We start from the raw sequence: 288,358 nt of genomic DNA on the forward strand, positions 1-288,358 counted from the left end.
CCCCCCCCCCCCCTTTTTCCCCCCAAAATGGAGTGGGTGACCAGATGTCCGTGTGTGAGGAAAGGAAGAGTGTCCGCAAAGGAATCGGTGTTTTGGGAGATGATGGGCATATCCTCCACCAGGCTGCTGTGGGGAGCTTCTCTCAGCCCCTGGCAGCAGTGGTGCCAGCTCGCAGCCCTCCATGCTGTCCTTGCTTCTCCTTGCTTCGTGTCGGAGGCAAAAGGAGCGGGAGCACCGGCCTTCGGTGCTTGTTCACTGCTATCAAAACAAAAGAAGCACGAATGCTCGGCAGAATTGAGATTACACATTAATTTGGCAAAAGGTGTTCATAACTGTTGAACGACATGCCAGCACGTAACCAACGTCCCCAAAATGCATTTTCAGCCGTACAGTACATGCAGCACAACTTCCTGGCTGAAACCTCCTCCATACAAAGTCAGTGGCGTATGTTTGATAGACTGAAAGCTGGCTAGGTTAAAAATCTAAGCAACTATTTGTAAACAAATTGAAACACTTTGAGCAAAGGCACACATACATCTTAGCCAGTACTCCTCACTGTACTAATGCTCAGGAATAAAATGTGAAATCATTGGCAAAACTCGTAGATGATGAGGAGAGATCACGTGTTCAGGATTATCTAGATCACACAGCACACATAATCCTTTTATCTCTTTATCTACGGAAACGATGCTTAAGCAATTGCAGCACTGGGTGTTTCCTTTTCCATTCATCCTTTCCGCTTCCAGGAACTTTTGAGCATGTTGACCTACTTAGTCACATTTGACAAAGGTGCACAAATCTTGGAAGATTAAATTTGTGCAACTCTGGAAAAAAAAAAAATAGCAGTTACACAAGAGAAAGAAAGCAAGGCAAAACAGAGGCATTGTACAGCTGGCCAGCCAGCAGATGGTTGCATTTCCTTATCGGCTCGTAAACACAACTCTGATTTTGAGATGGTGTGTGAGTTTCTTGCAAAGCGTGTCATAGCACACAAGAAAGCAGGGAGAGACTTGGGTTACTGCTGTAGGTAGAATTTATGAACCAAAGATGCAAGCCCTCAAGAAACAGAGGCTGGTGAACTTTATTGCTTAGAGGAGCTTGCAATGTGGGCAGTTTCAAGGTTGTATTTCAAAGCCTAAAACAGGAAATCACACAGAATTGGGGTTATTCTGCCAGCAGTTAATGCCTGAGTAATAGTAGGGGATTAACGCTCCCACCTGTTTGCCTCCCTTCTGCTGGAAGCTACCACTCCCATGTGGCAGAAATAACAAGAGAGAACGTGTCTATTCCTCATCTTCCAGGGATTCAGAACATAAATATTTGCTGAATTTCATGGTAGTTTGAGTTAATATTTGGTTTGTGAACTAGACTATCTCCAAGGCAGATGTGCTGTAAATTTTGCTGACTCTAGTTCATGGGCAGACTTCTCTTCTAGGAGAGAGGGACGAGAGCAGGGGACAGTGATCTCCATCCAGTGTGCACTGCCAGAGTGTGGGAGGCAAGATTAAAAATGTGTATTTTTCATGGACTAGCTTAAGGGGAGACTTGGTCATTTTCTACAAGACTTTACATGGAGAGACGATTTCTGAGGTTAGATTCTTCATTAACATAATAGAAAAAGACATCATGAGATCCAGTGACTGGAAGCTAAAGGTAAACAAGTTCAGGCCAGGGCTGAGGTATGACTCTTAAGGCTATCTAACTGTGGGAAAAATTTCCCTGGAGGTGTGTTAGATCAGCCATCACATGAAGTATTTAAATCAAAGCTAACATAAATTAGAAATGGCTGTGCTGACGCAGATCAGAAGTCCATCTGGCTGGATGTTGTATTCCTGCAAGTGGCCAGTGAAGAAAGGAAGCTTGGCAGGGGATGAGGTGGGGATCCCAGCAATTACTGAACCCACTTCCATTCCCTCTGGCACGTTATGACAGTTCATGTTCTTTTTTACACCACCACTGAGCAGCCCCCAGGTTTTCTTAGGGAAGTTGTTGAGCCCTAACCTTGTGTGTCCTTGCAGAAGAGCCACTGTAAAACCCTGTATCTATCTTTTCAAGTCAACCTATGTATTTCTAAGCAGAAATTTTAGTCTTAATGAAAAATTACTGAGAATTTCGGCTTGTTTCTATATAGAAGTTCCCATCAGTGATGCCTTTGGTACCTCTCCTGAAATTATTGGGCAAAGCTTGTCTGCAGTGAAGTCAATGGTAAAAAAAAATTTCCTTGACTTCCATGGATTCTCTCTAATCCTGAATCCAAAGCAGTAGACTTTAAACCATGTGACTAACATGCCCCATCAGTATGGCCATGTTTCAGAGAGGTTATGAAGGGAAATAGGGAGGAAAAGCACTGAAGAAGTAACCGGAGTGAAGTACGGTATTTGGTGTGTCTCCACCATAGCAAGCCCAACATTGCAAATCTATTTCTGGGCAAGTCTTGCTTTCCTAAAGAATCTCCTGCAGATAACAAGCCAACTTGTTATCTCTCTATCACATTTGCAGGAGAAATCCATCATCAGCAATTTACTCAACGATTAGAAAGATTTTGCCTTCAGCAATATACATTAAGTGAGAACTGGTGCATCAACATTTAACTAGCATATATCTATAGTACTATATAAATAAGTACAGAAATAATAAAGGTGTGTGTATTCACTGAGGCATGGAGACTGCTCAACAGAAAAAGAACAGGTATGTTTCTCAGAAACATGAATCTGTACAAAAATTGCTCTCAAGTTAAAAATAATAATAATCATTGTTTTAAAGAGAGGAAAAAGTATTTGGCTCTATTTACAGCAGTGTATACCACAGGATATTTACAATGGAAAGTGCTTTCAAGTATACCACTTGATGTTCTAACAAAGTACTCGTGCAAGAAGAAATGGGAGGCAGAATAAAAGTAAACGGAAGTTGAAGATATTTCTTCAGGGCACAGGAAGTGTCTTAATCCTTCCTGGCTGTCATGTTTGTTCCTGCAAGACATTTTTCTTCGCAAAGAAGACTCAAAAAACAACTATTACCACATCAAAAAATTTGCTGTAAGTACCCTGGGCAGAAGGAGAAAAAGAGGTGACTAATGTTACCCATATATGTGACACAAGATGACATTGGAATTTGGGTTCTTAGGAGATCAGCACCTGGGCATTTCAATTTCTTTGTTCTTGATACATATTTCAACATTTATTTTCTGCCTTTACAGAAATCTATGCAAAAAAAGTGTAGACCTTTCTTAGAAATAAATGAAATTGCAAGCACTTGTGGTGTTTTAGGAAGCTGGAGCATGGCAATAAAGCAAACCTAAGGCATTGTAAGTACGAAATGTAATAAATGTATCCTGAATTCAGAAGTATAATTTAATTCTCCCCAGTTACCACCAGGTGGCAACATCATAACCCTAAAAGTTGTTTTTTTCTGAAGTAGAGAACATTTAGATATAAGGAAGTGATGTATCCCGTTTCTGCATTCATTCCAGGAAACAGTACGATTACATTCTCCGACGAGGTTCAGATTTTTGCCCAACTTTGTCATTTGTATAGAGAACTACAGCCACTACTGAAGACATTAAATGTTAAGCCTCCTGGTTTCCATTGAACTTATATCATTTAACTCTCCTTTTTATTTTTTTTTAATTTATTTTTTGTAAGAACTTGGGTTGTCAAGAATTCACGATGAAGAGCCTTTTTTTGTCTCTCTTACTAGTCTCTGTTCTGTTTATGAACAGCTTTTCAGAAGTGCGAGGAAGGAAATGGAAAGGTGAAGGTACGACACAGAACTTGGAAAGCATTTTCATTGGAAGGTGTTATGACTATATCAGAATTGTGAATCCTGCTGTTGGGTAAGTTGTGGCATGTTTCTGGATTAGTTTTTATGTTCTGTGTGAAATGATCAGTAATCAAAAGTCTGATGTTTTATTCCTAACCATGAAAGTATTGAAGCCAACATTCATGTAGCTTTCTAGAAACAAAAATTGAACTTTGATGGATGTTGTAATAACAAGCGGTGCAAATAAGGCAAGATTTTTAATGTTTCAACTTCATATTGCGCATTTTTACCCTAATAATACAGTGTTCTGTGAGGAAGGTGCTGCACAGGAACTGTGGGGATGTTACTTCTGAAACACCAAATCTGGGAATACTCCTGGGAACACCAGCTTCACTTTGCATGTGTTGTAGGTCAGGTCAAGTAAGAGGGAAAGGACCACACTTCGTAGCTGTCGTGTGCTACTGAAAGAAACTGTTTAGTTTATCCACTTGAGAAATCAAGTAGAAATCAACTGGTGAAGTGTTATTACGTGTTCATCATCTTGTCATAGTCATATCTTTCATCAACTGCACAGAATTGGAGGTAACACACTATGCTAAAATTATGACTTTTTAATTCTTCTTTACATTGTTTTGGCTTTGGTAAAAAGGAGAAGTCTAAGGGTGGTCTCACAGGGGTCAATCCTTTTTTCTGTCACTGAAATTTTTCCTGATAGTTTGAAGGTATTTGGAGAAGGGGAATGGCTGGGTCTCTGCAGTGTTAATTTGTAGTTTTATATAAAGTTAGATTATGTTGCATAATAATAGCAAATGCCACCACCTTCCCCCAACCTCCCATTTTCAGTTCCTCCTGCAAAACTGGAAGATGTAGACTTGTCATGAGGACAGGTTTATGACCTTTAATGAAGGCGAAGTGACACATTTCCTCCTGATAACATTCTTACCCTATCAGAACCCTTTTGCTCAAAGTTCTGCATGAAAGAATCCATCATCCTAATGCAAATAACACAGTACTAAAAGTTCATCTAAACAACTCAAGCTTGGCAAATATATAAACACGTCAGAGCAGAAGGTGCCAGTGAACTTTAACTATATATCTCTACACACCTAGAATATAATATAAACTACAAAAACTTAAGTCAGTTAACAGTAGTTTACATATCTAAAGTCTTATCTTGCAGTATACTCTAGATAGGTAAAATTTCCATTACAGTTAATAGATGTCGTTTCATTTTTATCAGAAGAAATGCGTAACTAATAATACAGAATACTCTAAAATAAGCAACCTAAAGGGTAGTTATTGTAAATTGTAAAGTTTAGGAGTCTGAACACATTCATCAAACTATTCTTACTTAGAACAGTGTAAATCAAGGCAGGACCTTAGCACTGCTTTCCTGAGTTAAGGTTCAGGTTGGCTTTATAAAAAGAACAGCTGCACAATTAATTTCATATTATGTGTTTTTACTCTCTTTCCCTTAGGTCTATAAGCAAATACTGTAACCTAAGCAATATTGAAATTTCATATAGCACAGGTGCAATACAGATACTCTAATTATTTATTATCCTTTCTGTTCACTGTCTGTTTCTTAATTGCTCCCAGGCTAGCTTTTAGAGAGGCATAGCCACCTGTATAGTTTTTGCTTTTGAATTTATAAGCAAATAAAATAAAATAAAAAACTTTACTAACAAAAAAAGAAGCTGGCAAAACACCTCTTTACACTGCAATAACATTAAAACCTAAAAATGTTTATATAAACATAAGGAAAACCTTACATTAAAACAGAACATACTAAGTTGCAAAAGAGGTGTTTTACAAAAGTGAGGAATTTGAATGAAAATCGTATTTTAAGTTTTTTAATAGGACTATGCTGTATTACACAAACACAACTGTTCCTATAGTGCATTTCTTCTATATTTTTTACAGGTAGTATATAATGGAAGTTTTTGGGGGAAAATAACTGACTACTATGAAATAAATCTAATACAACTTACGAGTGTCTGTTAATATTGGAAGGAATTGTCCTGAACTACAGTCCTTTCCCACTCAGTAGTTTAAGAAGTATTTTGCAAGCTAAGAAATAATCCTTTTGATTTACAAGCTGTTCAAACCTGAGATGAGATGACATGAGGAAAAAAATGCTAGTGAATTAGCCAGAAAATTACTGCTGGTTTCAACTGTCAACAAAGATTTCAGCTGATGATAATTTACAAGTACTAACATGAAGAGCGTGCTTACAGTAAACAGCTCTTTAGCAGAACAAGACATAAATATATACAGGTGTCAGAAGCTAAAGTTTGAGAGCTTAAAGTTTGAGAGTTTAAAGAGCTTGAAATTAGAAATAGTGTGCAAATCTTGTTATCAGGTAAGACTATTTAAATATTGGAACCGCTGATCAAGGGTCATATTGCACCACTGAATATTTTCATATCAAGAACCCGTATTTGCTTAAGATAAGTTATTTTTTAAATAGGTGTCGGAAAGCTGTTTTTTAACTAGGTGTCAGAAGCATGAGCAGAGATTACTGTGAGAAGGTCAGCAGTTTCTTTCCTGCATGGGAGCTGTTTAGCTCATCATTAGGGGTCCTGTAGCATTAAATGAGCTGGGACATGCAGCATTGCAAAACAGCTGCTTAAAGAATCTCATGAGGAGAAGTGCCAGCAGAAAGCCTGCTGTGTATGCATGACATTCAATGCACAAAATGCTAATTGCAAGGTTTAGTTTACTTACAGGGACTACTATAACCTGTTCAAGCTACGGCTTTGTAATTACAACCACTCACACAAGGAATGCTTTATGCAAATAAAACACATTATTCTGTTCTGCAGAGTGTTCCCAGCGTAGATGTTGTCACAGTGTAAGTGGGGAAGGCACTGTGGGAAAGGTGATGAAAGTAGCAGTTCACTTTTTAATTCCTCCAGGCAGGCTCAGAGCTTTCGCAGATGAGCTCCTGCCAATCCAGAGATTTAGGACACTTCCATCCCTCGATGACCAGTCCTGTCCTTCTGCCGATGACTGTCCCCAAGGCAGAAGCGGCAGAAGAGAACTAAGTGCACAGCCTAGCATCTCATTTCACACCTCCTCTCAATGTGCAGTTTAAATGTTGAATTCTTACAGTATTCTTGCAGCTACTACACAGTGACAGTACTTGTCCCATACAACCACTGTACTCACTCCAGCAAGTTACAGCTCCATAATCCAACAGCCTGCATACACGCAAGGCATTTCTTCATCAAAACCATTATTCTGCCATCAAAACTTTTCAAATCCCCCAAATTTCTAAGAACACTGCATTTCTACTGTGCTGGATATCAGACCTCACTATGAATACCTTATAAAAGTTTTTACGAATTGCATATAATTCTAATCCCACACTGTAAATCATAGTGTTTTCATTGCATTTCATTTCTTCCTAATCTCTTTGGATAGGTGCTGCTGTAAGAAACAGGGAGAAGAAAAGAGATATAGGCCCTTCCTGAGTTGTGAATTTTCTGTCTTAGCCTTGTGAGGTTTTTCATTTGGGGACTGAATTGAAAGAGATTGTCAACAAATGAGTTTCTTGCTCTGCTTTGAAAAAAAAAATAAAAAACAGTTCTGCTATTTGTTCATTTCAATGATTGCAGTGAGAAGAATTGCTTGGAGTTATGGGAAGCTTTCAGAAATGCTTTCATTAACAAGGATCCTTGCAACATTCTACCTAAGGACTATGAATTATTTATCAAACTGGCATTTCACACAATTCCAGCTAACAAGGTAATGATTATTAACGTTAACAGTTCTGTGACATCCAGCAGATCTTCTATCACATAGTAGCTCAAAATAGACCAAGAGTCATTCTGTGGCTGAATAAGGATTCATTATTTTGGCCCATCTGCACTTTACAAACTAAGCTCAAGCTGGATGGCACTTTTCAATGTGTATCTCTTCATTTATTTTGTGCAGTAGCTTATGCAGTAATCTTTGTAACCTTCCGTACTACTTTACAACTCCATGCCTTTGTGCAGAAGACCCTGCTCCCGTGTCAGTTCTGTCCTCAAGGTGTTCTGGATGGTTCTTGTCTCTTCCTTCCCCTGTACCAGCAGCTCCACATTGGTGCACGTTGGTTCTGTATGCATGTTACCATTTCTTCATCCTCACTCCTTTTGCAGTGAACACTTGGCATTTGTGTGCCTTTCTTACTGGTGTTACTTCCTTCTCATGCTACAAAGGTCCCCTGTTTTTCCTGCCATGCCTGGAGCTCTGTCTCAGTCCCTGAACTTGCACAGCTACTTTTCCTCAAGCTAGGAGCTCTGCTGGCTGCTTCCTTCTCCTCCCAGTCCTCCCACACCAGGTCTCAGGGCACTGAATGTTCAACCTTGACATGTTGAACATATTAAAACTAGCATAACTAGAATTGAGATACAGTGCCATCATATCCCATCTAAATGTGTGCTTTAGCCTTCTCTAAAAGATTGTATTTCAAAGCAGTTTTTCTGTGCACACAATTATTCCTTATCTCTAAGTGATACAAGCTAAACTAACAAATGTTCCTGTCAACATAACTTCATTCATGAGCTCATTTTGCAAACACAAGAATAACAGCTAGACGTTGATTTTTTTCAGATCATAATTCAGCATAGTAGTATGAGAGAATTCTCTACAATATATCTGGATTATGAATGTTTCCTCCCTTTCTTCATTTTCCTAAATGTCTGCCGAGGAGGGCAAAGCTGGGCCTAATTATATTTAATATGGGTCTATTTCCATTCTCAGCATGGTGAAAATATCCCTCAAGCCTCTAATGATCAGAACTTACACCACTGTAAAAACAAACTACATTCCTGCAAAGAGATAGCTAACATTTCCAATTAGTAGCTTGATTTTGAAAGAAATGCCAAAATATGTTTTAAAATGTTTTCAGCACCCCATAATCTCATTGTTTCCACACCCAAGTGATGGTTCATTTCTTCTGCATTTTCTTTTCCTTTGTTATTTAGTCTCTCTTCTGGGAAAATAATCAGCTGCTAGTCAAGAGCTTTACCAGCGGAGCTCGTCGCTACATGTCTCTGAGTGATGCTCTCTTTGGCTTCGTTGCAGATTTTCTAATCTGGTGTGGGCAGGCCAACAGCACTGGTAAGACAATTAATATTATATTAAACGTCTTTCCATATAACCATAATGGAGACCGACTGCTGTGTTTTGGAGGAGGTAATTTTACCCCACGAAAAATCAGGGTAGCTTCACTGTCTCATTCTTGCCTATTTGGTGTGAATATTTAACACAGAGAAATCTAAGCAGTGCTGCACAGGAGATAAACCTTGGTCCTTTGGTGGAACTCATTGCATCCTAGGTATGGATTAGTTGCTTTAACCAAATTATTAAGTCATAGTTTGTGTAAACTGCAGAGGATGGAAAATGCTAGAAAAAATACTGTTATCAGTTTCCTGTGTTATGTCAGACCATCGTGTATGTTCAGTGAGTAATGCAGGACTATTAGTAATTGCTTTATAAGGTCACTTTTTATGGCCATTATCATCTCTTTAACAGTACATATCACATGCCTTCCTACAGGACTGGACTATGAATCTTGCCCTACCATGGAAGAATGTGAAAACAATGCAGTGGATTCTTTCTGGAGGATGGCTTCAATCACTGTAAATAGTGCATTAATGCTCACTTTGTGCATTAGTGAGTATGTCCTGGGAAGTTCAAGAAACATTGCTGGATCAAAAAAAGATTTAAAGTTATAATAGGGGTAGATTTTTTCCTCTGGTATAAATAATCCTTTCTAGGCTGGGTATAATTTAGCAAGAGGAATCCAACACTTTCAACTTACCTAGCTAATGTGTTCACATTCAGTGTTAGCTGTCTTAATGTATATTAAGCATATACTAAGCACAATAAATATACTAAATATCTAAAGAATACAGGTCTGAAGTGACATTTGACAGCTTTGAAGAAAACCCTTTATTCATAGATCAAGCCCAACAAGGAGTGCCAAAAGGCTTAATTATTATACTGAAGAAGCTGTCTATAGGTTTGAAAAAAGTTTGAGAAGATACATTGAATTAATGCATTGGCTGTTTAGTTTTTGTCTTCTCTACTGAAGTGAGCAGCTTACTGTGCTGGTTTGATATTATATTCACCGTTCTTGTATTCTCCTTGGTAAAATGCTCTCCTTGGTCGTCATTTGCTTGCAAGACAATACCAAGATGTATAACAAATCAGTAAGCTGAGTTCTGAAAAAAAAAAAACGTTTTGTATTGCAGTATGCACAGCACAGCTCTGGGGTGATACATGTCTTGTTGAATGGTTCTGCAGAAGGAGGAGCTTATCCAGTCAAAGGGTAAGAAAACTGTGTGTGAACCCAAAATAATGTATTCAAGGTCTGATGCATGCAAAGAAAGGTCAACCTTTGTTGACCCAGTTGTCTGGGTCTTCTGCCACAACAAGGATTGGAAGTCTATTAAGTTGTGGGGACACCTGTTAATTGTCCCCAGCTGTAGGAATCAACATGAAATGGATGAAGGCAATCCTCTTGCATTTTACAAGCTGCTATGGCAAGTAGGATAAAGTCTCTTTGAAAGCCGCATTCAAGTCAGACAACCTACTGCAGCAAAATTATAGCCTCTGTGTTTTCAGAAAAATGAGCATTACAAATTTTTTATTCAGGGATATCTTCTAGGAGAGGACATTGTTATAGGGAGTGTAGCCATTGTCGGGTCTAGGAGCAAACTGGGTAAGTTCTATAGGGAAAGTGCTTGGTCCTGCCGTTTCTCTGTGACAGAGATAAAGTAGTTTGAGATTCCTTATCATTGAAGTAAGAAAAAATAAGAAGGATAATGGAAAGCATTAACTCCCTCTTCTTATTCCCTGCTTATATTAAGAATTGATGTATTTTACCTGATTTGCAAGTATATCACTATGCAGAAATTCATCTAAGCTTGTATTTGAGATCTATTGTAAAAATAAGTCCCTAAGAACTTTTACTGAGTATGTGGCTGTAATGGCTGCCTGTCTTTGGTGAAATATACATCCTTCCTTACCTCAGCAGCCATCCTGTTCAAGGCTGATCAAAAAAAAATATCTTAAAACGCAGAACATATCCTACTCCTGTTTACTTAGTAAATCATAGAATCACTAAGGCTGGAAGAGACAATCAAGATCATCTGGTCCAACCATCCCCATACCACTAATGTCACTCACTAAACCATGTCCCTAAGAAACATGTCCAACCTTTCCTTAAATACCCCCAGGGATGGTGACTCCACCATGTCCCTGAAGACTGATAATCATTGCGAAGTTAATTTTATTTCCAGGTAGGAGGAAACAAGAAGTTCTTAAAGCTACCACCTGTTCCAGAACACCTACTGTCTACTTATCCCATTCCCCCAAAGGCTCCACCTCTGTACACAGCTTTCAGCTAATCAAGAAGACTTGTATGGTTCCCTTGAGTTGGTCAAGTGGTCAGCCAGAACTGAATCTTCTGCAGATGATATTAGTTGGCAGCAGGCCAATGCCCAGATTCCATTGGAGATGCTGACACTATTTCAGAAATCTCATACACGTGCATTAATTCTTCCCATCATTTCCCTGAGTTACCTACCTGGTGGTATTCTGGCCAGTGAAATCTCCACCACTGGAACACAGCCTGCCAAGAAGAAAAATAACAAACAGCCAGTTACTCCATCTGTGTTCTTCGCTATGTATTATCCAACCCATTTATGACTGAATTTCTTTAAGAGATGCTTTTTGAAAGAGGCTTAAAGTTGAATAATTAATAGCAGGTGGTAATTTGAAAAAAAAATAAAAATCTGCCTGTCTTGCTAAATATCACTCTGGGCTATTTTCCATCAGTTATTTCAAAGGCACTTCGATAGTTCGTGCTGCATTAGTTTGTACACTTAAATAATTTCTTAAATCATTTTAGGTCACCATTAAGTCACCTGTAACTATTTTAAATTAAGATGTGTATCTCACTTCATTAGATGCATTTTTTGCTGTCAATCACATATGCATGAATGAGCAAAAAAGTTAAAAAATAACTGGAAACTTTTTTTTTTGGTGGGGGGGGGGGGGATAGATATATTTCCCTGTGTATTTTAGACAGGCTTGAATACCTTGGACAGGCAAACCTCCTGTTGCTGCTACAGACCTCTGGTTAGCCAAAGCCATACACAGATGTGACCAAAGTTGGCAACTGTTGGTAACCACCTTCCACTTCTCTGAAAGTTTAAATTAACATGCTAAAATGGTAGGCAAAAAAAAGGCACAGACCTAGGCTCAGCCCCGCACCAAACATGCAATGAAAACACAGCCCTTACAAGCTCCGTGAGAGGAAAGAAAGAAAACAATGAAAGGGTCAGCAAACATTACAATACATCCTTGCTGGAAGGGTTAGAAATCTGTGGCTTTAAAATACCTGCATCTCTCAAGAAAATCAGTTACAGACATTAAAATAATCCACTGGACTTGGCATCTCCCATTTGATGTCAGAACATGTAGTTGTCATTTTATTATCTGGTTTTAATTGTTATAGTATTTACTACCTAGGAAAGTAAATTTACATAAGGCAATAAAGTGGAAGATTCTTCCTGCCAGGGACAAACATATCTAGAAGTTTCTCCCTTACAGTGTTATGTATTCCTAGACCAAATACCTCGTTATTTTTTTCTGTGATTTCATATCTAAAAATATATTTGTCTCGTGGCTGTTGTTATATTTTATTTTAAACAGAGTTGTATTGTCTCTAAGGGCGTTAACTACAAGAATGATCTTTCCTGACTAAATATCAAATGCTTTTTTTTGGTTTTGCACTTTAAAGTTCAGTTCACTCTGGTTCTCCTTTAAGTTACAACTGTAATCAGCTGAAACCCTCTAAGAATAAGAATATAAAAACAAAACCTCTGATTAAGTGTTTGACTTTTTGGACATTCAGAATGTGAATCAGATTTTTAACTCTGTGTTGAGTCTGGTTGTAATCAGAAGATATAAATGTAAAATCAAGGAAGCTCATATGCTACAGCAGGATCAGGGGCTTGATTGCAAAAGAGCTTTGACTGCAAAGGGATTTTTTTTTCCTGTTCCATATAGTTCTAATAATTTCTTTTTTTTGAATCAGATTTTTTGCAGATTATGAAATACCTAATCTCCAGAAAGATAAGATCTCAAAAATTGTCATCTGGGTTGTGGATGATATTCAAGGACCGGATAGGTAAGTTGTATCATCTAAAAACAACTCACTTCTCCTTTTTCAACTAGTCTTTAAAGTTTTACCCTAGTTTTCTCTTTCATTACAATTGCATAGCAATTAAACTAAAAATATTTTAGATGCTCTCACTAACACAGAATAAACAATCCGACATTCACAAAGACTGTATAAATAGGAGAACTAGAGAAAATAAAAATAAATTGTCATATTAGTTCTAGAGTCCACTCAGTTAGTTGGAGATATGTATGTGTGGATCTCAAACTAAGGTTTGAGATCCACACATACATAGCACATGCAGTTTTGCTTTTCACAGTGATTTTGTTGATCGACCTACGATTTCTTTAGTAATGAGTATTTACTGACCAATGGGTAAGTGACAAACCTTACTACTTGACATTGGTTCACTTTTTAGAGGTCTCAGTAGGTTCTATACTATGCCAAGCTTTCTTTGCTAATTGGACCAAATTAAAAAAAAAAATATCGATGCTAGATATAGAAGCAGCATTTAAGATCATTTCTGTTTCTGGGTTTTTTGTTGTTTTTTTTTTTCTGTCTCCTGTTTTAGTATTGCTTTGTATTCAAGAAAGAGAACAAGCTTCTAACAACAAGAATAATTCAAATTTGTTATAACCAGCTTATTCTGTAAAGACAGCATCGACTCCATCACCAGCTAAACACCTGACAAAGAATATTAAAAATTAAAGTCTTTATTATTTTTTATTATTATTTTTTCTTGTTTCTGTAGTGAAATCTCAGAAACATAGGAGTGTTGGTTAATGGAATCTGCAAATGCTTTAGAAGCTGAAACCAATCTCCAGTCTCTGCAAACTGAATATAAAATGTTAAACAACTATAACCAAATGAAGCATTATAAATAGCAATGTGCATCAGTTTTCTATGTATGTTAAGGAGCGTAAAAGAGACAAAGTAATGGGGATTTATATTACTAATTCCATCAAGTCCAATGAAAAGAAATTGCATGATGAGAGACATGCAATAAGATTACAATCTTTTCTTACAGAGATTCCTGTGGAAAAAATACTGTAAAGATATTAGAAGACCGACTGAAAGCCCTTGGCTATGATGTCACCTGCACTGACAATTACAAGTAAGTGAAAATCCTTCATAAATACAGTGTATCTGCAGAAGCAAATGATCTATATTAAATTATTGCTTAGCTTCCAATGTCTAAGTGCTAGACTTAAGTACAAGTGTCTAAGTACAACAGACTTAACATTTTCCAGCAATGAATTAAGCAAAACACTGCATTATTGCAGAATTGTATAATTAAGAGAAACATTATACTTACCCAGTATTAGACACAGAAGATGTCCTCATGTATCAATTCATAGTGAATGTGTATTTGAACCAAAAATCTAAGCAACAGTTGAAAAAGTGTTAAATGTCTGCAGAATTACTAATTATTAACAGCAGTATTCATAGCTCTAGTTATTCACAGAGTATCATTGAAGGAAAGCTTTAGACATGATAATATTTTGGAGTTTGTTTCATTTCTTCATTTGTTTTCCTTGGTGTTCTGTCTGAAAGATGCAAATAAAACAATCTCTCTACAGGCCTGTACTGTTCTTACTCTGTGTGGATTATCCTGATGACTCTAACTGTATTCTGTCATCGTAAGTAAAAGAAGTTCAATCCATCACCAGTGTCATTGCAGCCAAGTGAATAATGCAGAAGTCAACAATTAACAGATTCCATCTCAACCATCTATATAGCATCCATAAGCAATATGCATTATTAAGTTTATTACTTACTTTGTATTAAGTAAATAATTTCTATCTACAAATTGTGCACAAATCTCAGTGAGTTCCTGCTGTTGCAAATTAGGTGTTAATCATTTCTCTTTGATCACACAATCACACTGCTTATCACTAATGGTATGAATGAAGTTTGTAAATATCAGTGTTCTAATGCAAAATCTACCCAAAATTTTGAATTATTTTCATTAATATTCATCCAAAAATAATGAAATTGTATGTCAAATGACAGTAGAACTAAAGAACACTTCTCCAGCTACTTGAACTTTTGGTTCTAAATTTTGAGAAAGTTTTTTTAATGTTCCATTTTGCATGCAAGCTCAGTTTCTTTTTAATACATTTACTTTGGTCCCGTAGGTTATCTGCAGAAAATGCAGCTGAAATCCAAGATAAACCTTTTTTAATTAGCAAGCGTCACTCCCCCTCTAGGTTTGTTTCCCTTCCTATTTATATACATATATTTATTGTGTAAAAAGCATTAAATTAATTTATTATGCATTTTATTTAATTTTACAGGAAAGAGGTGTGTTTTCACTTGTGTTTTAAACTATATGTTGTTACATATATAGGTACACATGGGTACTTGAACATCTGAATATGAAAACTTCCTCACAGTTTGGAAACTTGCAGGATACATAAATATGTAGAAGTTGTTCTCTAGTTTTATTATTTTTATTCACAGTCCATATATTTGGCCACATCTTTTCTACTGCCCTTTCTACCCTAATTCAAGCACTTGCAAATCTTCTGTATGTTAAAACCCTTGTAATACTGCGATGATTATCTCTGCTATCAAAAACCTGATTTGCTGTCCCTGGTTATGGCAGCACACAACTCCTGTGCTCAGGTTTGGATATGTTCTGCCTGCCTCTGAATGGACGTTGTGTGGCAGTAGTGCTTCACTTAGTACAAAAAAGAGATGTATATCGCTTCCCATAGAATGCGTTCAGTTTTTAATACACTCCTACAGAAAAGGAGTACTCTTCTGTTTCTGTGGGTCACTGAAAATTTTTACTCGTCATGTGACAACATTTAGATCCAAATTATATCCCAGCACCAGCCTATAAACAAACATGCAATGAAAACAGCAGCATTTTAGAAATCACTGAAAGCTCTAGACTCCTTTTAGGGAGTAGATATTAAAATCAACCTGTTCCTGGCTTGTTGAGGCATTTGTTTTTTAGTGGATACCACTTGCATAGTGGATTAAACAGGGTCTCCTTGTCCTGTCAGTGAATGATAAGGCTTTTGCTCATAGGTGTCACAGACTTGGCTCTTTTCAGCCTCATCAGGAAAAGTTTCCTGCTTCTTTTCTTCCTGAGCCTTACATTCCTTCCTGTGTGCATGGCAATGCAATAGGTTTAATACACTTCATATCTATGCTATCCCTGATCAAGACAGAGTTTCCCAATCTGTATGCTAAAAATTATTGCAGCTCTCTGAAATTTAAGTATCTGAAACACTTAACACGAATGAATACTTACACTCTTCCCCAAATCACTTCTCTGCAACAAATAACATCTTCATTGAAATTAGCTGCCCTTTCCAAAAGAGCCTTAAGCAGGCGTTAGATAAATTATTTGATGACTATCTTCTAGATCTGTTTTCTCTGTAGATGGATTCTCCCTCTCTGATGCTCAGTTAGCTGACATGGGAACAGTTTGGTCAGTAGTGGTGTTACTATTAAGAGCATATATCTCAGCACAAGGATGTTTAAGGGATCTGAAGGTGCACAAGTCCATGGCACCTGATGAGATACATCTGCAGGCTCTGAAGGAACTGGTGAATGTGATTGCTAAGCCACTATCCATCCTAAGTAATAGGTTGTGGCAATCCGGTGAAGTTCCCACTGACTGGAAGAGGGGTAAAACAACCCCCATTTTTAAACGGGGAAAAAAAGAAAGACACAGGAATCTACAGGCTAGTCTGTCTCACCTCTGTACTTGGCAAGATCATGGAGCAGATCCTCCTGGAAACTATGCTAAGGCACCATGCTGAGGAGAACCTGGGCATGTTGGTTGATGAGAAGCTCAGTATGAGCTGGCAATGTGTGCTTGCGGCCGAGAAACCCATCTGTATCCTCGGTTGCGTGAAATGTGGTGTGACCAGCAGGTCAAGGGAGGTGATTCTCCCCCTCTGCTCTGCTCTCGTGAGACCCCACCTGGAGCCCTGCATTCCGCTCTGGGGCCCGCAGCACAAGAAGGACATGGACATATGAGAATGAGTCCAGAGGAGGGCCACAAAGATGACCAAGGGGCTGGAGCACCTCTCTTTGAAGACAGGCTGAGGGAGTTGGGGTTGTTCAGCCTGGAGAAGAGAAGGCTCCGGGGAGACTTTACAGCGGCCTGCCAGTACCTAAAGAGGGCCTACAGGAAAGTTGGAGAGGGACTCGTGGTCAGGGAGTGTAGTGATAGGACAAGGGGTAATGGCTTTAAACTAAAAGGAGGTAGGTTTAGATAAGGTATTAGGAAGAAATTCTTCACTCTTAGGGCAGTGAAGCCCTGGAACAGGCTGCCCAGAGGTGCTCAAGGCCAGGCTGGATGGGGCTTTGGGCAACCTCGTCTGGTGGGAGCTGTCCCTGCCCATGGCAGGGGGTTGGAACTTGATGATCTTTAAGGTCCTTTCCAACCCAAATCACTTTATGATCCTATGGCTCTATGACATCTGTTAAGGAAAGGCTCCCTTGGCATTGTGGAGAACGTTTTCATACTTCAGCAATAAATACTGACTGCAGGCATGCGGGCTGCATTGCATCCCCTTTCACTATGGCTGTTTGTTACAATACTGATAGTTCGCTTCTCCTCCTCTAGTGCTTAATGTCCCGAGCACAGAAGCATCAGTTGTACACGAGACTTTTGTCACCACAGCTCCTGTTACCTCGGCACTCCACAGGAGAGGGCTGTGGCAGAGGGATGGCCCAGAAGGTGCTGTGGTTTGCTTGGAGCTTCGTGGGTAGTGATAGTGCCCCTTAACTCCTCTCCAAGAACTGTATTCCTGCTGAGCCAAAATTCACTCCTTTTTTGACTTTGACACCAGGTTTGAAGAAAACATGCAAATAAAAAACTGCCCACTAGATGGCAGAGATGGTTTACAAACATAAGCAGAGAGGCAGCCTAATGCAACCTATTAGTGGTGGTATTTATTACTTGCATTTTTGCAGTGTCAGGGAGTCTTAGAAATGGTTCCAGATACTGTTGTATCAAGCACTTTAAAAATATAGACTTCTAGGACTGCTGCTCTCTAGAAGAGCTCTATACTTTTCTCAGGTATAAGCCAGAGATGGTACATGGACATGGAGCAATAAGGAAGCTGAAGTAGTATGGACAAACAACGTAGAAAGAAATTTCTCAGGGTTCTGCACACAGATGCCCTATTTATAACGTCATGACAGCTAAAGGGAATCTGGTGGCAAGCACTTATAAAGAAACTTCTAGCTTAGCACTTGGACTGCAAACTTCATCTTTGGCAACAAACCTCTGGTATTTGAAAGAATCCTAACTCAGCCTTGTGCTGTGAACATCCTGTTTGTTTTCTTTTCTTCAGATCTGCACCACCAGCACAAAGAAGACCTATATCTTCAGACAGAGGAGGCAGCTGGAACAAGCTCATGTTTGTTTCTCTTGTAGGCTTTTTATTCAGATCTGCTTCAGCGTACTGAGATAATCAACTGAATCCATATTCTCTATTGTCTTAGCTGGTTCTAAATTTGGCTTTAATTAATTTCTAACTGCAATTTCACCCTAGTTCTGGGACTGGCAAACTTGTGTATTAAAACCCTGCATAATTCTATCTAGATATCAGCTACTAATACCATAAAAAATCTGCTGCTAGAAAGCCTCACCCTTCATTTCCTTTTCTTGAGCAGAAGAAATCCATTGCTATTTTATCTTATCCAAATCCTCCAGAATGAAACTGAGAATAATACTTTCTCTCTGTTCATAGAGTTCACAAAGAAAACCTAAACAATGCCCACCATACATCTCCCAGACAACTAAATTCTACTATTTTGGCCTTGAAAACTATGCTTTGAGAGGGAAGTGGGAGCAGGAAGTACGAGTTCAGATGCTCACTTGGTGCAAAATACAATAAGCAAGACAGTGGAAAATTTCAACTCATTTTCATAGTCTAGTACTTGAGCCAAACTTAACTAAAACTGTTATACACGTAATAGTTACAGAATACACAAGCCACGCATATTTACCACGGACTGGCAATTGCTTCATCATCCCCACAGCTGTTCCTCAGCTGGCTATCTCCCTACCACTGGATAACAGGTAATATGGTCAGTATTACTGGGTCTAGAAGGCTCCACAGGTTTTCTAACACAATGTGGTTAGCATATCAAATTCAGACAAGAACCTGACAAGTCAGATATTTGTCTGCTTTCAGTGGACTCAGTGTGTTTGAGAATATATGGAGAAGAAAGCAGCTGTAATCTTGAAGGTCTCTTGAGTTACTTCTGTGAGTTATCGAAGTGTTCTAGATGGATGTTCATCTAAACTAGCAGGACATCCAGCTACTAAGATGACACATAAATCTTTGGAAAAAAAAATAGCTTTTATTTTAGAAAATAATTGGAATTTTGTTGCACTTTCTCTGTTAGCTTCTGTGTTATTTATTTGTGTTTGTGTTAGCTGATTGCTAAGAAATTTGGATGGAATGTTCCTGTTATCTGAGTGTTTCTGATTTAGGACTTTGTAGTTGATTTGCATCCTTTCGGTCTTTGTTACAACTATATCAGGTTAAATGTTCACAAGATAATATCTAAAATATGTTTCTGTTGCTTATTTGTCTGGTTTCCATTCCCATAATAATTTTTAAATTGGTTCCTGTGCAAATCCATTTGTACAACGTACAGAGTTGCATTTGCCTGTGGCAGAGTTGGATTAGGGCTCCTGCTCGAAGGATTCTTGTGTGTTTCAGAAACTTGCAAAATGACTGGCATCAGGCTCACAGATAGGTGCCCGAGCCACCTTTTGGTCTAATGTTGTCCTGCCCACTGACCGGCATACTACAGTGTGGGGGAGATTCAGAAGGTAACTAAATATTATCAGCAAGGCATATGCCTCTCAGACAACTGCCACCCACAAGCCAAGCGTCCCCACTGGCCAGCTTTTGCTTTCTGGCCCATGTGAGCTTTTCAGCCTCCAGACGCTATCAATTTCAGCAGTGCAATCATGACTCTGGCAGTTATGCATGGTACCGAACACACTGCAGGAAGTGATAAATAATTCCGTTTTAAAACTTGCAGGAGGCACAGCAGGATAGATTCAATGCAAATGACTTGAGGTTATTTACTGTTTAACCTTATATCGAGACCAACATACCCAGAAACCTCTTGCAGAATTTTCTTATTTCTAATATTCTTGCCTCCCATTCCCATTATGTCGACTCAGCAGCAAAACCAGCATTTTATTTTTCCCAATATCTTTTGAATAAAGTGCTTCAAGCTTGAAGGAAAAGCTTGGGAAGATCTGTAAAGTTTTTTAGCTCACCAACTAATATAGCAGGGAAAAGAAGGCAGAATTTTAGATACGTAGTCTTCTTAAGATCTCAAAGGCAGCAAATGTCAAGCTGAGTATGGATCAGTTCTGAGTTAACTTAAATTGTTTTAATTAGTGTGAAAGAACAGTGCATCTAGCAGGGCAAAAAGCAAAGTGAGAAACAGTAAGGACATTTCCTAACAAAAGTGAGAAAGAGAACCCCTTCTTTCTCTTGTATTTCTACAACTACACAGCATGCAAATAGTGCTGTTTACATGTATATTTTACACGTATGTGGTGAGAATGAGCCCTGCCTGTGCTCTGCCTTAACACTCGGTAAATGCTGTGATTAGCAATGTCTCCTGTAAAAGCTGTGGCACATTTGGAGGAATCATGTCTAAATGCCTGCTAATGCTCAACAGGGTGGAACAAAAATGGATTCAAAATGTTTTGATCATTCATATTTGTACTAGCAGTACTGCAAATACAGCTGTCTGCAAACATGAATTCAGGTCTGGAACTGAATTTCAAGGGGCAAAATGCTTCAAGGGGAAAAATGATTCAAGGAGGAAATGTTTCATAGGAAAACATTATTTGTATCACTTCATTTTGAACCCAATTTGATACCACAATTCTGTATAGATCTGTCAATACCCAACTACTCCTGGCAAACGAAAGCATCATGCACCATAGTGTTACGGGGTGCTTTGCACTTACACAGACAGACCTGTGGAAGCTACTGATACTAAATATTTCATATCTTCACCCATTTTGTGTACCACAAAAACTCAGTTATGTCACGCTCTTCATTCCTATATGCAAGTAAATATAATCTCCCTTCCACTAACCTATTTTTGTTTCTGCTGCATGTGTTCATGTCACTGTATCTGACAAAAGCAGAACTCTAATTCAGAATAACTTATTTTTTCGGCATGTATGTGCATGCACACATATACATCTGCTCATGCCCGCTCTGACTACTTTTAAATACAAACTCTTGAGTGCTTTGGAGTAAATGTTAATGAGAATAAAGCAAGGACAACTTGTTCACCTCTCTGCCCTTTTAATACTGCTGGTGTTTATTTTTGTCGTATTGGCCTGACGAGATATGCAGCTGACACATCTGTGTTTTCAATCAGCAATCTCAAATGTAGTGAAACTTCCACCGAAACCTCAAGAAGTCGCATAGTACCTGGTTGTTCAGAGGAAGGGAACTTCTATGATAGTTTTCTTTAAAACTGGATTTGCTAGAAATAATTCTGATGTATTCTGCTTCAACAATGGAGTGTACGTTGGAAGAAGGGTGTTTTTAACAGAGGCAAGAAATTTGGTTTAAAATAGCTCAGTATAGGGAGGCACGGCATCTTAATTTAGGCAAATACTAGGGTGGTTCAAGCAGCTTACAGGGGTTTTTCTGATATTCAGGTTTTTCCTAATTCCAGTTTCTGCCCAATCTAAACGTACTTGTCATTGTACTTAAGAGATGAAGAATATAATTTGCTAATTTTTGCAGGTAGCTGAGTTCCTGTAGTTCCCTGTAAATCACAAAGGCAAGCTCACAATAAACTCTGTCACCCCACTACAGCTCAAGTGAAGCCCAAGCTGGCAGGCAGAGGGGCTGAAGAAAACGTGGCCTTGGAGCCCAGCACAGACACTGCCCTCACACTGTGCCAGAGCACCCACCTTGTCCAGGCAGCCCCCTTGTCACCTGCCTTCTGCTCTCTTTCCTGCCATCTGCAGCAAAGGTGAATCTGGTCTCAGTTCAGATGAGTTATTTCATATTTTTAGCAGAATATGACTGAAAATGTATGACAATGGACATTTTATAAAAGGAAAAAGAACCAGGAAATTATATTCAATAATATGCATTTCCTTTAGCTAATAGCTACTAAAGTATTAGTCCTTTACTTATGACTAGGAATACCTCCACACGATGCATTGGTAAGCTACCAAAATGCAGACAGAAGGGATCCTCCCGAAACCATATGTCTGGAGTAACTTGAGTTACAGCATCAGTTACAATACCTAACACAGTAATTGTGTTTGCCTGGGCATCTGTTAGTGAATATAGATAATATGGTCTGATATCAGATACTAGTAAGTGCTTCAATTAGTAATTAACAAGGAATGTCAGGTATTGCAGGTATAAACCAGGATGATAAGTCAAGAATTTGGCAAACACTGGACCACCAAATTGTAGGAAGACTTTTTCCTGTCTGCAACAGGTAGTCAAGAGAGCTGTGCTAAGAAAATGGCAGGCCTTGCATATTCTTAACTAAGTTACGGTAATGATGTAGAAAAGCTCCTTAGGTCACACTCCGCTGTTTTGATCAGAAGTAGCTGTTCCTTCCAAACTTTAGTCTTGTGGTCTCCAATCACAACTGTAAGACATGCTGGGCTATGTATGTCATGCTTCCTTCTTACTTTTCCCTCTAGTTTAATGAAAGATGCAAGAAAATCGAGAGCTGGTATTTCCTTGGAGGAGAATAAAGTCACTTGACTGTCACCTTGAATTTTTTGTCACCACTGACTATAAACATGGGGTTAAATAAAAGAAGGAAAGAGTGATTAAAAGCAAAGTGTATGGCATGTATCATACAAAAAGAATCTACAGTAAGACACAGTAAGAATAACCAATAAACATGGAAGGCACAGCATCAAATCCTGGACAAATATTTAAACACATATATACAAAAGCATATTTTATGAAATAGCTGGCAACCAATAAAGATCTTGTTTTTCAGGTTTCATGTTTTTCTTTCACATGGACCCCTTCCAAGTGGCAGACCTACTCCCTATAGTTCTTTTAGGAGAATTCTGCAATGTGTACAATCCTGTGCCTGCCTACCATACCTTTAGATCAGCTTTGTTTTGTTGGCCGCCTCAGTGGGATGGTGGCCAGCTGGGAACTTTGTGCCAGAGCGTGTGAGCAGCATAATAATTGGTACTGGCCAGAAAAGAAACACTTGAAAGTCGGTGAGATTAATACATTTGTCTTCAGTCTGCACTAACGTAATCTTTGAAAAGTAAAAGCAGTAAAAAAAAGTACAGCAAGCTCATCAGACTGTTAAGTAGCCCCAAGTTTGATGCCTGCTCATGCAATCAGAAGATCCCTAACTCCTGAATGATAGCTTCAGTATAGCTCTCCCTTTCTTGCAATCCCTTATATTGCAGCTGTTCCATTTTGTATAAATTAAACATTTATTGGGTAAAAAATATTTTCTCAATAGCTTGATTCATGCCGAATGCACAATTCGTTAAACTTACATCTCCCACTCTGCAGATCAGTGCTTTAGACACTATATTCTTGAATATATTTTTTAAAAATTCATCTAGGCCATTATTTTCTGACATGGCTAAGTAGAAAGCCCTATCAAAAAAAGGTGAAGATGATGCAGAAGAATGAAGTGACTTGTTTCCCTTGCTGTTCTGGAGCTACCACGGCTTGTGTGTCCACTCCACCAGCAATGTGTATGTATGCAGGGGATTTCTTAGTGCGTTGCACAAGCCCTAGCTATGAATTTGTTTTGTTAAAAAACTGCCATTTTGGCTGCAAAAGAAATTGTAAAACTGAAAAATGTGAAAAGCAGCACTGGTGACAGCAGGAAATTCTTCAGGCAGCAGAAAAGCTTATGAAGCACCTGTAAAAGTGCCAAGCTTTCAAAGTGAAGGGGAAGGAGCAGATGGCCTGACACTCAGGAGATCTGGCAAGGGAAACCAGCACAGACATGGGAGGAAGAAGCTTGGTCTGAAGGGGGAGAACATTTTAGACCATTTGAAACCTTTGATTGCAATAGACAAGGAAAAATGTTGGTCATTAGTGTCTGTTCCCCTGCCTCACCCTGAACATACAGCCCCAGCTGCTGTGACTCCAACCAGCTACAGGCGAACTCATGCAGCAACAAGTAAAGAAAGGAGTGCTAATCACACACTGGGAAAGGAAATAGAGTATGACAAGTTATTAAGGAATAGCTATCCCCAAACATTCCTCCCCAGAATGTCAGCTTTAAATGCACTTCCCATCATAAGGATGTTAATTTGTAAGGCAGTCAAAACTGTAGCAAGGTTTGAAACATGGAGCTGCAGAACAGATGCCGTGACTTCTGAGAAAGATCGGAGTGCATCTACATTCTTGTCAGCCTATCTCACTGGATATTTGATGCTCCTGAATAAATCTGAGAGTCCATAAATCACATCCTAGGAAGAAGCAGCTTAAAACTGAGTAGTTCCAGTGCCATTTTGGTAGAGTACAACACTAACGGAAAAAGCAAGCCACTAATTTTAGGATCTTAAGCTCTGTTATAAGGCCTCAAAAGCACTTATCCCTCATGCTATCTCTGTAGTCTCTTTCGAAACAATAACATGAAAAGATCAGAGCTAGTTTTCTATGCAGTGTTTAGTAGGAGTTTCCTTATTAGAAAGGTTTTTTAAAAATTAACAAAACTACAACTAGAAGAGCCTTTAAAAAAAAATCCCTGAATTATTACTTTGGACTGTAGAACTTCACAGGAAAACAAACAGCAATAATTGCCCATACAGAGACAAACAAACCTTACCTATGTGGGCAATCAGAAAGGTTTGGAAAACTTACTTGCTAATAAGGAAAATTTATCACTTACTGATAAAAGTTTTATCTTCCTTACTAATATCTTCCTGTCTTCCTTGCTTGATGAGGGGAAGACATTTGGCTCCTTTATTGCTCTTTTACCTTCCATCTGAGATTAAGGACATTTGGAAGCATGGAATAGGGTAAGATGGAGATTGTATCCTCGGACTCAAAGGGAACTGGAGAGCCCACAACCATTCCTGCTTTAATAAATCAGTTTAAATTGAAATCATTTGAAAAAAAAAATAAGATAGGAATTGATCCTGTCACAGCCATGCTGTAGCTGTTTAATCTCACCCTATTTCTTCCAAAAATAGTTATCTAAGAGGACACATTTCATAAAATATTTTTGAAATGACTGATGGATGGATGTCAGAAACTTTACTGTAGAAGCCTGAATGCCATGACTGTCCATGAGACACTTCTGTGTGCTATAGCAACAAATCTTCCAAAAGAAGATTCATGAAACTATTCAGAAAGAATAGTTTTTTCCACTATGTAAAGGGGCATTTTAAAGAAGACAAAGCAAAACTCTTTTTCAGGAATGCACAATGCAAAAACTAAGGATGATTGTTAAAATGCACAAGCAAAATTCTGTTTAAACATCAGAAAAAAAATCACTGTGAAGATGGTCAAACAGCTTGCCAAGAGAGGTTCTGGATTCTCCATCTCTGGGGGCTTTCAAAGCTCCACTAGAAAATGCCCCGAGCAACCTAATACAAGCCTGAAGTTGCATGTGAGTTGCGCAAATGGTGGGACCAGCTGACCTGCAGAAGTCCCCTCCCACCCACATTGTTCAATGATGCTGTGAGTTTTCCAAAAAACAGCAAACACTGGATGTTTTCTTTCTGGAAAGGCCTGTCATACATGGTACTATCCCCTTTTTGTTTTCATAATACAAATGCCCAACTGGCAAGGCAGCTTTATTTTTATAACATATTTAGCTGTCCGTAAATTTTTAGCAATCACTCATGCTGGGTGTGTTCATTTCAAAACCTGACAGCTAATGTGTTTATCAAGGACACTTCAAATTCTAATTTAAGCAGCACAAATAATATTCCACAACATGTTGCATTCACAGTCAACCTTAAGCTACCTGAAGATCTGCCTTTATAGATAATTGATCTCAGGTATTGTCTTCAAGGAAAGATTAGCTAGATTTCCATCTGTCCTGTTCCCTAAATCCTGGTATCTTTGGAAACCTGTCTGATAAAGTTATTTGTTTTCTTTACATACTCATTTGAAAGCAAGAAGATCCGGCTGTATTCTGCTGGATTCTGCTGTATTCATTATCACAAAATCAGAGACTTCTACAGGTTGTAAGTGACCTCTCAAAGGCAGCAGCAGCTTTGCAGTGACATAAGCCAGCTTGCCCTTACTTTGAGGCTAGGTCCTCTGCCCCACTGAGCAGCAGGTCCTATTTTCCTTGGTGTTTCTCCCACTGTAGATGTGCTTGTGGAAGACCTTGCATCACCCTTGCACATCTCACTAGTTTTAACTTCAGTTCAGGTTTGGCTCTCTTAATGCCTTCCCTGCATGTCCATGTCAGAGGTGAGTATGTTGTGCTGGATCCAGTAACCCCAAGAAGGTGAGGCTGCAGCAACTTCATGTCTGCATGTGCAGGATGGAGGCCTGCTAGTAAGAATATGTGTACATGTACATATGTGTGACATGGATTCCTTCAACAGCAAGCCTCAGAAGGCTAACCAGTAGCTGGCCCTTGGATCCCATTCTCCTCAGTTGCTGGCTCCTGGACGTAAGACTCCCCAGGGCTGCAGGCCTACTCGTAGCACAATGGGTATCCCACCTCGACATCAGGGCTGATGGCTTTGCTGGGACAGCCCTGGGAGGAGCCCAGACAAGGGGGTTGATCCTCAGGAGTCCTTGCTTTGTGTTCCTGCCTGTCTTTGTGTCCCTGTGCTTCTCCGGGCTTGTGAAGCTTTCATGAGCTGATAGGCTTGGGAGGAGCTGGGCAGGGAATTATTTGCGCTTCCCCTCCCACCATTGTCTCTCTGCTGAGACAATGGCCATGCACTTTAGCTTTATCACATAACCTAACAGCCTGGGCAATTAATTATTTTACATTCCTCACAGACAGTCCGTCCACCCTCTACATACTTTCTTCCAAGATTTGAGCTCAGTTAGGAGTTCCCAATTTGGCCAAGCCGGACTCCTGCCACAGCTTCAACTTCCTGCACATCTCCAGTTCTGAATCTTTCTTTCCTTCACAAGACTTTTTCAACATTTCCTAAGTAGTCATTTCTGACTATCTGCCACTTCCGATCATAAATTTCCCCACTCTGCTGATTAACATCTAGAAACAGGCCTCTGACTCCGTGGGGCCAATTCATCCCTAACAAAACACGGCGAAGCTCCACTCCCCAACTGCACCAGGTCACTGAAGGACACGTGCTGGTGCCCAACACTAGAACATTTGACTAATTTGTATCCCAGGAGGTGGATTTTGCATGGACAGAGACAAAATATACAAGCAGGGATGACGCAGGGACTGGAGGAAGGTAGCAAGAGACAGTGGGGAACAGGGGTAAGGGAGGGAAGGTCTCCCTGAGCAACTCAAGTAGGTCTCTTGCACTGTCTTGTGCCCACCTAGAGTATTTTATCTGAGAGACAAGAGGTAGGAAGGAGGGACGAATGACTGGGAGTCTGTGCAAACACGGTAATATTTTGTCTTGAAGATCTCTCCTTTTAGATGTTGCTCTGTCCTGGGCTGTTGTGTTGGCCCTTTCATGCTCTGCAGTTCAAAAACAGTGTACCAGTCTTGGGATCCCATCCAGCATTGAACCCCTCGTGTGTGTGTGTCCTCATGTTTATTTACACAAAAAGCAGAAGCTGATTTGATAGATTTTATTGATACTGCTTTGCCTCTTTCCTTCTCTTTATTTCTCTTCCTTCCTTCCTTTTATACATCTTGAGATTAGAAGAAGCCACACTACGTCTAGTCAAGTGTGTGTGTAGGGTGATGAAAAGGTCACTGGCAAAATAAGACAAAGTGGTGACATTTGGTCCTCCCACACTCTCTCGATGCGTGAGAACACATAGGAAAAAAATAGTACATTCCGGTCGAGAGAGCAGAATGCTTTATTGAGGAGAGGCAGGCATCGTGCTTGTCAGCATGGCTGATCTACTATTCTCATTTCCCCCGTTTAAAGCCCTCAGCAGCATATGAAACAAAACGAGTAACTTCCACGTCGAAAAAACAGGCTGCTTAGAAGTGATGGAGATGAAAGAGACAGAAAGCCCTCAGTGTGCAGAGTGCAAATAATTACTGGATGATGTCTTTTTACAGGGTAATTTATCACACTCCAGGTACATCAGGCTGCACCGATGGGCTCACAGAACCCAGGGTACGACTTGTCTTTGAAGCAGGCCAGGTGACTTTGCAGGTTCAAACCTACATGCTGCAGGGGGACTAACCCCAAAACATGCCATCAGTATGGAAGAACGTGTACATATCCACAGCTGTTACAGCGATGGGATATGGTATTTCTTTCCCCCCAGTGAAAACACGTACCGCAGCAGGTGATGCCAGTGTTCTCCCTGTACACCTCTCGTCTTTCCTAGGAAAAATGCTCGAGGGTGTACTGATTGTGAGATTGTATCCTTATTTACAGCAAAAATGAGAACGAAGGGGCCATATTCAGAACACCCACGGAGTGCAAAGTCAGTTTTATGAAAAATGCAGGTGTCTGGGCTTGGGAAAGCAACTTCAGACTGCTTTCTGTCCTATGTTTCTTAAACATAAGGAGGCTTAAGATCCAAGGGTGTTTCCATTTGAACTGAAATGTCCCCAGGGTGCTTAAACATGACTAAATTAACGAATTCAAGCATCCATTAGCAACTCAGAGAAGGTGACAATTAAGACATTACTGATTTTTTCAATTAATCAATTCAGGGGGACCTCCTCAAACAAAATTCAGTAGCAATGAATGAACCCACCCATACACACAACACTGTCACTTCCCAGGCCTACTAATTTCTGTAGGATTTTTCAGGATGATCAGAATAAGAGTCACTGAAACTTTATAGATTTGAAAAGCTACAAGTGTCTAAAATAAAAAGGTGGAAATGCAACTAAATTCACACATCTTTAAATGCAGAGGTCAGTTGTCCATCTGTATTAGCAGTTGTTCAAGTGATCTACCTAGGCATAGGTCAGGTACAAATTAAATCACCATTCAAAGAAGACAGCTATTTAACACATTGGAACAACGTCATAAGATAAATGCATCAAACCCTCAGCTCCAGTTGCTTAGAGGAAGCAAAGTCTATCTCTGCACTCACTGCATTATTTAAAGTAGGACGGTGTTGTTGCTGTATGTCCTCAGAGCCCTGCATTCTGCATGCAAACTACACAGGAAAACCCAGAAAGGGCTTAAGAATTTTCAAATAGCTTCTGTGTGCAACAAAGTAGGTAGATAAGTGCATGCAATTTGTTTTCCAACAATTGAAAAAATGCTGAAGACAAAAAAACAAGGTGATGAACCATTGCAATATCAGATTAGCTGACTAAATGACCCAGTTACCTGGTTCATCAGCTAGATTTTATATTGTACTTCAGGAGGAGCCTTGCTGTAGTGAACTGACCTGCAGAGTTAGCAATGTCAGGACACTATTCTGTACCTCTACACTGAACTTTGCATCACTTGTAAAGGTGTAAAGATGCTACTGCAGAATGGTTTTGCAACCTTGCAAGTGGGAAGTGGGAAAATAATTTATCTTGAGCCTGGTTTACAAATGAAAAGAGGCCTGTGCAATCACTTAGTTTGCTTGTCCATTCCTCCATCTGTCAGTCCCTTCCCTCCCAAAGACTTGTGAATTTATGGGCCAACTTCAACCAAAGTCTAATGGAGTGGGCTGCAGAACTTCTGTTCTTGTTATTTTACTCATGCACATTCATCTAATTTGGATGGTTTGGGGTTTTGCTTTTTTTTTTCATTTTGTTTTTCCCTGCACAGATAAGGTATGTGTTGCTGTGAATGGGAGCTACACCATCCTGTTCAGAGGAGATTAACTCCCTACTGTCTGATACGCAGACTTTAACATACAAAAAAAAGTATTTTGTCATCATAACTAATCTTAAAGAACTTTCAGCAGAAACAAATGCAATCAGTAGAAATTTGTGTCAAGTAACAACAAACTGAGCAAGACAATAACAGCAGGCTGAAAAAGGCAGCTGGATAATGGCAACCAGCTGAGAAAAAAAAGATTTGGGATAAGAAAGTGCTGGTGTTCAAAGCATCTTCAGACTGCTCACCCAATGAACAAGCTCACGAGTCATTCCTGGTAGTGGATACGGCTTTTGCAGAAGACATGACTGAGACATCTGGGTGCTGAGACACTGAGTTACAAATGCCTTTTTTGCAGCAGCGGGTGTGTGGTTGGATGGCACGCCGCTCTTCACAGCTGTCACTTTGTACTCGCTGTTCTTCATGTCCCAGCCCATTTATCATTTTATTTTCAGTGTTCATCTCAAACCTCTCTAAATGTTATGACAGCAGTTACCCTGTGAAACCGGGAAGCTATGAGCAGACTAATCATTGCTATTCCAACAAAAGCCGTGAAAGGAATGATTTCTTTAATTATTGTAACAACTTCTGCTCTTTTCAGTTCAAATTCCCTTATTCCTAATTTCTGCTAAGCACTGGCAGCTAGCAATTACAGGTGTCCACAGTGATTAGTGGCACCGCATACCATGCTATCATTCTCGTCCAGTGCATTATGTTGAAATGATTCTTCATGATTCATAAACTGTGTAGCCTTTGAAGGAGCCTTTCTTCTATCATATGGAAAAAATTACTGCTAGCATAACTAAGCTCAATCCCACTAAAGGCAGTGGCATTGTTTCTATTTCTACCTGAGCACACTTAGACAAGAAATGGAAGCAATTGAAGAACAACCAGGACACAGGCAAACCACACAGTCATAAAATATTTCTATCAAACTTTTTACTCACTGTGGAAGAAACATCTTCTAGAAGCAGGTTTTAACCTCGGGTACCAAAAAGATGCACAACATATTTTTTCTTACCGATGTTTGCAGGTTAATGTTGCTTTTGACTAGTTCTGTCCACTTACTGCACACCACCTCTTATCAGTAAGGGGTATTTCTGCTGTGAAAGATTGTTTGTGTCCTCAGCCATGTTTTGGGTGCTAGGACTATCTACAGTTGTAATAAAAAACTGTTTGTTTGTTTGTTTTGTTTTGTTTAAAAAAAAAAAAAAAAAAAAAAAAAGGATAAATCAAGCTGTTGAATGACCAGATCTTAAGAATGGCTGGGGGGTGGTTTGTTATCCCTTGCTGGGTCAAAAATAGTACTTCCAGGTAGCAGTGGAAGCTACCTGCTTTTTCTTATTATATACTTAGCTGTGCTAATTCAAGCTAATAAATTATATATAATACAATTCCATTCTTAGAGAAGTCTCCTGCTACTATACACGGTATCAAAGCAGAGGCCGGCATTCATGTGCTTGAAGTTCTGTCTTCTCATCTTTTACACCCACTTTTTAATCCTCCCAGGGATTCACTGTAAACTGGCAGAGAAGCGGACACACCTTGACTTAAGTATTAGTTTAGGCTTACCTTGGAAATTCACATAGCTTGGAGGGCCCCAAATATTGGAGTTTATCAGACATGGCGCTTTTAAAAAATGTCATTTTCTGTATAGAAGGCACAAATAGCCACTAGCACAGCAGTTCAAGAAGGATGCAGTGAGCACTTTGCTGCAATCTCAGGGAAAATCCTAAATGTGCATTTCCTTACTGTTGTGTTGGGGTGCTGACCTCCTGATGCCCTGGTGGGATAAAGGCAGGTTAAGGTGGTTGTCTTGAGGAAGCTGTTTTGAGATTTTTGAGCTCCAGGTGGGTACCACAAACCTGAGGGGATGCAAGGCCCTCGTAAAACACACTGCTGTTCATGTCCCTTCATCCTCCCTCATCTCACGTTCTCTGTGCTCCTCTCATGCCGTCCCATTCAGTAAATACCATTTCATCCCTTCCTTGCTAAGGCACCGTTATCGTCTTACTTACTGTGGAAACCCTTTTGTGCCAGGACATCTGCAAGGCGCGGATCTCACATTCATACAGAGAAAGAAGCTCCCATTTTCTGAAACACCACAAGCACTTCGCTGGCCTTCCTGCCGCCCCCTCGTCTCTGTCGCTTTACTCAGGCTGATCAGGCTGCAAAGGCTTGCTGAATGGAGGCTTGGCATTTCCTCGTCTGTTCCATCCCTCCTGTAGCTCAAGGTGTCACAAAACCAACAGCAAGAGCAGCTTCCAGAGAAACTGGGCCTCCACTTACCTATTTATTTATTAATGAATCAGCATCACATCTGAACAGAAGGAAAAGCTTTTTTCACATTGTATGCTTTTAAAAAGTTTTAAATCTTTTTAACTGTCCCATTTGTTCTACCCTAGAAAAATTCTGATTTTAGACTTCCTGAAGATGAGTATCTTCAATACCCTGAACAAGCACAGATTGCAATTTTATTGCATAAACTGTTTTTTAAACTAGTTGTTCTGCTCTGTTTTGTTTTTCCAGTGTGGCATTTCCTTAGCTAATGAAACTGAAGAGCAGCAAGCTGGAAATATATGCACAGAAACATTAAGGGGAAAATAAAAGCAGTTGAATAACCTCTCTTGTGTATAATAATTTATTCAGAAGTCAGAAAGTTCAAATGTGAATATCTGGCATTCGTGTTTCCATTATCATCAATGTAAACAAGGAGCAAAAAAGAACAATAACTTGAGACTGCCAAAGCAAAAGCCATATGCTTACTGAAAAGATTATGGAGAAAAAAACTTCCTTTATAAGCTTGTTTGTACTTAATTGGCTAGCTTCCTGCTCTTTTTCCAGAACCTGCAATAGGATCCACTGGGGGCACACAAGCAGTTGGTAGATGGGCCATGGGTCATATCCCGGCAACTTCAGCTATTATTCTACAGAGAATTAAATTCAATTTTCCTATTCATAAATCCGATTGTTTGTATGTTTTTATAAAGTTACCAAAATAAACATTCACAATAGCTATTTAATTTTTCTCTCTAATTATCAACTGGCAATCTTGTTTTGAGATGAGGGAAGGTGTGTGGCCGACTGGAGGCATTTTCTTGTCCACTTCTTATCTAGCCATCACTAGGAGTTAGGATGGCACACGTTAGGAAGAGGTATGCAGCCCCAAAACTGAAATTTCAGTTCTGAGAAAAACCCTCCCAAGGTTTGCATGGTTTCTCTGAAAACTGGATGGGTCAAAAATAGAAAATAATAAAAAATACAAAATCAGCTGATATATTTAAATACTGTTTAAGACTGAAGGGCTTGGTCAGAGCATTTCTCAGGTCTTTCAGAACTGCCTGGTCCTGAGCTGTGTCCCAAAAGCCCTTTCTTGCATTAAAGCTGGTGCTTTGTAAACAATGATGAAGGGTTTGTAGTTAACCTTATGCTGACATCCAGTGCTTTACTTTGTTTAGATGTCGAGATTTTAGCCTTTTTACGGTGGCTTTTGACTAGGGAAGCAGAGTTGTGCTGTGTGGAGAGGAGAATAAGGACTGAGCACTGACTGAACTGTCGGATTATTCCCTAAACCTCGGACACCCCAGCTTACACACTGCCAGAAATTCGTGTGCCAGCTGAGCCCTGGCTCTTTGCAGGGACAGACAGTGCCCCGCTGGTTGCTGATGAGTTTCCCCGTACTTGTAAGACAACCACAAAGTCAGTAATCGCCTGCTGTAAACGCCGAGCGTTTAGAAACACGTTTATTTCACTTTCAACTCGCACACCAGCCCAGGGCGGGTGGCTCTGCACCGCCACAAGGGCTCGGGGGACTCCGCGGGGAGAAGACTTCGGGCCCCGCACCCCGGCGACCTCCGGGGGAGGGCGGCGAAAGGCGAGGCGGGGGCCGGCAACAACGCCCTTAAAACCAACGGGAGGAGGCCGGGGGGGCTCCAGCCTCGCCTCCTGGAGGGACCTGGCCGGGAGGGGAGGTGCTGGCCGGCGGCTTCCCGCAGCTGCCGCTGTCCCTCGGGACCTCCGAGCCGCTGCCCCTCAGGGCCTGCCTCCCGCCGCCATGCCGGGGTCGCGGAGGCGGCAGCGCGGGGTGCTGCTGGCGGGCATCGCCCTGCTGCTGGCCGCCCTCGTCCTGGCCGTCGTGCTGGCCTCCGTCTTCATGCCGGGGAGGGAGGCGTCCGGCGGGCGGCCCCTGAGGTGGCAGGACAGGGGCACCACCAGGAACCTGCGGGAGATCGTGCTGGGGAGGTGCTACAGCTACCTGGCCGAGCGGCACCCGGCGCTGGGGTGAGTGGTGGCGGCGTGGAGCCAAACCCGATGGGCATGGGGCGGTGGGGAGCTAAAGAAGGGACAATATTTGTAATTATCCCGGGTCCAGAGGCGCCCACGGACACGGATGGGAGCCCCATTAAAGGCAGCTGAAACAGAAGCTGGGTTGTAACAGGTCGGAGTATGGAAGGGAAGGCAATTAATTCGCCGTACATCCGACCTGCCCAACGTCCTGCAGTGTGTAACGCTGCGTTCACACAGCCACCGCTACCCAGGAAGGAGGAGAAGGATTGTGACACACTTCTGGGATGGACAGAGATGTTAGAAGAGTGTTGGGAAATGTATTAGGGTTATTTGAAACAGATGCTTTTAGCACGGGGCAAAGCCTCCAGCACAGCTTCAGGAGAAGTGCCGGGAGTGTGATGGCCAACGTGGGCAGCCCCAGGTGCCCTCACGCCCCGAGCTGCTCGGGGAGGAGGATTCCTTGGTCCCAGCCAGCATTTAGGGCTGAGAGCTGATGTTCTTCTCTCAAGCCCTGCAGGAGAAGGCAGAGCACGAAGTAAGGAGCTTCCTGGGTTCCTTGTGGGTAATGGTGATGCCAAACAGCTCAGGACGGGTTTCAGAGCAGCCAGGGTTTCTCATCGTTGCTTGGGGCACCAGGCACCCTGTCTGTGTCCTCAGTAAGCCTCTGGTAGATATTTCCACTTCTGTGAGCCCAGTGACAGAGCCATCCTGCTCTTGGGCTCCAAAAAGACAATGTCACCTCTCATGTTTGTGACACTGAGCTGATGGAAACAAAGCTGGATGTAACTTGCTTGGATTTGGTCTCCTCTTCAGTTCCTCTGTTCAGCGCTGCACAAAAAAGCTGATTTTCAGCATTTGGAGGGCAATGGGCAGATGGAAAATCATGGCCTGAGCACGCAGAGGTTTAAGCACCCACTTTATGTTAAACACCTGAGTGGCTGCAGTGTAAGTGAGGCAGCTTCTCTTTTAAAATAAAATTAAAAAAGCTCCCGAAGCCTTTGCAAAATCACATACAGGTTTCTAGAAGTTCATATCAGGTTATTAAAGGGTAGACTCAATATCTAAATGTGAAATTATTGTGTTTTCCTTCACAAAACCATCTGAATCTGAACCATAAGGGAATCATAAGCTTAATTTTTTTTCAAGAATGCTTTTGAAATAATTGCAAACACACGATTATAAGCTTTCTAAAAGGTTGTTTTTTCAAGGTATAAGATTTTGTGCTGTGCTTAATCCAGCAATGCTAAATAATTTCAGTGGCATCTCTAGAGTAGGATTTTTTTCTTTCACTTTATTAAATAAACAAAGTAAAATCTGAGAGAGCACTGAAAATGGAAAAAAAATATGTTCATTTACATGCACCCAAAATGTTCAGGAGATTCCTGCACAGAGAACTAAAACCTAGGTGCTGCCTTTTCTGGGTACCTAACCTCAGATTCCCCATTTCTGATCCTACTGAGGTCGGTGTATGTTGTACTGTAACTGCTTTTATCACTGGCACTTCCTGATAACAAAGCCACATGTAGGACACATCAGAGAACCCTCTGTCTTTCATCCCATGCTCTTTCATCACTAATGTAGGCCTTGGATCTTTCCTTGCATGGAATCTTTGGTGCACTTAATCAAAGAAAAGGAGTAGGAACATGGAACTGAAGAAGCTCAGGCACACTTGTAAGCTGCTCAAGCTGTGTCCTATACTCAGCGAGGCGTTTTGTAGCCTTAGGCTACTTCTGCTACAGGAACCTCACTGCCATGGTTAGAAATCTGTTTTCTTCATAAATCTGTCCATAGTCTGTTCGTGCCCTTTTAATCTAACACCAACATGCACATTTCTTTAAAAAGCTCTGCTTTTAGTAAACCTGTGTACATGTTTTCATGCTGTAACTTTTTTATACTGGAGCCATTGACATCTACGTTACGTCCTTGACAGCGTTCTCAGTTTTTTGAAAGTAGCAGTCTGTTCATTGGAGTAGTTAGCAAGTGTGGCTATTGCTGTCTTCTGGAATGCTGTATTTTGAAACTGGAAGATCTGTCTGGTTTTGGGAAAAGAAGGGGATTGTTGACATTAATATGGGATTTCTAACTTACAGGCATCACAGATGGGGGCCGTGAGCCTATAGTCACCACTTAGCTCTGCTTTTGCAACCTTGTACTATAAATCTTGTGGCAGGGCCATGGACATGCCACCAAGGAATGACACCTGCACCATTGGGGTTGCTTTAATCCTCCAGGTGTCTTTTGCACACCCCCTCACGTTGGTGGAGTTCTGGACACGGCACAGACAGCTGGCTCCTTTCATGCTCTTGTCTTTTCTAATTAGAAACAGGGCCTGGAGCCACCGGCAGTGAGGTTCCTGGAAGGACTGTTGCTGTCTGTGGTGTGGGTTTATAAGCACCTCCTGTGCAATCAGATACTATCCAATTGATTTTTATATTCTCCAGAACCATAAAAACATTCAGGGACTGTATTTATTGCAGTTGCTTGCTAAAGAGCCACTCCTAAGTGCTTCATACAGCACCTCTCGGTGATAAGGCTGTGTAACTGCCTGTGTGTGATAAAATCCTTCATATTTCTGCTGCTGCTGTCCTGATGATGCTCACCTAGCAGTGTGTACGTCGTGCTCAAGAGTCATTTGTTTACAGTTTCCTCAGCTATTCTTCCAGAGTACCACTGCTGTTGTACCAAAGTTTGGGAGTGCTCCTCGTCGTGCGTGTGGTCCAATTTTAGGAAACAGTGCTAGGGGTACAGGGGCAGCTTTTAGGGGTTTCACTCCCTGCACACAGAGCTGCGCATTTAGGTGTTTTCATTAAAGACTAGTATTTCTCTTCAGCTTCCCTGAAAATACTGGCTGCTGCCAAAAGGCACAGCTAAAGCAATAGTCTGTCACAGCTTGGTAGTTCTGTTTTTTTCAGCATTAACAACAGATGCAAACTCTGTTTCCACAACTCTTGCAGAATTCCCATGCTTGTCCGCCACGGCCACTGGTATGCATTGTAGTTTCGTCTGAGAAACAGCCAAAGGCAGTTCTGGCTGAGGAAGGGATTTGACCTCAAGTTGCTTCGTGTCCTCTTTCCCAGGAAGACAGGCTCCCTCTTCTGGCTACCTACACGCAATTCTCAAACTCCAGTTTTCACAGAATACACATTTAAATTGCCAGGGATGCAGCTCTGGTGAAATCAGAATGGTTTTCTAGCAGCTGGTGCAGATCCTGCGTTGTGGCACCGTGCTCTGCAGCCTGGCTCTTACAGCTGGGCAGAGCAGCATCACCCTGAGCTCAGCAGATGTTCTTGAGGAGCTTTGCACCTTTTTGCTTGCTGGGGGAGAACAGGTAATTACAGGGGTAGCGTAAAACCTTTTGCTGTGAAGCCCACCGGTTTGATTTGCCCCTTTGAATTGGCAGGCTGAGCTCAGATGCAATTAGCACTTTGTGACCTTGTGAAGGAAGGGGTAAGAAACATTATCTGTAAGGGGGTCATGATCTGGGAGACACAAGCAATGCTTCTTTTTCAGTCTGTAAGTAAACTCACCTTACATCTGCAGTTCAGGAAATCCGTCATTCCCAGATAGCGCTACCTCACCTCCAGATCTGCCATCACTTACCCATCTCTGATTCAACCAAGCCAAGCCTGCAAGCACCTGCTACTACAAAATGGCTAGAGACAAGCCAGCTCATTTCTTGTCTGACCTCTGCCAGTGAGAGAGCAGCAGGGACGTGGACCAGGAGCCATGTAGGTAGTGTATGTGGCTGTGTAGACCCAGCCATCTCTGCACGCCTGAGATGCAAAGCCCTGTGATGGAGATGCAAATGGAAAGTTTCATGAAATGCTGTGTGGACATACAGCATAGGCATCCCCCTCACATACAATTGGAAAAATAATGTTCCTAAACTTGGCCACAAATCCCCCTTATAACAAATTTTCACAGTCTGTAGTTCCATTAAATTTAGTAGAAGCTGGCGCACGCTCAGGAGAGCTTTGCCTTCTGACTGTATGAGCATGGATGCATTGTTCCTTTCCATTCCTTTGCAGGCTGTGGAGATGCTGATATATTTTGCCAAAAAAAAACACATGGCACCGTGATTTTGTGTGAGATACTATCGCACTAGCACCATCCTTTCTTCTCAAGAGCAGGTTTTTTTTTTGTATGCTTACTTTTGTGTTATGCCTTCACGTCTTGCTCAGCATTTTTAATTTAATTTCCTTGCGTTTGTTTGCTGACTTTTAACACTTCTATGTCGAGCATGGCACTTCACAACAGCTATGATTTGGCTCAATGTCACAAATACTCTGAGCTTTATTTGATGTAGCCATGACATTACATTCAAACTCACCTGAGATTTTTCTTTTTTTTTGTTAAGAAAACATGCCTTATGTTAAGGGGTGCCCTCCTATTCTTCGATTCCTTTGATAATGCTTTTAGGCTTTCAAGAGGTCAGTGAGGTAAATAGGAAAAGAAACAGCTTGGCTCCTCTGTAGCAGCAGTGGTGTTGGTATCTGTTGGTACTTCTGTTTTGTCCCTCAGTGTTAAGGTGGCCAACATGAAAATGGATAAGAAGGAAGATTTCTTACAGTGCTTTGGCATATGCTTTTAGTATTTCCCTTCCTATTTCGTACGCAAATGTGTTGCCTTTAATATCTGCTCTCTGTTAGCTGTTGTTGTAGTTCGGTTTTTCATTTCTTCTGTTTCATTTCTTCCAGCCCTCAGTATTTATAACAAGATCTGCTACACTTGCTTTTCCCAAACTTGTACGGGAGTGACTTTGACCCTTTCTGGGGAACTGAGATGAAATCATTACAAAGGTTAGCAACTGCTCAAATCTTGGTCAGAGGTGTGCTTGCACTGAAACACGGCCTGCTGAGCTTTCCTGGGGAACTGGGATCTATCATGTAGCAGGCACAAAAAGGTGTTTGTTAGCACTTTGTGTCCTGCTGTTTAAGGCAAGTTTCTATTCAGGGTGACTATTCAGGGCTATAAATTAGGGCTCCATTTGGGTTTTCTTGTCGTCTTTCAGTGTCTTTTCTCCAGGGCCATCATCAACGTACTTGTACAGCAGTGCTGTTGAGATCTGAGGTTAGCATCTAAGACCTCGCTGTTGATGAAAGGGAAACCTTGTTCCCTCCCAGCACTGTGCTTGGGATCTGTACACCTTAGAGCTGCCAGTGGGAAGAGCCAGGCCTGGGGGTGGCTTCCTGATGGCGTGGTTCAGCTGTCACTGCCAAGGTGTGGTGCAGAGCTGTGGGACATCTCAGAGCACTGTGGGGAAACACCCGTTTGTTTATATATGTTGAGATAAGAGGATTACATGCTTTTCCTTTCTGGGGTCAAGTAGAGAGCTTCCTCAAGAGTAAAAAGAGATGCGGGCTATGCAGTCTGTCTTCCCGGGAGATGACAGCGAAGTAAGGTATTACCAAGGAGCTTACTCAGTGTTACACTAAGTCTGGTTTGTGCCCTTGTCCTTGTCCTGCTGACGCGTGCCACCCCTAAGGCAGGGAATTCTCCTGACTTACTGCATTTATGCCACATCCCAGCAGTTTTAGGGCTATAAAAACCCCAATGTACTAGAAATACACGTCACAGGAAACAGTTCTGCAGCTGCGTTAAACCATTGAGTGTTTCCCTGCTGTCACTTACTTTTATTTAGATCCAAAAAGAAGTGTTTTTCCAAGATTAATATTAAAGCAATACTGAAAATATGCTTTCTAATCAAGAGGTAAGCTCCCAGCTTAAATTTGTTGGTTCTGTATCTGTTGATGGCATGGCTTTCACTTGGAAACTTAAACTGTAGAGTAACTGCAGCCCTCTGACAAAATGCAGGCCAGGTAAGACTTCAGTTTTTCTAGAGACTGCATCCAGCCTATTAAGCATCGCTGAAAACACCACCTGCTTAAACAGTCTGTTTTTTCACCTGGGAAGGCTGAAATCTGACTGGTAAAAAAATATATGTGTAGATGAACTTTTCATTGGTTATAGCTGCCACCTCTTGACCCAGCACTTTCAGGAAGGGTTGCAAGGCGCTGTGTTGTCCAGGAGCAAAAACAATGCAGGAGTGACAAACCAAAGCCACACGTTCAGCTGCCCTTGCAGCCTTCTCTTTCCTGCCAGAAGGAAGGGCTGGGATGACAAGGAGCCCTCGTTTGTTCCCAGTCCGTGTCCATGAACCTACCCAGCCCTGAGGTACGCCCAGGAGAGATCTCAGCTTGCACTTCTTCTTCCAGACCTCTCGGCTCCCCACCTCTGCTGTGGGGACAGTTGCTCTGCCTCGAGGCAGCCTTTCCAGGTGTCATCTTTCTAAGGCAAGGTTTTGGATGCCTGTCTCTATCTCCAGGCAGTTTCTGCATTGCTTTCTTTACCAGCTTTTGGGCTGTTTAATTAACAGAGAGCAATACTTACAAGATCAAGCTGCCAAAAAAGCAAGCAAACAAACAAACAAAAAACACCTTGTGTCATTCTCATATTAAAAAACAGCAATAACTGTCAGCATTCTGGTGACAGACAATTATAATTAAGCTGAGTGGGCAGTGGGATGCTAGTGGTCATTGAAAGCTTTGAGGTTGGTAGCTCTGCCATGATTTTTTCCTTCATTCTTTCCCGTGGTAATTTTTCCCCTTTGGTGTTATCCCAGTGCTAAAAGCAGCAGGTGGTAGCCTCCTCACATCCCCAGCTCTGACAGTACACGGGCTGACCTTTCGCAATTCCCATTTGCCTAATTTTTAGCACCAAGATATCTGCTGGGAGACTTTAGATGCTCGAACAGGAGTAAGGAATCTGATCCCATGTATGCACGTACCTGTTTTCTGGCTCAGGCATCTGCAGATGTGCCCAGTTGGATGGAGCTGCTCCAGAGAGTCCACCGAGTTCTCCCGCTGGATGGCAGTGTGCACCCTGCCTCAGCTCCTTGTCTGCAGGAGGCTGTGTGCAGGAGAGTCCAACCATAGCTGCCTGGGCTGGGATTTGCAGCGACTCCATAAAATGGGACATGGTGAGGCTGCAGGAAGGGAAGGGGCAGCCCTAAAATATTTAGGGAAAAAAAAAAAAAAAGAAGCAAAAGGATTCGGGGTTACACAGGCCTGACTTACATGACAAAGGCATATTTTGCATGATTTCTGACCACGTAGGCATAGCTACTCATAAGCTCACATGATAAAATAAACTGAATATAAACATATAAATTGCATACCGTCTCCAGCTGCTGTGAGTCACCTAAAAGAGGCAGGGAAACAGATAAGTAGGCAAAGTCTGATGCAGAAATACTGCATTTAGTTCCATAGGTGTGCAGTCTCCTTCTGAAACACCTGGGTTTCAGTCTTTCACAGGTGAAGATGATACCTTACACTTGGAGCACGGTGTGGACCGTTCTGATGGAGTTCAGGAGCTTTGTTACAACCACAACTTCTCACTGACTTGTTAAAGAGCCAAGTTTCTAAGCACTCAGGTGCATACCCGCATTATTATTTCAGCTGGCAGTGGTAGCAAATGAGGAGGGCTCTGGGGTGAGGGCACATACAAGGCCACACGGGGTTTAATAAGCAACACCTACGGGGTTTAGTATGGGTCTTGCACTTTAAGCACCTCTCTCAAATTTTTGAGAGAAAAACTGGGGGCAACACAGCTCAAGGAAACACTGCCCTTCATGGGATGTTTTTAGCATCCAGTGCTGAACTGAAAACGAGATGTTGTTCGTGCTGTAACTGAAGTCACCAGGGATGAAACTCACCCCTGTTATTACACCAATTAAATCAATTTCAATTGCAGATGAATTTGCTCTGTCATGTCCAGTTAAAAAACAATGTAAAATACAATTGCACAGTAAAGAAAATAAAAGTTCTATATTAATTGAGATTTCTCGATGCCATCCTATTCCTTTAAGTGCAAGAGTGCTCTCTCAAGGTTAGCCAGGCCGATGTACTTACATGCAGGAGACAGTGATGCAGAAGCTGTCCAGTTTTATAATACACGCATTAAAGTTTGGCTGCTGGGACAGCTGCTAATGGAAATATTCTTGGCCCAAGCTTCCTTTTGATAAATTAATATGGTGTTCATAAAAAAAGTAAATGGATAGAAAAAATCCTTGGAAGAAAATGCAGCTTCTACCCAAATACAAGGAAAATGCAGGATATGCTTTGCCATATACGTAACATTAGGATTTTAGAAGGAAATGGAGCTATAATGGTGTTGTGCATTGGTACCTCAGCTCTCGTTTCTTGCTGTACTCAGTACAGGATGCAGACCCTCGCCTGCAAAAGCTCCCAAGGCCCAGTTCTGCAGTCACTGCTTTCCAGAGAAAGGGCTACAGGGGCAGTTCCTGAGCTCACAGCAGCTTTCATGGTGTTCCCTGTTAATTATTATTATTTCACATTTACCAGCATTTCCCAAGCTATATTCATTTAAAAAAATTGGGGAAAAATACACATACAATTATTGTATATTTATTTTATCTGTTACTGAACTCAGCTTAAATTTTTCAGATTCTGTAACAGAATAAAGGCCTTAAAAAATTCAGTATAAACAAAGTTGGCCTTGAGGGAAGAAATTCATTACACAAACATAAATACATAAAGATAGGATATTTGCTTGACGCAGAATTAATAAAAATGCAATCCAAAACACACAAGAAACCTCCCAAAACAGAAAAAGCATGTGAGTCCTGCAGCAGGGTGGTACATGAGCACTTTCCCCATGGGCTCCTGGTACTCGCGCTCACCCTTCCTTTCTTCTTTAGCAGACAGAAAAGGAAATGAATCCATTGAGAGAGCTTCCCAGTGAGGGTATCACTGACATGATAGTCTTAGATGTGCTGGATCAGGACTTTCCTGATAAAGAAAATGCTTAGAAAATTCCTAAGCAGCCCTATCACATTCTATCACAGCCATCACTTTCTGAGGTTTTCCTTTTTCTGCTCCACCTGAAAGTGCAAGTTCAGTAGCTTTCAGCCAGTTACATGCCAGTTCCCCACGACACCAGGCATCACAGGAGCATCTCAACATCTTTTGCTGTGTCAAGCCTGAACACTTGCCTGCCTCTTTTCTCAGTTAAGTGGAGTTAAGTACCATACTCCAGGCACATATTTTCACAGAATCACAGAATCACAGAATTTCTAGGTTGGAAGAGACCTCAAGATCATCGAGTCCAACCTCTGACCTAACAGTCCCCACTAAACCATATCCCTAAGCTCTACATCTAAACGTCTTTTAAAGACTTCCAGGGATGAAAGTCTTTCTTTATTTCTCTCATCTCTATCAGCAGTGAGGCTGGAAGGAATTCCATCTCTTCCTGGAGCTGGGATTAACAAATCATAAAACTCTCTCAGTGCCTGTTGTGTATCAGACAAAGCCAAAACACTGTGTAGTCAAAACTCTTGAGATGTGAGGTAAAACCTGTATTTGGTATACATGTTTACGTACAGGTTCTGTGTATTTTGTATGAGAAATGGCCTTCCAAAAGCAAACCAATCACTTATTTTTATTAAGATGTAAAAATACATACAGTGATGTGCAAGGGTAGTGAAAATGAAATACTCTTTAGGTTTTATAGTTTTGTGTTGTTTTTTTTTTTTACTTGGGAGTTGCATGGTGTGACTTGCAAAGCAAAGCTGAACTGGCCGAGTTTATATAAAAGTCCATTTCATGCCTTACCGTTCACTACCAGCTGCAGAAGAGCTTCCCTCATGTGAAGGCTGAGCCCTGCCACCGCTGTGCCATTACACCTACCTTCGCTCAGCTCTGCCAGGTTTGTTGTTACGCCCTTCTCCCAGCCATCGGGGCAGCCACGCACGGCACCGAGTGCTGAGCTGGGGGGGCTGCAGTGCTGGGAAAGCCGTGCTTCGGGCTCAGGGGTCAGCAAGCTGTCTGGGCTGGATCGAGCATCACCTCCATGGTTATTGCTTCGTGCTTCTCGTGGTCATCGCTAGAGCCAGGAGCAGAAACGCTCTGTAATATATCTGTTATTTGCCTCTCTGCCTTTGGGATCAAACCCAGGGTTTCTGGTGGTTCCTTGAGAAATATTTTGTCTACTGAAACCCAGCTTGCAAAACTTTGCCGTATGAAAGAATAAATGGCCAGGTGACCAGCTGTGGCTCGTAGCACTGCTTTATCTGTCAGATTTCACGCCTTGCTGTGGATCCTTGTGGGTCCTTTGTGGTCCTTGCTGGTGTGATACTGGCCCAGGCCCCCACTGCATGTTGAGGAGAGGCATTGCCACTGCGAGGTGGTGCTGTAGCTCTTCTGGACACATCCAAACAGCCTCTGACCTTCTCTGTGTGTGATGTTTCTTCTCCATAAGGTTTAGGGAGGAAGAGCATTGACATGCAGACACATCCCAGCACAGCAAGGAAAGGGCTGGGAGCTGAGAAGGGGTTCTGGGTCCCACAGGCTAGGCTCAGCTGCCTGCTTTCCTTCACCCCTCCGATGCTCAAACAGGCACTCAATGGCAATCGGGATCAGTGGGAATGAGTTCACACAACTGTAGTGACGATTAACTTGTAAAATACTCTGAAATCCTCAATGAACCACCACCGAACTATTTTTTTAATCCCTTCAGGACTATTTATAAGACTAATCAAATTCCACATCCTACCTGTTACCCGAATGCCAGCAGGAAATGAAGCCTGCAGCTGTGTGTCACCAACTAACTGATCCCTGCTACTTCTACAAGACATCTGTGTCTGCACAACAGACAAAGGCCATTGTTCAGCCAGCTTTCAGTGGGAACATCCTGGGAGCTGATTACAAATAGTGAAGAAAGAGAGAATGAGTCTCGGGTAGCCAGAACAGCTCTGTTCAAGCATGCTGACAGTGGGATGATGCAGTCAACTTCTGGAATTTAGATAAAGAACAGGGAAGAGAGCTGCAGAATGGCTGGGTGGCTGTCACTACCAGGGGCTGGCTTTCAAAATGGGCCTGAATTTGCAGCAGCACGACCTGTACCCATGGGCTCAGCCTGGAAAACACATAGTAGGCAGACAATAGTTAGGAATTACCTAAAAATCTTAAACTAAAGTTTTCATTCATTCCCACAAGCACAAGAAAGCAGACGTCCTGAGCAGTCCCACACCTTAGATGCTGCAGCTTCAAGGGAGTGTGGAGCTACTTCGGTGCAGAGAGGGGACTTCTTGTCAGCAGCGTACAACCAATTTCCTCTCGGTGTTACAAAAAGGAGTTCTGTTTCCATCAGCAGAGACATGCTTTATTTCCAGGGCTGGTGAAGCAACATGCTAAGAAGTTAATGTAGACCGAGGTGTGGTGGTTGTGTCCTGGCTTGCACTGGTTCTTCCCATGTACATGTAAATTCAGGGGGATTCCTGGTTCACACCAGGGAGAACAGAAAGAGCAGAGCTGGTAACACGGTGGAACATCACAAAGAGACTGAAAAAAATCCACTGGAGGATCTAGCACCTGATTCAGATCTCACCTGTATTGGTGCAAATCACCTGTGGCTCCAGTAGAGTCCATAGGTGCAAGCTCCCCATAAGTGAAAATACCAGGTCCAAAATACCCAGACCTCTTCTTACGTTTTAGATAAAACTTTAGATACTGTTTCGGTAGGGTCAAATACTCAGTAAGGAAGCTCATAGGCACATTTTGCTATATTCTGCCACATTCATCTCATGATTTAGTATGAATAATCAAGAAATTTGATCTCCTAGTTATTAGCACCACTCTCTTAAGGGACAAAAACACAGAAGGCATTCAGGTATTGCAATAATCAGTAATACAAAATGCAGGGGAGAGATGTTTTACAACTGCTCATTCCTTGGTTTATGCTCAATTCACTGAAGATACTCTACTTTTTAATGCATAATACATGTGGTGATGCCTGAGCATGATCAGAACTCTTTTAGAATCTATCCATAGTGTTTAAATGCAACAGGAGATCCTTTCACGATCATAAATACTCATAAATACTAATTAACTATGTTTTTATATTTCAGCAGAGATACGGATTGCCTAAAAATATGGGAATCGTTAAAATATGCGTTCATTTACAAGAATCCCTGTAACACTACCGCAGAAGATTATCAGCCTTTAATGGAGTTGGCAAGTCATCCCATACCCTGCAACAAGGTAAGGACATGGCTCTGGGCAGGCTACACAAGGGGGATTGCTGTGAAACAACATAGCTGCCCAGTGCTCTGAGCAATGGATCTTTTCTGTAGTAACTGGGGATGTTTGTAGGTTGACAAGACTGATATTTTTGCCAGGGTCATCCTGGTTAGGCTACAGAGCTTAATCCCTGTTCTCTGTAAGGAGCACACAACCCTGCTGGTAGAGAGACACTGCTTCCAAAAAGCTGCTCTTCCATCTGTAGTTCAGAAGCATACAACAAATTGCATATATATGCTATGTGAACTACTCAGAACTTTCCTTTCAAAATACTTTTGAGGTTGAGCACATCCATTTCCATGAAAAATAACTACCCCAAAAATTCTGGAAATGGGAGCAAGGACTGCAGAAAGAAGAACTGACCTGCTAATGGGAACTTGCAGCATTTCAGTAAAAAACTAAAACTCCATCACTAACATGAAAACTTCTTGTTTTTCTCCAGGAAAATGTCCTGACCAGCTCTAGTATAAGTATCACTTATTGCTCATTGTACCTTATTTCACAGTCACTGTTTTGGAGCAAGACAAACGACCTCGCACATCGTTACACAAAATCCAGTCACGGTTTCCTAACCTTGGAGGACACCTTGCTGGGTTATATGTTTGATGGTGTTTCGTGGTGTGGAGACCCTTCGGCCCCAGGTAACAAGTCCTATTTTTTGCAAACCTAATATGAGTACTAGAATTCTAGATTATTCTTTTCTCTTGTATATCTAGACTTAGACACAGTCCCTTTTCACATTGTCTTTTCTTATAATTTATTTTAAAAGCTTTTTATTTTTTTTTTTAATTTTTCTTTTAAAATTCAGTAGGATAAACTGCAAAATAAGAATCCCATTCAAAGGGGTTCTGGCCATAAGCTAGTCACAGTGATCGGGTAGTATGGAGGGACCCTGGGTTTCTGCTGCCCACACGATTCCTGGTTCAGTGCTTAAGGCTAGCAAGTTCTAAACTGGGCTGGAATTACAGGAAAAGTTGGGCAAATTTTAATTTTTCAACACGATCAGAAAGTATTTGCCAAGAGCCGACCTGTTTGTCATGTGTAGAAATTGTTTTCCTTGCTCAGATTTCTGAGAATTATTTGCATACTGGGCCTCCAGCTGTCTCACTGAGACATGTCTGAGTAAAGAGGAAGACCTTCGAACACATGCAAATTTTCTTTCCTTCTAGAGCCATTTCCTCATGTAGCCATCTTGCTTTGACTGGGGGTACATCTTTCAAAGCTGTATTAATGTCATAACAATACTCACTCTAGTCTTAGCTATTCTATAAATAATTGTACTTTTTCTCAGGAATCAACTACGAATCTTGTCCAAAACGGAGTGAATGTGAGAGCAACCCTGGCTCTGTATTCTGGAAAACAGCTTCCAAGAGGGTAAGATCTAGAATAAACCTCCCGTAGCCTGAGGATGTTGAAAGGCACTAACTTGCTGGCACTGTCAAAAATCTGAGTTTGCAGATTGGACTTAAAAAGTGGAATATTAAAAGTTCAAAGGGAATTTAGCATTAGGTGCCAGAAAGTGTAGGTTTGGAAATCTGTATTTCCAAAGTCCCATATTTTATATAAGTCGGACCGGAGTTGTCATCAGAGCTTGGGCATTCTTATTGTGGACAGAGGCTGTATGCCAGTGTCTGGAACAATGCGTGGCAGACAGCTGGAGCTTTACAAATAAGACTTACGGTAATAATGCTAACCCTCTCAATTAAATCACAGGGCCCAAACTGCTAAAATACAATATCTTAGAGCTTGGTAGTGTTGAGAGCAGCTCCCAGATTGGCACAGGAGTTTGCCAAGTGACCAAGAGTCCCCTTGCACTTTCCCAGCATAAGCCTGAAGAGGACATCTTCCCACAGTGTTACCGTCCAAGGTTCCTGTACTGTGCCCATCCATATGCACGTGCCAGCTCCAGTCACATGCATGAGACCTTGCTAGTCTGAGTTAAGCAGTTTGCCTGGCTTTGTTGAATCAGCACTTTACAGAGTGCTCATTTCACACCTGCCAGAAAAAAGAATATTCTCCTGGATCAGTTTAATTTTACATGTCTCTAAAGATTTTAGCCTTGATATGACTATTAATAGCTGACTTTCCAGGTGCAGAACAAGCTCAATGTATTCTTCAGCTCTCATGTACATAAGAAAAAGTCTACTCACTGTAAAATATTGTTTTCTAGGTAAACTAGTGTACTTAAATTTTCCGAGCTCAAAACAGTTTTGATGTACAGTTCCAGAGTCTGGGAGGGAAAAACCACCATACAGAGTCAGGCTTGCTCAACTACAAGCTTTCTACTCTAAATAAATTTAAGATCTACTGAAACTCATACTTATTACATTGGGAAGGTACACATAATTAAACTTTTCTGTAACTCTTGAGAGCTGGGCTTGAGCCACATTGTTTATAAGTAAGAAGAATTGGAGGATTTGATAAGAACAGTCATTCTATATTAAGCTTTTAAAAATTAATTTATTCCACCAATGGATTATGTATCTGGAGTACTGTGGGTTCTTTATGTTGTAACCTAATAGTCTTAAAATATTTGGACACAAGTTTTAAAGAATGAAAGAACAGTGATTAGATGATCCAGTAATTTAAAAATCAAACAAAACTTGGTGATGAGCTTTACTAAAACCACTGTAGGGAAAAATCCCAAGCCGCAAAAGCACACAGAGTGTGAGTCACAAAGCAACAAGTACTTCATGCTTTGCATGTCCTTAAACTTGCGGTAGCTCTGTTCTGGCTCGTCCTCAATGCTCGAGTTAAGGCAGCCTGAGGCTTTCTGCACATTGCTGAGGGAACAAGCAGCCCCGTCAGACAGCTGCAGCTGCCGGTGGTCTGGAAAGCTGCATCCCTCCTTAAAAACTGAAAATCGTGGCAGCAAAGTTGTTATACCGTCCCATGCAAGCTCGGATTGCCAATTTATGCCTGGTTAATGCAGCTTTATGGCAGTATTGCCATAGTGTTTAGAGGCTTGTGTTTGCATGGACATTTGTAAGAACCTTGGCCAGATCCTCTACTCGCGTCAGTTCATTCTGATGACATTGAAGTTAGACTACTCTCTACTAGCTAAGAATTTTGATGTGGCACTGCCTGCAATGCCAGATTGTAATATCCATTTGTTCTGTTTAGTTTGCAGAAGCAGCATGTGGTGTGGTTCAGGTGATGCTTAATGGATCGATAGAAGCCGGAGCTTTCAGAAGCAGCAGGTAGTTACTCGGCATCCAAATTTCTATTGGGCGTGCATGCTGGTCAGCAGATCTTTGTCAGCAAGTCCTAGTGCAGGTGGGATTTCGGTGAACTTATACAGGGATCTAAGCTGTTGGTTGATGTAGAACTTATTCACTTAACTCCTTCTATAGAGTGTCTCTAACCAAAATCCTTCTGATGGTATATGGGTCAGATCTCCAGTATGATTTTACTGCACAAAGAAGCTTTATTACACTTAATCTGGGTTTGTACACTCATAGGAGTGACACACTTCTAGCTGCTTATGATCTGATTGGGATTTTCCTCTCCAGACTGCTTCCTCATGTTAGCTGAAGGAAGGGTAGTCTTGAATAATACAGAAAGATGAAGGCTATGCTGGTCAGGACAACAGCCACATTCATTTTCCTTGCATTAAACCAAACCCGTAGCCAATAAAACTAACAGGAGAAAAGACACTGAAGACGAAAAAACTTTATCTTGTTTCTGTCTACAGACAGTTTCAGAAGATCTCGTGAAAGTGAAATAAAAATGGGGAGAAAATGGGGAAAACAAAGTAATTAAATAGTTTATGAAAATCCAGTAAAAATACAACATTCTTTCACTGGGGTTGACAGCAGCACTAAGTGGTGGTAGTAGGGGAACATACTCTGAACTTCTTACTTAGCTAACTAAGAATGTTTCATGTCCCATTCTTACAGCATTTTTGGAAGTATTGAGGTCTTTAACTTAAATCCAGATAAAGTCTCTGAAATACAGATTTGGGTTATGCATGACATCGGTGGACCCCAAAGGTAAACCACTCTAATACAAAACGACTAGGGGTGAGTGACTGTCCTAACAGTGACACTGTCTTAAACCTGCTCAGAGAAACTGCTTTGCATTCAGTCTCCTAGCTGCTTGCTTTACAGGAAAGAATAAAACTTTTAGTGTTGTTTTCTTTTGTATTTTCATAGTTACAGCTGGTCGCTTACATCTAAGATACAATTATATTCTTCTTGCTTTAAAACAGTTCCATGACATTTAAATTCCATAACTCCATATTACTCCAAATCCACTGAGCTCTACAGACCATTATTATGGGTGCAGCAGTTAAGGCATGGAGCAGGTTAAATTTACAAGGGTGAACAGCTGGAAGATACCTTTTTTTTTCTACTTTTTTTTTTTTTTTTTTTTTTCCCCCACAGAAATAGTATAAATATGCTGATCAGGTGACCAGAGCCATTTTGACAAAGTAATTTCAAACACTGGAACAGGTTTCCCAGAGAGGTTACAGAGTCTCCATCTGTGGACATACTAAAAACCCAGCTGGGTCCTGGGCAACTTGTTCTAGCTGACAGTGGTTGCACTAGATGATCTCAAGTCATCCCCTCCAACCTAAATGATTCTGTGATTGTCATTTTTAATAATAAATCTGTAGTTGAAACACTTATCATCGAATTACTGATACCAGGCCAATGACCTCAAATCACACCTGAGCCTTTCTGAGTGACCTTTTTCATCCTGTTCAGATTCCTTGCAGAGCTGTCACATTTCAAGCACTGAGCATGAGGTTCAGTGCCTTTGACTGTCTTCATGGTTCTGTGGTTCACATGGTTAAAATGCACTGCTATGGTTTCTCCTGTTAACCCCACATGCCAGAGGCACCAGTTTTGAGAAAATGTTTTCAGGAAGGAGCCTGTGGTGGTCTCAGGAATGAGTATGGACCCCACAGAGCCCCATGCTCAGGCAGTCCCACTGCCAGACAGTGCCAGCTCCAGCATTGCAAGCCCTCCCCTAATATAAGCACTGACACCAGGAGTGTTCCTCTGCCAAACAACCTGATGTGTCTGTCACAGGCACGCATCTACCATGTGCTCAGCATGCCAGACATATTCTGGTGTCCCATTCTGATGACCCCCTGCACAGAGTTTTGCTGAAGAAAAGTATATGTAATCTGTGCATGAGTTCCCCTGTACATGGCACTTGATCCTTTTTGCCATGATTTCCCAGCATCAGCAAAGCTATCACATTCCTGCTTCTCAACAGCTTCAACAAGCTGGTGCCCTGCCAGCCCTCCTGACACATCCTCCTCCTGTGCCAAGTTCACAACAGTTTATTGTCAACTTACTTCCAAGGAAGAGGAAGGGTAACTCCAAGAATATTTTATTCCTCTTATCTTCAGATTGTATCTCGTGTTGAATCACTGATAAGATATGCTAAGTCTTGTGAACAAGGAAAAGCTGGCTCTGCTTTCCACTGATGCCATGTGTTAGGAACAGTCCTTGATTTGTCCCAGTATTGTATTATTGTCCTAATATGTTTGTGTCCCATACTCTGGACCAAGAGATGATTTTTTGCCCAGGCTAACAAGGCTTTTGTAGTAGCTCTGTCTGTCTCTGACATTTGGCAATCCTCTCCCTGCAACTTGAGGGCCCCTTGGGCTATTGCAAGCAAATTAAGATAAAGATCTCCAAGGTATGACATTGCTAGAAGCTTCACGAAACACCATTAGCTGGGCAGAACAGAAATAACCAAATTGGGGTTCCTACAAATGGAAAAGGAGTTGAAACAGACTCTTATCTAAACGGAGTAGCAGTATCCAGCACACTGAGCCAAACAAACAGGCGACCATATCCTGCTTCCTCCCATGTTTTTTGTCTGTTTCCACTGATCTTATGTCCTACTCGGGAAATAGCTTCTGGATTTTGTGATTGGCTTTGTCTCTATTGCACAGAGGACTCGATCCCTTTCTCGTTCCACAGATTTGAATGAGCCTTATGTCACGTTCCTGTGGATGGAGGTCACCAGCACCTCTGGAGCAGTTCCAGAGTACACTGAACTTGTGAATGGTTCTGAATTACTTCCCATAGATAGATAGCTTCCTGAAAAAAACTTTTTGTATAAGTTAAGCAACTGAACGTCAAATAGTTCCTACAGGCAAATGCCCAATGGCAGTCAAAGCACCACACACCAATGTGGGCTTCACAGCACATTAGCAAATCAGATTAATATCTGCTTTTTAAGAATCTTATCTGAAATAAAGTGATGTAGCACTGAATTCAGCTGGGCTTCTTGCACACTTGAGGAACACAAGTAACAAAGACTTTTCTCTCCAGTGAGTCATGCTCAGGTCATTCCATACAGAGGTTAAAACGCATCTTAGAAGAGAGAAACTTCACGATCACCTGTGAAGACAATTACAGGTAATTCTCATTGGTGTCTGCTTACTAACATAAAACTAATACTGCATCTCCGTCTCTGCTTGATATCATTTTCCTGGTTTACAGCAAACTACAGCAGACTCCCCTCTTGCTTCCAGCACACCTCTTCAGTGTGCTGTGTGCTTCTCAGGGCCTTCCACTCGTGCTGCAGAGCTCCTGTTGGCTGCAGCTGGAGCTTGCTCTCTGCCCTGCACTCCAGAAGGTCACTGCTGTTGGGCACGCTCAGCTGCCTTCAGAAAAGAAGCAATCCAGCCTCCTTCAACAGATCGTCATCTGACCAGGCTTTTACGTAGGATAATCAAAACCAAGCAGGCAGCTTTCCTCCTGGCTGCATGCAGATAACACACTGTGTCAAGGATGGTCCTTCCTTACTTCCTTCGCTATAGTTGGAGCTTCCTTTCCATCCAGATACTTTGTCAGGGAGAGAGACACAGGACATGATAAGTATTATTAATTAGTATGATTCCCCACTGTCAAGAGATTCCAGGAAGCAGAACAGCCCAAGTTCTGACTTGACTGAAATCTCTGCCTGCTGAGGAGTTACAAAAGCCTGAGGACCTTTATCCTTTTGTGTCAGTTCAGAGACCTTCACACAGAGGAAGAATGTTCTTTAGTGACATTAAAAAAGCAGCCAGGGTTCAGTTTTACTCATAAAGCTCTATAATCTTATCTTATCTGCTAAGAACAGCTTTTCAGAATGAAAAAGTCATACTTCGATAAGAACCCTTCCAAAGTAAACAAACATTTCTATAAATAAGTGAGTTCATGACATTGGTTTTAAATAAAGGAATGTTTGTCTGTGGAAGAAACATTTGCCCTGTAAATACCTTACATGGTGCTAGGATTTTTCTCTTGAAGGCAGTGATAGATCCCTGCTTAGGTACTGCCGAACCTGGTTAATGGGTTCTTGCACATCGTGAAAAAACTAACACTGGTGTAGTGCGTACTTCTGCCAAATCATGATGCTCATGGACTTGCTTTCTCTTTGGGTAACTGCAGTCTTTAACCAATACTTCCAGGACTTGCAAGCAAATGCAAACTATCTCAGCCTAAGTTCAAAGAAGCTAAGGGACCAGGGAGAAAGAAGAAATATGTGGTAATTTAGATCCCCCATGGCGCAGCACACAAAGAAACCTTCAGCACTTTACGAAGAGTATGTTGCTGAGACTCACAACTTGCTTCTGAAGATAGAATAAGAAGTAGAGCTTTTAGGCAGCACTTAACTAACAGATGCATAAACAACTATGTAGAGCAACATGGACAATTTTTAAATTATTATTTCGCATAGAGAGCAATAATAAAATAAGCAATTTACATGTGCAGTAAAACTCTTCAGGATGGACAGGACAAGTTAGCATAATTCCTCTGAAATCTCTGCAGGCAGAACTGTGTGCATTTGTCTCAGCTCAGCATCTGGTATTTAGTGCCACATAGAAATTGATGCTGATAACTACCTCTTGTTTTTGTCAGTGTCAGCGATATTTTCCACAAGTAACCCAAAAACCTGGGTCACTGAATGTACTTGTAACAAAACATCTAATCCTAAATAATATTTTTAGCAACAGCTCTACATGTTATCAGCAGGGGCTACCGCAGGGTAAGCAGGATGATGAACTTCCAGCATGGCAGCAACTCTGTAGCCGGTGAAAGATATCTTCTCTTTCATATATTTTTTCTATGAGAGCATTGCTAGCATGCAGTGAGTTCACTACACCTCATAGGCGCTTTCTCTTGTCCCAATGCCTATAAACAAAGTTACCTTTCTGCAGCAGTGTCTAAAACAAGTTACCTTAAGGAATCTACTTGATAACACACAGAGGTAACATGCACTTTGACTTTCATGTTGCATATAGTACCTGTGGAATTTCTCTGTTCTACTTGCATGTGGTGACTACATATTTATTTTTATGTTTTATCCCAGGCCAGTCCAGCTCCTTCAGTGTGTACGTAATCCTGACCACGAGGACTGCAGGCTTTGCCCCAGCAGCATGGAAAATTCGTGAAACAGGGTGCTCCACACTATTTTACTTTTTTTATTATTATCATCTGTGTGTAAAACTGGAAAAGACGTGGCTACATAGCTTAGAGGGACAAATAGTGCTATGGTGTACAGAGCCAATAACCAGCAGTCCTTGCTGTGATACTAACAGGCAAGTAGCAGGAGGTGGTACCTTACGTGTGATTCCTGTACACACATGAGCAAAAAAACGTCCTGTTTCAGGAGGGCCAGGGACTTGTATGATGGTTGAGGGCTGAAGCTTTGTTCTGGTTTCTTCCCTCTTGTGCAGCTCCCATTGTGCACAGAGCACCAGGGCAGGGCTCCCTGGGGCGTTTCCAGTGGATACACAACTTGCCTGATCAGTGTGCTGCCTCAGAAAGGCTGGAAGGGAAATGGCAGGAGCACATGGAATATCCCCCAGCAGGGAATATTGCCCAGTGGCACACGTTATAGACACCAATGATTTGTACAGGTCAGGGGAATCAATAAGGGAGGCCTGGGATTTCTCCTGTAGCTGCATCTGGAGGTTGGAGGTTTCATTTATTGGGCAATGCCCTGGAGCCAGGCAGAGCCAGGCAGGGCTCTCTGATCCTTCCTCCCAGGGACTGTGGCACCTCTGATCATGCAAAGCAGATGACGGAAGAGATAAAGCAATTCTTACCTTCTAATGGGCACCACACTAAGTGGCTGGTGGGGAAACAGCAGAGCTGAGCCAAGAAGAGACCAGAAGCTGCTCAGAGCATTGCCAGCATCTGTAAGAACACATCTGGTGGGTAGCTGGGGAGAGAAAATAGCAAGACTGACTCAGGCATTCCCATTGAAACCCTACTGGAAGCATAGTTGTGGTTCAGGTTGCATTCTTTTCTTAATATAGCAGTAAGTGTGAGCCTCCCAGCTTTCATAAAGGGCCCCTCAGGCCAGAGCTTGGCCATCCACTGGGATAGACACAAACATCCAGAGGCTGCCGCAGTAAGGAGTCTCTCCTGACCTCAGGTGCTGAGGTGAAAGGTGAGGCCTTGCAGTGTGTGACTCACAAGCAGGAGGTTGTGATGCCGTGTATTTTAGTGACCACACAAGCTAGTATAACTTGGAGCACCTCTAGGTAAACCTTTGCTCTATAATACAGGAGCCCGCACTGGGCATAGCTTGACCATACCCAAGCCCTTGCCCATAATGTTTACATGAATTGAAATGATTTTTATTTGCACTCTGCAATGTAACTGCTTAGATGCATTGACTCAGACATACATTAATACTTGTAAATAGGCTATTTTTGACTATAAGTCAAGAGTCTGTCTTCAAGCTCACTTTTGTACCTTTTCTGATGTACTATAAAACATTGACTCTCAAATCAAGATCTCTAATAAAATCGCTAATGGCAAATGCTGTTAACTCAGTTTCACATTCTAGTTAACCTCAGACTGGACATGAAAGTAAGCTGCTTCCTAAAAGAGAGGGTGATTTTTGCATGAATTGAAAGTCAAGAGTAAATGGAATAATTTTACAAGGATTTCTGCAGAATGTTTAACTGTGAGAGTAAGAACTAAGCAAACCCAAGAGAATTTATCTTTCATTCTGTTCTTCTTCCTTCCCAAACTTCTTACTTTTTACCTTTTTTTTTTTTTTGAACCTGCCTCCAGGCATTAATGAAGGAGTATGGCCCTGCCATCTCCATGGGGGTGGTGTGGGGGCTTAGCCTGAATTGAGGATGTATGGAAACTTGCAGCAATATTTACTGTTAGAAGGTGTTTTATGCCTATCAGTGGGGAGTGGGGATGGGACCAGAGGGGCAAGGGACGAGGATGAGGCATGGGGACAGCACAGCCTCCGGTGATTGCCTCTCACTTGGGGATGATCTGAGTTGAGAGGGAGGCCCTCCTGTGCCTCTGGCTATCTGAAAGCAGTTTGTTCCTATCTGGGTGTGACCAAGGAACAGGAGATACATGTCAAGCCAGGAGACAAGCATGGTGTGCTGCAAGGGGAGATGATTAACAAATAACTTGGGTTTGTCTTGGTTTGATCAAGTTTCATTGAACTGTCTGCAGCACAGACCTGTTAGACGTATGCTCAGATGGAGTAAACATAACCCCATGACTACCAGCTAAATGTCTCCCAGCAGCCAGAAATGCACAGGAAAAATAACTCAGAAATTCACTTAAAATACGAAACTCCGCATAGGAAAGCAGAGAAAGGCCTCAGGACATATCCTCCCCAGGCTCCCCTTGCTCCCTCCTCCATCATGTACAGAGAAGTTATTTAATTTGTAGGCAGTGGAAAGTGAAACATCCTGTTGTTATCTTGAACAAAGATATACATATATGCTGTTCTCAGCCATGTTAGTGGAGAAAGGTTACTGTTCTTATCAGGGATTGCATAATAAAACGTTAAAAAGCAAATCTGTGCTTTTGAAAAAGGCAGTGCACATTGCAAAGCGTGCAAAATGCCACACTTTCACAGGGAAACCTGGCAATAAACCACAGTTACCATTAGGAGAATAACTGACCTGATGATGACCTGGTTTCGTTTGGATTGGTTATTCTGCTGCCAAAAGGAGCTGCAAATGTTGTGGATTTGCAGGTGGAGTGGCAGGGTAGAGGGGGCAGAACCCCAGTGGCGCACTTGCACTCATGAAGGGAGAAGGGTTTCTTTTATCCACTCTCACATGGCTGGCATGCCCTGCAGACATGCCCTGCCAGGCAAGTATCATTCCAAAACCAATTGCTCCGCTGAAAACATGTACACCAAAACACTCCCAAACTAATACAGAGGCCCAAATTCACAGACACCTAAATAAAAGGAAAAATCAAGCATGCATTCTTTTCCACAACATGGAAGAAATATTTCCTAACCTAGTTTGAAACATGTCCAATTTTGAAAAAAATGCTTTCAACCTGATGAAGTTAACCTCTGTCACAACTTGTTCAAGATAAATGGGCTAGATGGTGCCCCAGGCTCATAGCAAACACTGCCAAGAGCACTGCTCGGAAACCCAAGAGGCACCCAAGTCATTGTGTGATAAGGTGATATCGGCACTGCGCCCTCCCAGAACCGTACAGTGCAATGAAAGCTACTTCTGTGACCCCATTACCCCTGTATTCGTGCTCCCTCAGCCTTTGATGTACTTAACCTGACTAGAGCCTGCTATTCCTGCGCTTATTTTTGAGATTAGGAAGCTAATGAAACACAGAAAGATCTGTTCTCTTCGCCAGTCATTGCTTGGCCATGGGTATTTACCATGTATCATGGTGTTTGATTTAAAGCATTTTGGCCTCTCATAGGGTCAGAAGGCTCAATAGGAGCAAATGCAAATAGCCTGAATTCCTCTTGGGTCCTTACCTCTCGTGTTTCTTCTTGGCTGACCCCAGGTAGCTCCCCCACCCTTCACTTGGGTTTCAGTCTCCACACAGTCACCCTGCAGGGCCACCGGCTCTCTCCAAGACCCACATATAGGGACATAAGTGAAATTAAGCTGACTTTCCCTTACAACAACCCTTACAGGTCTAGAGGAAAAGCTAAAACCTGGAAACAAAGGTATAAACATGTGAAAGGTAATAAATATTACCCTCAAGGTCCCAAAAACTTTTTTTTTTTTCTTAAGCTATTATCCTGCTTTTTTGGGGTCCAAAATTCTTACTGCAGTACCTGTAACCTAATCTATAGTCCTTGAAGAGGGGTTTTTGATTTTGTTTATGTGTGTGTTGGCAGTGTATAGCGCAGTGGATCTGGGTTCCCATAGACACTGGCAATAAGGGACTGATTTTGATGGGACTCTGGGCATAGCCACAGCACTGCAGGGACTATCATCCAGAGGCAGAACCTTCACCTCCACTGACGTGGGCTGCCCTTCATGCATGTGCCTGGGAAGACTCCCTGATACTTGAAACAGTGACCCTTAGGCATTTTCTTACCTAAAAGAGTCCTGTAGCATGAGAAGAAAAGTGAGATCAGCCTTTAGTTGAGAAAACCTGCCAGGAAGATAATGAGAAGAGGCTGCATCTCAGAAACTCTTCTTAATAACAAAATCACAGGCTTAAGATGGCAACTAAATGTGCTAATGGACTGATCTTTCCTATTAAGGTGTTTGAAAGCAGTGAGGCACTGGCTAACCCAACAAAATCACTTTGCATGTAGAACACAAAGATGGGTGACAAGGTAAAAACAATAGTGAGTCTGTAGGACAGGAGCAGAACCACAGAAAATACATGGTAGGAGAGCTACACTAATAGCTCTCGCAGCACCGGGAGACTCCAGAGAACAGCTTTTTTCCATTCCTACTCTTCTTGAAATGCTAACCAAAGCAATGGTACCGTGCTGCAACCAGACCTGGGACTTCTGCCGCTGAGGCCCTCGGAATTAGAGCTAAAGGTCTCCTGTCTATCAGCAAAATCACACTGTGGGTCAGGCAAAAAGGGGATGTATAATTGGCTAACAGTTACTGGGATAGTTAATATATTTATTCATCATGATGCTTTGTATAGAGCCATATTTTTTGCTACAATGTGCTGCATGCAAAGGCAGGTGACCAGAAGGATCAGCCTGGCTTCCCCTGAGGACAGACGTTCAGTAACATCAGTGTGTGGCTGTGCACTTCGTTTACGGCAAGCAAACTGTGGAAAGACTGAGAAGTGGTTAGGCAAACACAGACTACAGAAATAAACAAAACATCAATATGGGTAACAGTTCTTGCACTAAAATATTGCTAAAAACAGGAACCAGGAAAACAGTGCCAGTTTCCACAATTTCTTGTCAGAGGCTCATAATTTTCATGAGTAGTAACAGACATTTCATACATGAAGAAATAAAAGAATAACAAATGTCTTGATAAGTTTAACCAAGTTCTGGGACTGACGATCCTTTTTTCATTAATAAATTGCCTTTTCCTCTGAGCTGTATCGAATGCACTGTGCAGGTAGTGATTCATTTCTATGCCTATTAGGGAATTGCTGTTTGGCATGGGGCAAACAATTTAACCTCCAGATTTGAGATTTACTGCTTGAATGGGACGAATGATGAGATCATATTTTTAAATTTTACAGTCACGAGGGTCATCCTAGTCTCTCAGCTGATCTTACAAATGCTACAGCTTTTTAGTTTCATCTTATTGTGCCTCTGTTCTGTCCCGGAATTGCGCACTAGGCTGATGCAACCATTTCCAGGAAGGCCAGTAGCCTCATGCTCACTGATAACGCCAGTCAATGAAGTACCCACTCTTCCCGTGGTAGCGTGTTACTCAGCCTCATTATTGAAAATTAATCTAAACTTTGCCAATATTCATGTTCCAGCAACTTCTTTTTATATCCTGTGCTGAAAATTCTGGGGAATTAGTGTTCTGGGGACTGGTAGCTTCTCCTGGTGAAAGGAATTCTCCATCCAGACACTTCTCACTCTTTTCTGGTGTATTAAAGAGATCAAACTTTTTAAACACGATGTGTTTGTTAGAATTAGTGACTTTTTACTTCACCCTCTCACGTTCTTTGTTACTCTTCTCGCAGTGCAAAAAGGCATCATCTTATATCCCCTGTGGCATGCTGATTATTGGGCTGGATTGACATAGCTAGATTGAAATTCAGTCCTTCCTTTTGCAAAATGATGACAGAAAGTCACAGGTTGATTGGAGCAAAGTTGAGAGGCAGATTCTTTACTACTGAAAACAAAATCAGTTGTTACTCTAATATGCCCCAGCAGAAGTGGGGGGACTCTGTGGTCAAAATACTCAGGAAAGACTACAGGAAAGGCAGCCTCTCTTTCAAGTGTACCTTTGATTTCATCTGTTTTACACATTCTTTCATGACACAACATCAGTTAACGCATTAGGGTAGACAAGACTTTTTTCAATCTCATACCAAAATGCATTCTTACCATACTACCTTGGTTAATTACTAGTCCAAACATTCTAGCTTAACAGAACTAGAGCAAGCTGATTTTTCTTTTCTAATCCAGTCATTTTATCACTCCAAACTTTTTGAGAAAGAGCATTTCTACACAGCAATATACTTGCAATACAGATTATGTGTGTCAAAAGGTATTCATTAGCTTTTCTGAAAACCAAAAAGACCTCACCAGCATCAACATATCATTATACCAAGAGAATAACAACAATCCTGGCAAGTTAAGGACATCCTTAACAATGTCTGAGATGTCTCCTAATGTAAGTACTAAACTGAAGCACACAAAGTCAAGGAAACCTTGTTGTAGACCTGCTGATGCTATAGAGTCCTCTTTAACTCCTCAACCCTGCCCCAATGCCACACATGTGCCGTATGACCATAATTCTATTCTCCTTTCCTGTTTATGTCTAGTTTCTATTCAGTCCCCCAGGAAAACAGAAATACTCATACATAAATGAGATGGAAGGCACAAGCACATGGGCTGTGGAATATAACTGAACACTGAAGCAAAAAAAAAGATAATCAACACTTCAAAGAAGATGAGCAAAATCACTTAATATCTGCTGTCTTTTTGGTTTGCATTGCTTGTGCTCACAGTCTCACAATATTATTTGAAAGTAAATGAAATAGCAATAATTTATTGGAAGATGACTGATTTTGATCTGGGAATGTACAGCACGACAAATTACGTCAGTGCAAAAGTAATTGCTTTCTAATTTAAATGTCAAAAATTATACAGCTCCCCAGCAGAAATATTCTATTCTGCATTTCTAAAATTGCCACTCTGTTCACTGACATTATGTTCAATTAGCTCAGGCAAGGTTACTTTGGCTGAGTCTTGGCATGATAAAGCTTGATGTAGTAAATTAAAAATGGGTAGGAAATTATTTATATATCTCCTCCAGTACTATTTTCAGCAGTGTGTGAGTTGTACTAAATACCAATGACAGTGAAAGTAGAAAATGCCTGGGCTGTCCTGTGAGTTCCTAGGCACTTAGTGGTAAATACATCCAGAATAGAGTCCATTGCAGAATATTTCTAGCCAGAGGTAAGAATCTTGTTACCATCATTACCTGAATTCAGTTAAAACTCCTTTTAGTATTGACAGGAATATTTCAGTTAATGATTACTGGGACAGAACCCAGCCTTTCACAGACTCACAGAATGGCTCAGGAGGGAAGGGACCTCTGGGCATCCAACCCCTGCTCCAGCAGGGCCCCCAGAGCAGGCAGCCCAGAACCACATCCAGGGGGCTTTTGAAGATCTCCAAGGAGGAGACCCCACAGCCTCTGGGCAACCTGTGCTGGGGCTCTATCACCTGCACAGCACAGGAGTGCTGCCTGGTGTTCAGGAGAAACCTCTTGTGTTCCAGTTTGTGCCCATTGCCTCTTGTCCTGGAACTGGGCACAACTGAAAAGAGCCTGACTCCATCTTCTTTGCACCCTCCCTGCAGGTATTTAATGATTTTAATGAGATCCCCCTGAGCCTAATCTTCTCCATGCTGAATAGCCCAAGCTCTCTCAGCCTTTCCTCATAGGAGAAGTGCTCCAGTCCCATCACCATCTTCATGGCAATTCATTGTACTTTTTCCAGCAGCTCCATGTCCCTCTTCTTCTGGGAGCCCAGAACTGGACCCAGCACTCCAGGTGAGGCCTCACCAGTGCTGAGTAGAGGAGCAGGATCACCTCCCTCAACCTGCTGGCAATGCTTGGCCTAATGCAACCTGGGATACCACTAGCTTTCTTTGCGGCAAGGGAACATTAGTTCAATGTGATGTCCACCAGGAACCTAAGGTCCTTTTCTGCCAAGCTGTTTTCCAGCTGGGTGGCCTTCAGAATGTACTGGTGCATCAGGTTGTTCCTGACCAAACAGGAAGCAGCACAGCTCCCACACGCGTGGATGGAGTGGCACTCTGCATGTAGTGACAGTGGTCCGTGGCATTCTAGGATTCATGTTGGACACCATTCCAAGGAGCAGTTCTGGCAGTGGAAGAGTACTCAGAGGAGGAGGGCATCAGCCATTGCCTAGGCCCGCTTGAGCATCTCAGACCTGAGGAAGGGAAAAGAGGAACTACTGCAGGAAAACGTCACCTGAGGAACGGATAGGAGATCCATCATCAGAGACCCAGAAATAAAAAGCTGGAAAAGGAGTGAAGAAACATGCATTGTGAATTTTTCTTCTTGGTGTAATTGTTAGGATTTTTGGTTGTCCCCAAGAATACGTAAGCCTTAGAAGAGGTCAATGCCTGGAGAAAAGAATGTACTCTCTGGAAGGTTTCACCATGGACACTGCGTCCATAACTGCACTAGGGAAGCTTCTGGAGAGTAGAGTGGGATTAGCCAGCCTCTCTGACTGCTTTCCCATTCAGCACCCCTCCATGCCCTTCAAAGAGACACATTTCTGAGATGCTTAGCATACTGGCAGATGCAGGGAATTTTAACCCAAATTCACTGCTTGAAGGAAACATTTCAGATTTATTGGCAATGTGCATGCATTATTAAATAGGGTGACAGAGTAGCATACTAAAGGTCTAAAGATCTTATATTATTGTAATTAGTTTTCTCTGCCATGGATATACTGACTCAAAACAGGTCTCTGCAAAGTTACAAGCTCTTGCTACCAACAGAAACAGAACCAGCTGTCCACTGTAGGAAACAGGTCTTCTTGGGATGCTCTTGCCTATAAAATTCATGAGATAGCCTCAGGTAAAAGATCTTTTACTGGCCAGTACTACTTGTAACTTTCTGGCAGTTATAATGAAATGTGAGTAACATTGGATATTTGACCTGTCAGCCTCAGCTTTAACATTTTAATTTACTGTAGACAGAATCACCATCAGCAGGTTCTGTGGACAACGTGCTGCTTGTAAGTCAAGGAGCTATTTTTTATGTTTTGAGTAAGTCTTAGTGGAAATAGCACAGAAATAACAAAAACTCCATGTGTGACCTATGTCACCTTAGACAATAGCACACATCAAATGCATGTGTTGCAAGCAGCATGGATAAGATTAGCATTTGTGTCACAGTATCATAAAGCTGCTGCAGACTTTTAAGTGCTCCATTTCCTGTAACAGGGCTATTACACTTGCCTCTGGATGCAGGCAGCATGTGAAATGAGGTCAATATGTCCAGAATCTATTAACGTACTATGTGTGTGCTGTTTTCTTCCTGCTCTGTACAAACTACTGGATGTCCAGAATCCTAGGTAAATGCATGAAGTTCTCAGAGAAGTCCAGGACAACACTTCTTGATGGAAAAAGATGAAGTTCAGGCAAGGCCATGCATATTAATTTTCTAGTTTATTATTATAAATACAATTATTATTTTAGATACAATTATGTATTGGGTTTATGTAGCAAGGTTTTTGTAGCGGGGGCTGCAGGGGTAGCTTCTGTGAGAAGAGTCCAGCAGCTGCCCTATGTTAGATAAGGGCCAGTTTCAGCCAGCTCCAAAGGGACCCACTGCTGCCCAGAGCAGAGCCAATAAGTGATGTTGTTTGTGCCTCAGTATCTCAGAAAAGGAAAACTGCTGTGATACAGCAGCTGGAAGAGTGAGGAGTGCGAACCAGCCCTGCAGGCCACAAGGTCAGCGCAGTAGGACGGCAGGAGGTGCTCCAGGCACACAGCAGCAGTTCCCCTGTGACCTGTGGAGAGGCCCCTGGTGGAGCAGGCTGTCCCCCTGCAGCCCCTGGGTCCCACACGGAGCAGATCTCCATGCTGCAGCCTGTGGAGGAGCCCCTGGTGGAGCAGGTGGATGTGGCCTGGAGGAGGCTGCGGCCATGGAGAGCCCCCGCAGTGCCAGGCCCTGGACCAAAGCTGTAGCCCGTGGAGAGGAGCCCATGCAGGGGCAGGGGGTCTGGGGGGAGCTGCCACCTTGGGGGGACCTGTGCTGGAGCAGTTTGCTCTTTGTTTTGCATGTAATTCCTGTCCCAGGCCTTACAATTGCTGACCCAAAATGCCAATAGCTTTCCTTGTCAGGGGACTCTATTACTGCTGCTTGCAATTAAGCACTACAAAGATTTTGGTAGTATGTTACATGCAGTCAAACACGTCCCTCTTGTATCCTGAGGCACTTCATCTTTCTTAATTACCAGATGATATATGTTGAATAAATAATGAATAATTGTAGGCTTTTAACTAAACTGAAATCTCAGACATGGCTGTTTGAATTTTATCATTCTATGTTTGATCCATCTCTCCATATAGATGGTCATTAAACAAAATATCTAGCAGTGGGTACCACTGGTTGAACTTATATTATCACTGCTCTTTGCTTTTTCCAATTTTGGGGTTTGAATTAATTATTTGTACACCACTGTGCTAACTGTGGGCCTATTCAGGCAGCATTTAAGCTTAACTCAAGTCTTCCCTATAGTAGGAGCCACCGGGAAGGTTCACCTACAGGTAGTATCAAAAAGACCATGCCTCCATCTATGAGAGACTTCATGGAGCATGTTGTTTTGTCTCTAAGGCAGGATGGATAGTGCAGACCTGCTCAGCTGTCAGTGTCACCTAGAAGTCAAAAGCAACAGGAGTGACAAGGACAATATTTATTTATTGCAACATACAGACTGGAGTGATTTATATGTGGCTGTAGAAGGCATGAACTTTTTGAACTGTGCAGAAAAATGAAGTCAATGCGCATGCATTTTAAAAGTGCACATAGTGGTGACCTGAATTGCCAGCTTGCTTCATCTGCTACATCCATTGTTCATAGATTGTGAGGTGCTGACCACAAAGAAGGCCCATGAGTTTCCTTGTGGGTGAAAAAGAGTATTTTTCAAACCCTTTTCCCTACCTGGCAGCTCACCAGCAATGATGCCTTCATCAAGCAGACTTCACTCACATGGTGGCTAGCATCTCAGTGGGAGGTCTCAAAGTTCAGTGAAGCAACCTGGTTTCTGGAAAGAGTAAAGAAAAGAATTGTTCGTATGTGCTGCTCAATGCCAGACAGATGTGTATGCAACATATAATAAATCAACTGGGAATAAGAGGAACACTGGTAATTGTTTTTCCACGATGATATTAAAAGGAGATTTCTTTTAATGCTCTAGCCTGGAGCCTCTGAGGCCCCTGAATGGTCTGCACTATAATGCACTGCTCAGATTGTGCCCATTATTCATGGTTTCCTATGCAACAGCAGTATGTCTTCGGTGATTTAGTGCCACGTAACAAAATGACAAGGAGCGCTTGCACTTCCCCAATCAGTTCTGAAGCATAATTCACCTATCTTCAACTCATCAACTGATAGGCCAAATCCAAAGACTCACAGAGTCTATAAAAAATATCTTTTGTTATAACACTCAGAGTTCAAATTTTAGACCCTACTGGTTGACTTCTGAGGACAAGAGGCATATTTGGAAATACATAGATGTATGCAAAAACTATTGGGCTAAGCCAAGTTCACATTCTCTTAGTTTCAGAACTTTTTTTTTTTTTTTTTTTAAATGCGTCTTTCCATTGTTCCCATGGTTATCATCCCAAATACAGAAGAGAAAACAAGACCACAAGGTTGTCTAGTCCCAAAGGCATTTCTAGCATACAGGAGGTATGTTGTAGCCTCCTGCATGCCTGTATTTGGTAGATGTAATCTGAGGTGACTGTGATCAGCAGCTTGCAATTGGACACGACTACTTGCTGGTTGCAGAAACGAGAACATTTAAACTAGTGGGAACATGCCTATAGAAAACAAACATTTCACATGTTGCTGCAAACACTGAAGTCTGTTTATTTCTGTAGATAAATGAGGAAGGATATTGTGACATAATAGGAGTCACTGGATGAGACTATTGCTCACTGCCAACGATCAGTGTGAGCTCTGGGCTGCAAGGAAATGACACTTTTAAGAACTTCCGTCATCAACAAAGACCAGAAGCAACCAGCCCAAGAGTGGGAATAGCACTCCATGATAACTGCACGTCCCAGTCGCAATACCACCCAGATTAAATATGCTTGGCATTGTAGGCACACAACTATTTTACATGATTTATATGGTTTACATGTTCATACAATCTTAAATTGCCTTTTTTTCATACATTTCTGTTCGCTTGCCTGGTTATATAATCTGCATTATGATTTTAAGTTGCCAAGAATTTTAAGCTGATATCTTTTGCTTATAAATTAAAGCTATTTGATTGATTTAAGTAACAGAGTGTATGGCCTACTAGACTGATAATTTTAATAGGGCTGTTGGATTACTTTTATAGACTGACTCCGCATTAGGTCTGAGTTCTTCCAAAATCTAGATCTGTTTGGATTCCCACTCTATGGTTGTTCATATTGCTTATGTGCAGCCATACACCCGCATAAGCACTTCTAGCTTCTGGAGGAACTGCAAGGCCAATACAACTGTTGACATTTTGAACTCTGATAGTGTAGGTGGTTTAGGTGCTGGTGGAAGTCTGGAGGGCTTTACAAGGAGAGCACTGGTACATTCAGACAGGCAAATCAGAAGCTGCAGTGAAATTGATTGCTCCTGGACAATTGGCTTCATGATGTTCCCAAGTGCCATTCCATTGTGACCCGAAGAAATGAATACTCAAACAGTAAATTCTGGAGCCAAGTTAATACTTAATGTAAGTCTAGAAAATAGAATGACCTCAGAATAAGAACAGGTTTAACCTACAGATATGCTCTGTTGATAAATGATCTTAGGGAAGTTATTTCAGTCTTCTGACTCTGTTCTCCTATTTGGAAAACAGAAATAATCTCGGTAATATGAAGGTAGCCGTTCGTTGATTGGCTCTGCCCTCTGTTCCCCAAAGACATGAAGTCTACTTTCTGAACCCTGTAGCTATTAAAACCAGAAAAATCTATCTTCTGAGTAAAAGACTTCTGGCATTTCATTTTTACAAGAAGCATGACACCATAAATACTTAAATTGCATGCTTTTTCCCTCTGAGTCTGTCTACACGCACATGCACTCCCGCATACACACACATATGTATATGCATCTCGACTCCTGCACTTGAAAAAGTCGAAGATTGCCAGCAGGAGATAAATGTCTGTCATTTCTTTTGCTTGTACAACTCAGTACATTTATTTTTTTTCATTGATTATTGAATGTTGCTAGTCATGAATTTTCATGTCTAGACAGAGTTTGGGTTCTCATCTACCTGACTTGGTTGTGGGTATTTCCGTGCTTCAGACTGAAACTATCCACAGAACAGAAAGCTGCAGAATACCCAGGCAAAAGAAGTTTTGAATCATTTTGAAGGTGTCAAGGTGGGCTCTTTGAGCTGGGCCTTTTGTTGTTTGCCTGCACAGAGGCGAATTTCTCTCTGCATGGATGAAAGCCTTTGATATTTTGTTGTTTCTTTTGCTTTCTGCTGACTTTGACTGATGGCAGTAGTGCAGAAAATGGTTTAATTACAGCACCTGGCTAGCATTCTGCAGATGTATGAAATGCTGCTGATTTTTGTGTAACATCTTCTAAGAGGCAAATCTAATCCTGTCATACATGGCAGATTCAGAAGTTGTAGTTTCATAATTAAGAGACGTAAAAGGGGAATATTGGTCAATTCTACCAAGTGTACCTTTTTTCCCTAAAAATCCCCCAGATTGTTCCAATTATCCAAACTTGAGCAGAAGGGAAGCTTCTATTGTACTCACAGCAACATTCATTTTGTCTTTCTTCTCTCATCTTGCTGTTTGAATTCATAACCTGTAACATTCTCTAAAATTTCCTGTCATATCTACTGCCAGAAAAAAATAATAATAAAAAAAAGTAACAGCTTGGTATTTATCTGAGCAGAACAAATCTAGCAACTATACAAATACTACTCTGAATTAATTCCACAAGCTCCCTTGATGAAAAACCTGAGAGCAACTCCTTTTGTCATGTAAATAGCTAACAAGCAAACATTAGGAAGTCAATATTATGTACTGCAAAAACTATCAATCTTTTCAAATCAGATATTTCAGTCAAACATAAGGAGAAAGGCATGATCCAACACCATCATCATTTGATATCCCATTGTCAAAGTGAAAGATTTATTGCCTGGACGTACGGTTCAGTATGCTGCTCACAGCCATGAAGAGACCAGAGCTGCACGTTTTGGGGAACTGAAGAACTTCCTTACCCACCAGGTCATACTGCCCGATGTGTTTGCTGAGCTCATGTAGCTCCTGTGTCTTGTATTCATGAAGAAATCTAAAAGATATGACTCTAAGAGAGAGCTATTGACAGTCTTCACTTGGACCTCTGTTACTTTCTCCTTTGGTCTTGTTTTCAGTTGTTTGATTACTTCTATTTGAAAACAGTTATTTATTTGGGCACCTCTGACTTACTGGTCAGTAATAAATTACAGTAGCTATTTCAAAGAATAAAATTAACCCTAATGACAGGTTATTAGCCAAATTTACTTCTAGGAAGTAGTTACATAAGCCCAGAGGAGCTCCATTAATACTGACATATATCCCCAAAAGCAGTGTTTTTATGTAAATGAGTGAACAAAAAGTAAAACACAGGGAGCCTCACAGAATAACAGTAGAATGTTTTCAAATGCAAAGGAGAAGCCAAATTCAACACTCATTTGGCTAGAGATAGGAAGGGTTATGTGAAGACTGGTGCTCAATAGGAAGGTGAGTCACTTTTCATCTCTAAGTAAATCTCGTGCTGCTTCCAAAGACTGAAGACAGTATACTAAGTACTGGAAATGTCAGCTATACCCTTGCCAGAACTAAGCTACAGGTGCAAGCAAGGGGCAAATTCAGAAGAGCCATGCAAGCATGATCCTGTATCAACATCTACTACTAAAAACCTAAATTGAGGCATTAAATTAACCTCAGTAGTGCAATAATAGGTACAAAAAAGTTAGGAAAATTGATTGTCTACAGTTTTTAGGGAGAAAGGCTCAAAAAGCTAATAAAAGATCAGGAGCTTGTGATGACTCACCAACCCTAACTAAAGTTGCTCTAATACAATTTTTCTTTTTCCATATATTCCTGGCATATTTCAAGTGTTCTTCTTAGAGAAGAAAGAGACGTGAATTCATGTGATATTCTTCTGGAGTGATCCTGGAATATGACAGGTCTTCTTTGGTTCTTTCATTCCCACAAAAGCCTGTAAAACTAGTTGCTACTTGAATGACGATATGGGGTAGGCACATAAAGTCAAGAAAGAAATATTACATTTGATAGCGGTGGCACTCAGCTAAACTTTGCCAGCTTTTCTTGGAAACATACTCCAGCTGGATAAGGAAAAACTACATATTCAAAGTCTAAGAATTGTTTTTAAAACTGTGACAACATTTTGGTTTACTTCTGATGATAAAATTACTGTCTAAAATAGGTCTTCTCTTTTTTTTTTTTTTTTTTCTTTCTTTTATTTATGGGATTTTATTTATTTATTTTTTATGACTGTCCACTATACTGTGAATAAAATACAGTAGTATGCTGAAATCAAAATAGACATAAATCACCATATTTTTTTTCCCATGAATTATAACTTTATTCATCACTAAGCATCACTCCTCCAGAATCTCATCTGTTCATTTCTTAGCATTTCTTTTGTACACATATTTTTTTCTTTTTACTTTGAAAAACCACATCAAGTTTCCACATGCCATTTCTATTAATACTGCTCCAGTTCCATGGCCTGGAGCCTCTCACTGCATATTGCCAAAGCTGCACTGGATTGAAACTCTAAGAAGGGTTTGGACAGCAGAGTGGAGTTACCTAGCTGGACTCTGGCCAGGACACTGTCAACTAACATCTTCCCTCTTACAGTGACAGTGACCTGGGAGCTCAGACACCCCCATACAGCCAGCAGCCTGATAGTTAACACAAATGGGGTTCTTTTAACCCAAACACCCTGTCTGCAGCAACACACGCAACCCCTAGTGAGCTCAAGGGCTGTTTCTGAGACAAAATTTTATCTGAAGTCATACACAAACCAATATCCCCTGATGCCCCAGCTTTTCTCTGCCCACAAACTGGCCTCTTTAGCTCACATATGCTTGCACATGTACGTGAGGATTGCAGAATCTCTGAGATCAACACTTAGCTGTAGTCCTCCCTGTAGGACACTGAGGTCTGTAGGCTGCCACACGTACAGAACAAAGCCCATGCTCATGTCCAGAGATGTACGAGACAAGGCACTACATCGCTGGAAGCTTGCACCACAGAGAACTGCAGTCGTCCTTTATAGGGCTCTTCAGAACAAGGAATAGGAACAGAGCTGCCACAGCACATGTATCTTGGGATTCAGCCACCGTGGAGTAAAAAGCAGTCCAAGGCTTTCCAGGGAATCACACCACCTCTGGAGTGACTCTGGAAACCACATCACCTTTAGGCAACACATGCAAAGGTAGCTCATGTTATTTAAAAAATATCCTGTTATCTAAGCACACTTAGTACATATAATTAGTGCACGTATTATGGATATAGAGAATACATTACTGTTACAGATAATGCTGTAATTCCTGGATTTTAAGATCCATTTTAACATCAAACACTGGCTGACTGGAGCAGCGCTCCCCTCCCCTGGCATACATGAAGCACCACCAAGTGCTTATATGTGCACGCTCACAGGCAGTTTTGGACATGTTGCAGCCTCTCATTATATAACCAAGTCCCTTTGATGTGTCTGTTTGTTGCCTGGAAATCAGTGTCAGACTTCCACGGTCCCAGGGAGCCTCAGGTTAATTAAGTTTATCGTTTCTACATGGTGCCAGGTATGATCAGGCAGCCAGGTGGCTGCAGCCTGGTGGGAAGTCCTCACGGTTTTATCACTTCTTCCTTATCACTTTGTCTTAAAACAGCTATTTCAAGGGGAACCAGTAAGGAACTTAGGAAGACGGACCAAAATGTCCTTTTAAAACCACCATGTGTCCAGAGTCTAATAACTGAAACCCTGCCAGGGTTCTTGTACTCTGACTTCTGCTCCGTGTTTAGTGTCTGAACCCTGCCAGGCTTCTTGTACTCTGACTTCTCTCTAGTTCTTTGAAGGGATGTGATGACTGCAAGTTCAGTTCAAAGTTCCCCTGCTGTTTCAAGGGAGGGAGCAGAAAGAAACTCAAAGACATTAAAACACAGGAGTACCTATGGTGGTCTTGAGATCTGTAGGATTTATTTGATCATCTGTGGTGCTAGTGGGCAAGGAGCCATGTGTACTCCAGCAAGGGATGAGAGGGTACCACTGCCCTAGTGATGAGATTGGGCTGGAATGGCCTCAAAGTTGGATTTTCCCATTTGATCGAGCCCCACTGTGCTAAACAAATTGGTGTCACTCTTGGAGGTAGCCTAGAGGAACACACAATACAATATATGGAAATGGAACAAAATCCAGGCACAGGCATGGCTGAGGTGCAGCAGCTACCAACAAGTATTGAGCTGCCTTGCTCAGGGCAGCATCAGAAAAAAAAAAATAAGGTAAAGGTGGAAAAGGGAGTGGAATTTGTTATCTAGGTTCAACTATGTCTACATGGCTTGAGCACAGCCGTGTAAAATGTGTCATGTCTGAACATTCAGCCTCTGCAACGGTTGGCCAAATTCAGGTGAGGTGATATCAGGCGGTGGGTACTCATTGGCGCCCTCGGGGAAAGAGGAGGGCAGGGCCCTCTTGGAAGCAAGAAGGTTGAGTCACTGGGCTCTGTTCTCCTACGAGCAGTCATGCAACACGAGAGATTAGATGTGCAATCTGTACTGCTGCCAACGTGGTAAACGAATAAAGGAGGTTGCAAAAGAAACGGAAACTCATTAGGATGAAATTGTGTGTGAAAGTGAGTGGAAGCCGTACTACGGAAAATAATAGAAGAATAAAATAATAATAATAATAAAATTAAAGGAGCCAAAATTTTACAGGTTCTTAAGTTACAGTATATTGCCAGAGCTGTTTGTTAGGCACTAAAAATACTTCCCCACTTCCTAGTGAATACAGAGTTACATCTAAAATTTTCTAGATCAGAGTCACTGAATAACAACTAACTTCAGAAAAATGTTTAACTTTGAAAATTTTCTCTCTTCTTCATTTAACAGTTTTTAGCTTCTCTGAAATTTGGTGAGAGTTTGAGAATCTGTAGGAGTATGTAGGGCTTGTGTCCACCTAAAAATGATCCATAATCTACAGGGATTACCAAATGTATTAGCATTCTACGCTGCAAAAACAGGGAAACTCCCTGAAGTTTCTTAGACGTGCCCTTCTAATGAACACCCTACATGTACAAGGAATTCTAAAAATCCAGTCCTTTGATTGAGACAGTTTTGATATGTTCACTCTCATATGGTGGACTCTTCCCTGGTGCTCCACCCTGTCCTTGTAGGATGCTGGAACAACCGCATACATCGCAGCTGAAATGTATCCTGGAAATACTAAGATTGGGCATTTTCCTCTTGGAAAGAGGCACGTATGAAGATAAAAGTCAGTCCTGAAAAAAAAAAAAAAAAAAAAAGACACAGATGAAGAAATGTAATACATCCCTGACAAAAAAAGTGCAGGTCCCACAGATGGCTCTGGGTGCTGATAGTCCTGCACGCAGCGATGCAACTCACAGCTCTGGAATCCCCAACTGGAATTTGCTCTGGGATATGTCACTGGCTCCTTGTGTGTGGCTGCCAGCAGTGCCTCCTGGCAGTGCAGAGGGGCGGATCACACATCAGGCAAACCAACTACTCACATTAGTACTCCAGCAGCTAATGGCAGCTGGGATTCAGCATTTTCCAAAATGTCTGGAACAATTAAGCCTTTTAATCCAGCCTTGTCTAGTACTCTGGTTGTGACCTGGGACTAATATATAGGAGTCTGGAGATCAGGTTAGATGTTCATAATTAATTGCTACAGCATATGATTGCTTGAGCCATAGGTGTGCTCATCCTTCCTCTGCATCTTCTGACCTTCTTATCTCAGCGTTCTCCCAATGCAAAGTGGTGTACGCCAAAACACAAGGTCTCTAGAAGCTGAAACCTCATGCCTACAGATCTACATTAATAAGAAACCGATAGCTGTGTTTCTGCCCTGCTCGGTACCAGATTGGCTGTGTCTTCCAGCCTGCTCAGAGTTAGCGCTAATGCCCCTTCACTGGAATTTGGCTTTGCTGTGGGCATCAGTCTGACAGAGCTTACACTGCTAACACCCACTGTATCCATAGGGCGTGCAGGAGCTGAAAATCCAGTAAGAGGGACGTGTTGAACACTTCTGAGACTACAGTTTGCCTGACTAATGGCAGCATCCTACATTTGAGACATTAGTCACAGAGATTAGTTTGCCACTAGCTGTATCTTAACTAGCAAAAAAAATGTAAATTAATATAATATGAAATACTTACGTGAGCCTCCAGAAAACCAGAAGTCCTCTTTAAAACACTGTGGCTAATGCCAAAGCCAGTACCATGCCTTCTTCCTGATCCCACCAAAATCATTTCAACCCTATGTGAGAAGGCACAGTCCCTACTAGCAAGCTAAAAATGAAAAGCTGTGTGTTTAGTAGCACTTTCCTTTACTCTCCTATTGAGGAGTCCTCCCACCTGAATTTAAATATTTTTGCTAAGTTAATTTTTCATTGCAAGGAAAAAACTAACTGATGTTAAATAACAGCCTGGGCCTCTATTACTGCAGCAACAAGTCCGAGTAACATTAAAATGTCCTCCCCAGACATTTTGATTTAAACAAAAAGTTACTCATAACTACCCATCTTACAAATGTTCTTTAAAGGTTGAGGTCAACCCAGGAGGCAGCAGTGAGGTAATTACAGAAGGGAAGAGGCTATATTTTCTCAAGAGACAGAAATACTATTTTGATTTGCTAGCAATGATCAGGGAAATTTTATTTCATGAAAGCTCACGTTTCTTCAGGTGGATCACTGTGGCAGAAGATTATCCTTCCTAGCCCAGTGCCACTGGAAAAGCGAGGCATATTAAACATATAAAAAATTGCATATTACCTTACTTCCAGCTGAAGTTGCACATATTACCAAGGATCATCATTATTTTCTAAAATCTCTGTTCTTACTTTCAGAGGTTGTATTATTATTATTTTTTTAATACAGATGAAGTCTAACACAAGGAAAAGTATTTATTGGTGTTGTCTGTACATAAAGAGAACAGACAATGGAACTTCAAAAGAAAGTACAGGCAGCACTGAGCATAAGTGTTTTAGCTGCTTGAGGAAGGAGTCCAGTCCTGGGCATGCATACAAGCTTGGACAAGCCATTTTATCTCTATGTCTCAGTTTACCTACACTAAAAAGAGTAAAATGTGCTTCAAACTACAGGAGAAATGGGAGGATAAAGTTTGCAAAGTTTCCTGACATCCCTTGATGAGATTGGAAAGCTGAAGCTTTGTAAAATAATGAAAATCTGGAAATCTTGCTGCCCAGCATTATTACATTGATGAAAACCTGATGATGATGTATTTCCCTCAGATCAAAATGTTGCATGCTCTGGCTGAGAAAGCTGAATTCTGCAACGCTGCAGTTTTGTTAAAACTGCTTCATAGGCGAGACTGCCTAGATCCTGTGAATGGTCAGTCTTTGATAAAAGCTTAACATTTACAGAAAAATCTAGTTAAGTACAGAGAGAGAGAGAATATTTTGAGTACATTTTGAAGTTTATTTTACTTAATAATTTTTAGGTTAAAAGTATAGTACATAACCAAGAAGTGCATAGCACCAAATTCATCCCTTTGGCTAGCACAGCTCAAAAAGGGGCAAAGAGACTATTGAGACACCTCTGTGCAGAGTACGTAACATCTATTGGTAACACTTGTGTAGAAATCTGTGTGCAAATAAAGTCTATACATCTTCAGCTATGCCAAGTGTAGTCTGCTGTGTAAAAACAAAATCAAAAAAATATATAAATATACAGCTGTGTGACTTTTTTTCTTATATACACTATATCACATAAGAGTAAGATGTGGATGAGTTTGCGGTCGCTTAGTTGAGATAAGAATTTCATGACACAGGGCTTTGCAAACACGTCCTCAGCATTTTTTGTCTTGCACCATTGTTATAAAAAAGTTGCAGAAGGAAAGCAGACTCTCTGGACAGTATTCCTCAGCCACCTTCTTCTGATCAATGTAATCGACATCTTCGACACAGTCTTGGGAGCTGTGCTCTAGCTGTTTGCCAGGCTCAGAGGCAGCGGCTGGGACCTGTGCCACTTCTTTTTTGTGGTGGGTTGCATCCCCTTTCGCAGGACTCACTGACGGCAGGAGGCTTGAGCGTGTCAGTATGAGGTGAGCACTTTGTGGGCCTTTCCTGCACACTTTGGATTTGAGGATGCTTCTGGGGTCCTGACAGATCTGCTTCTGCTTCTTTAAGGATCGGGAGACTTGCTTCCAGTAGGATTTCTGGTTTGCTGCGTAGTGTGGACAGGTGGAAGGGTCTCCAGAGAACTCACACCAGAACTTGCTGTTGCTGTTGGTGCACTCAACTCGTATGGTAGCAGCATCCATGCTGGTCACTGCCCATGTACACTCAGCATTTTCTTTGGTTTTAAATTTGCCTTTAGGAGATGCTTTTCCTCCTTTTGGCTTCCGCCCTTTTTCTTTCTCTTGGTTTGATTCAGTCTGTTTTTTTCCGTCTTCTATGCCTTGTCTTCCCTTTTTTCTTTCCTTCTGTCTTTCACAGCTGGTTAGTAGCATCTGGGAGACCAGAATCAACACACAAAGAAGTCCAAAGTTTTTGATTCTCATGGTTCCTGTTTTGCCTGTTATCTGCTTTCAAAACAGAAAAACATACAAGTATTAAAATATTTTCACTTCATACTGGACTCTGTATGTCAAATACATGCAATATTTCAGACCTGCTATTGCACTGCTCCTTGATACCTATGAAAATGATGTTACTGGCAAGATCCTCTGCCCTTTGTGTGCCTGATACTTGGTTTCTATAACAATTATATATTTTTTTTTGAGAAACATAGGTGGCTATGGGGTATGTCCTTCTGATCCAATTTCTTAATTACCTAAACAGTGTGGAACAGAAGAGACTCTTTCCCAGGACATGCCCCTACCCAGTGACTGAGGTACCCTAAAATCCCTCCTGCAGTCACAGAAAAAATTTGACCAGGGGACTTGTCAGTCTCAGATCTTATGTTATACCATGTAAAGCAGCTCTTGTGCCCATGATCTCCTATGTTGTGAATGTCACATAAATGATTTTGACTCCAACCTTTGGCTTTTCTTCAAAAATGTGCCAAATAGAAAGGAAACCATGTGATTTAAGTTGAGCATAATTATTTCCTAGGCGTCCTTCAAATTGACTTAATTCACTAGTTATGCCAGCATTTAAGTTTTTTATTGAAAAAGAAAAAAGTAGTTTTTTCATACACCAAAGAAGCAACTTCAGCTGCATTCTTTACTGCCTTGACTGTTAAACAAACAGAACTACTTTTTACTTTTGAAAGCACCTGCAGTATACTTGGCTGTGTCTAAAGCTACTGGGCACAGAGTATATTTATTTCTGTAGGTGTTTCTCTTTATGAAGCATCTGTCAGGATCAAAGCTCTGGCAGAGCACACCATAATAGTAGAGGGTTTAAATGCCACATTTAGTGGATTGGATCCCCAAATGTAATGTTCAGATGTTTCCATCACAGACATTTCTGTAATCATGTTAGAAAGCAGAAATCCATGTGCAGGCGTGTTAGAAGGAACCTATTTCAACATTCAATCCTCTGCAAATACCTTTAGTTACATATGTGTATTAATCTAGAACACATAGGTAGCAGTATAGAAGCAGCTCCCATTTTTGCATAGTTCCTACCTGACTTGGTTCATGCCTTATTATACATGCAGAGATTTTCATTGCATGAAATGTGGTATTTACAGTTCTATTGGAAATATGGCAGCTAATAAGATTAATATAAACACTGACATGACAATAACTTTCTGTTGTAAGTGGAACAGAGCAAAAGCAAGATAACTAAGAGACATACCTTGCACAGGATGTGGAGCTAGCCGAATATAACTCAAGATGCAACCTGTCTCTCTCAGAAGGATTGGAGCTACTTGTAAAAGCAGTGTGGTATTTATAAAGGCAGAGACACACCTTCAGGTCTCCAGCAAGACTATTACAACACAATAGGATACTTCAGTGCCTTGTTCGTTTACCTCTGACACACCTCCTTGGAAAAATGCCAGTTCTCATTCTCAGCACACACAAAAATCAGCTATGGTGGGGTGACAAGGTGTGTTTGCGTAAATTAGATGTTACTTTAGCCAAGTCCTTCCCTTTTCATGCACAACGATAAGAACTTTATTAGATCATGAGCTTCTCTAAAAAAGCTTTTCCCAGGCATTGAGAGATGTATCCTGCAACACCCTCAATGAGTTGCACTTCCACTGTGCCTAGCAGAATTTGGGTAGCAGTGTTCAGTGAGTCTTTGCAAAATGAAAATCATTCCACAAAGCACTTCAAAGTTGTTTTTAGAACATTTCATTACCTACTGTCACAGACACACAAAGTATTGGGGAACGTTTTAAAATAAGTAACTATTCTCCATTAAGGACAGCATTCATCATAGCAAGATGATCATAAGCATGAAGTTCAGGAACTGATTGAAGCTCCCTCAGTGACTGTTATGGGGTCTGAGAGCTGGGACCAATTGCACAGCACTGATCCACATGCTTCTCTCTCTGCCAGCATTTCTGTATGCAAAGAAATGGGTAATCAATGAAATTTCATTATTGGATCATGTCTAATATATTAATTTGAAAATGAATATGACAGTGAAAAAGCGAATATTAGGCAAATATACAAATGCGTATAAATATGCATTCAGAACTGGGAATTGGCTTCCCTTAAAGAATGGATAGAGTAGCAAGCATTGACATTTGTTATGTGTGCTGTGGAAATAGTTTCAAGACTAAAAGGTGGGATGCCAGAAGAGGTGAAAGTAGAAACTGGTGTAAGATAAGCAGGTCTTACTCTTCAGCTCTCCTGTAGGGTACAAATAGAATGAGACAAAGGGACTAAGCTATAGGGACGGTGTTGTCTGAGCTGGTCTGGAGATGAGGAGACTGTTCATATTCTGGAAAAACAAAAAAATCAGAAGCCAAAAAAGGAAGAAAGAAAGGTAGTTCTGCATGTGTGAGTGACAGAAAAGTGGGGAAGAGGATTCGTGTACTTGAAATACTAAGGGTCTGACTTGTGTGCCACAACTATCTGCTGAGCCTTCTGTATATGTTCAGTTCCCTGGGGTGCTTCTCATCAAGTTGAGGCACTGGACCTGCTGTGTGCACCTTTGACTGGCATGAGGTGGTATGAAAGTATTTGCAAAGTCCACTAAATGTGGAAGATTTGTGATTAGCACTGCCAAGGGCTAATGAATAGGGGCAGGGGTGACTCAGCGATCAGAAGATGTTTGACAGCGAGCCAGATTGGATGGGAATCAGAGAACAAAGATAATGTAGGAGAGAAGACAGGGTGGGACTATCCTGCTCAGGAATCCCAAACTGACACCACACAGCATGCACAGTAGTGTCTGCAGCTTGGATCATCAAACAGTGCAGCTGCATTAGTGTGGCCAAGTGCCCAAACTAATGAGCTTCTCACCAGGGCTAACTACTCGAGGGACAGCGTCAAGCCAAAGTGGCTACATACACTACCTCAGGTTCTGGCATGAATTCAGGTATGTCTTTATCATGCTCCATTGCCTTGTGTAAGCACACTACAAATTGATTTTTGGGTGACAGATTCGGGAGCTGGTTTGGGCATATCACCAAAAATAAAACCACAAAACAAACCAATAAAACATTAACCTTTGAAGCCTGCAATCTCTACGCCCTTATCAGCAAATCTATTTCTTTGAATGATCTGACATGACAGATATGGCCTCAGTTTTTAACTTCTTTCTAGTTTCTTTGTTTCTAATCTCTGCCTCCAGCCTCTCCTCCCTTCATTTCTCTCTCTCCCTTCATGAGAACCTGGAAAACAATGTGAAATGTAATCGACACTGGAGATGTTATTTCTGTTTCTTCCACAGGTGTTGCCTACCTTTGTCATTAAGAGCAATGGTATAATTAGGATGTATCTAAAATAGTTGTCTGAATCTACTTTGGCTAAACAACTTCTATAGACAGAGGAGAGGAATGTTACAAAGAAGTATGTAAGGAAGCTCAGGAACTGTTAAAATGAGGAATTATGCTTTCCTGCTCTGGCTCTGCCACAGGCTTTCTTTGAGATGTCTATCAGGAAACGCCTGTCCACCAGATGCTCCTTACCTGGAAAGGAAATATGATGCTTAATCTTGTACATGATGTTACAATATCATTATCATTTTTTTCTGATATTCATAAAATATTGTTTACTGGAGAAACTAATCACAATGTATTGAAAATACTGGAGCCTTCCACCACTCATCACTTTGAAAACTGCCTATTTTGACAGTTTTTGCCTAGCCATATTGTCAGTCATTGTTAGCTGCCCCATTGTTGATGGTACGTATCTTCCTGCTTTATAAATAATGGGGAAGATGGGGAGAGAAAAGGCTGGGCAGAGGCAGATTTGCCTTTCTGCTGCTTTAATATTCCCTCCCTGAGGTCATGGCATTCTGGACACGTTTGCTCCTCCAGCATGGGGAAATGTCTTTAGAGAATTTTGCAGCCAAGTGCTTGTTGATAAGGGTGATTACATCTTCGAGATGATCTGTCCTGGACAGATGGACTTCTTGCCTAACCTGCTTAGATGATTTCAAAATCCCAGTAAAAGAAGATTTATTTATTGTGGTGCATGAAATGTAGCCTCATTCTGTGGAGGCTGGCCTGGATACCCTCCAGTTTCATTGATATGTCCCAAGAATATTGCTTTTTACTTTTTGAATTAGACATGGACTGGTATTTATGGCTACTTTAACTTACCTGACCATGTAGTATCTACTCACATTTCACCCCAGTTATCCTGCTGGGAGCTGCCTCATCACCACTTTCAGGTGATCAGAATATTTGATTTCCTCAGCTTTCATCAGGAAAAGAAAGTACACAAAATTAAAGTAGGATTTTCTTTTCCTAATTAATTATGCTTAATCAGCACCTAACTGTCAACAACAACAACAATAAAAAAAATGCTAAAAAACTTGTTTGCAACATGATTTTCAACGAAAGTATTTTTTTCTTTCATCCATGCACATTTTAAAGTATGTCTTTATCTTGCCCTCTGCTGAGCTGAAATGCTGTTTGCTTGTAAACTGCAAGCACAGTTCTGCCATGGAACAAACGGTGCAGACTAATAACTGGAAAACTGCTCGATCCATGCAACATATGGCAAATCTGAACAGCTGATTTGCCAAGGTCAGATTTATGGGTACCTGTTTACTTATTAAAATCAAAAGACAGGCACATAAAACATTTGGCAGTAGTAGGAAAGAAAAGCAGTAACTGAAAATTACAATTGTGGATACTGAAATCCCAATGTGAGTTTTATATTGAAGAATCTTCAACCATTTGTATCCCTGCTGCCTTTTTGACTGAAAATCAGGGTAGTTAATCAGCATTTTATTTTCATTAGAACTGATAGGATTAAATCTAGCTGGTGTCTTTCTGCTGTTCAAGCAAAGAGGAAGTTTTATCCGTATTCTTGATTGTGATTCATAGGCTTGGAAGACGCACAGTATTTTCTATTTAGTCCTAACATTGCTCATATATTATCCACAAATAAATACAGGTCTTACATAAGAAATTGTTATTGTTTAAACCATTTGTTATTTGCGCTGGTGCATTAATTGCAAAGTGCAATTTGCTTGTGGTGTCACCTGTGTACCATTGTGAGCCTCCTGCTCATATAGAGACACTTTTCCCCAAAGAATAAAAGGTTGCTTACAAACAGTAAACAGTTGATGAATTTCCTTGACCATGTGAAAATACAGCTATACTTATTAGCTATATTTAGATATATCACATCTACCTAATACAGAATATTAGCTATTTGTGAGTCACACATGTGGGCACTAGGATTTTGTTCTCCATGCAAATGCTCAGACAGAATGAATTAAAATAGATTCAGCAAGGGAACAGTTGTTTACACTTCAAATTAATGCTCGTGAGTACGGTTCGGCAGCATTCAAGCAATTCTGGTGATGGAGAGTGACTCACAGCACCAGGTAATGTTCCAAGGATATAAAAGGAATAATTTATTTCAATGGTGCTCAAGGGACATCTGAAGGATCAATCCCTTTGTCACGACTTTCCTTTTAGCTCACAGGCTTCCTTGAAAACTGTGTCACCTGGCACAATGTGCCCCGCAGCAGTTCCCTGCAGTACGTTGCAAACTTTGTTAAAAGGACGGGATCAGGCATGTGTATTACAAACCTCACATCATGCTTTAAAATATAGACTAGAAGTGAATATGTATTTGGTGCATGACCTGAAGAAAGAATGACATTAAGCACTCTACAGACTAGAGTTCTTTTAAAAATTACCAACCTGACCATGTCGATGATGGTAAGCTGCAGTTAGTTTCAGTGGTTTTATTATTATTACTATCATTTTTTATTACTTGTTTTTAATTTTATCTTTTTATGTGACTAGCATTCAAGGTTTTTCCCTTGAGTAAAGGAACGCCATCAATACATGTAAATCAGACACTTTCAGTGTATAGGCACACACGTTCTGAACATGCAATTCTTACTATAATTAAAACAGACTAGTCTATTCCTGCACAGTTTATTAATGACATTTAATCATTCACAGCCTGTAGGGGTACACCATTTTGCTGAAAATATCTACTGAAAGACTCTGTATGTTAACAAACATGACAATCATACCCATACCTCCAAGTGCAATATCCCGTTTAGCATGATGGTGGGTTGCTCTCCAGCTCCTCACTTCTATTCCCAGCTGAAAAAAAAAATCAGGTGTAACTTTACTTCTTTTTTCACTCTGTGAATGTAGTATCTACAAAAGACAGGAAGACAGCAGCCCTAAACACTGAAGCCCCTTTACATAGCAGCAAGAAAGTTGTCACATAGGCAGTGGCATCAATGACAGCTTTTTTGCATTTCACTGTCCATGCCCAACAGGTCGGAATAATCCACAGCTTATTGGCACACCTCTGGAAGATGCTAGTTCACCACAAACATATTGACAGCTTCAGTGCTTTGAGATCTGTTCACTATTTTACATGGAGGCATAACTATTTGAAAGGAAGCAGAAGCAAACTCATCAGCTAACTAATTTTCAGCCACTTCTCACCTAGAGTTAAATTCCTATTAGTAAAATAACTATACAAAAAGGCTTAGATTCACTCTTTGGTGCAACTGCAACAGTGCCCAATTATTTCACAAACTGGCTCAAACTAAAATCTTAATCGGAAGAGGAACATCCTGGTGAAAACTGATATCATAAAACCCAGATGAGGAAAAAAAAAATAGCTGATTCAAACAAATGTTAGCTTTAAGTTACTGAGAGAACAGCAGAAACTGTATGAGAGTTGTGTAATAATTATAAGACAATAAAAGCAGAGCACCTTGCAACACTAAAAGGCAAAGTTCTTTTACAGCAAAACAGCACAGCATACGTTCACGCAAAGGTTCCCACTACCATTTTAAACAGGGTTAGTCTCTGTTTATTTGCTGCGTTATCTTGGCAAGATTTTGATTAAAGTATCCTGAAATTCATTACTGCCAAGTTGCTGTTTCTCTTCAGCCTGGCCCCCATGGGCTCCCAGCTCACCCCTGGCCACCAGTGTTGGTCACCGGTTACCCACTGAGTGCTCCCATGAACTAATGCACAGTGAGAGAAGGGTGAGTTTGTTTTCAGATCCACAGAGAATTGCTTTATCTCTTAGGCTAGGGTAGCTGTTTGAAAAAATGTAAATGGTTTTGATGAATTTGAGCCAAGGATGCCAAGGATGGAGCACAGCGGTTAGGAATGTGCTTCAGAGATGTTGAGGAAATTTCACCAGATGACATGGAGGAAAATTCTGAGGACCACATGCACACATGGGATGGAATAGTTTGCTGCCAAATGGGGCTGACAGGTGTTTTTAGTTTTGTCAGGAGGAGGCTGCTCAAATTCAAACAAGGATAGTAAAAGCTGAGGTGCCTGCTCTCCCTTATTTTACTATGAAAGTATGTTGAACCAAACTTCAAGAAAGTTTCCCTTTGAGACAATTCAAAGACAAAACAATATTTATAAATAATTGCAATTACTAGCTAACATGACTACTCTCATCTACACATTTGTTAAATACTATTTAATAAAGATAATTGCTACTATACAAAGGTTAGTGAAAAACATATCCTGAAATAAGCAGATCCTAAGATTTTGATCCCTGCTTATTTGCATCTGATAATCCTATAGGGTCACCAAAGAAGAGAGAGGATTAGATCGATACAAATCCTGGAGTTCTTAGGCTACTCTCTCTTACTCAGAGATAATCACAGAATTTAAATGTCCTTTACTACAAAAGAAAAAAAAAAGTTTTTCCTCTTCTTTAAATTTAGCTTTCATAGAATACTAAGGGTATACTTGATTAAAAAGAAAAATAATAGAAGAAATATCGTTTAAAATGGAGTGATACTATACAGAAATGTGTTCTTCATACCGATTTTGCCAAAGTCAGAAAGAACTTAACCTCAAACACTGAATTTTACATATTTTTGTTTAATTTTGGCTTTAATGGAAGTTAACACTTCCATTATCTCAATCATGGCTAAAGATTCTCCAAGCGCAATCATACAATTCTCTGTGGTTTTATTTGAATGAGCTGGCAGCTTGATTTGTTAGCACTGATTCACCATATTCAGGGCATACTCAAGTTGTCTTGGCAGCCAGGGAAAACAACTATTGACTGCTTGCCATGTGAACTTTTGTCTACTAAGATTTTTATAGCTTAGAGCAATGCAAGAGCCTGTCTGTCTGACCAAAACAGCTTCAGAGATACAATCAGACAAAGGATTATTCTCTTAAGAACCATAAAATGAGTAAAATAATAAAAAGATGCCATTGTAAATTACTGTCTGCCAGCAGATGGGAGTCTACCCAGGGTAATGGTGAGCCAAGCACGTCAACAAGAAGGAAGAACTGGGCTCAGATGAAATCATCACACAGGTCTGACTGGGACACAAGGGACTGTTTTACGAGCAGTTCTCTTTACCATAAGCACTGAATTTAACATTCCAACAACCAAAAAAAATCTTTCAGCTGTCATGAATCCTGATCTCTCTTTAAAGCATTGCAGGAAAATATTATCCAACTGAATGGCCAAAAAAAGCCTTTGCACTAAGGCAATGGCAATGCTGGTGGTGTTGCTAAAGGAAGACAAGAGTAAGAAATGACATTCAACCTCTTCTAGTTGTAATCCACCCATTCGTAAAAGTAAGATTTTTTCTTAGTCCTTGACATTTGAATTAAGCACTTGTTTTAGTTTTTTTCTCTGGTATACACAACAGTCTCTACTGAATTACTTTTTTACAGGCAGCAAAGCTGTTAATCGATCCTGCACAGATGAAGTGAGCCAAGATCAGGTGAGGGCTACGGTGTGGTTTGGAACATTTCAAGTATTGACCATATCAGCAGTGAAATTCACCTGCACCTCGGCATGCTTGCAGCATGATACAGAATGAAAGCACAGGGAGTTAGAGTGTGTACAAGCCAGGACGTGAGACATTAGAAAGAAGTCTTTCCTAGCTGCTGACCACTTTTTCAAGGTTGTCCTTAGGCTTCTATAAACCATCTGTGATCTGAACTGATACAATCAACAGTGGGTTTTTGTTTGTTTGTTTGTTTTCAAGCAAGCTGGAGCAATTATCTTTTCTAGCACTCACTTCAAGAAATCAAAGTGATTTGGATTTCCTTCCCAGTTTTTCTCTATCACAGCCCTGGTCAGAACAGCTGGGCTTTCAATCGTGTATTTTTGCTATCAGGGATAGCTCCAGGCTTTAGCTGCTCTCTAGATCCTTTCCATAAAGCTTTAAGCTGGTCTGTGAATAAAGTAAGCTGTATCCGTAAATTTGTATATTTGTGCATATACACAAATGTATATATAATATACAATATTATATACAATATGCAATAATATTGAATAGTTTTCTCCCTTTCATTTTAGGCCATTAATATTAGTAGTTTTATTTATATATTTGTTGAAATAAAGGGTGTATTTATTTGTGTGTGGAGTGAGAAGAATAGATGAACTTACCCTAACTGAGAAAATATATTGCATAAACTCCTATGAGCTTATCAGTGCCTGGCAATTTTGTGGTCTTTAGCACTGGTTCCAAGTACAACAAGACATTTCTAGCACTTGATAAGGAATAAACATTTATTTCCTTTATTTCAAGTACACCTTTTAAATATAGTGGGGAAACAGAAATCAGGAACTAGGAAATTGTTCCATGAATAGGAAAGCAGGAATGGAAACCAGGGACTTTGAGGTGTATGAAATGGTGCTGGGTCTGTCTGGGATGGAAGTCATTTTTTTGTAGCAGCCCATGTGGTGCTGTGCTTTAGATCTGTGACCACAGCAAGGCTGATAACACACCAGTTTTAGCTACCAGTGAGCAGTGCTTGCACAGCGTTAAGGTTTAGTTGTTTCTCATTCTGCCCCCAACCACGAGGAGGCTGGTGGTGCACAAGACATCAGGAGAGGACACGGCCAGGACAGCTGACCCCAACTGACCCACTGATATTCCACACCATTTAAATGCCATCCTATGCCATAAAACTGGAGAGGGCTCTTTCCAGCGTAGCTACTGCTTGGAAAGCATCTGGGTATCAGCCTGCTTCTGAGGGGTAGAGAGTGACTGTCTTTGCATTACTTGGTGGTTTTCTTTTCCTCTTTTCTTCACTAAATTGTGCTTATCTTGCCCCTCAAGTTTTTCTTGCTTTTGCTCTTCCATTTCTCTCCCCATCCCACTGCGGTGAGGAAAGTAGGTTGCTAGCAGTAGGTGCTTAGTTCCTGGCTGGGTCTCTGTCCACCACAATCTCTGCAAAATACATAACAAAGATCCTGCAAATACATAAGATCCTGCAAATACAAAAGATCCTGCAAATACATAACAAAATTTTTGATTTCAGTGGATTTCAGCTGGAAAGGAATTGACAGAGAGCTCACTCCAAGTGCAGAACTTCTCCTGACTAAAAATATGATGGCAAAGCTATGCTGATAGTGCCCTGGCTCCATGCCTCTAAGCCACCACAGTTACATCAGCAGGGACAGTGATAAGATGCAGTCACAGTTGCAGTTGTGACAACTCCTTTTTTGATTTAGATTACTGTATTTGAAGAAATTATTTTATCTATGTGGAGAAAGTGTTCTTGGGCTAATAGAAGCTATGCCTCCACAAACACCGTCAGCCACCACAACCAGCCCTATGCACTAACAACTCGTCTATAAAGTTTATCCTCTGTAATCTTTGGGTTATCCTTGGAACATAGCAAAAACATCCTTTAAATGCACGTGGGTTGTAGGGCTCAAGAGCTCACATCTGGAAAGGGCTCTGAAAAGTCCTGCTGGAAGCTCAACCAGTCAAAAACCTGTAAAGGTTTGTGTCTTACAGCTACTGTGAAGATGCTGAAAGCTCCCAGCCCACACATCTGACATGTCTCTGAAAGCATATAGAAGGGACAAAGGGAATGGACAAGTCTTCTTTTAAATCTTTCTGTTTCTTTGTACTGAGATCAGGATGTTTGGATATACAGCAAATAGAGGCTAACAACAAATAAATATATATATATATTTTACCCATTTTTCCAAGGTCTAGTGCAACCTGTATGGTTAGCAAAAGCTAAAAGGACACATCCCTCGGCATTTCTGATAGATTTAGGGCTTGCTCAGTTAACTGAGAGAAGATATGACATCTCTGATGATGCTGTTCTTGAAAAGCTTGTTTTTCTTGGATCATTTTTAACTCTACAGCTCCTCCATGTGGAGATCATTTACAAACAAGAAGTGAATAATCCTAAATACTAGGTATTATTAATGTTTTATTATTATTATTAATTGGTTTTGCAAAGGATTAGCAGTATTCTAAATATTTAGGACATTTTAAAGAGAAATTTAACACTTTTTAGCCAGACTGAAGTCAAACCATTTTCTGAAAACAGATGACAGGACATCAGAATGCCACCGCTAATGCCGTGGTGTTACAATTATAGTGTTACAATTCCAATTAACATTAAAACTACCCTTTTCCCCCTGTTGTCATATGAAATACTGGAATTAACTTTTTACCCATGCTTAATTCTATTTGTTCTTGTGTGGCTGCGTGGGAATGTCACATCTACATTTTACCTCATGCTGTCAGGGAATTTGGTGATTTTCTTCCCTGTGTTGGTGAAGAGGATCATTATCCTAGTTAACTAACCTGGGTGGGAAGAGGGCTGACGTCTGTATCTAGTAGAGAACAGTCTTCATATAACTGCTTCCCACACTGCCTATCCACAGCTTTCATATACTGAGTCCGATATTATTTCATGCAATATTTAAAACAATTATTTATGACACCACCCTCTCATCTTTTCAGGAGGAACAAGTGCAAAATGAAGAGAGACTGTTTGTCCCCTGCCCATTCTCACAGCTGAACTGGAAACCAGCAGTGTTCTCAGACTCCAGATATCTTTCATTCCTCACAAGAACATCTGGCACGTGCCTGTAACTCAAAAAAGGTTATCTTTTAACAATTTTGACTGAATGTTTGAGGCTCAGTAGAAAATAGAATAAAATATAGAAAGAAGACAGACTTCAGATACTGCTAGATTTGGCCTGAAAGCCACCTTATTAATGTCTGATGGTCTGAACTCACTTCCACTACTGATGGTAAAAGTGTCTTTCCTGGTGCTTTTGCAAATTTTTTTCTTTAAGCTAGTCCTCAGAATAGGTAGGTGTTAGGATTCATGCTGTTAACTGTGGTCATGTTTTGACCACAGATTTTAAAACAAACAGAGTTAGCCAATTCCTTCTGAGAACGGAATTTTACAGCCTTCTGAGATACAGCTGAGCTCAGCAAAGAAACCCTAGTCCTTCCACATTTCAGCACCATTAAAAACCCAAAGCTGCCCCAAAGCAGGGTAAGATGCTCACTGAAACATTGTCCATAGCTATGGTCCATTGAACAAAAGGGCTCTATGGGTGCTCTATCAGTATGGTAGGGAGTGAGATAGGGTGCATCAGACAGGCTTCTTTCACTCCAGCATTAGGCTAAAGGAGTAATGGTTTTAATTAAATATAAACATAACTACACCAGAGAAACACTGCTGCATTCAGATGGGAGATTTACATTAAACTGCTGGCACACATCGGCCAGTCTGAATTCACTGGGCACACTGTATATATTAATCTGTACTTAGCAGCATGACTGTTTTACAGCTGGAAGAATTAATGAGATGCAGACAAACAGATATGCATGCAGATAAAATTATAAGCAGCAAGACCTGAGAAAGAGAAGGAGCCTGTGGTGCAGAATTTGATTATATTATCTAATACACTTAGCCTATTGATTACAAAAACAGTAAAACTGTGAAAGCTTATTCATTTCCAGAGTGTTCCCACAGAACAGCAGCAAGTTATCTTTGAAAGCAGTGGAAGTGTATTAAAGAGACAATCAGAAATAACTTTTCCAGGGGAGAACTGCAGAGGGATACCTGATAGAAGACTTGCCCTTCTATCTCAGTTTGACGATCTCCCCAGCTTGCCAATGCCTGACACCTAATGCCTCAGAAGGTCCAGGTCAAAGACCGGTATGTTGAAATGAGGAAATCTGTTCCCTGTCTTAACTACAGATCAGAATTAGATTGTTTATGGTTCTTCCAAAGGTTCCACTGGCAAAAACTTCATCCAGGCCAAACATAGTGGCAAAACTGCCGCTGTGCAATGAGAAGAGGCTTTAGGCACTGCTGTGATCCTAGTTGCTTTAAGAGCTAACTCAGGCGCAAAATTAGCAGACTGACTATGCTGCTTTTGTTGTTGGTGGAGCTGAGGGAGGGTATAGACGTATGGGGCTTGCACTCCTCATTTCCCATCCCTCTTCGCATCCCCTCAGGATCTTCACAAAGCACCAGGACTCAGCTGTGCTTTGCTGGCCTCTCCTATCAACCTGTCCCCTTCGCCAACACAGATCGCCTTCAGCCCCCTCATAAACTCTCAGGACTCTGGAAACGAACAGACCTGATGCTTCACATTGGCATCACCCAGGACCCTATCTGCCACCAGACAGCATCTATCCTATCCACATAGAAGTTAAGAGCTCACTCTATCTATGGCCAACTTTATCCAGCAAAAACATGCGTGTGTATTAATTTATTTGTTGAATACTGACACAGGCACACACATACAGGTAATGCTCTGCTTGAGAACACGTTCAAGTTCTGAAGTTGGGGCCTGTGATGGATTGACTTTATTTTCCTATGTGCACTCAGCTAGCAGAATTACAAAAATGTGTTAAATTTTCATTTTTGCTTAAATACACATGCAGTACTATTTAATATACTAGCTTCTGTCTAAATGTCTGCTCTCAGAGGCCCCCTTATATGTCTCTGTGTTTCCTAACCTTGTAAAGGTGGATAATAATACTTGCCTATGTCAGAGAGATGTAAAGGAAGTTAATTTTGTATTTCTTTCTTTCTTTTTTTTTTTTTTTTCTTTTTAATATCCTGAAATGTATGAATAGCAGACAATGCAGAAATAAAATGCATTACAATTTTAAACAATTTATACAACTGAGAAACTAACTTCTTTTTGAATTCAGTATCCTGCTGTGTTGTTTCCCTTCCCAGGTCTACAGGCCAAAAAGTGATATGCTTATAGAGAGTTGTAGATAGCACCCTAGTAATTATATTGTTATATGTCTCTTTAAATAGCCACAATTATTTTAGTTTTGAATAACTTCAGACAATACAGGGGAAAACACAGAAACGATGATGACAGAAAATTAATTACCTGAGAATTTCCTTTTCAGATGGATTTCTTTCTCTGAGATGTTTACAGCATGCCTTTCTTCTCACAGATACTCAAAGCACACTTCTACACAGGTTTCTAGTCCTTGACAGTATATTTTCTCTGGTTATTGAAATCCTGTGGAAACTGTAAAGTAGCTGAACTCTGCTCTTTGCTATCTGAGTTCAACCAAGTATGTGGATGTTTAAGAAGGACCATTATATATGCAGAAGAATAATGTGTCTGCTGATAAGGATATAAGGTGATCTTCCATTTTGGATCCTGGGTTTTCCCTGAGCCAGAAACATTAGCATTGCAATCCTCTACAAAAAAAAATAATCATTAATAGCGAGGAAGAAAAATGAGTTTGCCCACTGCATCAAATCACTGTGATTGGTTTATTGTAATTCAGATGAAGTGTGTCCTGCCAAAGGACACTGCTGCTGCTGAGGTGAAATAAGTGCTATATAAAAAGTTATCTCCACTGAAGGAAAACAGTGTTTTTGATTTCTTTCTGTTGCTGGCTCACTCTGAATAAAGATCATGCGATTAGTATAAAGCAAAACCCAAAGCTATTGAATTGATTCTGACTATTAAAAAGATTTCAGGCCCAAGAAGGCAGGGGAAAGCAGATGGCTACAGATGATGTTCATTATCAGTACTCATGAATGGCTCTTACCTCTTATCTTATTGTAAAAAACATCACCTGCTGCCCTGGTGTAGCTTACCAGCACAGCAGATGTGGTCTGGATTTCTACAGAGGGTTTTCAATGGATGGTCTTGGGACATTTTTCTGAAGAGGTAAATCAGCGCAGGATGGGTCATGGAGCATAGGGTAGCTTGAGGTAGGCTCAGGGGAAGATAGAGACCTTGTTCTGACATACCAGATCTCCACAGCCTGCTCAGGCACATACCCTCAGGGTAAACCACCACTCACCTCACAGCCCAAGTTCATCAGCACATCACCTGCTCTGGCCTCCAGCTCCTGGCAGGGTCCCGCAAGCCAGACCTGCCCCAAGCACCGCTGCTCCCAGCCAGACACTGCAGAACAGCCCAAATGGCTTCATCTGCAGGCAAACCATCGTTCTCACTGCTGCTTTGGACCCCAGAGCCCAACCTAGCCCTCAACCCCACAAATTGGCAACATGGCCCCACAGCACCACAGAGGCCTCAGACCTGCGCCATGGAGGGTTCAGTCAGGAGATGACCCTCACGGAGGCCATGCTTCTTTTTGCCCACACAAGAATGGATGCTGTTCAACACCTGAGCTCCAGCTTCTCTTGTGTCTGAGAGCAATTTTAGGTAATTTAGGTCTTAGGTAATGCTTCCTGCACATACGTATGGAAACCCTACTTTGTGCTTCCCTCCTGTGATCTTCCAACACTGACCAAGCCTCCTGCACAATTGTGTGGGCATCAAATAACATTTCCAGCCTGCAAACACTAATATGGGGATTCTCACATTAAATTTCTGGGATATACAAGACAGGGGATCAGCTCAGTACCTCACTGACGGCACCCGTGTGGTCTGCATCTGCTCTAAGAGCAAGGCAAGAGAAAAGGGCAGTCGGCCGCTCTCCTGCCCCACTGCTGGGCTGTTTTGACAGAGCAGTCTGCAAGACTGAGCCTGGGTTTTGCTAACCATTTCCTTCAGTGGGAAGTTTCCAGCCCGCTTCAGGTCCTAGGTGAATTCCTAATTTTATTACCACCACGTTTGTGGAGAGGGCCTCCTCACACCACGTAGGCCAGTAAGACAAATAAAGGGGGTAACGAATTTCACAATTTGCACATTAATTTTTATGGGTGGCAGCAGCAGTGACAGAGTAATGCAGTTCCTTCAGCTCGGCAGCCAGCAGACCTAACAGGACGCCTCTGTTTTCTCTCCTGACTACAATCATTGTAAGCCTGCAGGCACTGGAAGCATACCGCAGCACAGACACCCACGGCAAGTAGCTGGCTGTGCAAACACTTTTATAACATGGTTGAGGAGAGGGAAGCAGGGAGGGGAACCTGAACTTCCGCTGTAGCTCAGGCATCGGCTTCATTTTTTTCTTGCACTTGGAAGTACTGCAATGGAGCTATCCTGAAAATTCAGTCACTGGCCTCCTGCCAAGTATTTATGGAGTCAACTTTGTACACAGGATGTAAAAACTAAATAAATAAATCCTCAGGATGTCGGATATATGTTCATGAGATAATGTCTTGTCATCAAACTGACTGCAGCTCTTCTGATTTATTTTTTTATTCTTGTTTTTATACGCATATCACAGACTTTTTGTCACTGTAAAATGAGCTGCGAGGTCTGATGAGAGCAATCTTCTTGTTTGTAAAGGCAGAAGCAGCCAAATGAAATCTCTCGTACTGCATCTGACTCATCTTCAGAGCAAAAAAGAGAGACTAGAAGTAACACAGCAGGAGAAACAACAACAATGAGATCAGTAGCCATTAAGTTCCTAAAAAAACAGAAATGGCAACAGGCATTTCTGGGAAATTTTTAGTATTTCCTTTATCTTCTTATTTTTGTGGAAGATCTTGTTCCCTAAAATCCATGCCATATCAACCAAGACACTTACTGAAAAATCAACAATGCAAAACATACGACTACAAACGACACAAGAATGACCAAAGCAAACAAAACAATTCTCTCAGAAAACACCAGAGTGCACTACTGCATAGTTAAGATAATCTAAAGGCAGACCGAGGAGCAACATTATTGAGGTGTGGTTTGGTCTACTTCAGCACAAATGACCCATACACTGCAAACGACCATCTCCTTAGTTTCAGATACTTGATTTTAAGTCAAACAGATTGGATGTTTGGGATTCCTTAATACCTGAATCCCTTGGTGATTTTCTCTGGGGTCAAAATCAAGCTAAAAAAAAACATACACCACAAGAGGTTTGAAGTCCAGCCTCCTGCTCAAAGCAGGGTCATGGTGAATTCAGATGATGTTGCTTAGACTTTGTCCAATTGGTCTTGAAGAACTCCAAGGAGAGAGGTTGCACAGCCTCTCTGGGAAACCTGCTCCCTTTCTCACAATGAATGTTTTTCCTCATGCCAGGTCAGAACCTCACCTGTATCAATTTATGACTATCTCTTTGTCTCCTATCACACAAGTCAAAGAGCCTAGTCCCATATTTTCATAGCCTCCTCACAGGTATTGGAGGGCAGCTATTGGGTTGCCCTAAAAGCCTTCTATTCCCCATGCTAAACCAGCCCCATTCCCTCAGCCTCTCCTCACAGGAGTGTGCTTCAGCCCTAACCATCACGGTGGATCTCCGTTAGACTCACTCCAGTTTATCAATGTCTCTCTTCAATCTTAATTGTATGTGCTAAATACACATTCTTTTACATACAAATTTTCTGAATGCATCTTGCTTTGCTTTTCTGGAGGCTTACCTTGTTCAAGCAGGGAGTATTCATGAAGCTTCTACAGAAGCCTAAATGAGAGGATCCTGAGGCAGGTGCACCACACAGCCTCACATTGCATTAGCAGCTGCAGAAGTAGGCCTGGATTTCAAGGGTCTTCCTGGCTGCAGGAATCCAGACAAACATTTTAGTGTGATGTCCTCTCTCAAGAAATTAAAGACAAATTGCACCTCCAGTTGAGCAATTTCCTGTGGTACTTACATATACGGGGAATAACAGGTTAAACCTGCAATGAATGAAACAGCAGGTTTCATTCATTCACAAGGTAATAGAAAATTGCCCTGAACTCACCACAAACGCTTCTCAATTCATTCCTTCATTAATGAATAGCACTTTCATACCAAAATGGTAAACTGAAATGTCATGACTGCACATTTACAGTGCTAAACACAGTTAAGTGGCAATGTAGCCAACACAATCACAGAGCTGTTAGACTAAGGAGGGGTATTTCAGTTAACATCCCATTTTTGTATCTACTGAAAGTACTATAATTATAGTTAACTGGCTTGCTGAGGGTGCATAGCACTGCCCAATTAAATGTAATCCAATCCACACATCACCTTGGTAGCAAAATCTTCATGCTTAACTATGTATTTTTGATCCTGGATAATTTACAGAAAGCATCTGATGAGAGGTGCCTTTGTTGCACAGATCTTTGATTTCTAGTTCCTACAGTTTCAACAGTGAAGCTTCAAGAAGCCATTCCAGACAATACAATGCCAAGCATGGATCCCCATGCAGCCAAGCTCTGCTCTACTGAAATGAGATATGAGTTCCCAAGGAAATTGTGCACTAGCATGTATACGTGACTTTCATCCTCTACTAAATAAAATCAATGATGGCCATGTTTTTTAGACTGTTTCATCAGGAGTTATATAAAGTGTCAGATAACTCTGCTCTGTTGCCTTCTGTGTTCAATGCATATAGATAGAAGAGGGCACAGGGGGAGAGTTTTCTTTCAATGAACTGCTGAAACCTTATCTTCTCTCCTGCTGTCAGGATGGTGGCACTGGTTCCCTTTCCCTTAGATGCCTCTCAGTGAAAGACATCATCTCATCTTTGAGGTCATTTATTGTTGTAATGGACACTATTGCAAAACTTTCAGTCTGCTGGGTGGACTTTGTATCATAAAAACAAATTTTAAGATATTTAAAAGCAACATCTTAAGAAACCCCCCACTCTCCACTTAAGACTTCCAAATAGTTCCCAAGTATCAATCACTTTGAAGCACTGTAACAGTTTGCAAATTAAACAATTAATTTCTATGACAGAAATAATGAATAGATGTACTGCTACATGTTTTCCTCACAATACAAGAGCCTATGAAGGATAATTGAAAATACAAAATGAAGATTAACCATATTAGATTTATGGGTGACAGAAATATACACTTGAGCTTGCATTCTACCAGAATTCAAGCTGTATTTCTGCCTTGCATGTACAACCTCCTGCACTAGTCCTGCACTATTTTACTGAGTAGCAAAAAATTATTACTTGCTTTTCCTTTCCATATAATATTTTAAGAGTCTTGGGGACAGAAATGTTATTTATGTACTTGGTACAAGGCAAAAAGTTCAGTGATTGGGTAGGCAAGCTCTGGAATTATGGATTTTCAGGCAAGAATTGCAAATCTGTGAGTGAAGCTGGATAAGTACCTAAGCATAACTTTGCATTGCATTAATTGTTGAACAGCAATATAGAGTACCCTGTAGTACCAAGTTTTTCTGGTTGTATCCTTGTTGAGAAGCTCACTTAGGAACAGAAGTTAAAAATAGTCAGAGTATATTGCTTTGTAAATTCAACAATAGGCTATTAGGTCTCACTTTATTGTTTTGATGAGATCTGTGTTGAGTGAGATATAATTTTTTAAGTGCATAGACATGAGTTACCTTTCAGAATACTTACTGAACCTAAGTGTTAGTATTACTACCAACAGATCCTGACAATACTGAATTCTACAGACACGAGATTAATGCCTCTAACCTTCTATGTTTAGAAGTGTACTTTTACCATAGTCTTCTATTTCTTCATTCTTATTTTTTTTTTTTCCTGCTGGCTGAAACTTATCATTGTAACATAAATGTAATAACATTGAAAATATTAATATTCATGAAAACATGTTAACAGTGGAAAAATGACTCAGATCTGTAATTTCTTACATATTCTACCAACAATCTCTTAAGAAACAGGTATCATCATGACTTTACACAAGTAGCACCATTTATTCAATATTGTAAGAAAGCACAGCAAACGTTTTCAAAATTCTTATTTTTATTGTTTGCCTTAACTGTAGCATCATGTACAGCTTTCACTTCTAACAAAGCCAAGCAGCTGAACACACACAAAAACCTGCTCAAGATCATCATGAGTGGAACCTTGGTTACATAAATGCAGTACACACGAGTTAGCTTATCTTAGTATTTCAAGTACAGGTCACTCCAGTTTCATGCAGCTTTCAGGGATATTAAAAAGCTCAGTTTTGGGGGTAGAAAACAGCTACAACATTTATAGAGATTACTCATTTTTACATCAAATTCTTAAGTCTAAATTCTTAAACTACAGCAGGGACCCTTCTTCAGCAGAAATTTTTTTGCTCTGCAAAACAAAAAGAAAAAAAAATTAGTCACTTTGCTGCATTAAGTACAACCAAGATCATTAGCAGACTAAGCACTTAGTGTGGCTCACGCTGCATATATTCCCGTCAACAGTTTTCAGGTTTAGATGCCAGCTCCTGGCAGGCTCCCTGAGGTGAAACATAAGTAGGTATAAAACCAATTACTTCTGTGAGGGCTTTGCCACTTCATATCCTGGCTAAAAACCTGAGACTTACCAGACTAGCCTGTGTGGGATCACCTAGCATGGCTACAGAAACAGACGTGGAAACCAACACAGTTTGGTTTCATATCTACATATCTAATATGAATAGAATAATATCTATAATATCTATAGATGTTATATCTACATGTTGTTTATGAACTACTTTTAAAATGTAAATGGTTAAATATCAACTAGCAGTTTTGATGAACATGGTTTATCCTGTCACAGTCTAAATACAATCCTCTAAATTGCACTTTTTATATGGGTCTAATGTGCTTGTTATTTATCACATTTCGCTGGCTTACATCCAAAAAAAAAAAAAGCCCAAGATGGAAGGAAGGACAGAAGGGAGGAACAAGCCCAATTCAAACAGTTAAACCATAGGATTCAGACACACATTCTAACAGGAAAAATACAAGCGATGTTCACTATTTATCAACAGATTTAACCACCATCTCAGTATGTACTGAGCACCTCATATGAGGCTGCAAGGGAGTCCTGAACTATTGGATATCAATGGGAGTTTAGGCTCTCCAGACACTCAGAAGTTATAATACAACTGACTTTCCTATTTCAGATTTTAGTTAGTGACCCTAAAGCCTCCTTGTCCATCCCCTTGAGAGATCCCCAGGATTAAAACAAAGATAAACAGAACTACAATAGGATTACATTTCGGTATGCTCTGCTGTGCTTCAAGACAGAGTTTTACCTGAAGCAAATCCTTAACCTCTAAAGATGCCAATAATGTAGGAGCAGAAACCATGTAGGGATTCCCAGCAATGTTCCCGTGCCAGTTTCATTGCTTCAGTTTCATTTTCAGACCCTTGACCGTGTTGGGTTGGTTTTATAAGAGGTAGTATTGCAGGCTTCCCTATTTTCTTAACAGAGCTTTTCCCTGCTCCCCTCACAGAGGCTGAAGTTTTCTGGACTGACTTGTCCTGATTTGCTAGGTCTTCCGGCTCCATACCAGCAGCTATTTGCTTCATGAGAGCATCTGCAGGAGCCTTTTGGCACATGGTGGCCTTCAACACTTGTGTGGATTCGCAAGCATGAGGGAGCTTTCTAAGTTCCACGGCAATCTGATTCCAGTAGAGTTTGGGATTGTTTCGGAAAGGACGACAGACTGACGGCTTGCCGGTGTATTCACACCAGTAGGACTTGCCTTGGCTTTTGCATTCGATTCTTAGTTTCATCTCCTCATCCCCACTCATGCTCATGGTGCAGACATCTTTGGTTTTAGTCCGAAAATTGATTTCTTCACCATTGCTTCTCTTCTTTGGCTTCAGTTTCTGTCCCCATCCTGCCACGCCACAGATCACTACTAGGAAAAGAAGGGCAACGCTCTTCATGGCGAGATCCTTGAGCGAAACGATCCGAGAAAGTGGAAGTCGTAAGTACCTGGCTGCTCACAATTTAAAGGCTCGGTGCACAAAGAAGCCTCTTTCCAGCTAGATGTAGGATGTAAATTTTTTTTATTTAAATAATAAATCACCCTTCAGTAGGCATGTGCCCATAATTTATAGCCCAAGGGAGTGTCAAATAACCTGTGAACTCCCAAGAAGGTAACAAGACAAATCTTGTAAATGCAGTTAAATACAGAACGATAGTTGTATAACCAAGAAGCACATTCCTGTCCAGGATGAACATGTCATATTTGATTTTTAACAGGTATTTTCCATTCTTCAGCTGTTTTAGAGCTATCTTCATGCCTGAACTTGTAAAGCCATGTTGAAGTAAAAAAGATAAAAGTGCCAAAACTATTTATGCAGATACGTCTGGATGATTATAAACATGTCCTGCTAATAAAAGCTGATTTGTGCAGTGGCTTTTCTGTGGATTTGCACAGTAAGGATGCAACTTTAGTACTTCATTTTGTCAGCAGTTGACATACACTGTGGACACAGGGAAGAATCAATTGCACAATCTTTAAGTCGTGAAAGATTTTTAGACTTGCAATATTTAAATACTTGCACTATTTAAAAATATATAGGGAATAAGGATTTAGCAAAATAATTTAGGCCTAAACATAAATCAGATGTTTGGAAATTTTATAATTACTGTTAATCCTTGGGTTATTTTCAGCCAACAGAACAAGAACTAGCTTATCACAGCTCTCAGCACCAGGGAATACACCCTAGGAGATGTCAAATTTACTTATTTGTGCTTTAACACATATTTGTGCTTTATCAGGTTTTACTTCCACACTCCCTCTCCTTTATTTATTTATTTTTTTAATATTTCCCTGTTTATAATAAATGAGACATAGGTAGGTCATAAAGCAAATACAAGAGAATATAAATATTTTTGTGCAGTTCTGTACTAGCAGTTTCTGCAGTAGCTAAAAGCAGCAGAGCTATGGAAAGTTGTGGTAATTCTCTCGGTGTTCAGTTGGTCACAAGGAACTCCCCTCTTGTGCTGCTGCTGCATGACCCAGGACTTTTCTGGCTCATAAGACCCTGTCTTCTCACCTGACACCCAGCCAGCCAGAAGAATCTTGTTGCCTATCTCACACTTCATTCCAAGGATTTCGAAGTGGTACTGGAAGCACTCAAAGACCTCTTGATAACTGAATGAATAAATGCATTGTTTACACTTTCTTAGCACTGAGAATTCCTGGAAACTAAAGACATTCATCTCTTGTTCTCACTAATAATTGATGGAGTTCAAAATTACTTAAAAAATACTTTATACCAGTTTCAGATCTCTAGTTCTGAAAAGTTCTCAGGTGCAATCATGATGACAAATCAGCCTACAAGGACAAGGAGAAATATTGAAGCTTGGACTCAAGAGCTCTGGTGTACTTAAGTACTGCAGTTAATATGTTAACTGCAAACCGTTTGTCCCATTCCCATCCAACTTTTGTGTCCTGCCTGCCTATACTTCAGATGAAATAGCTCATGGTCTGTAATATCACTGGAAAACACTTGTCCTTTTATAGGTCGGGCTAGATTGCCAGCAGTGAACTGTGGGAACTGGAGGCCTAGAAAATAATTAATTCTGCTATCAGCGCAACAGAAACAAAGATAAGCACTAACAACCTGAGCATTTGCAGGATATGTAGGTGTTCCCCACAATTCATTAGCTCAAATCCTACATCTCTGCATAAATCACACCCTTTGTGGATTTCAGAAGCTCTCTCACACAGAGTCAATATTCTTTCAGTCCTTCCTGCTCCAGTTCTTGGTCTTTTATCTTGCATAAGCTAAAGTCATCAATAAAAGTAAGATATAGGGTAAATTTTTAGTCAGGGTAAAAATAAGTCATTTTTGTAAGATTTTAACTGCAAATCTGAGACAGGTCTGCGTAACAAAACAATTGAGAATCAAACATCAGTTAGTTAAGCAAGTTCTTTTTTATTTAAGTGAACTGGCAACATTTTCTCAAATTAAAAATAGAAACTTTTAAAAATCTACAGTTCTGAACATTACATATACACATTATGCTACATACTGTCAATTAGAAATGTCTCCATTTATGACCTAAAAATGAAAAAATTAAGGTTATTCCAGATTAAAGACTGGTATGACTTTCCAACATTTCTTTAAAATTATTTGAATGATTTTCAGGATTATCCCTACTTCAAGCTAGTGAACTTCACTGGAAACAGTTAAGAATACTGATATGCAAAGAGACACTATTTGAGATCAATATGCCCAATTATTTCACACTTTGTAGTGTTTTACGCTAGTACGATAAATACTTGTGGCTCTTTTGATTAATTCTGCTGTTAACTAATTCAGCAACACAACCGTATGCCAAAATTCAAAGCAATAATGCCAGAATAGAAATTCTAACTCCAGTTGCTGAACATGTCTGAATTTCAATATTGGAAATCCTATTTTGAAATTATTTAACAAAAATAGTATCACTGCCCCCCAGGGAGGCACAGCTTAACAGTGATACTGTTAAGGATGTTACAGAAGTGGGTGTGAATGGGGAAAAGGGAGTCAGAGAATGTAAAGCATTCTGAAAATCACCAACATTGACATCTTTCATGCTCTTTTTGGGTACTACTGAACTCTAGAAAGCTTAGCTTTTTGCTGTATTAAGCATTACACATACTCCCAACCCTCCCACACAAACACAGTTTCAAAACAGAAGTCTCCCTTTTAGGTCTATGCTGCAAAAAAGCACTAAAAATTAAATCATAATTAGAAAAAAAAAAAAAAGGAAGAAAAAATGCAACTGAACTTTCAGAGACACAAAGAGACACTGTGCATCCCATTACAATTAAAATTTAGTCCAAATTGTTCATTCAAGAGCACCAAATAGCAACACTGATCATGCTGGTAAATTCATTTGTGAAATGTATTATACAATATTAAAATCTTAACTAAACACTCATAAGTTTTAAGAAAAACATATATACAAAAGTCTCTGTATACAAAATGTATTTTTATGTAAACGTGTATGTACTGTATTTAACGCATCTCAACAATTTAAAATAAGAACTTGACCAATTGTCAAAGGACTAAGCAAAGTCAGTTAATCTAATTAATTTATATCCTGTGATGTAAGATAGAAAGCCCAGTGTAAAAAAGTAAAAAACAAAAAACCGTTTTAATTCAAGCCTTGAACAGTGGTATTTGAGAGGCAGTGCCCTGGTCACAAAAGATCCTGTACAGTAGTTTATGGCATAACATTCAATAGTACATTTGTGATTTACAGTGTGGGTCACATAAAACAAGTGGCTCAGTATTTTGAAGATGAATGTAAATGCCAATACGCTTGGTAGAGTAACGATACAGTCCCATAGAAGAATCTTGAGCCTCATTTCTGTAGCCTGGAAATAATTACAAAAACAAGTCAGGAAAACTTGATGAAGACACAATTCTAACGTAATTTAACCAGAACAAAGGCATAGATTTTCATAGGAACACAAATATGGTTCAATACGTTTTTAAAATTATTTTTAGATCTTACAACATTCATATTACTGAAAGCAGAATAGTCTTCAAAATAGGAAAGTAGGTCTGGAATTGACTCTAAAAGCTTATTGCTTACCCCTTAAAGTTTCCAGTATCTGTTACCACTGTTCCACAGAGCTATACAAAAAAAAAGCAAACAAGCAACACAAATCAGAATCATAACTTTCTTTTGTCCACAGACAGAACAGAAACAGAGTGTCTAGCTATAAGGCTCATTTGGTACAAAATCCTTCTCAAACTTCCACTTATTTAATGAATAACTTTTCAAGAAAGAGAAAATAGTTTTCTGGTTTACTCCACCAACCTCTCCTCTTACCTTTGTTTTAGGATAGGAAGAAATGTTTGGGTTACCAATTCAACACCAATCTTCTTTGAAGAGCCTAATCCAGCCTCCAATTTTATCCTCTCAAAGTGTTGTCTGCATTTGAGGTTATTTATATCTTTAACACTTGCTTTAACATGTATATCACCTCTATGTGAGGTATCTATATAAATGTAAACACACCTCATGGTTCTCCTACTTGTATTTACATATCTCGTATTTATAAAGAGAGAGATTTGTATCTCCTTTTAGCAAAACAATTCAGCTGGTTTCCAAGGACAAAGAAAACTATGCAAAAGTGCAGGTGTACAGAGACCTATTCACAGTCAGATCTCCCAAAGTGTCTAAAATCCTTGCAGAAAAAGCAAGGATCATTTAAAAATAAACAGCTTGCTCAAATGAAAATGAAGAATAAGACCCTACTCGTACGAGAATCCTGGACTAAGGAACCCAATGCATGTATCTAACATAATCAGCAGTTTTTCAAATGATTTCAGTTAACTTTTCAGAAGAAAGTATTGCTTCAAACAGAATTCTTACGCCATATTACAGAAGGCAATTTTGAATAACTATTAAAATTTAGAAAAAGGAAGTCAGAATTGAACTAGTGGCTTTAAAATATTATTTTATGTTAATTTTTAGCTTATTCAGGAACACTGTATTAACTATTAATCAATTCCTGAAATATCATGAAAAACATACTCTAAACTTCAAGATTATTAACATTCATATTAAAGATTCAAAGATCAGAAAGGGACTTCTAAGGCCTGAGCAATTATTAGTTTCCTCTTATGTAAGATATCAAAAGTCCTGAAACAGTTCTTAGATGTGGCAGTGGAGATTAGTTTTGAATCAGATACCTTCTAGATTTATTTAGGGAATCTTTAAACTGCAGCACAGATGATGACAATCCTGATCAGATCACTAAAAACACTGTTATATATAAATACTTACTTTAGAAGGAAACGTGGAATCCAGATTTGGTCACTAATAATTACTGTAAAATACACTTCTAATAAACAGTAACATGCAGCTGATGCAGCCATAAAATCTGGCAAGATTTGCAAACTTTCCATTTTCTATCATCACTAAAAGAACAATGCTATCTTATTCGTCTGCCAGCTCTCGACCTGTATTTTTTCATTCATAAAGTTGTAAATTAAGGCACAGGGAGCTATGTACTTTAATTACAGATTACAGCCTTCCTTAAGCAACTCATATCTTGCAAAATATACTATTAAAGTTGATGGACACCCTATGTTATCCATAAAAAACTGAAAGTCTCACAGCTAGCTAAGGTCTTACAGCACAAGAGTTGGAGACAGAAAAGAACACAAGCCTCCTGCCTTTTAAATCTAACTTAAATTTCTGTTTTTGTGATGTTACACTAACTCTACCCATGCGGAAACACCCATTTAATTTCTTCATGTTTTCTGCATATCCTGGATCATCTGCCTTTTGCACAGCAAAAGCTCTTCACTGCATCATCTAAAAAAATGTAATATAAGCACACTTACTCTGGTGACAGAGCAAATGAGCAATTAAATGCTATGCTTATTTGCAGAGTCTCTACAGCTCCTCATTAGAATTCAGGATGATCAGAAGAAAAAGCTGATTTTATAAAATTTGGCTTTTGTGTTCCATGCATTGCACAGGAAGAACACACACAAATTAATCAGTTTGTAAAGTTGCACCTGCTTCAGTCCTAGATAATATATAAAAAGATAGGCTCATTACAGACAAAAAAAAAAAAAGGAGCAAGAATGCATTCCACCCTATCACTTTCACCTGCCATCAAAATATTTTAATGTTTACCAATTATTTAGGGCAACCCATTGTGCTAGATAAATACCTAATTATCTGCATTTTATGTCCAAATGTAGGCAATTTCTTTGTTACGTTGCTGGAGATTATTACAATATTAATTGTTATGTAATGAAAATTTAAGAAATATAAATCATACAGCATTTTTTATAATGAATAATCATGCAAGAAACATAAATTATTAAGTGATTCACTTTAAAACGTGCAGGAAACTGGATAGGTGATTAATAGAGTAGATTAAGCAAGGACATGAAGGCATGCAGTTTCAGACTTGGTTTACCTTGTAATAACAGGATTGTGTATACCATATAAATGCTCTTTATGATAACCATTATTACCATTTTCCGTACTGTAATAAAATAAATACACCAAAAAAGACCATGTTAACTACAAGATGCACTATGTACAGTATGGCTTCCAAGACATGTACATGGATGATGGTCTTATATGCAAAGATAAACTGTTTCTGTACAGTAGAAGATAACTTTTCCTTTGTAACAATTAGGAGCTATGGAATAAGTATAACTTTACATTTTTTATATTTTAATATTCTCCATAAACTATTTATTAAGATATTCCAGTTGAGTTGGATACTCTAATATAAAGTCTGGTGAAACAAAACGTGTTACCTCTGTTGAAGTAACAAGTTATATTAAAAATATAAACCCTCCCACCTGAATAAAATAATTTTACCAAATACCAGCAAAAATGTCTTACTTTTTCATGGGTATAGTTTCGACACTAAAAAACATAAAAAAGGAGGAGTCATTAACCAGACAGTAAAATAAGTGATTAACTTTAGCTGTACATGCCTGTTTCTGCTCTACTGATTTCTGAATGTGTAATGAAGAATTATCAGTGTGAAATTTGAGAAATGCAGTGCACAGGCTAACTGAAGAATGAGTAAAACGAAGAGCAGAAAAGCAAATAGTAAAACCAAAACTGATGGGAAAATAAGTAAGAACAGTTATCATAAAGTAAAATGCCAAGTCCCTGAGACAGAGGAACTGCAATTGAAAAAGGAAAGACTGGTTAGGAATAACTAAGACAGTAAGGAAGCAAATAGTTAATTCAAGGAGATTACAAAGCACAGTTCACCTAAACAGATAACTTAGCAAAGCTTAATCGGTTGCACATTGGAAGATATTTATATAAAGGCTGCACATAAAGCTCTGAAGACCTCATTCTGAAGTCATCTCTTGAAGCCAGAGCTAGAAATATCTACAATCATGGCAATTTAAATTCACCAAAGTCTACCTGCATGAAGCACTTTGCAGGTACCAACCCAAACCTGCAGTATTTCTCAAGAACATGCATTGCTCATCTGACAGCACAGAAGATTTAAAGCACCTTAATGTGAAACACCAGAAAAAACATTTAAACCCATTTGCCCTTTAGTTTGACTAGGAGTATATACTTACTCGTCATACACATCCTCTGTATCCATTCTACGATAGTATTTGGAGAGTTTTACAGCAAAAATTATGGCAGGAATTAAAAATATCGAAGAGCCTCCCAAACCAAACCAGAAGGTATTCTGAAAAGAAACAAAATCCAGGAAAAAAAGAAGATCACAGAGCACAGTTACTAAAAGAACTCATTAGAAACTACTGTCAGTGGTCTGTGCACTGAAGCTCCTTATACTAGCATGGAACAGGACAAGCTAAGCAACCTCCACAGTCGTTAAAGTAAAGAACACTTCTAAAGTGTTCTTTCTAAAGACACCACTATCTTACAGATGTAACCAAACAGAAGACTGTCCAGAGATGCTCAAATTCTCAAATTCACACATGCATAATGTCTTAAGTAGTTATTTCAACTTAGTCAGCCTTGGGCTAGAAAGTGATTTTGTCTCTCAGCATTTACTAGTGTCATTTTTTTCCTTTTCTCGCTATTTTAAATTAGTATCTGAGTTTCTTGCAAAAATCTGAGTTCAGCACTTTCTCAATGTGCTTTTTAACTTGTTAGCTGCAACCTGCTTGCATAACTAATTGTATTATCGCACAGATGAGCTGAGTTATCATCAGATGTTAGAATGATAATTTTTCAAATTTGGTTTGTATTGCCTAGAGGCATTCTGACTTGTATGTGACTCAGATAGGTTCTATCATCAAAAAAACCACGATTCATCTGCCGCTGCATGCTTAGTTGGTACTCAAAACCCAGAAGCTCTGTAATTTATGAGATGATCCACGTGTACAACATGGCTCTGGTAGGTTAGAAAATTTTATGGCATTATCAAGGTCAGAGTGTCTTTGACTGGTTACATACATTTACTGTTAGTGTGACTGTTACCCAGCTCAAATTGTGATACAAATAATAGCTAGATGTTTCAGGTCATTTCCATGCATGTGGTTGCTTATTTTATTTTTAATATATGCTGCCCCATCTCCAAGCTCTTTTGCAAGACAAAAGGGCCAATACTGCCCTTGCATACTGATGCAAGTCATGCTCAGTCTCCACTGTACAAGAATGATTCAGTCTGCTACAAGTCAAGTGATAAAAAAATCCATTTACCTCATTCAGGTAAATTCTAGATTCCAGAAAAGATACTTGAGAAAGTTTTTCCTTAATATTTCTTTCTCTCTCCCTCCACCTTAAGTTAGAAGTGGTTACTGCTAAAAACTTCAGATTTTTATGTTTTTTCTATTTCAAGGAGGTTCTGAATCATGCAAGCTGAAAACCGTCTTTTCCAAAACTTAGATTCCAAATTAGTAGTAGTGTATTTATTTCACAATACAACTTTGAAAAATATTTGCTAAGAAAAGTTGATTTTACAGGATTCTTGCTAACAGAAGCCGAAGTTTAATGAAAACTGAAAACAAGTCCAGCACTGGTTGATCCAGGTCCTTGAAAAACTTTGGATGTGATCCTTTACTGTCACACTTCTGAATAGTCTAGCCAGAATAACTGAATGCAGAGTTATGTTCAAAGAATTTCTCACTTGATGCCCTAATTTTGAGAAACAGATAAGATTTCTTACCACAGAATCAGTTACATAGCTGCATAAAAATATATCTACTGCTGTATCTATCACATTGGCAATAGGCTTGCATGCTGCTACCTCCATGGCAATCTGAAAGACATTAAAGAAAACAGTTTGAGTTATCTAACAGATTAAAAATAAGAACCTCAAAACTTGCTTACAGCTACTGTTTACTGAATTGTTCTCTCTCTCCCTTTCCAAATTCACAATAAATTCCAGTGGGATATGCTATCAATTGAACTTAAATCTTTAAAACATCAACTCAATTTCTCAATGACTTAAGCTAAAGAAAGAAGAACAAAACAAGATGCCAATGATATCATTTTGAACTAAGCAGTCTCAGTACAATATTAGCACAAATGGTAGTTTTCAGGCTAGCCCTGGAAAAAAAAAAAAAACAAACTGTACTAAATTGGCATTTTATTCCTATCAGTACTACTCATCCTTTCAATTCTACTTCATACAAAATTATTTACAGAAGACAAGTTTTCTCCTTCCCATTGAGCACAAATATCTTACAAATTGAAATTACAAAACATACAATCAATGTAACTTTTCTATTACTACTATTTAGCTCCTTTATGTTTTTAAAAGCAGCTTCTCTCAATAAAGCAAATGCACCTTACCGACTCCTTCACCCAATCAATGTATTGCTCGAAGTAGCCAACTATGGTGTCCATGTACTTTTTTGTTTCCTAAAAACAGACAAAAGTAAGTGAACCTCTATCTCCATGATAGGTTAAATGTAATTAAATCAGATAAAACTTACCTGGACAATAACTAGAGAAGCATTGTTGTTTATGAGAAGCTGGGCAGCATTAACAGCGCTAATGACGTTTTTCACCTTAACCTGGAGGGGAAGAGAAGGTGTTTAATATAAATAAATCCCTTTCAAGCTGTTACAGTTCTTCCGCAGCCACTATATATGATAAATTATTCTCTTGATAAATCCATAACATTGTCTTGTGAGCACCTGACAAAATATGCAATTACGCTCTGCCTAAGGATCATGACTATTTGACAAAACCCTTAACTACTAAAAGAGGAAAGTAGCAGTAGGTATGAACGGCAACTTTTCCTGGAACCTACATAATTAGTTTATATACTAGACCACCTTTCTCTTCTGTTCTTGTTGTCTTATACTTTCATCTCTTGAGACATCCAATCTTTGGGTCCTACGATAGTGGTCAAAATCACACAAAAAAAAAGGTACCAGAGCCAAAGGCAGGCTGGAGGCGATAGAAAACTTTGCTGACAAAAGTAACCATCTCGTTGCTTATCCTCCTCACACCTGCAGAGCCCGAAGGCAGCTGCTCTCACTATGGTGCAGGCACTAGCTGCTGTTTGAATGGGAAACTGGACACCCTGGAGAAGCTTCTACACAGGCTCCCAGTGTTTGGCTGATGCTGCAGAAGCAGAAGGGTAATGACTACAATGCCAAAGAGAAGGGGCCCAGTGGGAGCTGGACATTGGACAAGAGCTGGTTAAGAATGTGAATCACAAAGCTCTTGTCTCAGTTGTATTTTTGGGTTTTCTTTCTTGGTGTTCCCCATCTCCAAGTTTAGCTTTCAAGGATTCTAGAAAATAAAAAGGCTACATTTTTACTAGCATTAATAGCACCATACACGGAACTTTACTCAAGTCTATTTTATCACCTGATAATTAAGTTTGTAATTCATATTTTAAAAAAAGATTCTTTCCTTCTTTCCCCCTCCTCTAAAAGGAAGGTAATGGCAACACAGAAGAAGCTGTGCAGAGATATCTTAAAGCTTTTTACTACCTCACTGCACTATAATCTCTTCCTAATAACAGAACAACCAGAAATAGTCAAACCTGTATTGAAAATATGTCCTGTATATGGGGTAAATGGATTTAAAAACACAGTAAAATGCTCCTGTTGCCAGGAAAAAAAACTTACCATAAGTTCAGATGATGTCCTCTTCAGAAGCCTAATGCTCTGATTTAAAGTGCTCTAGTACAAAAGAGGGGAAAAAAAAAAAAGATAAGTCATCACTAGAGGTAAGAGCCTACTTGTTGCAACACTGTATGTGTGCTTCAATTTTGTACAGATTATTTTGTTTGCAATATAATGTACCACATTTTATACAGTAACAGCAGTTATATTAACTTAAAACTAATAAATATATTGTGTTATTAACCATTCATGTTGGTGATTCAGTTACAGCACTAAGTTGGTAAAAGCTATGTACTTGAAGACTTCAAATTAACTCAAATTAGTAACAATAAACTAGGAAAGATTTATTTGGGAGAAGAAAGAGAGAACAGTTGAAATTGGAACTGAGTGTCCAGAGTACAGTTTTGTATTTTGTGGTATTATTGTATATACAAATATACAGGATTTGTATATTGTGCAGTGTCAGAAGGGAAGAAGCACTTACCCTAGCTTTAACATATTTCTTGACAGTCAGTTTTGTAAAAGGAAAAAGAGATGAGAATAATTAGGAGTTAATTAGAAAGAACAGCATAGAATCAGAGGCCTAGTGCTTTTTTAGGAGGGCTTTGACAGGGGCAGAAATATTTTATCTGATGCTAAGATAAAATAAAAGTCTTCAAGTTATGTAGAGAAAAAAACAACACCTAGCACGTACAAAATTCACAGTTTGATACAAATCAGTGTCTGGAAAAAAAAACATTCAGAAGAAGCCTTTTCACATCTTTAACAGCATCAACAGAAAATATTTTCCTTTGGCTCTAACTACAACTGTCAGAGCTTCAATTCCAGCACTGTTAAGTGCTTGTTAACTTCATGAAATGTGTGAAAGTCAAAACTACTTTTATTACTGAAGACAAATGGTAAGAAAAAAAGAAAGTGGGTGATTTAGGATTAGAATTTTGGAAAGTTCTTCCTTGTTTCCTCTTTTATCCATATATAACCAAAAATATAAATAGGGAAAAAATGGGGCCATGATCTTAGGCAGTATTTTAAAGGCAGTATTATAAAGTAGTAGTATCCCACGTATGAGAAATGTTTATTAAATACAGACTTTAACCAGTTTAATCTTCAGTGACAATACAAATGCAACTTGTGCTTATATACTAGCAAGTTCAGCTTTCTAAATTGCATTCAAGATTCAGAGAACTATTTTTTTTACATATATGTTTTAATATTGCTTTAATATTTTACCATAGCTTGCTCCAGTGGTACAACTTGCTGGTTATGAATCATCCGAATATTGTTTGCATGTCCTTTTAAGGCATTTTCCAGTGCTCCTTTTGGCTGCAAAAAATGAAATTATTCAGTATTGTTCAATACTCCCAAAGCTTTCAAATAAAAGCAAAAAAGAAAAGTGAACCACAACGAAAGTTACACATTATAAACTGCAGGGCCGCTGACGCTAACAACAGGCTATGGCAAATGGAAATCCTCAACACAAAGGGGAAAAAAAATCGCCATATTAATAATTCAAACCTCAGAAACCAAAACATATATATTAAACTGCTTGTCTGGCTGTAACATTATCGTCAGATTTAATAGAAAATTTTCACAGAGCACACTATGTTAGTTTAAATACAGAAGAGGGAGCACACCCCTTGCTACTCTCCCCTCCTCTGGTCCCTGGTGCAGGGGTGCCCTCCTCTGGACCGAGCATTTCTCATTCACAGATGCTCAAATACTTTTGCTGTGTGTGGCGTGGACATAGCCACTAGTCATCTGCTTTCTGAAGGGCAGTGAAGTTTCAACCCTTTCAGTCAGTAAGCTGAAAATGACTCTGTGAGGGCTATTTTTCCTTTTAGGGGCTTCCACTTTTCAGTCGAAAGATGAGCTTGTGCCCTGATTTTAAAGCCTGGATACCCACCCGGAGCTCACACTTGTTGCAAAATGCCATCAAAATTAAATGTATTTAGGAGATTTAAATCATTTCCTCCACTTCTTTCTTCATTTTTTCCACCTCTTGGTGGCAAAACCAACTGGCTCCCTGAATACACATTTAACTCAATTTCAGAAGTAGAAGAATTTTAGTCCAAGACAAAACATAGACCTAAACCTGTTTTCTCAAAGGGAATCAGATTTCTCTGCTTTCACATCATCCAATCCACTGGTACCCCAACACCACTTTCGGTTAGCAGGCTTGCTTGCCTTTCCTCCTGTGAAATTTCTTTTCCCATTTTGGGACCGCAGCCCTTGGGGAACGTAGGTACCTACAGGCAGGTAACTACAGGCCCATTTCCTTAGGACACAGTTTTAAGGACTCAAAAACTGCTGGATTTGCAAGAAGAGCTACCCTAAATGCAAGCCCTGATTTGTGTAGAAATGAGCCCTCATTCAGGAAAAGGGGTTTCAAGATGTTTCATCTGGGGTACCCTAACAATACAGCTTTCTACTGAGAAAAACTTCTGCTGATACTTTACTGTACTGGCAAATAGAGAATAGGAAGAGCCATCATTTCATTTTGTGGAAAATTTACTTTTTGTCAAAATTAGATTATTTCATGAAAAGACATGCTAGTCAAATACCAGAAGGAACAAATGACAATGCGAATGGCTGTATGAATTTTGCTTCTCTGCTTCTGTACAGTGGAAATTACTTTTTCTGCAATGCCTATTACAGCAGCGTCTACACTGGAAAAGAGAATAAATCCCAAGGCAGCACTGTAATTGAGAATGGCAATGCATCTCTCACAGTACTTGTTCCTCTCCACTGCTGGCATCCAATCTGAGAGAACCAGCCTGGTGAAAAGTAGCAAAACATTTTCCTGGTTAGACCTATGCCTTTTTAAAGCCAGTTTTATCTTTGGGGTACATACTTCTGCAACATTTTTCTGGCCCCCCCTGCAGCTTTTTTCAGCTTTGCCTATTCTTTTGATAGCAGTCTGCCAGGGATGCTGCTCTGTATTGTGATCCTCTTTCCAAATGAGAAGGAAAACAAACCCTTGCCCTCTTTACCCAGTTTACAGGTATAATGGCTAAATATTAAGAAATATACCTATTGTAAAGCCCAACAGCAAAAGACCATCATTTTTAGCTGTATGGCCAGCAGGCTTTGATGCTCAGACACGCGTTCATTTCCTGAGAAGTGCTCGCGTGAGCAGTCATTTCATGTTTTCTGTTCCGAGAGATAAGGGTGCTTGATACTGTCCATAAGGCTACAGAGCAGCTTCAGTACACTTTGTGCTGACAAGCTGGATCCACTTACCTAATAATGTCTGTGGGCAATATTGCTCCTTTCTTCACAGCATCACCCCTTGGTTTGATACAATTTCTTTTTTACTGTTTGCTTTTTCCAGTGTTAAAACGTATATTTAATTTTGTGCAAGGTGCCAGAAAATGCAATCTATACACTCAAAGTTAATTAATTCCAAAAGTTTTTAATGTATTCTTTAATTGATTGTTCCTGTAAGCTGTAAGAGCTATCACAATAATAAAGTAGAATTATAAAATACCCTTGGAAACCACCATCCATTTTGTAACAATCTAATATGTTGTATTGTGTTGGTTTTTTGTTTAGTCACTTTATAGATTACACTATATAGCAAGAATACACTCACTTACATACACTCAGAGAGAACACATTTAATATTGTATTTTTCTTTGTCTTTTATATGAAGAAATTACTCAGCCTGATCTATTCGCACTTCCAATGCTTCCTTTAGATTCTGCTACAAAAAAAAAAAAAAAAAAAAAAAAAGAAAACCCAATCTACCTGCACAATAGATTTTCTTTTATGGAGCTATGTACCTTTAAAGAGAAATCTCAGAGGCAATTCTATTAAGATATAACATGTTGAAGAACTTCAGCTTTCACTTAGAAAACAGCCCCCAAAACAAAAACTCTCCATCTGTACAACCTTCAAAATGGTAGAGAAAAAATTGAAAATGGAAGTGAAGTGTGGCCAAAGCTATTGGTGTCTGTCCAACTCAGCAGACAATCTAAATGAGCAAACAGACAAAGTATGACTCACCCACTGTGCTTAAAGAGGATGATAGACACCATACAAAAAAAAAAAAAACATGGGCAGACTAACCCCCATGCGAGTACAGGTCTGGCATTTAAAAAAAAAAAGGAACAGGTGTGATCAATTTTTGCAAAAAAGCTGGATTAAACATACCAGCCACTTCTACCAGTGCTGCCCTCTCCCTGGAGGAAGGATGAAAATTTGATAAATTCCAACCAGCATGGTCTCACTCTGCTGCTGTGTCTTTTTGTGATACAAATGACTGTAGTACATGTGCAGCATAACTCTCTCCCATGCCACAATGCAGCAATTTGTCTTATGTGACTGCAAAGCAATCTAGTGTCCAAACTGTCTCCCACTTTGAAATTAAATAGAAAGTGACCTTGACATACATCCAAACATATCACTTGAATATTTAGTTAGTTTAGCTGTTAACACAGCTGTGTCATTCTGCAGATTCATTCATTTGTTGTAGTTCTAGCCTTTGACCAGTGTCAGTGTGCCTACATTGAACAAGCCCTACAGAGCAGATAGGATCTTTTTCGTGCATTCTTCCCCCTCAGTGGAGCCCCAGCTCCCAACAGAGGCTTTATGAGCTGCCTCAGTATCCATTTCATTGCTAATTGCAAAATCTTCTGAGCACTAAGTGAAAGAAAACCCACTGAAATCCATCATGATCCAAGCAACTTTTCTCCTAACTAGGACCCTAAAACATAGACAGCAGCAGAGGAAACACTACAATGGAGTTAGCAGGCACTCTGATTTCTTAATCTGCTGTTTAACAAAGTATGCTTCCAAAGCAGAGGCTGTAAAACTGCTAACAAAAAAATCAAGATTGAGCACTCTCTAAAACATAGCTCACATACAACATTGTTTGTTTTTTTTTGTTTGTTTGTTTTTTTAAGTTTTTCCTTATGCGACAATGCACCTTCTATGTGTCTGAAGTACAAGAACTTTCCAACAGAAAGTCTAAATATTTGGCTATACAGACTTATATAATATTAAAATGCCAAATTTTATGTATTATTATATTGATAAGTTAAACTTACCAGCTGGTCTGCTCTTGCTTCTAAGTCATTAGCAAATGACAACAGATCAACCTTGGTTACACTTTTATTGATCTAAAACAAGATATGAACAGTTCAGAAAGAAAAGAGTATGTTGTTATTGCACAAACAGACTGCAATTAATCACACCACCTACTCTGTCCATCCTTTATTTCTTCAAATGTTTACTGAAGTGCTTAACTTCTGAAGTACTTTTGCTCCACTTCCCCTTCCCCACAAAAGCAGATTTTTCCTCTAGTTTTCCCATTGCTGAAGAACCATTTCATTTTAAGCTGTTCCAGTGGTGCCCCTAGATTACTACAGTCTCACCTCTGTTAAATATGCTCCAAAGTTTATCCCATCTATTCCTGAAGAGCTGAAATTCAGAAGATTTTCTTTCCCTATTTCATCCAGCAGAATGATTTTGCTGAGATTTATCTGAATATGTTCGATTCGAAGTGCTACATCTTCTGTATACTGAGAATAGAAACAAATTAGAACACAAAAGTAGTTTGCATCCAGGGCAGAGTCCTCCATACCCCTCCCCTCACATAACAGCATCTTCCTTTCAGTGGCTCATCACTTCTGTGAAGAAGCATGCGAAGGGTTGCAGTAATGCAGGTCAGGATTACAGGTAACCAAAACATTAGTACAGTCGTACAGTGACAGTACAGTTGTGTGTTATTGCAGCTTAACTGAAAGGATTTTATCTATGATTTTATCCCTCTCTTTTTACCTCCAAAATTGGAAACATTCTTAGGAGCATAGCACATTGTATACAAAATCAACATCATTCTGATTGGAATCGGAAGAAAACAGAGTATGAAAGGCATTTATATAAAGAACAAGACCCTCATTATACACCATAAGCAGCCTTTGGTAAATGCTAGACCTTCTATGCAAGTTTCAAAATTAAAAACATTATTATCTGCACCCATAAAAAAGCACATCACAAAACCTTCCGAGGTTTTTGACTAAGACCGATAAAGAACATCTTATTTGCAAATATATTTCTTTCTTTCAAATTAGTTTGGACAGCTCGTGCCTCCTCGCAGAATGTACCAGCCTTCAAAAATATTCACGAACCCACTCGTACTTTCTTTACTTACCATACTGATATTCAGAAATTCATTGATATTGAACAGATGCTCTAGGTGAAGGGAAGTATAAATTCCTTTGTTTTCCTTGCAATCACTGTAAAAATAAAAATACATTCATCAGCCTGAAAACCACCTTGGAGACAAAGCATTAAGAGAATACAAAGCATTAAGAGAATGATTAATGATGTTTTCATATTTTAGGAAAATCAGCCTTTTAAAAAAAGTTCTGGCTACATTCTTTGAAGCTTCATCTATGTAAGTAATAACTTCTCATGGTCTCAAAGATCACAGAATCACAGAATTAAGATAAGCTTTGCAAAGAGCTCAATTGCTAGCATTCTGCCATATTATGTTAAAACTATCCCTAGTAACTCACTGATATAAGAAAATCATTTTTACTAGTGATTCGCCAGAAAATCAATGTTGTCTTCATGAATATGTGAGATTTCTGTGTATGCTTGAAATATGAAGCCTGGGAGATAACACAAAAACTATGTATAAATGGAATTCAATCTTGACCATAACTTTGCATACCTGTACACTTTTTCAAAAGTCAAATTAATATTTGGATTTTTAAAGAGCATGCCAGAAAGATAGTTTTTCCATTGCTGATTTAGTAAGTAGGGAGTATCCAAAACCTAGGAGACAAAATTCAGCTATGTTACCATACGCCCATGTTTTCAATTCATGAATATATTCATGTGTGATCTTTTGACACATACCCACATCTAAGCTTATCACGCACTGATGGAAAAACAAGCAGAGCAGTAGATTCAACCTCTCTGGTGTAGAAAGTGAATATTAAAGCTCCATGTCCCCAAGAAACGCTGAACTGCAGAAAAACTTATCTCCAAAGGAAGACAGGCATGCAGTATTTACACTGCAAAGCCAATTAAACTAAGAAAGGATCAATGTCTCTATTCAATGTGAAAATGGAAAGTAAAAACAGATCCAAACTCACTTGAGGTGTCCCATAAGAAATAATAAGTCATGAATAACTGACAAGACCATTAAGACTCACAGGGATTCTATTCATTGTTTAATAACTTGAATTTGAATAACTTCACCTTGAATAAAGTTTTATCTTCAAAGGGCTCACAGACCAGTTTTTCTACATTTCCACCTGTGACAAAAGTGAGCACCACTACAATCATCAGCACCCAGGAGAAAAGAAAACTGAATCCGACGCCACTGAAAAAGAAATATTAGATTAAGTTTTCAAGAAGAAAATATAAATACTTCAAAGGAACAGTGAAAGCAACAACTAGCAGCTATAGCATTTGCAGAGATAGTAGACGGCCAAATGATGACCTAGTAGATGGCCAAAATACTTCAATTTTACAGCAATATTCTTGCAGTCTGAAATCTCTTAAATGTTTAGGTTCTGTAAAGTTTTCAGTTTTTACAGTTAAAGTTCAGCTAAAGTGGGGAGACACATTTACAGTTGGCATGCAAACTCCTTTAAGAGTTAGAAGCCACAAAAGCACACAACATTCTTTTATAAATTCAAATCTCTGGTTTTGTATTTTCAAAAAAGTTTTAGACAGACTACAGATGCAATCTTCTCCTGCATACAACAGAAATTATATTAAACCCCTACTGGGAACTTCAAACAGCATCCCCAAAGCTGAGAAAACCTGGTCTGAGAAAGTCGTATGTTTCTCACCTCCTTGTATATCTGTTTTCTTTTCAGCAATACGTAAATATATTAAAAAAATAAAAGGCCTACAAATTCAATATACACTTCCAATTATTTGACCCAGTTCTCAAATTCTGAAGTTTCCAAATAGGTTTACACAGATACAATAACTACAATATTAATTTAGCAAGAGTAGATCCAGAGCTTTTACCTTCCCAAAGCCTAAGTGCCTCAGTGGAAGTATGTTAAGTAAATATTTATACTCTATTTTTTTTCAGCACATACATTTGTAACAAAAATTCTCTTCATACATATGTTCTTCAAAATCAATTAAAAACAAAACCAAAAACCTTCTACAGGTATCTGTTTGCATTTTGTTTTTCACAAATAAGTGAAACTTACGCCATAAGAAAGTTTCCTCCCGTGTTGGAAATGCAGCCCCTGGTTGTTGGAGAAGCATGTTTATCATAACCACAGGTTCCACATAGCAATCCAAGATAGTAGAAAACCACAATCAAGACCACCATGCAGCAGAGAATGAGACAACCCAGCCACCTAAGGAATATAGCCAAAGTGCTTGGTTAGTATGCAAACAACATACTAGAGACCCGCAGAACAGTTCGGGCCATACTATATTCCTAATGGCACATTTGTGGTTCTGGCTGAGCAACAAATGTCAGCAATGAAAAAAATGTTTTTTTCTAAACCAGCATATATTTTGGACCAGAACCCAATCACTATTGGATTACAGACAGCTGCTACTGAAGGGTTGGGGAATAACCAAACGTTACATTACAGTACTCCAAGGTACTATTGCAGGTGGCCCATACTGAAGCTTTAAAGACTCCAAGTGGAGCAAACAACGAATCAAACTCCAAATTCCACTGAGCCAAACAGCAATTTGCTCAAGAAGCAACTGAATTTTTGAACTGAATGGCTCAATTGAAATTTCAAAATGCAGGGAGAACTTGATGAGCCTAAGGACTGCTATAAAAACTTGACAAAGTAAACAGTATGAAATAAAAAGCTTTGTGCTGCAAAATGAGATTACTATTCAATTACAGAAGTCAGATAGGTCTCAATTAGAAAGAATAAGTAATAGAAAGAATGCACTTTCTCAAAGTGTAATTGACCCATGCATTCGCAAGGATAAGTATTACATCAGTAGGAACAGGCATAAGTGCACAAAGATTTACCAGGTGTGAAGCAAAATTTCTATACTACTCTGCATTGCAAAGGCCTGCAATAAAAAGGCATTGGCTCCAGGGCCCCCGTGTCCCTATGCTCTCACAACTTACCTGCAACTCAACAAAAAGAAGCCCCAAATAAAGAAGTCACCACAGAGTGGGGGGTAAACTGTTTTCCTTATGCATTACATCTTCTGACATCTACCCTTTCTGGAAAAGATTTGAAGGCCTGCAGAGTAGAAACCACCACTTGCTCCGTACAGGAACAGCACCCAGCTTGGTTAGCTGTGATTTTGAACAGGGCTTACAGAACATTAAAATATTACACAGAATTAACAGTAGGTAGGACTTCACTCCTGCCTTATTTTCTATTTAACACGTTCATACCTGTAGAAATCGTACTGCTCCACTAATGGGAAGTAATCTTGAACATATGCTTCACTCTGTGTAAGATATATTGTCAGATCTGCTAAGATCTTCTGAACAGGGAGAGTTTTTGTGAAGCTGCTGATATTCGAACCAATGGATTCCAGCACATTTTTGATATCTAAAAGAATAAACGTGTTACATTATTACAGATTAATAAGAATAAATTTACATTCCATCTATGCATTATAAAATGCTATTAAGCCTTTTTGCACATATAACAAGGCAAGCCATGAAGACAAGCGTGAAGAAAAGACAAGCAAGCAACAAAAGCATTTAGCTTCAAAGTAACACAATGGCATTTTAAAACACACACTTTATTTTTAGCATTCAGTTTAATGATGAAAGATGTAGATGTCGAGCAGAGTTTTCTTTCCTTTTGTTACAATGAATGTGCCACTTATCTAGCCAGCTTAAATCTTGCTTTTCATGCAATATTGCTAGTGGTAACACTGAGTGAGACAATTAGCCACTAGGTTTATGAAGGAGAAGATCAAAATCTATTTGAACTTCATCCCTTGGGAATACAACACTGTGAAAGAAATTAGACTGCCTATATTGATAATCTATAATAGTTACCTTCAGTCTTATTAAAAAATATTACTTAAATTCATTCCAATTAGTTAGCTACATTCGAGATAATGATCAGTTAAGCCAATTTTTTTCTCAAATTATGAACAAATCTTGTGCTCACAATTTAGATACACATTATTTAGATACACAAAGAGACGATTCATTGACTTATTATTCTTTATTTGTAAAATGGAGTTTCTGTCTGTTCTTCCCCTTTCTTTGAACTTGGAAAATGCTGAAAACATCAAGACGTACAACTATAGGTTGTTACTTGGTAGTAGGCAGCACCCTCATCTTTCTCTGACAACTGGACAAGCTCTGTGTTTTGATGTTTACTCTTCCAATTAAGCTCAACCAGGTACCAAAATGTTCTTTTTTAGAAAAATTTACAAACTAACATGAAATTTCTGTAGTAGAAGTATTGTTTTTGTTTGTTCTGTAACTCAAATTCATTTGTGATAAAAACAAAAAAGTACAGATTTAATAAATGGATACATTAAGATGACCTGTCCGTGTTTATGGATATCAGCAGTTATGGTAAATGAACAAATCTGCATTAGGTTTCCTAATGAAAAGCGTCACATCACACTCTTAGAAAACAGGCTTATTTTCGGCAAGTTCACACAGTATACTATGCTTGTATACATACTGTGTTTCATGTTGCCAAAAAAAAAAAAAAAACAGAATGAAAAACTTACAAGGAACAGCTGTATATTTATGCAGAACAGGTCCACAATGCAAGAACAAAAATTAAAACAGATTAGTATACATACATTATACTACATTTCAGTCAGTGTCAAGTGTCCAGGTACTGTCAAAATCCACAATTTAAAGTCAGAATAACAAAGTAGTTAAGACAGGCATTTAAATTAAGGCACATCTTTTACCTCCCCTTTGTCATCTGCTACATTTTAGTAAAACAGCAGGCAGGATCAGCGTTTTTTTGTTCATTTGTTTGTTTGTTTGTTTAAAAAAAAGCATCACATTCCTGAATATAGCATAGACATATTAGTCAAGCAAAATTAGGCTTGCAAGCAAACAAAGGTAAAGCATCAGTTTCCAGTTGGGACCTCATGATTTCTCATTATTTGAGGCATAAAAAGACCAACAAATAGAACCCCTCCATAAAACACCATATGGACTATTTTTAGATTTTATTTTGGGTCTTCATTCAGACATACTTGCTCTTTATGCTATTTGTGGCACCAGATCTTAAAAAAGTTAAATTTTGCATTTCATTTTTAATGATATTTAGCCTGGGAAATACATCATCAACAGAAGAAAACAAATGATCAGTAATTGATGTAAAAACATCAGCATTAAACAGGTAAAGTGAAGAGACAGTTTCCATTGTCCTCACCTGATAAGATGTTCTTAGTTTGATTCACCACTAAGTCTGGAGTATCATTAAATGCTGCATAGCCCTAGGAATAAAAATTGGAAAATTGGAAAAATTATAATTATGTTTCTCATTGTCAAATTACTTGCAATTTTTTCCTTTTATACAAGGATTGAAAGTTTATACATGGTTAAAATGCATGTGGTAATACTATGAAAAAATATATTTTATTACTGCACATTAAAGCAAATTATGAAGTCAGGTGCATTCCAGATTTGGTTTGGACTCCATCATATTCCTTATAAATTATCTTAATTTATATACACATGCATTTGTCACAATCATATTGAATTTTATAGTACTTTTGCCTGTCAGATCTACTTCATGCAGAACTGAGAATGCACATGAAACACCTTCTCCCCGCAAGTCTATACCTTCCTAACATGAAACGTGTTTTTCAAACAATGAAATCCATCTATCTCTGTAATCCATTTTCCTCAGTGAGAAGGGGAGAGAAAAGATAAAAAAAAGCTGTGGGGACCAAGCTCAGTAGCTCAGCTGGACAGAAAGGAGAAGCCACTGCAGTGGACACCTGAAGCCTTTTCCTGCAGGCCTGATTAATTCAGCAGCTTGCAGGGATCTAGGCCTCCAACACATAGCCTTTGGTTCAAGAAAGTGCCCTTCTGTTACTCATAAATGTTTTCAAATTGCTAGTTTATAAACTGCTCAAACTATGCTATATAGTTATATAGGTGAAAGGATAGGTGAAAGTCACAGTATTTTGTAGACTTGCAAAAATACCAATAGTAATTCCCTTAGATCAGTTGCACCAGACTTAAGATCAAATACACACATAAAAAATTAAAAAATATATATTTCAAGACAGCTGAGATTCCAATACATCCAATTAGGAGACCAATTAGGAGTTTTATTTTTTTAATGTAAACTAAAAATATAAAGTCTGCAACCAGATCCACGTTTCTGCCTTTTTGCTTTTTAAGGGCTCTTCTTTCAAGCAGACAATTAGCATAACAATTTTGAAGTGTAGTATCCTGGGGATGTAAAGCACCATAGTCATATATTTAAAAATTAAATCTTGGTCAAACAATGGAATAATGAGAGGTATCTACCATGAGGCAAGATAAGGTGGGAACAAGTGAATTCTGCTTGAGAAAGCCAAGGGAAAACAGGTGATTTGTAAGTATCCCAGTTTATTTATTAAGCACTAACAAGCTTGTCAGGAAACATACCTTCTGAACCAGACTAGAAAGGTCTATTTTAAGGACATCGTTGACCTTGGCTAGCTGTGAGCTCACTCCCGGCAACTAGGAAACAAAAAGCATTCTTGAGTCACATCAAAGTAGTAGTCTTGCTACTTTACTAATATTTCAAATATAACAGTGAGGGTAAAGAAACTAGAAAGCCCATTTATAACAGAATCTTTCTAGCACACCCCTGAAACCTTTGTTGTACAAAAGTAAAGTTTAACTTCAGCATTTTCAGGAAGAACAGATTATTTTGCAGCCCATAGCAGCACTTTAACATAGCTGCTTGATACACATTTTATTCTCTTCTTCAGAGAAGATGAAAACAGTAACCAGAACTACCCAGAAACACAGAATAAGTGAAGTTCATGTATCTCACAAGTGACAGCACACTGAACCATCAATTTGCAGAGATATTAGTGGGCTTATTCAAGGCAATCACACTGCAAGTCTGAAAAATACTCGCTTACCCCACTAAAATTGGCATTAATGTTCAGCTGATTTAATGAATTCCTGATGATATTGCAAGTTGAGGCAGCCTGTGCTGCAGAGCATGCAGAATCATTGAGGGTGTTGCTCAGGTGCATTTTAACATCTGTCAAATTTGCATGAAGCCTCTCGGTGCCTTCCTGCAAAACCTCAACAGAGACGCTCACATTTTCCAGTGCCTCCTTCGTTTCTCTGATTGCTGCAAGGATGAGATACAGTTTTTAAAAAATCTTAAGTTAGAAACTAGATACAGGTAGAGAAAGTATACATGTACGTATAAGCACTATGTACTTCTTAAAAATACTGATTTAAATAACCTTTCCATCCCTCCCAGAAGAACCCTCTAGCACAGAATATGTATTTCTTACAGATAAAAATAAATCACATTTTCCTACAAACAAATTAACGAGCTCAAGCTACTTTTATTGAGACTCTACCCACTTCTCAGATTACTCTTTTCTCCTCTTTCCCTCATTTTTCTAAACCAGAGGATTTTGATAAAGAATTTTAATGCTTGGTTATTAGAAATCAAAAGTAAGCCCATATCCACAAGACAGTGTTTTCAACATGTTGGTTGTAATCCAACTCAAGAAATTATGTAGCTGCAAGAGGAAAGGAAAAGAGATCATGTTGTAATGGCCAAGCATTAACCCATGTTAACACTGTATGCCTTCAGATTTTGTCCCAATCACACAAAACAAAAAGAACACTAAACAGGTGTTTTAAGACAAAAACCACAAAGATACAACTAAAAATGCACAAGCGTACAAAAATAAAGCACATTTCACACAACACAAGGTTTTATCTTTTTTTTTTTTTTTTTTTTTTTTTTACCTTTGATAGCCCTTTCCACTTTGACTTCAAGACAAATAAGAGAAATAAAGCAAAAAAGGAGAATGGTGACGAATGAATGAGAAAGAACTCAATAAAGAATTTATGAGTTAAAAAAACAAACAAACAAACACAAAGTGACTCAAGTTTAAGGATGCCTTTCACTTTGCTCTATAAAGTGTGCCTGATTCCTGAAAAAGAAATAAAACCTTAAATATGGGAAAAAAAAAAAAGTATTTTCTTTAAAGGAGACAGAACTAAGCACAAGCAATGCTAAACTTAGAGGTACGATCAAGAAACTGTTGGCACTCTCATAGTAGGCTTTGCAGTGATGAGGCCAACGTTTGTTCATTCACTGACCTGTCAAAGGCTAACCTACAAAGACCTACAGAGAGATCGTAGAGCACAGCTCTCCTAGTTTCCCTTAAAATCAATGGAAAGGGACAACCACCTGAATAGGGAATACAGATTTCATCTGTCTTCAGTGACTGCTGAAACTAGGTATCAACAATGGCACCCGATTTACTTTTTAAATACGTTTATAAATCTTAGAACATCAGACATCCTCAGCCTAAAAGCAACATGACATGTAGAAAAATGGTAAGTAGAATCATAGTACTGCATAAAGCCATCCCATGCTGTGAACTAGAAAGATGACGCCTGTCTTGCCATGGCAACTGAACATTAAGACACGAATATGCACATCTTTACCTCCTGCCATTGTCAAAGCTGCATCAAGTGCGGGACGCACTTCTTTCCCCAGCTGTTCCTGAACTCTGCTACCGAGCAAAGACCCAACATCTGTGGCATGGAGAGATGAAAAAACGTTACATACTAGTTCAGTTTAAACGACCTCACAGGTGCTATCACACTGAACAAAGGATAGATAAAGTATTAAAATTTCTCTAAGGCCTGACAGTCAAAATTCAGTGACAGAAGGATCACACAAAAACTCAACTGTCCTTTAGCTAGCTACAGGCTCATAAAGGACAGCATTACATCAAAATACAGTGGAAAATATTCACTAGCACTTGACCATATACATAAAGATCCATACAAGTCTTATGAAGTGTGGCTGAGGGAGCTGGGGTTGTTCAGCTTGGAGAAAAGAAGGCTCAAGGGAGACTTTATTATACTTTAAGATTACCTTAAAGGAGGTTGTATCAAGGTGGGGATCGGGCTTTTCTCTCAAGCACCAAGTGATAAGATGAGGTGGAAACGGGCTCCAGTTGTGTGAGGAGAGGTTTAGGATGGATTTTAGGAGAAATTTCTTTACTGAAAGGGTTGTGCAGCACTGGAACAGGCTGCCCAGGGAAGTGCTCACCATCCCTGGAGGTCTTCAAGAAATGTGTAGATGTAGGACTTAGTTGCATGGCTTAGTGGTGGACTTGTCAGTACTAGGTTAAAGGTTGGACTAGATGACCTGGGGGTCTTTTCCAACCTGAATGATTCCATGAACATTCCAATAGACTACAGAATCTGTATTTCATTACATTTACTACTTTTTTTGGAAACAGACTTTTTCCACAAGCTACCTTAACACAGTCTCACATCTGGAAAGGAATTTTGTGGCATACTCGTTCACTACAAGCTACAGTTTTGTAGTGCAAGAGAAAGTAAACAGATTCTTTTCCTTACTCATTCCTCATGCGTCAAGGTCACCCAAAGCCTGGACCTGCCAAACACCTCTGCTGAAATCCCTTAAGCGCGTTATGCACGTCTGCCAGTCACTGCTCCTCACACACTGCATTCAGCTCTGGTGCTCGCAGCACCAGCTTCAAGCTCACCCAGCACTATCCCCACCCTCCAAACCCTCCTGCCTCACTGCTCACAAACACCAATGAATCTTAGTTCAGCAGAAATGAGAATGTGTGTGTGTGGAAGACAGACAAATGCAAGAGCAGAGACTGGTGAAGCATCTTAACACAACATGTCCTGTAGGTGGCTGCTGGGTCTTCTCCATTTTCAGGTTACAGTAAACAGCTTTTTTGGCTTTTGCTCTCGATGATATGGGAATACTGAGTGGTACAGAAGCATCCATTACTGTCAAGACTGTCATTTCTAGCTTGGGATGAGCTTTTTATCAAGCAGAAAAGACTTTTCAGCATTTCCTTAGGGTGGGCAAACTGAACTCATCTACATTTCTCTCGAGGTTTATGCTGCTGTTGATTCCCTTTGAATGAAACCCTTTTGTCCCCAGGTATCACACACTTAATTCTGGTATCCCAGTACTATACAAGAAAATAAAAGCCATCTTTATTTATTGATGAGCACTCTTATCACAGAACCAGCTATGTTCCTGTTAACTAACGCATTAAACAGGCATTGAGAGTAAGTAAATATTTAATTGGAATTTTCAGTTTGCAGTGCCTGGGAAGCTACAAGCTAGTATTTGAAGTGCAGATGTCAATTTATTTTTAAATTATTATTATTATTATTATTATTATTAAAGTCTTAAACATGTCACACAGCTTTTTAGACTAGAGTGTTCTTGGCTAGAGTTAATTAGGGAGATGTGCAACTACCACTTCGGCTACCACCTTCAGTATGCTTTAGTAGCCTTTCACAGCAGAGACACTTTGACCTGAAGGTATGCCAAGCTGCCTGCATTGAAAACTATTTTTAAAATGCACTTTAAACCTACACTGAAGGATAGATTCTAGGAATGATAAATCAATACATTTGCTTCCAGCAGTCCTGTTTAAAATTAGTTTTGGTATTTTAGTATTGCATTTCAGTCTGAAATGCAGACCTGTACCCAAGTTGCCATGTTTATTAACACATGCTAACAATATGTACTGAATTCTAATCTGTACTGAATATGATCACCCTTTTCTATTATCATTGTTTTTGGAAAGTGATGCTTAAGTTCTAAAAAACATCAGATGTTTGGTTGTTTCTGTTTATTGAGGCATATAAAAAGGTGATGCTGTGTATCATGACTGCACTGAAGGAGAAGGTGAAGCAGTTGTATGTCAAGTTTTATCTCTCGCTCTTCAACTGCTCATCCTGAAATGCCAAATACACTAAGCAGCTTTGGGAAGAAGATAAACGCATATCTCAACTTCTAGCTGAGTAGAGGACAAAGCATAACAACAAAAATAAACAAATGCAGAGATCTATCAGTCATTGTAACTGTGGCAACAGCTAGCAGCTCTCCTCTTTCACATTTGGCTCCACAGTCAAAAACCGAGGAATAATACTCTAAAAAAGCATTAGGTATTAGTGGTTACTGAACTATAAAAAGGAAAATAAAATCTTAGTCTGACTTACTGTATAAGTGATTTAACAAAAGAATTATTTCAGAAAATAATGTGCATTACAGCAGTTCCAAGACAATTTATATGAAAAGAATCTTAGGTTTTAGCCTCATTTACGATTAAGAACAGTAATTATGTTTGCAAACTATATTCTTACAACTAAAATTTCATTTTGCATTATGAACTGTTTACATTATCTTATTGAAGGCTTTAAATACACATCACTAGCCCCCTTTAAATCAAAAGTACTTACTATTTAGGTCAGAGAGTGCTTTATCCTTGGTTGTGTTGTACTGGCTCACCAAGTAGTCAATTTGCTGAAAAAAGATAATATGGAAAACTATTAAAGTAATTGGAAAAAAAAGTAATGCTTTCAAATGAGTCAGAAATTGCCACACTGAAACAATCCAAATATTTGTGCAAACCTCCCAAATCCTAGAGCTCTGTTTTCAGTTAACTAAATATTTTAAAACCCTGCTTAGCAGAAGTGCACATAAAAAAGATGCGGTTAATCGGGAAGTCTACGTAACTGGAACATCTCTGGGGAAAAAGATTCAGCTTAAAAGTGTTAAGTACCAGGAACGGTGGCCATATGAAGGTTTCAAGTCAGGCAGGCACGGTAAGTTTGTGCATGTCTTCACCTCCCTTATTTGATTTTTCTAGTGAAAGAGAAAATTTCTCTGGAAATGAGAGACATGCAACAAATTGATGGGATGGTAGCTTTGAAGAAAATTCACAGTCCTGACTGGCTTTTACCTGGGCAGCTTCTCAGAGCTTCTCTTACAGAAAGGAGCTGGTCATTCTGCCTTAATGCAAATGTTTTTCATTATCCACAAATGGATTTGGCCCAGTCTCAAGCTTTCAGTGGAGTAAAGAAAAAAAAAAAGACACAAACAAAACACCACCCACAAAACAACCCACACATCATACAGCAGTGCATGTAATTAAACAACAAAGTATTACACAGGCTTTTTTTTTCACCAAAGGAGAAAAAAAAATCTTAGCGAGAAGGCTTTAGTTTTTTAAGTGGGACAGCATTAGGCTGGGCTGCTTTCCTAAGCTAACTCGAGAACTAAAATTTCGGAGGTCTACAAGTTTTACATCATCTCCAGCAATGTCACAGACAAAATGTGATTCAGTGTAACTACCAGCGGTATCACTCAGTACTCATGCAGTCTGCTAATCTTTCAGGCAAGAACTCTTTACACGTGACTTCATTTTTCAAATCCTCTTATGTTATACACCTCCTAATCATGAGGCAAGGACATCAGTTAGGATTTCAGAGTTTTATAGCCAATGAATTGAATTCCACAACCTTTTCAGCAAACTGCAGTCCTTCTCTTTTGCTCAAGAAATTCTTACGTGTACTTATCTATACATGATACCATTGTACCTTGTCTGTCAAAATGACTTATGAGATATATCTGATGATTACATAATTAAGTGCTATCAAGTCTAAGAAAGAAAAATTCATAATCCCACATATTAACTAAAAACCTGCTACATATCTGAGACTGACAAACTCCTGGCATGAATGTTCAAGTCCTGACACTTAAATTCAGTAATTCAGGTGTTTTTATTAACTTTTAAGCTAGTGTCTGTTTTTTTCTCTATTAAGATAGCTTCTTCTATGTAACAAGATTGTCTACGCTCACATTTCCTGTCACAGGCACTAATCACTCTGTGAAGAAGCGACCAGTGGGTTCTGAGGCAACTAGGTTACATCTTTGAGTGCAAACCTTCCTTTGGCAGCTCCAGGCTCATCGCCCTACTGTCACACCACTACGCACAAATTAATAATTGTATACAGAACAACTCCAGATATGGAAAAATTTAAATGTCACTCCTCAGATGTCTCCTGTTCTCATGTAGTCCTGCCAGCAGAGAAGCAGCTTGTGGGGTATGGAAGCCCAGAATTACTGTAATTGGGATGCTCCCACACCCACAGTGTGAATACCAGCTATTTCAAATTTAACAGCCACATGGAAGAAAAATGGATATACTAGTAAATTAAATAAAGGCAAGATGCTACAGCTGTAGGACATTTTTCCTCCCAAAACATAAAGAATTGAAATTTGTATAGGGGGAAGTTTACAAGTCTAAACATTTATTTTATTCTTTTAGTGCAAAAAGCTACTGCTTTTGCATCGTCAAGAGAAGCTTGACAGCAGAAAGGAGATAAACTTTTCAATACGGCACAGTACCACATTGATTTAAAGAAAAAAAAAACAGTCAAAAATAATTCTGGAATAAAGTTACCACAGTTCATCCCCAGAGCACACATGCCCAAAAGACAAGCAAACAGGAAACAACAAAGAATCCAAACTTTCATGTAATACATTTTTTTATTAATGTGTGTTGCTTTTAAAATCACATTTTGTCAAGGATTTCACCTGCTAGCAGTCTACACTAGTTCAGTGAGAGGAAAAGAGGTTCACTGAACAAGCATCACTCTAATAGCCTCCAGCAGTCCAGCTCAAAAATTGCTCACAGAATGTTTGCTCCCAAACACTAACAGTTATGTGAAAACTTCTTACCTCGCATCATTTACTCCGTGAGACTGACACACAAAGAACAGACACCACACTGCAGGTGTAATTTATACCCGACAGAAAGAAACAATAATTATACTTCTTCCCTCCCACCCTCATTTCCCATAAAGAAAAAATTCTTTACCGCTGGAGTGTCGTTTAGGAAAACTTTCAGATCTTTAAAATTACTGTTAACCAGTTTCTTTGCTCCTCGGACTTGACTAGTTAAGTGTTGGTTGGCAGCATATGCACAAAGTACTCCAATGCTACAAAAAATACAGTTAACAGATATTTATTACCGTGAATGCCCATTATGACATTTTAAAACAGAATAAATATACAGGAAAAAAAAAATATAATCAAAATAATGGTCTCCCTATGTTTACATCAGCTTTTTCTTGCTATAAAGTTCTCACATCCACCACTCGGTGGAGTAGAGGAATTAGCCTTAAGGGCAGATATGGTACTACTAACTCAAATATAGAAACGGTAAAGCAATGTTAACCCGAAGTCTCAAGAAGTTTTTAATTTATAGCCACTTACCATTTGCATTGATACTGTCAGAAACTGAGAAAGTGTGCATAGCCTAGGTAAATTGTATGAGACTTATAAGTGTTGCACTTCCACAAGTACCATTAATGCTGACATAGCTACAAGCAAATGTTCATAAAATAGCTACGAAAAAGAATATTTTACATTTGGAAACTTCAGCAATTTTTACTCCTAATGGCCCTATTTATTTACATAATTACATACATCTTTTAAAAGGACATGAATAGACCCTATTAACTCTAAATATATATATATAAACATTTCCTGATGATAAAACAAGAGGTGGAAAGCAAGCTGCTATATATATATAAATAATTAGCACTGCTGCTAATTATTTCCTATTTGATCATTCCCACTGTAAAATCCTAACCATAACACAATAGATTTGCACAAACATTAAGTAAAAAGGCAATTAAAAATCCCATGAGAGGCTCCAAAAGCTTTCTTAGCATACATAATACTTAGGCGTTTAGTCTAGTTTGTATGTAAAATAAACAGGAGGATGAATTTTGGTTTTAAATGTCTCATATTCACAACAGCTATCCTGCCAGTTGGAAAGGCATCTTCTGCAGTCACAGGCAGCAGAAGATGAATACAGCAGCCTGAAGTAGGAGTGCAGTGGTTACAGGCTGAATACAAACCCACTCGATGGCTTTAGCACTAACTTGGGGTGGGCTTTAACTGGTGGACAGCACGGAACCCCTCAGCGCAGGCATGGCACACCCCCAGAGGGGCAGCACTGCTGCATCACAGGCTTTTCTGGACAGCATGTTTGTTCAGTCTCTTAGCTTGCACTGCAGTGTGACAGCTCAATCCTAGCGATTAGAGAGGCAGGATCATGAGAAAAACACATGATGGACATCCCAGTGACAGAAGGGAGTCACTAACACCGATGGCACTGTACTCCTCACAAACTGACAAACTTCATGTGCTGGCATCAAGAAGACCTATTATTTTTACATAGGTCTTACAGAAAATCCATACTAAGCTCCCTAATGGGCAAAGTTAAGAATAAGTAAGAACAGTTCTTCATCCAAAGAACTTGTGTTCAAAGGAAGCCATAACGTAGGCACTCAAATGAGAAGGGGATGGTGGAGAGTAAATGAGTACCTAGAACAACGTGATGCATAAATCCTGGAAAGACAGGATCAAACACACTGATAAGGCTCATCTCCTCATTTTATCCACGATCCAAACCCAAAAACTTTATCTTGCTTTTCCTATTTTAGCTTTCCCTGGCAAGGTAGAGGTTTGTTCTCCCAGCAAGGCCGCTCTCAAGTGCAAGAACTTTTGCTGTGCTGACAAACGCTCAGAAGGCAAATTCAGGTTTCAGAGCGTGATGCAGGAAGAGATGGCATGGCTACGCGCAGGCAAGACGGCTGCTGTCTGTTAGGATTCCTTCACTGATGTTTCTCTCAAGATCCACAAGAAAAATTCAGAACAGGCTGACAGAGTCTGACATAAAGGGAGAGCTTCCCATACCTCAGTTTCACAGCTCTGACCTTAAAGTTGGTTATCAGCTCTCCTCCGAGAAGTCACTAACCAAGGGCCACCGACATTCACCTGACTACTTAACTAACAGCAAGTGGCACCGTTACATTTCCAACAGGGCCAAACACTCCAGCAGCCTTTAGTTACCACCCGTGGAAAGCGAATTTAGGAAGCGTAAAATGCCGTGAAACCGAGCAACTTGCAGCGTAAGCAGAAGAAACAGCATCAAGCGCTCTGCAGTGCAGACACACACCATTTATCATTTCTCTTCATTCTCCAGGGATGGCAATTGTCTCAAAAACGTTCTAGAAAGATAGTCAAAGATGGTTTTCCCCTTTATTTTTCCTCTCCCCCAGATCTGAAGAAAAACGACCTGAAGCTATCAGGGAAAGTAAACATTTGTGTATCGCTCTGCGGTATGGGTTTATAATGTCATCTTTGTTCTTCGGCCAGGCAGCGTTTTTATGCCTTTTCACTGTTATGCTCGCAGACCAGAAAGGTCAATTTCAAGCTAACAAAACAGTACTTTGTGAGATTTGAGCACGATCATTTTTCTCTTCAGTCTCCTACATAGAAGGAGTGGGAGGACACCAGACGGGGGAGATGCTTTAAATAACTAAACAACTGTAACTAAACAAATACCCAACATGGGAGAGGAAAAATCTATCTGCGCTATAACTGAACCTTGAGTCAACATTCAATAAGCAGCTACAAGGAGAAAGGCATAAAGCAGCAATAAAGCGGACATGCCTTTCCTACAACAGATTAGAGAATTGTTTGAGCAGGCTCCTTGGGAGTCAGACCTTCCGCGATCAGCCTCTTGTCAGGTGTCACCAGGGGACATAAGTTACTAACCCAGTTGTTGGGGAAACCAAGCTTTTTCTTTAGCCGTGCCTGCTCAAAAACTTTCAAGTCACAGAATAGGAACACTGGGCTGATTTACATCTTGGGTAAGTGCCACCTTCCTCGCTACTAAAACTGAATGCAAGGAAATAATGGGGAGAGGTTTCTGTACCAACCTGCTCCCCAATTCTGTCGATTAACGTTGATTTCTGGGTTCTGAGCAATGTGCATGACCAATCCCACAAAGCCCAGAGACCTTTGATGAAGCCCAAAAAAGGTACTTGTCGAGGTACCAAATACCACCTCCATTCCTTTGGACTTAGCTTCCCCTAGCACATCAGACGTGACAGCATCCATGACTTCAAAAAGAACTTACACTACCACCACCTCTCTTCGAAGGACAGAAAAGGGACCATCTACCAGCCAAACCACTTTACGACTAGTGTATTTGGTATCGGTACCAATAGCTTGTCTTTATGAGGTAGAGAAATTAATGCAATTACACTCTTTCCCTCAGAAAATGTGTTTGCCTAAGCTTGCTGACTATTAGGAAATAAAATTAAATAGCAAACCTGTTCCTAAACAATCAGTTAACCTCTGGAAAACAAAGCACATAATTGCTTTAATTTAATAAATTTGGAATATGACACCTATTCAGTCATCGATGTAGTAAATTACTTCTATATCCTGTGCTCTTTAGCAACAGAATCCTACTTTGTATGACAATATCCATACATGAAAACCAAATTACCAAAAGAATAGCACGTATTTCTGACTCGAACTACCAAAAGAGGTATTTCAAATGCAGAATGCTTCTACTGGAGAATGACACATGTAAGTTTATTTACTTCAAGATAACCAACCGTATACATAATCATGACTTCTGACTTGCCTCTCTTCCTTGAGGAAACCCCACTTCAGAAAGTACACCTTGCCTTCAGAAAGCAGATGCCAGCTTTTTGTTTGCTTTATTTTAAAGAAGAGCTGGCATCTTTGCCCTTCCTTTACAAAACTTCTCAGTAGTCTTAAACCTCATCCTAACAACCAAAGCACTGTCAGTGGAAAAGTGAGAAGAAATAATGCTCCTCGTGAATAAAATCTACTAGCTGAAATTTCCTCAATATCTACATTAACAGCATGCACAGGGCAGTATGAACTTGCACACTGACTCATAAAAAAGACTTCTTCATGTTTCCAGTATTCAGGAGTTGTTGCCTGTAAATACACCAACTATCGCGAGCTCAGTGTTCAGCATCTTTCCCCTACTCATACTCTCCTACCATGCATTTGACCTGACCTCACCAGCTAAGGAAAGACAGTTTGGATCTGTCTTCCAGACCAAAGACTGAAAAAATAAAGATGAAAAAAAGAAGAAAAAAAAATAAAAAAAAAATGGCTCCTGCTTCCTATTGTTCTTCTGTGCTTTGATCCTTTGAATGAGAGAATCCCAGCATGGCTGGCACTGCAAGAGAGAGGGAATGGAGAGGAAGATGCAGCCAATACATTTGGGCAGTACATCCTGAACAAGCCCATGCCCTAGAAACCCCTCTCTTTCCCTCCAGCAACTGTCCACGTGTTCACTCCACCGTGGGTCCTTTAAAGCAGAGCTCCACTGGCGGAGGTGTGATTTCAGAGCACCATGAGGGATGGCTCCCTTCCTAAACACATCTCTGGGATAAATATTTCAAAGGGAGATCTCCAACGCTGCACGAACTTCATATTCAAACGAGAGGACACATCTTAGTGATTTCATGGCACAGCTTGACGTAGCAGTAGCAGTGGAGATTATTTAAGCTCTTGTTCCTTTGGCTATGTCTGCAAGTAGCCATAAGCATTGGACTTGCACAGGACTGAACTCTTTTATATTAACGTTACAGCTTATGCACGAAGCCATGGCACAGCTCTTGAGATGTGTGGCTTTGGGAAAAACAGGTAAATCTTCCAACTAAGCTGAAACTGCAACTTGGGGGAAAAGTAGAAAATACATCCACGTGGAGAGGGTAGGGAGGGAACGGCTACCAACAAGTCCTTTTGTCTTTCAGAACAATGGCAAGGAAGCTGACGTGGTTTTAAATAGATCCAGGCATGGCATCTTCTCTTCCCTTGCTAAAGAAGATCTACGAAGGGCATCAGCCTCCTGCTTTGTGCAGGTGTGTAGTGGAAATCTGAGGACTAGACCTGCCTCAGCCGGGCTGGGGTCAGTGATATTACCTGTGTAAAGCCTGTCTTGCCTTGCGCAGCACTCACAGCATTAGAGACTTAGCTGGGGAGTCGTATGGGATTATCTCTGTCTGTGGAAACCTGCAAGCAGAGCTCAGGCCAAGCCCTCCCTTAGGGTAGGCATCTCATACTCCTGATGTCTGATACAGAAGAAAAAAAACAAGGATGAGTTAAAGGAGCAGCTTCCCTAGTCCTGGAAAGCGTGTTACTGGGGATCGCCAATCACCCATTCGTGACATGGGGAGATGCAGTTGCTATCCTGGGTGTGCTTAACAGGAATAACTGGCAGCAAATGTTGGAGAGACTGACGGGGAGATTCAGCTGACAGGCAGCAGCCCTCAGGCATCATAACCAGAATACAGTGTCCCGAGACATGACACAAAGACATCCCTGCAGCTCCAGCATGCTGGTAGGTAACTCGTAACATTTTCTTTGAGGCACCACTGCACTAAGAAGAACTCTCCTCCTGTCATCATGGCAAGGATGTATTTACCTCCTGCTTCACCTGCTACCTACCCTTTGGCTTACTGGTTTTCAGAATACGTAAGTGTCATGGATTTTAGTGATGCCCGGGAGAAAAGAGAATGATCCAATACTTGATATCAGCCAGGTCTACATTCGAGCATGAGGAAGGCCTTAATTCAGCATAACAGACAGCAGTAAAATGAAAAAGAAGTCAAGGTTACAGTGAAGTGACAGGTTATGCCCCACCTGACTAAACAGCCACAAAGTACAAAACAAAGACTTGATGTTTTTTTCGGATAAAATCACAAAAAAAAAAAAGGGCAGGTGAAAAAAAAATGAAGCTAAATGATTTAAAAAAAAAAAAAAAAAAAGCAAACAACATATTTTGAAAGCATCTACAGGGAAAAGTCTGGACAGCAGCCCCTCATCACCCATTATCAGCTCCTAAGGTTAATAGGATTAAAATGTCTCCAAACTCAGGCGTTTTACAGTGAGTACACGCATGGCTTAAACAACTCAATCAGTGCCCAAAAGAAAACCCGTTAATCTGAACTTATAAAACAACCTAGAGGTCAACAAATACTAAATAAGATCACAGTTGCTTTTCTCACCACTACTACATGACCGAGAACAAAACTGTAGGATGTACCTCAGGGTCTCTATGGGATGGCAATTGGACATAGGACACAGGATCTGCTGTTCAGGAGTTCAAGGTAACATTCTGCTATTGCCACTTGAAGACTGGCAAAAGCCTCGTTTGTCAAATTCAAGCTTTTTTTTTTTTTTAACGTTTCATATCTACATTCCTCTCAAGTGAATACATAATGACCTGAGGATATCAATGGCAGCAGCACTTTTATAATGCAGTCACATTTTCTTTAATAAGCAGTAATGTTATTTAATCTAATGAAATTACTTCTGCACCTGTAGGCTAACACAGTAACATTATAATGTCATATGACACTGCAAAATTAGTGCTATACCAAGCTTTGCATTGTGCTATTCCACTTGCCTTATTATTAAAGAAGCAACAAAAAGAAATGTTGCAAAACAGCTCCTCTGACAGTCAGCATTTTTCTTCTGTCTTTGATGCATTTCCCCACCACAGTTGTCACAGCAACGACACATACAGAAGCAAAGTCCCACAAGAGGCAGTAACAAAATAAATAGCAATCCCAAGGCTGCGGAGACTATAAAACCGATTTCATAGTAGATGGCCTGTAATTCAGACAAAAATAGTGGTAATAGCAGGTATCACACAGTAACTGCAATCAATACAGAGCAAATTAATAAAAAGTAAACTAAAGGCTAAACCATCTACTGAGTTACTGAGGTTATGGACCTGGTGTTTTTGTCAATCATCGACAGCTTTTCCAACAAAAGGATACATGACATTGCAGACACCGATAGCTAACACTTGATTAACTAGACTATTAAGGAGGTAAGCTACAGGAATGAATTTGAAGGGAGAAATATGCTCACATGAAATGAATGCAAATTGATTCCACTGAAATAGGTTAAAAACGAACACATTTGCTTTCCTGGACCACAACTCTAGTGTTTCTCACATCTGTTTCCAAGAAGCCTCCATAGATGTCAGCAAGACTGCCTAGATCAACACTTCGTTTGGGGGAGGGAGGGCACTTTGTTCTCTTTTTTAATCAGTTACGAGTGGAAAGATTCATATCAACAGCAAAGGGAAGTACTGCACTGGGTGACAGATCGCAGCAGCAGAGCTTTCTGCAAACTAGAAGAAAAAATTGCTTAGGGACTGAAAACCATAAAGGAGTGGATTTTAGGCTCTCTCAGGTAAAGACATTTATTCTGGTGCCAAGCAGCTAAACAGCAGCAACTAAAAGGGTGCTTTCAAAGCCTGGAAGGAATGAAAGGGAAGCGTGCAATGCAATACCCTAACTAGCTTTCACGCTGGAAGCAGTGCAAGCGCTTGAGGTCTGTGAAGCTGGGCCAGGCAGCCCTGGCACAGCAGCATGCAGGGTGATGTGGGTTCCAGGGGGCAAGCTGTGAGCCCTGCACGCTGCGAGCTCTGCTGCAGATACAAACCAGCACGCCCAGACCCCGAGCAGGCAGGCGTCCCTGTGCAGAGCTAGGCAGCGTGGTGTGAACATGCTCCAGTTGTTTCTCTTGCCTAATAAATCTCTCCTCTCTTAGTTTCTGCAATTTTAGGAGAACTGATTATCACACTAGTACTTTGAATCCTCTTGTTTTACAGATCTGCCAGCGCTGGGGCAGGTTGGCAGTACAAGGATAAAAGTGGGGCTGCGTATTGTCCTGCAAAAGAAGTTGCAATTTCTCACAAGCTATCTATCATGCTCCACTTCCAGCTTTACTGATGCCCTTCCTCACAGTCCCTAATTACCAACTGATCCAAATACAGCGACCATTACCATTAGCAGAGTTGCAAATTTCTGACCTAATTACCAATTCTAGGATGAAATCTAGTTTTTGTGTTGTTGTTCTTTTTTTGGTTTTTTTTTTTTTGTTTTTTTAATCGTCATTATTAATAACTGCCAGTTAACTGCTGAAATCCCTTCTGATGAGTACAAACTAGATGCTTGGAAGAAGAATTTGGCTTTTGTTTGGAAAGAATTATAAACTGACCCACAAAAACATTCTCATTCTCTTTTGTAATTAGCTGAACACTTCAGAGATTATTCTACAATGTACATTTTAAAATATGTTAGATGGAAAAAAATACTTAAAACAAGACAAAAACCAGCTACGGATGTTTTAATAGGAGTAGTGCGTATCGACATTGTTAGTTTTTTGTGAAAGCTGCACATCTACCAGATAACACATTACCTGGAGAGTCAGGACAACATTTTCTGGCTGTGGAAGTCAAAACAAATGGAGAGTGTGTATAATACACAGGCAGCATGCACAAAAACAAATTGAGTAGTGAATAATTAACCACGATCAAAACAATTAACAACACAGAAACAATAATAAAAAATTACCAAAGTAGAATAATGTATAGAAGCACCATTAAATAATCACAGAAAAGAATTTACAATAAAATATAGAGGCAGATCATTTCTGGTTTCCTTTGCAAGTAAACAAAGGAATCTAGGTTTTGTCCAACACATCTCAGAGCAACACAGACCGGTTATTTCCGTACCAAACATCTGTTTCCTGTAATTCCCAGCAAATCTCATGGAAGAGTAGGCCAGGGATTGCGTTACTTTGTGGTTTAATGATTTCTTCAGAAATTCCACCTGCCATAACTGATCTGTGATATTCCTGACTAACATTTTCTTTTCAGTGCTGATTTTATTTTGGCAGGAGAGCAGCAGTTTCAGTAGTGGTTTTGGGACCCTAACAGATTACACAGAAAATTCACCCTTACTTTCAACTAATTACAGAGACATTTATTTTAAATTATGCAGAAGTAAAAAAGAACAGGCATTCGGGAAGGACTAAGGAAATGTATTTAACAGATCCCTAATTCACTTCTCATCCATATTTCAAAAAAACCCTGAAAGCTAAATATTCAAGGACAGGAATTTCCGACAAGCCTGATTTCCCCTTCGTTTTCACAATGAAAATTGTAGTTCTTGTATTTTTCCTATTCATCTCCACATGCCAAGCTCACACCTGTTAGTGCTGTCCCTTTTGTCATCAGCAGGAAAGCGGACTAGCTAAAACAGCAAGACCCCTCAACCCAAAGGCTGCTGTGTGAGAATCAGAAATGTTCTCAAGTTTTAGGGATTTTTTTTTCCATCAGCATCACACACATCTTTATGAAACCTCTGCTGTACGATGTGTTTAAGATACTGAAAATTGTAGTTGGTATCTTATTTGTAATGGGAAGAAAACAAATGCTTATAGTCCCTTAAAAATATGGTACTGAGTAGGATTTTGAACCTTTTAAGCAAGAACACCTCCCAGCAGAACTGAAGCCATCTCAGCAGCAGCGTGCTGGCACACAGCAGCTGTGCTCAGCTGCTAGGTTATCCTGGCAGATCCGTGTCCCTGCCAGGGGATGGTAAGGCATCCGCGGTAAGAATCCAGCTGGGAACACGGGGACACACGGCACAGAACTGGGAAGGGCCTCCTGGGTCACTAACACATTCTACAAATAGCTTGACATTTAAAAAAAAAAAAAAGATCAGGAGGAATGACAGAAATTTAACAGGATAAATGGATAAATGGCAGAAGCTGTTCTTGCTACTGCTTGGTGCACCGGTGAGTCTTCTTCTAACATGCATTTATACATGGCCTGTTTCTGTGCCTCTGCTTCTGTGATAACACCATCTTTTGCCCAAATAGCAGTTTTCTCTTCATATATATTTATAAGGAGTAAAGATATCTCTTATCAGTGCGTTTCCTAAGCTAAGCAAACTCTTCCAGTCTCCTCTGAAGACCTATGTGTTTCCCAGATCATCCCAATAAGGATGAGCCCATCATAGTCTGAGTTCATTCTTCCTGAATTTGAGCAATAAAAACCAGAGGCAGTATTTCCTATTACTTACACCCTTCAGTGATGTTCATGTTTCCCTATCCTTATTGGAAGCTCGTCCAGAGGTACATATCCACAGCCATGCGTACCTCTTCACAGCTACCTCTCTCTGATGCTTCTGTCTCCTGAGGGACTCTCTATTTACCCTGATTTAACTTCTCAAATTTGTTTCAAAGTTTCAGGTCAGAATTAGGACCTACATCTAATGGCCTAAACCCGTTTTAGTTCTTAAGCACACCTGATATTGTGTTTGTCACCCTATAATCACACCATTTTACCAACTGCTTTCATCACAGAGAACTCCAGCTGTTATTAGGCTCAAATTTCTCACAACTTACATAGTAGTTACTTAACACTATACTGATGCTCATGTATAACAACTTATGGTCTAACGTTTTGTCCAAAGACTCTGCCAACCAAGTCCACCTTATGCTCCTCGCAAGGAGTGCAGGCACCATCTGTGGTGCACCACTACACAAAGCCCCACCAAACAAGCCCATGGAATTGGCTAGAGTTGCTTGATGTACGAGAACAACACCCATACACTCAGATGTCATGCAGAGTATATCAAACCGCTGGAGTAATAGGCTTGCTGTCATAAAGACGTGGAAGCACCAGGTCTTCTCACTTCAAGTTTTTCTTCTGTGTTCAGTTTTGTGTCCCTCAATACAAGAAGAACATTGAGGCCCTGAACCGTGTCTAGAGAAGGGCTACGAAGTTGGTGAAGGGCCTTGAACGCAAGTCCTATGAGGAGCGGCTGAGGGAACTAGGGTTGTTTAGTCTGGAGAAGAGGAGGCTCAGGGGAGACCTTATTGCTCTCTCCAACTACCTGAAAGGAAGGTGTGGGGAGCTGGGGGTCAGCCTCTTCCCAAATATAACTAGTTATAGGACCAGAGGGAATAGCCTCAAGTTGTGCCAGGGGAGGTTCAGGTTGGAAATGAGGAGACATTTCTTCTCAGAAAGAGCAGTCAGGCCTTGGAACGGGTTGCCCAGGGAGGTGGTGGCATCACCATCTCTGAGGGTGTTTAAGGAAAGGTTGGACCTGGTGCTTAGGGACATGGTTTAGTGGGTGATACTGGTAGGAGGGTGATGGTTGGAGCAGATGATCTTGAAGGTCTTTTCCAACCTTAATGATTCTATGATTCAAATCCCAAGATCATTCAGCTCACCTGATTCAAGGCAATAGCTTAGTGCCTGTGTGCCAAGTTCTACACTCATCTACCTGACAGGCACAAGATCCTTTAAGTAAATGGGTCACACAAAGTTCATTGTGTGGTCCCAGTAAAGATTCCTACTGCAGGGACTCAACCAGTGATGCTGCTTCAAAGACGGGTTGCTGTCCTTGAGACCAGCCTAAAATCAGATCCAAGTTACGTTGTACCTCCTCTTGCTACCAGATATCCTAAGAATTTCAGCTGTTACAAGAAAACCACAAACCTAAAGAGAGAATGGAGAATATACTTGATGTGATTACCATACCACATAAACTATAATATAATTTATCAGTAGACTGTGGAAACTTTCTGAGGACAATAGCTGAAACTAACATGAAAACTGAGCAGTAATAGCTTTCTCTTAAGCATTTTTAAATAAAAAACGTATTCTTCAATACAAGGGTTTTCAATCTTTGCACAATAAGCAGCACAATCACATTACAGCTGGAACTTATAAGGGAGCCCTAATTATGTGTAGTATTTTTACACTGACTTATAAAATTTCCTTTGTGACATTTTGAAAAGTTTTGCTCCCACATTATATAAGAAACCGTCAGTCTTGTTATTCTCAAATTTCACTCTTGCATCCTGTTGTTCTAGCTTTAAAATACTACTTAATATTTTAGAAATAAAACTGAATTCACCATTTTCATTATTTTATGTAGATACACATAGACAGTTTACCTTTTGATAATCGCCCTGTGTATTCCCAAACTTCTGCTGTGCTACTTTTCTGATGAGATCTGAAAATAAGCAAGAATATTCCAGAGTTTTAAAAAACATAAATTACAAAAATGGGGGAAGGAGGATGGCATGACTTCTACTCTCAGGCAGACAAGATGCAATTAAGAATAGACATCAACAGGATAAGCAAGCACATAAATGTTTCCATAAACTTGTCTGGTACCAACATTTTTAATCATCTGTGCATTTTAGGAGATCACAGGAAGAAAACCAGGTTATCTATCAGTTAAACCCACTGAAATGCAGTGAAGATTTTTCTGAGGTCACCCTCTGTACCTTAGCAACATTATTAAAAGTTAAGCACAAACTTATCAATTACTTGGACAAAATTCTGGGTTTCACCTTTGCTTCATGTTTATGGCATGCAATATATAGATACATAGAAACACAGAATTAGATACATTATATGCAAAACAAGCATGATAATGATGACTTCTGACAGAACAGCACAAGGAAGAAGCTCCTTATCTTGCCCACTTTATCCCAATTTCTATTCTTTCATATTCTGGGGGGGTCCCTGGACCAACAGACCTTGCATGAGAGTACACAACGCAGCCAAAAGAAATCAGAAAGCCCAACACACACCAGGGTACTCCAAGCACAACTGCATCTCAAACACTCATATAACTTATTCACAATATAGACAGGATACAGCAGCCACTCAAGAAAATGAGGTAGGAATTTAACATCAACAGCTCCACTCAACGTTAGAAATGTAGGTCCACACTAGGCCACACACAAGCAGCTGCACTCAGCTGTGTGGGAGAAATGCTGGACTGAACTTCTGGTTCCTCTGATGAAGACGAAGCACATTAGGAAGGAGTTCTCTGCCCCCATGTTCATAAAGAGCTGGGCTTTATGGTCCTATCACTAGTCGCCCCATATGGAGCTGAACCTGCTTGAGAAAATCTTTCATACAGCCTCTTATTCTGTGGGTCAGTAAAGGACCTATAGATTCAAAAAGAACCATTCACTTCTAAAAAACAAATCCAAGGTCGCTCAGAATTTGCTGTAGCACTCATGAAACATTCAGATGCTGTTCACTGTTCTCCAGTTCTGCACGTCTCACAAAAACAACCCCCAAGAGAACAGTTTCCACAGCCCTTGCTCCCCAGCACCCTGCAGAGAGAACAAGTACTCGATGGTCTGCGAGTTCAAGAGATCCTGAGAAGTTCCTCCCAGAAAACCCTTTCAAAGGGAAAAGAAAACACAGCAGCAGAGCAACGCCTGCTGTTTTCAATGTACCAAGGAAAGCATTCCCTGCAAGGAAGCTGTTGCCACCAAGACTGCAAATTAAAAATTTAAAATAAAAGCCTGAAAATGTATCAGAGGAGCACCAAGTCGCAAATCATCCACAGATGGGAGGTATATCTGAAAGGAGGAGCGCTAGCAGTAGATCAAGGAAACTCCATAGCAAAGACAACCTCATTTTGGAAAGACTATACATAAACTAGAAGATTAGGCTGAATCCCACAATAATAGAAGTAAAACCAAAACATAAATAAAACAGCAGCCCAGGAAGAAGAGAGGAGTTATAATCCTCGTAAAATGTTCAAGCACAGCTACTAAACACCTTGAGAGTCAGGAGACTGCTGGAGAAAAGGGCACATACTGCTCTGTGGGCAGCACACGCCTGATCCACAGCTGCTGCTCTGAGATCTCCCTCACCTTGGGGCTGGCAGAGGCCTCCCTGGGCAGAGATGCTCACAGCATCCCTGACAGCACGCGGGTTTCTCGGGGAGTTTCAGGAGGTATACACAGCCAAATGATGCAGCACTGCATAAATCCCCAAAAGATAACTCATGCTGGTTGTGTTAGACAAGTTTTTTCTTCTGCAGCAAAGACAACATTTCTTCCTAGTTTAAATCTATATTTGTTTAAATCTATATACCTTCCAAGCAAGTAAATTTAAGAAAGTTTTGGTGCATGAAATATGTAATACAATGAATTTTCTCTGCAGCTAGATTTAGCAAGCAGAAGAAAAGGGCTAAAATAACCCTTTTGTTTATATACATATTCAACAATTTAACACCATGAAACACCCCACTGCAGAAAAGCCACAAAAGAGAAGTTTCTCCCAACTCAAGTCACAGTGGGATGGGAAGAAAGAGGAAGGGCCAGCTTCTGCACCCCTTAGCCACACGAACTGCCACAGACCGCCTGCAGGACAAAGATGGGGGCTGATTGCCCAGGGATGCTGCAGCATCACCCTCCTGGCCTCTGCTCCGTTGCCCCGACTGCCAGCCTGCTTCTGCCTTGGAGCTGCCCTTGCAGTGGGAACGGGTTGGACCCAGGCACCTCCAGAGGTCCCTTCTGATCCAAGCTGTTCTAAAATTATCCTACAATCATGCCAACTTTTTATCATAAATTATTTAGCAGACGAGTGACAGCACTGCCAGGAGGCATGTAAGGAAGCTGGTTTTTATTATTGACAAAGGCTTCCTTTGATACGTTTCCTATTGTGAATCAGTACAAGCTACAATTTAAGAAGCAGTAGCCTGTCCTGTTGAATAAAAAGTGAGTTTTTAATCAGTTCTTCTACTTGAATGTGTTTGTTCCCTGTCATAAATGAAAATAAGACGCTTTACATAAAGTTTTACGCAGATACATACATTTATGGACATCTGTATGTGTGTGTGTATATACATAAAACTACTGAACAGAACCACAGAGCAGTTGAGGCTGGAGATCACCCAGCCCAAACCCCAGCTCAGAGCAGGGGCACCTACCACAGGTTGCTCAGGGCTACGTTTAGTCAGGGCTTGATCATCTTCAAGGACAGTACCCAACATATAAAATAAATACATATATATATATATCTCAAAACCCTCTCATTACCTGTGATACACTTAATTTGCTCAACATACTCCTGATTCACAGTTGTTAATTATACCCTTTCCATAATTTATATCTTGACAGTCAAAAAAATGACAAAACCGGAATACACTATGACAAACTGATGCAGGAAATGGCACTTCATATGTTTACAAAATTTGGAGGCTCTAAACTTTTAATCAGAACCTAAAGCACCTTTAGGTTTATAGTAAACAAGAATGCCTGAAAACAGGTACACGAAGCTCCCACATGGATTTCATTAGGTATTAAATAGTGAAAGAAATAACGGGTTTCATGTCATACACACCACAATGACTACTATTACACAGCCCATTTTTTAACTCAATTTCAGAATGTGAGTTTTCCCTGCTGAATAAAGATTTACTACTTATATTACTTGGTAAAGATTTTTTTTTTTCCAGAAGTAATTTGAAGCTTCAGGGTGTTTTTCTCACCAGGCAGCACACAACGGTTGACCATTCTTTACAATGAATTTACTATTTCAATAGCCCTCGGTATCAACTGTTAGACGTATTCCCAGTTAATTCATTTCAAATGAAATGTGGAAGTCATGTAAGTATTCCCATAAAAAAAAAAAAATACTACTGGCTAAAACCAAATGTAAAATTACCTTCAGTTACCCACATCTGTAGGCACAAACATGCCTCAGAGTTTTGCAGGATCAAGAATTTCCCTCTCAAGCTGCATGCACATTTACTACAGCAGTGCTTAAAGGTTAAGTGGGGGATCACCCTGTGCCCCCCTGTGTGAAGTGTGCACCAGGAGCACCAAGTTTTCACATATGGCTACGTAGCTCACCATAGCACAGTGCAGAAACACCTCAGCCTACGTTTAATAAACTCAGCTACACAATTCACATTTGCTTTTATGAAGTGCCTTTTTTCTAGCCTAGCTAGTCTCATCTCTAGCATTCAAATACGTTTTTATTTAAAACTGAACTAAGGTTACTCCACATGATGCTATTCTGTGTCATCAGCAGAGTACCTCACAGCTGATCCGACACCTTGAGTGTGATTTCTGTTTCAGACATAAAAGCACTAGGCAGGTGTGAGAAAGAGCAGTGTCCTCTATTTTCAAATTAACTGGATTACTTCTGAAATTCTGGCTTGACCAGCTGCACACATTGTTTCACAGGACCAGTAATCTGAAGCTTTAGCGCAGAACACATTTCATCACTGGGGTTAAAGAGATTTACCTTGTGAGGCTCATTTACACAGCTAATTACATTACCGCATTGCACTGTCTCCTTCCTGCTCTCATCTCACATGCGAAATGCTATCTGCCCTGGTTAAATCTAACTAGCCAGATGAACTATTCATTTACCAATGTAATTTGTCATGAAGAAACAGTCCCGACCTCTTGCGCTGCATGAGGATCGTGCACGTAGGCCCAATACTGTATTTCTCAGACAAGAAAATGAGGTTACCACTAGGCCTGCTTCTTAGAAATACTTGACAGAAAACGAAAGCAAAAATAACACAGATTTAAAAATAAGCTCTCTGGCTATTAAGTACCAACATAAATTAGTTATAAAGGCTTCTGCCAAGAAAGCTTTTCAAATCTAGGTGACAGGAAAACAGCTGGAGTAAAACCTTTGGGAACACTGTGCTTGATCTCCACTCAAACAATTCCATTGAGCCAGTTCGGTTATAGTGCAACTCCTGCATTAATCAAATTATCCCAGAAATTAATTTATCCTTTTAAGCATAATATAAAATATTAGGCTTCTATTCTGAAAAAGACTTCAAGCAAACCAGTAAGTACCATGACTGAAGCATTCAACTCACGCTGAATGGATATCTTCAGAACAATAGGGGAGAATTATATAGATAATATACATGATAAGTTAATAACTGCTTTCATGCCACCTCATTCTAACTCATATCACAATATTTCATCCCACTCCCCTTCATCTCTAACAGATAAGAGTCAATGGACTATGGATTCACTGCACAGTTCAGCGTGTTTCTGAATATGGGTCAGTTTGATCCCATTTACTGTCATGAAAAAATAGCAATAATTAGTCTGAAATTAATGAATTAAAATAGCTTCAAGCTTTTTTTTCCCCTCTCTAATTATGACACAGAATAAAAAACAACCCTTGCAAATCCAAGAAAACCAGAAAAGCTTGATAATGTCTGGAATGTTATATGAGATAAAAATCTCTTGGGTGTTTTATAGCAAGTTTTATCGCAAGCTTACTGACATTTTAACATACTTGCTTTGACCTGAGCGCTCAGACAAGTCAGACACTCTCAGACACATGGTCTGATTTTTGTGTGGTCCTGTGCGGAGCCAGGACTTGGACTCGATGATCCTTGTGGATCCTTTCCAACTCGGGATATTCTGTGATTCTACAATTTCAGTCCTACAACGATCACGCGGCTCTGGCTCCACTGCAGGGCTAGGTGGGAGTTCAGTAATGGTGACAGCAGGAGAACCCAACATGCACATTGGTGCACAGAGTGTCCTGCCATATTCCTCACCCCATGCCACCTTTCCTATTTCTGCAGGGCAAGAAAACTCACTCTGTAGGTGACATAGGAAGTTGCTGAGGTGAAATCTTTCCCCTCCCCTTGCAACAGGAAACCACTTCAGACCACAGGTGGAAATGATTAATACATACTCATATAGGCTAGACCATTCTTTTCCAACCCCAAATTAAAAGGTGTCACTACCCTCTTCACAATGCCTCCATTGGACAGACTGAGGCCATAACCAATCTAAGGAAAACCAATCTAAGGAAAAAATGGACAAGAAAAAAGGCAAACAAAAAAGGAATCCTGCCATTGTACTGTCATGCAAAATGATGCCCTAGAACCCGATATTCTACAGTGGTTGGTTGAACAGAGGTTATAACCAAGAAATACATACTAAATTGCCTAATTATTTTAATTTCTTATTTCATCTGCAATGCAAGTTTGACTTTTCACCCTCTTCTGCCTTCAGTATGCTGCTTCCTCTCACCAACACGATTATCTCCCATTCTCATTCCCTCACTTTAATTGCATGGTGATCAAAAGCAAGAGAAAGATGCTACATTCCCAGCTTATCCTGGACTACTCTGAATCTGTATCGAAATCCAGCAATGCACAAAATGAGACAAAAAGCAAATATGTAGTAAGTGCATTTAACATCTTAGTAGTCTCGAAGAGCATGTACTGCTTTAATCATGGATGAAATAACAGAATGCCTAGAAATGAGGCTTAGCTTATACAGTGAGGGGTGATGTGAGAGGGGTCAGGCTGCAATATGAAACAGCTGAAGAGATGGATGAACAGCTGTGAGCAGCATCAAAACTTAGGAGTGGTCTAATCTGGGTGAGTTTTAATCAGAGCGCAGGTAAGACCAGGTGCAGTGCAATTGCTGGAGATGTGGAACTGCAGGGCAGCCAACAGCTGCCAAGCACGCATCCTGCAACAACAAGGATGTGAAATATCCGGGACTCTCTTTATACGCTACTGACAGAAAACAATTGTTATATGGAAGAAATTACACAGTGGTGGATTAGGTAAGTGACAGTCTATGAATTTCATTCATTCACAGAAAAAGTTCCCTAATTTCCTCAAAGCATGGATGAAACTACAGGAGTTCTATAAATTTAGCTTCCTCAAGGTTGTTATTACTCAGGAAGACCAACCAAGTAATTTTGTCTTCCACAAAAATGTCCTCACACCTTACAGCTACCCCAGGCTGAATTTACCACCACCACCCCCCCTTTTTTTTTTTTGATGCTTTTCATGAACATGTACAGACAATGTTAAAGAGCCTGGCCAGAAAATAAATTTAAAGTTAAAAAAAAAAAAAAAAAAATATATATATATATATATATATATATATAAAAAAAAAGCCAAAGCCACAATATTGACTGTTATACTACATCTAAAATGAAAGATTTCTCCTTTGAAAATAACCTTTGCAGGGACTTTTTAGCAGTTTTTTGCTACAAAGAAAGTTCTGTTCTTGCTGAAGTTTTGGAAAAAGAACAAAAAGAGAGAAGCCTTTAGAAAAATCTCTGCTTAGGAGTTTGCAATAAATTTGCATATATCATGCAGACACAAAGTCAAGTATAAAGCTTTGAAGAAGTATCCGCACAGAAAGTGCATCGTCTCATTTTCTGAACACAATGAAACTTCTGTAGAGCATTGTTTGTGCCACTGCAGCTATTTTTTGCCATTTATTTTGTTTGTAGTAGCTACCTCAAGTTCTCTCTAGGCCACCATCTGGCAAGGATTTACAACAGATTACAGGAAAAGATTTAACTTGGTACACTGTATATGCTTGTCTGTTTGAGCATACTGCAGAGCAATTTCTTGATAGTTCAAGAGTTGTGTAACATATTGGACTTGTAATTTTTATCAAAATAGTAAATACCTTCATTATAGAACAATTGTGGTTTTCCTGCTCTTCACCTCTCTCAGAAGTTCCCACAAACTGATGGAAGCACAGAAAATCCTGTCTCTGTATTGCGTAACCTGAATTGTTGGAAATATGAGTGCAGATAATTGGGAGTGACACACTGGCGCCCTGCTGGTACCAGCTTTTACTTACCTCAGTAAGTGGCTTTCTGCAGCTTTACTGTGATTTCTCAGCATTTCCTCTCTTTGTTTTTCCATTTCTGCAAGGACCAGAGTCTTCCACATGTTTGATAATGGTGGCACACATGATGGTTCAAAACACTATAAGAGATCACCCCTTCACTCAAAAAAAAATCAAAGTTGCTACTTTGAAGAAAGCCTTCAGCTTTGTACAAATACAGGTTTCAGCTTTCATCTTTTGTACCTGAGCAGTCTTCAGCTGCGTTAAACACCCAAAGTAATTAAAATTAACTCTTTTTAGATGAGAAGAAATATATCTGCATATTTAAAAAAAATGCAAAGCAGGATTTGGATATTGTTGTGGGTTTTTTTTGGTGACTGATAAGAAGATTTTGTTGCCCTGGGAAGGACAACCTAAGCAAATTGTCAGAGAAGAAAAAAAATGAAAGGGCTAGGCTAATGTTGTGTAATTATGAAGGCCTATAACAAAGGAAAGCAAAATCAAATGCTTGCTCTTCCAACAGCAGGCAGCATCCATACAGTATCTCACATTAATTCAAATTGCTTTATAAAGATGATGAAGGAATTGAGACTCCTCACAGGCTTTTGAGAACATTACTCCAGTAAGTTCAGTAGAGGGATGGTTGGACCAGATGTTCTTGGAGGTCTTTTCCAACCTTTATGATTCTATGACCTCCTCTCTCCCTGTATATTTCACAAACTGCAAGTTAGAAGAGAGAATGAGATTCAACACCTTGTTGATAGAAAAGCTTATACAAATAAAATGGAGGGGCAGGATGGGCAACAGAGTAAGTGCCACTGTGGGGCCAGGAAAAACAAGGAGTCTTGGCTGAGTGGCCTGAAAACCCACCTGATGTCTGCAATCAAGGAAAACTTTCAAGGAGGTTCACACACGACACACATTACCAGAGAATCAGCTGACCCAAAACCTATTCCGTCCTGCTTCTCACCATACAAGATGTTGGCAGGTATGCTGTGGAAGTCTCAAACAAGGTTTCATACCTCGGTGTTTCAGATTTCCTGACTACAAGTTTGTTACCAGAGGGAGGGACACAAACTACTCCTCTCTTCATGTGGTGCGTTCTCAGACTGTGACTGCACACTGGCCTCTGAAAGGGAAAACTTGGGCTGATGCTCAACATGCTTACCTCTTCACCATGAAATACTACATGGTTGGCCAATCTTTTAGAAACGCAAAGAAAAAAGAATGCACAGAGGATTTAAAGAGTTTAATTCAGTGTTTTACTGTAATAGCTGGTGCACGGACACCACACTACATTCAACAGAACTAATGTTACCCACTCATACACAGTGCACACAGTAGTACTGCCTGTCTAAATATATGTATTTTTAGGAGATGGTACCTTTTTCAGAAACAAACGAACAAACAAGAAAAACACCACTTTATTTTTACCTAGAATGATAAGCAAATGGCAAAGTGAGCTCCTATGATGATACCATCCTGTACCTCCCACTCCTCCCCTCCTTGCAGCCACAGCCACTGGATCGGGCTGCACTCAGCCCTCAGCCCTTGCACTGCTGCAGGGATCACTGCTTCATCGGCCACTTCTGAGCAGCCTCCCCACGGAAAGTAACCCAACTCCCTCAAGCTCCGCTCAGGGTTCATTTTCATTAATTTCTCACTTCTGTCTTAATATTCTAAGTTATAGAAGTTTTAAGGCCAGGCTAGATGGGGCTTTGAGCAACCTGGTCTAGTGGGAAGTGGGGAAATGTCCCGATGGCAGGAGCATCAGGATTAGATGATCTTTAAAGTCCCTTCCAACCCAAACCATTGCGTGATTCTAAACTGTGAAGCTGAATTGTCATTTTTCAATTACTGTAGAAGCATGGATTTGTCCCAGGCACAGCTGGCATGTAGCATTAAATCAGATCAGGGAAAGCACTCAGGATACTGTGGAGAAAGGATTCCAGGTGGTCGTAAATCTGAAAATCTTGCATTAATCATAGGTGCTACAGTGGTTAAAACTGACTTGCATATTGTCTACCTAATACCTGTCTCTAAAAGAGCTGTTAGTGTCTGCAACCATATTTTTCTATGGTGGCTCCCAGCAGATATCTGTTTAAGCCTCCCCAGAACCTCTGTCTCCTCCCCATCCACAAAACATCCTTTACACAAGCAATCTGTTAGGTAGTCTACAGTTTTGGAGTAGTTTGTGGAAAAAAAGAACTATGCTCCTAACATAAAAAGCATACTTTAAGTCCTCCTCAGAAAGTATTTCAGTATTATTCCTTGTTTACATATGTGTATCATCAAGTGGAGCATCTCTTGACTTCCCAGCATGAAATGAACAATGATCTTTTAAACGCTCTTTCCTTAAGCGTATGTGAGTGGGCAGAGAAAAGAAGATGCTAATTTATCTTGTATCTTCCTGCTGTTCAGTATTCCACAGTATTTCTAACCTTAGACACAAGGCATTTCTTTCAACATATACCCCACAAGCCTAAATAAAGGAGCTCTGTAAATCCCCCTGCTTATTCCAGTTCTACCCAAACCACTACCACTGCTATTTGCTGTATACAGCCCCTACCACCCAAACCTGCATTTTTGATGAACATGCTTTGGCTACCACCTTAAATTTGTGTCACTTCTAGCCACAGCACTAAGAAGAACAGTACCAGGACGTGGTGAAGGCAGTGACTACTTCTCACTGAAGCTGTCATTTCACAACCCAGCTTAGCCAATTTAACAGCTACCTTACTCTAAGGCAGGTCTTGCTCTCCTTCCTGCTTGCCTCCTGCACCAGCAATTGTATCTGTGCTCCCAGTCCAGCTCCAGGAGGCAAGTGTGAAGAAAACCAACCCAGGAGCACAGGGGGCAGCTGTCAAACAGTAGCTAAGAAAAGCAGTGTATCACATCAGCATGGTTCTGCGTCTGAAACAATACTGAGAACAACTTTGCACAACTGGAAAAGGATGGTTTACATTTTTACAAAAGGTTGTAATTGTTTTGGAAACCTGAGCACCGTCCTATGCTGATGAGCTGCAGCATCTGCACATGAGCCAGAGCCTGAATGCAGTTCTTGGACATGGCCAGCACCTCCAGTCTCAGACCTCAAACCAAAAGGACATCACTAGCCATGCACGGCTCTGTTTAGCTCCAGTGCTGCAACACCCAGACACGCGTGCATCTCATGCAGACACAGCTGAGATGCTTGTGCAGATGAGGCAAGGGTGTTAGTGTCAAGTATCGTATTTAGTCTACTATTAGGCTGAAACTGCCAAAAAAGGAAAGGCTTCCTGAACCTGTTCTGTTCAGATACCAATCGGAAAACCACAGATGGTTTATCCTTTCTCCTTTGCACAGATGCTTTTTTTCATACAGGAACTGTGGAAGACTTATTAGTAACAGGACGCAAAAACAAAGTGGAAATGGACAAGCAAGAAGTAAACTTCTTTGCAAAAAAAAAGTTTATTTTATACAAAAAAAAAAATAATTGAGTTTTATCTGAGGGGGGTGATAAAGTCTTCTGATGGTTTGTTTTAGAACCTCAACTCTTAACACATCTGATGTATTAAAAAATCCACAATATCCTCAGTGTTCATACAACCTACCTCCAAGAGGGTTTTACTTACGTTTTTTCTATTACAGCTACACTAGGTAGACACAGTTTATTTTCACATAAAATTGTGTGTGTTTTTTTTTTTAATGTCAAATATATTACACTTGCTGAATACACTTGTGTGAGATACCAGTTTCAGAGATAAGGAACACAAGACTAACTTGCTAAACTTGATTTGCAGCTGCTTTAAAAGACTGACCAGGCGAGGAAAAGGGAAGAACAACGGGGGTCAGAGACAGGACTCGCACTAAAACAGACCAGAGCTGCTCTTCAGTCAGATCCTCAAACTGCTCAACAGGTGAGACTCTGCAGACAGAAAGAATTGAGGGATGCAGTCCAGGTCTAAACACAGCTTGCTGTTCTTCTTCCCCACAGATAAATAGTACACTTAATGCTATGCTTTGCACAGGAAGTAGATGCACTCAGGTTTACATGAAAGCTTTCCTCCCACTTCAGCAGGAACAGAGCAATCCAGACTAAAAAGCAGAAGCTGGAACAAAGCAGCTGTAATTTAAAGCAAGTGGCACAAGAGTCCAGCAATACGCTCAGATACAATACAACAAGGTAAACATGCCTTTAAGTTTTTGCCTTACTTCATCTAAAAAGAGAAGGAACTTTATTCCCAGCTTGTTTCTTTTGTGAACTCTTCACGCTTTAGTTACAGGACACAAGCTGTGAAAGTGAAGACTTGTTGTGCACGTCCTGCTGGCAAGTGGAATCTCGGATTAAAATCGTCTTACGGCAACTAACAACCAGTTTCCAGGGGAACAAAGACAAAGCCACGCTAAGATATTCAGAGCAGCCAGACCCATGCCCTTTCCACGCTAAGTTCCCACCTGAAGGTCTCCAGCCCAACAGGTGACACGCACCACGTCACAACCATCAGTCAACTTAACTCTGCTAATAACTTAATGCTTCGCTGTGCAACAGATTCTAAGTAGGACAGAGGCTTGTTTGGGTAGATGTCCTCCTAGCTGGGTGATGCAAGCAACCTGCAATTTTCCTATTACCTATGTACTGTGAGCGATGCTGTTAACAGTAAAGAATAACGATGCTCTATCCTGCACTGTCTTCAACAGCAGAAACAGAGAAACCAAGGCACAGCGAGGCTGAAGAGACCTCCTGTATGAGCATCATGTAGCAACCCAGTTACCAAACAGTCCCTTCCACTCCAGTGTATCAGCAACTCATAGAGGAGGCTGCCTCCCTTCTTAACAGCTTATGCTGCAGAGTAAGTGACTCCCATTTACACCAGCACATCATCCAGCGAGAGCCAAAGTATTTGACTGATGGAGTTGAAAGCAGAATCCATTCACAGGCACTGAAGCATTGCAGGCTGATATCCTTGTTCATTTTTTAAACTCGTTTCCTGCCATACGCAAGGAGCACAGTGCTGTTCTTAAAGATCCAGCATCTGAAACAAACCAAAAGAGCTCCAGTTCCTCACCCAGGCTCTGTTAGTGTGCTTTACTCAGGCCCTACGTTTAATCCTATTAATAACTTACCCATTAAATCTGAACTTAGATTAAGCTGTATGTCTGCAAACCTCATGGCATGAGCAACATGCTTAATTAGAAGCTGTTTATCAAATAATTACTCAGATTTAATTAAAAAATACAAAAAAGCTCAACTATTTTGTTTTAAAATTTGAAAGTGATTGCTCTATTTAAAGTAACTAATAAGAACATTTAAATAAATTTTAAGACTTAATAGCAGGCAAATGAACAACTTAAGAACAATTTTTCCCAGAGACTCTTTATGCACTTCATGTTTTGCTTTAATCACAAGCTATAAAGCTCATGCTAGTTTTTTTCCTAAAGGCTTACTGGGTACTGAAGGAGTGTAGATGTTATACTGTAACATCAGAGTGCTACTGCAAGCACAAAAATGACTTGCAAAGGCAGGAATATCTACATGCAGTTAGACAAACCTGTCACTTTTTTCTTTTTCCTCCTAGCTAAGCGTACTAAGAGTAGGTTGGAAAACCAAACATTAAGTACTTCCAAGTACTAGGGAAAAATATGTAAGACTACTAAGATCAAAGTTAGAAGTGAGTGATGCAGAGTCCTGCCTACGAATCAGTCCTCCTCTATCTTACAGTTATATGCACTATTCTGGGGCATCAACCTGGAACTAACTCTTCTGAAGCACCAGACCAAGTCGGATGACAACATTTGGAAGTAGAAACATTGAAAAGGCTTTCTATGCGCACTTGTGATTATGTTTATTTTCATCTCTGAATCAGAACTAACTCTATTTCAAGTTGGCAGTTTAAAAAATCCAACGTTTCAAGTATGTGACTACACCATTAATACACTGAACGTGAAAATAGAACAGCATATGGCAAAAGAGATTAAAGGGATTAACCAATTAAATGGTATGACTCAAACTGACATGATCCGCCAAATCTGCATTTTGCAGCGAGGTGTGCAGGGGCATGGGAAAAGGACTTCACCTAAGGAAAACACTGAAAGCCAAACTTCTAAAAATAACTGCTGTGGTTGAAAGAGTCTGCTAGGACACCACCAGGAGTGAGATGTGTGAGATGCTCAAAACTTCCAAGGAAAGCAGAAGTGATTTACTTTCGGATGTCTCCCTTCTCTTTAATGCTGGATTTCACAAACACCTACTTACGTGATGCAGAACTTATCACAAGCAGTCCCATGTGACTGTAATCTTGATAGCAAACCGCATACTCAATTATTTATATATTTAGGCCACATAATATTAAATCTGACACACAAGACTATAGATCAAATTCCCATTACTATAAAGACACGGTAAATATTTCACTGACTTCAAGTTTTCATAATCAAAAGACAGCAAAATGTTCAGGCAGGCCTTCAGACCCCACAGAGGTCTTTTTCTGAGAGCTGAATGCAGACACCAACCCTAGCGTACGGGGTCTCACGGGGAGGCAAACAGTTCGTCTGCATGTTGAATGGAAGGAAAGAGGCCACAAAAGCAGAGGCACCTGGAAACAGCTCCTCCAGAAGGTGACACCCCATCAGCTCCATACAACTGGCCTCGCTGCACCTCGTGTAAGACCTGCCCAGAAGGCAAGTTTTGCAGGGAGCAGACCAGGCTTTCACTCTTTGGGTTAACATCTGTGACTGCAGGAGTTTGTCTAAACACAAGCAATGCATTCAAGTCCATTTGACTTCTACAGATATCGAAGAAATGGCAGAAATACCAGCAAATAATAGTTGACGGGCATCATACAGGTCTGTAACCAAAGAAGTTGCTTTTAAATCCTTTAGTAATTTAAAATCTTAACATAACTGTATACACTAGAAAGTAATTTAAGCTTCTTTTATACACAGTTACAGCTAAAACACCAAAAGGAATCAGTAACAAGCCAAAGCCATTCTTAGGTTATTAAAATTTCACCTCAGTATAATTTTAAATGCCAGTATTATAAAAACACATTAGCATTTTCTTTTAACAGCTAAATGAAACAAAAAGCATGCTGAAAATTTACATTACTGCAACTATAAAATCCACAAACACACAGATCCCAAAAGCACATTTCAAGCAATGCAACCTCGATAAGCACACACTCTTCTGATATCCCAACTTTCCCTTCAGAAGAGACAATTTAGTAAGAAAGGAGCGGGAGCTGGGAACATAAACGTGGTTCCAGTCTTCACTTCGGCTCACAAAGGAACAAGAAATTGCATGCCTGTGTAAAGGAACTGCCCTTATATGAAAGTTGACTGGTGACGCAAATATGGAAACAAATGAAGTTTATTTCAAGTTGCTAAGTTTCTATGATCCTTCCTAGGCTACATCCCTTAATACTGTGCTAAAAAAAAAAAAAAAAAAAGCTTGCCACAATATGCAAATCCCAGAGACCTGCCTTTTAAGAATTTCATATTAAACAGAAAACAAGTTATGCTTTACTCCCACCCCATGCTTCTGCGCATAAATAAGTGAAAAAAACAGTCAAGAAAAACAGCCTCAAATGCATCAATGACAGCTTTGAGATATGAGAGAAAAGTACTGTGAAATTTCATTAACATTTCATATTTATTAATAGCCTCCAACTATGAACAGCAGAAAAAAAGTGTTGTTTTATAAGGAACTGTACACATTCCCAGGTCACATCATACGCTACTAATCAAGCCCTTGCTATCACGTGCTTCCAAATTATGGTCTTGGTATCAATAACAAATCTGAACATAAAATTACCAAGTTTATCAACTTACCTTGAGGAAAAGGATTGGGCTGCACTAAATACAGGAAAGCGTGGACTATTTTAAACAAAATTCCTATTGGCCCGGGTTCGTGGTATGCACCTGTATCATACGTCTTGGAAGGTACAAATCCAAAATCCAAAGTCCCGGGAGGCGGTTTGTATATAGGCTGCACCTCTGAAACAGTACTTCCACAAAACAACAGCAGCAGCAGCAGACAGAGTTCCACAGCCATGGCTAGCAGTATTCATAAAATTTGAGGTAGAGGTATTTGTCCCACCAAACCTAGAAATCTTCAGTACATTCACTCAGGGGTTAGCTTTCTAGGCAGTAAAATGCTGGTGTCCTCACACCTTTTATTCTTTAATGTCTTCTTGTCCTGGAGTGGTATAGAAGCCTCTCATGGAAATGACTCAGCGCACCATCTCTGGAAAAAAAACAGAACAGCTTGTTAAGGTGCGAACACAGAAATAGGAAAGTGCAAGATACCTGCAATTTTCTGCATAAGTTGAACATATCATCGGGTGTAAAACCAAGCTTGGTAGGACAGAAAAGAGGAAAAAAAAAAAAAAAAAGGACTGAAGTTTGTGAATCAAATGGTCTACTGCACACACTGTACTTGAAAGAGGGATAAGTACAATTACGCATAGTTCCAGGTCAATGAGTTTTCAAAAACAAAGCAGAGCGTTGGGACAGCTCCAAGAGAAACAAACACAATTAAAGGTACAAACATACGAATTGTAGCTCTGACTAAACACAGTATGCCATGCGACAGTAACTGCAATGTGTGACTAACCACCACCTGCTGTTACTCCAGTTGATGGCAATCATTGGCCATATCCTGCAGGTTCTTTAATCTGTAACTTTCCAGTTTGCAGGACTCCCATTTTCCTCCCCATGCATGATCTAGAAGAGGGCATCTCTGTGACACCTGTTTCACAACTAAAGCCAGAGACTGTATCTCAGTTTAAGCCTCCATTCTCTTAACCATAACTTTTAATCACTGAAAACATGTTAAAAAAATAATATAAAAATACAATAAAATCCAGAAGATAACTGTGTGTGTCAGCAATTGCTTTCTCTTAACTCAAACCACTGAAAGGTTCTCCTTAGGAGCTCGAGCAGTCAACAGTTGTTATTAATTGCTTGCTAAAGCTGAGTGCACTAAGGTGACTTTGGCTGCTTACGCATCTTTAAGAATGTTGTTGAATCGGCAAAATCACAGCAGTTTCATCAAGTGCCTCTTAAGAAGAGTAAACAGGAACCCCTCAGGTTTCCAGCAAAACATCTGGACCAGAACGCCACCAGTGGGGACGCCTGGGGACACACTGCCCCTGACAAGATCCCTACTTCAAACCAGGGAGCCCCCAGCACAAGCTGCCTCTGCTCAACAAGCCTCTGCTGCCAGTTCCAGCAGCGCTGCCCAATGGAAATGTTGCTCAGATCACTCACTTGGAGAAAAGATGGCAAAGTAATGCAAACACCTCTGGCCTCAGCCAGCCCAAACTCAAGCCAACATCCTCACTTGTGAGGTGCTCCCAGATCAAAGGGTCTGAAGACAGAAACGCTTCCACAAGTTGGTAGCAAGGTGAGACTTGGTCCCTCCCAAGCCTTACAGCCTCTGTAACAACACAAGCTGCCTTTCCAAAAACTGTAACAACTTGCTAGAATGAACAATGTGGAGGATTCGTTCTCTGCTCTGTCCTGCATGCACAAGATAGAGCAGCATCAACAAAGATAAGGGCCTCAGGAATGCAAGGCCAGATCGAAGAACGAGAGACGGTTTGGTTTCCCTGAAGCCCAGTCTAGCTAAAAACAAAACCTCACAGCTATTTTTTCCCCCTATGGCTAGCAAAAACCAAGAAAAACAATAATAATCCTACGAATATCAGAGTTACCAAACCTTATTCAAAAAGCCAGTGTTAGCATCCATATGTATACGAACACAGAAATGTAAAAACTTAGTCATTAAACCATGTAGAAGTCATTAAACCATGAGGATTTCTTATCAGAAAGAGAACGTTTAGTTAAATAATAATGAAAGAAATAACCAGCTCCAACATATTATTTTTCTTCCTTTAATCTTTTCTTGTTATTACTTTTTCAGCCTAGAATACATTTTTCAGCAGAAACGACCAGAACTAAGTGCAAAAGATTTTCCTCTTAATGACAGATCAGTGGCGGTTGTACGAGCTTCATAAGATAAAGCTCAACTTGTTTTTCCTAAGAATTTGGATGCTTTCTGAGCCAAGCTGAGCGTTCTGGAGATTCCTGAAGAACCACTCCAACATCCCAGCAAGCCTGAAGCTCACACAAAGTAACTGAGCCTTGACCGCAAAAGTCAAGGAAAATGACACAAAACTGTACAGAAGACACCACATGGAAACGTTCGTTAGGTGTATATACAAAAGGTAAAACTGGAAGGGAAGATGACCTAACATAACTGATGTCTTAAGGCAAAGCTAGAAGACAGCACATTTTCTGTAGTATCTTCTGTTATAGCAGAGAGATAGTGGTAGAAGAAAAAGTATATACAACTTCCTTTAACTTAAAATCCGATTATTTTATTTTTAATAACAATTTAAATTGGACCTAACTGTACAAATAGTTGTCAAACAAAGCACTGTCAAAATGCCCTTCCCATTCAGGAAAATCACCACCATGCCTGGCAGAAGTGTGAAGTCAGGCATTAGCTGATACAGAATCCTGGCAGTTTTAAGACAAGGACACCACTAAAATTGCAAGGACACTACCTGTACTGCAGAGACAAACAATACCCTGCTGAACGGAGACAGACAGCCACCTTCCTATCATAAACACACCACAGAAATCTGCAATTCTACGTAATTTTCAGTTAAGCCTTCATAATGTTCAAGATTCTTCAGAAATCAAGAAGGTGTCTTGTAAGAAAGAATCTGCAGAATTCTTACCAGGCTTTCTCCCTTTATTGGCAAATAAATCACAATACACTTGGTACAGACAGTCTTATTGAACAATTCCTCTAGGCTGACACCAAGTCTTCTCTAAACTACGTAAAAGTAACATTAATAATGAGCACAAAGTTGCAGAAACACTATTAAACCTATAACTCAGAATACCTGTGAGCATTCAGGTATTCAACCTACCTAAAAATAAGTCAGGTATAAAAACCTCCCAGCAGGTATCCTCATCTTGAGATCTGAAACAAACACATAGCTTAGCAGGGAGCATCTTAGTACTTAAATATGCTAGACAAACAGCATAGAAAATGAAAATCAGTCCATGAAGTTCGCATTTGTGAGAACTGCAAGCATGACATACACACACACCAGAAATGTATGAAGAGAAGTGGATAGCAGCTTATGGTAATCTTCCTTGCAGCATGTGGCCATCTCATTTCCTCCAGAACAGCGAGACATCACTGCAGACAGTGAGCTGTAGTAACGCCTGCCCAGCTCCCCAAGTTCAAGTAAACAGCGAGTGACAAGAAGCTGTGCCAACCTTTCAAGTGTTTCCATTACTGAACTGTCAAGGTGTGTGAAATGAACAAGGCGTTCATTTCACGTTCATTTCATTAGTTTTGATTATAGCATGTATACACATACATACCTGCTAACCACTTAGATATATGGCAATGAAAACTTTCATTTATTTTCTGCGTGGTTTGCAAGCATCCATCTTTAGAAGACTGGAGCTGTTGCTTTTTATTCTGCAGCTGTCACTTAAGCATTCTCCATGCCTAGTCACTAATCTTAATTCCTGTTTTTTTAAAGCACTACCTGTGGACAACACCATCACTGCTTTACCAAGTACGCTGCAATATGACCACATCTCCAATATATCTTGCTTGGTATTAAAAAATAGCAGTATTTTGCAAAACCAATAAAGCTTCTGCAATACCAGTGCAAGTTTAAGATGAGAAGAGGAGACAAACCAAGAGATGCAGAAGTTCACTAAGTGCCTCAGCAACCCATCAACTCCAAGAACAGAACTAGGAAGCAGCATGATGTCCAGCTCTTTGTTTCAACGGCACCAGCCTCCTCCTATTTAACATTGCAACCCATGCACATACGACGCTGCAGTGCAGTGATGCGAACTACGATTAACCCTGCGAAGTGAAACTCAATCGAGCAGAGGCTCGATTGCTGAAACTCAACGTGGGAGCCTCCTGGCACTGACCCGGGCTGGGACAGTGGCAGCAGGAGCTGTCTGCAGGAAGCCCACCCCAAGGCTGTATTTCTTACATTTCAACGGTCATTTGGAAAGCCATGTCCATAATCCCCTTCAGGGTTCCTGTGAAAGCAGCCACCAGAAGACCTGAAGTAAGGCAGTCACACAGCAGGTAGCTACAGCTGGCCTTTGACTCCAAGGTGTGTATTTAAAAAAAAACACAACAACACACAAACAAGGCATAACACAGCAAGCCAAGCTGGCTGCTGTCAAGGTAAAATGGTGCAGTTTTCTGTTACAAAATCTCTCCAAAGCCTTCCAAGGATTACAACCTGTTGCCATAGGAGGAGTAGGAAGCAAACAAGCCTAGTAAACACCAGAGGCTGCAGAACAGAGTCTGGCAGCACCAATAAAAACCAAACAAAATCTACACCTCAGGAAGCATCCAACATGATTGCGGGATGCTCAAAACAAAAAAGTGTTCAGGTCAGAAAGAAAAGGACATTTGGGACCCGGGTTGGCTTTAAGCAGCTACCTACTTCATAATCTGAAATAAATACACACCAAAATTAATTAATTAATTAAAAGCCAAATCCCACACCCCGCCACTTTTACAAGCCACAGCACTTTACAGACAACAGAAAGAGATGCATAAAAATAAAATCCCAAGCGAGTTATCTCCCCCAGAAGATCTGCAGCTCTGATTTTTAGCCGACCGCCTACACGTGCGTTGTTTACATGGACCAAAAACACACCATCAAAAACACACGGCGTGGTTTCCAGTGGTGCATTTGCACTAGCATTCCTCAAGCGTTCCCGTGTGCGAGCGCTCCCCGGCATCTCGCAGGAGATGCTGAAACACCACGGAGCCATCCCACAGAGAGGCAGCTCTTCGGCAGAGCTGAAGTGAACGAGGGCGCAGTCTGCGCCCTATAAAGACCACCGAGGGCTCAGTCTGAGCCCCATGAAGACCACTGAGGGCTCAGTACGCGCCCTATAAAGACCATCAAGGGCTCAGTCTGAGCCCCAAGGACCACGGAGGGCTCAGTCTGTGCCCTACAAAGACCACCGCGGGCTCACTTCGCGCCCTACAAAGACCACCGCGGGCTCACCTCGCGCCCCAGCAGCACCACGCTCGTACCGCAGCCCCAGATTATACTCGAGCCCAAGTTTCCCCCCGGCCCTCCCCACGGCTCCTCACCGCAGTGCCCTCCTCCCCGCCCCGCCGCTCAGCCCCGGGAGCCGCAACCGCCCCGCACCGCGGGCACCTCGCGCTCCACCGCCCGCCCCGGCGGCTCCCCCGCTGCCGGGGTGCGGGGAGGAGGGGGCGCAGCCCCTGTAACCCGCAGGGCAGCCCCGGCAGGCCCAGGCCCTCACCGCAGCGCTCCCCCCTTCCCCAAGCCGACCCCCAGAGCCGGCGGCGGGGACGGGCGAGCCCCTCCGCCCGCTCGCAGCCACCATTTCCCCGCCGAGCCTCCCCGCCGCGGAGCCCCCCGCAGCCCCTCCATGAGCGCAGCCCCCCCCACGGTCCCCACCGCCCTCCCGGGGCAAGGGGCTCCCCCTCCCCGCCGCACTCCGTCCCCTAGCAGGGAAGGGCAGCGACCCGCACCGGGGGACCCCTGCCTCGCCCCACCTGCCCCGGGAGGTGGGGGGGGTCAGCGCTGCCCGGAGCCCCCTCCTCAGGCTCGCCGGGCACTCACCGGGCGGAGCGGGGCCAGGGAGATGGAGGCGACCGGGGCACGGCGCGGCTCCGCCTTCCTGAGGTGGTGGCGGCGGTCCCGGTGCCGCCCATGGATGGCGGGGGCGGGCTCTGCCCCGGGCCGGGGCTGCGGGACCACCCCGGCGGGCTGCGGGAGGAGAGGGGAGGAAGAGGAGGAAGAGGAGGAGCGTGAGGGGCTTGGCCCCCAGGGGAGACCCGGGGGGAGGCGGGGGGGGGATTCGCCGTGCCGCCGCCGAGGGTACCCCAGGGGTCTGGCCGGCCCCAGACCTGTTGCTGTTGCCCGGGCTCCCCCCATCTCCTTTTTTTTTTTTTTGGAGTTCAGGCTGTTTTGCCCTTCCTATCAATCCCATCCCTTAAGGTTACTTCCCTCATTAGCTGCTGTAAGAGCGTCTCGGCTCACCCCTCCCGGGGATGCCCTTATTTCCTGACAAGGTTATCGTGTCTTTTGGGACCGTGGCCATGTTCCTGAGTGACTTAGTTTCTCAGCCCAGCGATTTATTGGTAAGACAAGAAGCTCTTCTACAAGTAACAAGAAGCTCTTTTCCTACAGTAACACACACACTTTCCTCATTTGTCCTCTGTGATTTTATTTGCAGCCTGGATATTTCAGTGTTGCCCTCCCCATTGCAATATCAAATCACAGAGCCATCTAGGTTGGAAGAGACCTCCAAGATCACCGAGTCCAGCCTCTGACCTAGCATTAACAAGTCCACTAAACGATATCACTAAGCTCTACATCTAAAAGTCTTTTAAGGACCTCCAGGGATGGTGACTCAACCACTTCCCTGGGCAGCCTATTGCAATGCCTCACAACCCTTTCAGATCGTAAGATATGAAAACGATTCCCACGTCTTTTACTAGGCTCTCCATCACGAATCGAGGCAAAGCAAGCAGCTGCACTGGAGGTCCAGGATCATACAGGCTCCTTGGAGAGACTTAAAACGCTGAAGGAGAAGGCAGTTATTGTCCCATTTGGCTTTATGCACTGGCAGGAAGAAAGAAAAGGAGGTTTCTGCTGTGGCAGGAGTCTGTCTTGCTAAGGCAAGTTTGGCCAGCTCTTGAACAATTTCCCTAGGAGTCCTATTCAACATTGTTGATTTTTACCTACAGTTCAACTCGGGACATTTGCCAGCCCTGCCCATCAGAGAACAAGTTGCCACGTTGGCTGTGTGCAGAACACACAACTGTTCAGACCAGGGCAAACCCTGGACTTGTTCAGCAGAAGGATACATAGTGGTACAACCCCAAACGGGACAGAACAGCACAAAGCTCAGCAACAGGCTTTTGGCTTAGCTCTTCCTATAGTCCTCATATACACCCCAAGCAGTGTGTCAAAGAGTGGAAATGGTGTAGTTTTAGAAAGATGCGGAACATCTTGACAAAAGGGCAAGTGTGTAAAATTAGCCAGTTTGTCTTCAAATCCAGAAGTACAGCTCCTTTTTTAAGCTGTAGATGAACATTGTTCTAAATACAAGAGAATATTCCTTCCCAATAATGAGTCGTGTGCACCCAAACTATTAATCTGATGAGCTGGTGGATTTGGTTCCTTGCTCTTGTACAGTGTTAGAACAGAAAAGCCAAGTCTTGTTGCCACTTGACCGATTTAAAACTGCAGAAAGAAGGCATATAGCTATGACAGTAAATATCAGCAAGAGTGGAAGAGTATGCAGGACTTGAAGACAATGTAGAAATGTGGAAGAGAAGACCATGGAATGAAAGGTCAGGATACCATGACCTTCTGGAGCCAAGGACACTAAGATTTATTTTTGGATTACCAATTAATACAACTACTAGGTTTACCACAGGTTAATGGTAGTAAAAGGCAAAGATATTGAGGTTTTCTTTTGGATTACTAATTAATATGAGTAAAAGGTTCACTAAAGGTTAATGGTAGCTACCACAGGATTTGTAAGTGAGAAATGGCTGTAGTTTGCATAGACAAGGACATGCAGCTAGAGTTACAGGAAAAAGATGCTGGCTTTCACAGAAGATTTCAAAGTAAACTAAATCAAGACCAACTCTGTTGATGGAGGCATTTCTTCAGCAGACTAAGCCAACGCCAATTTCCTGATGAGTATTATCTGTTTGTACTAGCTGTCCCACTTTTTTGTGGTTAGGGCTGTTGATATGAGACCTGAAGCTTTCCAGGTCTTTTATAATCTGAGTTTCTTTGTAGTATTGGTATCCAGCCTGAGACAATGAGTTTGCCTCAGGTCTCTGGAAGTGATAATTTATATCGTATTAGGTACTGGAAATGTGTTTTCTGAATAGCACCTGGTTAACATGTCTGAGCTCATCACTGTGCGATGGTAGATCAAAGCGTGACCTCTTCAGCTGCCTCCCATTGTGTTGCTGGCAAACCCAAGTGTACGTCTGGCCTGAAAGTGCTCTGAGCAGCTGCTGACCTTTCCTTGATGTTCCTTCCGTGCTAACTGCGTGTCAGGGAGAGGTGGACAACTGTAAAGTGGGAAATACTCCACCAGTGTGTGGTCCTTGCCTTTGCTCCCTGCCATCCAAATCACAGCGGGAACCAGGCTTGCTTGGCTGCACATTTACCTGCTTGACATTTGGCTGGGGGCACTGCGAACTACTTGCTTTTATAAGATTTGCATGCACACTCTAACGCCGTCACATTAGAGAAGTGGAACATGTAAAAACTGTACACAGTGTTAGCAGGTTCAAAAACCGTCAAGAATACTTGTTTTCCAGGGACTGCATAATTTATTTTTTTTCCTGTGGTCCTTTGTGTCTCAGTGCAATGGGACTAAAATTCATCAGGCTGCCCTCTAGGATGATTCTTCGTGGCCAAAACTTTAAAATGATCTCAGCATTCAGAACCGTGCTCAAATTCCCAGGACGGCCAAAGCCCTAATTGCTGACATTGGTGAGGAAGTCTGTCAAACCACAGCACAGTAGGTGCTAAGGCCGTTAAAAACCTGCTTATACACATCCAAAACAGGAACAGCTGGGTGAAAGAAAACCTGCCCTGTACTTGCTGGTGCTGAGCATTTGAAAATCTGGCTGCGTATCAATCATCTCTGTTATCTCAGAGGAAAATCCTCAGATAACAGGAAGATACACCAGATTTAGAGCTTAACTATAAGCTGTATCATGTAATTGATTTTTAAGTAGAGCTCGTGATTAAAGGTCTATTAGATAAATAACCTTTTTCATTAGTTGAGGTTGTGCTACATAGAGTATTGCCTGAAGAGAGCTAAAATCAGAATCCCAACCTTCCCTGCTCCCCAGAAGAAAAAGGTTGAGGTTAAAAAAGTCCTTACGTTGTGTTTAGTCACAATATTGTGTTTAGTCACAATATAAGGCTGTTGCCTGAGCGCTTGTTCAGAGGGAGACGTGTGCGTGGATGTGGGGAGAGAAGCAGCGCACCTTCCCTGCACCGGCACTGTGGAGAAAAGTGATTTATGCCCTTTGCCAAGAGCCTGCCTGGGAGTGAATTCTGCCAACATCCCCAAATGAAACCAGTCTACCTATCCCACTCACCATTTTGCCTGGCTTTCCATGGGTTATAACCTCCAATTCCTTCCCTGTCCTCCCTACCATGCTTTCTGCCCAGCTCTGCCCTCCTTCCTGCTGCCCGATGCCACGGCTCCCTTCATTCTGGCTTAGCCCTTCATCTTCTGCCAACCCTCACAATTCTCTGATGCTGCCCTGGCAGCACCTCGCAGCTGCCCACATCTCCCTCTCCCTCCTCCTGCTCATCTCCCTGTCCCCCTTGTCTCTCCCTTTCTGACATCCCCAGTTGCATCCCTCCCTGTCCTTAATTCTCCTGCGGGATGCGAGGCTTAAAGGATTACAGTCTGTGTGAGTTTGCAGTCCGGACTCTGCCGACGCTGGGAAAACAGGGGACTGGGGTGAAAGAAGGCAGGGAAATGTCAGAGGACAAATACATTACTCTATTAGTCATCAACCGCAGAAATCTTGAAAGAAGGATTAGGATCCTTGAAAATGGTAGGAAACAGAGCACAATTGGTGTGTGCTATAGCCTGCCATCTATTTGCTTAATTTCTTGCTCCTGAGGGAAAGTAAAAAAAGGAAATGGACGGTCTTATCCACATTCATTCTCAGATTTAGAAAATAGCATGACATTTCATTGTAGACCTTTGATTCATGACAGTTTATGATATTATCTCAGTGAGGCTCGCCTTCATCCGAAGGGAAGATTTATCCCGCTGTATATCACTTTACGATGCCTTCAGCGTCGATGCTTTGTCAGCTACACGTTCTTGCCATTACACTCTGCTGTGCCCCCTCTCAAACTGTGGTAGATCTGCATGACAACTCGTCAAGCAACCTAAAAATTGCATTCATTTCTCTTCATTTGAGGGAAATCTCCACTAGTTGCTCCATCAGGTTTCAGAGCTAAACGAAGATAGGAAATGACAGGGATTACATGATGCATGTGCTCTGAGCTTGTCGCTTCTTTTATGAGCTCCCCCCACCCTGTCTTGCCATCATCTCTGTGTTTTATTTTTGCTTGCAAGCTTTGACGCACGGCATTCTGATAAATTAGTATGTCAGGAATGCTTGAAATTAAAATGAGGAAGGCACATCTCCTTTTGGCCATGGAACAAAAGGAGCATGGCTTGGTTCTGGTGTTGTCTGGCAGAAGACTGGGGAGCAACGGTCAACTGCTACAGCAGATCTGGGTTCCTCCTCCAGCACGTTATCCTCCCCTGGTGACGCAGAGGGCCGGGATCACAGCTCGCAGGATCTCTCATTGCAGGAGCTGCACGTAACCAGCAGTCTGAGGGAGGATGCGGCCAGGAGAGCTAGGACCCGCGCAGTCCGAGAGGCAAGAGAGGCTGCAATATACGCTGTAGACAAGCTGTTCATCTAAGAGAGTAACTGTGTGTCAGCAAGAGCAAACCACTACAGAAATAATTAATCAGCCAAACCAAGTGCACTCATGAAAGCTAGCACAGAAGCAAAGTCATTGATCTCAGTAGACAGTTGTCAGGAATGAGAAGATCAGTTTTCATCTCTGTGTGTGACCCTGTGATAAACAGAAGTCCCTCAAGCGGGATGGGTATCCCGTGCTTCCCACAAAACGTAATCCTACCTTATGAGCTTAGCTGCTGCAGTGACCTTCTTTTGTCTGTCTGCTCTGGAGTAAATTCTGCCTGACATAAGTAAAGAAGATTGGGAGAAGGTTATTTTTAATATCAGTATGGAATATCTGTACCGAAAGAAAGTACAAGAAAGGGAGGCACCGATTCATTATGTTTTCAGGGAGGATGACACCACCACCTACAACATCTTGCAGGGAGAGCATAAACAACACACATCACAGGATTAACCTGACAAGGCCCCTTCGCTCTAGTTTCTATTATTAACTTTACAACTAGTGCAAGTCTCCTCAGATGAACTATGTGAGACATTTATCTTACACAGACTATCTCAGCTGAAAATTTATTAATAAGAGGCCTGAGTTTTATACGTCCTTTACAGAGGCACATTGGGTATCTGATCATTAGGTTTTGTATGGACTGGGGAACAATTTATCTCATCCAGGCTTCTGGTCTAGGTGGTGAGCTTCTTCCTCCCTCTCTCATGTTAAATTGCACACTGAAAAGAAGCAGCATTTCTGTCCCTCCCCATCCCGAGGCCCCATTTTCCACTGAGTGGTTGGGAAAGCAGCCTACTATCCACAAGCTGTTATCATGCAAAACAGATGTGCAGCTTCTTCTCTTTGCCACCTCACAGCTCCCTCCTCAGTCTTCTCAGGGTTGGCACAAAAATCCTGAGCAAAAGAAGATTGCAGCCTGGATTACAACTTGCTCCAAGCATAAATGCCATTTTCTCCACTATAATGTGAAAGATTCTATATTTTTATTTTTATTAAGGAAGGTGTTTTCAGAATTTTGTGGAGAAGATGGGAATTTTTAACTAACATTCTTGGTAATTCATTATTTCCTGTATTCAATCTCCCTGCTGATTAAAGTATGAGAGACCAAGAAAAGGAAAAGCATTCCCACTGGTCAAGCAAGCAAGACACAAAAAAAAAAAAGAGAAGCTGACCTTTAACTCTGCTCCTTTGCCTTTTTGCCAGTCAGAATGTCAAATGATTTTCCATATTAGAGGTATTTCATGGCAACACAAAGTATTTGGGGACAGGAAACATTTATAGCGTTGGAGGACACCTGAGGTTTGCTGCCCAAAAGCTGAATTGTGGTCTTAAAATCTAACCTGAGCAAGAGGCAGCACGTAGCTGTATTGGTGCAGACAGCACAGCAAGCATCAACCTCGTGCTCCAGGAGCCATGGTGTGCCTCTTGGATCTGCCCTGCTGCAGGCTACAGCTTCCCTCCCTCTGTGCTTGAGATCGCTGTCGTGCTGTTTGCTCTTTGCTCAGGTTTCCAGTCTCTGGCTGCGTGTGTATTAGTTCACACATCGTCCCCAGACTGGCACAGTCCAAGGGACAGTGAAGCCTCGGGTGCCAGGCAGGATGTCGTTTGCTTGAGCACATCCTGCAGGCTGCACCCTTTGCCCCGGGGATGGAAGCCCATGCAGGCACAGAAAAGAGGGACATTGCACACAGTCTGAGTGAAACAACACCAAACTTTCATCACTTTCATCATACTCATCACCTGCTTTCATAAAAAGGACTGCAGCAAGTCATGCGTTCTATGGTTTGCACTGTCTGGTGAAAAAATGAATAAGCAAGTGTAATTTCATGAGCTCCTTGATTCATAGTTTGTATTTATTTATTTATTTATTTATTAAGTCAGAGGCAGCTGTTCTGATCACTTTGCTTGTGTATGGGAAGTCATGAGAACTCTCATACTGTTTTCAACATCAAGCTCATCAGACATGGAAGACTTCTGGAGAGAGGTACCTCGGTTTCAGCCAACAGTAGAACTTTGTTGGAATAGGAACTGTCAGAATGGCCTTTTATTCTCATTACTAACAAACAAAATTTTAGCCATCATCTCAGTTGTCTAGGATCAGCCTCCAGTTTTGTTCTTACTCTTGAACAGCCTCATAATAGTGATGAACAACGTAGTACTGAGCAATACCAGAGGTGTGGTACCATTCAGTGGTGATGCTTGTCTTAAAGTCTACCCTTCACATCTTGGTTCAGATCTTCTTGGTGCCTCTCAACCTTTATGAAATTATTTTAGTCTTTCCTATGAGCAAATTAAAGCTGTTATGATAGAGCTGTTATGATTCTCAGACATTTTGCAGAGCAGAACTTTGATGTTTTTCTGTCCTTTGGTGAATTAAGTATTAGAAAGAAACACGTTACAGAATATATCTTAATACCCAATGGCACTGGTATTGCCTAGCCACTTAATTAGATGGGTGCCTGTGTTTGGATATTGTTGGCTCTCGCTGCCATCAAATATGGTACAAGCATCCACTGTAGAAAAGGAGAGTCCATGCTTGGAAGAGGCAGTGGTCTACTGTGGACATGAGATACAAAGGAAGGAGAGAGGGAGCTTTGTCAACAGGGCAGATTCCAGCTAGAAAGTAGCAGTATTCTCTTTAACGTGTAAAGCCTACCAAGCCTACACTGCGGCTGAGGTGGAAAATGTCTTTCGAGAAATCTGGTAGCTGCTGTTTATTACTCTAATACTTTTTCCATAAATCTGAACCCGACTCACGTTATGGCAGTCTTTCTGTTCTTTAATTCCCTGAACATTGAGTTATGACATTTGGAGAGTTGGAGGGCTAATAGGCTGAGCTGGGGTTGCAAACACTCTCACTTCTCTCACTGAATGGACAACTCATTTAACTCTTCATTTCACCCTGCCCATCATAGAAAGGTCTCCCAGGATGATCAAGGCCATCTACCTGCCAGGCAGATAATTCCCATCAGCTGACTTTATGTTGCTTTGTTGTATCTAACTTCGCATGTCCAAATTATAGAATTTTTCACTACATTTAAGGAAAAATTTCTCAAGGCTACCAGATTTCACTTCCCATTGTACCATGCACAGCCTTTGCCTCTGTACAGGCTTAAATACTTGCTTTTGCAGATTTGTAGTGGTTACCCTCTGCTATTTGTAGTAAGGAAAAGAAAGAACTCCCAAAATCCTATTTCAGTTGAAAAAGTAATCATTCTGTAAAAAGTAAGCCACAATGCACTCTAGTAAGACTTATTAGTTTATGTATTCTATATGAGCTTTCTGAGGGTTGATGAAGTGCAAGCAGGCAATTAAAAAGTGCACATCAGACGTATTTTGAGCTTTCTTTAGCAGCTGTTTCATATTACCAAACATGCACATTGCAGGCTGGTTTTATAATTGTATAATTCAAGTAGCTTGCAGAGTATCTCAATACACTGAGCAAAACCAAGAAAAACACCATGAAAAGGTGTGCTTTGTAATGCTACCTAACTGTTGCCAAACCAAGAGCAGAGAAATCACATGAAAAATATTTCTTGCCTATATGAAATCTGTGAAAATTCCCAGAAAGACTACAAAAGACTATAAAAAAAAAAAAAAAATCCCGGAAGACTACAAAACAGAAACCTGCCATGGGATGAGAATGTGCTTTACACCACACCCAACCAAGGGAGATATGCTGTGTAGCTGTCAGCCTAATCTGAATTCTGGTGGACATCACATGATACTAGTTTGTACCTGCTGACACAGCATACCACGTACACTTGAAAATCATTCCACTTGAATTTCCAGCAGAAGATAGTTTATAATGTAACCACCTCCCTATGTATTTTCTGCAGCCACTTTGCAACATCTAAAAGATACTAGATTGAATATGTTGGCTTCTCAATCAAAACCAAAAGACAAGTTTCTTTTTTAAAACTGAAGTTCCTCTGTGATGGAGGAGTTTTTATAACTGGATGCTTACAGATTTTAAGTATACATTTTCTCACCAATTTTAGAGAGGGACAAACTCTTCTACAACATTCTTTGCTGCCGAAGCAGGATTTGCACTGCTACCAGGGACTTCTGTGATGTTTGGGAGCTACAATTCCTCTCCGTGAAATGGCTCAGCTTCCCCAGGCTCTCAAAACTTGAGTTATGCCTTTGCCAGATTCACAATGGTCTCACATTTGTTATTTCTCTAAAAAGAAATAAAAAGGAGGAGTGTGTCCAGGGCTGAAAAGCTTCAAATTCATCTTCGTGGAAAACATATGTGCTGAAAAGCGGAGTTTCACTTACTGCTTAGCCAGGAGCTGCCTGTCGCAAGGCTTGAAACAAGGCTAAAGCCTCTCCTATGATCTATCTGCCTCCTTCTCCCTACCCTTGAGAAAAAGCCTTCACTTGCTACACTTCAGTTAACCAGTTTACAAAGAGGGTACAATAAAACTTGCCTTTATCACAGAGTTTTGTTAGCATATATTTCTGCAGTGCCTCTGGAGTGGAGCCCTGTTTGAAAAGCACTGTACAGTGCAGTGAAGTGTCTTGGGAAATCAGACTTGTATGCTGTATTTAGAAACGACTTGTCTATTAAATGAGATCATAATTGGTTAAATTGCCTGGTAATGAAGGAATTTTTGCTCTTCTTATTAGATAAACAGTGTGGGTTTTTTTTATTGCAAACAGTTCTCATCTGTGTAAATCAGTTCCAGGAAACCCTATAATGTCAGTCACTATTAGCATTTGGAATAGCATTAAGAGATTTATACAAGCTCATATTAATCTGTCTAGGCTAACCTTTGTATCCAGGCTGCCTCAGTTGCTGTATTTCAAATCTGCAGAACGTCATTTCTTCTCAGTGGGCTGGAAAAGGTTTAGTCCAGATTTAGCAGTGCTTTGATCGTGCTATGAAGTCATTCTGAACTCATCTGTGACCGAAAAAAAAAGAGAACAAAAAACCCACCAACATTTATCTGGAGCACTTTTATATCAGTCTTACATCGAGTTGCTTAACCAGTTGGAGCAATTTTTTTGCCTCTCTTTTTCTCCCTAGAAGCTGCTACAAGTTAAGACAGATAGCAGTGTCAGGAATATTACATTTCAGAAATACATCATCACAGAAACAGAGAAGGAAGGGTCCACAGCTCCATCTGCCCCTGCAAGGTAAGCATGCCCTGAGCACTGCGAGGCACTTGTCCAACCTTCAGCCCTGCACCTCCCATGAGGGCAGATGCAAAGTCCCTCAAGCAGCCTGGTCCAATGCTTAATGATGCTCATAATTAGAAAGTTTTCCTAATATCTAACCTAAAAATTCTTTTCTGCAAATTGGGTTCCGTTCTTCTCATCCTACTCCCAGCAGACATGGAGAATAATTGGTTGTCATTGTTTTTATCATGCTGAAATACTGGAACGTGTGCTGGAACATGTTCCCATGTCCTTCTCCTGCTCTTCTGCTTTCTGGATCAAAACCCAGTTCCTTCAGAGTTATCCTAAGAGTCTGGTTCTCATTTATCTCTCCTGACCTCCCTCCACCTCCTGGGTGTCCACTAAACATGTAGCTCACCTGTGCAAACATGCGTGGCCAGCTGAGGACACCCCTCCTGAGGGGAACGACCTGAAGACTCCACAGACCACACTTACAATGCTTCTTAGTGCGCTCTTTAGTGACTTAGGAGTCAGAGTGTTGGAGGTTTTGGGTTGATTTTGTCACCAACTTGGAATGCGTATCATAGAAAGTTATTGTAATTTCTCTTCATTTATTTATTTTTTGGTCTGCAAAAAGATGTTTGCGAAGCACACAGCTCCTTGGGGGGAAGATGCTATTGAAGTGCAAAATAGAAATGCTTGTGTATCATCACTTCTGCTAGAGAAATGCCTGTGTTTCTGGCCCTCTCATCACTTAGGCTAGCTGAAGCAGGCAGTTCAGAAAGCTAAAGTCACCAAATCCAGCAGAGTCATTGTAGGATCGACACTCGTGGTGTCCCAACCTGGATCTGCAGCGTGCTGTCCTCTTGTCAGGTCCCTTTGTTTCCATTTCCTCTCCCGGCTCTGGGCAGCAGGGAGCATGTTTCTGTTCGGATGGCACCAGCACGGCGTGAAACACGGCTGGAAGTGAATTCTAATTACACTGCTCCGTGTGCACCTGGCACAAGCTTTGGGACCATTAAAACATGCCATGGTCACCAGCAGGAACGGGATGTGGGATGAGTCTGTGTAAATGGCTGTTGCTATGTTTCTGCAGTGCATATTAAAACTCTTGACTTTTTCCCTTTTGAAATTCCTGGCAATGATGCAAAAGTGATTTTGGCTTTTTTTTTTAAGCTTATTTGCAGCAAAAGGTTATAATAATACAACAGCTTGAAGCTCCAGCAAGATTTGGAGTCTCGGAGGTAAACAGAACTTGTTCCAAGTAAAAATGTGCCAAAATGCCTGCTCAGGGCTGCGACCAGAACTGGGTAACAGCGTGAAACAGCCAAACTGAGAGCTGACCCTGCATCCAGGGGTGTGGGTTGTGTTCCTGATGGGGGTCCCAGGCTCTGCTCCAGCATCCTGGACCAGCGGGAGCAGCCTGGTGGCAGGGAAGTGGCCTGGCAGACCCTGCCCCTACCCGCAGAGACTGCGCTGCTGAGCCTTTGAGGAGGGAAGAAGGGATGTAGATGATCCTGGAGGGTCGGGGGGAAGAAAAGTTGATGTTTCTGCCTGGTTGCCTGCTTGCTGTTTAAACACACAGGGAGACATCTGATAAATATTTAAGTTGCACCAATTTATTTAGTGCCGTACATGTTTAACAAGATGAATACTAAAGAGGCTAAATAGATTAAGATTTCTAAAATGATTGTGCCACATGTGCCTTTTTACTTCGGGCCTCTGTGCAGCACAGATATTTCCACCAGTGTAACTGTCTGTTAGTACATTAATAAACCTGGCGCTTTGAAACCCTGACAAACATACCCTGCACTAAGGTAGCCACGCTGCAATGCATCCACGGCTATCTGCAGCAGCAAAGCATCTCCAGGTCAGGCCAGGCTGGAGACTTTGTGCCTCTGCCCTGGCCATCACCTTGAACGCCTCTAGTCTCACCTTGAAAGTATTTGCTTCTGCACAAAGACTGCTTTATGCTTAACATTGCCCTGGCACGCGTTCACGCTAGTCTCACCATATTATCAAGGAAATATCTGTGTACATACACGGATAATTTGATCCCTGTGTGTTTCTGTGCCAGTCACGTGTGGTGGGATGCAAGTTTCCCTGCGGAAGATTAGCCTGTGTACTTTGTATGACGGATAAAGCCTCGCTGAATCTCACTTGATTAGTTCTCCTGTCCTGACCCTAATACAGCGGTAAAAATATTTAATGGCCTGTACTAAATTAAGCAACACCAGACTGTGACTCGAGCATGCATGACTAAATCTAGTTACCCCCAAAAGAGAATGACTTAGGTAAATACACTGTGAGACCGGCTTGCAAAGGAAGAGTCGCTCTTGAATACTGTATTAGTCATGAGACATAATCATGTAGGAGTCCTCTGGCAGTCCTAAGCTTTTGTTTCAGATAGTAGAATACCCATTAGAAATGAAATTACAGCATCAGCATCATCCAGAGGTTTTTTTCCTTGTTGTTCTGATTGACAGAGAGCCCGCTTGCAGCAGGGCACTGCACAGCTACCATTGTCACCAACAGCAGGGCAGAAGCCTAGAAATAAGGATTAGCCACCATTTCAGGCTTCCAGCTACTCCCCCTGCCACACCAGAGAAGCTCAGCTGGGATCAGAGCATCACGGTTACAAAGGCACAGGGATCCAACTTCACGTGGGTCGAGATGGGATGAGAACAAGGCAGGTCTTCTTAACAGAGTAGCCAAAACTGAATGTTTGCTCCCCAGCTGTGAACATTGCTCAGATGAAGCTGGGGAGAGCTGGCACCACCAGCTCCCACCGAAGGATGGGGCAGAGCTGCTACTGCTGGGGCTGCTCCCCTCCGGTGCAGCCGAAACCCTTCCTAATGACAGCGATTCCCACTCTTGCAGACCGTGACTCTTGTAGGGATTTTGCTGCCCCTCCCAGGCTTCCATCTTTAGCAACTGCCTGTTTTGCCCACATACTAATACACTAACAGAGGAGGGAGAGGTTTCCACACTGTCTGTTGAGTTCTCATTTGAGCACAATTGGCGCAGCAAAAAAAAATCTTAAAAATAGTTATAAATTATGCTATTGTTTATGAGACATGCAGTCTATGCACCCATATATAACAAGATTTCTTATTAAATGCATTTATCCTCATTCTGTCATCCACGCAGTCTTTTTCACCACTCAAGTTGCATTTGACAACTTGTTTATCCATTCTGAAGGTGCTGGACGAGAGCTAGCTTTCCACATCCAGAGCAAAATGTTCATCACCTCCAAACGTGCATCACTTCCACTCAAGATGCTTGCTGAAAGATTTAACCCCTGCATCAATTCTTAGACAGCTTTCCAGAAAGGGGCAGGGCTTCTGCACTTCTGCATCTTCTGTAGGTCTTACCAACATGCAGTTAGAGAAAGTCTGTTGAGGCTCTCTCAACAAACAGCAAATCTGGGAGGGAGTTAAGAGAGGGCCAGCCTTTGCCAATGAGGCAATAAAAGGCCTACGGGGAGGCTACCAAAGCCACAGTGTTATTTTATTTGTGAGAGTTTTGCCAGGGTGGCAGGAGACGTAATGCCACAGGCTCAGAGACCTGAACACTGGTGTCAGCCGAAGGAAGGCACAAGCCTACAAATAAGCACCCCAAGCTGACCGTGGAGCTCAAAGGCAGGGTGAACGGGGCTTTCTGGCCCTCTGCAACTGGAAGAGTATTCAAAGGAGTTATTTTCTCTGGAATTTGCAAGACTTGATTCCTTTCACTTACCGAAACATTGAAGGAGTGGGGGCTGAAGGAAGACTCCCAGCTGTGTGGCTCTGTTTTGAGAAGGACCAGCTCTTCGTGCTCCTGCTGGGCAAGGGTTATCTGAGGCTTCCTACGTCAGCCAGACCACTGCAGTTAGCACAGTAGAAAGGTAGTAGATGGGATAGCAATACAGAGAAAACTACCTGCCTAATGCCTCCTGTATTTTCAATCATTTTGTGATAAATACAAACATTGTGAGCTACTGCAAAGCCATTTACAAGTATGAAGATGAAGAAATCAGGGTAAATTTGTGCTGCTGTTGAGTGGAGATTTCAGTAGCATACAAATACTCAAAATGCTCGCTCTCTTGCTGTGAATATCTTTTTTTTTTTCCTTTTTTTTTCTTTTTTTTTTTTTTCCTAGTCCTGGGGTGAATTGCAGTATGAGATATAGCCTTTAGAAAAACATTAATTAGTATTTTCAGTCTGCAGAGTCTAGCTGGAGCCAGCTGTTCTTTTAGATTCCTCTACAGCACGTGTCCATCTCTGAGATTTTATGAACAAATTAGACCGTGTTTTCAGCAGTACACAAAGAGGACACACATTTTATATGAATTTACCTTCTAGCAACTGGAGGTCAGTGTTCAAACATCAAGCACTGGAAGCCCCCACCCATACAGCCACAGAAAAACTCTCATGATGAATGAGGGCAGGAAGGGAGAAGGAATCATCAAAATACAATTCCCACATTGCCAGCCTGACTTTTTAATGGCTGCTGGGACCTGTACATACTCATGTGGCTTAGAGACCTGTTTTGAGAGCTGTTGTCAGGCACTTTCTGGTACGTTTTCCTCTGTTTCAGAAGCAATGGGTCAGAGTTACTAAGTATGTGTGCATTATTTACACATCGCTTCTGTGCAATTTCCATCATCGAGCTACAAAAAAATATCCAAATTCAACAGTACACTTGCCTATTCATTATGCGTAACTTCCCAAGCCTCAGAGACACACTTCTGGCCATACTTTCCTACATAACATTCCCTCCCCCCTCCTTTTTTTTTTTTTTTTTTTTTTTTCATTTACTAGTATACTCCTTCTTTGCCCTGAAAATATATATAATTCATTTGAATATTTTCTGCAGAATGCAATACTAATGGGATTTGAGTTTTGCTGATAAGGTTTAAAGTTTCAGGTTCTATAACTGATATTCATACAAAACCTAGTCTCTGGGTTTCAAAACAGATCCAATTCACAGTGCAAAGCAGCTTAAATTCACAGAAATAACAATGTTTAAAAGAAAAAAATGGATAAATGTCACCCATGCAATTCCACAAGAATTCTTCCCCTGCAGGAAGAATTTCATCTTTCCCAGGAAAATGACAATGCTGCAGAACATGAAGAAAAAAATGTCCATCCTTGGACTATCTGCTGCAAGAGTCTTGCTTTCAGTGTTCATGGTGTTCACAGTCCAGTCTAACCAGCTTAAAGGGGAAGGTGACATCCTCCTTTCTGTGTTTTCGAGCAAGATGCACCCTGAAGGCACACACACACACACAAAATGAGTTATTTGAATTTCCTGTTGCACAGAATTAGAAATATTTTTGATCAACCTGGAGCAATCTCTGGGTATTTTTGAGGTGCACAGAGTTATACTATGCCATGAAAAATAAATAAATAAATAAATAAATAAATAAATAAATAAGCGAGCCATGAGGCATCTCATCCTCTGTGTCTGTTTCTATCTCCTGTGGCTGAGTGGAGAGATTTGAGTTTTATTTGCACTCGTGCAATGCATCCATTCAACGTGGTAGTCCATGTCATATGTGCCCTCCACTCAACATCCCTCTGTTACCTATAAAGGGTGAATAATGTTTTCCTTATGCCATTTACTCATCAGGAAGAGCTTCTACTTCTGTGAATCCACAGAGATTGGACTCAGTGATCTTGGAGGTCTCTTCCAACCTAGATGTTTCTGTGAATCCACAAAGGACTTCTTGGTGTCTCTTAGGACAGCTAAGTACTACTTTCTTATAAGGCCACATGCCATATACTCCCTTCTGATTATTCATATGTCTTCTTTTCTTCCTTCTACCAAGTATTGGCTTTCCAAAACAGAGGAAATCCTCGGATAAGTTTTCATATTCCATGGCTTGTCTATTCTGTTCAAAGATGGATACAGTTTTACATCCCTTTATGGTGAAGGGTCAGGTTTATTTTCCCAAGACCTTCTACAACTTGTCCTCCTCTTCTGTCTCATTTTCCTTCAGAAAGGCAGACTGGAGCATAAGTGATCAGTTATTTCCCCGAGCTCAAAGTACATCTGGGTGTTATGATATTAGAGGTGATATATCTGTACTGAGTTGTGAACGTGCCTTTGTGGTTTAGCTGGCCTTCTATGTTCTACTATATTCTATTTTGTGGGATGAGTATCCCTGTGGATCCATCATAAATCCCTTTCCAAGGGACTATCTGAATTTCATTCTAATCAAGAGATGGGTAGACCTGTTCTGTTTTCTCCAAGTCACAGTTTAGGGCAAACACTATCCTTCATGCTCTCAAAATCAAGGCAGCATTTTATTTTTATACAGCTGTGTTTTATACATCCTTTTATACAATGGTGCCAGACCCTTCAAACCTATTCATGCTAATAGCCAAAACAGAAATAATGACATCTCTAAGCAAAGATAATTAAATGGCATGATGCCTGCATCACTTCTGGACAGCCACATTGGGCTACCTTTATTCATCAGCACTTACTTCTTTTAAAAATAGAAACCTCAGAGAAAATCCCGCCAGAAGTAACTCTCAGAACTTTTTCTGGCAACAGTAGTGTTTTCTATTTTTCAGCTGGACATCAAACAACAACTAGATAGGATAGCACATAAACCTGGAAAATTTCTCCCTGGAGTCCTTCATGAATAGTCAAATCCCAGCTCCATAATACTGTCGTTGAAAATCTGTGGGGATTATCTGAGCTACCTCTTGCTTGCGTGTGTGCAAGTGTCTTCCCTGAGCATTAGAGCTATCAGGAATATTACAGGACCTGAGAAATGAACACAGACAAATCCAGAAGGCTGGGTCCAAAGCAATCTCCCCTGGCAGAATTCCAGCAGCTTCATTCTAGCACTGCAACAGCTTGTGCAGCGCCGGCTGATTCTCCCTGCAGAGTTCAGATTTCCAACATATGGTGGCCGTAAAAAGGCACAAACAACTTGCAGTAATTGTGTGAGAGAAAAATCAGCAGTAAAAAAATGAGAAGATCAAAGAGCGAGAGATTATTAATATCAATGCCAGGTGTTCTGGAAAAAAAAAAAAAAAGAAAAGAAAAACAGTCCTGAGCGACTGGAAACAAGAAGTTCTTGAGAACCATGCCTGGGCAGTAATTCACATTTGTCCCCAACCCTTCACTACTGGCAGTGGAAACGGGGTCTTCTGAAATGCCGCTGCTGCTTGGTATGCTCAGGCACTGTACTTTTCTCTAATGATCAATGCTCAGTACCACAGCTGTTGTTTTTTCCTCCTGTAGTTATAACACTTGGGAAGACCTTTCTGATTCTTCACTGTCTTGGCTGAATTGTGCAACAATCCGGAGTGAAACCCATGAAGCTGCTAAATAATTCCCACATGAACTTTGCGCAATGGCCTTTGCTATTCCAGGGCTTGACATTGCATTATCTTAAACAAAACCATGGGGATGAGCACTGTTCTGCTTTCATACTCTCTTAAGAGTGTGTCCTAATAAAGCTGTCTGAAATTAATGAAATGTTCAGTTTGCTCGCTTGGAGGAATATTTGAGAAACAACATTCATCTCAAGCAATGTTACTAAACATTACATCACTTCTGTATGCTAAATTTGGTGCAGTGGTACATAAGATCTGGAGCAGATCTGCTTTCTTACCCCTAACTGTATCATTCAAGGATGATGTAGAAATCATAAGGTAAGGAAAGAGTAAGACAATCTTCAAGGGAAAGACTTCGATTTAAGAATTCCTGGATATACATTACAGAAGGAAAGAGTATGCTTTAATTAAAATATAAAGAAGAATAAAATATTAATGCAGCTTAGAAAGCAGTGCTAAATAAAGGATATTGTGCCAGAATCATCCTGAAAGAATAGGACTAAAAAGTACCCCACCTAAATGCCTCATCATCTCGTGGCAACAGAAGCTGATGTATAGAAGTGTTGCACTGGCCAGTCAATGCTCACCAACAAAGCCCAGGCATACAGGGAAAGGGAAATGCAGAACAGCAAAATAAAAGCCATTTTAGAAAAGTGTTCATTGTATTATCAGATTATGATTAGCTGCAGAGATCTGTATAGAGCTGTAAACTCAACTTGTGACAACTTTTCAGTCAAAATAAATTGTTCTGCAAGCAAATGTCAGCTAACCTTATCATAAAAGGCTCTGTTCTAATTTCTGCCTCAGAATGAAGCTGCATGCATAGCTGGGGCAACACTCACTAGTGTGCTCATGACAGAGATGGGAATTAGGAGTTGTTCAGTTCTCGCTACGATTGCTTTTAATAAGCTGATATAATTACATGGTAATACTATGCGAAACTACTTCTGTGGGTTCTCTGCAATAGAGAAGGATTTCACCCTGGGAGAAAACATTTGGTTAAAGTGGCAAGCCTTATTTTTTCACCACAGCCCTGCCAGTCTCATAACACTTGCACGTACTCAGTTTCCTAAGGCTTGAACTCCTGGACTCTTCTAATTGCATGAAAATCTACAATTTATGCATTTAATTCAAAGAATAAACCTACACCTCTTGAGGTTACAGACAAAAGCTTCCAAAAATTAAAAAAAAAAAATAAAAATCACATCTTGGAGGTCCAGGAAAAGAAAATGGAAGCCCAAATTTGTTAGTTTTTGAGTCTCATGGTGTGCATTGATCATGGTGCTTCAGAGAGGGCTGGAACCCGCTCAGAGATTCTGGGCACAGGAGATGGGCTGAAGGGTGGCTAATACCAAAGCCTGGGCTTGAGCCATGCTTGCACATTCCCCTGATGAAGTCAAACATGATGACAGTAAAGCAAATTGCTTCCTTACCCCAAGCCAAAAAAGCAGGGACGTGCTTTCCTGAAGGAAGGCCCAGCTGTATTGGTCTTCTTGGCCTTGTTCCTTACTCCAAGGCAGATTTTGGGTCAGTGAGCTACATTCTCTGTACTTCGTTTCATGAATTTCTTAAGCGGCAACAGTCTTCTGTGTCCCACTGCAGGAAAAAGTGCTGCTGTGAAGCTTAATTGAGATTTATTATTTTCAAGATTATTGGCTGAAATGTGAAAGCATGGTATTGTATTTGTACAGGGATTTATTGCACATTTCAGAAAGCAGAAAGGCTTGAGTGAAAGCTATTATAGATTTTGGGGTATGTTTTAATATGCGTATCACTTTCAGGCAGACAAGCTTTTAAGTAGTGCTGGTTGTTTGCTAGGGAAATTGCCTAGGGGGAACTACAGTATATTTCCTAATTAATTACTTCAGATTAAAGGTATCTTTAAATGCTACTGCATTGAAGGGCAAGTTATATCGGTGCTTTCAACTTACAACCTAGGAATTACTAATTGAATTTGTTTTAATTAGAAAAAGTCAGCTAGAACTGAGGAGCTGTCCCACATCATTTTAAAGATTCTTGTGGATTGCAGTGCCCTGGAAATTGCTATGATTTGCCTTAGAAATGTGCTGTTTTTTTTGGTGTGTGTTGTTTTAGTGTTTTTTATTTATTTATTTTAAAGAAATGATTCAACTTTATTATTTTTTCATTAGATGTTATTGACAAAAGTGGGTTCTTTACACTAAGTTAGCACCACATACAATACATTCATTGCACAGGAAACCTGTCAGGGTGAAATATGTTTCTGATTCTTTGTGGTCTACTCGTATTCCACTGAGAGCAGAGGCTCAGAGACTTAACTCCTTGCCTGAAGTATTTTATTTCAATATTCATCCAAAAGTATAACATCCAAATCTTTGAAATCTCACTGGAAGTGCAAATGTAAAGATTATTGAAGTGCAATGGAAATCAAGCATAGGTTGTGCCTTTCATCTCTCCTTCACAGCACTACATCTAGGATTTCATATCAAGATAGTGACTTTGTAAGTGGAGCTGATATTGAATCTTAATTTGCCTGCTGCGGGTCTTGAAAAAAGTGACTTTTGATTATCTATAATCAAAGCCTCAGGGTCCCAAAGCAAAAACCATTAAGTGATATTTATGGCTATTAGCACCTCAGTAAAGAAAAGTGACAACCTCTACAGACTATGAAAGAGATCTATTTCCTAAGAGTATTCAACAGCTTAAATAAAATCCATTAGAATTTAAATCCTTTTAAAGTGCAGCCCAGACACAGTGCAGTTGGCCATGCCACTACATGGGAAGTGTCCAAAGTTCACGCTGACAAAGACAACTAAATGAAAGATTTGCTTTGTCAACCATAAGGTACATTAATAGGAGCATCGCATGGAAAGGAAATAATTATTCAGTTGGTTTTGTTACCAGTGAAGCCTCATGAGGAGTTCTCATTAGGAGAACTGCCTTCGCTTTGGGGGACAACACTTCAAAGACGCAGAAAAATTACAACAGTCAAGATGATCAAGAACAGGCAATACCAGCCTTCCACTAAAATTGTTATTTTTGTCAATTCCACTAAAATGTTGCTATGAAGAAAGTGATTCATTGTGCTCCTTATCTTCTAGGGTTAGACAAAAAGGAAATGAGCATGTTGCAGGCTTCCTATACTTTTGTTCTTAACATGTAGCCATCAAATAAAAGATAGTTTAAACTGATGATCCAATATCCTAGTGGCAAGTGAGGTTTTACTCAAGTGAGGTCCAGGAAATGACAAGTGACTCACCTGAAAACTAAGTTTCAGAGTCACCACTGCTAGGAAAAACAGAAGGAATCAGTGAATTTCATCTCTGTGTGACAGAAGGGCTCCTACCCAGGAGATGGGGTTATCCTTTGGGCACCCAAGCCTCAAAGGTGGATGGTGTTGGTGTTAAGGAGGAAGATATCCCCATATACTGCCTCAGCTGTGTGCTGCTCCTTGTCTCCAAGCAGGTGAAGGATGGGGACAGAGAAGCAGTTGCCACCCTCATGCCATGTTGAAAGTCACTACGGGACATGACCTTGCCCTGCTGATTTTGACAGGAATTTGCTTTCTCATATCTCATCACTGGATATCGGGACACCACAAGACACTTCAGGGGTTTATCTAATTTCTTTCCACATGGTATGACTTTGCACAATGAATCATGAGAGATTCTTACCAGACTCATATTGACCCTCTTTGTGGGAACATCAAGCAAGCTAAACACTGCAGTACACACCAGCCATTCTTCCTACTAAACATACCAGCAGTTTCATGGGGACTCATAGGGATCCTGCCACATCAGTACGAGATGTTTTCATTCATCTTAGATCCAATCCTGGGCACGGAAACAAACAAAAATCCCTCCAAGAAGCAGCTAAACAGAGTCATTAGGCACTGGGATTTAGAAGAGCAATCTTTAGAGCAGGGAGAAAGGAAACGATAGATCAAACCAACTACAGTCATCCAGAATTTTTCTAGGCAAGTAATCAGATTAGGTTTTGTTCTTTCTAGTACTTGAAAAGTAACACGGTGAATGGAAAACCATAAATTTGTCAAATCATTTCAAATCAGTGCATTTCCCTTCAACGGTGCAATACACCGTAGGGTAAGAAGCAGCACATGCCACACACGTTGACTTTCATCAGGTTTTTGATGTGCTTTTACCACAACAAAAGTAAGATTCTCAGGAAGTCTGGTCATGGCCTATTGCCATTCAGTATTTTTAACCAGTAGCAGTATGCTGGTGCCAGAAAAACTAAAGGAAGGGATAAAGGACTGGAATTCAAAGCAAACTTAACAAAGTACAAAGAGATGGTAGGGAAAAAAAATACCCTGAAGCAGCTCTAACACAGGATTTTACATTTTGGCATCACTACACAACACTGCAAGCCCAAGTTTGGGAACAACTTAAGCAGTTCCATAAAAAGTACATCTTGCAGTGAATTCAGACTCTCCTAGGTCCAAAGCAGCATGCTGTCTGTTTTCAAGAAGCAAATCCCATCCCAGGATTCAGTAACCAAAAGCTGGCTGATGAAATCCTCTGGCTTAACTCAGCCCCACGAGAAGGCACCAGCTGGAGCTCTCTGCCCAGCTTCTGCCTCAGGACGAGCACGGGACAAGCAGACCACAAAGAGGAGCTGAACCCATTTGGATTGTTCAGCAAAGGAGCCTGAAGGGAAACATCAAGAATCTCAGCTGCCAAGGATGGAAGAGAAAACGAGAGGGGGGGAAGAGATTAAATTCACTCTCTATGCCTGCAACATACAAAAAGTAGGGGATTTAAATTTCAGTAAGGAAGATTTACTTCACATAGCAGAAAGCTTTCTACAGGTAATATCACCACTTACCAGTGTACATATCTACTGTTCAAGAAGGTTGTGGAATCTGCCATTTAAGACTGAGGAAAATGTCAAGCAAACATCTATCAGGAGGTACATGAATTGAGCTCTGTGTTAGACAGACCTGAGCTAGAATAAAGACCCCTATGCAGCTTTTGATTCAATGAAAAAGGCTTGATTTACAGGGTTAAAAAATAAATTAAAATCTGACCCCCGGTGCTTGAGTTTGTGATGAGCCTACACAGAAGACGGAGGAAGAAAAAACAACAGAATAAAAATGAAGATCCAAATTATGGCATTGCCTCCCAAAGCACAGGCAGCTGCTCTAGTCAGGGCATGAGGCTATCTACTGTAATTCTTTAAAAGCGTTGACTGGTTCATGTTTTAGGGCCAGGCTGTATGGGACTTTGGGCAACCTGGTCTAGTGGGAGGTGTCCCTGCCCACGGCAGGGGGTAGAACTGGATGGGCTTTAAGGGTCCCTTCCAACCAAATCATTCTGTGTAGGAATGGGCAATGCATTAGGCCAACGTACGGCCTACCAAGGTGAGTAGCTTACAAATCTGCAGCAGTGGAAGGGCTGGAGCTGCCATACTTGTAGGGTAACAGAATCACAGAATCACAGAATTTCTAGGTTGGAAGAGACCTCAAGATCATCGAGTCCAACCTCTGACCTAACGCTAACAGTCCCCACTAAACCATATCCCTAAGCTCTACATCTAAACGTCTTTTGAAGACTTCCAGGGATGGTGACTCCACCACCTCCCTGGGCAGCCTGTTCCAGTGTCTAACAACCCTTTCGGTAAAGAAGTTCTTCCTAACATCCAGCGTAAAACTCCCCTGGCACAACTTAAGCCCATTCCCCCTCGTCCTGTCACCAGGCACGTGGGAGAACAGGCCAACCCCCACCTCGCTACAGCCTCCTTTAATGTACTTATACAGAGCAATAAGGTCGCCCCTGAGCCTCCTTTTCTCCAGGCTGAACAAGCCCAGCTCCTTCAGCCGCTCCTCGTAGGACTTGCTCTCCAGGCCCCTCACCAGCTTCATCGCCCTTCTCTGGACCCGCTCAAGCACCTCGATGTCCTTCTTGTAGCGAGGGGCCCAAAACTGAACACAGTACTCGAGGTGCGGCCTCACCAGAGCCGAGTACAGGGGGACAATCACTTCCCTAGCCCTGCTGGCCACGCTGTTTCTTATGCAAGCCAGGATGCCGTTGGCCTACTACAGACATGCTACAGACGGTATAAAGCTCAGCATTTGCAGAAGCTATTTTCAAGCATTTGTTTTCCAATGGTCAAAGTTATTCACAAGCCCAATTCGTTTTTAAATTATAAATATACTCCTTGTAGATCGTCAGCAACCATATAAACAACACAAGCTTCAGAAGCCTTGGTCTGCCTCGCGCTATCCCAAGGTGGGCAGAAGCAGAAAATCACCAGCAATTTTATCTGTGAATAACATTATCCTGAATAATTTCTCTTCAAGACACCCGGAAAGGCTCTCAAATGCTCCACAATATACTAAACAGATTTAAGAAGTTTCACATGGCTTTTAGGCCACAGCTCCACATTAATTATGGAGTTCTGGTTTATAGTCATTGCAGAATTGTGTTTGAAGTTTACCAGGTGTCCTCATGCTTGCATTATCCAGGAGGGAATTCATAATGCTGATAATTTGATACTTTATCTCACTGCTCACCACAGGCTACTGACTGCTGCTTGGAATTTTACGGCAAACGCAAATCCAGCAATTGCGTTTAGAGGAAGAAAAGGTTTTTATAATTACTATAAAAACAAGACAACCAACATTTTTTAACAGTTTAAGAGCCTTTCCCTTCCACAATTAAATTCCTGTGAGAATATTTCCTTCAACAAGACAAGATTTACCCAGTCATCTTTTAAAAAACAACAAAAAAGCTACAGGTTATGGCCTGGGTGAACACTGAATAACCAATGAAAAATTGACATATCCAAAATGACAGAAAGGGGAGCAGATTGAAGACCATACTCATTTCCTTGGTCTTTAAACCATAAGGAGAACTTAGGAAGTGTAAGTATAGTGCAAACTAAGTATACTGTGCATTGTCTCTTACTAACAGATACTGTTAGCAAGGCTTCCTACTCTCAGGAGCTGCTCACACCAGAGATAAAGCAGAGTTTACCTTGCTCCTTACAGTGGTTATTTGAAACTGTGGAGCCTATTTTTTTTTTTTTTAGGATTTGCAATTTTGTTGGAATATCAAAGAGCTCAGCACAACATACTGTCCTCAGGCACACTGGGACAAAAACCCACATTAAAATTCACATAGTCCAATTGCAGTAATGTTTCATAAACTAGCCATATCACTTAAATAGCAATAAATAATCAAAAGCTTCAGAATAAAAGCTGAAACCTACTTCACATAGTTTTTCCTGATTATTACTTTTTCCTATTTAAGACCCATGAAGCAGAGTCATTTTGTGGAATTGACTTACCTGCTATTGTTCCTAGAAAGAATCACTGATTAAATATACTCCAGAGCTTTGCTCCTTGCTTTTAAGAAATGAATGCCTAACATGAAAAAAAAAAAAAAAAAAGAGAATATATTCCTGCCTGGGTGGAGGCAGGACAGAATGTGGTCACTAAATGGCACCATGAACCACTGCTACACAATTAGCTCTCCCTGTCCAACATCACAGTCATATTAAGTGACTAAAGACAAATCTTAAGTGACTAAAGACAACTCAGATTTAGTGATCAGCCTAACAGGTGGGTGCTCTGGTACTGTATTAAGGACATTGTCTTGAATCAGTAGCTAGTGCCAAGATCTGTCACTGCAAGATTTGTTTTCATTGCAGATATGCCTTGCAGGTGTGCAAAGCGCAGAGTGTAACTGACCTGGAAATAAGGTCCCATGGCTTCGAGGTTAGCTATTTGCACAGGATACCTCAAGAACTGTTTCTAGAAGAGATGAGTTTAGTGAAACTCCTGGTGCCCTGGGTATAGAAGGAAGTTGGCTGATGGCTACATTACTAACTTTGACAAAATATCAAGTTCAGATCAACTCTGCAGGCAAACCCTGGACTGACAGTCCTGACACCAGGACCGTACTTGCTAGCACCAGTTCAAACACCCTCCTGCTCTGACTTTGTACGCTGAGCTGAAGAATGTGCTGCCCAATGCTGCATTTCATTGCCCCACTTCTCAGTAAGAGACATCACTTCCCAAGACTTATTTCAACCTATTTTAATTACCTATTTTTAACTGTCAGCATCAAATAAGATCTAGTGACTTGTGAGCTACCTTGGTATTTAATTTATTTTCAAATGGAGCAGAGGATATAAGCGCCTGTCAGGACTGGACATCACAGAAAGGTACCCTTTAGGAAATTCAAAGTAGCCAACAGACGTGCTAACTTCATCACTACTTCTGACCAACAAACTAAGCATAGATGAGAACATAAAATCTGTTTTTTCTTTGAACACCAAAAATTGCTCTATTAAAATATATTTTTATTGTAACACTGCTCTCATATCAACCATTTGAGATAATCAGTGATATAAAACCATGAAATTAATAAATGCACCATAATACCGTATTTGCCTATTAAGACAAGGTTTGTTTAGCAGACAGCTTACAGATGTGCATCAAAGTCACCTTAGAAGATTAGAAGCCCAGGAAGTGATACTGTAACCTAGATGTTTGTACTCCCAAAACAAACAACTCCTCTCCCTACCCTGGATGGGATGCACGACGCTCTCCAGAGGTAGGCTGTAAGACAGAGTTGCCTGCAATTAAGAGTGAAGCCTTGGCTCTGCTCGACAGCTTTACTCCACTACAGAGGAGTAGAGGATGGAAGAAATAAACTACACAGCATTAAATGGTAGCTATGAAATATAGGTGGGAAGACTATTTTGCAGTAAGCACATATTTTAATGCTGGATTAATTTCATTGCAAACATGTCAATAGGTAGTGTTTTGGCAAAACCAAGAAATACTTTTAAAAGCTGTGGTTGTTTTATTTTATTTTTTTCTGTTATTAGAGCTGCAAGCTTGCTAAAGAGCATTTTTTAGCTCTTTGTTTAGTATTATATTATCTTTATTTAGTATTATACATTCACAATCCAAGGTCTTCCATTGGCAGTGTTTTTTGTACAGCACAGTAACAAATAGTGAAGTCCTGAAAAATCCCCCCCAAAACTAGTTAGGCTCAGTCTCAATTGTCATGGCAGATAAAAGATACTGCCTTCTTAGAGAGAAAAAAGACAAGTGATGCATTAGGCATTTCTGAGAGCCTCTGAAGCCCAAGCATCTCATGCCACTACATGCAGGAACCTTTTCTTGAGATAGGCACGGTCCCATTGCACTGCTTTCAGTGTTTATGTTACAGTCCCTCTCACACAAAACTATTTGCTTCCTCGGGGTCAGTGAAAGTAGCACAGCCCAGATGCCTGAGATGAAGCAGATAGTCTGAAGCGCTATGAGAACACATTGTTTAGCAGTTGTGAAGAGCCCTTCTGAACCCATGATTACCCAACTCTGAAACAGCTGTACAACTCCCAGCTTATTCACAACGGAGTAACCCAATTGGTAAGACAAAGTGTTGCAATGTTTCAGTTTCACAGTTTGACTACATTTGCACTAAAATTTACTTGTAGTCAGTCTCATTTACAACCACCGAAGATTCATAACTGTACCCCAAGAGCTCAGCTGAGCTGCAATAGCAGCCACAACCAAAGAAATTCTGACTTTATCAAGTCACCCAAAGAAGTGTGGTGAAAATTAACTCTTTAATAAATAGTCAGAATATACAAAATTTCATACACACACAAAAAAACACCAAGTAGGAAAGTTTCAAACTCTCAATGAAGATGCAAGCACTTGTGAAGACAACATGCTTGTGACTACTGTAAAACTACTTTGCTTGAGGGGAAATTCTGCTTGGCTGCGGAACATCTGAAAGGCTTCAAAAGATTAATGAAATAATCCTATGGAAAACTGTTGTTACTTAATGCTCCCATAATGAATAATCCTCATTATGAATATACACTGCATTCAGTGCGTGCTTTTGGAATTAATTTGGCAACTGTGACTTTTGTTGAAGTATCACTGCTTGCATCAGAACTGTCCAGACTTTAATTGTGGAGGGATTTATGAATTGGAGAGCTCCATTTATTCACTGCTTAACCTTTGATGCTCTTATTTCCCTGTTAATACTGAGCTTTTCAAGTAAAGCTGAAGAAATGAACTGTATCTACAGGCTAAAAACCTGGTCTTGGTGTTTTGCTCCCCCTACCCTCCCCGACAAGCCCCCTTCAGTTCTGAGAGGACCAGCCAGGGTCAGAGATGAAGCTGCAGCCTTCCATTGAAAAGGTTGAGCTAGATATTCAAGAGGTCCCTGTTAATCACAATTGAGAACATGAGAACAATTAGGAACAATTAGAGCACTTGTAGCAAGAGACAACAATGAAATTTGCTGCCCAGTTGGGCCCCCACCAGACCTTCAGAGTTTAACAGAAAGCGTTGCATTTGCAATGCCCCCTGCTCACGTATTCCTCTGAGGTATTTTGATCTGTAAGTGAACAAAATCAGTGTCAAGTTTACACAACAAATGGAGATGTAACTGCTGTACCAAAAGCCATCCATACTGCTTTGGATCCAGTTACCATAATTAAACTGTAAAAACGAGGCAACGAAGGCTCCCATACTAACAAAGAAGTGTTGACGCTGTACTTTTTTAAACAAATATTACAAAATTGAATTTTATTGAGTTTCACACAAGATGCACTTATAAAATTGATACAGAATGACATTCAACAGAAAAAAATGAAAGCAATTCCAAGCTTCCTTTAGCAATTGCTAAATAATTCAAAAATAAGATACACCAAATTGACAGATAATCTGAATTTCAATGTGTGAACATCTCCAATTAGTAGAAAATACATCAAATATTAAAGAATTTCAGATGTTTCCCCAGCACAAATCCTCTTCCTTTACTCTCATCCCTGAACGGTAACCACAGATTTTGGCCATTACTCCAGCCCCCCTGACTGGGAGAGGAGAGGCTGACAGACTGCAGCAAGAAGTTCCCACCAGAGCAGACCACACTAACCCATATTGCAAAGCCACCTCATTACCAAGCCTGCTCAGATACCTCAATTCTGTGCAATTGGCTCCAATTGCTAAACTAGCACAGTCCTGCAAGTTTCAGGGATTAACACATATGTTAAACTCACATTTTATATCCGTAAACCAAATAAACTCCAGCTTTCCCACTCAGACAAACTGTGAAATAGCAAAAAGTAAATTAGTCATCATTTGTTCAGCACTGAAGCACTGGTATGATGCTTTTCCTTAGAAAGTGAAACTGGTGCTTACTTAAATATCTGAAAGGCATTAGAAGTTAATGCTGTGTTTTAACAACAACAATACATGAAGAATTTATCATCAACTGAAGGGTCTCTTTGGAGGCCTCAGTTTTGATCTGAAATTTATTTCATTCTCGACTTCAGGATTCCAAACCATCTTTCATCAATTCTCCTCCAACTGCTGCTCACACCAGAAAGAAGATGCATTGTAATGCTTAAATGCACTTTATAGATGGAGTGCATCTGCTTACGTCTGGCTAAAACCAATCAACTGAAATGGATAATTCTGATTTGATTGTCAGTAAGAGCTTTTACAGGCGTGTTTTCTGGCAAGTTAATACACAGATGTCATTCTTGCCAGAGTGAAATCCCAAAATGCAGTGTATTATTCTGTTACATTAATGCTATACATACAGTTCCAATGCAACATTTCCGCTTGCTGCAATTCACACTGCCTTTCCTCAACATATAGGTTTACTCTCTCATTTTTTCATACAAGACAAAATCCTCAGCTTTATAAAATTATTTTATAAATAACCTGCCTTGCAGGACACATAGCTGAACACAATGAATGATATATTTCTTATTTGCCCAGTTAAGCAGGACCTTCGTTTATTTTGTGATCTTGGTGTTCAGTATTTAGATAAAATAGTATGCAGTAAATATTTCATTTAGAGGCAATTTTTTATTCTGATTAGTTCAGATACATCTTGAAAAGATTTTTCTGTTGACAAGAGTAACTATCCTGACTTGCTGTTTTATGTACCAATGCTTTATGTGTTTGTTGAAATAAGCACAAGTTTTGAGATCTCTTTGCAGATGTTTAATAAAACAAGATAACTTGAAAGGCGAGCTTCCTGTCATGTTGTCATACATTTCCAGGAATATCCTTACACTGGAGGAACCTTCTTAAAAGTAGCATGTTCTGGAAGCGTGGTTTCATAATGCAGAACAGGATTATGCTTTTTTTCCCAGTCTATTTTCCAGAAAAGTGATACTGCAGCTCTGCCACCAGGCTAGAGACTCACGATCCACCACATTTTCCAAGAGGCAAGTTACAGATTGCTTACTTGACCTGACCAGATACCAAGCCAAGTTACTTGTAGAAAGAAATTAATATTTTTGCCATTAATAATTTAAGTTTTTAAATAAATATTTATGTGCCTTTTTGGCAACTGTCCATTCTGGTAGCATCTGCTGTCCCAACAGCTCAGTATCCTTAGCACATTGATTAAAAAGATCTTAGTCAATTCTGTTTCCACAAATAGTGAACCTGTCTATCTCCAACAAGTCTTTCTTTGAAGACCTGTGTTTCAATTCTGAACTGTCTTGGCTTATATCTTTTTCTTCCCCATCAGGAGTGGTCAGAAATTGATCGGAATTGCTTGTTACAAGTAAAGACGGCGTATTGTCCTTCTGATGCATGGGTTGATTGGTAACTGATGTAGATCCATTTTCATCTGTGGAAATTCCTGTTGAGAGAGGAGACGGTTGCAAAGATAATCATGAATTTAACACAGACATCCTGATGCATTCTTAACATGTAGATTCTGCCAAAGCCGTCCTGAAAAAGTGCAATGCATCATAGCAGCAGAAGCAACAGAAGAATGCTTTGTGAAAGCCAGGTAATGTGAGTAACTACCAAGCCATTACCTCTTTAGTTTTAAGATACAACATCCTTTTTAGTCATTCTGCTTTTCTGATTTGGTCAAGGATTAAAAAAAAGAATTCTAAAGAAGTTCAGATAGATAGTAAGAGCATAAGTAGCTGTTTTGCTGAATCCTTTTGTGTTGTAACAAGTAGCCCAAAGCTGGACTCTGCATTCTTTTGTAGAGTCCATTTTTGTTGGCTTAGACAAGAAGGTATTTGACAATTCCTGTGTGAGACACACAAGTATTTTCTACTGAAATAAATTAAAGGAATTTCTGTAGAAGGAGTTAGATGTGCTTAATCCTCTACATATGTACAGCAAACCTCATTTCTCTAGGGATAGCTAATAAATGGTTCACGCAGCGCTACGCACTTTAATAGCGCTGGGTCCTTTCTTCAGTGGAACTGAACATTGGCTCCAAAAAGTTCCGGTAACAAATAAGATATTAATGAGCAATATTGATGTGTTGTTTCCACATTTTGTTAAAGCATTTTAAAAATACATTAAAATGCACAGGCAAGTAACAAGAAAGTCAAATTTTCTTATTTACTCACTCCTTTTAAAAAGGAATTACTGTTTCTAGAGGAACCTGAAGAAATCTGACTAGTGTCGAGAGTTTTACAGAATGATTCAAGCAAACAGTATTTGACAGAATGGCAGCACTACACAAATTATTCACTCCAAATAATTACTACAAAAAATTTCTTCTGTATGGGCTCTTCACAGTATACTATCTACTGTCTGAAGGTAAATGGATTACTCCTCACAGTATTATGCAAGTCAAAAGTACTAAACTTGCATCAAAAAAGGAAGGAAGCAATTCTAACTGTAGAGCTTTGTTACAAAGGTAAGCATTTTGCTCTAACAGCTTCCACAGAAAACTGATCAGGCTACAAATGATTACCAGTAACTAGAACCTCCATTCTTCATGAGAAAGTATTTCATTCCTCAATATTTTAAACTGTTTCTGCAGAAGAGGTAGGAGTTCTTGTAGGAAAATAAGTTGACTTACATTATAAAAGCAGACCAGATTAATTCCCTTACTAGAATGAGAGTAAGAGATGAGTAGAGAGTTTGTACAGAAAAAACTTGCTAAGTGAGGCACAGGGATCAATGAATATCGCAGAGCCCAGTAGTAATATAGACACAGAAAAGCTGGGGAAGGTGAAATCATTCTTTCACGCAACTGAGGTTTCTACTACATACAGAGATGTGAGAAGGTATAAAAAAACCCTCTCAAACTGTTGAAAACTGAGCTTCCTCATCATTAATGGAAGTTAAGAATATTCTGAATAAAATCAACAAAAGGTTTTGGCTTGCCACTTTTTAATTACCAATTTTCCGGTTTAGGAAAACACGGTGTATGCCGACTGACTTGGTGAAACTGCTGCTGCTTCAGCTGAAAACAGTCTTCAGGGTTTATTTATTGTAAGTTTAAGGGTCAGTCTAAGTATGGCTTATTAAACCTTATACACAAGTGTAGTATTAGAATATTTAATTAAAACATTAGCATCAATATGGTAAGAGTTCTCTAGTGGAACACAAAAGGCATTCAGACCAATTCACGTTACATTCTTTCATAATGAAACTAAAGCAACTCTATGAATTTAAGCTATTTAAAAATAAACATCTGCACCACATTTCAGCCTGATGTGATTTGACACAGCTGAAAAGCAGGGATTTATGACTAACACTGACAGATTCTTAACTCTACTACTGCTGGCAAGACACTGACAACTAATAAGCACCTTACATCTCAAGCTGTTCAAGTCTTTGGCAAGCAACAGAGTGAACACAAAAGCCTCACTGTTAAGTTGTCTAGTGCTCTCATTGAACTCTTTGCGGAGGAAGATACACAATCCAGCTCAGCTGACTGAAACAATGAAGGTTTCTGTTTCCTCCTATAACTCGTCACAGGAATATCATATAATGCCTCAGTCCAATTATACCTGAACCATTAATGCTGAGCACCTATACAAGGAAGCCACACTGCACAGACTTGAAACAAAGTAGGTAGAGACAAGCTGAAATTCCTATTCAGATTTCAGAAAGCTTTTTCATTTGTGTGCTTATTTCAATTATAAATAATTATGCCTATTTTTTGTGCCATGTTTTACATTAATTTCCATAACAAATGGATGAAAGGCTTCCTTATTTAACTTCACCACTACCAGAGTGGATGTATCAATATTTACCTGCGTAGTATTGACATTTCTATCACCTCCATATACCAGGGTAGGATTTCATTAGAGAGAAGAGTGAGCATTTTTCATTTATGGAAAAGTATTTAGGAGTATTTATTATTTATTAAAAGACGATGCATGAACTAAAAGCAGTAAATTCTATTTACTGACTTGTATTCACAACTGTGATACTGTACAATTAAGGTCTAGTAACAGGGCTACTGTGTGGTAAGCAATGTCATACATCTGGTTCAATATTAAATTTAGTCTGAAAGCAATTTTTATTACAGCTGAAAATAGAGTGAGACAGTTAGGCTTACCATGGGTAGATTTAAACATGCTTTGCGATTTGCCAGATGACTTCCCTGGGGTGGCAGTTGGGACAGGATTGAATAATTTCTCCTCCATTTTTGCCTCCTTTACATATTGACACGATTTCCCCAGCAATACAATACTGTTAAGAACTTTTAGGGATATTAACCTGCATAAATAAAAGGATTTATTTACATATTTGCATTACCAAGCATTAATATTAAAATAATTGCATATGATTACTGCTGTCTTGGAACAATTAGCTAAGAAATTAAAACCATTCAATAGCAAAAAGTAATTTCCTTTTCTTAACAATTTGTTTCAGGTTCAGTGCTTAAAACCCTTCCCCCCACCCTCTCCAGAAGGCATCTAGAGGAAAACACCAAGTTTAATGAAATGACAAGGACAGTTACAACGTCATTTAATACATCAAATATTTAAACAAAGAATTAAAGAGGGCCCTCAACAGAGCAAGTCCAAATTAAATGCATTACTGTCAAATCTGTAGCCTTAAGTGTGCTCAGATGAGGATTAGTAGTGGACTTTGAAACCTAACACCACACATATATAGCTTCATGAAATTAGACTGATCAAACAACGTCCTTTTTGGTATCACAACAGACAGTCCATTAAATTCAACAAAACCAAGGGGGAGCACTGCAGTATCATCGTAGTACAGTGCAGTTGATGGCAGATTCCTTTTCTGTTTTCACTAACTTGCAGCACAAACTTCAGCAAATCTGTGAAGTCCCTTGCACCTGTTATCCCTGGAGAACAGAGAGTCTCATCTACCATCAAGTGCTTTTAGATTTACAGTTCAAACAAGCTTTGTAAAATCTAAGTTCCATTACTAGTATTACACAACATGCAGGCCAATGTCCACTCCAGAGGTGAAACCAGCAGCAGAGTAACAATGAAGCCATCTATCCCCCTGTAGGATCAATTATAAATACCCTCTACATAAATCAACCTACGTAACAAAAGCAAATCAAATGCAGATACACTTTATTCTCCACTCTCTGAAAACCTGTTTATTTTGGACATTGCTAACAGACTAAAAGGAAGAGCTGAGGATAAGTGGCCATTCAGAAATTAAAATCCATGGAGCAGTCTGACTGCTGAATCACAGTGGCCCCCAAGGACACCTGAGCAGCAACTTCACTCTCTCTGACTGCATTAACGTAATCACAACTCCTCAAATAGAAAAACAAAATACATCACATTTTAAAGCCAATTTTATGGAATACATTTATTTTTAGAAGAAATTTAGAGAAATGGAAGAAAGAACAGAGCAGACCAAACTACCTTCATCATCCAGAAGTACATTTTGGTATCCAAGCAACCACAGAGATTATTTTATAAAAAGTTAAAAGCCATGACTCTACAATTTTATTAGAAACAAAGCCAGTCCCAATAACCTAAGAGTTGAAAAAAATGTTAAGAAGTTTTTTCCTACATATTTTTTTAATGTAATACATACTGTAAACACCTGTCTCAGAATGAAAGCATGATCTAAGTCTAATTTAATAACATCAAAAATTGAGAAAGATATAAATCAACATTTCAATGTTTCAGGTTCTCCTGGAAAATTATGCAAGAGTTTCTAGCAATTCTCTTTCATTCCTTTCTGCCAGTCCACCCCAGTCTCAAAGTTCTAACCACCAAGGAAGTTTAAAACTATTCAAAGTCCTTGAAAAATAAAACTCAAGTTTCCTATGCTGGACAAGACTCTAACGTGGTAACTTAAAGAATCACAGTTGTTAAATACCAACTCAAAGCAACATCCTCTGCATTGTAGTCTCAATCCTTTGCCAATCTAGCTCTTTCAGATTTGATCGTGGAGTTTCTCACAGACCTACGCTATGCTAACCTGATGCAGAACTGAAATTTATGTTCACAACTCCAATTACTCAAAAGGTGCAAGAGCTCCAAACCTGAGATCATGACAGAAGCTAGAATTTGTTCTCACTTTTCAGTAAGGAAAAATTACAAAATTTATTATTCTTGTAACCTAGAAGTTTTAACTTTCAAACTCCAGGCTTGAACACAGCCCAAGAAAATCTTTTTGGTCCAAAGCTCTAAAGAAAGCCCTCATTGTTGCCTCTTTCCCCATTCTACAATTCTCCCCTATTCCAGCAAATGTGCTTGTCCTTGACTGCACACTACAGCTTCCCCATAGACTAGCAACTATGCCTTCAAAGAGCAGTGTTTTATCCTGCATGTTAATCACATTACTTCTTCCTGCCCTCCATCCTCCAAGCCACAGAGACTGAGAAAATTCTACAACTGCAGTAGCAGAATGGAAACGTAGGGAAAACTTACACATACAGAGGAAAAAAGACATAACACACTGAGCAGTATGAAGGTGCTGAGCTTGGTATACCACAAGGATGGTCAGGGGCAAGTGCTTTTAATTATAAAGAGCTGGCTTAAAAGGAACATGTCACACTCTGGGGAAAAACTCCAAGTGTGATGCAGAGGAATACAGCTAACATTTTAACATTTGGCCTATTTAGCTTAAAGTCCTAGCTATCCTGCATTAAAGAGTCTCTATGCTGATTACTACTTTTTTTGCAGATCACAGAGTAGATCTAACAGTCACATAAAACGAATGGGTAATGATCTCATTCTTTTCCTAAATTGTAAAACAGCAAACTCCTCTCTTCCAGCATCCCTGAAGAACTTGTGCCCCAGATCTAAAAATTCTTCCACTTTCCAAGCTTTGATGCCTTCCATTGCAATCACAACTGGGTGGGACACTGGAACAGATATTCCCTCCATGCTATGGGCAAACCTGAAGAGCCACACTGTGAATTACCATGTGTATTACTAAAGGGTATCCAAAGTTCCTTTGTGCTTCAGCAATTTAAACCACTTAATTCTTTATGGTCAATTTTAGGAGGAATTGATTGTTCTAACATCAATCAGTACTCTGAGACGATAAATGGTCACGCAGCTCAGTATGCAACTTTCCTAGAAAACACTCATCATAGTCTACAGCATGTACCTCAAGACAGGCAAAGTAGATTGGATTTAAAGCACAACTAAATGCATCTCATCTCATCTCAGACTGACTGGTAAGAAATTAAGGATAACACAAGTTTAAGTTGACGTGGCAGTAAGGGGATACTTGCAGGTCATTGCTTTTAGGAATAATCTGTCCCGTCACAATTTTTTATTACCTAACATTACTTACTGACACCACCCTTCTTGGAAAGGTGAGTATCACATCTTGCATTTATGTATATTCTTTCATAAAACAAACAAACATGTTTTTAACTACCAGAGAATTATAGACTGGTTTAGGTTGGAAGGGACCTTAAGGATCATCTAATTCCAAACCCCCCTGCCATGGCCAAGACAGAATTCATGACCTGCTCAGAGCACTGAACTTGTTAGCTGCTGTTGTGCGTATTGCCTCTTCTGTTCTTTTAAGAAGTTTTTACTGCTTTGAGTTAAATTTCTCCTTTTATGCTAAGGGATGGCATTTGTCTGTTGTCATAAATTCTTTCCATTACCTTTCCAGAAATTGTTTTCACTACTTCAGTTACTTATTGAAGACTATAATCTCCAAATACAGGGACCAATCCAAGCTTTTTCAAATTCAGTTTATAAACATAAGTATTTTACATTTAATTCTATTCAACATGTATGGTGTTTACATGTATATCCATATGAATCAGAAGCTTTTTTCACATCTGATCACATAACGGTAAATATTTTTGTACATTTACTTACCCACAGTAGAACAGCACAACACAGAGATAAGCTAAGACTCCTTGTACTTTTATCGAGCTTGTTACGACTCTGATGAGCTGTTTTAAGGATAAAAGTTAAATAGTTATACCATATGGGACACAATCATTAATCAAATATTCTAACAGACTTTTTACGTTGGATAAATACAAAAGTAGAAACAGTTATGTTAGTAGTACTTTGTTTTAACATTCCCCTCGACAGTGCTGACTACTCAAGATTTTGGTTTGAATAGATACTATACCAGTATTTAGTTAAAACTTTGCAAAAGCTATATTCTAGCAATGTTTACCTCAGCATGAATTACTATGTAAAATAACAAACCTAAAAATCTCTCCAAAAGTCAAGAGCTAAAAGCTGAATTAACTGTCAAGAAATGCCAACACGTTAAGACAGAACCATAGCGTTTCACACTACACAAAACACTCTGAATACGAAATTGTCTTGTGGACTAGATAGATTAATTACAAGTTGCAGTGACAGAAGATCCTGAAATCTGATTTTACTTTAGCATTTCACAGCTAGGGCTCCAACACAGCAGAACTCTTCAGTTTGTATTAAAATCTATTAGTATCAAGGATAGTATCTAAGAACACAATTAACTAGAAAACGGCATTTCGATCCAGTTCTCACTGGATGTGCCTTTATTTAGTAAAAGAGATGATTATGGTCATAGCTTTTCTTTATTAAAAATCCGGCAAAACAAACTAGGCTAAGTCTGTCAATAGTACTTCTCCCGATCCATTACATTTAAAAGTTAATTCAGAGTGACAGTCTTCCAGGGCAATTATGAATTAGCATCTTTGTTTGCAAAGTGAGTACACGTTCCCAGTGCTATGATAACTACTGCTTGTCTGTGTGTGTGGATGGGGAATGTCACAGCAGCTATTTACAGAAAACATTCTGTAGTAGTTAATTCAGAACAGATAGCATATGGACACAATTCCAATAATGTGATTCGTTTTATAGCAGCATGCCCATGTAACAGGGTCAACTATTTCAGAATTACATATTCAAGGAATCTCAGAAGCACAGTGCCCCTATACAAAAGAAAATTTAGCCATTTAGCGATTACAAGGACAACCACAAGGACTCCCTACAAGAACCTAAAAAACCCAGCGCATTACTGCTAACCTTCTGGCAACCAGCTGCTTTGACTATTCTGAATGAATGAACAGGATACTTGCCAAAAGGAATAAATGTTTAGTAAGCACAGATGTAGTTTAATTCCATTGCAACAATCCAAGTGCCCATGAATTCTAAAAAATTAATATATATTAATCTATGAAAAGCTGATAAACACTAACTTATTTGTCAAGTCATAATTAGTATGTGATACAGGTTATACTGAATACTAACTCAACCTTGTAGTATTACTTACTAGAACAGCCAGTGGAAGAGGAATAAAACCCATTCTTCTGGAAACTGAATCACTATAATCTGTATATGCCTAGGAAAAAAAAAAGGAAGAATAGAACTATTTATGCAAAGAAATGAGCTTATTGTAGCTTAGCACATCCTCTAGATAAGGACTGATCTGTGCTAAAAACACTACAGTGGTATAAAGTAAATTCATATTTTGAAATGCAAGCACAGATAGCTATACTCACTGACAAAAAAAAGTAATACTACCATGACTGGTGAAATTAGCTTCAGTACTCCAGATCAACAGCAACTGGAGTATAATATAAATCTCTTTATCAAAAGCAATTAGGACACTGAATCCAAACACACTATATTTCATCTGTAGATTATTTTGAGCTTAGGGACATCTTTGTACTAATTTGACTTTGATCCTCTAGTATTATACAGAAAAACCCACAACAGGGATAAAAATGCAATTATCACACTATCAATTTTAAATCATTCTAAAACCACTTATAATTAGCCTAAGATAACAGTCTTAAAACCATTGCAAAAAACATGTTTACATTTGCACTCCTAAAACACAGCTACTCTACATTAAAACATTCATGGGTTACTGAGAGCCATGCTGAAGTTAGGTAGCATCACATAGGCACTCATTTTCCACAGAGGATCTTCAGGAGAAGGAATAGAGTATTTGGAACTAATAAGCTGTTTTTCTGTTAACAAATTAATAATAATTGATGGTTTGTGGTAACTGAAGGTAACTTCTTTATTAGGTATAATCAATACATTCCCTAGCAATAGCTATTGAACATAGCCAAGAAAACTACCTGAATTGTTGGAAATATTAACAGAGCACCCATCTAGAGCACTCATGAACAGTTAGAGACTCATTCATGAGAGCTGTGCTGTCAATAGCACACCAAAAAACAGTTCTCACAAAAAACACCAGCAGTCTGTGCTCTGTAAATACCCATGCCACAGGAGTAACATGCACGGTACAAGTATCCATACACTAGCTAATGAATATTGTATTTTGATCTAACAGTTAAAATAGCACAAAAAGAATAGTCTTTTAAAAGTATCTTAATACATTTCTCAGTTTGCTTACTTTCATATATATCCCCAAAATCTCAAAGTTGTTATAAACCTTCACTGACTGTATTTGGAAGAGACTTCTCAACAATGTGTTAAAGCCTGAACTGACCCAAACAACCAGATAAAAATAAGTTACAAGGAAATATTCCTGTTATCTCTCATTAAACAAAGCAGAGCACAATTTCAGTGTTGCAGGAGTGAAATTATTCTGTAAGTACTTCTTTTTAAGTATTTGTTTCAATATGCCACTATAACAATTATATTAATTAATACAAGAATATGCCTTTGTTTTCTGGCTTACATTTTTCTGTCGACTGCTAACAAGGTCAAACGCAAGACTGGCTCTGTACTCACTGTAGACCTGGAAAAAATCCAGCACATCGGATGCATGATTAACGTGTTGACACACTACAAAAGCAACTAAATTAATACAATTTTTCTAAAAATATTATAAACACTTGCGCAGGCTGAAGGAGTCAAACCCAGTTTTCCTGAGGTTCAGCTACACCCTTCAAATGAGTCTGTATCTCTGTAATAACTTATACATACCTACAACAAATAAGACTGCAATGCTTTCAGAATTGAATGAGACTGTAAAGCTTTTATGGAATTTGAAGATAACCAACACCACACAGTAAGAGAAATCACATTTACTTTTCTCCCTAAGAGTTATCATTTGTTTTAAACGTGAAGTATAGTATTGGGATCAAATTAAACAAACGAGCAAGCTTACATACTAAGCAAGTGATCCCATGAAAAAAGAAAATCTTATCAGGAAGATGAACAATGCTTTTCTGGTTCTTTTTCAAACAGCTCTGCCCATTGAGACAGAAAAACAAGGGGAAGTTGCCTGGAAGGGCAACTTGCATAGGAGGTGCTCAACACTTCTGAAAAGTTTCACCTAGCAACCCCAAGTCATTATAACTTCATACACTGAAAAAAACAAACCAAAAACAAGGTTTGTTAGATGAACTTTGCAAAATTATCACCTGCTACCCTCCACACCCCGAGCTGTTTCAGCACACATCTTGGGCTACCATGACTTCATTATTTCTCTTTCCTGTACTCTGTATGAAAGTAGGGCATGCATAAATGCCTCTGGCATAAGGGAGCTTAATAAGTACATTATTGAACTTGTTTCTACACCACACAATGTAGTTACTAGAGATGGAAGTGATAGCACTTCCAAGTTTTGACCTCATTTCCTGAAAAGTGGTTTTAATAGCGTTTTTTCGCTAACTCATCTCTTCACAAATTTATCAAGTGCATTTGAATTCACATAATGCACAAGTCAAATGGCCAGTGTATCATGCCACACTACACAAATAATGACCTCATCTACTACTTTAGAAGAAGGACTGCATAATATACGGTCTACGAAATTACAGGAGTGGAAAACTGATGGATAACCTACTTCATATTTGTGCTGCAAAGACAGTAGAAAAGTGCTTCTGATTTCAGATTCCACCTTTAACATGCACGGAAGAATAGAGATTCAAAAGCCTCAAGATCTGTGTTTTGTTTTGTTCCCCCCCCCTCCCTCCTTGGGACTTGAATTTTAACTTTATTTTTAAATAAGAGGTACAAGCTCTGAAAGAAGTTTAGTGTTTTACATTCTTTACAATTTATCTAGAGATCACATCACAAAATTATCTGCCAGTTATGTGAATTGTGGTTATTATGTGAACTGTTAACACAATACTTTCAGTAATTCACAGATCTGGAACTACCAATTTAGAAGCAGAGGCGTTTGCTGCACGTTATAAAGATCCTCAGAAATGTATTGTATCAGGAAGTTACCAAGCTTTTCCAAATTATATCTCATACATGAAAATAACCAATTGTTGCATTTTCTGTACTGAAACAGGATTTCAATATTAAAAAAATAGCAGAATAAACTACAACTTAAAACAGCATTTAGCATTCTAAACAAAATACCTACATCTGCTGTGATGTCATTGAATTTTGTTATAAAGGCATGTTTCACAATATCCACTGCAATTTCTGAAGCAACCACCATGCAAACATCTGGGAATAACACCCAAAGATGATCTGAAGGTTGGGAAGAAACAAGTTAGATCATTTAATTTGACTCTAGTATACAAAATGACAAGACTTTTGTTCAACAGTCAAAAATCCTCAAATTTCTGAAGCAGTGTCTGTAACTACCTCTCCACTCATCAATAAAACATGACAAATTAACATTTAACATCACAAATAGGATCAGATTCGAAAGCTTTGACATCATAAAGACTTATCTTGACCAGGAAGAGAGTCTTTGCAAATACTGGATAGTAGGTTTTAAGCATATGTATGGAATTGACCAAGTACCTGTAGTTGTAACCTCTTAGGTGCTTAAGGTAAAGCTTAGGTAGGCAACTAACACTGAAGCAAAACACATCACGCAGACCTAGACTCATTCAACATTATTTTAATCAAGTTTAAACATTTTTATTAATACGAAGCCTGAATTTTTACCCAATATTTGTTCAATACTCTGTTAAAAATCCTAACTATAATTAATATTACATTATGAATGGGAATGTTTACAGTAACTATTACTTAACACATGGGAATTTACCATTTTCTATTTTATTTTTCTATAGGTTTTCTCACCTGGATTCCAGGAGAACTGTTCCATATTCCTTAAACATACAATTAGTAGCAGCACATAATTGGTGAACCTCTCTTTTATATCTAGTTAGAAAAAAAAGTAAGATGTCAACTCGAAACAAATGTTTACTGACATAAAACCACAGAATGAGTATTTATCTATCATTTCTTATGTCTTGAATTATACACTCTCTTTCACAAGAAATTTGATCAGGTTTGATTATGGGGGAAGAGGAAGGAGAGAGATGCTGGAAATTTCACCACAGATAGGATCTCTGCAGCATCCATCCAATGCTGCATGAAATTGGGGTTCCCACCGTCAGAATGAACAAAGTATTTCATAACTTGCTATCACCTTTTCCAGTATGTTAATAAAATAGTTATCTTTCTTGATAAAGTTCCTGCCTTTCTTGTTGGATCCAAAAAGAAACAGCACCTCCTGGTGCAAAAATGGAGACAGAACAGCTGTCATTTTAAGTTCAAGGCAAATTTCACTTTCTACAGATCTTGGATGTGAAAATTAATATATAGAAGGTCCTGTAGTACAAAAAAAAAAAAAAAAAAAAGTTTCAAGCAAACTACTACACCTTATTTAGAAGATTTCTTCCTAGACTTTTATATTGCTGCATTAGAAGGGAATAGCTGGATACATCAGTTCAGTGATCAAAACTGTAAGAATGAAGAAGCTGTCAGACATGGGGTAGAGTCCTATGACTTGACCTCCCAGACCAGGCAAGGAGATTTTCTACTTTGGTACCTTATTTCCGGAAACAATCCAAACAGACTGCTTCAGTAAGCACCACATTTTCTCCTATATTAAAAAACCTTCCTGAAAATGCATTATCGAATAATAGAATAAAATTTGAAACATAATGGCACCACAAATTGCTAAGTCCGAAAAAGTTTTTTGATGAGACAGCCTTCTCAATTATTTTCATGGGATTCTCTGATTTAATGAAAGCTTAAGGAAACTGTTTTCTGCCAGTATTTTAGTAATCAACATCACTTTTTGATGTTTTTACTGTAAAGTTAAATCTTTTTAATTTAAAAAAAAATGAAGTATTTAAAAACTGGAATAAAAATACATATTAACATAGGATAAACTTTTTGTCAAACCCTGCCAGGAAGAATATTTTTTGGCTTTAAAGAGCTTCCAGGAGGAAGATTTAAATTTAGTGTTATTTTTTCTTCTGTGTGATATAGTTCAGTTTCTGCGTAAATAGTCTTTTGTTTGAAGGATCACAAAACAATTTTCATTTAACATTTACATTTATCATCACTGCAATTTGCAGATGAATAAGACAAAAAACACGTCAGCAGTCAGGTTTCAAAATCTGAAGCAAGCCTGAAGTGTATTTAAATTTGATTTTTTAATATAATAAACTATTGGCTGTGTGCTAAATTCGTTTTAGCGTGTCAAATAAAAACTAGCTATTTAAGGAAAAATAGCGTTCTTAGAAACAGAATCACATTTTTGTCCTATTGAGCCAATGTGGGCAATGAAGAACTCAAGTCAGAATGCTCGCACGCATTCATCAAGGTAAAGCTGTTTTCACACTAATATTGAAAAAATAAAATCAGCCTCTTATTTCACATTTTCCCGGATGAGCACAGCCATACATACCGCTATTTGACATCTGAAAAAGATTGTTCTTCTCAAACTTCTTGAAAACACTTCCTTTTATTTCAACGAACTGCAATTTTTAAAAGCAGTTATTTAATTTCTATTGAAAACAAACCGGTGCAAGCAAATCAGATAATCAAATAATATGAAAATTGACAATGTGCTACGCTAAAATGAAGGACACTGAAAAATTTAGGGTAGGTTTATAACAAAGTTACATACTTACATTATTGGACATCATGATGGTAAGCAATGATTTATTGTGAGAGTTGAAGGCCACATTGAGGGTTGTTGCTTGAACCATTATGAGAATAGCATGCAGGACTGTAGATAGCAGGGTTAAGGAAGCGTATTTGGAAATAGTTTTTCTGCACAACAGTACTGAACAGCATCAGAACTTGATTTCCTATTTTACTTCCAAAATTAAACAACCGAAAGAGTTTCTATCTGTCAACCTAGATTTGCAGCATGTCAGTACTTAGATCTCTAATGTACCCACAGTGCTTTACAGCATGGAGTAATTATGCTTTCTCATCCTGAAAGAGCCCAGTCAAACAGGAGAAAATGTAGTATTACCTGAAGGGGGGGGGGGGGAATGGGGGAAGGGATAAGCCTAAAGATTTCACAGGAAATGGGGAAAAGTACAAGAATTCTGAATTAATGTATATATTCCTCACAGATCATTTTCATCAGCTCATTGTAACATTACTTCACACATGCATTTCTCCCTTTATTTCAAGGGAATGTTTGCAACTATGTTTCTAACATTCCACTATCTTCAAGATCCTGTGACCCAAAATATTCAATCACAAAACAGTAACCTAATTTTCCACAAAGTATCCAGCTACTGTTTATTTGAGTCACTGAGTATTAAAAAGGCAATCTGCTACTGAAATGAAATACCATTATTAAGTTTTTGTTTGTTTGTTTTTAAAAAAAAGGATACAGACATACAGCACTGCCATGAAGAAGTGAGGAATCACACCTATATGGGCTCTTTTTCTTTCCTTTGGTTCTGTAGCTGTCCAGTAAAGAGCATCCAAAATATCTTGTCCAAATGAAGAAAACAAACGATCAGCCACCTAAACAAGAAGAACTTTTTACTGCCTTCCAGCAATATTTTTCTCTAAGACACTTGAATATGCCAGTCTAAGTACAGCTCAATCTAAAAAACATTTCACATGAGTTTTCATCTCTTTTTGCTATCATCCCACTCTCAGTTTCACAGTTAGATGGGTCCTTTTGTATATTCAGCAACTTATTTTATCTTTCAAATTTATTTTCCCCTTTTCAACAGTATTTACAGTATGAAACCACATAGTATTTATCTTAGATGCTTCCTTGGAAGACATCCAAATGCAGTTCAAACTTCAGCCTCTGATAAAACAGTATGTCTGTTGCATCAAACCATTGCTAACGTTTTTTCCCTGCCTCTGGACTTAACAGGGGAAGAAAATGAATTTTGAATGCGTGACAGGAAGTACCAGCTCTCAAGTACAAAAAAGACTTAAATTAGATTTGACTGTATTGTTTTCTTACAGCTTGGAATGAGGAACATACTCAATACAAATCTATGGATAAAGCAGAAATCAAAGTTAAAAATACTGTAACAACACCAAGAGATAGAGGGGGGCTGAAAATTCTGCCAAAATCAGGTATTTAAAAAACAACAGGAAAAAAATACCTGCAAACATCTGAAATTTAACTAAAGGAATATATAGGAAGAAACTTAGCAGTAATTCTAAAGGTAGAAAAAAATATGGACAGAAAACTGAGCTTGTAATTCAGTAACACAGCAAGAAAGATCACAAGGAAATACACCAGTTCAAGACTTCCTAACTAGCAAGCACAGAAAAGTGAAGATCATTACAAAGAAGAGTTTGTTTTTTTCTGCCTATATACTCAAGTTCAATAATTTTTAAATTGAGCTGCACGTAGATCCAGAAAAAAAATCACTTTAAAATTAAATTCAGTATTACAAGTCATGTGTCTGGCTAAAATAGAAAGTATTTTTACTGCTTACTAACCCAATCAAAATGAAACAGTTAAATTTGAAAACCAATTACCTCTACTTAAACAAAACTGATGTTTCTTACTGTCTTTCTGTAAGATGACAATTTTGGGCATATTAAACAGCAAGCAGCAATACAGAACTGACTGTAAATATTAAACCATGCCCTGTTAACTAGAAAATAAATTCTGAAGACCATATCAGTAAACAGATCTCTCATAATTTCCCAGCTTTGTTAATTAACAGAGTTCTAAAAGTAAGTATTCGAAAGGGATACAAATCATGTTTTAACTTATTTGAGCCAATATTCAAATTTCCTGAAATATGAAGGCTGAATAAAAACAATTTACTGGGTGTCTCAAGCAACCTCTACTTTAATCTTTCAGCTTTTAACTTAATCTTTTAATTAACTTGAATGCTACTTTTTAATCATCACCTTGAAAATAAAATGAATTATGAGCTGATGCATTATCGTAAATCTGAAGTTCAAAAAAACATCAGTTTCAGAGATATTTACAATGGCATTGTTTTCGGCTTGTAAATTTTTTGTAAATTAAAGTGGTGTGCCTTGTTTGGCTCCTGCTCGTTGTGACAACCCACTGAATAAGTACACCTTTTGTAGTAATACCTACCACAGAATGCTTAGAGTTTGAAGTTTTGTCAACAATATTGTGCGGGGTTTAATAAATAAAATGGCGGCTTTGATTTTCTTTTTATTTATGTAAGTCACATTTCTTATCTGGTATGATAAAAAGATATTAAAACCCACCACACAATATTGTTGTCTGCTCTTCCAAATGTGACTTACCTAAACCCTACATGCCGGCTCCAGGCTCCAGCCGAATTCCATGGTGAGCGGTGTCACCAGCATAACGCACACTGGGGCTTCACAAGGAGCAGGAGCCGGTGGGTCTGAATCTAAAAAAGAAAAGTGCCATTTAAGCCAATTGCGCTGAACGCTCCCCTTAGGCTGGCTATTTGGAGCATTCAGCACAAAATTTGAAGATGTTGCATCCCTCATATCTGTCCGTGACAGTGTTCTCAGGACACGCTAACAGCCGAAAACATTAGGACATTGTAAACATCTCTGTTGCTCAGTGATTAAATTAAATTCAAACGATTTTTTTATTTCAAAAATTTGTGAAAAATGTAAAGTTGATTGCTTAAAAATGCATATTTAACAGCTGCTAAAAAAAATCTAATTTCTTGTGTAAGTAGTAGGCTTGTAATGAAATTCACTGAAGTAGTGTAAGCAAGTGAATGAACAACCTGTTAAAGCTGACAATCTATGAAGTCTTTCAGTGGGATTCCATGCCATCTTTTTCTGATTCTATGGCTGCAACTTATTGCTGTAAAAAAAGCCCCTTTTTTATATCCTTTGCTTTGACATGTCAAGTTTCATGAGACACCGTGGTAATTAAATATGATTTCCAACTTCCCACTTCTAAGTTTTCCAATAACTACAGTAACTACGCATTGTAACACCTCCTCCGCTCTGCCCCTCAGTTAGGGAAAGGAAACCCTGGAACCACTTCTTGAGACACACTTTGGGTTCTGTCAAAACAGCAAGGAAACTCAGCTCATTCAAAAGGGCACAGCACATGGCTCCAACTCACAGCAAACGCTTCAGTCTCTTTTCAAATTACATGGTAAGCACATGGTGCTGTATTTTTTTGGCACTAAGAGAACGAAAGTCTTCTCAAAGACTATTAAGTGATAGCTGCGATAAGCTCTCACAGGTTAGGGAACTATATATATGGATGAATACTGCCAACACAACTACTATTGGCATCAAGTTCCAATTTTTATATGACTTTCATCAATTCTAAAATAAAAAGGAAAAAACCCTATGAATAAGCAACTGAAGTGGCTTCTGAGACGTTTAGGTGACTTGGGATAATAAATAGTGTTCCTTGCACAATACTTTATGAAAACAAATGTTTCCAGACAAAATATACAGATTTTTCACAAAGTATAGACCATTTAAGTAGTCTTCAAACGAAGGTACAAAGATGTTCAAAGATAAAAAGCCTATTCTGAGATCTCAGAACCCTAGTAGGGTAACTTGTGTACAAAGCTGTGACTGAATCCTTTCAAAAGGAGGTTGTATCACTACTATGTCCTATATACACAGGTTGGAGATAAGATTATAGCTATAAAATCGTTATTTACTTAGTGAATCACTGATGGCAGAAATACAATTAAGATTCTCATGCTTTACATTAGTATCAAAACAGGAACATTTTTTCCCCCATGGTTTCTCTTTATGCTTATTTTATCCTTTCAAAACAGAGTTTTCTTTTCTTGATTCTCTATATTCATTCAACTTACTACAATGTATTCAAGATTTTGGCTGCCAGCAAGGACTGAGGATAGGTTAAGCTGTATCAGCAGTCCTTGCAGTCTCAATGAGAGCTGTATTTCTGTAATGAAGAAATCAAAGTCAGATTTCACACCTTACTCCATCTTTCATCCCTGGTCTCTCTTGGGATCTTAAAATTATTTCAAATCAGTAGTTTTGGCTTATATTACGAAGCTCAAAAAGTTGTTCATTCTTGCATTTCAGTTCTTCCATTCTGAGTTCTCGATTTTCATTTAACTAAATTGATTAGTAAGCTACGGAAACTAAGTAATATGGAACAGAATCTACGAAGTTTATTTTCATTTCTTGGCTGTTTCACAACATTTAGGTTTATTAGGTGTGCACATTTATGAGAGAGAGAGGTGCCAAATTCTAAGAAATATTGTAACGACAGTGTATTTTTTAAACATTCTGAAAACAACATGCTTGATATTCCGATGCCAAAATTCTTACCTCAAGCATGTTATAGATGATGTAGAGCTTTATGACAGACTGTCCCCTTATCAGATGATACATCATAGAGTAGTCAACATAGTGCATCATGAAGTAACAGATGACCAGTATCACTCCTTTGAGCATGTCACACACCTGAGCAGGTTGCAGCAAACGTCTATCACTGAAATACAAAGGGCAAGAAGTTCCACTAAGTGTCACATCCCCACAAAACATAAGTTACAAAGTCAGTATGAATTTACTGAAGCTATTTAGCAAGGACGCATTTCCTTCCCCAGCCCCCCACTCCAACACTTAACACCATCATCATGATGAGCATCACACTCCTGAACAGGATCATCTTATCTGCCACATCCATTTAGTTTGAATATTGTATTTGTTGAGTAAGAATCTCACTTGTTAAAAACATTCTCCATGCATGCCCTTTAACTTTTCATTTACCTCCCCTTTTCAAGCCAATTCTACTTATCATTTTGACTTCCTCAGTTACAGAAACTGCATTTACTATAACCAAAAGGAATGAAGCAGTCGTCTTCAATTCAACATAATGATCCAGATGCTAAAGAACAGATCCTAATTGCAATTCCATACCTTCTTTTAGCCCTAAGATCTGCAGCAGTCTCAGCACAATTTTATATCAGAGCCTGATGTTGAAACAATGCAGAAGTTTTCCTATTTACAGTCACACACGTCTCCCTGAAGTTTAAACTAATCATCACACAATTTTATCCTACAACCTAGAACTCCAGGAGGAATACAGTTTTACCTCAACTGCCAACACTACCAGCCATAAGCATAATGAAGGTGCAAGGTAGGAAGTATACACTTGTCTATTTAGTTAGCTTAGTACTAATAAGATGCAAAAGCATTTAAAAAAAATCTTTGAATCAAAAGGCAGTTTAACAACTATCAAACTACAGAGCTATAACTTCTGTTAAATGTAAGTCTTTTTAAGACACACTGAAAGTCTGTTGCAGAATTTCACATAAGTCAGAACAAATTCGCTGAATGTGAGTTACAATTGTTTATTTACTGTATTCCTCAGTCATCTGTTTCAGATATTAGACAATGCTTCCATTATTTTTCCAAAACATGTTATCAGTTTGAATATGCTAATTTTAAAAAATATGCTGTTTTCAAAAAAACATCTGAATAGTTATGCATGACCTCTAAGTTACTGTCACAAGCAGCTGCTGTAAAAGTAGCCAGCATCCATCACAGGGAAGACAAACTCTTAAGAACATGAAAGAGCACGACTGCACTTCTGCAAGTGGTATCAATTCTGAAAACTAACTCAGGAGAATAATGCCTTACAAAGGTGTGGCCAAATCACACACGGCATCCTGTGCACTCAAAAGATGAAGACATTTTAGATATGCTGTGTCTAGAACAACTGAATAAATAATCACTACTATACAACACAAAGGCTGTCCAAAAGGGTTGGACCATCTACATGTACACTTGACTGCTGTGCCTTGCAGGAATTAAGCTTTTGTAGAACAGAGTACATTCACATAATGGTTTTAGAGAACGTTACTTTACAGTCTTCAAGGTGACCTGGATTTAGTTTCTCACTTGCTGTAAATAAGCAAGTACCTAGAGAAAACTTCAGTAGCATTCCTTCAATCTTTTCTGAAGCTTTAACTAAAAATACAACGTATGCTCTATTCAAAGTTGTGCAGTAACTTGTACTTCTCACCCATGAGAAGCAGAAGCAACACTGTGACAAGCATTTCAAATCACATATTTAAAGGAACTCATGGAAATACCCTCAGAAATTCAATTTAATCAATTTGATGACAGAAGAGCTCTCAGCATTTCTAACCTGTAGTCAGCACAAGGGACTACTACACAGGCTGACTAGAAAACTACTTTCTAGAAAGTGAAAGGAGTAAGAAGATCCTGGCATTTAAAAGCTGTTCCAGCATTCTTCCATTTACATGGAACAGACCCCTTTATATTGTCTAGGCAAGAAATCTAGGGTCTGCTGCTAACAAGTTTCTGATTGAGAAAGAGTAACCATGAAATATCATAATCTACAACAGCACCACTACAGCAGCAGAATCCTCTTCTGCTCTGTCTAATGGCATTTACAGAACAATTTAGCCATGTGGCTCTGAATATAATATGGCATAGGAATAATTATTTCTTACAAGGACAAGGAAATCAAGTAAATGGATTAAGTATAATAGATCTGTCCTCTTTTGGCATGTAATACAGAAAGATCTGCAAAGCCTGCAGTTATGAAATGATGTAGTCAGAGTTCAGAGAGAAACAAATGTTGCAGGTTTAGTATATGATCAGCTCATATTGGTTCCATTTCTCATAAATCATTCCTGTCCTTAACGTGAAACTATTTAGATACATACATAAATACACACAGGCTGACATGATTTCATGCCTATCATGATAAAGTCTTAGCCCATGCATTACATACAGCATTTTCTGCTTTCATTTTCCTCAGTGTTTCTACTTAGTGTCTCCAATAGTCAGTAACTACGTTCATACTCCGTGCTGATACTAGAAAATAATTTCAGAACAATCTTGAACACTAAGCCATCAATCAGACCTCTTGATTAGTATCACATACAAATTAGTAATGCTATATTCATTATCATGAGTACTACATAATCTCAAACTCTGAAGAAGAGTCGTCATAGCCCTGGGCAATATTAACTATAAGTTGCCAATATACAGAAATGAACCAGATTTACATAGTATAGTTCTGATGCTTTCATGGTTTTGTTCCCTGCTTTGAAATGCAGAGGCAAGAACTAGACAATACTGAGTGTGTGCATAACTCCAGAAAATACTGAACAGAGACAGAAGTTGAAACAGCTCAACTCATTGTAAGCATTTCCATTTTTACAGTTGTGCATGATAGATTACAAAACACAGACAAAGATCTCACATGAAAATTAGTTATTGGTGTGGGTTTTTCCTCATGAACAAGAAAAGGAGAATGAATAAAGAAAAGCATGACAACTATCCTAGTTTATATTTACTTGTTCCAGTTACTGAACTGGAAGCTACACAATCTTTCAACAGCAGTCAGTATCCCAGGCATACACTGATAGTGCAGGTGTGAATTATGCCCATTTACTGCTTTAGTGAACTTTGCTCTGCAAAGGGATTATGAGAGCCTGTAGTCCAAGATGCAGTTCCTCTTAACATCTTAGTGGATTCCAGAAATCATGTCATGCGAGAACTGTTTCACCCATGTAATTAGACAAATTGTGAATGTATTTTAAATTACAATTTTCACATCATAAGCCAGTAAATACACAGATTCAGTGCATTTGCAGCATCTTTCAAAAGTGCCTTAACGAGATGCAAGACGCCTGTCTTTTCACCCATTTCTTTTCTGCTGTTATTCCATTATCACTTCTAACTTTTTACTGTTAAGTCATGCTCTTCAAGATACTCTTTTCAGATTTTCACAAGCAGTTTCATTACGCTAAGCTTCGAGTCCTCATGTTTAGCTCTACAGACTTGACTGCCAAGGAAGCAAATTCTTAAATTAGACTTCTTCACACACCCGAGTCCCTGTATAGTAAAGCATAAGGCTTATCCATTCTTTCCATTATTTGCTACATAAAATCTTGAATTGCTTTTCTATTACTACTGCTGAATACACCAATCTGTTTAAACATGAGGTGATGCTTCAGTCTACATGAATTCAAACTGAAAAATCCAAGCATTCCTTCACAAAGAATCTACAAACCTTCCTCCACCATAACACTAATTAGCAAATTAATAGAACAAAGAAAAACACACGCAGGGACATTATTGTTTTATAGCAAGCGCTTAACAAAATGTTCAAATTCCTCAGCATATGGGTCACAGTTAACATTTTATGCCTCATAATTAATGGAAAAATCTCCACTGAAACAAACAATTATGCTTCCAAATAATAGAATTACACAAATGCATGCTTAAGGGGATAAACATGCTTGTTACTAATGCTGATGAGGAAGTGACATGCAAGCCTATATACTATACCTCTCTCATACCACAGCAGGTTTTGGTTTCAGCCCAGTCAAAAAAAGGAAAAGCTCAATACTTATCACACTGTGACAGCTGAGAGTGAAACCATAGTAAAACCTGTACAGTGCACTGACTGCCATCAGCCATGAGCTAGGAATTCAGAGAATTGGCCTGTTAGGATGACTTTGTCAACTGTGTGTTGAAGCACATTTAGAAAGCATGAACCCAAGTTCTTCCTGTTTAGAAAATGATGTCATCTGAACAAGCAGCTTCTCTTATAAATGTTTAGGATACGTTACTTAGCCATCTTACGTAATTAAAAAACTATCAAATTAGACTACTACGGAATTTAAACACAGATTTTTTTTCTATACAGTCTAGGAACAAATAAAATTTAAATGTTTCATTTTTAAGAATTTGTGACATTTGTAAGAAATTCCCACAGAAGTAAGAATCAAGCTTATTTCACGATATACGTAAAACCCAGTGAAGGAAAAATTTGGTGTGGAAAACTTTATCATAAGCAATTTTCTTAGACAAGAGAAAGTTTAAGGAACTAGTTACTTGCCTAGTAACTTGCTACTACTTGACTACTTGAAACCCTTCAAGTTTCACAGCCCAAATCCTACTCTTCAGATAAGATACCTGTATCCTTTCTTCCAAAACTTGTCTAAAAGAGGTGATGGTGATGTCTTCTCATGTTTGCTTTTATATAGTACCTTACTGGTTAAAGCACATTCCTAAGACAAGACAAATGATGCATAGCATTTTTGACTGTTTCAGCTGAATGTTTGATTTCAGGGTAGTTGTTTTTTGGTTTTGTTTTTTTTTGGTTTTTTTTTTTAGGTCATTAAAGAAACAAAATAGCTCAAGGCTTTCATGGGTATCTACCCTAACAAACCCTTTTTGCTCCCTCTGATAGCTGTAGAGCTAGAACTACTTAGCAATAAGTACAGCAACGTACAACGACTAAAAATCTCATTTCAGTTGTCTACAGCTTTATCACCATGTCACATCTGTGTATGCCTGCACAGTAATCTGTAGAGAAGTACACTTATAAGTCCATGATTACTGTAGCAGGTGATGTATAGGCACTCCGCATATATTATTTTAAATGCAGCCCTGCACAGACTGCTATATACTATCATATCACTTTTGTCTTTCGTGCCCACTTGCGCTCCCCAGTTCTTCACTAGCATGTGGCTTACCTGACACCTTTTAGATTTTTTTTATTATTTTTTTTAAAACACAAATTCAGTACATTTTTCTTGTTCAATGTTTACTGTTTAAAGATATCTGGCAGAATGACTACTACATTTTTAATTAGTTCCCTTAGTATACCATCATCTTAGTTATTCAGGTAACTCTAAACAATTACTTCTCCATAGTTATCACAGATAAAATACCAAAGACTGATGTCACACATGCAGGAGTTTAATGATGTAATTACACTACAACTGCAATAATGCTTTAGATGGATATTTAAATCCTAAGATCATGGAACTTAATCGCATGCATATACGTGTATCTATGAAATTAAAATAACATTTATTTCTAGAAATACTATTGTACTTCACACTACTAAAAAAATTCATTTGAATAGGTTCATCATGCTAATAATCCGCTGAAGAAAGGTTTTAGCTCTGAGGTTACAGATTTGCACAAGAATTTTACGGCAAACATCTTTTAATTCTTTTATTCAAATACTCTTTTTCAAAGTTGGACAACCACAAAGGTTTGTATCAATTGGTAAAATTCTTCCATTATAAGAATAGTGATCTAAATAAGTAGGTATGCTTAGGTATCTTGTTTCTTCCTTTTTCTACATCATAGATACTTGTATGAAAAGTGAACCGTATGATTTTGTTTTGCACAGATATTTAGTCTTTATCAGAATCTTAATCCTTAAATGCGTCCTTCAATAATGAACTGCAGCATTTTAAGTGTCTAACTTATATGAACATAAACAAGAATGAACAGATTGACACAAAGTGATGATACTTTGTGATACTACCTGTTGGCAAACTAAATGAAGATTCCAGGGAAAGAAAACCCAGTTTGTCTAGAGGGCATACTTACACATATAGCTACACTCTTAAATTTTTTCAAAAATTACGCTTCTCATTTTGAAAATACTTTCCTACGACTATGCTCAAGTTTGGAACTAAGCTTGGCTCCAGAAAAAGAGCTATGTTGTTCGAGTCCAATACTTACTTTGAAATTAAAAATACAGTATGCAGAACTTCATTGTCACAGAATTGCTGACATATACAGGCTTAGTGCTGATAAAAACGTCTCAGTTGAAGACTTGGATATACAGAGAGCTAAGCTGGCCAACCTAAACCGCATTTCATTTCTCAAACAGTAAAAAGCCTCTACATGCACACAACACAGCACAAAACCATGCTAAGAATGAAACAAAACCAACCTTTCTGTTAGGCCCCGATGAGAGCTGTCTCAAAATAAATAAAAAAATGAGGTTTCAAATAAGTGACAACTAAAATTATCCTTCATTAAATGTTTATTCCTTTTTAGTAACAGAATCAACTGTAAATGAAGTCAGTAAATAAGCGTAAGAAAAAAATAGTGCATTTTATTCTACAATCAATTTAAAGTCTAATATTAAAATACCTGCCAATGAACTTTAAGAAATCTCTGCAAAACTTCTTAAGTATTACAAGAAAATCAGCTTGTAATACATGTAAAATATAGCCATGAACTTGACCGAACTTTTACTTAAAATAAACATAAAAAGCTTAAGGCTCTATAAAGTACAGCAGGGGCTATGTTTTGTTTCCAAGACACCCTATTATAAATTGGGCTGAAGTGGTACACAGGCGCTCTACATGAACACCATTTTAAACCTATTAAGATCACAACCAATTTCCACAGGGAAGTGAAGTCGTATTCAAAAGTTTACCTACCATAAACCCTACTGAATCTGTTTCAAGTACTGGGTATTGAATATTGCTTCTCCTTATTGAATATTGGCTTCTCCTTTGAAGTATGTAGGTTAACTTAGCTATCCTATTCATTTGTAATCAGTCTTTTTACTGATTACATGACGATGAATTTGGCCGATAGCATGAAAGGAAAAAGAAAATCAGGATTTACTCACCAAGGAGGAATCCCTGTGACACCACATTCCATCCTATAAAGGAAGTGAAAGTGCTCTTCCCTTCGGTCTGATTTACAAGAAAGAAAGAAAGAGAAGGTTGTAATGTTGCTACTCTATGAACTGTTATGGATAGGAGAAAGGAGTACTTTCCGAGAGATTACTACAGAAAATACTGAGTGTACCTGCTCTTTTTGGTTGGTAGAAAGTCACATTGGCAAAAAAATAGGTTTGGGACTAAGTGTGCAACTGAAGTTCAAATTCATTTATGAATAAAGTCCATAATGAGAATCCCAGTGGATCTTTTTTTCTCTGAGATGCTTTCTTCCTACTATTTATTTCTTGAAGTAATGCTTTTTTCATTTATTTCCTACTGAAAAGCGTACATCTATCATTTCACAGGAGGGCAGTGGGAAATTTAAAAGGCACATATAATACCTGTGGTAGGTTCAAAGTTAACGATGTTATTGCTGACAAAACCTAAATTCACTTATTTCAGGGAGAAGGCAACGTAATAAAAGAAACCACAGAACACGTATTTATAATCTGTATTGCTATTTTCAACATGTAAGAAATGCAAAGATCTTCCCAATTGTTCCTCATGTAAGAGGAGTCACATACTACACTATGTTTTCTTGAGAAAGCTAGAATTTACAGGAAATCTCATTTTCCACAGCAAAAATCCTTATTTAGTTTACAGACCAGATGTAAAATGTCTTAAAGTGGAATTTTATTGGGGCTTTTATCAGAGTTTCATTAACATACAAATTTAGCCTTTGTATCATAGTGATTTTCCCATGAGAGCTTTTACTAGTGTGCAATGTATTTAAAAAAATAAAACACCAAAAGTTAGCTTTATAAAAGCTTTTCAAAACAAGCAGAGATATTAATCTGCTCAGAACCTGAGGTTTAAAAAAAACTCTCGTTTTTAAAAGATAACCATACCTTTCAACTGCGGGTACAGTTAATTTTAGGAACCTATTAACAAGAACTAAGTCTGAAAAGAGCTCTACCAGGTCCACTTCTCTCTCTCTCTCTCTCTCTCCCCCCTTGTTCCAAAGCACGTGCTTTGAAGTTGTCATATATTTCAATAAAATGAGCTTATGTGTAAGATTCAAAGCGCAGAGTTTAGGAAACTTCTTTCCACTGCTTGGAAGGAAACATAGAGCTGTTAGAATTTTTTATTTTTTGTTATTTCTGAAGACTGATGATGTAATTTAATTTTGTGAAGTGTTAATTTTTGAAAGAGCACATTACTCTTCATAGAGTAGAGCAGTAATGAAGTGTTTCACCTGCCAAAACCACCACAATCTGATGATTCAGTCACTGCCAGTTTGACTGCAACAATTTAACCTGCAGCTTATAGTTTACTTCATGACATCATCTTGGATTCTTCTCATTGAAGTTTTCAGTAGTTCTAAAATATCTGTGTTAAAGCCAATATAGCTCTGACAAATACGCAGAACTATACTGACTCAAAACGAAAAAATCAGTGATGAGGAAGGATTTAGCAGTCAGCCTGAAACAAGTTATGCTGTCTAGGTAGAAAAATAAATCAAACTTTAAGATACACTACTCTGTTCTCTTAGCTTTCTTAGATGGGATATTAAAATGTGGAAAAGGTGACAGTGCATTGCCCCTGCATTTAAATAAGCACTGCACACAATATTATAGGCAGGAATTAACCCATTTTACATAGAACATGTTTTCATTGTTTGGAAGAAATAAAGGGTAACAACCTTGTTTCTACACTGAATAGAGAGCAAAGAAGTTATGAGGAAATAGAAATGAAGAGTGAAGTGGAAGGTCAACAGAACACTCGCTGCTCAATCATGTCACTTAGATGTTGAGAAAAAAGTCAAGATGAAGGGAGGAGCACTTTTATTTACTACACAGAATGGAATATGATGTGGCAGGTTCAAAAAATACCTAATCCCACCTCTCAGCACTTACTTGACATTTGTGAAGAAGCATGAGTTCAGAGATAACTAGCCACCCGCTTTCTAAGTACCTTTTGGAATTATAAATGCATTTTACCTATTGACCTCTATTTAAAACACAAAAATAAGTTTCCTGAGCTAGAAAAACCCCAATCATTTTTTACCGTAACAAATCAAATCAGCATAACCAGGAAGAAAAACAAGAAAACACGCAAATAAAAAGCAAAGTGCAGACTGAGTATTCAGAAATAAAAGTCATATCTGAAAGAGTTTCATTACATACAATAAACATCAGTTGTCAACTTTTCAATAAAAATCCACCAGCTTTAGAACATTAACGACTTAGACAAAGCTTCCAGTAGTGAAGAGGTAAGTGAGATGCAAAGGAAAGATATTCCATAAACTTTTGAAGAAACTGACACATGCAAAACTGTTTCAAGAATTCCTACCAAAACACAACCTTCTTAATTCAAGATGATCTTAGTTTTACTGAATCTTACCTGGTAACACTTTAAAGTTAACATATTCAAGTTGAACAGAATAAATTGGGTTCGGCTCTGCCATTCACACTAAGAATATCATCAGACAAGCAGACTAAGTTTTAGCACTGCAGGCATGTGTGTGTGGTCTTCTAAATCCCACTTTCTTCAGTAAATTAAGTAACAGCTGAAGCCAGCAACTGGTCCACCAAATTTTTAATCGGTATTTCCGAAAAGCATAAAGTTCATTTGTCAAAAGCAAAGCTGAGTTTATAAATGAGGAAGAACACTTTGTAAATTGAAAAAAGTAGCTAGAAAATCTAAATTGTATGCTAAAATCCATTACCTTTACCTGAATTTTAATATTTTAGCAATAGCATCCATGCAGATATTTACAAGTTGGCACATAATTTGACTTGTCATCATGTGAAAATTGAATAGCTGCCATATGGTTCTTTACACAGCTAGGAAAACTCTTGACATTTTGAAAATACGCAATTCAGCTCAAAATTAACACCGTAATTCCATATGTCAGACCGCCACCTAGTGTCTATTTGAAGCAGCACCCAAGTTCAAAAGTTTCAACTCAGGACAATACTTTAAAATAGTTTTTTTTTTTTTTTTTAATGCAACTAGACACGCATTTTCTCTAATCTGAAGATACATCCTGAACTATGCATTAAAAATCACTTCACATATAAGAGATTCTAATAATGTAAATGCAAGTGGTGTGATTAAAAGAAAAAAAGAATCAGCAACCAGTAATCAACTTTTTAAATCAAGTTTGAGGAAATGAAGAATGAAAACCTTTAAGTTCTTATTTATTCAAGGAAAAATTAAAACATCAATATAAAGACTCCTATCCTTTTAGGTTACACTTAGGATTGTATCACCAAGCTTACTTTAAAATAGCAAGTTTTAATCAAGGAAATCAATCGTCCCATTTTTTGGTAAAACAAAATGCTATGGATTAGTGACTTCCTTAGTACCAATCTAGGCAAAACAGTAAAGGGGTTAAAACTTAAATTTCTTAATGTTATTCTATCTAGTCCCATCCCACTTACTTACTTAAAAGATTCTTTTAAAGAATATAAAAAATCCATTTTATACAGGAACCCCTTGAGAAAATATTACTGGGGAAATTAGAACTCATTTGTTGTAAAAATCAAATTTTGGTTTCAATATCAAAGAGTCTGTCAAAATACAAAAGGCTGAGTCATTAACTCAAGACTAACAAAACCCAGAACACTATTCAAATAGACGTTAGTTAAATGAACAGAACGACCCAGAATAAGGAGGTTATGTCTCTTCCCCTTACTAACCTGAATGTGCTTAATGGGTGTTGTTAGCAATCTGCCATCTGAAGGGAACAACATTCGAGTTAGTGACTGGTGGTAAAGCTTAACAGTACCCCACAAACACTGTTGCTTTGGCTAGGTTAGAGCAAAACTTCTGCTTCGCAGCAGAAAAAGTCATTAGTAGATCAAACAGAACTGAAAGACTGTAAAGTTAAGCAAGCAGATAAACATTATTTAAGTGTATCAACTCCTTCCTCTTCAATCAACTTACCGTAATCCATAGCAAGGCAAAGTGATGAACCGGAACATTGCCAGAAAAACTCTCAAAGGAAGCAGGGTGAATATATACAGAAAAGCATCCAGGCACAAAAAGATTCCAAAAAACATCAACTAAATTATAAAAATAAAACAGATGTTAGTAGTTTATACAGAGTTACAAATAAAGAATTATACTGTTTTATGAAAAATACATTTACATATTACTTTAATTAACCAAATAAGATGAAAAAACTATGCAGTTAGACTACTCAGCAAAAATTCTGCTCCACAAGGCCCAAATAGCAAAGAATTTTACAGACTTCCCCAATTCACTGAATCTTATTCAACAGATGAATTGCACTTAATTACTGCAGCTCATTTTGCAGTAGTGACTTTCCTGTAAAGTTAGAAATGTTAATGTTTTAACTTTGGGGGGGGGAAAGAACCGTAGAGCTGTGTGTACATATGCAAAAACATTTTCTGCATGTGTTCTTTTTACCATGTCTTCCTCCCTCCAAAAAAAAAAAGTTTTACCTACTTAGCTTTCTATTGCACACCTAATTACAGCTCTGGTAGTTTTCTCCTTCAGAAAATATGCACCTTTCTTTCGTTAGAAGAGGAATATAAAATATGAACAATCAATTTACATACTCGCCCTCAGTTTAAATGCTTCTTCCTTAACTCGTCAGAACAGTTAAAGCCATTTCACTATAGCCAAAAGCCAAGCAACTCTACCATAATTATACTACACCTGAATTCTCCAATTAGAAAGCTGTTATATAACTGTCTCCCCCCAGATGATGTTCCTTCTTTATGTGCTTTCTGATTTGATCTAAGATTAATTGAGTGCACCCTCAGTAAGTTTGCAGATGACACCAAGCTAGGTGCGTGTGTCGATCTGCTCGAGGGTAGGAAGGCTCTGCAGGAGGATCTGGATAGGCTGCACCGATGGGCTGAGGTCAACTGTATGAAGTTCAACAAGGCCAAGTGCCGGGTCCTGCACCTGGGACGCAATAACCCCAAGCAGAGCTACAGGCTGGGAGAGGAATGGTTGGAGAGCTGCCAGGCAGAGAAGGACCTGGGAGTGATGGTGGACAGTCGGCTGAATATGAGCCAACAGTGTGCTCAGGTGGCCAAGAAGGCCAACGGCATCCTGGCTTGTATCAGAAACACTGTGACCAGCAGGGCTAGGGAGGTGATCGTCCCCCTGTACTCGGCTCTGGTGAGGCCGCACCTCGAGTACTGTGTTCAGTTTTGGGCCCCTCGCTACAAGAAGGACATCGAGGTGCTTGAGCGGGTCCAAAGAAGGGCGACGAAGCTGGTGAGGGGCCTGGAGAGCAAGTCCTATGAGGAGCGGCTGAAGGAGCTGGGCTTGTTCAGCCTAGAGAAGAGGAGGCTCAGGGGTGACGTTATTGCTCTGTATAAGTACATTAAAGGAGGCTGTAGTGAGGTGGGGGTTGGCCTGTTCTCCCATGTGCCTGGTGACAGGACGAGGGGGAATGGGCTAAAGTTACGCCAGGGGAGTTTTAGGTTAGATGTTAGGAAGAACTTCTTTACTGAAAGGGTTGTTAGGCACTGGAACAGGCTGCCCAGGGAGGTGGTGGAGTCACCATCCCTGGAAGTCTTCAAAAGACGTTTAGATGTAGAACTTAGGGATATGGTTTAGTGGGGACTGTTAGTGTTAGGTCAGAGGTTGGACTCGATGATCTTGAGGTCTCTTCCAACCTAGAGATTCTGTGATTCTGTAATCTGAATGAGACTCTGGGCACTTGTTGATTTTCCTAATTGTATTTCAAGAAAAGTTAGGCACATACCTAGCTAGGCATATTAACTCCTGATTTTGACTTTAAAAGAATATTATGCGTTTTTTTTTTTTTTTTTTTTTTTTTTTGTTGATCAAGAAAATGCATTTTGCAAAATAAACTCAAAGGTTATACGTAATAATAGCAAGTTAAAGAAAATCAAATATTTACCTAATATCAGAAGGTAAATTTTATTCCAGTTTATTCTCACTCTAGCTTTTTACGATGTACATCCCTACTCTCTAAGTAAACCATTAGGTAGCAAACAATACAAGTCATTAAGACAATTCTTGCCCTCCTTTCCTACTCATGTTTCGTTTGAATGAAGCAATTTTGAAACTCAGTCAAACAATTCCTACAATAGGTGATGGTCCGCACACTATTTAGTTTGCTTTCTAGGTGCTCATCAGCATACTTTTTCATTTTTTTCTAGTGAGTATTATTCAATTTGATACAGTTAGAATGAAAGCTAACTTGGACTATGCCCGGGCAAAGAACATTTATTTCATAATCTCTCTGTAAAAAGATATTGATCACCTTTTAGATATCTCTGCTTATTCCTTAGTTTCATATTCTTTCATTGATATTCAAAACAGAGACCGAAGTCTGATTTACCATGCAAAAAAAACAAACAAAAAACAACACAACAGTAATTTGACCACTTATACCCTCAACCCTGTTTAAGCAAAGGCCAACAATCTTGTATGTTCTTAAATGCTTTAAGTTTTGTTGGAAACCTATGGTGATGATCCTTCAGAATAGTTTCTGTGGCTTGGAGACTACACATAGTAGTCTACATAATTACAATGGAGATGGATATTTACTTCTGTAGAGCCAGGTCTCATTGTGACCGAGGATTAATTTGACGATGCTGAAGGGGAAAGCAGGGCTCTGACAAAAACGAAACCTACTCTCTCTCCCTCCCTCCTCCACTTCTCTGTATGTAAGCTTTCTACTACTCTAAGCTATTCAGCTACCCCTCCGTCCTCAAAAACTCTGGATTTGTGAGAATATTGGCTGAGCAATTCAGCACACTACCCTAGCAGAGAACAAAACAGGCAAGAAATGTGAAGCATTCACTGCCAAATTATGAGCTGATTTACATTTCAGAACGGTGCAACGAGCTCATGCAAAACATGTAGTGCGTATAAGGTGGGAGACTGAAGTGGGAGCAAGACTCTTCTTTCAACATAAAGTAGTGTTCAACTGGTTTAGGCTTACCATATTTCTCAAAATCTAGAGGTTTTGAGAAATTTAACAATATTAACTCTTAAGGTTATGGTAACACTGTAACCTACACAACCTTATTACCAATTTGCCTTACTCTTCAGCCCTGAGCATATTCCTGCTGCCTCCCAACTTTGACACCCTGTCCTACAGGGTTCCAAAAAGGTTACACCAGAACAAAACTCCCTTCTACGTTAGAGCACTGCAATTGGCCCACTGAATTATATTTAAGCTACCACAAAGGAGGTGGCAGGAATGCATCAATCAGGAAGAACCACAACACTGGGATAGAGGGAGAAGGAAAGGAAGGTGTCGTAAGCAGTGGCCAGAAGCAAAACAGAAAGCTATGGAAGTCAGAAAACTTCTACAAACTCGTCTATCACTGTATTTTCAGACTGGAAAATTCTTTAAAACCATTGTTTTCCTTTGATTGACTATTCCTTGAAGATCAGTGACATTTTTGAATACATCACCACCTGGACTTCCAAGCTAATTACATCAGTCTCTGCTAATAGCATCAAGTGGCCATTAGCTGAAAACACTGAAAATTAATCAATGCAGATGTGCAATTTTTTTTGAGTGAAGTGTTTGAAAAACAAAAATTCCTTTAAATACCTTCACGTAGCCAATTTAATCTCAAAATTAAAAGAAATCTTAAAGAATACTTCACCTTTTCCAGTTCTTTTGGTATCCGCATGCACGTGTATACTCGCTCTCTCCGCTCTGTGTATTTTGCTTCATTGTGTTCAAGGAAGTAGCCTCTTGTCAGCTCAGCACTGATGAACCTCAGCAACGAAAGATCTACATTTGGGAACACACACAAGCAGAAGACATTTTAGACATGAACTCCACAGAGTGAGAAGGCTCCTGTGCTTCTGTTCCTTGCTACATGCTCCAGTTCCATCACATCTAATGCAATAGGTTTCTGCTAACAGCAACTAGAATGTCAAATAACTTGGTATGGAAGGAGCTATGAGAATCGAGTCCTACTCCCTCCCATTTCCTGATCGCTTCCCAACAAGCAAAATAAACTGCTCTGCCCAGCCAATCGTTTTCATCCTGCTTCTCCAAAAGATTACTAAAAAAAGCTATGCTGAACGCTGTGTATCTAATGGATCTAATTCTTATCATACTGAGTGCTCTCCTAAATTACTGAGCTTAATTTTAGACTTTTAAAGTTATTTTCTTTCTCAGCAACATTAGCAGCTTGTTCTTTAAATAAAGAACACCTCCTGTAACATCATAGCATTCATAGGTAAGTGATTGCAGGTGATTCAGTACACAAACAGTAGAGGTGTCCTGATCGTTTGCTTATCAGATAAAAAGCCCTTCAAGACTGAAATGCAATCAGGCATATACAATAGGTCTTCCACATTTTAACAGCTGTAGATAAATAAACTGAAGGCTGACCTAAGCTTCTAATCAAGCCATATGGCTTTAAAAAAAGGATAGAACAGCCTTTCAACAGTAAATAAATCACAATTATGAAAGCTCAGGCTATCAGCAGCACGAGGAAGTTGAGCTTACAACACTCACTGACAAGTTCTGAGATCAGCACTTCCCATCTGTAACACTTCACAAGTGACAGGAGACTACACTCGTGTTCAAAATTTCTGGTTGTTACTGGCATTCAAAACCAGACACTCCCAGTGCTCACACAGCATCCAAAATACAGATATCACTTATCCAGACAGGTGAAAAGCAGCAGTGAACTTATCATGGGGCAAGAACACGCTCACCAGCCGCAGATTCAGACTTCAGTGAGTTTTGGTGACTGCTGCAGGGGGCCTTGCACGGTACAGTGCCCCCCCCATTTGTGGTGAGGAGGGTGAAGGGAAGAGGCTGCACAGCACAGCCTTAAAACAGCCGAGATAACAACAGCTGCTAAGACAGAACACAAGCAGGGATGGTACGTGTGAACAGTTCACCCCAAAGTCATCACACCAAAGATGATGACAACCATCAGCTGGATGGAACAGTAGCCAAGAAATGACCACGAGTTTTAAGGCAAAGAAGCAATCAGCTTGAAAAGAAGTTTAAAAGCCACAGAAGAGGCAGGGGTGTGTGCCTGCCTTGGGTGGTAACCTACACTGCCTTGGGTGGTGGACATGTGATTAGAACTTCTCAGGATTACAAGCATCTTGAAGTTTGCAGTGGCATATTAACATAAATATGTACTGTTAGTAACTCATTGCAATCATTATTTGCTTTCAACTATGTGAACCGAACCCTGTAAGGACTTGTTTGGCTGGTGTTTGCAATAATTTATGTAACTGATCCCCTTCTAGTAGGCTACAGCTACTGTAACCCCTAAAAGTATTTGTTTTAAAATAAACAAGCATGTAGTTCAGTGAGTGGAAAAAAAAAACAAAAACTAATATTGACATTTAAAGCTTCAATCAAAGGTCATGCTAGTGAAATAACAGCAGAAGTTCATACCACTAAATGCTTGTTCAGATCTCAGCCAAATTCATTTTCTACAGTCCTCCTCTGTAACATCATAATTTGAAACTCAAGAAAGAATTGGGAAAAACAACAAAAAAAAAAGTTAACAAAAGATAAGTTTAGGTATGAACATCCAAATTAACTACTGTGGTAACTGCTCAGGTACATTTTCTGACACCACAGACAACCAACTTTCACTAACCTAAAGGTAATGCACCTCAAAACCAACACAAGTTTCCTGCAAAACCAATATTGACATACGGGCAACCACTGTGGAGTGACAGCTGAGCTGTCTGTTCCCACTTCCCATTACCTCACATGAACTGGTTCATTGGCTTTGTCGTTGAAAAACAGATCATTTTCAGTTCCCTCCACCTCACTTAACTTCCACACCCCAGACACTCCTCACGACCGAAGTTGATCAATAGAGAAGCTCCAGACTGTGCACGCAAACACCCTCTCCAGAGATGGGATGTGCTGAAGCAGTCGCCCAGCCACCTCCTTTCCGAGCACTTTCTAGCACCCAGCATCAGCCCTACTTCTGTGCCCACAGAGCCATGGAGCAGATCGGTGCTAGCCCCATAGGAAAAACACAGCCAGCAGAACAGGATGAGACACCAAGGCAGGACAGAGCAGTAAATCACCTGAAAGAGGTCTTAAATCTGCTGTCAAAGCATCATTTTCTGTTAAATGGAAGAAACCGCTTTAATTCCTACTTTCAATTTATTTAAATTTCCCTCCTCTGCAGTCAAAAAGTTTTGTCCTAAGTTTAAACTGTTCAGATGGCATAGTCTAAATGCTTTAAGTATTCTCATTCATCTCCCCATGTCAGTGCAGAGAAGCACAAGCATCTTCAAAACATTAAAGGCCACAGTTAATTTTTCAAGGTAAAAAGATAATGATTTACCCAAGGCATACTTCAATGCATAGCGACACAAGGGATAACCATTAACCAGAAGCGGAGAGGAAAACTTGTGCAAATGTAAAATCCACTGTGCCTCACAAATTTTCTGTTGAGAAACAATCAGAACATTAATCCTAAATGCTAACAGTTTCAGGCATTCACTTTGCTCCTGTCAATCCTAAACACACACTTCTTCCGCGAACACTCAAATAAATCAAGACTAAAGCAGCACAATACCTACATTTTTGAACTAGTTATTTTCTTCCCCTCCAGACAACTCCTCTGTACAGTACCTGCCCTGCTGTACCATCTTAAAAGAAAATCTACTTCTGTGTACTATGAAGTGTAACGCTACCAGCAAAGATGAGTTAGAATTTTTAGTTGCTATATCAAAAGCCTGTTCCTCCAATGTTTTCTTGAAGAATCAGAGTACACCAATGGCTTTTAATTATTTTTTAAAATTAAGATCAACTGGAGGGTTATTCGTATTTTTTTCCCCGCATACCGATTTGTTTGCTTTAAAAAAAGTTCTGTTCAGCTGTCTTTCAGGAACATCACTGCGCATCTTGACCATGTTTTCCCCACCACAAACCAAGTCACAGCATTGTAACCAAGCCAGCTCCTTACAACTATGGGAACTGCAGCAGTTTCACCACCAAACCATGCGATCAATGATGCTATGACATAACACATCAAGAACAGCCATAACACCATTCAAGCTTAGATGGAAACCATTCAATCATTGCTAAATGATTTAAGCTAATTTTCAGTCACTGTTTTTTCCTCTTTTCTATTTCGCATGCCCTGTGGTGTCACATTCCAGCCAACGGTGAGGCAGACAGCTTGGAAATCTGAACACTTCTGTGAGCACTCTTCACATTTCCAGCTAACCACTCTATTAAGCATACGGTGCTAAAAAAGTTGGTTGCAAGTTTACCAACATCAAATCTACCTAGCCATGTCATTTACATGTCATTTATCTACGGCACAGATGCCAACCAAGTCATTTAGATGACAATTTTTACTTTTTATGAACGAGGCAGGGCTTAATTTCAAAACCTGTTTGGTGGATACCTAGAATAATCAGCTCAAGTATAAATGTAAACAAAGGCGTGTAGCGGCCGTTGCTGTCAGTCTACTTTCCCTTACTCTTTTTCCCTGTGAAGCCATTAGGTAGTAAAACACGGTCAGTTCAGAAGCCTTCTAACAATCCGCGTAGGATTTCAAGGCTCTAACAGCACCGCTACTTTCAGCAGCAGGGGAAAAGACTATTACGTTGGTAATTACGCGTACCTAACGAGCAGTGTTTAATGATGAAGCATGTTTTGTGCCTCAAGAAGAAAGCCAAGTGAGCGTGCCCCAGAGCCGAGGAGTGGAGCTGAGGGCACAGCACGGCTCTGCCCCGTGCTCCTTGCCCTCCGGAGCCGTTCCTCAGCAGGCTGCAGGTTTAGCAGCCCCATTTTTAACTTCTGTGCGAAGCTTTCCCGTTACAGCCACCTTTATAACTTAACAAAGCGTCCTGACACCGCTCGGTGAACGCGCTGGGTGAAACTTCAGCGTGCCCGCTCCTCGCTTTGGACACGCCCGTGTGGAGATGAGGGTGGGCAGGGCGAGCGTAGAGGCTGCACTTAGCGATGGGGCCGAGCTGGGTGGCCGAAAATAAAGCAAAGCGGGCAGAAAGGGCCTCAGCCGCCGGCTCAGCCCCGTTCCTTTCCCTCCTCTCCTCACGGAGCCGCCGCCCAGCGCGGCTGCCCGCAGCCCGGCGCACTTTTTGAAGTCTCTCGCCCAAGTTGGCCAAGGCGGCCGGCGGCAGCGCCCTCAGCCTCAGCCCCGCCGCGGCTCAGCCGGCCCCTCAGCGCGGCCGGGCGGCGCTGCGAGGCGCCGGGACGAGCCCCGCTGGGTCCCTCCCCGCTCCGCGCTCCGCTGCTCACCCGAGAGCCCCCGCTTCTTCTTCCTGCCCCGGTCGCTCTCGTAGAAACCCAGCGTCTCCGTCCGCTGCTGCGGGGCCGCCTGCGGCTCGCTGCTTCCCCACAGAGTCTTGGGCTCCCCGCGGCAGCCCTCCTGCTGCTGGGGCTGCTGCTGCTGCTGGGGCTGCTGCTCCGGGGCGCCGCCGCGCCGCCCTTCCCCACCGCTCCCCGGCGCGGCGGCGGCGGCGGCGTCGGCAACGCCGGCCATGATCGCCGCCCGCTCCGCGCTGGCCGCCCCCGGGCCCCGCGCCGCGCCGCGCCCCTGCCGCTGACTCATCACCGTGCGACGGCGGCGCCGCGCGGCCCGGCCCGGCCGCCGCTACACAGCCGGGCGCGGGGCGGGGACGGGGGCGATGCCGGCGCGGCGCCATCTTGCGCGGCCCCGCCGCCCTTAACTGCTTACGCGCCGGCGGCTCCCTCGCCTCTTCACCGAGGCTGCCCCCTCCTGTCCAAGCCACCCCCCCTACCCCCAGCTAAGGGCCTTTGAGGCTGATTCGGGTTTTATTTATGTCGTGGGGCGGGAATAAAGGTGGTTGTGTGAGGGAAGAGGTCTCGTGTGTCTTCTTGTTGGTGTAAAGGAAAGGTGGCGCGGGCTCAGGGGCAGCAGTGCAAAGCGACTTTGAGGTTATTCATCCACGCCGCGCTGCACAAATAAAGCCGTGATTGGGGAAGGAGAGCGAGAGGTGAATTATTAACTGTAAAGCCAACAGGGCTGCAGTGTGCCTGTGGGACCTGACCTCGCACTTCAGGTCACCGGCTTGCCGTCCGTGTTTGTGCGGCGCTTTGTGCAGGAGGCCTCTGAAAGGAGACCCGGCTGTGAGTCCTCCCGTGTGCAGGACGGTGCTGCTGCGGTCATCTGGTGTGCCCAGGGCTCACGGCAGCCCCCCAGGTCATGGACCACCTGTGCCACGCTCCATGAGACCACAAACACCCACACAACCAACCGGCCCCCAAACCGCCCCTCAAGGCAGTATAAATTCTTGCAACTTGGGAAGTGCTGAGGCTGAAAATGCCATTAGTTTGCTGCAGTGGTCATAGCGGGGTTATTAATTAAAATAATTGTTCCTGTTTCAAAGCGCTTATAATGTATAGAGGAGTAAACATGAATATAAGAAGTAGGTTGCTCAAAGTAAAAGTAGAATACTTGTTTGAAGAAGGAATTCACATGGGCACAAGGGCAAAATACCTGGCCTGAATTTCATGTACAAGATCTCCTTCACATTCACTTCTCGTGTTCTTATCATGCGTTCAGAGGCCAGATTCGTTCAGCTTAATATTTAGCCACTTATCCTGGAAAAACAAAGAGTGCTTTATTCGTTCCTTGGAAGACCACAGCGTGTGTAGTTTTCCTCTAAAACTCTACCTCTAAGTTAATTGAACAGAGAGTTGTATCAAAGAGCATTTCAGGCCTTGGATAATCTGAAAGTGCCCGTTTTCACTGCCATTAGTGGTTCTAGATGCCTAAAATCATGTAGGATTAATGAAAGTCTAGATGTTTTCAGGCAGTGGAGAGCTTTTTACAATGTGTAATAACATCAAACAGAGAACTTAACAGTGATAGTTACAAGACATCAACAGTTTCGTCTTCTCCCTTCTTGTCTCTGTGGGTGTAAAAAGCGATTGAAAAATAGGATGTGGAGCAGAAGTCCCTAAAAAAGATTTGAAAAATTCCTCTTAGCAGGAAAGCTGCTGCAGTCCATGCAAAGTTACATGACACCCTGAGAGACTGCTTCTCTCCTCCCAGCTGTGTGCAATAGCTATATCTATCTGTAAGATGCATTGCACAGTCTTTAAGGACAACAAATTGTCACAACCCTGTTATCAATCTTATCCAAATGAAGGCATTTGCAGCATCAAACATCCTCTAACAACCAGCTGTGTCTTCCTTCAGGCCCACTGAGAAGCTATCAAATGAATTGTCTGCATCAGTTGTGACAGCACATCCATTTATTTTTTGTATCTTGGGTTAACCCAAGATAACCTCGATTAGTTTACAAAATATTTCAGTTTTTCATTCAAAGTAGTTCAGCTGAAGGCACAATAATAGTATGACTGCAGAAATTTTAAGCCAAGAATTCACTTGTATTTTTGACACCTTAAAAGCATACTGAGCAGATATTCTCAAATTACTACCCACAGAGTCCCTGCATATGTTTTTCCTGAGCCTTACATTCCTTTTGTAACCTGTCACAATTTTGAAGTGCTCTTTTCCATGTGCAGAGATGTGTGTGTTTCAACTAGTACATGTGGTATTTTAGCAAGTTGGCCACTTCAAGAAGGTAAATGCTACGGCAGCAAAATCCGGCCCCAAGGTATTTAAGTCTTTGAACTGACAAATGCAGAGGGGAAAAGTTGTTCAGTGAAAAATTTTTAGCAGTGTTGATTTAGGAAGTAGTGGCTCGTTATGATATCTGCTGTTGGGAATTATCTGGGGCCATCTGCTGTTTGGGCATGAGAAGCTGTATTTTGTTGCTTTTCATAGCTTATCTGCTATGAGACATGCTACTCGTACTCTGCATGTGACTCTGCAAAGGGTCAGAATCCACTTTGCAGTTTCATAACTATTCACCTTTTTTTTTTTTTTTTTTTTTTTTTCCTGAAGCAATTTTCCTGGAACAAGACACTGTCCCGTATGTATTCTCACAGATGGAGTTTTGCTGTTTTCTGAGAGACATTTAGCAGGGAGAATGGTTTCAAAATAATGACTCCAACGAGAAAAATGCAGCTTCATTCATATAACAGTGACAAACATTTGGGTAGTCATGGAATGAATGCAGGCTGAGAATAAAAAGCTATTTGAATTTTATTAGAAAAATAAGTACATAAGGTTTTGGGGGCTTTGTGAAGGCTACTTCATTTTTATAACTTATTTTCTTTACCTTAAATTGCCCATATGTATACTACAGTAATGATTATCTACCTATAATGTATCTTGTACATAATCATCATGGAGGAAATTTTGCTAATTTGATATTAGGAGGTTTCTTTTTACACTTTGAAGTTTTAAAACTTTTATACCATGTCCAGGTATACACTTTATACGCTTGACTGCGTCCAGGTCAGTAGGTCAGTTATGCTTTAGTTCCTGAGTACTCATTGCTGCAACTATGTCCCCTGGTGAAGATAGTCTATTGAGCATTTTTATATAATATAAAACTTCTTGTGGATATTTTTTCCCCCCACTGAACCCAACAAGGGATTATAAAGAATAAGGAGGCTCAGATGATGCATAGCCCTTCTTTGCAGTGCTTTTTGCTGACAGAACTGTGTTGTATCTCCAGACCTTGGCATCTATGTCATTTACCCCTACCAACTTAGATATCCCCAATTAACAGGGATAGTTAATCAATGAAATGTGCTAAAAAGAGATTCAATAAGTGCTTATTTTAGAGAGCAATACAAACATCAACAAACACCTCTCAACAAAATGATACGTAATAAAGAAGTAAATTATAGGTTAAGAAATGTGAAAGAATTCTTAAGAGAAATGTGGAAATGAGAAATGTGGCAACTCAGTGTGCTAACCCAAACAGAGGGAAGTAAAACTGGAGAATACATCAGCTAGCAGGTGTTAAAATGATGATGGTAACAATAGTTATAACTGCATATGAAAACATCTGGTATATATTCCATATATATATATTTCATTGTAAGCTTTTTGTGACTGAGGTCTGAACTTTGCAATATCATTCAAAAAAGCTTAGATACTAAAATTGCTTTTTTTAATGGTTTCATTTATTGAGTGTGCTGTAAGCATTATATTGAATTTTAGCCTTCAATGTGATTTTCAATCATTCATCATTTTCAAAAATGTCATCACTGGGTACACCTTCTGTGAGGGGGCAAGTCAACAAAACACATGATGTTTTCAAAGTATTGCAAAGTGCAATAATGATGATTTTTTTCAACAACGAAATATTTTCAGACTCTCTTGTAACATAAACAATATATTTTGTACTGTGTTTGTGACTTTTAGCTCATAGATCCCTTAGTATGTGGGTGCATATTCATTCTTCTACTAAAGGCGATGCATCTCTTAGCAACAACTGATATTAACAAACTTGGTTCTGAATCTTTCTAAATCACAGCTGTCATATATTTGCAAGGTACAAAAGTATTGGTTGCAAGTATAATCTAATTCTGTCTCAGTCAGTTCTGTTTGGTAGCTGAAGTTAAAAATATCTGTTTACGCCCACAGGAGAAAAATCATGCAAAGACTCTTTCCTCCATTTTATGTTCAACATCTAAGCAGTACAAGAATTTTTATAGGGGATAATCTTCTTATATGAAAAATAATCTGTGTAAGAAATCGCTGTATAGAGACTGTCTAGCACCATATGTATTTCACTTACTTATTTTCTTATCTCAATATAAAATTTACATTGCTAGAGCTGACCATATTTTTTTCTGAGTTGTAGTCTCACTAAAGATTAGGTTGACTCTTAGGTAAGGTAAGGACATTACTCAACATCAGCATGTCCTTGAATAATGCAAGTACAAATCATGTTATGCAATACAATACCTGAAAGTCAGGTTTGACTTCTCACTGGTATATTTCCATTATTTGCTTGCTTTGGATACTCTATTATATAGCACAGGAGCTGCTCCATAGTGACAATTAATGGTACTTTTCAATAACAGCATAATTTTCCACACCTACCACCATTGAAATTTTTAGACGAAATCATTCTTTTGAGATATTTCTATGTGGCATCTTGTCCTGAGACCATAGTTCAGAAGTTCAAGGAGTGAAGGGCAGAGGTACTGAAAATTAGTTCTGTATTACAGATTTTTAAAAACATGGTCACATCATTTAAAAAAAATAAATTCATAATATTCCTTTTTGTTGTTGTTGTTGTTGTTGTTGTTCAGACCTCTATGAGCTCCCTAGTTTGATATTTCTATAGCTCTTTCCCTGGAAGTGTTTTTATCAAGGCAATACCTTTCTTTGACTCTCAGTGCCAGTCTTTTCCTGCTCATGGTCTCATCTCCATTTCTTGGTGTGAAGATTTCTTCAGGGTTTATATGCTGAACAAAACCCCACAACTCAAACTGCTGCCTCCATTGCGGTGCAGATACCTGATCCTCTGACACGTGTTACATAAGAAAAGAAGCAAATGATCTTTTCAACCCCACCACAACTGAACTGCATGACTTATGGAACATTTCTCCACAAGGTTCACACACTTGAAAGCAGATTATCAGGGAGATTTGTGAATCTTAGATTCCAAGTTCCTTTGTCACAGTCTTAATCCCGAAGTGCTGGAGGAAACATCTCTTTCCACTTTATTTCTTGTTACATATTTGTAGCTATACTGCATAACATTTAAAGATGACTCTATATATGACAAGATGTTTTTAAGTCTTATAACATAAAAATGAAGCTGCCTTTGACTCCATCCTCAGCTTCTGCATCAGCAGAGCTAAACCAGAGATAAGGTGTGAGGGGAATAGGTGGGAGTGAAGTGGAAAAGAACATGCAAATGTAAGGAAGGGTTATGAGAGCTCCAAAAGTCACAAAATGGGAAGAGAAGAGCATTAGTTTCAGCCCCCAAAACATAAGCTTCCTGTACCTAACAGTGAAATTCTCAGTATCAGACAGGCAGTATTGTTGTTGTGTTTTGTTTTGTTTTCCCCAGATGCCATAAGTTACACCTAAAAAATTTCAGCCTACCATTTCTTCAGAATTTTCAGGTACAGGAAACAGAGGTGAAATCCAAAAGTGGGAGTTGTCTGGGTTTTGTGCCTGAATTCACAGGATGAGATTTCAGTCATGCCAAACTCAAATGGAAATGGAAATTTCTGTTACAAGAATCATTAGTGATCAGAGTTGCTGTAAATAGTGCTATTGACTGTAATAAGCTGAAAATCTCAGCCCAGCAGGAACACATTTATTCTGAAAAGGTATGCAGACATATACATATATACAAGACTTGTGCCTAAAATTAGAATGTGAGATCTCTAGATAGGATCTTAAGTCTCTCACTTCTAGGAAACATCTCTACTCAGGAGAGAATTCAAATGTGTTAGATTCAAACATAAGGGTAAGTGCCTTCCTGATTTTAGGAACTACCTGTGTTCTTCACAGCTAGGTGAATCTAGCTAGGTCCATCTGAATCAGTTAAGAGGGTCTGGGACCCCTTGTTTAAACTGCTGTTTCTGAAAATCATGACCCATTTCGTAATTATGATTGCACATAAAAACATGTACCGTAACATACACAGAAAAATATATGTATTGTTTGCAAATGTATAACTAGTAGCTCTGAGGCCAAACCTTTAGTGATTGTGAGTCAAAATAAAGTCATGACCTTCAATGAACTTATGAAGTTTTCATGAATTTGGGACTAGTTTTGAATTATTTGAAGTCTGAAACAATAAAAGTTTACTATTTCAATGATGCTATGATGCATGAAGATCACCTAATCCACTGTGCACAATACAATCAAGGTGAAAAAACATATTCAGAACTCTTCACACGCACAGATGTTGTTTTTATATATAAATGCACATCTATGTACATATATATAACAGAATGCTGAAATCAGGATCAACTTCAGGAGCTAAGTATCATTTTAATGTTAGAGAATTTCTTTTATCAGCCAGTCTCTTTCAGGCAAGGGTTCAGTGCTAGACTTTTGAATAATTGTTTTCCCCCAAATTTGTATTTGCTTATTGCTTTTGTTATTAACTCTTACAATTCAGTTGTCAAACTTGACAACAGCATTTGGATCAAATTCAACTCTGATTCCAGTAACACCAATGCAATCTACATGATCTTTTACATATTAGTGTGTAGACTTGGATTTTTGATGCATTCACAAACCATGTCTATCAATTTACGAAATTGGGTCTATCAATAGCAGAGTCACAGCACTGAGGGAGTGATTTCTTATGTCATTCTTTTTTTTTTTCTTCAGGGCCCTCTATGGTAGCATGATGAGATAAGAATACATTGTCAACTGGAACTCAAAATTTTGTCCTCTTTTTTTGTTCAAGTTTTTATTTTAAAGCAGGCAATTTTAATTTGGCAGGCTCCGTACGAATCCAATCACCATTTGGAACCCCAGGAGGATTGTTCTACCTTGATGAGTAACAAGATGCACTGGAATGTGCTTGGGATTGCTCTTCCAGCCCTGGCAGATCATAAAGATAGGCAGTTACACTGAAAATGTTTGATATTCTTGCAAAAAAACCCCTGCCTGCCCTACTTTTGTATTAACAGGCAGAGTGTTAACTAACTTTAATTTTTGTAAGTTATTATTGTTATGCAATTCTGCAACTTACAGCAAATTTGCTGTAATATGCACCAAAGCCAGATTAAGAGTTGACAGAATGCATGGAGGGACATTGTGAGTACAAGCTGAGAGTCCACTTGGGATATCAGCACATAGGCTTTGTGGAAAACATCAACTAGTTAAAGAATCCAACAATTTATCTTAAACAAAGTGAACTATATTCATTTTCAGAAAATTTTATGAAAGCACATTTTCAACCACGGGCAGCTGACTAAGAAAAAATCCTTTAAATTATCCCTATTAACACTATCACATTTAAAGTACTGCCAGCATTTCTGTTGCAGGGATTTACTGAGATGTACTGGATTATTTCTTACTTAACCATAAGAATATTCACTTATATTTACAGTCTAATAGCTTGTTTTGATGTAAAACCCATGCACAGGTATGCACTGATGTTCATATGTTTGTTTACAGCACCTGCACACCACACACAAGTGCCCATACATTCCATAAAGATGTTTATGCACAAAAAAAAAAACCACCCTACAAAAGCAATTACCCAACTGACATGCACAAAGATACGCTCGTGCACACAGATATTTTTGTGGGCATTAGTCAGCTACTTGGTTATGATAACTTGATCCAAAGTCTGACTCTGGAGTTATTTTAGTGACCAGGATGCACTATTTTAGTTTGATATTATAAATCTCTATAATATAATTGCTGACAGAACCTTTAACACAGCATTGCTAGCAGATCATTTATGATCATTATAATCTGCTAGCAGATCATTTATTAATTCAACCCAGGAATAAATGCTGTGCTTGCTACATAAATTTTAATAATTGCAGTCCTGCACAGTTAGGCCGACCCCTTTCCGAATGACTGGCAATACCCAGAAGTTACATGACTCATTCCCTCCTTTGTATATTCCCAGCTGGCACATTCAGTTCCCTCTTAGTACTCCTGTATTTCACAACCCATAGCAGTCATTTTCCCCTTTCCGTAAGTGAGATTATTCAAAATTAAATTAGGAGAATAAATAACTTAAAAAGAAGCACAGCTAAATGTTTGAGTGTTGCCTCTTGGATGAATGCAGAGCTGTCGTTTTAATTGCATGCAGTGCACTTCACTTTGTGGCAATATTCTTTAGCCCTCTAAGCACACCTTGTTTAACAGTAATATTTCACAATTCCAGTAAGATGGTTGAATTATATGTCCTTATATATCTGCAGAATGCAAACATGCATTTAAATTGGAATCTGTGACACAGACGATCAAGACTAACAAAACAATATCTGGGAGTTAACAAGAAAAGAGAACAATTCTCACAGAACTAGCGTGTCTTCTGATGTAAACTTTCCTACTCACTGCATGTTCTTGGCTTCAGCTGGGGCAAACTGAGATTGTGGATGGTGCCAATTCACCCTTCTTTTCTACCGTGTATCTCCATGATCTCGTTCATATCTTGTTCTCACAGATCTTGGCCTCGCCTCACCTTTGATTCATGTCCTCAGTAGCCAAATTTTTAAAGCTTTGCCTGAATGAGCGTGTTGACCCTTCACACCTCCAGCCCATTTTGTGTGAGCTGGTGTATACCTTGCTGGATCAGCTGCAGGATCAGCAGCATTGTGCCCCTGAAGGGACAGCCAGGAGTTGAGTGGTTAGCTCTGGAAAATAACTGATGTCCTGAGAGAGAGTCACACTCCACCATTTGTTTGCAGTGACCACTCAACCACCGTGATGCCACAAGCCTCCTGCTCTCAGAAGCTGTGAAACAGACTGATCCCGAGCCAGCTCATTCTGTGCAACAACGCCTGATTTCTATGGACTTTCAAGGAAGTAATTGAGCAGATAATTTGGCTTTGAGAAAGTGAGAACACTGACAGATCTTATCGGGTTAGAGGCAATTGTAGGTGACAAGCAGTTTTGCAGTGAAGCCACCTGTATTTAGAATTTTCAATCTGGTTGAGGAGTGGCATTTTAGCCATACAGGCTTAAAAATTGTAACTTGAATTCAGAAGTGGCTTAAAAACTGAACTTCTCTTGTGGGAAATGGATTTCCAGGTTGGGTACAGCTCTAGCACTTAGGCAGTTTTCCCATTTACTAAGTATAGCTATTCATTTTAATTTGCATAAAGAACATGGATATGTAAGTCTCCAATTACTTTAAAAGCAATATTTCAACTGATACAGTGAAGTAATTAGTTCAATGAGGAAATGGCATTACATAGTGGAGAGCTTGGTTTGCCAAGGATCAATTTGTTGATATTTGAATCAAACTGGAAATGAAATGCACAGAACAAAAAAGTAAACTATTTTAGTATAAGCTATCTCATCCATTTGGAACGAATGAAAAGCATATCTGCTTCTCGATCAGAGGGGCTAAGGAAGGGATTTCTCTGCATTAGAAGACTTTAAATGATCATTTAAAATATGAAGAGGGTAGAACAGTTTATGATGAAAGCATGGGGAGTCAACGTGATTCTTTGGTTAGAAGTAGAATAATTATTTCCAGAGTGCATTTTTCCCATGTGTAAAGTGAGGACACCATTCCTTATGGCACCTTTTCACAGAATTGTGATCCTTGATTCAGCAACATCTATTAATGTCTCTGAAATCCTCAAACAGGAAGAACATCAGGAACGCACATATAACTTTGATTTACGTCTGAATTTCCTTTGCTTGATTGTTACCATTGCTTATACACATTTGTATCTTTGATACATATAAAGCACAACAAGATTTTTTTCAAACATTTTTCCTGTCTAAACCAGAGATTATAAAAATAATTAATCAAGTAATAGCAATGAAAAATAAGTACACTACAAGGCAGTAAAGATTATAGCTATGAGAGGTAACAAAGCAGGTACTATTATGTACATATTTTATTAGTCCACCCAAGTAGCCAAAAGGACAAGGTGGTTTTTACAAGCAAAGAGGTTTTCTTTCTCAGTATACAAAATGAATGTGAAGGTTGCTGGTGTAATAGGCAAAAGTAGGATTATTTAACATGTCCAAAACTCAATGATTTTCAAGTGTTTTTGAAAATTATAGCAGTTTTTAATCTTTTTACCAACAAAAACTTGGATTTAAAATATGTAGGCCATTAATAAAAATTTTATTTTATTTTATTTTTCCTTGCATCATTAATAGCTAGCATTACTATTTATTGTCAGGAATCATTAATTCCAATTCTAATTCAAGAGCACAGTGGTATCTAAGATCATTCATATCAGCATTGGATAAACATTCAGGTATAAACTAGTCCTTCACTTTGTCCTCTGGAGATTTTGTAATCATGTCTGCCAGGATTTACTATATACATGTAAAATATAATCATAATAATAATGATAATAAACCTAATGAAAAGCATAGGGACTCTCTACAACTGAAATTCACTCAATAAGGGGTAAGGAAAAGCTCTTTTAACAGCGTATGGCTATGCGACACAACACCTTCAAATGGAGAATGAAGATCTAATATTCAGAATTGTGTTGGTAAAGATTCAGTTGTGTGGTGAAGGTATTAATTTCCATTCTCTTGCATATAAACCAAATTTGAGTTGATGGGATTAGAAAAGCCTACCGATAGGAACACTTTTTATTCCAGCCTGGTCTGTTGCAGGCTTTCTTGCTCTTTCCTCCTAAGAAGTCAATGGGATTGGAGATAGGATGCTGGAGACAGAATCACAGAATCACAGAATTTTCTAGGTTGGAAGAGACCTCAAGATCATCGAGTCCAACCTCTGACCTAAAACTAACAGTCCCCACTAAACCATATCCCTAAGCTCTACATCTAAACGTCTTTTGAAGACTTCCAGGGATGGTGACTCCACCACCTCCCTGGGCAGCCCGTTCCAATGCCTCACAACCCTTTCAGTAAAGAAATTCTTCCTAACATCTAACCTAAAACTCCCCTGGCGTAACTTTAGCCCATTCCCCCTCGTCCTGTCACCAGGCACATGGGAGAACAGGCCAACCCCCACCTCGCTACAGCCTCCTTTAATGTACTTATACAGAGCAATAACGTCACCCCTGATCCTCCTCTTCTCTAGGCTGAACAAGCCCAGCTCCTTCAGCCGCTCCTCGTAGGACTTGCTCTCCAGGCCCCTCACCAGCTTCGTCGCCCTTCTTTGGACCCGCTCAAGCACCTCGATGTCCTTCTTGTAGCGAGGGGCCCAAAACTGAACACAGTACTCGAGGTGCGGCCTCACCAGAGCTGAGTACAGGGGGACGATCACCTCCCTAGCCCTGCTGGTCACCGTGTTTCTGATACAAGCCAGGATGCCGTTGGCCTTCTTGGCCACCAGAGCACACTGCTGGCTCATATTCAGCCGACTGTCCACCATCACTCCCAGGTCCTTCTCCGCCTGGCAGCTCTCCAACCATTCCTCTCCCAGCCTGTAGCTCTGCTTGGGGTTATTGCGCCCCAGGTGCAGGACCCGGCACTTGGCCTTGTTGAACTTCATGCAGTTGACCTCAGCCCATCGGTGCAGCCTATCCAGATCCTCCTGCAGAGCCTTCCTACCCTCGAGCAGATCGACACACGCACCTAGCTTGGTGTCATCTAGTGCCTCATGGCAAGTAGTGATCTCATCAGCTGCTGTGGTGCCTGTCTGTCTATCCAAAACATGGATAGATGTTATCCATTCCAGTATTGTAGGTTACCTGTAAGCAAGGAGATACCAGAAAAAAAATATCCTCTTAAACACTGAAGGGCCCCCAAAGTGGCTGCATGATGCCTTTATGTTTGCACTCCTGTGAACGAGCTCAGTTAAACAGAGGACTGGCTCTGCTGTGCCTCTGCCCTCCACTATATTCTGCTTTCTCCTCCTTTTGCAGCTTTGACAGAATTTGCAGAGAAGGATTTCATGCTGACAGAGATAATTCATGTATTGTTGATTGGCGAACACCAGCCTCTGTCTCACTCTGCCATCGTAACCTGCATCACATGGGAGGGCATCCAACTCCACTGGGGCTTCTGCTTTGCTTCAGCCATCAGAAAGTGAAGGCTGTTTGTGGGTCTCACCCAACCACTCACCTGTTCTTGCTTTGTAAACTCCAAAGGAGAAAAAAAAATGTGGGGACTTATGACTTATGTGATTAGGAAATTCCATGAAGTCTGAGCATTCTTTCTCTGTATGGGTATTTCAGAAACATTGGTGATGTAGCCTACTGAATATGCACGTTTTTAGTAATGATAACAAACTGTCAATCTGCACTGACATTAGATTAACATCTTTAGTAATAATAGAAAACATTGTGAACTGTAGAAGCAGTCAGCAAACAAATGTTAAGGACTTGCCCCAGCTAGGCTAATGAAGAACAACTGCAAAGCAAACCCAAAAAGGATCCCCCAAATACCTGGGTGGAGCTAGTCATACTGCCAGTCCGTCTGCCAGCCACTTGCAGCGGTCCCTGTGAGACACATCAGAGTATTCTTGGGTGAATATTTGGAGCTGGAGAAAAATATATTATGGGCAGCCTGACACCCCGCCTGTTATCTGGCTGCTACAGACCCCAGGAGAGCAGTGAGCAGAGAGAACAAGTGCAGGAGGCATTTACAGTGCGTGTTCATCCAGGGGCTGAACAGACCTGGGTAGCTTCAGGATACCTATGGTGTATTTCCTCTTTAATTATGGCATTTCTTAGCTTTCTGTTGACCTCAGGGACCTTCAGACCAGAACTCTGTTCACTACTCTGTGGTGCTGGTGTGTCCAGGACAATCTTTTTGCTTAATCCCTTGATTTTTAAAGATGTATCTTTCACTTCAATGTCATTTTTATTTTTAATATGGACTTCTGTCAGATCTAAATTGTTGCCAGCTAAGAGTTCCTGCCAGCAGCTGAATTATTACTCTCTGTGCTATAATTCTGATGTGAATATAAATCGTTTCTGCTTGTTGGATTACAAGTACAGTTTCTCTTTTAAAGACTGGCTATGAAGTACATCCAGAGGTTAGCAGGGTTTTAAAGAAAGGCCTGGAATTCTGTAAGAAAATGTGGAACAAAGAGGTGGGTATGCTTCTGGAAAATACTGAATAAATTCACCAATAAGGGTAAAATAATTTTGGCACCACTAGACTGTACATGTATAGTATAAAATCAAAGTGAAATAAAACTAATAGCAGCAAATACAATGCATCGGTAATTTTTTATTCTATGCTGCCATCTTGTGACTGCAAATGTGACCTGCTGGCATAAAAAAAGAGTAAGAAGTTGTTAAAATATGACCTGCACAGTTCAGAGAGGACACTTTACTTGAAATACTCCTTTTGTTCCTACATAGTCACTACAAACTGAATCAATAGCAGGTAGAGAACAGACACTGTTTTGGCAATATTTTTGCTAATGCAGTCATCAGTGAGATGTCGTAAACTTGGCCGTTGTGAGTAGGATGATTACACAGTGAAGTCATTGCCCATGAAAGCTTCTGAGAAAGAAACTTCTGTGAGGTTCCATTAAATCAATTCTTACCTGTGGGTGAACCACCAGTCAGCCCTTCTTCAGAGCTCAATAAAAAAATACTAAATATTTGAGCAATCTGGTCTAGTGGGAGGTGTCCCTGCCCACGGCAGGGGGTTGGAATTAGATATCTTTAAGGTCCCTTCCAGCCCAAACCATTCTGTGATTGTATAAATGAGCTTTCTATCCATAAGGGGATAACAGCCAGCCTGTGAGTTCCTTCTCCTCTCTGTAAGATAAAGGAATAGGCATTTAAGTTTGAAGTGAAATACATGGTTGAATAAGTGAAAGTTATAAAGCATTATATCCTGTACAGCTGTTCCTGCAGGTTGGCTTTGTGGGGCTAAGAGTGAATGAGAGCCAGTAGTAAAAGTGGTTGTTAGCTGCTAAATACACATAAAGATAGGCAATACCATGCATTGTACTACCAGCACAAAGTAAACCCAGTATGGAAAGCCTCAATTTTTGGTGCTTCTTCTCAAGCTGAAGTCTGCACCTCAAGGCATGCTAGCTCTACAGTAATGGCTAGATGGCAGAGTAGATGTTTACTTCTAATGCTTCCAGTGCATGAAACCGATTTTCCAAGCTGGCACACATACCGATTACCAGTCATTCAAAAATATCTGAGGGTGGAAGTACTAGCTTAATACACAAGTATCATCCAGTAGAGTAAAGGCATGGACTGCCGAGAATGGATTTAGTCTAGAATGTAGAGAAGAGTTTCTAACCACTAAATCAGTGAGGGTCTGAAGTGGCTGTCTAGGAGAGAAAAGGAAACCTGGCTAGTAATGAGATGAATCTTGGTGAAGTTGTTGCAAGTGTTTTTAAGACAGGTTGCTGGCCGGAATTTGGGAGATTGCTTCTGGTCCGGTGCAGTGTTTGCTGCAGTTAACAACACAGCAGATTTTGAAAGCTCAGAAAGAGCTTTTGTTACATGAGCACATGGAAAGTGAGGTATCTTAATGAAGGAATGTAAAACAAACAAACAAAACACCTTGCAAGACTTAGATGTAGCCTGAATCGGAAGAGGGGAGAGCTGGAAAGAAGTTGAGACACATGCACAGAGAGGAATCCAGTTCCCATCAGGAAAGGAAGTGGAAGAGAAATGGAAGGCCTGAATGGGAAACAAATACCTCTACTTTATCCCTGCTGAGCTGGAACTCCAGATTCAAACATTAGTTCAAGACCACTGGACCTAAGTGTGCCTAAATTGATCTCTAACACTGATGAAGCCTGGCAGATTCACTCTTTCCCAGGGAAGTGCACTTCTAGTGAGGTGGAAGAATTTGCAGTGTGTAGCTCCAGGTTGGAAGTTTGCATAGGGAAGGGAGAAGGAGTCCAGTTGAACAATTGCATGGTATTGAATTGCTTTAAGTATTTTCTATATTAATTTGTTGTTCACCTTCAACTTTGTTCATATAGTACATTATTATCATGAACTAAGAAATAGCATTGTTTAGAAACTAGGTGGAGCTGTTTGTTTAGCACATGCAGCACATTCAGTATGTTGTGCTGTGTTGCAGACTAAAGTGCACAGTTTGGTACACAGACAATGCATGTATCACCCATATTTCATCATGTATACATGTGATAAAGTTCAATTGATGCATCATTTCGTGATGGATCTGAAAGCTGACATTCTGTGCATGTAGCATACGTTTGCAGAGTGGAAGTTCCTGCTATGTTAGAAGGTGTGCCCCCAAAGACAGAGTCAGCTAAATGAGTGGCACTGAAGATGGAGGCTGCACTGGAAATGGACTGGTGAGGAAAAGTCTTAAAAGGAGCCAGATGCTGCAAAAACAGGTATTTTGAAATGATCAAGCTGTAACACAGAAATATATGAGATTAGCATAAGAGATGTGTGACATTTAGCAGATCTTTTGAATACTTCCCTGTATGCAGCAAAGTAAAAATAAATACAGTACCATTTACAGGTGCTTAGAAAGAAAACAGCAAGGTAGAGACTGAGGAGGGGTGACAGGAGATTAATTTTTGAACCCAAATATGCCATGATGTTCCTGATTTCTCAAGGTTTACTTTGACAAATGCTGCCTGCAAAGCCTGTTTTCTCTAAGCAGCAGAGACCTGGTGGTGAAATATGTAAGCCATACACCATCTACATCCTAAATCTTTTTCCTAAACCTACTTTATGGTAAGAGGCCAAAGCCATGTGGTATGGAAGGTGGGTTGAGTGCATTTTAATATGGCCTCATGGCCCTAAAGCCTCTCCCTATCTCAGTACTGTTCCCCAGGGGGCTCTGCAGGCCTCCTTCATTCTGCACCTCCGAGGTGCCTCGAGTCCACTCATGCAGAAGACTGACATGCAAGTGCTGACCTTACAAAAATAGATAAAATCATGTAGGGCTGACTTCTGGCTTTGGGATTTTGCAGCTAGTTTGGACACCTAAATAGCAGACTGCTGGCAAAGTAATATACCTGTTATCAGCCATGAAATTGCAAATAAATTGGGACTTTTCTAATGTATTTTTAATACTTTGGAAATTAGACTAATCTATTTTTAGTCTGTAGTGGTTAAGATTACTCCGGGTTTTAAAGACCACAGACACTAATGGTATTGCTTAATAGCTAGTTAAATGCTCATAGTTAAGGAAAACAATATTCTGGTAGAAGAACTGAGAATTCAATCAAAATTCTTTGAAGAACTCATACACTCTTTTTCTGTTCCACGGCTTCCATTCTCTTGACTTCACAAAATGTGTTGTTTGTTACAGTTATCTTTTCTGTCATGTTTTCTGAAAGTTTGCAATGGTTGAAATACTGACCAATGTCTCATTTAGCAGGAGACTGCTCTGCTTTTTATACCTCTCTTGGGTTAAAAGCCTGGTTAGAACTTCCATTTCTGCTCGTGTTTGCTTTTTCACTTGCTTCTTCTGATAACCTGAAGTTTGCCTAATGTTTTCTATTACTTCCCACTCAAGCTTGCTCCTAACTAGCCCAGAACTTTCATCCACTTTTTGTAAGTACAGCTGGTCTATATATTTCTTACCCTTTCTAAAGTCACCTTTTAAAGTCAGTTATCACTTTCCTTTCTCCTTTGCTGCCTTAATGCTGCTTCATTTATGTTCTCTTTGCCATATCAGTTTGCAAGAGGCAAATAATGTTATTTTTTTTACTCCATACAATCCATCACACACTATCTTCTCTGCCCAGATTCAGGGAGGTTAGCAAACAAATACTTCTTGTGAGATTTCCATCTTGAGCTCAACTTTAAATTAAAACAGGAGAAGTAATGCCCTCAACATTAGGGTTAAGAAGAAAAAAACATAAACAGGAGTGAAGTCCAAAGACTCTTCTTTGATGAGAAAATGACCAGCGAAGTATTTTGGTATAGTAAGTATGTTGGTACAGTAATACTATACAGACTAGTTTTCATCCACTCAGAGTAAGTGTTCTTCCCTGGTTTAGATTTTGTTGCCCAAATACAGCAGAGGTGGATCAGAGGTAATGCAGCAATGTTTCCGTAAATCATTTCCAAGAGGTGTTAGCTATCCTGCAATGCATGTAAGGAAGAAAGGCAAGCAGGATATGAAACTTTGTATCACCCACTGGAAGTGATCTCTCCTTGGGGCCACTAGTGACTCTCAGAACCAGTCCACAGAAATGCATTACATCTTACTGAGGATCTGCCAAACATGGGCAGAATTCATCAGTGCACAGCTGTATTTTACAGCACTGTAGCATCAACTGTTGGCTCTAATTTTAGACTTTCAAATATGATAAGACTGATCTATAACTTATAGTGCCGTAATTAAAAAAGAAATGCACCATAACTATTCTGAGGCTACCACAGGTGTGTTCAGCCCAATTCAAGCCCTGTCACCCCTTAATGTCCCACAGTCTTAATATCAAAATAGATCATTCAGTGCTACCTTATGTGTTTTTCTTATTATGTCTGGATTTACAAACACTTGAATAGTTCCTTGTATCACTTGAAGACTTTCTGTGCATATTCAGGTGAAACTGTGACTGACAAACACAAATGTGTGCTGCAGTCACAACACATTAAATAAGTTGGATGCTTTACCAGAGAGCTACTGCAAAAGCCTCTCGGATACCTGCTGTAGGACTTGCTGATCTCTCTCCCAGCAGCCATCACACTCTAAATATTATTCCTCATAATAGAACCGAAGGAGCTGAGATTAGGATTCCTTTAAAGAGAATTTATTAAAATCCCAGAAGGTCTATGAACAGGAGAAAAACTTCCAAAACTGAGATTAAATCTGGCACTTTAATAAAGACTGAGGTGCCTGAATAAATTGGCAGTCCTGCAAGTGCTGAGCCACTAACATTGACTTCCATAAGAGGAGAAGCCAGGAAGCATGTTTGAAAACTACGCTATTTATGTAGGTACTTGAAGATACCAATACTCAAGACTGTGCCCCACACTTCTTGTCCCCTTTATTGACCTAAGTGAGGCTAACCTGCTGTCAGTGCACTCACTCATTATACAGCTATTCACTGCAGCTACTGAAGATGGACGTTGTCTTAGCACATGGCTATGCCCATTAGAAATCGTCTCCCTCCCCCATCTGTATGCTACTTGCTTATGCCAGAGATTACTGTCCCCAGGAGGAATCTTGTCAGCATTTGCTAATCTGCTTCAGACAACCACAATTGGGTTAATTTAAACAGATGATGAAAGTGGTTTGTGCTAGCGGGGCTAAGTTTGCCCGAAGCATTTTAGCAAAACCACCCAAGGTCCTTTCCAGGAACAGAGCGGTGGAGACAGCTTCCAGCTGCTGGCTGTGCAAACAGCTGGCCGTAATGATGGTGAAAAAGGCACTTTGGGATCGTGGGGAGGACATCTGTCCATGGCCTAACATGGAGTTATATGAGACACTGAGAAAACAGAAAGGAGTCACAAGAGCAACACGGAATACAGACAGTGTCCAAATCAAGGGTTTGTCTCTGATTCCACTGCTTACCGTGGATGGAGTTGAATTCAACCTGAATTCACAGCTTATGTCTGCATGTCCTTCAGCATCACAGGGAGACCAGTCTCTCATGAAAAAGGTTTTAATGCCCTTAAAATTACAAATGGTGTTTTAGTCTGCAGGCCATGCACCTCTCTGCTTTATGATTTCAGAAGACAAAAGAAAATGAGAGCAAGCAAATAAAATGCAATCTCTCTTCAGAAAAAAACATCTGTATTAAAGTTCACAAATACATCTGTTAGCTTTCAGGCATTATTCGCTGCAACAATGTCTGCAGCTTACGCTTTCCTCTCAATAGGAAAGTGAAAAGCTGAAAAACAACCGTTCCCTTTACCTCTCCCCAACAGCTAATATTTTCGTCTCCTTAGTCAAGTTTATAACTCAGTCCTCACATCCATATTTCCACAGTTGTTGTTGTAATCCAGCATTCTCCAGGCTGCCTTTTGCTCTGTTCCAAGATATATTATTACCTCCTGTATATTATGCTCTCTTCCTTGTTTTGGATCCCACCACATTTCTGGCACACTGCATGCCCCATGTGCTGGATGAGAACATTATCTGATTCCATGGTTGTAAATAACTCTGTTAATAGATTTAGATTAATGCCAGATTTAGAAAAATGCTACTTCTACAGCTATCGTTCAAGTATTTGAACACAAACCAGCCTCATCTGGGCTGGTTTTGACTGTCACAATGCTTTATCCTCCACGCTGTAAGCAGGATCCTGTGGCCACCATCTCAAGACTTAACCCCATGAATCAACAAAAAGTAAGATTCACTCTGAATCCCCCCCAACCACTTATTCAAACACCTCCGACTAGCCAGTAACATAGGATGTTTTTTATGTTATCTCCAATCCCTATTGTGTTAGACACCAAAGTAAGTACTTAACATCTTTATGTGGTTGGATGTGTTTTGCTAGGGATATGCTCACTGGTTATTAACTGGATAAAACCTGATATTAGCTTGGCTTTGTTTAATTTCTAATGTTATTTACTCTGCGATAACTGACTAACCTCAGTTAACATTGTGATTTGTTTGCCCTATAATGACCAGATATTCCATTACATTATGTAAATTATTTGCATAGTGATTATGATTTGATGTTATTGGTAATTAGAATTATTTTCCTGCTGGTAATGCTGTATAAATGATCTGTCATTAATCATGGGGCACACCTTACGAAGAGCTCTAATGAGGAAAGCTGCAGTATAATGTCACTAAGCTGTTGGTCTCCTCTGGGCCATTGTTGTACATCACAGGAAACTGTTTTCTGTATTTATTGATCATTCACCGATCATTACACTAAAGACGTAGGTCTTTGTAATTGTTTCTTTATTCTTTGATGTGGGATATTGCCTGAAATTTTGCAGACTGAGTCCTAATAATCAGAATGAATAGCTGCTGAAATTTGCTCCTCAGATTTTCTCACTTGTAATAATGAATCACACCAGTAGCTTTTCCTCTTGAATAAAGCCTTCACGTTGGTACTCACAGAGTCTAAGACATATCCTTGCCAAAAGGATGGGAGAGAAAGAAAGGTAGAGGCAGAGGCCAGCGGGAGCCCAGCCAGCATAGCACAGTTGTTAACTCAGGAAAGCAAACTTCTCAGGGGAAGCTCGTCTTTCCCTGGAAAAAGCCAGCTGAGTAAAAGTTATCTTTCATTTTTTTCCACTTGCTGCTTCATTGCCAACATTTTTTTAGGGACCGCTCTTTATCCACTGTCTGTTCTCCTTGCAATAAACCACTAGTAAACTAGTTGGTAAGAAAAATGACAAAAATACACTCAACATCCTTCCTGCCCCTACTTGGTGCTTGCTATGCATATTTCGGTAAGTTACTGCTATGTTTAGGCTGACGATGCTGTACCCTTGGAAAGATGAGCATCCATTTAAAGCTGAGTGCCATAAAGCCAGACCTCTGCGCTTTGCATTGATGAGCCCGTGGGTAACAGCAGGACCTGATAAACTAATCCTATGTCAGAAGATAGAGAGTTATTCTCAAGTGGGAGAAACATCTGAAATGAGAATCGTGCCTAGTAAAGAACCTGTACTATGACTTAACCGCAATGCATTTAGTGTAAATGCTTTTTCTGAGTGTCTGAAAGAGCTAGAACTGTATACGAAGAATGAAAATACTTGTCACAACACTTTCTGCAATTTGTATAGAATAAAGAACTGTTTACATAGATAGTGATTCAGTCAAATTGCATTGCATGTTTATCATGGTGAAGATCTGAAAGAAATATTTGTACTGAAAAGCTTTATTTAGATTTAAAAGGAAAATAGGTGAAACCTACTGAACCAGAAAATGTATGCAAAGGAAGATCAATGTGAATAAAATATTGCTTTTAATATTTTACCAGAGGAAAAAAAAATCAGAATCATTAATGTTATTTTTAATTTTGAACCTCTGTAATATTATGAACAATCTTGCTCTTCCCTTGAAATGTTAAAGAAAAATACTAGTCAGTTGTATGAGAGAAAAAGAGATAACGGTGGAACATGAAGAAGAATCTCATATATGTAAAAAGCTAATTGATGACCGATCAATGCAAATAAATACAGAATATGAATGACTTTGATGAGCCTTTATCATGGAACCATGTCTGCTTCATAAAAATTTGGATGGCTGTGGTCTAGTAAAATATGTGGAAGACAAGTGTCCATGTATCCTTAACAAAGTGTGAGGAAAAGAAAGGTGTGAATAAAGTTCAAAGTATTTGGTTACATGTTCTTTGCACCAGTCTGTACCCTGCATAAAATATCTACTGGCAGAATTAAGCAGACAAATAGTGAGATATACATATTACAAAGGATTGGAAAGCTGATGGGCATCTTTGGTTAATCAAAATACAACAGCTGCCTATTTTGTGAAGCCAAATAAAATCAGGTGAACAGTTCATCCACTATCATTACGCTTTTGTCAGAAAGGAACATTATGTTCCCGTAAGTCTTTTGATAAACATGGAACAATTGCCCTATAATAACAAGGAAGTGTGGAAATGTGTTGCATGATTTCTGTTCATGAGCATTTTGCTAAAATAGCAGTAAATGGCTTTTTTCTATTAATGTAAGATTGTATTTTGCATTTTGACTCATTTCATTTCACTTCTTTCTTTCAACGGCAAATGAAACCATAGAGCAGTATTTTATTTATTTATTTATTTAGAGTAATATTTATTTTTTTCTGACAATGATTCCAACAAATGTCTTTCAGTTTCTGTTCGAACACTGCTGTCCATCAGATAGCACATCCAAATAAAGTCCCTTGAATCACACAAGTACAAGTGTTGGATGTTGTGGGTAGGACCAGAGTAACCAGTGCTGGAGATTAGCTGTGAGAAAGAACACCAAAAACATAAGTCTTATTTCTAATGTGGGAATCCAGAATCAAATATTAGCTTGGAAGCATCTGCGACTTTTTTCCCAGACTTAGTCAATTAAAGAGATTAGTAAATCCTGTTAATGAATCCCCTGGGTCTTTGCAGAGAGGCGCAGAAAATAGCATTGGATAGGGAGCACTGAAAGGCCCACGCCTTGGAGAGGAGGGCGCTTACAAACTGCTGCTCCTTGAAGTTTGTCAGAACATATCTGTCATGGAAAACAGTCCAGCTACACCCGTGTCTTAAGAGCTGAACTAATCTGAGTTTACTGACAAAAATTTGTATAGGAGAGGAATATGAGAGGAGGCAGCCTTGTAGTCTGGAGGGGATGAGCAATGCAAGGCAGCCGTGTGTGCAATGCCTGCCGTGTCCCAAGCCCCTCCTAATTTCCCCAGCAGTGCAGGGGCACTGCCCTTCTTCCTCCCGAGCATCTTTGGGCTCTCTCTTTTTCCTTCCCGAGGAAATTTGGGAATTTCTTTTGATTTATTTATTTATTTTTGTTTCTCCAGTCTGAGGACTCTGGGTGACTTACAGATACTGGGCTGATGCCACACTGCAGAGACTGAAAAACCACCTCAGTGAAGGAGACTTAGATATTATATACATACATACATATATATATATATATAATATTATATACTTGTATATATATACATGTATGATAAAATGCAGCCTGTACAGAAACGTATGCAGAAGCACAGAATAAGGAAATATATGTAAGAAAGTTACTGCCTAATAGTTACCGAATTTATCCCCCCCCCAAAAAAAAAATAAAATAAAATAAAAATATATTGCAAGGTTATGCATGCATGCAAAAAATAAAACATACAGCACCCTTTTAGCAGTTTAATTTGAGGTAACATTGACTAAATTTTGCCTGGCCTTCAGCTGAGAAGTGAAAAAAGGGTAGCATCTTGGAGTTACATATAGTATTACCTCAGTGCCTCCCTAATCCATAGCGGAAACATTAATCACTGTGTCTTTGTCATGCCAGCAAGGCGGTTTGCAGTCTGTCTATGTACTTGATTTATGAACAGCTGATGGCCATTGAACTGCAGCAATCCACCAAACAGTATTTTGTACTTCCTTCTGCCTCGAGTGTAAATGTTACAGAACACTAACATTATATTCCATCTAATATATACAAGATTAATTTTGTAAGCTTCTTCGTTTTTGCCTCCCTTTGGTCTGCTTTTCGTTTCTCGCTCTTGCCTTTTCCATCACAAACTGCACTGCTGGTCCCAGATCCCCAGCCCACCACCATGCTGAGGAGTCTGGGTTTTGCCATGTTCACCAGCAGAATCAGCACATGCCTGGCTGCCAGCACAGTCAAGGCAAGATCCTGTCCCATCTGAGTGCAAAATGGCACAATCCTCAGTTCTGATTCACCTCTTCTGTCAGATTTTTCCTCTCTTCTCACGTGTTTCACTTGAAATTTGAAGTTTGGAAAGCCGGTGCAGATCCTTTTGGACGCAATTCCCAGTATGTCCAAAAAAAATCTACCTCACATAGTTGCTCTGGAAGAAAAAAGGAGACTGTGTAAGAATTTTGTTCCTTTGCAGATGCCTCAGAGGCAGGATACTTGGCTCGAGCTAGCATTTAGAAGCACCTGGTGGTCACAGAGAGGGCCTTCCTCAACCCTCACAGAAACAAAGAGCAGGCCTTGGGCCTACAGGCATGGGGCTCCAGTGTCACCATCATGCAGAGGGAAGCAGCTCCCTGCTGATTCATCCCTGTGGTGGCACAATGGCTGTGGAAACCCACCCAAGGGTACGCTCACATTGTGTGAGCTTTCTGTTATGGTCTGCTCCCGTGCCTTTTTTCAATGCAATATCAGCATCCTTCCTTTCTCAGTGTTGTGTCGTTCCTCAGCCCCCCTTTGTGCTCCAGCCTACAACTTTTAAAAGCCAAGGCTACATCCAAATTTCTATTAATCACGAGCCTGTGACAGTGCAGCAGATTGCTGCATTCTGTAGCGGATAGGAGGATATTGCTTCATAAACTGTACCGAGCTGTTCACCACTGCCTGGAACAAAGCACTCTTTGTTGGTTAATGGTGTCTAGAAAATAATGGTTAAATTTAAAGCATCTCAGATTCCAAGGGGTGTGTTAAGAAAAAAAAAAAAAAAAGTCAACTGTTAGGAAAGCTAGTTTTTTTTAATGCTTTATCTCTTCTCTCTTGGTAAAAGAAGGGGGGATGTATTCACAAATATTCAAAGTGTGGCTAGAAGAGATGGTGCTGCCCTACAGGTACTGCTGGCATTGAGGGGTGCATAATAAGCCATAATGGGGTGACTCAGGCAATAATGCTAACTGGCTACATAGCCTTTCATCCTGCAAGCACTTTGCAGATGTTAAGAAATACAATATAGGTTGCACAAATTTTGGGGGGAGGATTCCTGCAACTGAGCTCTGACAGCTGAGGAGGTGAAGGGGCAGGAGGTGATGAGCAGCACCCACACACATGGGTGAAGCTGAGCTCAACACGTACTGAAGAGTTAGTGCAAGGCTCCACCTCACAATGGCACAAAAAGAGTAAGCCCAGCAGCAGGATCTGGCCCAGTTGTGTTGGCCCAAAGTCCAGTGGGCTCCATGGGAGGCTTTCACTGTGCTTCAATGGGCATCGGCTGCAGCCCCTCAAGGCAGGGACATCGGGGGAGCCACCAGCCACCAACACTGGCATGAACAGTGAGCAAAGCCTGGCTCATGCACAAAGCAGATCACTGACCCCAATGTACACTAGTTGTTTTGGCTATAGCCACCGTTTGTGATGAGGACAAGTTACTGGTCCATTTCTAATGAGAGAGTTTGGGAGAAGGTGTAGGATGAGGCAGAGTGATGCTGCTTGGTGATGCTGCTGTGGGTGCTGGTGCTGATTTGTTTTACCCCTTTTGGTTTGCTGTTGTTTTTCAGTAGATGGCTTGTATTCTCATAATGCTTTTTTTTTTTTTTTTTTTTTTTTTTTTTTTTTTAAAACGAGTGAAAGTGAAAAAAAAACTATGTTGTGGAAGTGGAAGGTGACTCTGCGCCCACCATCACCCACGAGATGGAGCTCTCAGCTCAGGCGCAGGGAAGGCTTTCTTTGTGTTATCAAAAAATGAAACATTCTTGCTCTCACCCTTTTCTGATTTTTATCTTTTGCTAATATAATGCAGATTGGTTTTATACATTATTTATGGAGCCCAGAACTGGTATAGGGAATGCTGTCACTCATTTTAATGATTTAGATATGTTTTTTATTATTATTATACTGTATAGACTTTGGAAAACCCTCATTTGGATCCCATTTAGAACACAGGAAGTTGCCCAAAGCTTGGATGTGAACCTTAATTTAGTGAGATCCTTGTAAGGCTGAGAATATTTACTACTGGCATTTATTGCTCCTGTGAGAATCAGAGTGAGGGTGGAGGGGGTGGGGGGGAAGGAGAGGAAAGGAAAGACAACTGTAACTCCAGCCAAAAAAGCAAAGAACATATGTTGAGTCGTGATCGGCTGTGCGAGCACAGCAGCAGGGTAATCTGCATCTGAGCCCTTCTGCTGGGACTGGGAGGTGCCTTTCTGCCTTGGAGATTTAGGAGAACTCCAGCAGGACTCATTCTTCGCAGAGCTGAGCTTGCTTTTTGCAAGCCTCTCTTTATAAAGAGGGTTAGGACACTTGGCTCGATGCACTGTATAAAGGAGCAGAAGTCTTTTTGGACTTCTGCCTGTGCTCTGCAGGTAAAGGTCTCAGGCTTTAGCGGTGTGGAGCTGCTGTGACTGCAGGGGTGCTTTGCAGGGGGGTGAAGAGGGTGACCCAGCATTAATGGAAGCAGTGAAAGATCTCTTATTTTTTCCCCTTCCTTTCAGTTACTGTGTACCTAAACAATAGTAGCAAGACTATACAAGCTTTGGTTCAAACTTGTAGTAAAAACTATTCCTAGGACTCTGTGCTTGGGCTGTGAGTGCAGGTGATTTCATTGGTCCCCAGCCTTCCAGAAGATCAGGGCTCTGCACTTCACGAAAGAGAGCAAGTGTCCCAGTAATTCCCACGGTGTTTTTTGTTTTAAAGAAAAGCAGAACAAGGTTTTAAAGTAACTTTTTGGGGGGCTATTTGTTTTATGTTCCCCTCTTCCTTCAACCCCATTCCATTCAGCTGCTTAACTTCCCTTTCAGCCAGTCTCTCTGGTGGCTCGTTAGTCCTGCTCAGTGACAGTTAAAATGGCTAATAAAGCAGCTGGCAGCAGAATGAATGAAGGGACCATGCCAGCTATTGCCCATATCATGGAACAAAAACAAACCAAACAAAACAAACAACCTCCCCCCACCCCTGAAAAAAAAACAAAACAACAATAACAATGAAACTCTGATATGTCTACACTGAAATTGACTCAGAATCCTGTATATTATGGACCAGAGATTTCTTAAATGGAAACAGTGTTTTGTGAATCTCAAATGAAATGCAGTATGCTTTCTGAAAAGCAATTTCATTTAAAAGATTGCCTATTTACATGAAATACCCACCACTGTTTATTACTATTATTATTAAAGAGCTTTTGATGCTATACTGTCATTACTTTGACCTTAGTTATGCTTTGTTAGCATTTATTACTGTGAAAGGACCAAGACTTTGTCATCCAAGGCATACCAATATGTGGAGAGAAGACAGTTTTTTGCTTGTGGAGCTCACAGTCAATGACCATACAAAAAAGAAAGATGGGACAAGCAACTGGGAGATGGCAATGTCCAGCTACGTAAAATTGTCCCTCTTTCACAAGCTACACTGCATGCAACAGCAGAGTGCATCCCAGATACAAAACATTATCGGTAAGATCTCAAATCTCATATATAGCTCAGTTAGAGAACATGGATGGAACATCAACTATGTAAAATGGGAAGATCTTCATTCATGAGACAAAGATCTTCATTCACGATTCATGATTTCCAACAAAGACCTTCTGAAGTACCTTGAAAGATGCACGCGTAGTTCAGATATGCAGCGTCTGCTCCTAGAATTAGGAAACCTGAAATGAGAAGAATGAATTTGCAATTGCTTATAGAGGTGGAAATTTAGTGATAATTCTTTATTTCTTATTGAGTGGGAGGGCACCAATCTTGAACAAACTGCTAGACACAATTGCTCATTTTTACATTAAGATGTCATTTCACATTAATGTAAAGGACTCCACTTCAAAGTATGGTGTCATAGTTTCATTATTTTTTTGTCATAATAAGTTCAATTTTGAGAAGATACTTAAACATTGGAATAAAAAACTTAAAGAGAATGTGGAAATTTGATTATTAGAGCTGCTTAGAACAAGTTGTACAAATATCTGTCAGGAATGACACAGGTATAGAGAATTCTTCCTTGAGGCAGACTGAATTTAAGAAGAGATTGGACTGTGCACTTAGTCACATGGTCTGAACTTTTGGGTAGACCTGTGCGGTGTCAAGAGTTGGACTTGATGATCCTTAAGGGTCCCTTCCAACTCAGGATATTCTATGATTCTATGATTAGACAATATGACCTATTTACTGTTTTCTAGGACTTGTGGGAGAGTATCTATAGGTGCTTCAATGCAGAAAGTAGGCTGTGTCAAAATAAAGAACTATGTTGAACTATGTTGAAACTATGTTGAAATAAAGTTTAACTTAACCTGAAGCTAAACAAGAAATTTGTCGAAGCCATATAAAAGAAAGAAGGAAAAGAAAAGAAAAGAAAAGAAAAGAAAAGAAAAGAAAAGAAAAGAAAAGAAAAGAAAAGAAAAGAAAAGAAAAGAAAAGAAAAGAAAAGAAAAGAAAAGAAAAGAAAAGAAAAGAAAAGAAAAGAAAAGAAAAGAAAGAAAGGAAGGAAGGAAGGAAAGAAAGAAGGAAAGAAGGAAAGAAAGAAAAGAAACATAAATAATATCTAAAATTTAGAAGAAAGGTGACATTTTATTGAAATACATAGAAGATACTATGAGAAATGCTCAGAAAAGGCACCTGAAGAACCTCAGTTCTGTTGTATAATGACATTACCAAATAACAAAGTTATTCTAAGGGGCATTTTTTGTGTTTCTAGTTTCAGACTCAAATGATAGCCTAAAAATGATTGCCTAAAATAAAAAATTACTTTTTTTTTTTTTTTTCCTTTGTGCCATCATAGTGTTCCCATTAAGAATACAGCCAGCAGCTACTTTGGTTAAGAGAACCCTGTGATCTCAGCTGCAGGAAGAACAATGGAAACATGCTGTTCTTCTCAAAATGCCCCTGTGGATATAGGCTTCTTCTGCTCTGCTTTTTCATCATAAACTCTCTTCACACCAGCGCTGCAAGCCTCAAAGCAGCCAGGGAAGAGCAGGGTCAGGCTGGATTTCTGGGTACTTCTGTCGCTTGGTGAGGTTGGGTACGCGCTGGCGGTGTCTACAGGGTGAGAGGCATGACAACTAGGCTGCTGTTCTGCATTTCTTTTGCCAGGCTGGTGCCATGGTCTGGCTGACAGCCCGCAGACCAGATTTCTTGGCATCCCTCCCCAGAAGGACACCCATCCCATATCTCATACCATATGCTGCTAAGGGAGCTGGGACTGATGGCCAGCCTGAGATGGCATGCTCTGGACACTTGGGGCTCAGCTGTAATCATCTGTCACCTTAAGTGCCCTCAGAGAGCCAGGTCAGAGAGTATACGGGGCTATATGCCCTGTTCATATGCCCACTTAAGGTGGGGTATAGGTGCAGCACTCTCAGTTCCACTGAGGAGAAAGCAACTGTTTTGAAAGTTTTCCACATTCTCCATGAAATTTTCTGCAGAAGAACTTTTAAAATAATGCTGTTTAAGAGGGGAAACAGTTATTAATCTTACAAGACTATCTTTAAGTGTAAGACAAAAAGACTTGCACAGTTTTAAGTTCTTTGAAAGTATAGAGAATCACCTATTTTACTAAGATCACGTAATCAGAGGAACAGAGTTCCACTTTCATTCAAGCTGCCTTTTGCCCTTTTTAATTACAATTAACTCCCAGACTGACTTTCCTGGTTTATTTGTGAAATCTTAAAAATGTGTAAGTATTTTGTGCTTTGCCAGTAGACAAAGTGGTTATATTTGGCAAGACTGTGACCTTCTATGTTCACTTGTTTGAGGTCTTCGTTGACTGATGGGTATGCTGAAGAAGAATCAGGACCTTTGAGCTGACAGTTTTACCTCAGGATATCAAATACTAGAAAGGCATTGTCTTGTTGGCTCCATTTGATGAATTCTTGCAGGTGGTATTCAACTGAATGTGTAACAAGCAGTGTACACTGACCGGATTATTTATCTTGTCAAATGGAGTCCCTGGACATAACTATCAAACTGCCATTGACACTGGAGTATAACCAGCTCTATATTAAACTGTCCAGCTGCGATATGGAGGCTGCAGCAATCATACACTTAAGAAACATAAGACACATTGCTAGAGCATTTGAAAGGTGTGAGAGCTTGTACAGCAGCAACTATTTTCTCTATAACCTTCCTGAAGGTGTCCCAATCTCAAATTTTCACAAGACTGCTCTAAAAGGTCATGCTTTGATGCAAATTAATGAAACATGACAACAATTAGAAGGCTTCTATTCTTTATATTTTTATTAGCTACTCCACTCTAAATAGTAGGGCATGACTAGCTAAGAAATATATAGGTCTTTCCCACAGATGGCCTTCCTTAGACTTCCTTAGCACAGTTTTAATGCCACACTGTCTGAAGGGGTTTCCTCAGACAGGTACCTTGGTTTCCCTGATAGGGTTATTTCAATATGCAGTTGAGCTGAAGCAGCAATGACGTGAGAGACCTTTCAGTCATTTATCCCACAGTCGGCCAATGATACTTGTGCCAGAAATACACTGGGGGCTCTTGACTTGCCCCATCTACCTCCTACCACCAAATCACTGTCATATCTAACACACTTGGTTGGTGAAGGCCAGCGGTAGAGGAGGATGGTGACCATTTGATCACTGACACGGTTCCACTTCAAAGCTAACGGAGCTATCGACCCCACCCTATTTGGATCCTATATAATTATAAAAATTAGATTAAACAATAATTAGTGACTTATCTTAATTACAACTTATTTTTATCAAGTACAGCTTGTACAAAAGATTTCAATTATTTTTAACTAAATGGAGAGTAGAGAGAATCTGTTGTTTTAAGATTATTCAGGACAAAGAACAGATGCTAAATTTCTTTAAATGACCAGTTTAATTTTAGCACAAATTAACAGATTTATTTATTACTGCTCTGAACATTCATCCTGTTTTTCAAAGATGAGAACTGTAAGCTTGGGGAAGGTATGTTATTTTTCATGTATAATAAAAATGGTAAATCTCTGCTTTAGTAACAATACAGAAGTCTCCCAAAAGTGTAGAGTTGTGACCAAGGCCTCCATACAAGAATGGAGAACCCATTAATTTTGTGGTTAGGTGAGGGAAAGCTACACTTTTCAACAAGCTTTTCTAAGGGGAGACTTTTCACAAAAGATTTGTTGTGAATTGGTCCCAATGCAGGGAGTCCCTGCAGTTTTGCTTGGCCTCTTCTCCATCATACTTCCTCCATCAGGCTGCCCCAAGGGCTTCTCCAGTAGTGGGAGCAGCTGCAAATCCCTCGAAAGCCACACTTCGTCCCTGTGTTTCCGGCACAGATTGCTTGCTGCTTAGCCTTTAAGTACTCTGGTCATCGTAAACTCGTGTACAATCACAAGCTATGAGACGATATTGCATTTGGGGCAGAAGAACAAGCTTTGAGAGTTCCCCTATGTTTGTAGAATATATGAACATCAGAAATACCTATCAACACCTATCAGAATCCACAATTTCTGGTATTCATTGGAATTAATTGGCTGTGTGAAAGTTGAGAATTATACAGGTTCATTGCTAGAAGTAAGTCACAATTAGTGCCAAGTGCTTTTACCACTAAAAAAGCCCCATGGATTAGGCCTTTCTGAATAAAGAAAACCTGCTTCTGAACTTTTTGCCGCAGTTGGATACTCACTCATAGAATAGTCTACATACTGCCAGTACATTTACAATGTAAACGCTTTCTTTTCAAGGTCATGGTTTTAAAGCACTAGACTGCTATTGAAACTGCAGGGGCAGAGCCTGAACAATTCTACTGGTTTTCTAAAAATAAGGAGCTTTATAGCTAAACTGCAGGATGTATTTTAAAAGAAAGAGTCTCAACATTTTTCTTTTTACTGCTACTTGTATCCCATCTCTACCAATTTTTACTGCTTTACACAAAGGCACATCTATTGCAAGGCATGGCATAAAATCAACACTTGCATTCTAGCAGCTCAGATCAGTCCTACAATATTTGTGATGTGCCACAACATTCAAATGCATTAACACAAAACTTGAGCCACCAATGAAAATATATAGCTTAAAAAAATAAAATGACAGAAATTAAAAGTGCCTACTTTCAGCTAATTCAGACTTATTAGCTGCAACTCCTATGTTGAATTTTACATTTTCAAATGTCATATTTTAGTTCAAAACCTGCGTCTCTCAAATACCTCATGAAATCCTGCATGACTATGAGGCATGAATGAAGCAATTGCTTCTTTCACTATAAATGATTAATGCTAATCAATCAGGGCTTAGTATTCCCAAACCTTTAGAGCTCTCCTGTTTAGCTTCTGCAGTGCTTGAAAATGTTTATTGACTAAAGGGTGAAAATGTTTTTTCTCATTATTGGGAAACATTCACTGTAAATTGCGATGTCCCAAATTACAGAGGACTAAATTCTGGTCAGTTTGTAGAGAGGCACTGTGACAGAAAAACAGTAAGGAGTTTTCACACTTGCAAGGTTACCAGAAGACTGTCCAGTCTTGCAAATAAAAGATGATATAAAGCTGCTTACATCAATACTTCCCTGGGGGCTGTGACAAATGGTCATGTGTTTTCAGGGTTAGAGGACAGCTTGGTGTGTACCTGGCTGTTCTTCCTTCAGATTTCAGGGTAAGTTTTTTTGGCCAGAGCTCAGCTGACTGGTTCCATTGCAAAGCTCCACTGAGGTGCACCACAAGGTGTTCAGGTCTTGCCTTCCTGGCCCTCACTGGGCACCAGGACTGAGGACAAATGATGATGGTGAAATACTGCCCTCATGGGTTACTGTGACTCATCTCTCATTTCCTTCTGCAGGATTTTCTCCTTAGCTTTTAGAACTAGATTCAAAGATGAAATACTTAACCTATGTTTTATACACACCTGAAGATCATGTTCATCAATACCAAGCAAGTCTAATACAGATAGTGTGTTGGCCATGTAATATTACAGTGGTGATACTTATGTTTTACCTGAATGACTATTTTTAAATGGTATCACACCTTAGATGAAGTGTCTGGTTAACTAAGTATGAAAGGATAATCTAAACAAATTGTGTTCTTTTGTTCCAAAATTTATAATTTTCAGAATAAAGCACTCTGTTTTCAGTAATACTACCTTCTACCCTGAAAAACAACTTTCATAAAGTCATAGAAGTGTGGCAATTTATTTGACACAGTCAAATCTTAATAGAATTTAAGTATTGGACTATGAAACTTCACTTTTCTTCTCTAAACATTTTCAGTTGCATCTACATCTTTCAACTTTTTTTTCTAGTGTTTCTATTTTTTCGAGTGTTTCTATTAAGATTTGAAAAAAAAATAATATGAGGAAATTCTAGTAATTTTTTTAGGTATAACTGAATTGCATTTGATGAAATCTCTACAGTATTTTGGACTAGAATTAATTACTAGTAGTATTAGGATGCAAATTGTATCACAGAACTATACTCAATGTATTGTGATTTCAATTCTTGAACCAAGTACACTAACAAAACATTTCCATTCTTTATCATTTAGAACATTATATAAAGTTTGCCATTATTGCTGCCAGAGCTAAAGCCAACAACTTAGTCTAGGCAAAGAAAACAGGAGGATACCCAGCAAGTAGGAAACAAAAACATTTGGGGAAATGGATGAGTGGACAAAGGAGAGACTCTGCACATGGCCAAGGGAGTTACATAGTTAGAGCAATCATTAGGGAGATGAAGGACAAAGACTCAAATTCTTTTTCTGCATGATCTGAAGAATTTACTTGATCTCAGGTCTACCACATCCCCAAAGGTCAAGTTATTTGGTTACTCAGGCCTTGTTCTTTTAAAATCTCTGTGAAGTGTCTCTAATTACAGATATTCTATTATATCCCTTGGGGCAGGAATAAAAAAAGTTATTTTTGTCCATGTTCATTAGCCAGTATTCTGTATGTTCTGCCTCTTTTAGTTCTTGTGGTAACTATATGAAGTGAAACAGCACCAATGGAGAGATGGAAAGTTTCATCCTAAAATGACCAAAGGTATGGAAAATGTTAGTTAAACTTCTTACCAGGGGAAATAAATAAAATAAAATAAAATAAAATAAAATAAAATAAAATAAAATAAAATAAAATAAAATAAAATAAAATAAAATAAAATAAAATAAAATAAAATAAAATAAAAGCATGGTTGCCGAATGGGTTTCACTACTCAGGATCCTGACGGAGGGTCACACCTGATCTGAGTTAGGTGCCCAAATCCAGGCAGGTTGCCTGCTTTGGCTTCTGGGTCTTGTCCTTTCTTCCAAAGTGCAATTGTATCTGAAAAAGCATCTCTCTTCTTTCAGAAGTGCTCTCTGCTCCCACAAGTTCCTAAATCAGGAAGGAGGATGGTATTAGAAGGCAATCATCTATGAGTAAGATATTTCAGTGACTAAGTTGCTTTGAGGATTTATTCATAGCTTTTACTGGAATCAGTGCGAAATGCACATCTAGATTCCTCTGCAAGTCAGACCACAGGAGTTTCAATGTGAAAGGAATGCCTGGCCATCATCTGTGTTATTAGATTTTATTTTTGATGCCTCCATAGATTTTATAGTTTTGCAAAAACATGCAGCAAGCATGGAATTTATTGCTTATAGTTCATCCAGGAAATGTGTCATGGTACAAGATGGACTGAACAGAAAAGATAGCTGTTTTGGTTTTGCTTTTCAAATGTTAACAAGTATATAGCAATGGTCTGTAAAACTGCTAAATAGATCAATAAATAATTCCAGTGATAGCATATTGAATTTCAATAGTCAGTGGAAACCAACACTTTTAAAATGCTGAATTTTGCTTTTCTAATGACTAAGTCTGTGTCACTTTACCATAAATACTCAACTTTAGCAATTATCATCAAGGCCTTATTCAACAACTTTCTAATTTTAACAAATGTTATTTTCTGCAATAGTGAATTGTTGACAGGATACCTATTCTTTATTCCTTAGTGCATCCTACCCATAAATTGATTATATAAGCAAAGATATCCACAGGGAATTTTTGAATACGTCTAAGGAGGGGGAAAGAAAAAAGGAATATTTGTTACATTATTGGGACATAGAACTGAGGACCCCCTGATGTTTGGGTTATCTGACATCCAGAAAACTGGCAGTATTTTGTCTCTAGGGAGAAGATGTATCCCACCTTGCCTGGGTGTTAGGATTTGTTCAAGGACCTTTGCTGTGGTTGGTATTTTTGTGCCGAGACCATCAAATACTAACCTTGCCACTCTGCCAGTTCAGAAACACAAGGTACAGGGTTTTGAACTCGAAGAGTCAGACACTAAAAATATGTTCACAGAAGTGACAGAAGACTCCGAGACCCGATCTGGGAATCTCAGGTAGCTTTCAAGAAATCATTGAAAAAAAAAAAAAAGTAAATTATTGCATCTGAAAATATTAATAACAGACAGCTGTAAATGAATTTCTGTAACAAAAATACTGAGTAAAAGAGATAAAAGAGTACCACAATTTTATAAACATAACAGAAAGGAAGCCTTAACACCAAACTTCTCAAAAAATGTTAATAGACAGCTAGCCAATTGGTGGTAACCCTTGTCCAAGCTTCTGCTTCTAAGGTATGAGAAAGTGCTTTCTGCCCTGCAGAACCACCTGTGTTCAACAGCTGAGGACTGTTGCTGTAGGGCATGTAGATCTTTATTATCTAATCGCTAATCCCTTATTATCTAAACATATTATAGGCTGTATTGTTACAAGTAAGGCAAGAATTATTTTGTCACCACCTTCACAGGCAGACTGGATCTAAGCCTGTGGAGCCAAACCAGCCCCACCTCATTCTGTGGTCACTCCTAGCTGCACTGGTTCATTCCTTTCTTTCATCTTGATTTTCCTTTTATTCTCATCTCTTCTGACCTCACTTTGGCAACCAGACGTACTTTCTAAAACATTCTATGAGGAGGTCTTATAACATGTACAAAAGCCTATTAGCATTACTACATCTCCTCAGGCATCCTCTTTCTCCATTTCTGCCTTTTTCTTTATGTAAGTATCAATCAATCTCTCTCTCTCTCCTTTTTTTTTTTTTTAACTGATGTTTGCACACCACTTAGTCTAATAGGGTTTTGGTCTCTCAGGTGCAGCTGCATGGAGCAGTAACCCGGTAGGATATATGAAGCAGACAGGTGTAATTTAAGCCCCTGGCAAATACAAATGAAAAGAGAAGCTGAGCAAAAGTAGAAAACCCACCGCTACTATTTGAGGTAGTCAGAATTAGCTATCAGACCAGGCACTGGACCTGCAGTAAACAGGAAACGTACCCATCAGATGTGTTCATATTAGGCATTAAATATATCACGACAGTGCCAAGAAGCTTAGCGCACTGGGTGATACCTAAACAGCCACCAGATGAAGCTTCTGTCAGAGGGGGATTTTCACTGTGAGCCAAATAGGTTTTATAAAATAGGAAAATATCTCTAGGAACAGGTTTATAGTGAAAAAAATATCGTTATGATTTTTTAGCTTGGGCATAATGCTCAACAAAACTCCCATGTTTCATGTTTCTGTTGCCAGGCTGGAAATTAAAGGGTTTGGTTATAGCCACCAAAACACAAAAGCAGCAGATATTTCATGCTTTCGTCTCTGCAACCCACTCAGTAGCTTTTACAAGTAAACAACCTGCCACATGGAATACTCACTGTAAAGCCTACACTCTTTTGTTAGGACTAAGTTGTCCAATGACAATGTTTTACGGATTCCTTCCCTTTCAGGAAAAATAAATTAATTGGCCAAGCAATTCCTCTTCATATCATACTGTGCTATTCCTCATTCCTGCATAACATTGTCTTCTCTGGATAAATAACATTTGGTAAGTATGTATGGCATATGGAATTCAGTGCAATTTGTCTCAGTTGGTCTGGTTGTTCTCACTCTGCTCTGTCCCACTCCCTGCTGCCCTCCCCACCCCACAGCCTTCCTGAGTTTTACAATAACGCTTTAATGATTTTGTGACATACTAAGCATGAATATTGTGGAATGTGTCTGGGAGTTGTAGTTCACTACTCATATTTTAATTCAAATGCAGTAAATTAATAAAAATGTTGGGTTCACCATCTAGATGGCAGAGGAGTTTTGATGGCGCCAATGTGTTACTAGACCCACAGAAATCCATTGGGACTCAATTATGTATGTGGAAAGTAGTGAACTCTAGAGGAACTATTTAATGTTGAGAAAGAATATCCCAGCCCAGTGGCTAATGCAACAATTTTTTTATAAAAAAACAGCAGTAAATTTTCTGGATGCATGAGATATGCTGACAAAGCAGAAATTTTAGTAATTTATATTGCTGAAAGTTATGAGCATGATCACCCATAATCCCACTGCTGCCAATAATTGCACTGGGTACTGAGAACTTCTAAATAAACGTGCCTACGTCGAATATTATGTTTTTTTTTTTTCCCTTGCACATTAATTAAACAACAGTATTCATGGCAGTAATTTTTGCCCATGAAAGGGGTATATGGTTATGTCTCTATAGTAAAAATAGGAGAATTATTATTTTCTGACTTTCAGATAAATGTTTACACATTATGAAGTACCTAAGTATGTGTTTTATCAAATAATCAAGTGTTTGTTTTTTTTTTTACTATTTTTTTATTTTTACAACTATTGTTACAATTCTATTTGTCTTCATATGTCTTCCTCGTTTCTGTACATATAGATGTTAAAATAGACAGCACAAAGCAACTGAATTGACATGAAAGTGCTACCTCACCTGCACATTAAAATGATTTATTTCATGGAATCAGTTAAAAAAAAAAAAAAACAACAACAAACACATACATCAAAGTGGGCTGTTTATTACCGAAAAAGATTGTAGTTTCTGACACTTTATTTCATTCATTTATATAGCCCAAGTCAGAGCTTTAACTGAAACTAACATTATTTATTTATTTATTTATTTATTTATTTATTTTGCTGTCAGCAGAGCAGGGCTAGCAGGACCTGATCATGAACCAAGTGTTTGATCTTGATTCCAATTTTGGTACTAGCTGAAGCTGAGAACTTTTTTTTCAGTTATTCAGCCCCACACACTGAAGCTGGGGCAGACCTTCGAAGTTGAAATTTCCTTGGAGAGTCCAGGTTTCAGTTCCACTCTGGCCCATATGGAGAAGCCTGTCAAAGGTCTCACACTTTACTAATGTCAAAGTTCTTATACATACACATGATTACTGTAGATCTTAAAGAGGTGAAGGCAGTTTTGCTTGTTTTTGTTCTGTCGGTGCTCCTGTTGCTGAATGGTCTTGGCTTGTGATGGAATAATGATAAGCAGTAATCAAGAACATGTTCAGACTCTTCTATCCTACTCAAAACTCCCTGTAGCTGCATAAGAGCATGCCATGTTATGTCACACAACGCCACACAGAAATCTTTGAACTTGGGGTAGGCAGGACTACTATTGTGGTTGTAATGTGTCATTACTGCTGCTGGTCCCAGAGCAGGCTCGGATTGTTTCTGCTGTGGGGATTCAGCTGAACTGATCAGAAATGCCTGGGATCCATCCAAGCCTGGATCAGAGCCTGATCTGATCCTGTCAAGAGGGAACACTTTTCCCATGCCCCAAATCCTTTCTTTAACATTGCCAACTTCAAGTCACAGCCTGGATGCTGACTCATTGGTGACAATATTTACAAGGAAGATGTTTTTCGTGCCTTTTCATGGAGCAGTACTGCTTTCCACTCCTCATTAGAAAAGTGTGTATCACACTGTGTATCACTCTCTCCCCTGAAGGTCATCTTCACCCAAGAGAAATCATCTTAGCTACTCTTCCCAGTCTTGGGCATACCCCCGGCCTTTGAGGCATTGGGCTTGTAAAGAAGAGTCTTCGGGGCTCGTCTCTGTGGGGAAGTTTGTTGCAGAAGAACACAAAGTCAGGAACTGAGATCTGTGGTGTTTTTGCTGCTTGAACTTCCTTTGCTCCAGCTCTGCGAACGCCGCTCTGACAAACTTCTCAGAGGGGCAAATCCCAAAGGGAAGGTCATGCAGTAGCTGAAAGTCTGTCATGCTTGTTCAATTTAATGTGGGAGAAAAAGGGCGGTTGTTTTGCTCCGCTGTGGATTGTCAGGCACAGCGCTGACCTCAGTTAGTGAGGTGACAATACATAAATACACCCTGCACCCCATCTGCAGTGGGATTTTGCTTCACCCCAGTGCATTATTTGTCATGTTTAAAGCCCTGTTTTTTTTTGTGTGTGGTTTTTTTTTTTTTTTTTTTTTTTTGGTGCAAGTGTTTAGTTAGGGCCTAGGTAAAGAAAGGAACAAGTGCCCAGTCCAATCCTGTCTGCTCCTTAGATATGTCTCTTGAAGCGACACTGCTCATCCCCATAGGATGCCCCAGATAAGTCAGCAATACTCTGCTGTCAATGGCATTAAGAGCTACACCGTGCAGAGGCAGCGAGGGCTCTCCTCGCTCACAGATGAGGCAGATAGTGCAAAAAAGACACGATTCACCATTAAGAGGTTGTTATACTGTGCCTTCATTTCTGTATTCATTTACATTTTGTAAGGTATTTCACACACACACAGGCAATCTCTTCTGCTTTGGGAGTTTCAGCATGCAACTTTCTTTGTCAGTAAACGCAGTTTTGAACAGATCCCTTCTAATCTGCCAAATCACTCAGGCACCAGTTTGGAAAAAGTGTTGGTTTTACTTGGTTTTAGATGCATTTACACACTTTGTTAATGCACTGTAGCAAGACTGAATATCAATTTTCATCATCTCATGCATGCACAGTTTCACTTCCTACAAATACAAATCTTAGAGCCTTTATAGTCCAAACTACCTGTGTGCATGGCCTCTGTATTTGCTGTTTATTTAGGAACAAGACTGGGGAATTTCAGACCATTTCAAATGCTGATTTTGAAATATACTCGTGGTATAATTTTTGGATTATTCCTTTTTATCACATCTTAACTTTGAATATCAAAAATCCTTCTCCTGTGGTTAAGGGTAGTTATTGCCAACCTAATTTCAAATGGACTTTAAAATTTCAATCTTTTTAGCTCTTTAGGTTTGATTGTGCATGGCTTGTAGGATTATAGCTTCCTAGTTTTAATGTCTATTTTTGAATGCTGGTTTGGGGTCAGTGGTTAGAAACTCTCAGTATCATTTTTAGTGCTGAAATATCCTTTTGATTTTACATGTCTGAAGCGACAAAACCTCTTATTGTTATCATTTTTGAAAAATTGCCAAGATACAGCCAAATCTTTCACTGCTTGCTGCACTGAGCTAGTTCTTGCCTTCGTGTCATGTACTGTAGAATTCATTATTGTAATGCCTTGTTTACTTACATTTCTTTCTGGTGATAATAGGCTTTTCAGCCTTCAGCATTCAAGGCCTTTGTCCACAGAGGAAAAGAAAAGAAAAATCAGGCAAAACATCAGGCTCTTTCATCAAGCTTTTCAAATCTGATTTCAGAAGTTTGCTGTTAACCATTTCAGTGTCACGACAGAGGAACAAAAACGTCCGTAAGAAAAAATCCAGAATCAGAAATACCTCTGCAGAGAAACAGCTTTTGTTCATAAAGCTGTTTTGATGCAAAGCATCCCTTCCAAGATATGACTTCCCCTTTCAGTAGCAAGGGCTGTCTACCTTCAAAAACATTCTTGAGTTTAATTCTTCCAATGAAGTCAGAAAGTAGTGTGGTAGCAGCCATTCTATTGACACAGCATTTATGGTCATTAACCCACCAAAGTGCCAGATTTAACTGCTGATCCACACATCTCTAAATACATGAAGTTTCTTGTACACTTCCTTTAAGAATGAAAGCCAAGGCTATTGGATTTCAAGAAAAATCATGAACCAAGTATTTTTTTTCTTTTTAATACCAAAATATTGTCTGAAAAAAAATGCTGACATTGTCTAACATGTTTTTGGTTTATGAAATCACTTTTTAAAATATAAAATCTTCACATCAAAGTGTTATTTCTGGCTAAAGACATATTCACTGTGACTATAGAGACAGTAATAAAAGTTTTCTTTACCGCTGACAAACTTGCATGTGCATATGCACTTCTTAAGAGTAGGCTTTTGTTTCTGAGATGATATTAAAATGTGTTCTTCTTTGCTGCTAACTTCACTGCTGTTATACTTTCACAGACTTTCACATTTTGAGACCTGCTTCTAGATGCCTTTCAGATTGCTGTACCTCACCAGTTTGTTATCACGGACGCCTAACTCAGAAGGATGCTTTAAAAACTTCTGTTTATTTCAGTGAGTACAAGTAAGCCATTTTCAAGGATAAGAAAGGGGAAAACTGGTCTTTCTCATATTGGACTCCCATAACATTTTCTCTGAAAAGATCTGCTCATTAATTGAACCCTGCTTATGCACTGAACGAGACAGTAGTTGGAGGGAGAAAGACAAGAAAGTCATCATGTTTAAAGCTTATGTATGGCACAGAGGGATGCAAATTAGAGTACAGCATCCAACATTAATTCTAGAGTTTTCTGACTGCTCAGTGCTTGGCTTTGCAGCCATGAGATCTTCAGGTCTGTCGCCATCATCTTCAGGGAAATACTCGGCCATTCCTATTATGAGATCTCAGGACTTCAGCTAGGCTGAAATTTTGTGTTCTGCATTTCTGCCCCAGGCTGATACTTTTTGGAGTGCTTGGGAATCAATATTTCAGGCTTTTCCAGAGTTAAGACTCAGAAATATTTATTTCCTAATGTTAAGATACTGCGTTAAAAAAAAAGAAAAAAAAAAAAAAAAGTCTCGATCTTAGAATCCTAGAATCATGGAATCATTAGGGTTGGAAAAGACCTCCAAGGTCATCTGGTCCAACCATCACCCTACTACCATACCTATAGTTATAGCAGAAGTTGAAATCTGCCCAGTAGGATTGATTTGGTGTGAATGACATTCCTTTTCTAAGCTCATGAAAACTGATCTGTGTTTTATTCCTGCCCTGTTGAGGCACGTGAGAGTTTTGTAGCTGATTGTGGGATTTCTTCAGAACTGGGAAGGCTCCATCTTCTCACAGCCCCTGTCTGCCAGTGAGGCTGTTCTGTGCGTGAGCCACCTCCCAGCACGGTAACTGCTGTATATTAACCAAGGGCTACTCAGACTTAGCCACACTGCAGCTCTGTTGAAAGGAACTGCCCAACAAGAATACTGACAAGCTAAGAGGTCATTCAACAGACCAAACATGCCACTTTTGGAGGACCTCTTGGTCTGTAGTGATCGTGCGTATTCCAGTAGTTTGAGGAAGACTGTCTACAATGAACCTTCCTCTTGAATGGCTGACTTTTGTTTACCTGATGTTTAATTTCTGGCTAATCACTCTCTGAATACCCAAGCTGTGCCTGAATGCCCAACCTTCCTCCTGCCAGAACAGCACAGTCCACCTGGAGACACGTCACAGGCCCTGTTGGCATACTCCTGCCATCACTTATGGAGTATTTGCTGATAGCTAAACACCATTACTTGAATATCCACCACAAAAAAAAAAAACAAAAAAAAACAAAAAAAAAAAAACAAAAAAAAAAAAAACAAGAGCATATTTAAATATGGAATTTGAGTGTTGTAATAAACTGCACACATTTAGAAGGAGGACAGCCAGGTTTCTATTTTACTGTAAAGGTAACCAAACTTTTATGAGTTGAGGTAACGGTTCATAAAAATAAACATCATCCTGTGCTTCATAAGCATCTTATCAATGTATAATAAACTAATATTATTCGTAATGACTCTTGTAACACTATAAAGGGGAGAATCTAAAATAAAATATATTTGGAATTGTGTTTTAATGAGTGAGTACAGCAAGCACATCTGTCTGTAAAGCTAAAGTTTAGTGTCCAGGTAATAACTGCACTGTCAGTTTGGTATCTATCTTCTGGTCAGCACTACAGTGCTAAAGTAATTAAGTAATATAAAGTGTCTTAGGATCCTCTGCTGGAAGAAGTATTTTCCTGAGTAATTTTTGCATGCAGTGTTGGTATATGAAGATAAGTTTCTTTTCCTTTAAGGATATCAGAGCTCAGTGAAGTCCAGGACATTCTGTGCATTCCTGTGGCTTTCGAATTGCACTTAATGGGTGAACATATGAAGATGTAAAAATGCTTTACCCAGAGACATAAATTATTCACACCAATAGGCCACTGCTGCTGGTCCTGCATGGGCTAGGGAAGCTGGCGAAGAGCACATGCCCAGATGGATATTTCTAAGTGCTTGTGCATGAATCATGCTGGAGAGGTGTTAAGGCAGCCAGCAATTCCTTCAGGATACAGTCTATGGCTTTCTTCTTGGAGCATGTGCTCATAAGAAACTCTCAACTATACTCAAACTAGAGTGTGTTCAGAAAGGTCCTTCTGCGTATATTAAGTAGAAACACTTCAGCCATTATTAGGGGGCCTAAAAGTGAGCAACAGCATTAAGGAAAGTGTAGGCACACAAGTTAGATGTGATCCTAAGCCTGCAACAAGTGGCTTTTAATAAGCAGGACCGAGTCTGTGGGTTGCAAAACATCATATTCAAACAAAGAGAGAACAAGAGAGAGAGGAAAAACATGTGAAGCAAAGGCAAGGATGTTCAGGCATTTGTGTGAGGATGCTGTGTCCCAGCACTTCAGAACAGCCTGGGCATACAGCAGAGACCTGTAGGCTTGCAGGCAGAGCACGGCATAAAATGTAAGCAGAAGCCTGCAAATACATCTGCTAGTTTCCAGGTTACATATGAATGTCTTAACTGGAGGTTTTTTCCATGTTTAATTTTGTGATGACAGCAGCCCCAATTCAACAAAGTGCAACCATATATGGATGTCAGTGGGATTTATGCACATACGTAAGTGCTTTGTTGAATTAGGGCCAATGGCACTGATGGTATCAACATGCGAGAACCAGATAGCAGGGATGTAATAGAATCATGAACCGAAACCTGGTAAGCTAGTATTAAAAACTGCAAAATTAGTTGAACGTTTCATCTTGGCACACACAGGCAGGGGAAAGCAGATATATGACATTTTAAGTAAGGACTCTGAAGAGGTTTTTAATTGCCTTATTTTTTTTTCTACTTTTATATTTTATGTCCTTGATTCCTTTTTATTCATGTATTTAAAACTAATAACAGTGTTATTTAAAACATTTTTTTCTTATCCCAGAAGATATGGAGCTTTACAACATAAAACCAAAACAATTATTTTGCCCATTAGGAATCTTTTTTTTTTTTTTTTTTTTTTTTTTTTTTTTTTTATGAAAAAAGCAGTATGTTAAACTTAAAAGAAGAAAAGACACAGTTCTTCAAATCTTCAGTCAGAATCAGAGGAAAAGCCCTCAGAAGTAAAGACCAATTACAAAGGAAGATCAATCTAAAATATAAGGGCAATGCACTTATGTAGAAATTCAGGATTACTGTAGGGTCTGGATGTTTCCTTTTCATAATCTCATGTTTGCTTGTTTTAAAACAGAATAAAAATGGTTGCATTTCGTTACATCTATGTAATTACTATATCCTCATTAGAAATCAATTATCTCTGATAATTCCCATTGGTGCCATGGTTCATAAACTGAATGCCAATCAGTGTAATAAAAACAGTGAAATATAATTTCTTGTTGTTCAAAGTGATGATCAACTAATCAGCAGCAAATTTAATCAGAACATATCAACATCACTCATACATATTAGCGCTTGTAAAATATAATAACCAGCCACGTCTGACAAGTTATGGATATTGCAACAATTGTAGACCACGTGAACATTTAAGCAGATGATTTATACATATGTGTGCAAGCAGTTTAAGCATAAGAATATAAAACTTCCATGAATAAAGTAGTTAGCCTTGTAGTAAATGTCCATTGCTTGAACAGCCTGTGATTTCTAAAATCTATGGTATGCTATATTGTTAATGGATCCAAGAGACTCTTGTAATCAATGCCAGCTTTTCTTCCAGACCTATAAACGAGTCCTCACTGCCCATTCATCAGAAAGCTTTAGTTTCATGCCCCTTGCATTGTAAAGCTAGCAGGCAGGCAGTAAGGAGAGAAATGGACCTAATGGACATGTTTTCATGAATTTATTTTCAGTACTTACTCAGAAATGTAGGGCGGAGATAAACTGGGGGCCCTCACCTGCCTAATGTCTGCCCAGTGGTGGGGACTCAGCCAGCTTTACAGTGTCCTTCTGGAGATGAGTCTGGCTGGATGGGAACAGGGACTTCAGCTGCAACTGAAATGGCTTCCAGTACTTCTCAAAATTATACTGGGCTGTTTTCATCCCAGACATCAAAATTCAAGTTATTTAAAGAACTTGACTTTAGGCATACGGGATATGTGGGATTTTATGAATTCTTATGCTGGCAATAAAGACTTCTCCATTCAGGTCTTGACCTTTAAGATGCATATATTTGCAGTGTTTAATCCTGCACTGCACATGTTCTTAGTAATGACTGAAGATCTGAAGGAGCATTTTGAAGAGTATTTATTTGATATTAAGAAAAGCATTTTAACTTATCTTCAAATAGACCACAAGTGTATATCAGAACAGTATACATCTGTTCAGGGTTAGTTTCTATGGCTGATCGAGTGTTTTGTAGTAAATAACCTACTTAATTGATTTAACCTTTCTCTGTTTTCATATTTTCTGCAGATACGTTATAATTTTCTTGGATTAATGGAAATTACTCTTTCAATAGGTTCTCTGCAGATCACCTGCAATTGTTTGTATTTTAAAAGACCCAACTATTCAAAATTAAAATGTAAGACTTTTCTGAGCATCAGTTGCCAAGTATCATTACTTCTATTCACAAATTAAGAGAGATTTCTAATGAAACTGTTCTGAGCTACACGTTTAAACCCAATTTGTGAGTAGTGTCATTATTCGCAAGCATTCTTCAACACTCCTGCCTGTGAACTCATCTGCGGGAATATTCAAAGCAAGTAAATAGAAAAAGGACAAACAGCCAAAACGCATTCACTGTTTTACTTGAGCGAATATTCTTAGAAAATATTTAGAAGCATTGGCTCTGTTATTAGCTATATAAATATTCATACAAATCTGTCCATCAGATTGCCTCCCTGAAATTACTCAGGCTTTTTTAGGAACTTGGAGAGAAAAGTCTCTTAAAAATATATTTCTGCACATTTTCCAGAAGTATAATAGACTGGATATGGCCTTATAAATTACAGGCTTTCCCATACTCATCCAGTCATGGGGCCAAATCTCAAAGTTAACTTTAATGGGATTTTGGCTCAGTGAGGTTGGAGGAAGGGCGGCAGAATTTAGCTGATGATTTATGCTGCCTTCAGAAATTGCTCAGTGAAAAAAAAATACAGCAATGGTACTTATGTAGTACAGTTGTATGTAATTTATTTTCTGCATAACCCACATGAAATTTAATAAGATATAAAAAAGTCACATTTTTGACTGAAGTCTTACAAATTCTAGCTCAAGTGAAAATAACTGCTGGCTTCTCAAATGAATTGATCAAGTAAGGTAAAAAAGTAGAAAATATCTACTCATTGCCATGTGGTTTATTTGATTATTTTTATTAAAAATAATAAAAAAAAAGGAATTGCTTTTTACGAAACACACTAGCATATGATAAAAATTAGGAAATGTGCTGTAGCTGTGTTCTCAGCAGGGATGAAAAATGAGAATGCTCTGGCAGTCTAGGGAGATAGGGTTCAAACTCCAAGGCCAGGAGTTATATTATTCTCCAGGATAAAAAGGCTGATTTTCATTAAAGGCAGTGGTACTTACTGCCTTAAATAAATAAATAAATAAATAAAATTTTATTTATTTAGGATCTTCATTTGTACAATGTCTTATATTCATACAATTACCATAAAGAAAACTTCAGTTTTGTATCAGCTTTGGTAACTTTCCCATAGATTTTTATACATGCCCATGTGCATTTATCTGGTGATCAGATACTGAGATCATGTGGCAGTCAAATTCTGATGGAGTCAATTCAACCAGTTATGTGGCAAATAAATGGAATTTAAGTGAATAATATTGTTTATGGACTTACCGATCTAAATGTTAAAACGAAGCAAAAAAAGCAAGGCAAAGTGCTGCATGCATGCCATGCACTAGGGATTTTATCCAGTCTGTCACCCAAAGAATAGATGCCACAGGCTTTTTGCTGCGTGACTAAAGGGTAAGGGATCCTTTGCAGAATAAAATTATACAAAATTGGAAATTACATGTATTATTTTACTTAGGTCCAGTAGTAATTCTTTTTATGAAACATGTATGCTGATTACAGATGTAGGTACTATAAAAACAAAACAAATAAGGATGAAATTTTAATTGCCACCAGTTCAGTAGAACTTATTCCACATAGCCACAGGGCTAATATGTGCTTGTTGTTCTCCATAACACATCAGATGAGAAACACTCAGTTTACATTTGGAGCAAGGACAACTCAGATTAGACATTGGGAATAGATTGCCTGGGGCGTCTTCAACACTGGAGGTCCTTAAGAAAGAATCAGATAAATGTTTGTCAGAAATGCAATAGATATGGCTCATCCTGCCTTGGTGCAAATGGGTGGACCTCCAGCAGCTTTCCCAGATTTAGGGTTTAGATGACTAAGCTATGTATACAAAGCTATAGCTTAGGTCAAGCTATATATTTAATAAACAATAATAAAAAACTCTTCACTATTATTTCCTTTTAATACATTCATTTAAAATTAGTCCTAAACAATGATTTAGATTTAGCTCTTGAGATTTAAAATTTGACCTAAAGCATACATTTCTCTATAAGTAAATACAAAGATAATCACAAAATCTTTCTATTTTGGAAATTGATGCCATTGCCTTATGCTCAGAGGTCTGCACTAAACATTTAGAATTCCACTAAGGGCAAAATCTTCTTCTTGCATGCAGTGTTCTCAGAAATGAGGTCAGGCATTTCTCAATCCCTGGCAGGAAAACTTTCTGACTCATTACTCTACCATGAAGCATCCAGAATTTCCCCTTGGGTCCCAGTCAAATTGTTCAAATGCTTTGGAAAAATATATCTTTTACATCCCAAGAAAGGGAATATAGAAAAGATGTCCTCATAGCTTGAAAGGGTTAGAGTCCTCTTAGGTTTGAAGCAGTGTCTTGCAGTTTCCAAGCTAGTATTATTTATTAATTCGTGCAATGAGTTCCACAAGCACTGAAGTACTTTACAGAATTACAAATTCTACTGTAAAAACACAGATGTGAAACTCCTTTTGTTTCACTGCTGTGTCAGTGAAACTGTGTCAGTGAAACACTGCTGTGATACTGCTGACACATAACCAGTTTTCTGGTAGGACCCAGAAATCAGACAACATTGTTAAATTGACATGGGAAGGACTGAACCATGCCCACATCATTGCTGGGGACTTCCAAATCCCCCAGAGATTCCTGGCCATCAGTTTAAGACATCAGGTGCTCACCTGAAGCGTTTCAAAGGCCTTCTGCATTTTCACTTAATTGTTGATCCTGTATGTTTATGTCCTGAAACTAATGCAAGTCATCCAAACCTGGCAAGTATTACCTGGTATTCTGGGAGCTCTGGGGTCCTTTTCTGAAGGACCTTTTCATGAAGCCTCTCCTTCCTTTTCCTTCTGATTAGCCATGATCTAAGCTGGGCCTATCCGTTGCAAAAGTACTTTTGTGCATTTTCCTTCTGTCCCTTCTACTGCATGCCCGTGTACTCTAAGAATGGGTTACAGAAGATCACAGAATCACAGAATTGTCTAGGTTGGAAGAGACCTTAAGATCATCGAGTCCAACCTCTGACCTAACACTAACAAGTCCTCCACTAAACCATATCACTAAGCTCTACATCTAAACGTCTTTTAAAGACCTCCAGGGATGGTGACTCCACCACTTCCCTGGGCAGCCCGTTCCAATGCCTCACAACCCTTTCAGTAAAGAAGTTCTTCCTAACATCCAACCTAAAACTCCCCTGGTGCAGTTTAAGCCCATTCCTTTCACCAGGCATGTGGGAGAACAGACCAACCCCCACCTCACTACAGCCTCCTTTATGGTACCTGTAGAGAGCAATAAGGTCGCCCCTGAGCCTCCTTTTCTCCAGGCTGAACATGCCCAGCTCCCTCAGCCACTCCTTGTAGGATTTGTTCTCCAGAAACAAGATTTATCAGAAAAAAAAAAGACTCAGGGCTTGTGGGGAGGAAAGACAAAAGTCAGCATGGAGCTGGTGATGAATTGATATTCCTGTGTCACATATCCTTCTCAAGAAAAGAGGGAGAACGATGTAAACGAAGGCTGCTCTTCCTGTGTTAAACTGGAGACAAATGGAAGCCTACCCCTCAATAAAATGGTGAGAAAGAAAAAAAAATAAAAATTTATAAACATATAACTTTTTTGTTAGTGACAAAACAGGCAAGATCTCCTGCACTGTGAGGTGCCTTATGTCAAGACAACTGAGCAGATGGATTCCCGAGAAGGGAAACCCATATCTATGTACATGTCAGACCAGAGTTTCCCTTATTTGCCTCTTCTGAGTTGCTCCTCTGAATTCTAACACTGTCCTTGATAATGGAGGGACAAGGATAACATTTCTGTAATATCTCCAGATGGTCCTGGGCACTAGACAAGGCTCTTCAGAATCATTCAAACACCTAAATGATGAAATTTCTGTTTAAACTTAGGTGATTAGATAAGCAAATCTGCTGATATAATTAGACTATTTGTGGACTTAGAAAATCACTATTATGCTTACATGATTAGCTGCTTCTGAGCCATACCTAACAGAAGATGGAAGAAAAAGAGTGCAGCTTCGCTTCTCGTACAGGACTGGTGGAGGACTGGAGGACTTCAGGGTGGCTTGATGCCATTTCATACCTCAACCCCCACACAGCCCCAAGGCCAACTGCATATCCCCCACTGCTGCAGCTCATCGGCTGGCTACCTCCAGAAACCACATCATACAGCCCTGTCTGGAAACTCGTCTCTCTGATAATAAGCAAGCCTTTCCACCCTTGCTATTCCGCATTGTGAAGCAGTAAGAGAAAGTCATGTTTAGTGCAAGATTATATATCAAAGGCAAGTGGTAACAGGCTGCTTTAGAGAAGGTGAAGTGTCATGTTAACATAGTATGTTCTAGTATTAATAATTTGATTTAATATTTAATATTTCCTTTTTGTGTTTAGATAAGAATTCAGTAAGCTTTCCCAATCATCTCCCTCACTTCAGTTTCTTGAATACTGTGTGCCCTGTCCCTTAAAGCACTTATTCACACATTAGGAAAATATTGACATGATGTCGTTATCCTATTTGTGCAAAGGTCTCTTCTGCTGTTGACATGTCTGTTCCTTTAATCAGCTGTGAGAGTGCTGATGTGTTGTACAATCAGTGACAGACATTTATGAGTCCGACCTGGTGGCTCTTAAGTATGCACAGCTCCCATTGATTAAAGTGGGAATTTTATATGTTTAAGGGCAGCAGGATCAGAGCAGTTAAAAAAAAAATAAAAACGATCCCAGCCTGTGTACACTGAGGGCAAAGTAAAAACCCTTGACTTTCAAACCAAGCTTGACTTACTGGAACTTCCTACACCACATTTTCCATCACTTTTTGGCTTTATATAAACACCGATTGTCCTAATTAAGAAAGTCCTTGACTTTGCTTTTATTCAGGGTGGCAGAATTTTTTTTTTTTTTTTTTTTTTTTTTTTTTCCAAGTGTACTGCAGAGTGGTTCCTGGGAATTCAACACCTTTCAGATTTCCAGGATTAGGCCCTAATTGAGCATATTTCAGGAGAGCTTGAGACTCAGAAGACTTGCTTTCTGCCAGGAAATGAGATGCATAAATTTTGTTGCTTAGACCTGATCATGTGGAGATGTGACTCTTCAAGACGTTGCTATCCCTAAGCAGCATTAATGCTTTCCCACCTTTACTGCTCTGTATTTGTCATTAACAACACCTGGCATGCATTTGCTTTCCCTTTCTAAGAGAGCATGTTTAAAAGCCTACCCATTGCAGACATTGCAGACATTGCAAGCCTCTCCACAATTGCAGACAGGACAGCCAAGCAATGGTAATCCAGCCAGTAACTCACATTGTTACTGAGCAGACAAGGCAGACAAAGCTTCCACTGTGAGCCATGCTGGTATCCAGTTCTGAAGCAAGGCTTGGAGGAGAAAGCCATAAAAACTGGAGTATAAAGCTGTTATGCACCTCAGCTTCTTCCCTTGCTCTTGCAAAAGAGATCGTTCTTATATAGGATGGTGTGAAAGACAGAAGTGGGTCTTTGCTGGGCTCCTAGTGATGGTTGTAGCTATTGAGACTTTTTCAGAAATTTATATTAGAATGAAATCTCACTGTTTTATTAGTCTCCTGTTTCTGCCACTTCATGATAAATACATCACAGAATCACAGAATTGTACATGAGACATAATACCACAAGACAGACACATTACATGTTGTTTGAGTTAAAATGGCATGGATGCTCCTTCCACCTTAGGCAACAAATTCGGTGCTGAAGTTAAAAGCCTCATTTTCCACTTCATATCTGAGCAATGGATTCAGGTAGACATCTCCAGGGGGCTTCACAGATTTTGGGTTGGCTGAAACCACCAGTAGAAAACCTTCCTCTCTTCCCTAACAAATACAACTTCACCTCCTGACTTATTTTTAGTGAGAGACTGAATACTTTAAGCTCCTCTCCCACATCCAGCCACTTCTGGCTTCAGAAGTTGCAGAAGTTTCGCAATGTTGAAGCAAACTATCTAGAGAAGGAATCATGGCAGATAATGATGAAGGAGTGTCAAGCAACAGAGACTCACACAGACCATACTGAACAAGGATTTTGAGAAAGTTGTATTTTATTTTTATGGAGTATGTGATTTAGAATTGGTTTAGCTTTTTAGCTGTCAGTGGAAGGGCAAAACAAGGAGCAAATTAAAGTACACGTTCACTCGGTCTCATCTAACCTTTAGCACTTTTTGGTGCCTTGCTTGTACTTTTTAAGAAAAAAAAAACAAAAAACAAACAAAAAAAAAAACACAACTACTGTAAGAATGATTTTAGGTCATAAATCTGGGTTTGGAACTGACATTTCTGAAAGCTTCCAAGTATGTAAAGTTAAAAATGTGATTCTGCCTGTTCTGCTGGTGAGGCAGGAGTTCAAACCTGGACTTTGGTTTTCTTCACGTGCTGGCATAATCAGGGATATGGGTTTTCATTTAGCCCCGCACACTTCTGTTCAGCTGCTATCTTCTCTCCTGGGCATACAAGAAATGAAAGGTTCGAGAGAGAGAGGAATTTATTTTATTAACAATGGGAGAGAGAGGTTTTTTTGAAGTGTCACAAAATTAGAAAATTAATTGAGGAAATAGTCATTATGACATCTTGTCATTTCTACTCTGCCTTTCCTGCAGGTCTCACAGGCTGCTCTGACGTGCAGATATCTGCAAATCTGTAAGGTATGAATCATCTCACACATTGCCGAGGTGAAACCTGACAACTATTTAACAGCACCACTGCAACACTATGGAACATTTTAAGACAGGAAATTAAGAATACCTGAGCCAACGAAAGCCACAGGGGAAAGTTTAGATGGACAGAATTTAATTACCCATGCTGGAACTTGGCCAGGACACCAGAACTTACACCCCAACCCTCCTGTAAAGTGCCATCGGACCCTTAATGCTAACAAATGGTTGCAACATCAGCTTTAGATCTGCTCCAAATGAGAACAGCACTAAAAGTCATCCAAGACCTTCTGAGGTATTCATTTACTAGTGACTGACAGAAAAGGGTACAACATACCTAATCACACAAAACAGCTATAGCACAACATGAAAAATACCTTCCCTAGCAGCACTGGAGGCTGTTCTCTCGACACAGCTCAATATTTTTAGAAGAACTCGGTGTATTTTCAGAAATGCATCAATGATTTTGTAAAAAAAAAAAAAAAAAAAAAAAAAAAAAGCACATTTCATTATCTCAGAACTCAAAGTATATCCTTATGTCCCCTATGGAGCGCCCAGATATACTGATATACTTCAGTTCTTAGCTTCTTGCTTCTTGCCATTTGTAGTGTGGAAAAGAGATGTATATTGAATATCAGAGTGCTGACTTTAAAGGGAAGATAAAAGCCTGAAAGTATATACTGCTTTGCTTCTCACATTGTTTTTCTAAGGAAAACTGTATACTGTTTAACATTTATTTTTGGCAAAGCTAAAATTTTTTGTGGGTTATCTTTTCTATAAGAACTGGATTTCTACAAATTGTGATTCTTGAAATTCCTTAGGCTGAGGAATTATGTCAGCCCTGAAAAACATGGGTTCATTATTCACATCGTGTTACACTGCTGACATAATTCCCTAACAGAGTGGGACATGAGGTGTCCCAGTTTGATACTTCAACCTACAGTCAATGCTTTTGGCTTCTCTAAATAGTAAACAGTTTTGTGTGTGAGATCCTGTTTTAAAAATCCTTTGAGCAGTATATCTATATTAAAAAAAGAAAATCTGGGTTAGCTGTGGGCCACCAGCAATTTATCAGGCAGTATTAGTTATGTCTGTGGGATATTTTTCATTATCTGAGGATTATTAATAGAGACACCGTATACATAGTGATTATTCCTTGACTAATAATTGAGATAATATCGATATGAAGCCCAGTTTCATTAACACCTTACTAAAGAGACTATGATTGTGAAGGGTATTTTTTCCCTCCAATTTGTAATCAAAAGTTATTTAATAGTAAAATCAGTCTTCACTTGTAACAGAGGTTGTGGACTTTGGGAGTTGGCAGAGCCAGCTGCTGGGCTGCTGGGAGCCAGACTCTTTTTGATCTTCATATTGAATGGTTTCCTTTGATCACCTTGACAATAGATCATAAAAGAACAGAGCTTTTACCCATATCTCCCTAAATTTGCAGGTAAATAATGAGATGGTCTGAACTGAGGCTGGAGTGTAAGATTTTTAACAAACAATTCTCCCCTTTGAAGTAGACTTAGCAAAATTAGCATATAAATGAGCAATGCTGCTACATAAGGACATGTGGCTGAAGAATAGGGATAATTGGACTGAGGGGGTTAGTTTCTAAATGAGGTCGTTTGCTAAATGACCAGCAGTTAGACTACAGGTGTGTTAATTTGGTGAGTTGAAGATGAGATTTAAACAATGGGGTATGCAAAAGTCAGGGACCCCCAGCAGGTGTGGGGAGGATTGTAGCTTTGTAGCTGAGCAGGGACCTGCAGAGTTGGATGGGAGGCAGTGCAGGTGACAGGGACTACTCTGACACAGACCATACCTCTGTAGGCACAGGTATCCTAACTGGCACTGTAATGTCAGGCTGTGGTCCATCACATTAATATTCATGATGATTGTCTTTAAACATACAATGCTATTCAAAATGCTCATCAATAAGTCTCTTCAAAGCTGCAGCAGGAGCTCTGTTTTTAGTGTCTGTGAAGAAGGACTGGGATGTCGAAAAATCTGCACTGGTGGCTGCTGCCAGGGGCCGAACTCAATGTGAAAAGCCAGAACCACGGCTGAGCATTGTAGTAACAGCTTACCACTGTATTAACAGCTCTGAGCCTCTCAGCTTTTCATTTCACCAAAATTGTTGGAATTTTGCCTACACCAGAGAGAAGTTTCCACATTATCATAGGGTACCTTGAGCTCTCTCCTCTCTCCATGACAGGGACAAACCTCCTGCCACCAAAATGACCCTGTCCTTCCATGGTACAGACACAAGACTGGAGCATTCTCAGTAACAGAGTTTTCTGATTTTAAAAATGAAAAATAAGTTAAATTTTGTAATATGATTTAAATCACCTTTCAAGCAAAGTTTTGGGAAATCCTTGAAAGAAACATACTCAGTTCACTGGGACTTGCTTCTTTATGTACTTTAACAACAGCCAGATTTAGGATTGACAGGGAGTAGATGAAGGGAGCAGGGTCCTGATGACACTTGAACAGCCAAAGGGATAGCATTTTCTGGGTGGCTTCAAACCTGACCTTGAGTTCTCCCCCTGACTGGTTTGGAGAAAAGACAAGCACTGAGTATCTGTGGAGGGCGTCAGCATCCTCTGGGTGCAGCAACACTCTCCTGGTCCAGGCACTGTTGGGTTTGTCTTTGCCTTTCAACAAGAGAAGATGAGATCACTCTCCCTCCTGTGTAACCCTTGTGTAACATGGAGACTGAGAACTGAATCCAGCTTTTTAACACCTTAAGTGTTAAGGACAACGTTTTTGCCAAAATATAAATTACCTCTAGCCTCTTGTGAATTAAACTTGAATCAGCATTTCTGAACTGCTTTCCCCCACCCTAATTCTCCTTTCTTGCCCTTGGAGACCTGTCTGGATGGCACTCTGTACTACTGGTGAGCGTAGCTGCTGTCTGGGGTCTTTCTCTGCTGGAGCAGAGTCAGAGGTATTTTTAGGAAGTAAAGATGGGCTGTTGGGCTTCAGCAGTGTATTGGCTTTTATGTGGCTGGGAGCGGGGAGGTGTGTGTGTGGGTGGGGGGCACAGGGATAGCCTCTATGAGAAGAAACCAGAAGCTGCCCCATGTTAGATAAGGGCCAGTTTCAGCTGGCTCCAAAGGGACCTGCTGCTGGCCAGAGCTGAGCCAATAAGCAATGCTGTTTGTACCTCGGAGACAGTAGACTGAAGAAAGGGAAAAATACTGCTGGGCAACAGCAGCTGGGAGAGCAAGGAGTGAGAAATGGCCCTGCAGTGAGTACAGGAGGGCAGGAGGTGCTCCAGGCATGCAGCAGCAGTTCCCCTGTGGGCTGTGGAGAGGCCCCTGGTGGAGCAGGCTGTCCCCCTGCAGCCCAGGGGTCCCACATGGAGCAGATCTCCACACTGCAGCCCATGGAGGAGCCCCCGGTGGAGCAGGTGGATGTGGCCTGGAGGAGGCTGCGGCCCATGGAGAGCCCCCACAGGAGCAGGCCCTGGGCTGGAGCTGCAGCCCGTGGAGAGGAGCCCATGCAGGAGCAGGGGGACTGGGGGGAGCTGCTGCCCGTGGGGGACCCGTGCTGGAGCAGCTTGTTCCTGGGAGATGGACCCCGTGGTACGGAGCTGTGTGGGAGCAGTGCTTGAAGAGCTGCTGCCTGTGGGCAGCCCACGCAGAATCAGTTCGGGAAGGACGGCATCCCGTGGGAGGGACCCCACGTGGAGCAGGGGTAGGGAGTGACTGTGAAGGAGCGGCAGAGGTGAAGCATCAGGGACTGACCCTAGCCTCCATTCCCCATTTCTCTATGCTGCTTGGGAGGAGGCGGTAGATAAGAGTGGATGTGGGGAAGGTGTTTTTAGTTTGTTTTTCATTCTTAGTGTTCTAGTCTATTAGCAGTTGGCAATAAATTATTCTCCCTTATGTTGAGTCTGTTTGTCTGCAACAATAACTGGTGAGTCTCCCTGTCCTTACCTCAACCCACAAGCTTGTTTTCATCATATTTTCTCCCCCTGTCTTTCTTAGGAGGGGGAGTGAGAGAGTTGGTTGCCTGTCAGTGTTAAACCACCATAAGCAGCCAACAGGGAAGTGCCAAGTACATGCTCTGATGCTGGTGTCTGAAGCAGGAAGTTTTGTGGAGCTGCCCAAGCTGGGGCAGCTCCGGGTTGGTTTGGGAAAGGGGCATTTCAGGCAGAGCTTTACAAAGAGGGGTGTGGGATGGCAGAGGGTGGAGATTCTCCAGCTGGAACCTGGGTACGTGGTGGGAAGGACCGAGCAGTATAAAAGATTGTAATGGATGGAAAAAGGACCTTTGGCACAGGAGATGGGGCAAGGCCTGGGCAGAGTGGGGAGATGGATGCCAAAGGGAATGGATTTTGTTCACGCCTCTGGCTTAGATATTGGGTTTGGGGCGAGATAATCCCTTGCCCATTTTCTCCTTCCCTCCCTGTTGTTTTTTTGTTTGTTTGTTTGTTTTGTTTTGTTTTTCCTGTTGGTAAGAGGAGTAGCCTAGCTCAACTAAACAGAACTGATTTGTTTCAGAAAAGCTGATAGGAATTTTTTCTGCACTTCTGAAACCTTTCTGTCCTCACCTCTTCTATTTATTAGTTCAAAGTGATTCACCAAAAGTTGACCTGAATTCTCAAACTACTTTTCTTCTGGCAAATAAACTCTTCACTAAAAACATATGTGCTCGTCACTACACTAAATGCACGCTGTCTATTTACTTGCTGCTTGGCTGATGGCTGGCCCCTTCCCAGCAGTGCAGAGGAGATGGAAGGCATTAAGAAAAACCCTGAATATTGCTGGCTGAATAGTCTACAAAAAAAAAAAAAAAAAAAAAAAAAAAAAGGATAGGGATGATAGGAATGAAATCCTAGCACTGTTAAGTGGCACTTGGAAGATTTAGCTACAAAGTTTCTGTAAAGAAAAAAAAAAATCAATGGAAGTCACACGAATAAAAACCATGCACAGCACTTTGAAACCACACCAAAGTGCTGCCATAAATGCATGGAATTATAAAAAATAAACAAAAAACATAGTTGTAGGCAATGCACTGTAATGCATCAGCTCACTGTGGAATAACTTCATGAATATACATCCCAGAACTGGTCTCTCCATCATACGGAGGAAAGAGGTAGACTGAGCTGTAGATACAGAGGCACAGCGTCTGTTAAGGTTTCACTGACCAGCTAGAGGTCTGGCTTGCTGAGCATTTCACATGGTGGCACCAACACCAGCCTGATGTTAGTGTGTTGCTCGGAAATCTGCAGGCAGGAATCCCAGATAATGGGTTTGTTTTTATGGAAGTGGGAAGGAGGCAGAGAAGCTGAATGCAAAGCTGTTGTTCAACCACCCTGTGGTATTAGAAATAGGCTCCCTCGATAGAAATCCTGGGTCAGTTTGAAGTATTTCAAATAGTGAAAGGATTGCTTCTGGAAGTGGTGGAGTCACCATCCCTGGAGGTCTTTAAAAGACATTTAGATGTTGAACTTAGCGATATGGTTTAGTGGAGGACTTGTTAGTGTTAAGTCAGAGGTTGGACTCGATGATCTTGAGGTCTCTTCCAACCTAGACAATTCTGTGATTCTGTGGGTCTTGCTGCCACTGGGTGTGAGGAGGCAGAGAGTAACAACTGCTACAAAAAGGGACAGAAGGTCCACAAGTACATAGGAAATAAAGCAGGCAGGGCTATGCCTCTAACATCCCCAGCATGGGTTTGCACTGGACACGAAGTCAGCAACCACAGAGGGAGCTCAAAAAAACATGCATTTTGATGGAGCATAGGTCACTGCATGAAGAAAGAGTCTGTGCAGAAATTTGTGTGGTCCCAACTTCAACTGCAAATCAGCTTCATGGCACATTAGAAATAATAATAATAATAAACTACCATTTCCCAGGCTGCCATGGTACACACTCAGAAATCTGTCTATATCTCTCTGTGGGATAAAACTGCAGGACAGTGGCTCAGGCAGGAGGAAAGGTAGAAGGGGGACTTCCCATTCAGTGGTGTACAGGGTGTTTTAATGAGGGATTTAAACCAGGTAACACCTGGCTTAGGGGTTTATCTAGAATTAAAAACATATCTCAAGGGAGGATGAAGAGTGGGAAAAAAAAAGTGTTTTGTTTTTTTTTCCCTATAAGGGGAAATTTATTTGGTGGTACAAGGAAGGAAGTATTTCACTAGAAAATAGGAATATTCATGAAGAAAAGATATGGGAAACAGAGAAATCGCTGGCTGAAGCAGGCTTAGTAGGAAAACAATTGGGGGGTTGAAAAATTACCAGAAAAGTGATATTCTCAAGGGTGTAAGCAATAGCACAGGCTACACTGAAAATGAGGTTAGTTTTGGAAATTAACATCACATCTGTCTAGTTCCAATAATCCTTGTCCGTTTTGTAATGGAGTTCACTCCACAAGATATCTGCTATAAATAATCAAATACATTATAACCTGGACATATCCTCTACATCGGATAATCCTGCTATAAAAACCGAGAATAAAGGAATTTGCTGGATGACTAGCACTTAAGAAATTGTTCCCTGGTGGGTTATTTGCAGCCTATTCTCTACTTCAGTAGGAGTTTATGCTGAATAACTCACAGCTGTGGAAATACCTGCATGACAGCATTGAGTACCACTAATAAAGGGACACAAATGGGCATAGCTTTGCTTGAGTCTCACAAGTGGTGTGACGGACAGGTGCCTTGGGTCAGGTAAAGTGTGGAGGGGCTTCAGGGTGGAGCTCAGGGTGTCAGCAGGTGATGAAGGACAGCATGGTAACATCGGGGTACAGCTCAGTGAAGAGGACAGGAAGGAGGGGAATACGGCTCACCTGGGTGTCTCAGCCACCTGTGGTCCTGTAGGCAGGCATTTTGCAGTGCCACAGCCCTTCCCACCAGGTAGTTGCTGGCCTTAGGGGCAGTGGATGAGGCGATGGGGGTGCAATACCCCCCAAAAGCCCTGTGGCAGCCAGCCAGGCTGCTGTGCAACCAAAGGGCTCTGCTGGTCTCTGGGTAGGACTTTCCATGTATTTGCTTATTTTACCTCACAGGTTATTTCAAATGAATCTGGCTATTAATCAGTTAAAGGAGCTCACTACAGTTAAGAAAGCAGAACAGTTTTGGTGATGACCTGCCTCATTACATATGATTAAAAATAAATAAAATCAATTCTATGTTTTCCTTTGGAGTCTTGACATAACAAATACATGCCCATGCAGTTCCATGGCAAGGCCTGCACAAGGCCCATCTCTGGGACGTTTCCTTCATCACTGGTCACAATTTTCTGCCTCTGTATGTGTTTTGTTTTGTTTTCTTTTTTTTTTTTTTTTTTTTTTTTTTCTTAGAAACTGCCATCTTCTAGATTGCCACTTTCTGAAGTGTCAGGCTGTTGTAAGGCTTACAGGCAATCGCTATACAGCCTCCTCCTGCCTTCCCCAACAGTTCCCCTCTGCATCTGAGGACTGACTGTACTGTGTGGCTCACGGTAACATCACAGGCCTGGACACCTCTGTTTCTGTTTTAAAAGCCCACATCCCACTACTACGTGATCTTGAGCTTAAAAATGTTGACTCCCTGTGGAGTGCCACTGTTCAATCACTCATTATAAACTGGTCATTAAGATTTATTTTTTTTTTCCCCTCACAGGAATGCAGTCGGCATCTACAGTGAAGCCAAATCCTGCTGTTTGAAATTCGTGTTAGGCCCTTCTCAAGGGGATTCTGGCTTGAAGGAAAGGGACATGTTTAAAAATGGTAAATTTTCTGGGAGAAAGAAAGTTCATTTAGGTTGTGTTTCTCTAAGCACTTAGGCTGAAATAACAGCAAGACATAGAAATTTGCTGAACAAAGCCAACCTGAAACTCCTGGTCCCCTTTGACAGAAGGGCGAGCAGAGGAGACAGCTGCGAGATGCAGCAGTGATGCTGCAGAGCTGGGGAGCCACAGCACCTGCTCCTGATCCCCATCCAGGGGCACCTGGCTGCAATCCCTGCTCCTATAAACGGAGCCCCT

General features: G+C 40.0%; 5 protein-coding genes and 4 long non-coding RNA genes across 29 annotated transcripts; 3 read left to right on the forward strand and 6 right to left on the reverse strand.

Moving 5' to 3' along the window:
• Window positions 1-3,429: 3,429 nt before the first annotated feature.
• Window positions 3,430-56,014, forward strand: LOC137855625 (ADP-ribosyl cyclase/cyclic ADP-ribose hydrolase 2-like). 2 transcript variants are annotated; one of them, XM_068679948.1, is made up of 15 exons: window positions 3,430-3,832; window positions 7,380-7,509; window positions 8,733-8,868; window positions 9,307-9,389; window positions 10,005-10,081; window positions 12,857-12,949; window positions 13,968-14,054; window positions 14,521-14,580; window positions 46,051-46,183; window positions 46,728-46,863; window positions 47,514-47,596; window positions 49,346-49,422; window positions 50,122-50,214; window positions 52,519-52,605; window positions 54,545-56,014. In XM_068679948.1, the coding sequence occupies exons 1-15, from the start codon at window positions 3,666-3,668 to the stop codon at window positions 54,624-54,626; spliced, it is 1,524 nt and encodes a 507-aa protein (XP_068536049.1). In that variant the 5' UTR covers window positions 3,430-3,665; the 3' UTR covers window positions 54,627-56,014. The 2 variants fall into 2 exon arrangements, with proteins under 2 accessions (XP_068536049.1, XP_068536050.1); XM_068679949.1 differs by lacking the exon at window positions 52,519-52,605 and having other exon boundaries at window positions 3,431-3,832.
• On the reverse strand, window positions 9,854-32,360 carry LOC137855626 (uncharacterized). The gene is made up of 3 exons (XR_011095857.1): window positions 31,856-32,360; window positions 11,342-11,386; window positions 9,854-9,974 (listed from the first exon to the last, which is right to left on the reverse strand). It is a non-coding gene; the product is annotated as an uncharacterized lncRNA (long non-coding RNA).
• Window positions 56,015-74,498: 18,484 nt separating the features above from the next.
• Window positions 74,499-77,525, reverse strand: FGFBP1 (fibroblast growth factor binding protein 1). The gene is made up of 2 exons (XM_068679965.1): window positions 77,377-77,525; window positions 74,499-76,158 (listed from the first exon to the last, which is right to left on the reverse strand). The coding sequence occupies exon 2, from the start codon at window positions 76,135-76,137 to the stop codon at window positions 75,424-75,426; it is 714 nt and encodes a 237-aa protein (XP_068536066.1). The 5' UTR covers window positions 76,138-76,158; window positions 77,377-77,525; the 3' UTR covers window positions 74,499-75,423.
• Window positions 75,510-96,176, forward strand: LOC137855631 (uncharacterized). 2 transcript variants are annotated; one of them, XR_011095859.1, is made up of 4 exons: window positions 75,510-75,678; window positions 75,764-75,913; window positions 84,858-84,907; window positions 87,905-96,176. It is a non-coding gene; the product is annotated as an uncharacterized lncRNA (long non-coding RNA). The 2 variants fall into 2 exon arrangements; XR_011095858.1 differs by lacking the exon at window positions 84,858-84,907.
• Window positions 96,177-97,279: 1,103 nt separating this feature from the next.
• Window positions 97,280-97,906, reverse strand: FGFBP2 (fibroblast growth factor binding protein 2). Its single transcript, XM_068679340.1, has one exon. It carries the CDS (start codon window positions 97,904-97,906, stop codon window positions 97,280-97,282), a length of 627 nt encoding a protein of 208 aa, XP_068535441.1.
• Window positions 97,907-99,890: 1,984 nt separating this feature from the next.
• PROM1 (prominin 1) lies at window positions 99,891-161,423 on the reverse strand. Of its 14 annotated transcripts, none has more exons than XM_068679950.1 (29): window positions 161,265-161,423; window positions 155,428-155,842; window positions 140,164-140,222; window positions 136,609-136,635; window positions 134,801-135,006; window positions 128,363-128,483; window positions 125,940-126,003; window positions 123,138-123,227; window positions 121,577-121,794; window positions 121,092-121,166; window positions 119,863-119,926; window positions 117,891-118,050; window positions 116,719-116,871; window positions 115,745-115,868; window positions 115,212-115,315; window positions 114,687-114,771; window positions 113,908-114,054; window positions 113,581-113,652; window positions 109,763-109,855; window positions 109,017-109,034; window positions 108,536-108,589; window positions 107,387-107,467; window positions 107,244-107,312; window positions 106,615-106,707; window positions 105,053-105,168; window positions 104,349-104,372; window positions 103,912-103,980; window positions 101,562-101,602; window positions 99,891-101,340 (listed from the first exon to the last, which is right to left on the reverse strand). In XM_068679950.1, the coding sequence occupies exons 2-28, from the start codon at window positions 155,648-155,650 to the stop codon at window positions 101,584-101,586; spliced, it is 2,628 nt and encodes an 875-aa protein (XP_068536051.1). In that variant the 5' UTR covers window positions 155,651-155,842; window positions 161,265-161,423; the 3' UTR covers window positions 99,891-101,340; window positions 101,562-101,583. The 14 variants fall into 14 exon arrangements, with proteins under 14 accessions (XP_068536051.1, XP_068536052.1, XP_068536054.1 ...); XM_068679951.1 differs by having other exon boundaries at window positions 161,198-161,385; XM_068679953.1 differs by lacking the exon at window positions 161,265-161,423 and adding an exon at window positions 160,677-160,750.
• A 27,714-nt stretch (window positions 161,424-189,137) lies between these two features.
• On the reverse strand, window positions 189,138-228,916 carry TAPT1 (transmembrane anterior posterior transformation 1). 4 transcript variants are annotated; one of them, XM_068679966.1, is made up of 15 exons: window positions 228,590-228,916; window positions 223,980-224,110; window positions 220,294-220,412; window positions 215,619-215,642; window positions 209,204-209,366; window positions 205,324-205,459; window positions 204,604-204,701; window positions 204,378-204,447; window positions 202,757-202,837; window positions 202,083-202,192; window positions 200,442-200,501; window positions 199,056-199,124; window positions 197,657-197,733; window positions 193,927-194,087; window positions 189,138-191,244 (listed from the first exon to the last, which is right to left on the reverse strand). In XM_068679966.1, exons 1-15 carry the CDS (start codon window positions 228,900-228,902, stop codon window positions 191,015-191,017), a joined length of 1,842 nt encoding a protein of 613 aa, XP_068536067.1. In that variant the 5' UTR covers window positions 228,903-228,916; the 3' UTR covers window positions 189,138-191,014. The 4 variants fall into 4 exon arrangements, with proteins under 4 accessions (XP_068536067.1, XP_068536068.1, XP_068536070.1 ...); XM_068679967.1 differs by lacking the exon at window positions 215,619-215,642 and having other exon boundaries at window positions 228,590-228,914; XM_068679969.1 differs by lacking the exons at window positions 223,980-224,110; window positions 228,590-228,916 and adding an exon at window positions 216,309-216,375.
• Window positions 228,917-250,470: 21,554 nt separating this feature from the next.
• LOC137855633 (uncharacterized) lies at window positions 250,471-273,758 on the reverse strand. 3 transcript variants are annotated; one of them, XR_011095861.1, is made up of 6 exons: window positions 273,030-273,758; window positions 263,208-263,330; window positions 262,182-262,317; window positions 255,615-255,671; window positions 252,061-252,188; window positions 250,471-250,623 (listed from the first exon to the last, which is right to left on the reverse strand). It is a non-coding gene; the product is annotated as an uncharacterized lncRNA (long non-coding RNA). The 3 variants fall into 3 exon arrangements; XR_011095862.1 differs by lacking the exon at window positions 250,471-250,623 and having other exon boundaries at window positions 251,479-252,188; window positions 273,068-273,748; XR_011095860.1 differs by lacking the exon at window positions 250,471-250,623 and having other exon boundaries at window positions 251,479-252,188; window positions 273,030-273,744.
• LOC137855634 (uncharacterized) lies at window positions 263,338-284,531 on the forward strand. The gene is made up of 3 exons (XR_011095863.1): window positions 263,338-264,810; window positions 269,100-269,213; window positions 280,321-284,531. It is a non-coding gene; the product is annotated as an uncharacterized lncRNA (long non-coding RNA).
• Window positions 284,532-288,358: the final 3,827 nt, after the last annotated feature.

Source organism: Anas acuta, chromosome 4, assembly GCF_963932015.1.
Source record: "Anas acuta chromosome 4, bAnaAcu1.1, whole genome shotgun sequence".
NCBI lineage: Eukaryota > Metazoa > Chordata > Aves > Anseriformes > Anatidae > Anas > Anas acuta.

Excerpts from the sequence above, each read along its gene's own strand:
- LOC137855625 (XM_068679948.1), top strand. The coding sequence starts at position 3,666 with ATGAAGAGCCTTTTTTTGTCTCTCTTACTAGTCTCTGTTCTGTTTATG. Across the intron at positions 9,390-10,004 it reads GGAGGATGGCTTCAATCACT|TATGCACAGCACAGCTCTGG; the intron begins GTAAATAGTGCA and ends TTTGTATTGCAG. Across the intron at positions 14,055-14,520 it reads ACCTGCACTGACAATTACAA|GCCTGTACTGTTCTTACTCT; the intron begins GTAAGTGAAAAT and ends ATCTCTCTACAG.
- FGFBP1 (XM_068679965.1), bottom strand. The coding sequence starts at position 76,137 with ATGAGAATCAAAAACTTTGGACTTCTTTGTGTGTTGATTCTGGTCTCC.
- FGFBP2 (XM_068679340.1), bottom strand. The coding sequence starts at position 97,906 with ATGAAGAGCGTTGCCCTTCTTTTCCTAGTAGTGATCTGTGGCGTGGCA.
- PROM1 (XM_068679950.1), bottom strand. The coding sequence starts at position 155,650 with ATGGCTGTGGAACTCTGTCTGCTGCTGCTGCTGTTGTTTTGTGGAAGT. Across the intron at positions 136,636-140,163 it reads CACAGGGCGATTATCAAAAG|CCAGAAAATGTTGTCCTGAC; the intron begins GTAAACTGTCTA and ends TGACTTCCACAG. Across the intron at positions 126,004-128,362 it reads TCCTAAACGACACTCCAGCG|CAAATTGACTACTTGGTGAG; the intron begins GTAAAGAATTTT and ends ATCTTTTTTCAG.
- TAPT1 (XM_068679966.1), bottom strand. The coding sequence starts at position 228,902 with ATGAGTCAGCGGCAGGGGCGCGGCGCGGCGCGGGGCCCGGGGGCGGCC. Across the intron at positions 220,413-223,979 it reads TACCAAAAGAACTGGAAAAG|TTGATGTTTTTTGGAATCTT; the intron begins GTGAAGTATTCT and ends TTTATAATTTAG. Across the intron at positions 215,643-220,293 it reads TTGCCTTGCTATGGATTACG|CTCTCATCGGGGCCTAACAG; the intron begins GTAAGTTGATTG and ends ATTTTGAGACAG.